This window comes from Erithacus rubecula, assembly GCF_903797595.1.
Source record: "Erithacus rubecula genome assembly, chromosome: 6".
In the NCBI taxonomy this organism is placed as follows: Eukaryota; Metazoa; Chordata; class Aves; order Passeriformes; family Muscicapidae; genus Erithacus; species Erithacus rubecula.
In genome coordinates this window covers 856,329-1,144,686 of record NC_136688.1, presented here as the reverse complement: position 1 = coordinate 1,144,686, position 288,358 = coordinate 856,329, and the positions used below count along the sequence as shown (strand labels likewise).

Genomic DNA, 288,358 nt, shown 5'->3' with positions numbered 1-288,358 from the left:
TCTCCAGCTCAGTCACCAGCCTCCAAGGAGGATATGAGGTTCAAACTGGTGGTATGGCCAATAGTTTTTACAAAATTTCCATGTGTCATGCTGATATGATTGACTTCCGCAAAAAACCAATTTCCCAGTCCTCCAGGAAAAAACCCCACAAGTCTCAGTTCTTTCTCTGCTTTAGATAATCCATATTTTAGCCTCTGGGGAGCTGGTAGGCCCAAATTCTGGAGCAAATGCTAATTAAACAGCTGTATTTCAGCCTGTATACAGGACTGGTAACAAAAGGCAACAGCTGTAGGAAAATTTTTTCCTCTTCAGTGCTGAAGTTGGTAAGCTGAGCAAACCTTATTGCATCCCCATTCCCTCCCTTGTGCAGGTTTGCACAGTGCAGAGCTTGTGGGGCTTGGGTTCTGACCATGTTAAAGCACAACAAGCAAGGGGGACTGAAGCTGCCCTTCTGACAAGCAAGAAAAGTTGCATCATCCTCAAACAACTCCATCCCCCTCCTGAGATGTCAGCTCCCCATAGAAAATGGTGATGTGCTCTTTTAGGTGATGGGGAAGGCTTAAATCAGTAGAAAAAAAGGAGAAATGAAATCTTGTATCTTTTTGGGGTGAGGGGTGGAGGAATGAGGAATGAAGTATTTTTTCCTCAGCTTGGTTATTTTTCATTACAAATAAAGCCAAGTACCACCTGGTTTTTCCTCTGAAGTGATGCAGAAATGGGTGAGTTAACACTGTTGTAACATAACAGATGCCAAGAGAATTCATTTGAAGGGGACTGATGAGAAAAAAAGACACAACCATATTTTTTTTTTGTCAACACTTAATCAGTTAAATTTTCAACAAAGACCTTGAAGAATACACTCTGAGAAGAGGTCACAAGCCACCCAGAACACTGGGGGATCTCCCACCACTCTTGCAGTGCCTGTGGCTCCATGTGCCTTGGTTACTTGGTCATTTTATTTGGGTGCTGCAGCTGGAACATCTCACAGAGGTCTGAGGCTGTTAGCCTCAAGGCTGCCCTAATGAAGCTGCAGCAATCAGTTCCAATAACCCTTTGGCATTTCCAGCAGCTTACTTGAGTGCAGCAGATACTTTTAGCAAGATTAGAGGCTCTGAGGTCAGTCTAAAACATGAAGGGATCTTCTAACAAAACAGCATCTGTAGATGCAGCTGACACCTCAACTCAAAACAAAACAGCAGTTTTTAACTCCTGGTAAACACCATCCCTATAGGAGAAAGGTAATTTCATCCTCCTGCCTGGCTGAATGACCTAAGTAAAGCAATCCAGCTCTTGTGAAGTCTCTTTCCAATACAGAAGCAGTGTGGGCCCCCAGTGTCCAATCCTTCTCCCAGAGTGTCTCTTTGTGACTGACAGACAAATTTTGCTGCAGTTTCAGCTGCAGGGCTCCCCTCTCCCTCAGGGGCCTGCTGCCCTCATAAACTACCCAGCCTTTGCTCTTGTGTCCTGTGCTTTATGGGTGAATTTGACACTCACTGGTTGTTTTATAGCTTTTTACCTACTCCTACAGTGTGTATCAGGACAGGACTGAAGGGCCAAGGATGAATGCAAATGGGGCTCCTGGGTCCATGGGCAGAGGTTGTGAGTGGGAGTTGGTTGGGTCAATTAATGTCTACAGTCACCCTACAGCTGCCTGAAAGGAGGCTGTAGGGAGCTGGGGGTCAGTCTCTTCTCCCTGGTAACCAGTGACAGGATGAGAGGAAATGGTCTCAAGTTTTGCAGAGGAGGTTTAAATTAGATATGGGGAAAAATTTTGTCACTGAAAGGATTGTCAGGTGTTAAAAGAGACTGCCCAGGGAAGACTTGAAATCATGATCCTTGGGAGTGTTCAGAAGGGAAGTGGAGGTGGCAACATGGGATATGGTTTAGTGGAGAGCATGACAGATGCTGGGTGACTTTGCAGTCTTAGATGTCTTCTTGATAATTCTGTGCCCTCCAGGCCCTGTCATGGCTGCAAAGGAGCAGTTGTAAAAGTTGTGAGTGAGTCTTGGGTAGAGTGAGAGCCTCCAAATCACTTGTGCTGGCAGTGGGCAATTGCTGACACATGAAGAAAAGCCCAAGAACAGAGCCCAGAGTGTGAGGGTTTTCACAGTCTCCACCAATGAATGGTTTCTGTATTTTATGGCGCTTTTTTCTGCCCTGAATCTGTCCATCCTTTTCTGTCCAAAATCCAACACATCCTGCTGTGGGCAGTTCTGTAGTGTCACTGCACATCATGGGAAAAGCTCCATTCCCCCCAGAACATAATGAATCTGTTGTTTCTTGTCTTTGTTTGAGTTTTCTGAGCTTTTTTATCAGAAGAGGCAGAAGTTAGTTATCTTTGCTAATTTCTTCCATGCCATCTGAACTACTGATTTCTTGATTTCAATGGGCACAGAATGGCTGAAGGCTGCAAACTCTGTGTGGTCTAACATGTCAGCAAACATGCAGTGGATTGGTAGCAGACTCTGTGTCTTCTCTTTTCTTCTGAATGAGTTGCTTTTAGTAACTTGATGAAATAGAGGAAAAGGGATGGAGGTAGATGCTTCTCTCTAGTATTGCAACTACTAGACTCTTTCAGACAAAAGAGCTTACAGCACTGTGAAACCATGGATTCTCTTGCCTTATCCCAGCCTGGCTGGTTGCCAGGCCAGCTAGGCAGATGAAATCCCACTGCATCTCATTGCTTGCTACGACCTGATGCAGAAAAATGCACTTTTTCAGTTAATATTCTTGTGTACCCCCCATCTCCTGAGCTATGGATATTCAATTTGAGACAGGGAGTGACATTTAACTGTCTTCATATCTCCTCCACAAAAATGAGTACCTCTATATGTTTACTTTTTTAAAAAATTCAGGGCCTTGGGGAAACAATCCATTCTGTCCCCAAAATACTGGGATATACAAACACTGAGGCCTTGGCATCAGTGTTAAAGGTCACTGGAATAAGCTGCACCTCTCTGCTCTCCCTCCAATTGCTTATTCTTTCAATTCTACCCTTCAACTCTGAATGTGTCCCTGGATATTATTCCTTCAGACAGGCAGTCCCCAGCAGCTTAGAGGATACTCCTGCTTGCACAAGAGCATCTGGATCTCCTCTGCATGCCTGCAAGGCTAAAACCCGCTGATTATTTCATGGGAAAAGATGGGAGGGAGAAACCCGGATAGCCAGAGCAGAACAGCTTAACTCCTGCAATGCTGGATCTCCTACCCCACTGTGGTGCTGCTGGTCTGGCAGTGTGTGCAGGTTGGGACACACCCAGGTGATGCCTGGATGCCTGGCTTTTGAAGGAATAGTTGGTGGAAGGGAAAGGGAGGAGGTGATATCAAGCAGCAGGGAAAGAAATGCAGCTTGGAAATAACACAGAACTTTCAGGTTTTGAGGAGAGACAGCAGAGAGGAGCTGGGAGATGCTGCTGCATTTCTTGACACAGGGAAAAACACCAGGGCTGGGTATCCCTTCTGAAATGGTCATGTTGTGATCACACTCAGTTTTTTCTCACCTGGAATAATTTTCTACTTTCAGAGGAAGCAACATCGTTGCTCTTAAAGAGTCAGGCTGGCATTGAGAGTGAGCCAAAGAAGCCCTTCTTTGAGGAGAGCCCCTGGGTGCCCTGCAGATGGTGAGGACAACCAGTAGCCTGCAGTGGGTGAGGAGAAGGGGACAGGTGGTGGCACAGTTCCTTAGAAGAAAAGCCCCTCTGTTCTCTCCCTCAAAGCCTCCTGCAGTAGCTGGAACCTTCAGCCCTCTACAGAGCTCTGCCTGATCCAGAGGCCTTTGCCAGACCTTCTGCCTTGCTTTGGTGAGCAGGAAAATCCCTCGGGGAGAATTTGCTCATGCACTCCTTTAGCTTGGCTGTGTGCTGGGCTTCGTTCCATCCCCAGCCCAGGCACTCTGCAGCTCCAAGCTGGACCCCATTCCTCCCTTCCCCACGCCCCCACCCCCTGCAGCACTACCCTTGAGCTGTGCCTTTGCCAAAGGGCCCCGAGCTTTGCAAGGACACTCGGGGATTATTGGCGGTGCCCTCCCTGTCCAGATCACTCCAGTTCTTGCTCCTTATTACTCCTGCTCGCTGCTGTTCACCCCCTCTAAAGCGCAGCTAGCGTGTGCTGAGGCACGGCAGCTCTTTGGCGTACCCCAGGTAGGGACAAGCCGTCCTGTCCCTCTCAGTGACAGCCCCAGTGCTCCTCCCATGGGAGGGAAGGCTGCCCGGCCGGGCACAGACATCCCTCCGGACAGGGGAGGGCGAGCCGCAGGTCCCTCGGCAGCGTTCCTGCTCCTCCCCTGCCAGCAGCACCAGCCTGGCGGCATCCGAGCCTTTGAGCCGCGATGAGAGCGGGAAGTGCAGGCAGCACAAAGGGACCCGCACCCGCAGGGATCGGCCCTCCGTGCTGCCTCCCTTCGTGCCCAGCTGCGGCTTGCTCCCTGCAGCCTCTGGCAGGAGCAAGGTGGAGGCAGAGGGGCAGAGGGTGCCCACAGTGTGTGCTGTGTGACCCCACAGTGTGTGCTGTGTGACCCCACAGTGTGTGCTGTGTGACCCCACACCCGGAGCCGCAGGGCCGCAGCCGCTCCGTGCTGCATCCACCACGGGCATGTTTTGTGCGGCGGCTCTGGGCCGGGGCCAGCTCGGTATAGGGGTGTGCGTGGGGAGAAATGTGTCCTTGGGATAATACCCCACAATGGGGTTACACTGGGGCCGCTCGCCCTCCTGGAAGAGAAGTTTCAGCGTGTGTCGCTCAGCTCTCCCTGCCGGGCGCTTCACGCCGGGCTCGCTGCGCCTGGTGGGAGCAGCTCAGCCAGCCTCGGGTTGCGTCTGTGTCAGCAGGGAACAGCAAAGGCTGCCAGCTGAGCTGGAGATGCCAGCAAACCGGCGGCGCCCTCTCCTGCCTCATCCCTCATTTTCGCTTTGCAGCCGAGCCCTCGCTGTCCTGACAGCGTTTTGCGGGATAAAATACCCGCTGTCTCTCCCCCATCTCGGGAAAGCAAAACTTAGCGCATCCTCCTGGAGAGCTCTTCTTTCACAGCAGCTTGCAAGCCACCACTCTTACGTAAGGGCGGGCATCTTTCCCTCTTTTGCCTCTCATTTCATCCAAAAGTCTTTTTAAAATCGTGAGGCTCATTTATTTCCTTTGTCGCTTGTTCCTGATGAGGGATTTCCTGGCTTGTAGCTTGGATTGAGGTCTGAGCAGATCCTGCACTCACGCATCCTGCCCTAGCAGTCCTGATGGTGGCAGCTGGGCTCTTTGTACCTGCAGCACACCCTGGGCTTTGTTTGCACTGCCTGGTACGTGGAGCTGTACAAATCCACACTGGTGAGCAGTGGGAAGGGACAGGTCTGATTCCTTTGGTACAGGGCTTGCAATTCCAGCAGTGGGGTCCTGCAGCAAGGAATCAGTCTCAGACTGACACAAATGGACCCCTGCCCTCCAAACTCGGGTGTAAGAATTGAATTTACAAGGGGATTTAAAATCTATATAAACACCATTTGAGATAATATTAATTATTTCACAGCAAGTGATCAGGCTTTAAGGGGAAAGAAGACATTTTGTCATTGACTGTAGTAGTTATAAAATGAGAATATGATACAGGCTGGGAGCCGAGGTTGTTTTATTTCCACCCAGATTTCATGTGTGAATACAGAACACTCTGCAGTGAAAAAAAACATGCACGTTACTCTGATTCCCCCAGAGATGCCTCTCTGTTTAGGTAGAGCTTTCCAGCAGTCAGTTGTCCTTCATAACCTGAGCAGCTAATGCTGCAACCCAAGATGCCCAGAAAGTTGTCTATTATTGTGGCTATTGCCATTAATGAAAACTTCCAGCTTAAGAGGCTGGAATGGCAATAGCTATAACATGGTACTAAAGGCAGTGGTTCCAGTAGCACCTAAGAAAACTCTGCAGGCATTAGATCATGGGAAATACAGGAATCTCTGACCTTGTATAGTCTGCACGCTATTTTTTCCGCCAGCTGATGCTAAATCTGCATTTGCTTTGTACAGCAGAGAGGGAAGAGGTTGGCTGGCAAAGGGTGAAGTCAGGATGTCCACTGATCTGTGTCCTTGCTCTGAAGTTTGACAGTGCTCTTGGAGACTTTCAAGCCATTCTGTTTTCCTTTGGCAGCCACTGCAGTCCAGCCCTGAGGGAGGACCTTGCAAGCTGATTTGGAATATGGTTTTATTGCATTGATGCTGACTCAGACAGTTTACAAGGGTAAATTCTGAACCTCATCTACCTGCTACTGTTTCCTTAGATGTCTGGGTAGTCAGAGCATGGGAGCAGACCATCTATCATCCCCAAATCAAAAGAAATATTTGATAAGTTCACTTGGAAGCAGAAACGTTCATCAGCTAGGGGTCAAATCTGGGACTCTCTTACACTTGAATAACCCCATATGGAATGGTATTGGCAGGAGCCAGCACCCTCTAGGGCACACAGACATGCTGCATTACACATCTGAAATGCATGGCCGTGCGTGAAGACTGCCAGAGTCAGGAAGAAACAGCTGCAAAAGAAGATCCAGATTTTGATGTAATATGTACTGCCTTCCATTGGATCAGAAACTAAACCCGTGGGGAGGAGGGAGAGCTGTCCATTCAGGCAACCTAGCTTTCTATGCTGAAATGGTCACTCCTCCTGCCAGCCTTCAGCAAGGGATTAGGTCCCCTCAGAAAAATGACACTCCACAGGAGCACCCACCCAGGACACAACCTGCTAAGATGGAGTAAAATTTGTGAAACCCTGTTGGATTTGGGGCCTTCAGCTCTGCTATGTCACTGTGAGCCCAGGAATTGGCAAGGAGTGCCAATATTTTCTAAGTTATGGATGACCAAGAGGGGGTTAATTACATATCAATTCACTCTGCTCTGCTCGACCATGGAAAGTTGTTGGGTACAGACAGAGTGATAAAAGGCTGAGCTCAGCTGTCACTTGGTAGTGAAGCAGGGCTAGTGCCCTTTGGCAGTGGTAGTGGAACAAATAGGTTGGGAGGAGGTGTTCTATCTGCCCAGTGTGAATCTGGCTGGAGATTCTGGAAAAGTGGCTTTAAGGTCAGATTCCTCAAGGGAGAGTAAAGCTGGGGGATGGAGAGAGCGACCATAAATACTGTGGTTTTGTTTTTTCCTAAAAACACAGCACTGTTGGTTACTGTAGGCTACAAGGTACACTTGTTTGTAAGCTTTTTTCTCTGATCTTAAGAATTATAAATCTGTCTTATTGCTAGTGGGTAAAAGCTCAGGTATCTAAATCACTATTATGAAACTGGAAATACACCATCTGAAAGCCCTATTTCATGACTGCAAAAATAGCCAGAGTTGAAAATGTTGCAGATAACTCAGGTCCAAAGCATCTGAGTTAATTTCCAAGGTTTTCCTCCTGCATTTCCCCCTCCTAAAGGCTCCTGACTGCTCTGATGTGGGTGATCTTGATTAATAATGCAGAGATGTGTGAGAAGGCAAAAGCTGCATCAATCCCTAGAGGCAGTTCAATAAAGCAACAAATGGTTTTCTCCTGAGGTGTGTATTTATCCTGACAGTGTGATGAGACAGATAAAAAAGCTAGCCAGGAAAGCTGGTTCTGTTGACTCCTGGAGCAACAGGCATCTTATATGGCTCCCTTCTGCCTCATGACAGATTATAGGCTTTGCATCTCCTCTTCCTCAGCAGAAGTACTGATGAGATCCTGGCTCCTTAGTCTCAGCTCCTCAGAACTCAGCAAGAGAGAACACAAGCATTCTGTCCCACGGGCCCCAGCTACTCTGGAGAGTACAACTGTAAACTTCACTTCAAGAGGGAGCCAGAGCAGCAAATATGTAGTTGAGGATTAAAGAGAAGTTATTGGAATAGGAGCCTCTTCTGTGTCAGTTCTGTGGCTGCTTTGCCAGAGTGGTACAATGTGCATGGAGAGGTGTGGGATTAGCAGACATAGTCTAAATGCTCTTGCTGTGGAAATTTATTTAAGTTGCATGATGCCCTATTACCTGAAATGGAATAGCTGATCAGGTGAGCCCTGCTTAGCTCACTCCCCTGTTTTCTATTCACGTTGCTCAGATGTTTTTCAGTGCTGGTAGAGGTAGTGGTGCAGTAATACAAGTTGGATAAAATGGTATTGCTCTGTTCCCTTTGAAAAATCAGCCCATCTTCTCACACACAGGTCTAGACTAGGCTTCTCCTATTCTCTCCTGTCCTGAAAAAACCCTTCAGCCACCATCAATATAACTGCTCTGTCTTCCTGCATCTTACTGGCAGGAGCTGGTCCAACCAGCCACCACCCAACACCCTCCTGACACATTTTACAGACAGTGCTGCTGCTCTTGGCTCCTCAGTACCATGCTGAGGGTTCATTATTCCAAGGCCTTTTTGGCTCTGGGCTGTACCACCAGCTTTAAGATTGCAGTCCACCTCCTGGGCTGGGAATAGATGGGCTGTGTATATGTTTGTAAGTACCGGGTATGTGGCCTGCAGCAATGCATGCAGGCAAAATGGAAATATATGAGAAGCAACATTAGCAGAATATCCAGAGGGACAGACTCTGATGGCATATATGCACCTCCACACCCAGACAAATACCCTCAGTGCATGCACTGACAACCAGCTCAAATAAAACTTAACATGAACCAAAAGGAGAAAAGAAGCTTGACAACTCAAACCCTTGAAAAAATGAAACCAATGTGAAAGCACATCTGCAAAAAATATGGGAAATTAACAACCTTATTCATTAACAAATTCTCTTGTAATGAGTAATGTCTCATGGCACCTAGCAAGCAGTCAACCTCAAGCTAGCAGAAGTCAGGAAGGATGTTGAATAATCCTGTTCTTTGCATCAGGTGATCATTCTGGAGGCATGTGCCTTCCCTGGCTCTTTTAGAGGCTCTAGCCCTTTCAAAGGCAAAGCTACAAGCTGTGGTTGCAATCCACTAATATGATCCTGAAATGTAGTTATTTCTTTGAAGGGTGCTGGCCCTCTTTTGCTGGAACTCCAATTTTCACTGTCCCTTCTGCTCTCTAACCTATTAAACCAGAGATAATATGTTACTGTAGGTAAGTTAGAAACTTACCTTAAAAGTGGTTTGTGATCTGCTAGAAACTTGGGAAGTTTTTTCTGGCCTTTTGGGTAACTGTGTGAACTGCCCAAAGTATTGCCAAACTTGCTTGGACTGGTGAATGTTTGACTTTAAGCTTTAGGATATAAGGAAAAACAGTGGCTGTGTGCAGCCATGAGCAAATGGAGGGCCACAGACCTCACTCACTGAGCTCAGCAATGGCAGATTTTTGCACTGTGTTACGTTGTTGCTCAATGAGTTGTGCAACCACTCAGGGTTTAGAAGGACTGCACCCATTACCTTATTAATTCAGATAGCATGCTGCCAGCCTCAGATAAAGGGGAACTAATCACCTCCTGCAGTGTCAGGGGTTTGTTTGCATTGTTTTCTATGCCAACAACTGTAAACACTTTCCCTGGAGTGAAGAAACTTTCTCAAGCTGGGTTCTTTCTGACAACCAAATAAGCAGAGGAGTGGCATGTGGCCATATTGCTTCATACTTGTAGACAAAAAAAGGCCTGCAAGTATATTTGTCTGCTCAAGGGTTTTCCTTCTCTGATGTGATTTCACTTTTTTTTTTTTTAATGCTTTTGCAATGTCAGGGATGTTGAGTCCTCTCTTTCTCACTTTTGATGGAATACTTGTAAACTCCCAAGGAGGTGCCTAACACAGAGATATGGCTCATGACTTACATCTGATTGCCAGTTACCAGCCATGAATAATTCCCAGGTTTCTTTTTCTGCTTTCCTCCTATAAACAGCTCTCCAGGGTACACAGATCTTTGAGACAACCTCCCAAGCCACCTGCTCTCTTCTCACCTGCTGTTCTTTTTCCCTTGGCATGAAATGTCTGGCTAAAGTTCCTGTCCCAAAGGACCTAACAGCTGCTGAACTGGGTTATTACCCACAGAGAAAGGAGCTAGGGAGAGAGACCAGTAACTTTGCTCCAATTTTTTCCTCTCCAAGAGGGGAACATTCATGAGACTAAAAGGCAAGAAAAGAAGCTTTGTTTGAATTGTCAGCTTTGTGTTTTGTCTCCCATTCCCTCAAGAGTGATCAATTTACGTGGCTTCTGCCAGCCCAAAACTAATTCTTAGTAGCCAACAAAGCAGAGGTTTTCCCCCTGCACCAACAGAGAGCTCTTGTTAACTCACCCTAAAGTTGTATTATCTGGTTTTGCTAAGTCTTTTGCAAGGCACCATGTATGTGTATTCAGCTTGTGTTTCATCACACTCACCATGTCCCTATCCAAGATGCAGCCTGTACTTTTCTGTCCTCTATACCACCTCTTGTCAGGCTAGGATAAAACCCTTACTTGGAGTTTGTCCTTCCACACTTATACTAAAAAGTACACAGGCTGAATGGGCCTATGGCCAAGTAATCCAGCCCATGCCATATGACTGATGGTGGAAGATACTTCTCTGGAGCCTGCAAGGAGCTGTGCAGATTAAACCACCTGGAAGTATTGTGCTGCCCATAGGCACAGCTATCAGATGGTACAGTGTGATTATTTATATTAATTGTATCCTTTTCTTCCCTCTCTATCCTCTTTCTTCTTACAAGAACATCAGACTCAGTCTGAGTACCACTATGCACCCATTGCAATGAGACCTGGTAGAATTTGGTGTAAGGCTGTTTTTCAGGAAGCCATTTAAGAGCTCCTGATTAAACTTTCTTTTTCCCTCCCCTTCCATAACAGAGCACCCTTACTCCTCCTTGTAGTGGATTCCATCTCTCATCTAGCAAATACTCTGAGCCAATTTGCATTGCTGGAGAGCAAGCCTGAACCAAAGGAGTTTCCACGCTTCTTATTTGGGAAATAGAGATTACAAAGGGGTTAGCCCAGAGAAACAAGCAGAAAAGTTTAGGTGTTGACTAGACCAGTGGTCTCCAAAGTGGGTGTGTACACACCATGGGGTGCACAAGGCTATTCAAAACTTTTTTACTGCTAGTGGCATGCAAGACCAATAAAGTTTGGAGATCATGGATCTACATTTATCACAACACACCTCCCTTTCCATGCTGTTCTGTCTGGAGAGTCTTAGCTCTTCATTTATGTCCAGGGAGCCAACAAGATTAGCTATTGCAAGGGCACATTAAACTTGATTATGAACAAGAAGACCTCAGAGACAGGATGGCCACATGAAAAAGAGATGGCTAGGGAGAGATCCCTGATGACTGGGTTTCTGCATATACACAAGAGTGAGGCAATCATTTGCCCTGTGGACAAGCAGATCTCCAAGGGCTGGCCTGAGTTAATGTTTGCCAAGTGGTTGTTTTCTATTTTCAAGGTGATTTTCTGAAGACCTGAACATGAATGCTGACAGATGGTGATCTCTGGTATAGAGAATGTGAGTGTTTTTAGTACAAGAGCACACATTTTAGTACCATTTAGAAAGCAATACTTATGCTTATAAAGGGCAACAGATATCTTGCCCCATTAATACGGATGTTTTTGCATACTTGTAGTTGGCTGTTGTGTGAGGTAGTACCACATTCTGCCTTCACATCAAGTCAGTCATCTTAATGAAAATAAAAGATGTGAAGCCAAAGAAGACATATATCTGTCCACTGATGATTTAGGGACATAGATGTACTTTAGTGTGTATGCTTTTTGGAAACATTTCTACTTTTTCTACCATTATCTAGGTGTGTGGTTTCAGGGTAAGAAAATGGATGCCAGCTCTAAACAACTGACATTTTGAAGTGATTACCACTAGGTTTCAGAGTTAAATGACCTAGTTGTAAGGATGGAGGCAGTGCACACTTTCTGTCAGTTTAAGAGAGGCAGAAGAGACACTGCTATGACCAGAGGTTGTAGTGCAGCTGCAAGACCAAGCACTTGGAAGTCCATTGAAAAGCACTTGGCTAGTTCTGAAGGTATCACTATGGAGCAAAGGGGAAGAAGGACACCAAACTGAAGGTAACAGAAGCAGTAGCTGCTGACAGTCTCTTCTTCTGCATTGTTCGTGTGAAGTGGTCTTTGGGAGGCCCATTTCCTCTGTCTCCAGCAGCCTGGGGAACCTCTCATGCAGCACAGATTATAATCTGAAACTCAGATTGTTTCAGAGCTGTGTTGCAGAGAGGTGGTGGAACAGGCACAAAACATCCCATCTTGCCTCAGAAATGTGCAACACTTGGTGGGGCACTGAGCAAGGTTCCCTGCCAGCCTGCTCCCACATTACACTGGCCCCTTGGACAGCCTCCAAGTATTTATTAGCAGCTGCTGTGTTGAGATGTGCAGGAGATCTGGTGCAACAGGAGGAGATGGTCTGTCACCAAAGTGGCATGAGGGTGGGCTTATATCAAAGACATTCATTTTGGCTGACAGGATGGCAATAGGTTAATCAAGCAGAAAAAGCAGTGAGCAGAAGATGCTTTAACCCTTTTCTGCTTCCTCACAGGCTCTGGAAAGGGGAATCAGTCCTTAAGCCACCCTCAGAGGTGTGCATGCACCTCCTTGTCTAGCCTGCTTTCCAGGTTTCAGTCCAATTCCCCACTAGTGTTCAGGCTATCTCTGCTATCTCCTCCCACCATCCCACTCCTTCTTCGAGGCTTTTTGTCAGTCCTGGGTCATGGCTGGGAAAGTGTCCTGGGCAGGCTGGGGAGAAAACTTTCATAAGGCACTAATAGTGGTCAGCTCTCAGCTCACCTAGGAAACTAAGCACCAGAGAGTCTGCTAATTGTTAACTGCCCTCTCCTGCCCTGTGTGTACCTGATCTCAGGAGGAGACTGGCATCATGCTTTGCTGTCCTCCAGCCCCTATGGACACTGTATGGAGCCCTGATTAAAAACCATGGGTGTTCATGCATGTGCTGTATCATTAGAGCAACTACCTGTTCTTCCATCAGTATTTCTACTATTAGACTGTTCTGTGGTTCGATTGGACTGGTTTTTCTTTTTTCTTAGCAAAATCTACAGCTACAGACTGTGATGGCTTGGTAATAATACAATGCCTCTTTCTATGCAGGGATGCCTCAGAATTTGTCTGAATCCAGTCAAAAGGCTTTATCTTAAAATAACCAGCTTTTTTCTTTTGCAGTAAAACAAACCAAAACCACATCTGCTCCACATTGAGTTAATTTGTGCAGGCTCCTGATCACCTCATGTTTCAATATTGCAGCTATAAACCCCAGAGTGGAAAGGTGGTGTTCAGAATGGTGACTTGCAGAAATGCCACCAGACACAAGGCTGACAGCAACACTGTGAGGCATTGCTCTAATGATCTTTGTTTCTTTGAGTTATGCAAATAGCTACAGCTTTTCCTTCTGTGCCTGTCTAAGGCCAGAATGCTGGCTCAATGGAGGCTGCTGTTAAGGTGACAAAGAGAGAAAATGATGGAAAATTCATTGGCAAATCCACGGCTCGCATGCACACAGGCTGAAAACCAAGCAAAAAACCAGCAACAGCAAAATTTGCAGAGCATTCACCCAGTTCTGGCTTCACCTGTACATAATCTTCAGATCTTCTTGGCATCAGATCAAGATCCTGGTTTGTGGTGTGAGGAGGGAGGGTAGAGAAGGACTGAAGCAGGAAGTCCTGTGTTTGACTTGAACACATTGCACTTGAAATCAGGTGTGGTGCAGTCTGCCCTCTATTCGATTGGGAAATTGAGCTTGACTCCTTATTATTGATGATCTTTTCATGCAAGAAAACCCCTGCTTTCAGCATAAAGGATATAAGCTCAAGTTCCAGGTTATTATTTTTATGCACTCCTAATGCCTCCAGTTAAAAATCCCCCTGGCATAGCTCTAGGCAACGATGGGATTTGGTAACTACTGTCATTATTACTTTTTTTTTGTCTTTTCATAATGGCAGTTCCCTGTTCTCTGCTACTCCACCCAAACCCCCACTTTTCCTACTGTATGGATTCTTGCTTATGTTGCTTTTCCAGCATTACTTTCTGGAGGGTTTACTTCTTAATCCCAAATACATTCTTTCCACCAGCTTGGGCTGTTCTGCAAAAAAAAAGCAAGCAGCCAGTGCAAAGCATTCTAGCATGAGTCAGAAATCCTTATGGATGAGCTAAACAGAGCAGAGCAGAAACCAGGTCAACAGCAGCTCCCATGAGAACGTAGCTATATCCCTGGAGCAGCCATTCTGGGTCCTCCCAGCCCTTCTACTTCCCTGAATTGTCACACCTATGCCAGGAAGGGCGTGCATAAAATCTTTGTGTGGACAAGGCAGGTTGTTCTGAATAGCGACAGCACATTTCACTTTTCCTCAGGAAAAATTCATCAGTGAACTTACTGGAAGTGTTTTCCACTCCTGTTAGTGAAGCAAAGCCTGTCTGCTCCCTTTCAGAATGGTGTCTTGCATGTGAGGACCAGCTCTTGTCTGTGTCTGAACAATAAGCATCGGACGAGTGCCACATCTTTCTCAATACACACATCACAAACCAGAAGCAGAAAACGCAGCATTCTCCCCCTTGTGGTGATGTTGGAGTCTCTGCATCACCAGAAATCCAAATGCTAGGGCAGCCAACAATGTGGATTTGGACACTTGGGAACTGGAATGAATTAATCTGGCAAGCTCCAGTTCTGGTTTATTATATAACCCCATAGGATGTACAGGTTTATGTAGGATATATAGGTATATATAGGATATATAGGTATATACAGGATATGTAGGTATATGCAGGGTGTATAGGAGCAGGATAACAGCACTGCCTGCTGAAGTGTGCACCAGGCTACATAAATGGAGCACAGCTGCCAACTGCAGCCCAGAGGTGAGCTACAACAGCACTCCCATCCAGACTTTACAACATCTTCCAAGGATGAAGCGTGCATTTGTGCTTGGCTAAGGTATTTTCCTGGCTGCAGTGTGTTGGCAGGGTAAAACAGTGGGGCTGTGGTTAAAAACTTCTCAAGAGCTGCTTCCTGCCTTGTGCCATGACACCAAAGCAATTTTAACAGTTTTCTAATGCTCCTTTCTGCCCTACCTCTTGTGCAGTTTGTGGTTCTCTTTGGTCCCAAGTTCTCTCCATTTTCAGACAGACTGAGTTAAAAGATGGAAGAGATAGAAACACAGCTAAGGAAAGATAAATGAGTGCAGGATGTTGCAACACATTGCTCCACGATGTCAGGTACAACATACATCTGACAACACACTGCTAGAAATATCTCTCAGGCTGCTTCTGTGAGGAGGCAATGTAAATTTAACTCGTGCTTCAGAGATGGGAATCCATGGGAATCTCTGAGATGGAAGGATTCTGGCAGAGTGTGATATGCATTTTCCATGGCAAAGCTGCAGTAACATGATGCCAGTGGCACAGCTCTAGGAGTTTGAACATAAACAGGAGCATCCTTAAGGGTCCCAAATAATGTTATATCTGTGGTTGCAGTGTTCTGTGGATGCACAGAGAAAAGAATTCATAGCTGTTTGCAAGCTGTTTACTGCTTTACAGTAATTAAATATCCAATCAATTTGATGGTTTTGCCTTGTGACCAACTCTTTAGTTTGATGTATATTGTTAAAATTACATCAGAGTCTTAGCTTTAAAATAAATTTAAAAATAGCATTTGGTATTTAATAATGAATTTTTTTAAGTGACTACTATCAGTGGATAAGAACCCCTCTGCTCAAATATGAGGAGTTAATCTCAGTGAAATTTAGATAAGTTAATCCACATTATCACTTTTAAGGGCACTTGTTTCACATTTCCATATGCTTTCTCACATACACCAAAACCAATTTAGAATGATAGTCGAGATTTGTATGCAGTATCTTGCTTGAGGAATGCTCTGAAAAGGCTCAAAAGTAAAAAAAAGAGTTGGCCAGACTCATGATTTGGTGGGACTGAATTCAAGACTGGGCAAGATGTAGGATCAGAAAGAAATCCAATTCTCTTCAAGACTGTCATACCAAAGCAAACCATTGTGCACTTGGCTGCTGGAGAGCAAGATCTCTCTTTCCCCAGCTAAAATGTCTCTTCTCTCAGCATAGGAAAACTAGTGCTCCTGCAGTCTCTGCTGCCTCAGTTGCACAGAGCAATAGTGCCTATTCCAGCACCAGTATTTTGCAGAGAATGCAATTCCCAAGGAATGCATTTCCTTATCACACCACTGTCTTTAAAAAGAAAAGCTCCAAAGAATCATAATGGATTTTTTTTTTCAATGTGATTTTCATTAGTAATTTATTCACTCTAGCAGATGCCAGCATGCAAACTATGCAAAGAGCAAATCTCTTCCTCCAAGTGTAAATATTTATAGATCATATTAAATGGTATTTAGTACAGTGCAAACACATTGTCAACAGTTCTAGCCAGATTCTTCCCTAATCGCAGCCTGGGAGTTGGCACTGGCATGTCCTCCATGAGAAGATCATTATCAGAAAAAATAATAGCAGGCTAAATAGGTTCTTGGCTTAATTAAAACTGGAGTTTACACCAGAGGTGAATCTGGCCTACACCAAGTTAAAACTCTGTTACAGCAGCTTGTATGTACCACACACAGAGCTGGAAAGATGATGCTTCCCTGGGGGGACAGCTTCCCCAAGCAGGCTGGGAATCTCTCTTGGCACTGGACAAAATGGGCCAATAATGCAGGGCAGGGAGCTTCAACCTTTTATATGTTTTAATGTAGTTCCACATTTTCTAGACAAAATAGGAGATGTATAACTATTCTATATTTTGCATTAACTGGCTATGTTTATTTGAATAGTCCAGAAGAGCAAATATTCCCCATTCAAATCACTATCTGTTCTTGAAACAGAAATGTGTTTAAGAAATAAGGCAGATCTGCGTTTTGGTCTCCAGCTCAGCAGTGCAAAGTCCCTGAATGGGTTAAGGTCTGGGACATAGCTTGACTATACTGAAGCCATTTGTGATTAAACTAATATCCTAAAATCTCCTTTCCTGCACCTCCAGCTCAAAACCCTTTGATAGCATTTTGTTGTATCCCATAATCTCTGCTCCCCTGACAATCTGGAATAAATGCAAACCAACTGAAAGCTCATTTATATTCTATGAAAACCTGCTATTGCAAGCACATCTTAGCACCCTGGCTTTTCACATGAGATATGTAAAGTTGCAAAGATCTCTAAACACTTCAAGATTGTCCTCTGGGTGTCTCAAATAAAACAGCTCAACATTCTCCATGCATTGTAGGGAGACAGGCGAGTGAGGGCACGTTCATGACATCCCATTCTCTTTGGCTGCATGATCACCGCTTTTTTTTCAGTGCCTGCACTTTCCCATTGTGCATCTGGCCTAGGATTTACATGCTGGAAGCATTATATGGAAAGACAGACAACCACACCTATTACCTGTAACCGAGACTTTTGCCAATACCTTAATGAAGAAAATTAAAAATAATCACAGCTACAAAACATACAACAGATGACTTAGTCCAAGGTACACAAATATTTGTTGTTAAAAATGAAGCCTGCCTAGAAAGGCAGCAGATGTGTTTTTAGCATTACCTGCAGAGGATAGATCATGTCACCACTCAAGTTTAGCATTAATGGATGCATATACAGAGAACTGGCAAAAAAGTCAAACGTGGATTCTTACTGACATGCTTTTGCTGTGGAGCTTTGCATTGCCTTCTTAACTCCTAAGATGGTTGTCATAACCTCCCAGAACTGCTCTTAAATAACCATGTTTAGAAAAAGTATCTGTTAAGCAATAATGAAATATCATCTTTAGAAATAAGTGGTCTTTATTTGTAAGCTAAACATTTCACATATCAACTCTTGCCTAAAATTCTAAAAGCCACAGCAGGTACTCTGAGTGGGATCCAAACTAAATCTTGCTGTAAAGTTTCAGCATGCAAGCCATTGCCTAAATTTTATACAACTTGTTTGAAATGACACTGGAGCAGCTAGAACGGAATCCTTTACATGTTTTGATATAATTTAAAGTGCTTTTCCACTATGTGACTATGAAGTGCCTCCAACTTCATTACTACCAACATTACACAACTGGTATTATTTGTTACAGGAGCTTTTAAAGGAAAGATTTCTTTCCTCATTCCCAAGACAAAGGCCTGGGCACTGGCTTATGTAGAATAAGCAAGTCAACATAATGTTATGGGTGGCAAAACCCCAATTAAATGAGGCAAACACTTTCACCTAAATTACTTGATGAGAACAAAGATTGATAACTCTCTTACATACCTACACTTGATACACATAATGAGAAGCATTTATACATCATGTCTTATGTTGTTTCCTCTGTAGAGTTTCTACCAAACTTCTTAAAAAGAAAATACAATGTATTAATGCTCATTTTATAGGAGATTCTCAACACTAAATTTAACATTCAAGAGAATTTAGGTTTCTGTTTAGTGCAGCAGACAGTAAATTTTCATATAATTCCACATTAAAGAAAAAGAAAAAAGCAGTAAGACATACAAGTAGGAATTCAAGCCCTCTACTGGCTTACTTTCCTGTGTATAAAAACTTTGGTCTAATAATTTTGGGACTTTGCAAACCACTGTACAAAGAAGAAGATGAAATTATCAAGGAGAGTGCTTCTTCACATGCTGATTATTCAGTGCACACTCAAATATCACTAGATCAAGGAGAGTGGGCAATATCTAAAAGTGAATTAGAAAGTGCTGTTTAAAAATCAGATCTAGTTCACAATATTCAGCAAGCTGATATTCTGTTAACACACTTGCCCTAAACATCTGCAACATCTGGCCCACTGAGAACATTGCAGAGAAATACCCGAGGAAAATAGCTACATAAAGCCTTCAGTGTACTCCACAATACAGTGTGAGATTTTATATAAACTGTCATAACAAGAGGCACCTTCTCATAAAAAGACAGGCAAGCCCAGTTCTTTCAGCCAACTGCTTGCACTATTAGCTCAATCAAGGCAGTAGATACAATTACAGTGGCCTCAGCATTGTGCCAACATCCACTCTGCTGGGCCAAATTCCAAATTCTCAGCTCTGAACACCTCAGAAAAAACTGTCAGGTGATTTGGTGTCATTTCCACACATATAACCCAAGCTACACCACCACTAAATTAGCATTTCCCTTTTTACCTGAGTTTCCTTCTCCCACTTCCCTAGCATATTTATATTCACGTTGACACAGAGTTGTTGAGCAAAGTAGGCAACATTTCCCTCAGCTTCTCAACAAAACTGGGACTGTTGTTAACATCTGGTTTTAAACCTGGACGTGACTAAATATAACAAAAATCTATGCTTTATGTGTAAAAATGGTAACATGGCATAGTAATTAGATTTTGAATACACTCATACCCCACATACCTGAAGAGCTGCACCATGAGCTCATTGAAACTAAAAAGGCCTGACCTCAGTGGAGATGAAACAATGAGAAAGGAAAATAAACTCAAAGTATTTTGTTAATGTGTAGCATATAAGTGAATATTAGGCGAATTAAGAGCTTTACTGATTCTCACTGCTCATATACACCTAAATGCTCAGAAAAAAGCAACCCAAAATCAGGTGATAAGAACCTCTCTATCACATATCAAACATGCTGCACATTTTGGAATTAAGCCATCTTACTACAAACTGTAAACCAGAAGAATATAAACCCTCCCAAGAATATTAATTTTCTCTCAAGGAAATAAGAGCCTGGCCTTAGGAAATAAATGGAAGAAAAAAATGCCAAAACAAAACCCAAAAATCTTTGCACAATAACTACCCCGGAGATTAACCCCAAATTGTTTGCTGTACACATGATCCACTCAGGACAGGAGGCATTTTCCTCAAATTTTGTTATTGGTCTGCATAGGCACGTTTGAAGCCAAACCAAACCCTATTGCTTCATGGTGTGCTACCAGCTACCAAAGGTATCTGACCTTCTCACTGCACGCTCAGGAAGCAGTTATTATCTTTAAGAGCACTAAAACAATAACAAAAGTTTTTCATAGGCTCGAACAAAGCCCATGTTATCCCAGCCACACAATGGCCCGTGGGGTCTGAGCGCCACCCCCATCTCACTTCCCCGGAGCGCTTTCTCATTCCCTCTTCCCTTCACTCCTCCTCTTCCTTTCTTTCTCATTCCCTTGTCCCTACACACCTTCACTTCCTTTCTTTTACATTCCCTTGTCCCTTCACTCCTCCTCTTCCCTACTTTCTCATTCCCTCTTCCCTTCACTCCTCCTCTTCCTTTCTTTCTCATTCCCTTGTCCCTACACACCTTCACTTCCTTTCTTTCTCCTTCCATCTTCCCTTCTCCCCTTCTCTTCCTCATTCCCCTTCCCTCATCCTTACACTGTTCTCTTGCTCTTTCTTGTTCCCTCGTTCCTTCTCCCCCTTCTTCCTTTCTTTCTCATTCTCTTGTCCATTCTCTACTCTTCTTCCTTTCTTTCTCATTCCCTCGTGCCTTCACTCTTCCTCTTCATTTCTTTCATGTTCCGTCATCCCTTCTCTCTTCCTCTTCCTTTCCTTCTCATTCCCTCATCCATTCTCTACTCCTCTTCCTTTCTTTCTCATTCCCTCATCCTTCCACTCCTCCTCTTCCTTTCCTTCTCATTCCCTCATCCATTCTCTACTCCTCTTCCTTTCTTTCTCATTCTCTCATTCTTTCTCTCTTCCTCTTCCTTTCTTTCTCATTTCATCTTCCCTTCTCTCAACCTCTTCTTTCTCATTCCCTCGTCCCTTCACTTCTCCTTGTCCTTTCCTTCTCGTTCCCTCATCCCTTCACTCATCCTCATAATTTCTTTCTCATTCCATCTTCCCTTCTCTCCTGCCCTCAATTTCTACCTCGTTCTCTCATACCTTCTCTCCTCCTCTTTCTTTTTTTTTCCTTCCCTTGTCCCTTCACTCCTCTTCCTCCTTTGTATCTGGTTCTCTCGTCCCTTCTCTCCTCCTCTTCCTTTCTTTCTTGTTCCCTCGTCTCTTCATTTATCCTCTTGCTTTCTTTCTCTTTCCTTCGTCCCTTCACTCCTCCTCTTCTTTTAGTTCTCATTCCCTCATCCTACCTAAGCAGGCAGATCTGAGACACCTAAGCCAAAAAAATTCCCTGTTATACTCCCCACTCGATGATGTCTAAATCTGAAAGCTGTTAAGATCAGTTATTTCTCCCTGATTGATCTTAACATTCTCTAAGCTCCTAAAATTTTGTTTCAGTGGATCCCCAGGGCATCCTCAGCCCCAGGAAATTCTTATCTCCTGCCTAAACCTGATGTAGATGTAAAAAAAAAGGCATTTCTCTGCCAGGCTCCAGTAGGGTCTGACACAAGCTGACACACTCTGGACTTTGCTTTTTTCCTCCTGGAACTGTTTCTCCCAGAAATGTGCTCGTTTTCCATGACACCAACCCTAAGGGCCACATGCCCTTGTGTTTTGCTCAACAACTTCACAATATTTCCTTCACCATTGTGCTTGGTCCTGCCAGATAATCTGTTCTACAGCAGACAGTCCCCCTCCCCCCTTCATCTGTCTCTTCTAATTCTCTTACTTTGCAGAGCTTCCTCCTCCCTTCCTCCTCTTCTGGAAAGTATGGGAAGGAATATTTCAGTAAATGCTGGTATCCTATGTGAATGATGGAATTATATATCTATACAATGTATATAGACAGACATACTTTAAACAGACTACTTAATGTAGAGTGCTGGCCAGCTTTACATTTTATCTATTTTTAATTAACTGATGGAGCAGAGTTTCAGCTCCTACTGAAAGGAGCCTCCTCCTCCTCACTGCTCATTTTGAAAAGCAAATTTTTGTGTTCTAAAATTACATTGGGAAGTGTGAATTTTTGGCACCACTTTAATCTACGGCCAAATTAGCAGTAGCAGACAAATCCATACAAGACTTGAAGGAACAAGGATTCCTTCCTCACTGTTAATGGTAAAGTTACTATGTGAAGCATCTCACAGTCTGTGTCTGTGTCTGTGTCTGTGTCTGTGTCTGTGTGTGCACAAGGCTGGTTTCTGCATGTTTTTTTTTTTATGACTATTTTTTCACAGCATCACCAAATGGTTTCAGTTGGAAGAGAACTTAAAGATCACCCAGTTCCAACACCCCTGCCATGGACACAGACATCTTACACTGGACCAGATTGCTCAGGGCTCCATCCAGCCTGGCCTTGACGGAGATAGGGCATCCACAGCTTCTCTGGGAGAGCTGATCCACTGACTCACCACCCCCACAGTCAAGAATTTCTCTGGTGTCTAATGCCTGTCTTCTTTGGGCAATCTGGCAACAACCCAAAAAGGAGCTGAATTCAGGAGACAGCGTGCTTGCTCAGAAATGGGCACCCATGGTTTTTTGAAGTCGTGCACCCGATGCCCTTTCACAGAGCCAGCTCCACACTTAGGAGTGCAGCTCGGACATTTATATCATGTATGTGTCTGCATAGATATGCACAGTACATGGTATATAAAATATTCAAAGATCCACTGCTGGTAGGGTTATTCCCAAGCAGCTGGGGGCTACCAATCTGCAAACTTTTGCCATAGACAGCAACACTAAAAACAACAAACCAATCGCCTAAAGAGCTGATTTCTGGTGTTTGATTTAGCATTTATTTCTGCAGCATTCTCTGTTTAAGCAATGCTGTGGGCACTGGACTGGCATGTACAACACAGCAAAGACTTGCAAAGTGTAGGGGTTATATGAAAATAGATATGTCTGGAATATGGTGAAGTGTGTGTTTTTCATACTCCGGGATACCAAGACGCTGTTAGCCAGTACACTTATCTTTTCTTTTTTTTTAATTTTTTTTTTCTCTTGCTGGATGGTGATAACGAGCCATGGAACGGTTTGGGTTGGAAGAGGCTTTAAAGGCTTTAAAGCTGATCCAGTTCCAGCCCCGCTACCACGGGCGGGGAGGGACACGTCCCCCTAGACCAGTCTGCTCCGAGCCGCGTCCAGCCCGGCATCGGAGCCACGCGCAGAACGGGCCCCAAGGGCAGCTTCGCCAAGGCCGCTCCTGCTGCCGGCGGGGCCGGGGTTCACGGTGTGGGAAGCCCAGGAGGAGAAGGAAAGCAGCCCGCTGCGAGTACAGGCTCTCCGGGACAAGCACACAGCCGCGGCCCCGTCACTTCCGCGGGCAGCGCCCTCTGCCCCGCCGCCTTCCCGGGGCCTTTCCGGGGCTCGGCCGGGGCGGGCCCCGCGCGGGAGGGGCGGGCCGGGGCTCGGCGGGCCAATGGCGCGGGGCGGGCGGGGCTCGGCCGTGGCATGTGGCGGGGCCGCGGGGCTCCGCCGAACCTTCGCTTCCCTGCCCGGGGCTCTTCGCTGCCTTCCCGTGCCCGCGGGCTCGGCCGCGCAGTGAGTTCGGGCGGGCGGTGCCTCGCGCCGGGCCTGAGGGAGGGCGAGCGGCCGGGCTCCGGCCCGCGAGCGGGGAGCGGCGGCTGGGAGCCGTTCCGTCTGCTGCCGCTGGAGTTGCGAGCGCGTTTGTGGCACGAGTTGCCAATAAATGTTGCAGTAAGTTGCGGCGGCTCCGCTCCCCTGCGGTCCGGGAACGCTCGTGGATGGTTTGGTTGGTGGGGAGGCGGCGGCGGGGACAAGCGGGTTTCCTTGCGGGGAGGAGGTGATTGACTCAGCAAGGAACTCGCCGCCGGGGTGGAACATCTTTAGGCCCTGTGGAGCACCTCAAAGATCCGGGGTCCGTAGGAGCCGCCACCCGCAGGCACGGCATCGCTGATATGCAAATATACCGTGTGCTCGAATAAATCATGTTGAGTGTGTGCAAGTGAGGTTACGCTGGTAAGTGGCATCCTGTGATATCGTACTGAAATGTTTTTCAATTTATCCTACCATAAGTAAAGGCTCTCGGAAGGTTTAACTGTTCCCTGGGCACTGTTAGCAAGGTGCCAGCTGGAGTCCAGGAAATAGCAGAAGAATAAACATCATTCTTTGACCAAGCTCTGAAAGACGGCGTTCTGTGGGGATCTATTGCAGTGCATCTTCGTCTGGTGCATTCAGCAAATCCTCTAACTTTCCCCTCTGTCTCCCAAACTTTGTTTTCTAGGATTGGCAAAGAAAACTGCTGTTGCAGGATCGTGTCAAGTAATGTGCCTTGATGTCCTACGTGTTAGCTGACTGAATCCCTGCCAGACTTGGTCATGCAACACCATTGCTGTTTCCTGATAAAGTGAGTTATCTGACTGCTTGCTGGAGGGACAAACCCAAGAAATCCTCCCCACTTTAAGACAGATTACAATGCAGTTTTGATGAGCAATAGATACTTGCTGGTAGTGAACATTTGATGCCCTTTAGTCCTCAGAGGGTTTGTGACTGAACATTATTTTTGAAAACTAGGTTATAGGATGCAGGTTGAAGCAATGTTTCTATCTCAAAAGTGCATGTACTTTTGTATTCATCTAATCTACCTGCCATAATCAATCACTACTATGTATGTTAATGCAGTCCATTATGTGGCAATGGATACTTTAGAAGGAATCCATCAATTTTTATTAGCTTTCTTGTCTATAGTAGATTTGTGCATGCTGTGTGTGTTTGCTGCTTGGTTCTGACTTCTGAGTGTATATAATGCATGTATACACACATATATTATTTTAATACTTTCTGGAAGAAATTCCAGGCTACAGGCCTCTTAACATGTTAGTGAGGACATCTTTATTTTTTGGCTTTAATTGCAAATTCCCTGCTGGATTTATAAACCCATCTGCCAGGAAACAGACTTTGCATCTGGTTATCTATTATTGAAATTCTTATTGGCACATCCATACAACCTGAAGCCTCTGCCTTTTGAGAAAAGTCTCCTGGCACAGGCTTTTTGAAGGCTTTGGGTGTAATTTGCAAGCAAAATTTCAAGCTTTGTTGATGAACAACTTCAATGCTAAAGACCTGGTGATGTATTTAAAATGTCTGGATGTATACCCTGGATTACAGGAAATGTACTAGCAGACTTTTCACTTGTATGTTACTGGCTAAATTTTCAAGGGAAAACATTGCAGGGACATTTAGGAGTGGAGATGTTTGTGCATGGGAAAGCTGGAGGAAAAAACCAGTCAATTCACCAGGACTTGCAGGTAGCTCCTCAGCTGCTGTGCCTTGCAGAGCAATGACACCCCACAGCAGCTGGGCATTTGTCCTGGTTTCAATTGGGATGGGATGCTTTTGTGAGGGAGGTGCCTGTACCTGTGTACACAGCTGGCTCAAAGTTCATTTGTGAGGTCCAACACAGTAATTGTTGGGTGAAACTCCATGGGTTGTGCTGAACCAGCAGCTAGCCAAGATGATCTTTATGGCTTTGTTTTTCCCTCCTGCCCTTAAAAGGGCTGGGAGGGCAGTATCCCTGCTGTGTGTGCTGTTGCTGGATGCCATCTGACACTGTGTGCTCTGGCTCAGCAAGGTTGGTGGCTCCTTTCCCAGCTTCCAGCCTGTTCTGCAGGTGTAATTCTTTGCCATACCCCATATATCAAGGACACCCAGCCTGTCTGGCTCTGGAAAGGGCTCCCAGAGGGCTGTTGACTTGGTTGATGGCAAAGCCAAGAAGTTCTGTGAAATAAACTGCTATTGAACCCTCTATTGCTTGATGGTAGCAAGCATTTGATGTGCTCCTTCCTCCAGTCATTTCTGGAGGAAATCTTCCTACAGCTTAGATTGGGGGGAGTTAGTGAAGGAGTTGTGAATTGGCAGCTGGAGTCTAAGGATGCTCCTGGCACTACAGGGACAGTGACAGGTAAGGTGCTCAGGGTGTTTGTGGTGCAGCATTTCATGCAGGAAAGGACAGCTTATCTCCACAATGGTGTGGTGACCCCCTTCTTGAGGAAATATCTGCATAGACATTTCTGCATATTCCTGTGAACAACTTAGCCAATGGAAGTAAGTAGCAAGAACTGCAGAAGTGGGCTCTAATGCTCTGTGGAACCACATGGTTGTCTTGCTGGTGTGTAAAGTAGCACTTGGTTGCTGTTTTTGCTTGCTCATTGTTTTGGTTCTGTAGGTGAAAACCTTGCATTTAGCTGAGGGCTCTGATTTGCTGTCCTTGTGATCTCACTGGAATGAGATTTCCTCAGGGCAGTTTTGAATGTCCCTCACCATAGTTGGTAAAATGTCTGAGAGTCTTCCATTTCCTTTGGTGTTCTGGGCACAGCCTCCCCAAGGCTCAGATTTTGGGTTTCAGTGGTGAGATAGGTGTGCTACTGCACTGGCACCAAGGTGGTGCTGTGTAGTGCTGTCAGGCTGGATGGGACTGAAACCCTGTCTCCAGTGGTGGCATGACTGTGGTAGGAAAGCTGGTCCTTAAGCACTGTTTCCAGAATGTGAGGTCTCTGGAATTGCAGTGTGTGAGTCAGGATTCTTCATCACTTCCTTTCCTCCTGTTTCATATAGCTTGTTAACTGTTTGGAAAGTGCACTGGGTGCTTGTTCAGTTGGTTGTTTTCTTGCAGGACAATGTGCTATGAAGAAAGGATCAGGAGGCAGAGAGCCAGGAATATGGGTACTTGTTTATTTTCAGCCAGCTGGACTGTCCCCCAGGGTGGCAGGACCCAGAGTCCATTTGTGCATCTTGCACCTGCTTGAGGTACCAGCTGGTGGCCCATTGGAGCAGGAAGCTCAGCCTGTGCTGACAGTGTGGGTTGCAGGGGTGTGCCTGAATTCTCTGTGCATCACCACAGTTCCTGGCACCTTTGCTTGGGGAGACTCTGCTGGGCTGTGTCCCCTAAAGGACAACTAAATTGTTGTGTTCTGCAGATGTGGCCATGGGGTGTCCAAGCCCCATAGCTAACTCTACAGAGAGGGAAGGAGGGGTGGTCTGTGTACAAGAGCCCTTTTATAAACTTATTGAGACATTCAGCAAGTCCCCTTCTCTGCTTCTGCTAACAAGGACTGTCCAGGAGGGCATTGGGATTGCCTTCCCTGTCTCCACCTGACTCTGAGTCAGTGCCAAGCCTGGAGAACTACTTATGCAATAGTCCAGCAAAACATGTCAGTATGTATCTCTCATGTGTCCTGGTTTCAGATTTTTTTTAAAAAAAGGGGTAAAAGAGAGTGGCTGATAAAATTTGTATTGAATTTTACATGTATGTTTGTGTTGGATTTATATTTATTTGGCTTGAGGAGACTTTGCAGCACTTTAACTAAATCTGGTTTTAAATCCACTTAAGCTAAACTCCTGCTACAACTAGCGTGTGGAGACCGGGATGAAATCTCATTAATTTTAATAGGATTAAGCATGTTCTTTTGCTGAGTCTTCTTCTCTATCTTTTTTTTTTTTTTTTTTTTTTTTTTTGGGTTCTCTGTATAGAAAGCAGGATAAACCTCTCCATTCTTCCACCTCTTTGTGAAAATGCTTTAACAGTCTCACAGAAATGTCTCTCTGATTGCATACAATAACATTCTACACATTTTTTTCCTATGCTTTCAGCTGTAGTCCTACTGTATCCAGGCTTTTATTGGCTTTTGCTTTCCCTAAAGGCGCAATAATTCCTGACAGCAAGATAACAGTTACAAGTGTTTGCATGGTAAGTTTCTACTCAAAATCATTATTTTTGCTTTTGGTCTCTCTGGATAGATTTGAAACTGCTGTAAGACAAGCCAGTTAGTAGAGTGAAACTCTGTAGACGTCAGCAGGACCTGAGCATGTTCACCAACCAGGAATAAACTGAAGAACAGGAAATAAAGTAGAAGTGGTCTAAATGCAAACTGGTTGAAAGGAAATATTAGGGGTCTGTCTAAGATTAAACAACCATTAACTGGAGAGGAGGCTGCTTCATGCAATTGTGTTGCCTCTTTACTTCCACATTTCTCAGTGTACATCATGCCCTGAATATCAATATTGATATAGGAATTTGATTTGTTTGTAGTTTGTTATAGGAGCACTCCTCTTCCCTCTCTCCATCTGAAAAGACAAATCCCACAGCAGGTATTTCTGGATGTTCCTGAGATGCTTCTAATGACACACTTACTACGCATGTGCTTTCATAGGAAAAGCTGACTGTCCTGTAGCTGTGTACTAAGCTGCATTTCAAGAGACTTGATTTTCATTCTCACTTCCAGCTCTGACCAGTTCCTCCTATAGCTATACACAAATGACTCAGTCTTTTCACATCCCTTTTCCACCCTGTGAGATAAGGGAGGGTTCATCTACCTTGCCTCTGCTCTGCTCTTTTGAACTGATGCTCTTTATGGACTAACCCATATTACAAAGGTTGGGCTGGTGTTTTTGTGTCAGCAGAACTCCTCTATACCATCAGTCCTTTTGATAAAACTTTATATAATCAGTGTGTTGTCTTGTTGGCAATAGCATCTAGATTGAAACTCCTGTATTTAAGTAAAAAAGAAGAATGTGCTGGGGAAAAAAAGACTTTCTGGGTATTTTTTTCCATAATATAAACAGAGGTTGTGTTACTAAGGGAGTTAAGGATGAGGAATTCTGACAGGTGAGAAATGCCTAGCGATGTCTTGAAATTCTCTATATGCAAGCAAATAGCATTTATTCCCATCATAAAAGGGTTAGGCTTAAATATCATCTAGTTCCAAACCCCCATGCCATGGGCAGAGATGACTGGGTTGCTCAGGGCTCCTTCCTACCTGGCCTTGAACACTTTCAGGGAAGGGATATCTGCAACTTTTCTGAGCAACCTGTGCCAGTGCTTCACCACCCTCCCAGTGAAGAACTTACACCTAGCATCTAATCTAAATCTCTTCTTGTCCTGTCACTGTCTTCCCCTGTAAAATGTCCATCTCCCTCTTCTTTATATGCCCCCTTTTAGTACTGAAAGACTATAATGAGGTCTCCCCAGAATCTTTTCTTCTATACCTGAACAGCCCCGAATCCCTCAGCCTGTGTTTATAGGAGAGGTGCTGGACACAGCACTCCAGGTGGGGTCTCACCAGAGCAGAGAGGCAGAATTTCTTCCCCTGACCTACTGGCCATGCTGCTTTTGATGCAGCCCAGGCTTTCTGGGCTGCAAGCGTGCATTGCTAAGACATAAATTATGTCTTCATCTGTGATGTTTTTTAAGGGATTGCCAGTGGTTTATATTTGCATTGTGGGAGTGGCAGGACCCATGTGTTCTGGCTGTAATGACCATCTCTGAGGTGGCTGAAGTAGGCACGTGCTGTGGCTGGAATGCATCACTGACAATGCCTAGGATACCCCTGACTCCAGTGGGCACTTTTTGGGTGGTGAAGCCAGCAAGGGAATGCAATGCCATGACCCTGCTGGTGGTTACATAACTCAGTTTTATGCAGGTCCCGAGTTCCACAGGTTCTGCTAGACTTATTCTCACACATAAAGTTAAACATGGGCTTTGTGTGTTTGAAGAATTACTGCCTAAAACAGATATGTTGATGTGGAAGCAGCTGATAGTGTTCTTCAGGGACACTTGCTTGAGTCTGAGAAGCATGTGGCCTGGTCTGAGCTCTAATGCAGGTGGCTTTTGTTACCAGCTGACTTGGTAAACAAAAGTAGGGAGTTATGTGTGTTTGCTCTTTAGCAAATAGCTTTTGACTGAGTCCTATGCATTTGTAGATTCAGATTTGTTCCTTTTCTGTCCATTGCAAAGGGAGCAAGGATTTCTAGGCCTTGAAAATCTTGTAATATATAGAAGCTGGATATATGTTGATGCAATGAAATATGAAGTATGTGAATTAACAGCTGTAGCAGATGTGGGTTTCCAGTGCTGATGATCCATCCTCTTAAGGAATATCTAAATGAAAGTGTTTAAAAATAAAATATAGACAGAAAATGCTAGTGAGTTGGGTGATTTTGGTTGCTTTTTTTTTTCTTTTCTGCAGGTTTTGGCAATATTAGTAAGCAGTTCTTTCTGGGTGGTATGTTCTGCACTTGGTCTTTGACCCCTCTGAAAGTGGAAACAGATGTAATGCAAACTATGGAGTAGGCAACCTGTCCCCTGGGAGCTGACTGGAAACAAACCCCTCTACTGAATGAGCTCTTAAGTTATTGCATGTCTTGGGACAAATTTGTTTGCAGTAAATCAGTAAGATAACACCTGCAGAGGTCCCTTCTGTAGTAAAAATACATGCTCCAAAAGTTTGATAAACAGCTGACTCAGGCATTCACATTTAGTTGCTTCTTAGCAAGATACAGTGAATGCCATCCAGAGAACACAGAGCTGTAACATGAGATTTCATACAGAGATTCATCTGCATTAAAAGATGTCGGGTGCAGGAGACAATTTGTAAATAAAGTACATGGACAAATTTATTTCAGTATTTTTCTCTCATCTCCAGGAATGTTACTGCTGGAGGGAAGTGCTTTAAAAAGCATAGATTGAAATGATGGGCATGCAGTTTAAATGGTAGAGGTTGTTTGATTTTTGTGGATGTTAATATGAATCTACATAACTAGAGAGTTCTTTGTCTTGGCCTGTAGGTGCTAGAGGGTTTGCTAAGCAAGATCTTCAGATGGCTGTCAGAAAAAGGCATATAAATCCAAAACTAACCCCCAAATCCTCAGCATGTGATCCTCACTGCAGTTTTTCTGCTCCGTTGTCAGCTTGGGCAGATTTACCTCACAATGTAATTCCAGGCAATTGAAGTGAAAGTGCCCTTCTGCATCACATCCTGAGAAGATGCTGCTTCTAAACTGCCCAAAATAGAGAAGGAACCTGAAGAGAAGACTTCTGATCCTCTGACCTATTGCTGTCTGGAGTTTTCTTTGATCTCTTTTGGGAAGTTTCAGATTTCTGGATGATTTAAGAAGCAAACATTCTTTCCAGTAGTTGACACTTGTGATGCTGAACATGCATTGTGTCACTCTGAGATTGCTGACATTCTGTAGGGATGACTCTGCTCTTTATAGGGCAGTTCCTGGTTTGCTGCAAACTGCAGCTTTTGAGGAAAGCAGCATTGGTGCTGCTTCTCCTTGTGCTCTGAGGCAGTTTACTGGTGGGATTTAACCCCTCTGCTTCATTACAGTTGAACAGGAGCAAGAGCAGCCAAGAGGGCAGAGGTGGGTTTATGGGTTTGAGGTCCCTACAACCAGCTGCTGTACAGCTGTTTGTTGCTGTACTGCTAAGCAAAAATTTAAGACTGATATAAGCACAGAGGCATCTGAGTTTGCTTCTGAAAATATCTGTATTTGTGGCCCCATCTGTCCAATCAAATACAGAACACTTTTCACATTCGTGTCTTTGGTACAAGTTAAACTGATGTTTGTGGTAGTTGCAGTCTCTCCTGGTGAGCTGCTCTACTGACTTTCTGTAGATGCCCATGACATTCAGGGGACCCCCTGGAATGTTTTGGTTTTCTTGTTAGCCATATTAGCAGCAGACAGACAGATAGACAGACCTTCTGTACTGAGCTCAGGTTCAGAAGAACCTGCTGCAGCCTGCATAGTCCCTCCTCCATGAATGAGGGGCTCTGTGGTACTAGAAGAGCTTTGAGGAGCTCAAACAAAGTTTATTTTACTTTGGATTATTAGTCAGCTTGTGAGTATCAAGACTCAAAACTGTAATAAAGAGTTACTCTGAAATGGAAGAGGGAACCTATAGCAAGGTAGGAGAGCATAGCTGCTACCCTGTTGGTGTGTAGGAGATGAGACTCAAGAGCTGGGCTGAAGCACTTCTGCAGATGCTGCCTTGGCAGCCCATGAGAGTAAGGAGAGGGAAGGATGTTTTTGCTCTAGGTTCTGATAGCAGATAGGTGTAAATTCAGGTTGGTGCATGACCCGAGGACTTGCTGGCTAAGAAGAGCCTGCCACAGGAAAGACCAGCAAGGATGAGGAGAGTTGTTACTGTATTTGATTCTTTCTTTGTCTGGAAAAAAATAGATTTAGTTAAGCTTTCCCACCCACCCTGCCCTGTGATTTCCACACCTTTCAAGCTGTCAAAATCACAAAGCAGGGATGCATGTGCCAACTAACTTTCTTTGGTATTGCTAGAAATATATTCCTGGCTTGGAAACTTTAGGAAGAATTTCTTCTTTGTCCTAATATATGTAGGGTGGAAACCTCCAGTGTCATGTTGCATTGAGATAAGCTGGAGTGTCTTTTTGCTGCATTTCACCTGGGATATCTTCCATATGAAACTACCTTTGTCTTTTAACCTGAGTTGTTAAAGAGGAGACCTCCTATAATGTAGCAGCCTTCAGGTTGTTTTGCTTGTGAGGATAACTGGAGGTAGAGCCACATAGGTTTAATTTTTTTTTTTTCAATTTGTGTTTATTGTTCATATTTCAGGATGCCCACAAAGATCTTACTTCCTTGAAGAAAGGAGAAACAGCCAAAGTGTTTCTCTTTCTTCCAGTTGTTTTAGGGCGGAGCAGACATTGCCTTTCAGTCACTGCACTGAGGTCATGTTTTGGCTGTTTCCAGGCTCTCTGGACTGTTTCTGAGCTCCCACAGTTTTGCTTGATGCTTTTGTAATGTAAGGTGACATTTTTGCTGTGTGTAACCCTTCTGAAAACCATGCACAGGCTTAAATTCCTGAGCAAAGTTGCAGAACCTTGTGTTCTGGATGGAGGTATGTCCTGTGTTTTTATGGGCTTAAAATTGGTATTTCAACTACATGAACCTATAGAGGAGCATAATAATTTCTCAGAAATATCTGGAGTAGAAGATAGCATTTCAGTGATACTTGAATTGGTCTGGATTGCCAGGAATTTGCTGACTGTGGTAAAATTCTACAGGGCAGGAGGTGGGTGGGTGACCAGACTTCAACACACTGGTGCTTGCTCCAGAAGTAACACTTGGGTATTTGTACCTTCAGGCTGAAGTTGCTGCTTGCTAAGTCTGTTAGGTCCACACTTGTCAGTTTTGGACTCAATAACACCTCAGGCACAGTTTATTTCTGTGCATGTAGAATGTGCTGGTTCTAGCTTCTAATGCCATCCCTCAGCAGCACAAAGCACCTGCATTGCAAAGTGCCTGCTTCTGCAGGCACTTAGAGAAACCAGCACAGGGAGCTGGCCTCTTACCCTTCTTGATGAACTTTGCTCTGTGTTAGTTCAAGGGCTACAAAATTCATGTGGGAGCCCACTGGGATGGTTCCTTTGAGGGTCTTGTTGAAAGCTGGTTAATTTGAAACACATGGTGTGAAATGCCCTGCATATGATCTCCAGTTCCCATGAGACAACAACACGTCTGAAAACTTCTATCTATCTGCTTCGGGTGCAGACCAGACATGGGAAGGCTGCAGCTGAGCCATAGTACACATTTTTATTGCTTAAAGGTATTTTTTGTTGACAGATTTATTGTTCAGTCACAGCTTTATGCAGTTAGCCTTTGGCAGCTTGCTTTTCTGTATATTAAAACTAGATTGTTTCAGATATTTCAAAACAAGGCACATTTTCATAAATCAAATAGCTGTCTGATCATTTTTCACAGGAAAAATGTTTTGCTGAGTAGTACTTCTCAGCATCAGAACTGCAGCACATGGCACTAATATGGGGGAGAAAGGATGATGGATGGGAGGTGCTGGTTTGGGAGTTTTAGGCTTTAACGTTTATTTCTTCAGAGGCAAAGTGTGGTAGCCATGATGCCTCAATAGTGGCAATGTGGCTTGTCCTTAACTGTGTAAACTGTCTGCCTTGTGCCCTGAGAGAGGAACCAAGTGGGCAACCAAGGAACAGAGAGGTGGAGATGGGTAAAGCTGGTGAAACAGCTTGGCAGCTTGTTAATAACTTTCTTGTGGAGCCAAAGGAGCTTAATGGATCTAAAGTTGCTGTTCAGAGAATCCTATAACTTCATCTGGTCATACTCAGCTGACCTAGGCCAGCCTCATGTGCCTTGGTGTGGCTCCTTCTGTCTCCAAACCTGTCTGCATGTGCATCTTCAGTCTTGGACAGAAGCTTAGGAAGTAAAATGCATCTGAGGATTGCAGTGCAGATTCTGTCTCCTGTGTTCTTGCCTCAATTTACAAAATGATATGTGCTTGTCTTGCCTTAGCAAAATCTGGTTAAATTCTGTTTTTCTAAATAGAGAAAGGTTGCACTTCTTTAGAGAGCTGACAACATGTTGAGTGTTTAGCTGCAAATGCAAGTGGGAAACAGGCCTTATGCCTTCTCAATTTGATGGGAGAGTAGCATTGTCTGCAAAAGGCATTCTACCCGTTTTCCCTGCTTTGTTGTTATACTGAAGATGGAATGTTTCTTTGCAACTCTGGCCTTATTTTATACCTAGGCCATGCACAGTTGTGAGTATGAATTTTGAGGCAGTGTCTACTGGCTCTTCACTGACAGCTCAAAGGAGCATGTGTTGCCCTAAATGATTTGCTTTGCACACTTTGTACCTGTGATCTCTGACACCCACATTCCTTCTTTTTGTATTTCTTGATCTAGTTCTGTATCTGTCTTCACCCTGGTGCAGTCACTGTATGCACCTTGCAGCTGCTTAACCAGGAACAGCTTATGCTGCTGGGGGGGCATGGAGGCAAGGGATTTAAATTCCAAGGGCTTCTCTCTGCTCTTGCAACATCATCCCAATTCATTGTTCTTTGAAATAATGATTTTTATTTTTTTTTTAATTTTAATTTGTATAAATTCCTTGGCTTAGGCACTGTGAGATCAGCAAGAAGAGAGGAACTCTTCTTAAACCCAGCAGGCAGTGCCCTCTGGATATGTGTGTACACTGCAAAGTCATCAGTCATTCAATTGTTGACTCAAAGTTATTCTGGTTTGCCAGCATGCTTGTTCCCTGCTGAGTTACAGCCACAGATAACAAAAGTGAACTTTGTATTTTTCAGAGAGTAGTCTTTTCCCAGATTTTATTTGTTGCCGTCTTTTGTGGTTTGGTTTTGCTTTGGTTGGGTTTGAATTTCCACGGGGATATTCTATAGCTGGAGAGGGTAGTGCTTAAAGGAGTGAGTTTACCCCAATTTCTCAAAGTTCCTACTGAGGGGAGCAGTAACAATCTCTTGGACTGTGTTGTTCAGACAGGGATCAACACAGTTTGGACAAGGAGGTTTAGTTAGTGTTGTTCTGGGATGTAGGTGTGGGGGTGGGTGCTCAGGGGGGTCTCTGAGTAGAGATGGAGCCATGTGGGACTGACTGGAAGTCAAAAATACAGCTTATTGCTTGTGATAATAGAGGGCAGTTGTTAAGTTGGGGAAAGTGATCTGCAAATAATTGTAGCTCCTGTTCTGGATGAATGGAATTGGCTAAGGTGGAAGAGGCCATAAAAACACACCTCTAGCTGGAGTTTGATATTTGACACAGCATCCCAAGCCTCATCTGTACTGCATTAAGGTATGGCTGCAACTGGTTATCCTCTCTTTGCTTGGCTGATACACTTACAGTCTGTGCATTGTTTGTCTGCTTCACACACTCTGCAAAGGGATTTTTATAATTGGCTAAAAGACATTGAAAAGTGTTTTAAGCTTGTTATCTTGTATTGAGTGCACTGAGTGCCCATGGGGAGGTATTGCCAGTTGGCCCCTGAGGAGACCATGTTTAGTGAGAGGGAAGAGGGGGACAAATCTGTGTGTGAGCTTGGCATGTCCCCTTAAACCAGTGCTGGCCTAATCCAGAAAGGCTGCCAGGTACTCAAGAAGAGATGAGTCATTTTCTGGGATTTTGTTTTGCTCTGCAGTTGTTGCAGTCAAGTGGAACCAAAGTCAGCCATGATGAGAACGACTTCTGGTGAATTGATGTGGTTGAGGATGCTAAATATCTCTTTGCATAGTGGAATGCATGTTAATACAACAGCTTCTAGCTACTGGGGTGATCATTTGACCTTGCAAATCTATCTAGTTCTTGGGTTGGTTGAGATGAATATTACTATTTTATTTGTCCTAAAACTGAGATTTTAATGATAATAATGATAGTATTTATTTATAGCTATGATGCTTTTAAAGCTGCAATTTCATAATGCAATGCAAGATGTTTATTCTTTGAGGGTGGTTATTATAATTGCAAAATTATTACTAAAGGTGTAAGAAAACCCTTCTATAATGTTTTTTTGTATTCATTGCTGTTATTCTTTACTAGTTTATTTAAAACAGTATATGCATACATTATGACACAGGTAATTCATTTTCAGGGTCACTTCTTCGGTTGTAAAATAATGCTTCTTATAAGACCTGAACCTTTAGAAGGGACATAAGCTGCACTCTTTAAAATGTGAAATACATTAATGATGGTTTTTTTTGTTGTTTTTTTTTTTTTGTGTTCGTGGGTTAAGTACTGCTTTCTGAATCTCTACCTATGACCTGTAAACTTTTCAAAAGTGCATTTACTTTGGCACCATGTGGTGGGAGTGCAGGTTGCCAAACAGTGCTCTGAGGTGAGGTAGTGTCTTTGAGGGAATCCAACTCACTTCCTTTAAGCTGAAGGATTTGGGGTTTAAAGGAAGTCCTTGCTGTCTGCTCTAGGAAAATCTCTTGTGGGCAGAATGTTTAATGTTTTCCCTTGCTTTCTCCCTTGCTCCCAGTCTTATCAACTGCAGCTTTCAATGGTTAACCTACAACATGTGCAAAGAGTGACAGTGAGAGTGTGATACAGGCTGAGACAAACTTGTCAAAGTGCCTTGCAGTTTGGGACAGTGGGAAAAGTATTAGAAATTGGCTTGGCTGAACAACACCAATTAGTATTGCCAATTCCCTGGTGAGAATTGGGGCTGCTTTCCTGAGCAGCTGATGCTGGTGTATGGTATGCAAAGGCTGTGCTGGTGTTGCACAGGCCATCTCCTCTCCTGTCCTGATTCTTTCAGCTTTGCTAAGGTGCACTTGGAAGAAGAAGTGATACATAAAGAGCAAAGTCAGTCTGTGCTGTGTGTGCATAGTGTGTCATGTCAGAGAGCAGAGCACCAGAGCTGGTGCTGGCTGGACACCAGGCGTAGTCACTGGCACATAGGACTAGATGGGGCTGCTGAGCTGCCTTTCCCTGCCAAGGCTTCTGTTGTCAGGTCAGATTTAGAAATATTTCCAGCTTCCAGGTGAAAGGATTCAGGCTTGAACCTCTGGCTACACTGAGAAACCTGCTCACACAAAATGAGTGTGATGCTGTGCACACTTACTCCAGGGAGAGTGCTGCAGAGGGGTGCATGAGCTGAGGTCAGCAGTGCAAGGGCCATGCAGTCATTTTGGGCATCCCATCTCTCTGGAAGAGCAGATCTAAAAATACACCATCTGTTTTCAACAGGTAAAACAACTCCTTTTACTAGAATAAATAGGCAGGAAAGTATCAGTGATGGAGAGAGGGGGACATCAGAGTTTGGATCAGAAGCCAATTTTATTGAGTATACAAGGTGTTTATATAGGGTTTTATTTGTATGGCACTTAGGGTTCTATTTTTGGTTACAATTTCCCATTAACTATGCATTCTTCATGACATCACCTGGTAACATTATCTTATCACAAAGTTTCACAACATGTTTCTTGGTCACTTCTTGTCCAGAGAGCAATTAATCTGTGTCTGTCTCTTCCCATAGTTTCTGCCTGATTAGGTCTAGGATATCTGGCCCCTTTACTAGTTCCATTGTACTCTGTTTTATTTCCTGTAAGAAGGAGACTCTGAGTTCCTCAGGGAACTTGAAAGTTGATTAGGAAAACCGAATTTGAGGCACTGCATTTTAGTATTAGATTTAGTCCCCAGCTTTGGCTATTTGACAGTCCAGTGTGGACCTGTATATTGTGTGTCCTCTGAGAAGCTTGGGGTAGCTGTTTATATTTCACCCCTTTTCAGATAGGGTGGTTTTGAAAACTGTTCTGTTCAGGACTTTAGGATATAGCAGAATGAAAAATTGGAAACAAAAAGTTAATGGTACAAAGCATCAAAATATTGCAACAAACACTATTTGGGGCTTTTTTTGAGAAGAAATAGTTCCTAGATTCTTAAATTCACAAATGTGGTTTGAAAATGGAGTTCTCATGGTTGAAACTGAGGCTTCTAGCCTGGATGGCTAAATTAGGGTCTTACGCACATTACTGAGGACTGTTAGATGTTCTTCACTGTGGTATTTATACCATTCACACATGCTGCTCATTCTGTGTTGTGAACTGCCTTTGCAGTCATCACATCCATCTCAGAGATGGCACACAAAGCTGGATCTCAGCACTCTTTGAAGGCTGTCACATTTTATAACTTCAGAATGGTGACTAAAGCTTACTTCTGTGATGAGGAAGAGGATTGCATGTAAAAATTACTTAGGGAAGAGGCTTACAATAGGTCTGGTCCAGGCTGAACTGTTTGGAAGCTCATACAAAGCTCCAAAAACCTCAGAACCAAGAGGATAAAACCAGATAGAAGCTACTAAAGAGAGTAAATCCAGATAGAAGCTGCTAATCTGCTCTGATGTCAGTGGGAGCTGTTTCAGTATCTTCAGTGATGAAAGCCCCTCCATTGGGTCAAAGTCACATGTGTGCATTAATAATGAAGGAAAGACATTATCTATGTTTTATGTAGCTGTCTGTGTAATGTCTTGGAAGACCAGAAATAGTGAGGTTGCTTATTTTCAATCAAAATTTCTTTGAGCTCTTTGTAATGAGCAGGAAAACCAAAGCAGAAATCCTTGGTTAATCCAAAGCCTTGGTTACCTGGTTTTGACTGATCTGATGTAAAGGCAGGGTCAGGATGATAGTTTCCCTTATCAGTGTGCTGGAACTGGTGAAAACCTTTCTGCTGGGCCTGGGCACAATATTAAGGGTCTTAGAATGAGTCAAAAGACATCATATCTGTGCTGCCACATGGTTCGGGGCTTTGAGATTGACTTTATACACATGGTGTGCAATAGCTTTTGACTTAAGCTATTCTTCACTGGGACATGGGGAAGGAGAGCAAAATGCCTTTTCCAAAGAAAGAGCCTCTTTAGGAAGTTGGGAAAGATCTTTACTCCTACCTCTGAGCCCTTGCTTGTTTGTGATGTGTAAAGATACTTGCCTGCCTTTTGTACATTTTTATTTTCTATTCCTGCTCACAGGGATATAAATAGTTTTTTTCTTTTTCTTTATTATTTTTTAATAGGTGTATTGTGGTGGACCTGAAGTTGATATAAGAGAGAATTTCTTCTGGGAAGAGAAGCTTCCCTATAAGGCCAATCCCGAAGATGTGGACTGCCATTGTGTTTTTCCTGCTGATTTCCATCTGTATATGTGAACACCAGTTTTCTGTCCTGAAAGGGAGAGGAGTACATGTAGTGCAAATAAACAGGCTTACAAGTGAAGAGCAATGCAAACAGGCTTGTCAGAGCCCAGGTGCTTCAGGTGAGGTTCTTGTCCCTTGGATGGAATTCCAGCTGTGTTTTCTGATCCTTGAAGGTCTCTGCTACTCCTTCTTTGACTACTTTCTTTTTTAATTCCAGTTGTTTGTAGGCATTTACAGTTACAGTTTCTCTGTGCAGTGCTGTGGTGCTGAATAACTTCTGACAGCTTTGGTTAAATTGAATCCAGAGTAGCTGTTTCCCAGGGCCCTTGAGCTTCCATGAGCAGCAGCATGTGCTGCTGGTGTGCACTGATAGCGTGCAAACAGTGTTAGGTCACTTGAATTGAAGAATGATTGTTCCCTGCTGCCAGATGTTTGCAAGTGAGCAGCACTGTTGTAGACAGCTGCACTAAAGTGAGTAATCTTTGCTCCCTGGTATTTGTGTGTGTTTCCTGCCTTAGAAGAAACCATTTTGTCCTGCAGCCAAGCACAGGGTTAAATCTGAGGTAAAAGCCTTCTCACTACCTCTGACATGTCTTTACAAAGAATTAAGCTGTTAAAGAAGTCTTAGAGTTGTCCTTATGAATGTCCCAATCCTGTCTAGCCAGATGAGAAAGCTTGTAGCTCCTATAAAAAGCTGGTGATGCTGTGGTGAAGATGCTTGGCTCAGGTGGATGAATATCTGACATTCAGATGGTCAGGAACCTAATAAAGATGCTGGTTTTAATAGCCATTAATGGTAATTTTCCTCATTAAGAAATCTAGATGAATTTACATGGGTCCTAACTGTGGTGCACTTTGTTCCTGTCTGGGTGAATGAATTGCTGTTGTCAGGAGATGCTGGTCCCAGAGAAGACAGACAAGTGGGTAGGCTGCATTGGCAATACTGGTTTCATCGGTTTTCTTTGGTTATTTTCACTAAGGCTGAGTCAGGATCCTTTAAGGCCAGACCTTCTAGATATTGTGTGGTTTGGGGATATTTTTGGTTGTGTTTTTTTCCGTTTAATTCTTTAATTAGAGCTACAAAGCAGCATGTTTGGTATCCTATGTGCAGCAATCCATTTTCTCTGCTGTTTTCAGGGAGCCATCACTGTAATTGGTCTGTGCCCTACCAGAATCACTGCCTCCTCCTGCAGTGTCACCAGCTGAGTGTGTGCCAGAATGCTGGAGAGCAAGACATCAGAGACCTACTTGCAGGTAAAGCCATGTTTCAGGCTTCTGAGAAATCCAGGATCCTCATTCTTTTGCTTTAAATGCTTGTGTTTAACCCTTGATAGGCTTTTAGCTGAGGTAGATGGGTTGTGAAATGCCTGCAGGGTGGTTCTATAGGTGCAGTTCACTGGAATAACTGTTTCACTTTGTTCTAGGGACTTTGGCACTTGTGCATGATGTGTCTTTGAATAGCTTTTGTAACACTCACTGAGTAACAGTTTGTCTCCATGTTGAAGACATCATTCATTCAAGCCATTTGCACGCCACACGCTGTCCTAGCGAAAATAAAGGCATAACAGATGTATTTATATCTCTTTTCAGAGAAAGGAAAATGTCCTGGCATTGTTTTTCTCTCAGATTGCCAGGATTTTGTTCCAGAGTCAACAGACTGCTTCTTTAATCAGAGTAGCAATTGCTCATGGTGACTTTCCAGTGCCAGGGTATTCAATTTTAATAAAGTGACACAATTACAAAATGGAGCTTATTTATAATTGAGAAATCAATCTTCTAAAGTTTGTTTCAAGACTTCACTGTAACCAACTTTAAAAAAAGAGAATTTGCCCGTGGTTCTATTGGGTTGGCAAAGGTTTCTCTGCAGTGTAACAACTGGACTTGTGATAAGCAAATGGGTTTTATGTCACTGTAAATCTGGCTCAGTTGTGAAGGAAATTGTCCTGATGTATCAAAGTGTAAGTAGAAATTTCTGCTCAGTTTTGACAAGTGACAATTATGAATCTAGGCACAGAGACTTTGTTGATTATGTGTAACTTTGAAAGCCTGAATCTTCTTCTCAGGAACTGACATTTGTAATTATCCTTATTGATACAGTGCTTCTGCATTGCAGCTCTCTACTTCATTACTCCTTTTGTGAAATTAATTCTGTGGTTGGGCAAATACTAGAGCTCTGTGGCAGAAAAAAACGAACCAAAAAACCTCAAAGGGATTGTGTACAATAAAGCCAGGGGGGTCTTGAGCTTTCGCGTTCTTGTTGAATTCTGGACTGATTTATTCCCCTTGTACTGTGTGTACTGCAGAATTTGTGTTCTGGTTTGTATGTTGGGGGGTTGAGGTTAGATATGAGCTTGGGAGTTTTTTATTCTTACAAAAGTAATTTGTTTTGTCTTTTGGAAGAAATTGACAGTGGCAAATGGGAAACAGCCCTGTTTCAGCACCAGAGCCATCTGCAGAAAACAGAGGGGATGCTGAATGCACGGATTGACCAACACAGTGTGGAAAACAAGTTTTCTTTAACTGCTCAGACTCACAGTATTCGTTTGAGGCATTTACTTGGGGTTGAGAAGAGCAATGTCACGAATAGTACAAGTAAAGAAATTGCAAGCAATGCTACCACTGCCCCTGCCATAACAGCAAACATTACCCATGCAACTTTCTCTACCACTTATGAAACAACTGCCAAAGCCTCAAATACCCCTGGAGGTTCTGATACCTTTACTAATGCCACGTCATCATCTGTCTCTTCTCCCCTTCATAGTAACATTTCTACTCCCACTTCTACCCATGTCACCCAGATGGTGACCACCAGCCAAAAATCAGGAAATAATAGGTTTGTCTCAGTATTATTGTCCCCCACTTCTGCTCCCCCCACTGTTGCTTCTGAAGCAGGTACCCAAGCACAGCAGCCTAGGCTGGCTACCACCAACACCAGTGCTCCTCACCCTGAGAACTCCACCACTGCTGGAGCTGACCTGAAGTCACTGACCACAACACTGACCACCCCCATCCCGCAGGATGCAGGAGCATCTTCCACTGCTTCCACACATGCCACAGCACCCATCCTGACAGAGACTTCTCACTCCATGAATCCAGTGCATACCAGCACCTTGCCAGATCTAAAGCCAGAAGCAAATACAACCACAGCATCTTTGAATGAATCAGCTTCTATTCTGGGCTCTACAAGAGGTGCCATGGTTTTAACTACAGCCTCTACAGTAGCAACTACAACTGAACATGGGATGAAGTCAACATCTGATATCTTTTCAACAACCATGGCTCCAACAGATGCAGCCAGAACAACAGCTTTGGGTCTCACAGAAACTCAGGACACAGACAATGAGTATCTTCTCATTGCTGCTGAGCCCTTGACTCAGTACTTAGTGGATAAAAGTTCATTACTTGCAGTGCTTTTAATTGGTACGTTCTTTTTCATAACTGTTATAGTACTTTTCCTTATGCAGGCCTATGAGAGCTACAAGAAGAAAGATTACACGCAAGTGGATTACCTGATCAATGGAATGTATGTGGACTCAGAGATGTAAAGAGGTGGGGATAAATAGTTGACAGGAGATGGAAAGGAGATTCAAAGTCTTCCTGATTTGTTTTCCCCTCTCTATCTGCCTATAACACAAACTGAAAGTGCTTCCAAATTTACTTCTAGTGCAATTGAGGAGAAATGCCATGTACTGTATTAAGGAAAAATAATACTTTTTTATTCGACTGTGCAACAGGTTGCTGTAAAATCATAAAAAGAGGAATAATTTTTAACATTTTCATAATGCACTGTAGCTTTGGCCATTATAATTCATTGCAAAACAAATCTAACAAGGTGTAAGTTGCCATCCTCTGGAAATGCTGTAGCGCTTTTCAGCTGTTTACAGTGCAGGTTGTGTTTAATTTGTTTCATGTGTGCTCCTCTGAAAACAGAGCAAAGGATGCTGTCACCTTTTGTGAAGTGCTCCCAAATAGCCAGATGAGAAGTGTGGAGTACTGTTGCAACAGGAGACTTTTAATCCAGTGAGTGTCATATTTCAGTGTGTTTCTTGCTTATGAAGAGGTCTGTTTACAAGGTATTGTAAACTCTGTTTACTGCTAACCCAAGGTATCTTTTCACCACGGAGTGGATTACTGTGCCTCTGCACTTAAATGATCTTATTTTTATATTCAGTTAATAAATGGGGCCCTGGAAGGGCAGATCTTCTTGTGTTTCTCATTTCATTGCTGTCCCTGCCAGTTCAGAAGCAAGCAAATGGGCTTTTGGGGCTTAAGTAAATTAGCTCCACTTCAGTATTCCAAGTGTGGGGGCTTTGAAGACTCGCTGAAAGCATGGACATGTCACAGAAGATACTGATCATCTTCCAGACTACTGCTTCTATAATTTAAAACCATTATGCTGCTAGTCTCCCAGGTATGCAGACTCACTGCTTATTACCTTAGAGCATCAGCCTCTGTTTTTGGTTTTTTTCTGCGTTTAAGACCAGCACAGAGTTGTTGGTATTTTGGGAACTTAATTGCACGTGCAGTTGCAACTTGCCTCCCAAGATCTGCAGCTGAGAGAATGAGTAGAAAGCACTTGGGTTTTTTTGTTTTGGTTTGGTTTTTTTGTTTTGTTTTGTTTTTTTTAGGCAAGTATTCTTCAATGATTAATGCATCTTATTTGGATGACATGTACATACCAATAGCCAAGTGCTGGATCGAGGTGTGTTGGGGTTACTTTAACCATATTGATAGCTTGTCTCTCACTTTGAATTAGTTGGATCTTCTTTAATCCAGTTTGCATGTAATCTTGAGTGAGAGTGATAATAAGCAAACCTCAGAATTTGAGCTGCTAAGTTTCAGTTTGATTATTTATTCAAATTCTTGGGCTGTTTAGAATTTGGAGGGAGCCTTTACCTTTGAAGAGGCTACTTTGTAGATGACTTCATTGTCTGCAGAGAGCACAAGCAGCAGCACAGACAAGAGGTTGTTTGAACAAAACAGGCTGGAGAGATTTTCCTGAATCTTGCCCAGCACAAATTTTGAGGGCAAAACTTCAGCAAGTAGAGTGTTGAGGAAAGAAATTGCTTTGGAAGTGAGAGAACTGGGTTTTCAGCAACAGGGTGCATTTAGCACTAATTTTGCATGGAACTCATCTGCATGCCAGAAGGCAATAGGTTAGGGCATCTCTCAGGGTAAAGGAGTCTTGGAGAGCCTTACTCCTTGGAAAGGTTGAAGTATAAGCCACAAAACTTACTCCATGTTTCCTGAGGGATAGGGGCAGAATTTCTGAGTCTCAGTTTTATTGTATTTTAAGATTACTATTGATTAGTTTGCCCTGAGCAGAAGGGAACTGAATTCTGATTTCTCCATTTTCCAGGAGCCACTCTTGTTGAGCATCTGTGCAAACAAGGTGCTGGGAACATCCCTCAGCACAGTTGGGGAGTTGCACCCTGTTGAGATACTTGGGATTGTGTTGAGCTGTTAGCAGATGTCTGGCAGATGCTGCTCTACATCCACCAAGTCCAGAGATTTATCTTTACATAGAAATTTCAGGTTTCACCTTAATTGCAGGTGAGTCATAACCACAGAGCCAAGCATGTGGTCTTGAGCTCTGCTGCAGATACTGAGATAAGAGCTGTCTGCTGGCTCCCTGCCATCTCCCAAGTAGGGAGATGAGCTTTACCTCAGACTCAGCTCACTTCTTTTCCCCCTGGTTTAGGCAGCTTGGATAAATGCATTTTGAGAGGACAAATCCAAGCCATAGTGCTGTTCCTTCCCTGTCTATGTAGTGAATTCCTGCCTTTAGGAAGTGCATCCCATCATAAAGGGTCAGTGTTGCAGCTATTCTGCTGGTTCTCTGCAGTTTTTTTGGGTTTTTTTTCTAAGTTGACTGAGCCATTTCCACAAATACAAACTATGATCATCAGACTTGTAATTGCTTATCTGGGAAATGGGGAAATTTCTGATGAACTTTGTGCTCACTGTGGCCTTTTATCTTTTGGTCTCTGTGGATCTATTCACAGCTGAAGTTGGAGACCAGGTTCTGTGGAGTAGAAATTTGTGAAGTTGCACTGGTATTTATTTTTCTCTTTGGAGAGGTATTAGACCCTTGTACTGATTTCTTCAAGAGACTAGAAGGGGAAGGGAGAAGAAAGTGGCATTAAAGTGATTTAAATGAAACTCTTGAGTTTTTTCTAAATCTTGAAGATTGGTATATTAAAAACAAATAAAGCCCTTGAGGGATAATTTACATGAGTATGATACAACTACAAGAGTTGGAATTGAGTTACAACTATTTGCAAGAGTCCTGGGGAGTTTCTCATGGACATAGTGAGAGTATTGCAAGTATATTATGGCTAAATGAAACCACCACTATAAAAAAATCTTTGTGGCTTTTTAGCAGGTCCTTACAGGAAGGTGAGTACTCATCAGAATCTTGATGCAGTTCCCACAGCCCTGGTGTGTTTACAACCAGGTCTCCTCATCAGATACTGGCACAGCCTGTCTTTTTTGTTCTTATTTGAGTTACTGCACTTCCAGGTCTGAATTACTTTCTCAACAGAAGGCTGAGCACCAGAGTGAGTCTTACCTCAGTGCTTTTCTGCATACAAGGTGGAGATCTATGTTTGCCATGGAATCATAGAATTGTTTGGGTTAGAAGAAACCTTTAAAGGTTATCTAGTTTGTAACCCCCCTGCTGTGGCTGGGACATCTTCAACTAGACCAGGTTGCTCAGAGCCCTGTCTTAACCTGACCATTAAGGTTTCCAAGGATGGGGCAACCACCACCCTTGAGCAACCTGTTCAAGTGTTTATCACCCTCAGAATGAAAAGTTTCTTCTTTATGTCTAGTCTGGATCTACCATTTTTAGTTTAAGCCATTACTGCTTGTCCTATCTCAATGGTGCTCAAATTGCTGTGCCAGCTGAAATAGGTTTTGCTGTGCAGCCCAACGGTCTCATAATAGCTCAGTTTAGGCATTTAAAAACAAATGAACAAAAAACCTCAAGTCATAAAAACCTGGGCTGGAGCCTTGGCTCTGAAAGGCGAGGTGTGTTTTCTGGCTTGTACACTGAGACCCAGTTGTAAGGATTGTGTTGTGTCTAGCTTATTGTAAGCCTTGAAGGAGAGCAGCGGGACCCTTAAAGCTGGGTTGCACATGCAGTTTTCTAAAGGGCTCTTCTGTAGAGGTGACTTGATCTGCAAATCTAAAGCAATCAGGATTTCTCCCCTTCTGGCTCTTCGAGCTGAGGGTCACCAGCAGCAAGCATCCACTCGGTTGTTTCTACCTCCACCTCCTTGGTGGCTGAAATCACCCTCCTGGAATGGCTTCCCATGTTCTGCTTTTGAGGCCACAAATGCTGTCCCATCTACTGCATTTCATGGTGTAGTGTTGAAATAGTTAATAGTATGTTAAGGGAGAAAATGCAACATGTTTGCAAGTTTGCTTGCAGAATTCAGATATAAAAATAGAGTTCTACCAGGTTATCTAGAAGATATCTGCCAAGGAAGGGCCAAGAACAACATTCTGCTGCTGTGAAGTGTATCTGAGGCATATTAGGATTCAGCCTTCAGTTATATGGTCTAAAACAGGATCATCCTGCAATTAAATTTAGATTAGATTAATTCTAAATGCCACCTCCCTTTTGTTTAATTCCCTGTACTAAAAGGACATTCTTCCAGACAGAAGAGAAGAAAGGAAATAATGGAATTTTAAAACATTTAAAGGTATATTATGAAAGAAGAACTTTACATGGCATATTACAAACTCATATTTGCAATTTCAGTGTCCAGAGAATTAAAGAGCAGATGCAGAACTCTTTAGCAGGACCTTTAAAGCAGCTATTGCATGTCATTGGAAAATGCTCAGGAAGGTCTGGAAATGGAGCTATCATGGAGTTGGTTTCTCTGAATTTGTCTGGTGGCTGCTTATTTTTGGCATCAAAAAAGGAAACCTGAGCCCTTCTCTGCCGAAGCTTTTCTGAGGGCTTTTTCCACTGTGGGTTCTCTGGTATGCAGCAAAGGCAAGTGTCCTTAGTTCAGCTGGGTGAGAGTTAATTTTCCTTTAAGTAACTGGTACAGTGCTGTGTTTTGGATTTAGTATGACAAAAACATTGACAATACTCTGATATTTTAGTTGCTGCAAGCCAGTGGCTGCTTGGTACTCTGCTGCCAGCTGGGGTTAAGCTGCGACAGCAAGTTCAGATTGCAACACCTCCCCAGCCAGGGCAGCTCCAGCTGCCTATTTCCATGGCCTCTGAGCCTCATGAAACTTAATTTCCTTTGTTGTGCTTGGCTGAAGTTGGCCCATGGGTTCAAAAGCAAATGCTTTCATCTTGCACAAAGTATGGGCTCATAAGATTGTGCTTTTCTAGAAGAAACCAGGCTGAAGAACAGCAGCACTTAGAGCTGTATTGGTTCCTGCCTGGTGGAAGGACTAGGTAGTCCAGTGTTTGGGATTGCTTTGGCTTTTGGGGCTTGCTGGATAGCTGGTTATTGTGGGGAAAGCGGGTCTTTGCTCTCCAGTGTTTGGGCTAGATGTCCTTGTAGTTTCATGTCCTTGGTTCTTGTCTTTCTGTGCTGCTGCTGGGCTGGGTGATGTGTTTAGAGCAGCCCTGCCTTGGCTGAGAAATGCCAGCAGGTTGTGCTGCGGGGCTCCACAAGAGCTGCTCTGTTCAGCCTCCCTCTGGCAGGGAAACCCCAAAGGATCTGGGAAAAGTCTCTGCCTGATCCGGGGCTTCCTGATTAGCCCTGGGTGATGTTAAACTTGTGCTTTGGCTGGAGTTATGTTTGTTTTACCATTTTGAAGGAGAGGTTCTTCGCAAGCACGCAGAACTTGCCCAGCATCCTGCTGATCCAAATTAAAGGGGCTAAAGCTGTTTGGACTGGATTGTACAATCTCTTTGAAAAAGCAAGCAAATAACTTGTCTTCACAAACAGTGGCTGAATTATTTTAACTCTTTCAAGCTAGGTCTGGTGAAACCAATTACACTGCTTTTGAGGGTCATGGACTTAAGCAACTTGTTGCTGTTCTTTACTGCAGATGATGTAGCCAAAGCTGGTGAGTGTGAATATTGTTACATCTCTCACATAACTCTTATAATTGAGGAACAGAAAAGAAAGGAGGAAGAATTTATTCAGCTGGAAAAAGCTCACATTTAAAAGTGACTACCATGGCTAGTTAAAAACAACCAATCAAGATTTAACCACATTCTAAAGTTTAAATGAATCTCTGCTCTTAGATCTTGAGATTACAGTCACTGCTGCAGATTAGAAAGTGGGAATTTTCAAAAGTACCTATGCTGTGATTTCTGACAAGTGCTGCACCCACTATAGGTATTTTCCTGAGCAACTTTGCTCATCCTTGGTCACTCCAGTTAAGCTGAGGTCAGCAGCTGACTAATGACCAATGTGGGCTGTACCATGGAGCAGAAGTTCCCCTGCTCTTGCAAAACTGGAACATTTTACTGCAGTAGAGGAGTGGGGATGAATGCCAGCTGGTCCTGCACCCTTGTGGCATCAGGCAGTGACAAGAATATCCTTAATCTGGTGTGGTACCTTGTGTGATGCAGGTGATACCAGGGAGCAGATGAGCCTGTGAAGTACCAGGAAAGAGAGTTTGCTCAAGGAGAAAGCTTGGCTGATCTTGGTGCACTGGGCAGTACTGTTAGGCAGAAGCTGAAATCCTTGCTGAAGACTTCTATTGGAACTGGAGTAAGCTTGTTATTTAGGCAGGTGCTAATATGGTTGTTCAAGGGACAGGGGATAAATGGAAGTGGCTTTGGATGAACTGTGCACTTCTGACCAGCTCATCTATGGGCACTTGCTGCTGGTAGAAGACAGCTCTAAACTGATTCCTCCTGCATGCATCCTGGTGAGTATTCCTCACAGTGAGACAGCAGCAGTGCTGTGTGTGTGCTACAGCCAGTGCCTACAAGTTCCAGGCAAAAAGCTGTCTGATCTGCAGGAAAAAAGTCAGATGTCCTATCTCATTCTCCTGATTGCTGGGTCAAAGTATACTGCAGAGATGTTGTAAGAGCTCAAGACAAGTTGTTTACAGCCTTTTCCCCCCCAGTTTATTGATTTACCTAACTGTCTTCAGTATTTAGACTGAAGTAGTATTGGGCTAAAGATCTTCAGAGCACCATGAGCTTCCCTGCTAATGGCACCCCGGAGTGGGTCAATTTTCAATGGAGCTTTCCTTAGCTAGGGTTTAAGTCCCCAGCATCTCACAGAGGGTCAGGTGGGTTCCTGTCATCCAGAACTGCCTTGGGAATTTTTGTGCAAAGTTTTGCACTTTTCATCCTACTTTAGTCTGCAAGGAAAAGTAGAGAGAACTCTTCTGCAGGCAAGAGCAATCTCATACACCAGCATTTTGTGGCATGCAGTGAGCATCCCATTGGGAAGGGAATGGTGAGCCTCATGAGCACAGCCTCCACACCTCTCCTGAATCACACACAGTCCTGGGGCCTGCTTATAGCCCAACATAAGACTTTTAGAAAAGATGATGTCACCTGTTGAAAATCACATCCATGTGAATCCAAGCAGGAAGGGGAGCAGTGGCTGGAAGGGATGGAGAGCTCCACGTGGGCATCAGATGCACGTGGCTTGCAGTAGGACAGCCCATGTGGTTTTTTCCAGCTGTGAGCCTGAGTTCTGCCATCAGTGTGTGCAAGGCTTGGTGCAGTGCACTTTTTGTTGAATGTTTGCTGTTTTGTCTGACAGCGGGAAATGCTGGAAAATGTTAGTGACAGCTGTCAAACCCTGTAATGATCTCCCAAGGGAAGGAGTAGCATCCCTACAGGAGTTCAAATCCTTACAGACTTAATGTTGCACAGGAAAAATCCTGGGAATGAAAGGATGACCTGAGGACTCTTCTGTGAAGTAGTGAACGATGTGAGTGGGAGAGATCTGTGTGCATGCTAAAGGTAAAGGAAGATCAGGCACTTCCATGAAGAAAAGTCTTTCTATAACTGGACTGAGCTATTATTCTTCATGCTTCTGGGTTTATGTGGTTGCTGGCCAGAAAAAAGCAAAATATACCTTTGAGTGCATTAGTACAGAACTGTCTGCAGAGGGAATTAAAAGCCAGAACAGAAACATTCTTTGAGCTATGTGATATTTGTGCTCAAGTCAGTTGTGTCCCCATTGAGTTGCTGGCTGAAAACACCGAGCAGATCCATGTGGCAGAGTCACAGATGCAATTTCTGGCCACAGGACTGGGTAAAGGTTTGCTACATTACCATGTCCTTTTCTTAGCTTTGAAGATGTTCTGATGCCTGTCACTAAGGAGAGAGAGCTGCAGCAGTGAGGTGAGGTTGCCTCATGCCCCCACTGTGGTGTGAGGACACTCACTGTGGCTGCTCCTTCCCACCCTCAATGTTTGTTCAGGTGGGGATCTGTCCCACAACAGCTTGGAAGTGTGTATTCTTCACCTGTTGCTAACACAACTGTCATAGCTCTTTTCAAAGCAAAATGCAAGATCTCTGCTGTTAAAAAAAAAATAAATTCTGAGATGTCTCTTCCACATCTCTGAATCTGGCCCAGCCCTGAACTCTGAGGTTTAATATTCCTTCATGTCTTGCCATTTCCTGTCAAAAATGACCAGCAAGGTGCCGGAGGGAGGCTAATTCTTATTCTGAGATTTATTGCACTACAAATCTCCCTTTAGCACTGCAAATTAAGTCTAAGCTCCACTTACCAAATGACCATATACCTTTTTTCAGAACTGCCATGTGGTACCTGTTTGTTCTCTCTCCATGGATTTCCTGGTCATTCCAGTGGTTTGAGGAGGCCATGATGTAGATGAGACTAATAATAAACCTATACTAAAAGCAGCTGCATTGTGGAGGAACTTCAAACCCTGAAGCAAAGCAGGCAGGGACAGTTTTAACCACAATGTGCCCTTTAATTGAAACCTGGGCTGGAGCTGACCTGCCTGCCTTGTGATACTGTGTGGGCTGGGTGGGGATGCAGCCTGTGTTGTTAACCTACTGCTATAATATTTACACAGATAATTTTAGCCTCTGACATTGAGAAAATGATTTTCTGTACAACCTTGTGGCTTGGGCCACCTATGTACTCAGGTAGAGAGGAGATTGCATGAGTGCTGGCATGGGTCCTTTTGCAAGTTTCCCATGCTCCTGACAGGTAAAGAGTCACTGACTAGGAGGCAGTGGTACCTCTGGGGATGGTACATTTTAAATCACTTTACCTTGTCTTTTGCTCATCCTCTAGCTAGAACAGCCTTGTTGAAGGCTTTTTTACCAGTGCAGATCTCTCTTGTTGAGTACTTATGTAGGCTTCACAACAAGGGACCCTTACCTTTAGCAGCTGGCTTTGAATTGCACTGCTGGAGCTGAACAAGGGTGTGGGACAGACAGAGCAACCTGTGCTGCAAGTTGAGGTGGGTCTGAGGTGCCAAGGCAGGTCAGTGGAAAGTTGAGACTTTTTTTTTCTTTCCAGGGTTTCCAATGTGCCTGACCAATACATTTAGCTACAGTTGTCACTTACTGGTGCTGCTGCATCACCTTTTTGAGCCAGCAAAACTCGGAGAGAAAGGGGTGTCTTCAGAGAAAGCCCTGCTGGTCAAGTCTGTGGGCTGATTTGCTGAAACAGCTCAGGCAAATGACTTTGGGTGCTGATTTCATTGGGACCTCCTGAGGTGCTTCCTTATTCATTGGCTCTGGACCACAAGCTAAAGCAGAAGGTTTCTGGAGCACAGCTGCTGCTCAGCCCCCAGCAGGGGTGAGCAGTGGCTGCCCTACCCGAGCACAGCTGTTTTGTGTTACTGGGGTCTGATAACAACTTCCTCTTCTCTGTGTGTGTGCTGTGGCCTGGCATTTGTGGGGCCAGAGCTACTGGCTGGTCTTGGCACTGCTTTTTGGGTGATCTGTGTGTGCAGGCAGCTGAAGGGGGTCTCTGGTATTTTAGCTTTGGTGTCAGGGCAGGTTTCTTCCTGTTGGCTCAGAAGAGAAGGGACTAGGAGAAGTAAAAACAAGCTGGGAGTGGCTCTTCTTGCTCTGTGGTTCTCATAGCTTTGTTCACCTGAGTCAGGGAGGGCAGAAAAAAAGGAGTGTTCAGCAAGCTGTGTAGAAGTAGGGAGCAGAAGGAAGAGGAGACATGTCCTTGAAGTTTTGTGTCAAGCACCCCTGTTGAATTTTGGCTGCCTGCTCAGGAGCAGTGGTCCTTGCATGGACAGGGTGGTGAGGAGCACCAGGTTCCCTTGCTTGTGAGACTGGCTGGGGATGTGGGCCTGGACAGATGGCAAAGCAGCAGCTGTGGCATGGGTGAGAGCATGGAGGGGCAAGTGGCTGTACCTTGTTCCTCCCAGATGCAGGCATTTGAAAATGAGTAACCTGTGAATTCTAGTGACAAGAACCAGCCTTGCTGTTCATGCTCTGAAACCCCTTACTGGTGAGGTCTGTCCTTCATTCTTCTGTGGCTGTCACACAAAGGCCAGAGCTATTTTACATCTGGGACAAAATAGTAAGAGATGCTTCCTTAATGTTACACTTTCCAGATTAGCTGGCACAGAATTGTGCTACAAAGCATTTACCCTTCAACTGCATAAAAAGAAGAAAAGCTGACCAGCCCCTCCTATACAATATGGGGTTTATTAATTGATGTTTAATTATTTGAAATATTTTAGCTATGCTCCCCATTGCATTAGGCTGGAAGCATGGATATATTGAGATGCTGCCATGGCTTAAAGAGCTTGTGACCTGTACAGCCTGGACAGCTTTGGGGTACAACAGAGACTGGGTCTGGAGAAGGGATTATAACTTAAGGAGGGAGAGGAGGAGAGTGGTGAAGTCAAGAGAAGTGGCTGGGCCTCTCATTTCTAGTTTCCTGCTTCTCATACCATCCCTGACAATACAGCTTCCCCTGCTTTAACACAAAAAGGATCTGTGGTAAGGGGGGAAGGAAACAGAAGTTGTCCTGCTCTAGAGTAGTGTCAGTCCTGCATTGCAGCTTTCCATGAGGCACTGGCTCCCTGTCAGAAATGTCAACCCCAAACAAAGCTGTTCAGGATGTTTTCTCAGTGTGCTGTGCCACAGCAGCCCATGTTGGCTGTAAAGCTGAGCAGTCCACTCGGGGTGGCTTGAAACAAACTGCCTGCCAGGAAGCACACCTTTATTTATTGCCAGGCCAGGCAAAAATGTGTGCAGGGCTACAGTGGTTTTGTATGTAAGAAACTGGATATTTCACATTGCAGGAGAGAAAACATGATACCAAGGCTCAGTATGCCTTGAAAGGAAAGGACCTAAAATCCATGGATTTTCATGATGATCTGTTTCTAACCTTTCCTGGAGTGGGGGTAGCCATAGCAGAAACAGGGGACTTTTCATTGTCTGATATCCCCTCTTCTTCTGCTAGCTGGATGAGAGACTTGTGTTGAACCTGTGGCTTCCTGCTGCTGTTCTGTCAGCTCCAGGCCCTTTTTGAGGTGTCACCTCATCAGGTGTTTGTTCCCAGGCATTGCTGCCTCATCTGCAGTGCACTGATGCAGTATTTCTGCTGCTCTACTCTGTGCTAAATTAATAGCAGGGTTTTTTGGGGGCAGATGTTGATTGCTTTTCTACTTTTTCAAACCAAAATCAGGAAACAGGTGTATTTTTCCAGTGTCATATTCACCTCTTCATGAGTTGGATGCAATATTTCCTTCAAATTACCTTCCTTTGACCTTTGACAGGCTCTGAAAAATGTCTTTTATAACATTCAAGGGCCATGACCTCTATCACCATTCCTGCTGTTGAGTGGTTATTGCCTAAGACACTCATCTCTGGATTTGTTCCTGTATTTTAAGTAGCAGATTCTGGGTAGGTTGACTCAGGAGGCATTGATGTGATTCAGCTCATTTGAGATGTGTTTTCACTGGAAAACTAACAAGTGCATGTGTGAGCCAACTTTAAGGTTCCTTTTTCTTGGTCAAGTGAGAGGTTGCTCAAGACAAGGTGACAGAATATTTATTTTAACTTTTAAATGATGGCAGCAGTTGTATTTTCCTCCGCCTACTCACTGTCTCAAAACTAAAAAACAGCTGAACCAAACTTTCCAAAAAGTTTTCTGGCAGAAACCAGAAGGGCAAAATTCCACCTGAAAAGGTTGAAGTTGCTTACAACTGAAAAGAGCCACTTGGGAATAGAAGTGAGAGCTGTCCATATGTGCTTCTCTTCTAATATTAAGAGTAATGAGAGTCCTTGATGGTCAAGGAGTGTTTTATAGGTACTTCAGGTACCCAAGAAGATGCCAAAAATCTGTCATGTTGACAGGCCTTAGCAGTATAAGACAGCATTGCACAACAGCTCTTCAGAAGTGGAGAAAACTGGTTTCTGATGAAAAGTGAATTAAGGGAACTGTGATTACTGCAGCTGGAATATGGCCTGGCCAGTAAGATTTTTAAAACTTGCTGTGAGCTCTGTCAAAAGGGGTCTATTCTCTACTTTGCATTTCACACAGAAAAGAAACCCCTGAGAGCAAAGATTAGCTGGCACTGTGCAAAGGTACAGAGTTCAACCTGGGAAGGGAATCATCAGGTAAAATTCAAATGCCACCTTTGGCAGCACAAGGTATTTTATTGGCAGCTGTTTATTCAAGTGTTGACTCAGCCTAGCTTTTGAGATCTAACAAGATTGAGAGCCCTAAGGGCTTATGGCCATGGGCATTAATAAAGCAATCTAATTAAGAGATAATTAAGTCACATTTATTAAATTCCTAATTAAGCAGCCAACCGTGCATTTGTTAAGTAAGGAATGCTCAGTTGGGATTATTCACTTTCCACACCCTAGCAAAAGGTTAGAATGGGGGGGGAAAGAACTCCAAAAAAATCCTCCTCCTTCTGAAGTAGGATTTATAGTTTAGGTGTGGTGCTTGTGGAGGAAGCAAAGACTAAACATCTCTGCCCTGCTGAAGTACAGGGAGAGCACTTCCACAAGGTTTCCCTCTTCCTAGCAGTGATAGCACAGTGGGAATGGATGTATCTGCATAGGTGCTGCTCCTTGGGAAAAAGAGAAATGCAAATCTGAAGATGGGAAGGGATCTCTGCCTCCCTTGGTGCTGGGTTAAGCTCAGCTCTACTGCAAACCCATGGCCTTAAGTCTTAACTAAGATCACAGCCAGTCCTGAAGTTCTCTAGGATATATTCTCTGACCGGAAAAAATAAGAGATTTTTCTACTCTTGTTTCACAGATGAGACAAAAATAGGATGTAAGAAGAATTGATGGCATACCTAAGATGACTTATGGAGACCATAACTGAGCACTCAACTGAAGGCCTCTGGGCAGCCTCTTAAAGAGCATGTGCTACCTGTGTACTGAGAGCCTGGCTTATCCTCTAGATGGGACAGTTCTCTGCTCTAGCTTTCCATGAGCTTCAGCTCTTCTGTGCAGGAATCCCAAACAGGCCAGCTTTTCTCTGCTTAAATGCAACAACAACAAAAGCCAGCTAAATTGGCATTTATGGACTTGGGAATGCAGGAGGAAAACGTGCCAGTGCTATCTGAAGGCTTTTGTTTGCTGCTGCAGAGCAGAGGATGGCGGGAGAGGACTCCAGCAGCCCATGAACCTTGCACAGAGCTGGCGATGGCGCTGGGCTCGGCCACACCTTGGGGAGTGGATGGGAGGCAGCAGCGTTTGGCCTGGGGCTCTGGGGCAGACTTCTAGGTGGAGCCTCATAACCTTCCTTTCCTGCTCCTCCTAGCTACTGACAGCAGTCTTGGGAGCTGTGCTGGGTTACTAATTTGCCTCCCAAACTGTGCTTCTTTCCTGAAGACTCTTTTGGACCACAGCACTAAGATAAATGTCTTGTCACAGGTTTAGCTTCTCTCTCCCTGGTTTATCCTGGAAGGAGTGGACACACTCGTGGCTGTAGACAGCTGGTGTGTTTGGACTGATCATAGGCATTTCTGAGATTTCATTTCTCTCGTTTTTCTGTCTGGTTCAAGCTCCTCAGCGTTCCAGAAGAGGATTACAAAAATGCTGATGGAGTTACAGGAATGGTTCATAGTCTAGGGCGCTGGCAGGTGTCCAAGTTTGCCAACTGCTAAACTGTGGCTCAGGGCAGTAAATTCCAGTTCCAAACTATTTAAACACCTGGCCTGTCTGGGAGTTGTTTCTTTCAGCAGTTAGAGTCAGGAATATGAGATTTCCAGATCAAATGAGGATTATTTTCCTTTCTTACACACACCATGGCTGGAGATCATATCCCAGGTTAGCACAGATCAAAATAGTGACTGAAGGATAAAAGTGTTAGGCATCTATGCACAGAGCAATAACCAGTTAATGAATTGCTTTGTCCCTTTTGCCTTTCCTGGTGCCTCTGCCTCCTTCTGTGCTGTGGATTCCTCAGTTTATAACAGGACCTATAGCTTTAATGATATTTTCAGGCAGAGCTGAGTCTGCTTCTTGCTGTCCCGAGTCCAATAAAGTACAGTCATCAAGTTTCAGGCTTTCTTTGGCTTGCCTGATTTTGAGAGGCCCCTTGCTTCTCACAGGCTGGGGCTTAGGGGCAGCAGCAACCTCAAGGTGCTCCAAGGCTCTCTAACTCTTCACAGCCCACAGCAGAGAGCCAGTGCTGTGGATGGGCTTGTCTACAGCAGGCTGAGCTCACAAACGTGGGGGTTTAGGTAAAGTTTCCAGTTAGTTCTATGCTTTTTCAGTGTTTTTTGCCCTTCACCATAACAGAGCACACAGGTCAAAGGGAACTGGCCATGCTGCTTTTTTTTCACCTTCCCCAGCTTGAGCAGTCTCAAGATGGTCTAGGTTACAAGGTGAGTTGTGAAGATGACAGCTGGACTCAATGATTTTAAAAGTCTTTTCCAAGCTCAACAGTGCTGTCATTTAAAGATGAAACCCAGTGATGGAACAGAAAACACTATGGTGTGAACACAATTTATGCTGCTTCAACATTTGCATCTAGTCCAGCTCTGGATTCACCTTCAGACCTTCTCTAAGGAAAGCAGGTCTGGGTGGGGGACAGAGCATGGAATTAGGGACTGAGGCTACAAAGTGGATGAATGCAGACAAAGAGGATGTTATCTTTTGTCCTGTCCTTTTCCCCTTTCAGGTTTCAGGACAATCACTCAGAGCAGTATTTTCTTGAGCAAAATGTTCTGTCAGTCTTGCTTCCTCTGAGCTGTGTCCATGTTTTTGTGGGAAGGGATGGTCTTGGGCAGCAGGCAGGGCTGTTTTTGGAGCACCAGGAATGCTATCCAACAATGAAGCCTTCTTTCATGTGAAGCTGAATTTGCTGATATGAATTTGCACTTGCAGAAGCTGAGGGAGTCTTGTCACTTTTGTAGATTTATATTCACAAACACATACTAAGAACACGTTCTGCCCCACCCTTCCTTCTTTCTTTTCTTTCCTTTAGCTTTGCTTTCTCCATATGAATTCTGGTTTCTAATGATACTCTTGCTGGTTATTAAGACTTCTTTTCTCTACACCCTTCCTCATGCCTCTTTCATAGCCTAAGCCAAAAATATTTGTCTACCACAAGTGATCAATGCCAGATTTGTTGTGTGGGCAGGATTAACAGTGAGGGATAACAAAATAGAGGCAAATTGATGCTTCACTAAAAATAGACCTGCTGCATAAGGTAGAAACTGTTTCCTCATGTTCAAGCTAAAGGGTAATTAATAGAGCAATTGGGATGAATTTGGGAAATGATTCTTGGTGAACCACATCCTTCCTGCACAGAGTAAAGGAGGCAGAGGATGATAGAGATTTGGAGCAAGCACAGCAGTGGTGAGAGGGTTGGTGTTTGCAGCCATTAATAACTAAAGCTGCCTGTTGTTTGGCTTTGTTGTAAGTGACTAGAGCACTACTGCCCACAGCAATGCTGGCAGGTTTTGACATCTTCCTTTGTGGATGAGCAGGAATCTATGTGGATCTCAGCCTCAAGTGGAGATGGCAGATTGTGCAGAGAGAGGGACCATGACAAGGTTTCTTGCTTGCTTGTCTGTTTTACCTTCAGTGTTTTACATTCTGGGTCAAGCCCTGAGACTTAATCCAGCTATTTAATTGCACATAATTTAATCTGTTGTCCTGTAAATCATATTCTTTCCTGTAAACTGTCTGACCAAAATGATGTTTTCATCCTTTTAATACAACAGATTATAGCAGCCAATTCCCAAAGCAGCACCTGTTGTTTAATTACAGCTAATAGATTATTACCTACAAGCACCACTGTTGCCAACATGGGGAAAATCCAGTGCCAGAAATGAGACATTTCTGATGTTGGGAAACTGGAGATGGCTGGAGGGCAGGGAGAATGTCCATCTGAGCCTGGTGCATATTTATTTGAAGGCAATTTGCCATGAGAGCAAGGGAGAGATGATGATATAAAAAGTCCTGGGATAAGGTTAAAAAATGTGCACTCCTTTGCTAGTCAGGTTACTGCATCAGGATATGGCATCTGGGGCCCCCAACATAGGACAGACCTGCTGGACTGAGTCCAGAGGAGGGCCACAAAAATGGCCAAAGGGCTGGAGCACCCCTCCTGTGAGGGAAGCTGAGAGGGTTGGGGTTGTTCAGCCTGGAGGAGAGAAGGCTCCAGGGAGACCTCATTGTGACTTTTCAATCTAAAAGGGCTTATAAGAGAGACTGTTAGTAGGGCCTGTTGCAATAGGACAAGGAGTAGTGGCTTTAAACTTAGAGTGTAGGTTTAAATTAGATATTAGGAAAAAGTTTTTTTGCTCTAAAGGTGGTGAGACATTGAGGAGGTTGCTCAGAGAAGCCAGGCAGTGTTAAGGTGAGGTTGGATATGGCTTTGAGCAACCTGGTATAGTAGAAGGTGTCCCTGCACTTGACAGAAGTGTTCAATCTAGATGATTTTTAAGGTTCACCAAACCATTCTAAGGTTTTAGTATGTGACAATTTGTATTTATTATATCCTTGCCTGTGGTAATGGCAGGCCCTCTCTACTATTGTCATATCACCCCTTAATCTTCCATTTAGCAGCTTAGAGGAAAGCTGGATCCCACTGGAACCAGTAGGTGAACCAATCACTACTTGAATAATTAATTTTCTGTGATGATTCCAGTGATGCCCACAGGTGATGAATTAGGCAGAGGACTTGTAATGAGGGTAGTAGAACAATGTCTGTAAATTCAGTGAATCCCCTGGGTGGGCAGAAGTGAGGAGCACAGGTTTGTGTCCTGAGCAGGGAGGAGACCAGCGGGACTCAGCTGTGACACTGCCCCAGGATCTGTTTTGCCAAACAAATATGATGTGGGCTGGCCAGCCTAGCACATGTGCTAGACAGATGATCAGCCTACACACCACTCACAGCTAGCAGCAAAGAACATTTTTTGCCTGGTGAGCATAAAACAGGGGAGGTGAAGGATTTTTAACTGTGAAAGTATCACAGTGAACACTGGACATATATTACTAGAAAAAGAGTTGCATCAATTCTGCTCTTATCAGAACAGCTTGTCATTATCAGTGCAGATTTCCCTTCTCCCTTACTGCTGAGTCTTTAACAAATGGGATACAGCAATTCTTCTGAACATTCTCACAAAGCTTTAGAAATGCCAATGTGATAAAATGCATCATTTTCTGAGGGCAACTCTGACTCCCCTTGTGTATTGCCTTGTCTATACCTTGCATTCTTTAGTCTTTGGCATCTTGAATCCATGGGAGTCCTAGATGTGTAGGCTGGAAAAGACTTGATTAAATCATGCAATTCTTCCTATAAACACATGTGGGATCAACATACCTGGACCACCTTGTAGACCTTATCAAGACATCTTGACAATGATTTGTCTACACCTGTTCCTAAAGATACTACATGAAGAGGATTCAGAATCTGTTTCTACTATAATGCTTAACTAACTTTATAATTAAGAAATTTTATTGAAATTATTAGCTGAAGTCTTGCTTTTTATATATGTAGCCTTTTATATTCTTCCCCAGGTGGATAACACCTTGAAGAATGTCATGTAGTTTGTAGTTAAGATGTTTTACCATATAGTCCTGATTTTCTTCCTGTGAGGCAAAACAAGTTTTTTCTTGGTTGTAATTCCTAAACTATTGTTAGTTTTCCTTTAACTAGATCACATTTTCAGTGAGAGAGGTTAAAACTCTGCTAAGGTAGAGATCTTTAATACCAACTCAGACAAAATGGTGGTGGGTGTCTCATATGTCCAGTAATGAATAGGGAAAATTAAAAAACTGGGATAAGCTTCCTTCATAAAGTACATTCAGCTTTCAGCAATCAGTGGTTTAAAAACTTCCTGAACTGGAGGTTGCATTTCTATCATCACATTTAATAGACCCTGATGGGCTAATTCAATTGACTGGAAAAGAGATTAGACAAATTTTATGGTTAATCTTCAAAGCATCTGGTGACATTGAGTTCGTCGATTTACGTGCTATCCACACGAAAAACATATTTCCCACAGCTTGTCTCAGATGTGTTTGCCTGGCAGCTTAACCACTGCTCCCACCCCTTTTATCCCACATCAGCTCTTGCATTTTGAGAAACAGCAAGTGTCCTCCATATCATGCAAATTTACACAGACCTGTGGCAGCAGTGGCTTTTTTCTAGAAACAGAAGTATAACCCCTTCTGAAGTCCTAGAATAAAATGGACCTTCTCTAGAGAAGCTAAGATAATTTATCAGCACTCCTGGCTCTCCTCTCACAAGATATGCAACCAAAAATTTCCTTTGGTGTTGTCCACTTCTGCTTGGAGTTGTCCTGTATCTTTGTTTGTCAGAACAGAAGTGGCAGCCTGTCTTCACTAAGTATCTAAATGGACTCAATTCATCTGTGGCAAGGAATGAGAGCACACTTGTGGACAGTTCCTGCATATTCCTGCCACATGCACCATGAATTTTGAGAAGTTATTACTGACTCTACTAGGCTAGACCAAGAAAGTCTTCCATCCTCTTTGTTTCATGGTTTTACAAGAGCAATATTAAATGCTGGTCCCTGGCCAAATTAGTCTGCCAATTCTTCACCTTAACAGTTCCATCCAGCTAAACAAAGATGATCATTGCTTAAGGATCCAAGCTTTCATCTGAAAATTTAAGGATGAGTAGATGTGCTGGGAAATATGATCCATAACAATTAAAACAATTGTTGGAAATTTTTGATTCCCTAAAAGCTTAGGGAGGAGGTAATGCAAAAATTTGGGTTTTAGTAGTGCACTGAGAATCATTTGAATCCTTCTTTGCAGGATCTCTCTACCAGGTGCCAGTGACTGCTTGGCATATGGGCTGTTGGGTTGCAGCATCTGGCTTGGTTGATGATCTCTCTCCTGGTAGCACCCTCAGCCTTGTGTCCCTGTGCTATGCTGTGCCACCAGAGGAAGATGGGGGCAAAATTTCTTGATGGATCTCATTTGGACTCTCCTGCTTGTCTGCAAGCTTTCCAGGCCACTGCTGTAGGCTGAGACCTGCCCCTGCATGGTGCTCCAAGGATGGAGTGGTTCTGCTGCAGATATTGCATGTGTATTTGTATGTCTCAAGTTCTGAAATTAGATGCCCTGTAATTATTACAGCTCCACAAGGTCCTCAGCAAAGGTTACCATAATCTCTTGCCTCTCTTCCAAGTATGAGCTGAATTAATAGCTTTGGGTGTGACCATATAACCTCTAGAATAGGGAGTTCTTGCATCTTAACAAAGCAGGATGGCAGTCAGTGAGAGAAGTACAATAACCTCTTTTCTTTTCCCCTTTCCTTCCTGAAAATAGTGGGTCTTTCCTGTTCTTTGTGTGTTTCATCTTTCACTCTTGCTTGCATGTATTTAATACATATATTTTTCCAAAATAGCAGAATGGCAAGACTTGGTTCAAATGTTAGCAAGGGTGGCTCTGCAGGACTATGGCTGGACTGAAGTGACCTGCAGGTTTAACACTGCACTGGAGGACTGAAGAGCTACAGTGTTCTGTACCAGGACAAGTCCTGCTTCATGGTCTGGTTTTGGAAGAGCACAGTAAATATATGTTATGGGGTTTTATGAGGTTTAAGAAAAGAGTTTGCACATTTTTTAATTCATGGGGGTAATGAAAGATCAAGAATCATATTATGATTATAGTTTGAAATCACCAAAGCTGAATTTTTTTTTCCTTGATTATTCCTTGACCCAACCTCAAACTTCTTTCCTGCACAGAAGTGTCCCATGCACTTTCTTCCCAAAAGACATCCACCCTGGTTGTTCTGCTCCAGTCATGTTGTAAGTCTGATTCTGTACAAAAGGAATTGCTGTACAGGTGTCTCTATAGATATTGTGAAAATGTTTTTCTCCATAGCTTACTCAGGAGACTTATGAGGAATCTCCTGGGAGCACAGCTGGTTGCTGGAGCTGGTAAGTGTAGGGTTGTGTAGAAATCATACAGTGTGCCTGCATCTATACTAGAGGGTAATAAAATTGTGTGTAAGACAGGAAATCATTGTCCAAATATTGGCAACCACATCCTATGTAGATTTTGCCGAGATTGGCTTTGATTGCCAAGTGGTGGCCAGAAGCTGTCTCTGATTCAGCTCTTCCCCAAGGCCACCCACCTGGTGGCTCAGAGACACTGGAGCAGCCAGACTGGTTGTGGCCACAGCAATGCTCTAGCCAAAGGTCAAGTGAGCATCTCCTGCCAGCACAGAATGGGCTGATTTCCTCGTACTGGTAGATTTGTATTAGGTAAGGAATTAGGAATGCTGTGTGTGCTGTGGTACTAAGGAGTTTGGTATTGATTTACCTCTTTCTGTTGGAAGAGTGCAGATATCAGGGTTTGCCACTCGTTTGTTAAAATCTTTTGTGGGAGTGGGTAGGAGCAAGTGTTTCCAAACCATCCCTCTGGGGGCTTCCAACAACTCACTGCAGTAAATTGGCCAAAGACCTTGTTGGGAGATGGAATTTGAGGTTGTGGATGTGGCTGGGATTGCCCTACTTAACAAAAATATAGCTGCAGGTACAAGCTCTAGAGAGCCCCATGAAGGCTGGTGTTTCCTACAAATGGCCTCTAGGTACTCTGTGATATGGAGCTTCCTGAGATATCTGAGTGATTTTCTGATCATCTGCAGCAAGGAGGAGGCAGGGAAATGATCCGTAGGATGTGATCTATCATTCCCCTCATAGCGAAGTAGCTGGACTGAGAAGGAGAACCAAGTAGGAATTAAAAGGCAGGAAAACTTGTTTTTTGGCAATCAGGCTGACAGAAGACTTTCTCTTTTAAGCCTCAAGAATTCCAGTGTTATTGAAATTGTCACCTGAAAATAACTTGGAGGAGGGCAAGCCTTGTGGTGGTAGTCTTAGTACATCCTGGTTACTAAAGAAATAATGTTCTTAAAGGTCTGATGGGAAGAGAGGCTGCTTTTTGACCTTCCTCTGCTTGGCTTTGATTTCAGACTTCCCCTTGCTTATTTGTATAACACTGGAGCAAACTTTGATAACTTAAATTGCTCACCTAGAGCTCAAACAACTGACAGAAAAGGTCAGGAAAGAAAGTACAGTGCTCCTGCTTTCCCTTGGCTGGTGGCCACTCCTTCTCCTTATCACTGAGCATTGGTAGCTCAGATTGCCCTTGTTCTTGTAACAAAGATTGCTGGGTAGGAGGAGAATTGAGCAGCAAAAGGCAGACAAGACCTCAGGAACAATTTGCAGGAGCATGCATGTGTTAAAGCTCAGTCCAGACTTAGGGGTGAGCACAGACTGCATCAGAAACTTTCTCTGCAAAAGGCTGCACAGGTTGTGCCAAAATACATCCCTGTGCTCCCCTCACCTTTCCAGACTGCAGTCTGTGACTGGTGGAGTTTGATCCTGCTCTTGGGAGGCTTCTGCTAAGCTCCATCACCAGCCTCATCCTGGGCAGTGTCCTAGGACCTGTGTGGCCATTTCATTACAACAGCACACATTGGCAGGTACTGCTGGTGCCTGAACTCATCCTGTATGTTTGGCTATATCAGAGGCTTGCATATAGTGTGTTTTTGTCCTCTTGTGAGTAGCAAGATTTACAGATGATCACTCAGTGGGGTTCATAGAGTTGTTCAGATCATTGCATGTTTGACCTCATGTTTTTCAGAGTGCAATCTACAAAAATCAATGTAATTGCTTTTGTGTGGGCAAAGGCCAAGTTCAAGATGCAGCTTTTTGCAGTCAAACCAAAGGGCCAAAATGTTAATTGGTTCACAATATGCCCCTATCTATCCCTTTTCTTTGCATTGAAACCTAAGCTGAATTACCCAGACTGCTTCAACTTGCAGAACTGGGCCTGAAATATCCCAAGTCCAGGTTTTCCCTCTGGATTTTGCCATACTGGCTTCTGGGAAAAGCTATCAGAAAACAGAATGCAAAGTAAAATGCAGGGGAGGAGAGGTGTTCACTTCCTGCCTGTTTTTAAACAGGGGCCCTCCTGCTAAGAAGGTCTAGTACAGTTCAGAAGGATTCTTGTGTCATGGTGATTTTCCTATCTCTACTTCAAACCATTCTCTGCAGTCTTTTCCAGAGAAGGGAGCATGTCCTACTCTGCTCCACAGAAGCTACTTATAGCAATGTTCATGGTGCTGGAGAGCTGTCAACTTTGCTAAGTGGTGAGGCAGGGGGGAAACAGAGACTTGAGATAAGAATAGTAAGTGAAATCTTAAATTTGACAGGCCTGTCAAGGAGGAAATTACAGCTTGGAGGAGGAAAAGTGGTTGTGTTTTGAATTTTCTGTAGTAAATATAAAGTCTGGGGGTTTTGGCGGTGAGGAGGCAGTTCCACCAGGAATGTGTAAAGCTTTGTTTTGGACATGCCTGCCACAGCTGTTTTTCATTACAAGAGAGCAAGAGGAGGACTTGGTGACAAGGAAACCTTGTTTACTATGGTAAAGCTGGTGTAGAAGATGCAGGAAGACAGGAGGAGATGAGTGTGGAGGGAGCCTGGTGAAATCTCTTAATCCAAGTGGCACCTGAATGAATCTGGCATAAGGTTATCCTTTCTTGCCCATCTCCACTGAAATAACAAGTTCACCTGGAAGTAACTGCAGTGCAGTTCCCAACTGTGCCAGGGGCTGGGCACTTGTTTTTCATGGGCTGTGTTTAAGAATGTGCTGCTTGCTTTTTAAATTTTATTCTGAGTTCTGCTCTCAGGCCAGCTTGAACTTGTACTGTGGAAGAAGTGCTAGTATCTGTGGCTGCTCTGCTGGGTTTCCATCAAGATTTCTGCCAGAGGGAGTGGAGGGTAAAAGGGAGGCTGAGGGATGTGCAGGAGAGCTCTGTCAGTCCAATTTAGGAATGTGCCAGCACACAGGCATGCACATGACCTGCTGCTCACAGGAGGAGAGATGTCAAAGAACATATCCAGGGCCAGGCAACAGGCTGCAGTCAAAGCAGGAGCATGCAGCCATGTCTCAGCCCTTCCTGCTGGACTCTGCACTGCTCTGGGTAAGCTGTCCTACTCACTCCCTGCTCCTCCACGTGGAGCATCAGCTTCTTTCTCTGCAGGGTGCACTCATGTAAACTGAATGCAATTTGCCATGGAAACAGGAGAGATACACCTTCATCCTTTTCTTATCCCAGAGTACTGAGAAGGTTTGGTCCTGTACCAGTAATACCAGTGATGGGTTTGGCAAAGGGTCTGGGGCACCAGCAGTGACAGCTACAGTCACAGGATGTTCTGGTGTCACTTTTGAGGAAAACTCTCAGTGCATTGTCCTAGTGTAGTAGTGACCCAGATGTGAGCCATCCTCATCTCAGGCCTGGCTGCTTAGGCTGTTGGAAGGACCTTCCCCAGGGAAAAAGGAGACACTTCCCTGTGCCAAAGTTAGTGGGGTGGGATCAGCTATCCCGGTGCTATGAATGCAAAGCAGCTGGGCTCACATTTCTCAAGTGTGACCCCTCAGGACCAATCTGCCCATACTTAGTGCACTCAGATGTTTAAGATATTCAGCCCTTTATTTTGATGCTTCTCTGACTGCCAGTCTAATTTAAATACCTGTTCTTAAGAAGTGAATGCTGAAGCACTTCTGAATGTTGCTTGTTCAACTCCTAGCTAGTGGTTTGTAAGAGATTTAGCTTGTAGCTACTGGGAAGGTGTCAGAATCAATAAGAGAGAAGATCTGATTTGAAAAGTTACCTAGACATGGGAGTCCAGTTAAGGGTCTTGACCACTACAGATTCTCTGGTGTCTAAGAAGAGTTTAGGTCCTGTCTCTCTCTTCCTATTTATGGGAATACTAGGCACCTATTTCTATGAACTCGTGCAAATTTGGTAACTTGGAGCCCTTCTGTCATGACTGAGAGAGTTTTAAAGGATTTCAGGAGGAAAAAGAAAATTATGGATAGCAGACAGGCACTGGTAGAGCCCTGTCATGTAAACTGAATATACAACTCTGCTTCTGAGCACTTATTGCCATTTAAGAGGGCCATGATGTTCCTAGGATTGTTTGTATAAGATATCAGGACAGTTCACTTTTCCTAATTATCTTCTTATTTAGACAGAAGGGGTGAAGTGACTTTTGCTACTTCTTGAGGTGACATTCTTAGCAATATCAATATCCCAACATAAAGGGATATCATGTTAATAATGAGCTCAGGCTTTGTATACAAAGCTGTTTGCTCCCACCTCTTCCGGAGTGGATTGTGCCCATGATTTCTAAGCTCTACTAAAATCCATTTGGATAATTTTCTATTGCTACAGAGCAATTAAAGGGGAGTTTTTAGTGCAGACAGCAGGGAAATAAGGTCAGAGTCAAAAGCTGTTCTGCTCCCTGTGGACATGGTGGTGTGATATGGGGAGCAGGACAGCCAATGGCTAAGCCAGGGCAGTGCCATAAATCAGCCTGATCACCACTTCTCCTAGCAGGGGTCTGGTGTTGGATCCTTACAGTGCTATCAAGGTGCCAAGAGACTGCATCAGGGGAGCCATGGAGCCAAAGCAAACATTTGAGCAAAGGCTGATGAGCACAGACTGCCCCTGTAACATCATGGGTTTCTCAGAAATCTGAGTGCTAAGAGCTTTAGCTTTTTTCATTTCTGCTATAACAAAAAAGTCTGCTCAGGTTATCTCTTTCCTCTCTCTTTTCCCCCATCCCTCTTCTTTCAACCTTTCATTTTTTTTTTCCTCCTAGGTCCCAAATCACCATTATTAGTAAGTTACAAGCGCTAAAATAAAGGTGAGAAATGGGAACAAGTATTCTACTTTTCACATTCAGATTCACTTTGGGCTGCAGCACAAGGTGAACAATGGGCTTTGTGTCCCTGCTCTTGCAAGCAGTGCAGAGGATGTGCCAGCCAGAGGCAGAGGAGAAGGTGGTGATAAAGCACTGCTCAACTGAGCCTGGATGTTGCTTCTCTAAATCTCTCTTCCTTTTGGCTGCCCAGTCTGCAGTACTTGCAAAGAACAGTAGCTCTGGCATCTGCTTCCCAGTCAGCTGAAATGCCACAGGATGTGGCTGCTCGTTTTTGCCTCTCTAGTCCTCTGGGAGCAAAACCTTCATGTTCCAAATACTTCAGAGAAGAGGCACAGGCAGATTTCCCCATGCCTGCCTCTGTTTTCCCCCTTTGACCAAGCAGCACTACACTGGGTTCTCTTCACAGCTTCTTGCATAAGTTAACTGCACAGATTTACCCATCACTTACCTTCTTTTCATTTCAAGTTATTCATGGACTAAGACATACCTTTTAGTTCAAACCCCAGAAGTCCTCACATTTTATAGTAAGTAGACACATGGTCATATTTCAACCTGCATTTTTTAGAGGTCTGGACATAAACATTTGGCTTTTCTCAATGCCAAGCTGCTTAATAACCTGTTGCAGCCTACACCTACTAATGCTCTCAGACACAAAGCTGTTGTGCCCTTATAGATGCTTTTTTTCCTGGCATGCCTTCTTGAGGTTAATTTGGTTTTGTTTTTTTTTCTTTTAAGTTTTGGCAGATAGAGCAAGGTCCTTTTTTTTTTTTACAAGTAGCCACTTTAAACTTTCCACTTTGGCTTGTTATTGCTCAATTGCTAAGAATCTTATTTCCTGTTGTGTTTTCTCTTTATTGTCATTCGGTTTTTGGGTACTTCCTGAGTTATGGTGTCTTCTCACAATAGCAGCAGATGTCAGCATGGCTTGTCTCGTGGCATAGACTGTACAGAGCTAAAGAGTATTGCCCACTGTGCCCATCCCTATGAGCTGGCAGTGCATCATGAAATTCCCTGAGTGCATAAGAGGTAAAGACAGGCTGATTTTCATGTGAGGAAGTGATGGAACCTCTGTGTAGCTGTTATGTGGTGGGCTTTACTGGTAGAACTGAGTGCATTTCAGAGGTTGCAACAAGGTAATTCCCACCCTTTCATAGGTGGGAAAGCACGTGTAAAAGTTTTTCAGCAGATCAGCTGCTGAGCTGAGAATACAACCAGAATATAAATCTCCAGCCTCTCAGACCTGTGACTTCTCCTTTCCCTGAGTGGAGAAGGTTTATGCATAAGCATTATTAAAAATGCCAAAAAACTATGCTTTGACTAGGCTATTTCATGGCAACTAATGTTAAAATATGTTGATTTTTTTTTTTTTTCTCCCCAAGGGTCACACAGCGAATGGAGAGAAAATAGAAAGGATTGGAATGTGTAACATGGTAGTATTGTTCCTGATGTAAACCCCAGGCCCCATCTTGCTGTGATTTGATGCATGTATCTGAGCTGTTCACCAAGGGCACAGGGGGTAAGTTATTCTTTTCCTCTATGCAGCAGCTAATACTGTTCTCACCTCTCCTCTCAGTTCTCCTTCCTTTAGGCTGGTGAACATTGCAGCTACTGATGCAGTTTTTACAATACTCCAGTTACTCTGCAGTGTTTTCATCCAGACCATATTTTTCCTACTTTGTTTTTGCCAAGGCCACATGAAACACTGTTCAATCCCTCAGCAGAGTCGTGTGTGTGGTTTTTTTTGTGCTTGCCTGGTCTCTCTACAAGGTCTCTGTCATAGAAAGAAACACACTTCATTGATCTGGTTGTGACAGATTGTGGGTGGGATTTTAACTACCTCCCAAATACTGGGTAGATGCTCCCACATGGTTTGTTAGTTTTGTTTTCTCTCAGAGTTGAAGTTTAACGAAGCAACCCATAATTCTGACTCCTCCCTTTTTCCTTTTCTAAGATGATCATTGTCTTCACAAATCTTCTGGAAGCATCCTGGTCCTGCACAAGCTGTCAGATATCACTTCTGATGGCTCTGAGGTTTCTTCCAAATTTCTCTGGATTAATTTCATCCAACTGAAAACTGCATAGCTTATCTGTTTTGTTGTTTATGAATTCTAATCTGAGCTTAACTATTACTGATATTAATTTTGTTGACTGCCTAATCTGTAGTGTTTTTTTTAAAAGACAATGAAGCAAAAAAATTTCTTTAAACACCTCCTTGCTTAAAGATGTTTAATAAGAGCTTCCAATCCCTCTTAATACATCTGTTCATTGCTTGTTTTCCTTTTACTAATATTATAAAACTGCAATTTTTTCTCTGTTAGTTGTATGTTATTTTCTATCAGGGCCTCTCTGATTTTCATCTCTGTACATCTGTACTTCCATTGCTTGTAGTTTTTATCTCTTTTTCCAGATTTTACATGCTTCCTCTCTGTGGAGGAGGTTGCTGATGAACAATAAGATTCAGTCTCTTTGTCCATGCCATTTCTGCATTAAGACACTTTGTCAGTTAGATGTGCTTTGTTTAAGGACTGGAGGCTCCTATGAACTTTTTCCTCACAGAAGCTGCATTCTTTTAATTTAACTCCATGTTCAAGAACTTATTTTGTTCTTCCCACTTTTTCTTTTCCTAAGATTCTAAGACTTTACAGTTTGTTCCTTCTCTACCAATTTCCTTCCTTGCTTTTCTGTTTCACTGCATTTCACTACTGTCAGCATCAAATACTCCTCTGAGGGGTTTCACAGATTTTGCATCTACAGTATTTCTTCTTGCACATGGCTGAACAACCTGTGGAACAGCCTGTGCTCGTCTCAGCTCATTCCTTGCTTCCCCTGATTACTACAGGTAACCACTGTCATGTTTCAGTTTGGCTAAAGTTTCATAATTTGGTTTCTAAATTGTTTTCTTATGGCCTGAATTTACCCCAACCCTCTCTGCCCTCTCTGTCAGATCTTATTCCAATTTACCAGCCACACTGAGGAGTTAAAGTGCTTGTTTTACAAAATCCCTCAGGGAAGAGAGCAGCAAAGAGAACTCAGAAATGGTGGATGTGAGTGTGGTGGAGGGTTGTGAAAATCAGTATAGGAAATTTAACTTCAAGGCTAGCCTGTTTCTGAAGTGAAGTCAGTAACCTGAAGATGGAGCTGATACAAGTTTCTAGTAAAGACCTTTTTTGTTCCTGAGTGAGGAGGATGCAGACATTAACTCAGTCACATTCTGCTTGTTAGCAGAGTGCTCTGCTGCATTGGCTGAAACAGTTGTTTTCATCTCATAGAAGTCCAACAAGTAATGAAACTTTAATCCTTCTGTTTCCTAAGCAGAACATCATGTGTTCTTTATTTTAATTGGATTGAGGCCATGCTGATACTTCATTAGTACAGATATGAGCCTTACATAAATTCTTGTGCATAAGTTCTGATCTCCTGTTTCACCTTCATGTTCCTGTGCCCTTGTGTATTATTCTGTAAAAAATCACAATATGTATTTGTGTTATGCAAATATTGTGTTTTTGACATATACTTTTATTATCAGATGAAGATGGGTGGAGGAAAACTGTAAGGTCCAGAATATGCCCTGTATCTGATTATAGAATTATTTGGGTTAAAAGGTACCTTTTAAAGATCATGAAGTCCAATGCCCCTGTGTTGAGCAGGGCTCTGAGCCCTGGAGGGATCTGTTTCATGATCTTCCCAGGCACAGAGGTGAGGCTGACAGTCAGTAGCCCACAGGATCTCCCTTTCTTAGTATTCTTTGTGTCCCTTGCCAAGTTCAGCTCCAGCTGCACCTTGGCCTTCCTGACCCCATCTCTAACTTACAAGCAATATCCCTGTATTCTTCCCAGGATACCTCTCCCTGTTTCCACTGACTGTGCATTTTTTCTTGCCCTTTTTGCTTTGGCCATCAGGTCCTGACTCATCCATGGTGGATGCCACCTCTTGCCATTCTTTCCTGATTTCTCATGCATGGGGATCGAGAATCCCAATTAGTTCACTTGTGCAGGTGAATAACAGGTGTGCTATCACATCTCCTTTGGCAGGGATGTCTACTGCCTGGCTTGCCTGGCTTAAGAATTTACCCTCAATGCATTCCAAGAGTTTCCTGGATCACTCACAGCTTGCTCTGCTACTTTCCCAGCAGATGCCATTTGTTGAAGTCCCCTTAGAAGGATGGTAGCCCTGACCGTGACTTTAAGCTTCTCTTCTGGATGCTGTAGGTTTGTGAGGTGCAAACTGAACAGATGCAGCAAGTCCAGCCCCAAAACCAGTTTGTAAGAATTTATTTTTAGAGGGTAGAGAAGGTCACAGAAATAGTGTTGTGTGTTTGCTTATCATTGTGCATACTGTTCAACCTGTTCAGTTCCCCCATGTTTACAACAGAAATTCAACAGCCACCTGCTGGCACATGAGAGTTTGAAACTCAAATTAACTCTGAAGTGAGAACAGGTTTTGTAATTCTGTATGAATAAAAGTTTGTAAGTTTTATAATTAATCCTGGACTGTCTGCAAAGAAAATGAACATTCTTTAATTAGTGTTGACAGACCAATAGGAGCTCAGGTTTTTCATCACTAGGTTCCTAACTTTGCTTCCTAACTTTCCTTGAACTATGACTCTTCCAGAAATAGGTGCAATCCTTATTATAGTGGAATCCTGCCCATTCCAGTGATTTCCTTATCACTCTCTGGAGTTCCCTCGAGTTGCTGGCACAGCTCTGATTTGTTTCAATGTGCTTTGTGCAACAGGGATGAGAGAGGAAAAACTAATTATTTAAAAATTAAACAAAAAACCCAACAACAAAGAAACAACACCGTGAAAAGCAAATTCATGATAACAACCCCACCGGTGCTGCACAAAGGGAAGAGTCACAAGAGTCGCTGTGCAAGCGCGGGTGCCGGCGCGGCTCCGTGGGGCTGCGCTCTCAGCAGCGCCGCATCCCAAAGCTGCGGGGCTGCGGTTCCCGGAGCGCCGCATCCCAAAGCTGCGGGGCTGCGGTTCCAGCAGCGCCGCATCCCAAAGCTGCGGGGCTGCGGTTCCCGGAGCGCCGCATCCCAAAGCTGCGGGGCTGCGCTCTCAGCAGCGCCGCATCCCAAAGCTGCGGGGCTGCGCTCTCAGCAGCGCCGCATCCCAAAGCTGCGGGGCTGCGGGGCTGCGGCTCCCGGAGCGCCGCATCCCAAAGCTGCGGGGCTGCGCTCCCCGGAGCGCCGCATCCCAAAGCTGCGGGGCTGCGGTTCCCGGAGCGGCACATCCTAAAGCTGCGGGGCTGCGCTCCCCGGAGCGCCGCATCCCAAAGCTGCGGGGCTGCGCTCCCCGGAGCGCCGCATCCCAAAGCTGCGGGGCTGCGCTCTCAGCAGCGCCGCATCCCAAAGCTGCGGGGCTGCGCTCCCCGGAGCGCCGCATCCCAAAGCTGCGGGGCTGCGCTCTCAGCAGAGCCGCATCCCAAAGCTGCGGGGCTGCGGTTCCCGGAGCGGCACATCCTAAAGCTGCGGGGCTGCGCTCCCCGGAGCGCCGCATCCCAAAGCTGCGGGGCTGCGGTTCCAGCAGCGCCGCATCCCAAAGCTGCGGGGCTGCGCTCTCAGCAGCGCTGCATCCCAAAGCTGCGGGGCTGCGGTTCCCGGAGCGGCACATCCCAAAGCTGCGGGGCTGCGCTCTCAGCAGCGCCGCATCCCAAAGCTGCGGGGCTGCGGCTCCCGGAGCGCCGCATCCCAAAGCTGCGGGGCTGCGGCTCCCGGAGCGCCGCATCCCAAAGCTGCGGGGCTGCGGCTCCCGGAGCGCCGCATCCCAAAGCTGCGGGGCTGCGGTTCCAGCAGCGCCGCATCCCAAAGCTGCGGGGCTGCGGCTCCCGGATCGCCGCTCCCCGAGGCTGCCATCTGCAGGTTCCCCAGCCCCGTGCCGCCCTTCAGCAGCCTGTCAAGCAGCCACGCCTGCGGACTGAACTTCATTCGGGCTACCGGCAGAGTTGGAGCATTCTGATTTGCCACACGGCAAGCTCGGGATAGGCGATGCAGCTCGCAGCCCAGAAAGCCGAAGGTGCCCTGGGCTGCATCCAAAGCAGCGTGGGCGAGGGAGGGGACTCTGCCCCTCTGCTCTGCTCTGGTGAGACCCCACTGCAGTGCCGTGTCCAGCTCTGGTGTCCCCAGGGCAGACAGGACATCAGCCTGCTGGAGCCATCCAGAGGAGGGTGACCTAGTTGATCAGAGTGATGGAGCACCTCTCCTATGAGGAAAGGCTGGGAGAACTGGGGCTTTTCAGCCTGGAGAAGGCTCTGGGGTGACCTCATTGTGGCCATCCAACACCTGAGGGGAGCCTACAGCAAAGACAGAGAAGGACATGACAGCATGTAGTGATGGGACAAGGGGGAATGGCTCCAAACGAAAAGACTAGGTTTAGTTTAGATACTATTTCACTCTCTGGGTGGTGAGGCACTGGAGCAGGTTGCCCAGAGAAGCTGTGGATGCCCCATCCCTGTCAGTGTTCAAGGCCAGGCTGGACAGGGCTCTGAGCAACCTGGTCTGATGGAAAGTGTCCTTGCCCATGGCAGGGGGATTGATACTAAGTCTTCTTTAAGGTCCCTTCCAACCCATATAATTCTATGATTCTATATACTTTTATTTGCTACAAAGTGCAGACCAGGTACTGTTCAAGAGAATGTTAAGTGCAATTAATTTTCATGTGTATTGACATGTAGAAACACATAAATCTTGAAGGAAATTTCATCAGGGATTTTTTTTCCCCCCTAGGTTACACTAATCTGAAACTTTCCCACACAGGTCACTTTTCACTTTTTTTTCCTCCCTTAACTTCTACTTTGTTTTTCAGCCACCAGGAGCCACCAGAAAGAGCTGCTCCCAGCATTGTCAGTGAGCAGATGGCAGGTACAATTGATGTAACTGCATTCAGGGCTGATTTTGACATCTACCATTTTAGTACCTAAACAGTCATGGCACTGAGCCATATCGTAAGGGCCTTTCCCACTGCATACAGTGGAAAGATTTCCATCTTGCTGGGACAGAACAAATCTTGCCTGGCATCTTAACCACCCACAAAAATTTAGTCAGATGGAAACTAGTTGAGCGTGGCTTTGCCCCTACTCTACAACACTTTTTGTGTTTCAAAAAGTAAAAAGAGCAGCTTTCAAAAGTAAAGGAAAAATCTTCTAATGCTGTAAATGTCAAAAAATCTACCTCAATCTGTGACCTTGTCAGTAATCTATTTCAGGGAGCATATCACCACCAGGTTGTTCTGATACTCCTTCTAGATCTTCCAGTCCTACTTGGGTGATGCTTTTAATGTGGAAGTGAGTTTTGGCACTGAAGGTAAGGTGCATATGACAGTCAGGTACTGGTGTCATGCACTGCTATTTGACGTGAGTGTACCAACCACAGTTGGTTGGAGTGTAAAGTGAGGCAGAACCTGTCAGTTTTATGAATACAAATCACATTTATTCTTCTTTCAAAAAAACCTCTTTTTGCTCTCCTCAGTACCCAGACACTTGTGAAATGCAGATATGTTTGGAGCAGTGCAGGGGTATGTAAATATGTTACCCTAAATCACATCAATTTTCCATTACTCCCAACAGGAGTTGTTCAACCTGGAGAAGAAAAGATTGGGAGACTTTGTTGCAGCTGTTAAAGGGTTCTTCTAAGAGAGATGGGGCCTGTTGCAATAGGACAAGTGGTAATGGTTTTAAACTAACAGAGGAAAGATTCTGACTAGATATAAGTGTTGTTCTTTCAGTTGGCATAGAGTTAATTTGCCTCCTAGTAGCTGGTACAGTGCTGTTTTGGATGTATTATGAGAACATGTGATACCACTGAGATTTTAGTTATTGCTAAATAATGTGACTCTAACTCAAGGACTTGCTGGTTTCCCGTGTTCTGCCAGTGAGGAGGTGCACAAGTAGGGAAGGAGCATGGCCAGGAGAGCTGATCCAAAGTGGCCAAAAGGGATGTTTCATATCTTAAAATGTCAGGCTTAGTATAGAAACTGGGAGGAGCTGGCCTGGAGCCACCCATCACTGCTGGAGGATGGGCTGGGCATTGGTCAGCAGGTGGTGAGCAGTAGTATTGAGCATCACCTGTGTTCCTTGGGGTTTACTCCTCTCTCTCCTTTTCATTGCTAATATTAGTGCTGTTATTGTTATTATAATTATAATATATATAATTATATATATTATATATTTTTATATATACTTATATATATAATCTATATAATACATATTATATATATTATATAATATATAATAATTATATAGTTATTATTACTGTTATGTTTAGTTCTAATTCAATAATTAAACTGTTCTTATCTTAATCCATGAGTTTTGGTTCTGATTCTCCTCCCCACAGCGTGGTGGGAGGGAATGAGTGAGCAGCTGTATGATACTGGTTGCAGGCTGGGGTTAAACCATTACAATATAAGGAAGAAATGTTTTATATTGAAAGTAATAAAACATTGGAACAGGTTGCCCAGAGAGGTGGTAGATGCCAAATCCCTGGAAATATTCAATGTCAGGGTAGACAAGGCTCTGAGCAGCCTGGTTTAGTTGAAGGCATCCCAGCTTATTGCAGGGGTATTGGACTAGATAATTTTTAAAACATCCCTTCCAGCCCAAACAATTCTATGCTTCATATAGGTTTTTTTTTAGTGTTTCTTCAATATTTATCTCTGTGATTACTACTTTAATTTTTGCTATTGCTTTTGCTACAAAAATACCAGTGTTGTTTGTAGTGAAAGATGGTCCTTCATAACTTTGCCTTTACAGGGCAAGGAAGAGGACTCCTACTTTGAGGTACTGAAGATGGTAACCTCTCCCCTGCAAATCAGTTTCCATGCCCCTTCACAAGATTTCCTCTTTTTGATACAGATCTTCGATGACACATAGTTAATTTTGCAGGCAGCTTTGCAAATGTTGCTGTCATGGAGGTTTTAAAGAAAAACTTTAGCTCGTACAGTGCAGGGAAAGGCAGTGACTGCTGCTCTGGTAGCTGTAGCAGGGAGTGTAGTTGTAACCAGAAAAGCATTCAGAGTCCAAGAAGCACCACTGAAAAAACCCACTGAACTATTTTTATGTTTTCAGAACTTTTTATGGTGACATGTTTCTCAGGCAGTGTCAGCCCCTCTGTTCCTGACATTGCTAGCCAGCATGAGGTTTTGGGAACAGGCTCTTTACACTCTCTCTCACTTAAATGTTTTTAAATCTGATAGCAGAGGGTCATTTGCCAGACCTTTTTTTCAATATTAGTTTTCCTCTTGCAAATCTATGTGAGCCATCTCTCTTTCTAAACACATTTCTGCAAGCAAGTCTCTGTCCTGTAGCACTCTGATCCCTTGGCTTGCAGTGTCTCCTGATTTCCCTGTATTTGAGTTATTGGCATGTGTGTCCAATTTATGCCTCTTGGAGCAGAAACTGCTGGCAGATGGGCCCTGGGTATTGCAGAAAATCTCAAGCACTGGGAAATGCTGGGAGATTGCCATTCAGTCTTGTTCTTTCTGTAGCCCCACTTAGGTTACTTGCAGCACTATCTTCCCTTAAAACATGCCATCACCATTTAAAAAAACATTTTTTTTTGGTTGATCTCCCAGTCCTGTTTTTGACTCCATAACTGACCTTGCTGGGGTCACCACACTGGAAATGCTGTGGCTGCAATTCAGTTGTGGCACTGGAACCCTCTCTGTGCAGAAAAGTTCTCCAGCTTCCATGCACAATAATGTAAGATAATCATGTGCCTAATGATCTCCAGTTATACCTAAAATGCACCTGTGCTCTTTCACAGGCTGCCTGAAAAGTGTTGTTTTCTTTGATATTTAACTTTAACATTTCACTGCACATCCTAAGATTTTCAAGCTTTTTTTTTAATCTGAAAGATTTCCCAATGAGCATAAAAAGTTCTGTAAGGAGATTTTAAATGCACTGAAGTTTGACTTCCTTTCCATAGTTTCTTTTAGGACTGCCTTAAAAGGGCCTTACAACACACAGGCTGAAAGAGCATTGATTTTAATCTGTGTCTGCATGGCACACTGTGGTGGTTTAACTGTTTGTTCATGCCAGGGTTGAGCTGGGGAAGGAGCAGAAGAAAGGGGAAGAAAACTGTCACACAAAGTTGGGTTGCTGAAATATTTCAGGGAATAATTAGTTTGAAAGAATTAGACTAGTGTTCTTATGCAATGCCAGGGAAACTGCATTAGACAAACAAAGGTATTATTTTTCTTACTGTCATTTTCTTTATGGATAAGAAGGTGGTGATGGTGACACTTTCCCACCCTTTAAAGAGTGGCTGTGCAGTTGTTTAGGTTTACATGGTAAGTATTATTTGGCACCTAAAACCCCACCTTTTCCAAAGCAACACCTAAATGCCCCATGCAGCCTCAGAACCAAACCCACCCCTTACCAAGACTAATTCAGATTTCTGCTCAGGAGGGGTCATCTTAACTACAGCTGTATGCATAGATGTGTTTTTCTCAATGTGTCTGTTTTTGTGAGGAGATGAGGGAACTTGTATCCAGATAATACCTTCTGCTGTAATTTCTGACTTGTTCTAGATTATCTGTAAACATTTTCTCTTCTGATACAGGGTGATAGAGAATAGAGGTCCCTATGCATAATTAGATGGAGACTGCCTTTTAGCTGGAAGCTGGGAGTGAAAGGGTGAAGTGTATTTGAGATGTGGTGGAGGAAAATTATTTTGTCATATGGCCTCAGAAGTAAAGAACGAAAATGTTTTGTCATTGTCTTTGTTTTTTACTGATCACTTTACCTTTCTTTTGCAAAGCACCAAAGAGCAGCCTCAGTCTGTCTGGGTCTAGTGATTTCATCTTGACTAAATTACACTGCTCCAGAGGAATGAAGATGTGTGTCTTTGTACTGATATTCACCATGAAATAGACTTGGGTGTCAGTTGTAAAACAGTAGATTCACTTTAGGGCCTTCTGCAGTTGTCATTAAATGTTAGCTCCACAGGAGCTCAGACAGCTCTGGCAGCTGGGAGTGAAGGATACTGTAAACTGGGGTAGGAAGGAGAAATCCAGGAGGAGTAAACATACAGAAACATCTGGAGCATTTCAGTCAAACCAAGTTTCCCAGCTGGGCAGGATGGCTGCATTATCCCAGTGCTCAGACACAGCTCTGTTTTCCCTCCTTTAGCTCTGTGTGTCCCCCCTTTCCCCATCAGGGATGGCAAGGGAAGAATGCAGGAACTGACCTGCTTTTACACCTTGGCAGGGGGGGCTGGGCTCCCAGTCTGTGTTTCCTCCCTTTCCTGCTTTCTACTATCAGGCTCCAAACTTGCTGAAGTTTCTGTCAAACTATAAACAGAAATTATGAAAGAAAAATTATTTCCTCTGCTCCTTTTATTGTAGGAAGAGAAACCGAGGAAATGTTAGACTGTGACTTGCCCAGAATCACACAAGAAGTATTAAATGAAATGGGCCATTGGCTTTTTTGTTTTTGCATTCTTGGACTGTAAGAAGCAGCAGAATGAAATGAGATCCCTCTTTCTTCAGTTAAAATGAAGGATAGAACTATGCTTGTGCTATCCTGGTACTATTTTTAATTTGTTTTTAGATTGTTTTTTACTTTCTTGCAAAAATATGTACATTGTACATTTTAGGAATGTCACAGCTTTGCCTCTCCTGGTTTTGCTGGAGGAGTTCTTGCAGGGTTGGAAAACAGACAGAAGGCAGCTTGCTCAGCTCATGACTTCAGATTTGCACAACTTTAATTTCCTCCAAACTCCCCTTACAACATACTATCTAAATTTAAGATGGCATCTTCTGGGTTGGAGAAAGACTCTGTTCCTGGTTGCTACTGCATTTGCCATTGCTTTAGATGAATGTTTTAAGTGTTTTTTTTAGCAGAGGTGTTATGGTCAAAGTCCCAGATATGTGTTCTGGTAAGATTCTCTTCCCTAGTTTCCTGCCTCCATGGCCTGATCTCTCTCCTCATTTTGTTTTAGACTGTGAGTCAGTCTATTACCCAATCTGCTAATTGCTCACACGCTGCTATCTCTCCCTTTTGGTATAAACTGCTGCCATTCCTAACCTGACCATGCAGTTTGACAGGGTCAGATGGGGGATAATCAACTCTTGGATGGAGCAGGGGTAGCAGCAGGCCTATTACATCCTAGTATGGGACTTTAGGACCCAAGTTACCAAGTGCTGGGAACAGCTGCAAGCTGAAAGAGAAGTTGCTGCTGCCTTCCAGCAGCCTTTGGGCAGGATCACCCACTCCTCATGTCTGGTGCTGGCATTGGAGAGATGGATAGGTCATCTCAGCAGCTGATCCCTGATCCTGTTAGGGGCAGGAGACCCAACTGCCCTGGTGCCACTGAGGCCATCACAGGACAGCCTGGCTCTCCCTGCAGGCACACAAACCAGTTTTGTATATGGCCCCCAAGCTGATCAGGGTTTGGGATGGGATACATACCCCACTGTTCCCCACTGCCTGCTGCAAGTACAACTGCTTCATGTGCCCTTTCTCTGCCTCTAACTTCAATTAACCCCACTTACTGTCATTCCATGACTGCTGGGTAATTTCCACGATGCAGGAGGTCAGACCCATCAAAAGTAAAGTCCAATCACTGTCTTCAACAAAGAAATCTTTCTTCCAGTTATTTGTCTGGTGTTGGGCAATTTCTTTAAGCAGATGAAAAACAAAACCCTCATTCAGTTGGGGTTCACACGAAGTTTTTCCATTAATGATTTACAGCAGCCTAGATTTGGTTTCCAGTTTATTACAGACCTATCACCAAAGACTAACTTCTGCTTTACCTGCATTCAAGGAAGTTGAGATTTTTCTAGGTTTTTGATGCCACCCAAAACGAGCTCTCTTTAAAATACATGTATTCTCTATATGTTAAACCAGAAGCAGGAGAGAAGAAAATATTTCCTTTCCACTTTACAAGTGATCTTTAATGTCAGCACTATAAGCCTTTTGTAATCCATTGAATTTTTAAACTGCTTTCTGAGTTAAGTTGAATATCGCTGACTTTATAAATAAACCAAATCAAAGCACTCGGCCCTTTCCCTTGCAGGGGCTGTCTGCAATGAAGTAACCAAGAGGACCTAAAACAATTCTTGAATATTTGATCCTGGTATTTGAGTTGGGCAGGGGTCCATGGCACACCAAGGAGAAATCTCAGCTGCTGCTTTAGCACCTACAGCAAGGCAGATAAATTAGCACGTGGCAACGGGGCAACCTGGAAGTCCCTCATCTCTGAAATGTAATGAAACTATTAAAATGTAACATCCATTTGCTAAGTGCTTGTTTGTGATTTATGGCTCCTGCTCTGAGACTTCCAAGAAGCATTTTAAGGGGAGGCCGGGCAGACCTCTGTGATTTCCACCTCTATACAAGGCCATCTAGCAATCCTTTCTCTTGTTGTCAAATCAGTGTCAGCACAAGGACTCTGATGCCCAAAAATGGGCACTCAAGTGAAAATTCTTGACTTACGCCGTTTGGTTTAATTGCTGTGAGAGGGGCAGGGGCAGTATCTGTGAAAGGTGCGGGATATTTCAGGGTGAGCCGGGCGCTGCTCAGTTTCTCTACCTAACCCCGGCAGCACGCAAGCCGCGTGTCCCAGTGCATTTTCTGCCTCTTTCCTGGTGCCAATGTCTTTATCGGAGCAGGTGGCATGCTTAGCAGGGACGGGGGGAAAAGTCAACAACAGACTGCTGTTGAATGCATTTTTCTTTGAAAAATGTTTTGTAGAAGAGTGACTTAATAAAATGTTTGTTTTGGTGGGAGGAGAAAGGCAAGAATGCACCTCCATTCGGGAAGAAAACAACCACTCTTTTTCCCGAAGAGAAGAAGGGACGGGCGTCCCCGCTGTTAACTTCCAAATTCGCCAGCGAGCCATCTTCTCCAGCCTTCCCGGCTGGTTGTGGAGCAGTGGCTGCAGAAGGAAGGAGTTAACAAGATAAAGAAGCCCCGCAGCCCCACCTCCTGCCCGCACGGCCAGGTGTTCCCACGCGTGGGACGGCGCGCCCCCGCCCGCTCCCGGGATGCGGTGCGAGCCGGGATCCTCCACCCCAGCCCCCTCCCTGGCGGCGGCGTGAGGCCGAGGAGGAGGAGGAGGGTCGGCTGCAGCGCCTCCCCCCTTCCCCGCCTCCCTCCGTCCGTGCTGGGCGAGCGCAGCGCCCCGAGCATGGAGCCTGCCTGAGCCGCTCCGTGCGCTCGGCAGCTGCTGCGGCGGCACAACATGGAGGCGGCGGCCGCCCCGCCGCTCCCGCTGCTGCTGCTGCTGCGGCTCCTCGCCGCCTCCGTGCTGCGCTGCGAGCCGGGCCCGGCCGGGGGTAAGCTCGTGGGGCGGCGCGGGGCCCGGGCCGGCGGGGAGGCGAGCGCCGCTGTCCCTTTTGTTGTCGGACTTGGGCAAACTTTCCCCCGCGCTCCGGCGGGAGGGGCGGGAGCGGGGCCAGGCTGCGCGCAGGGAGCGGAGCGCACATGGGCGAGACGGGCCGGGGGAGCGCGGGAGGCTGCCCGCTCCCTACAGACTCCCGCTCCTCGCCCCTCGTTCTGCGAAAAGGGTGCGCAGGAAAAGGAGGCCTCTCCCCGCTGCTCCCTCGGGACGGATCCCGCTGGGGGGACGAGGCGGTTTCCCCTCGGGGTGGCTCAGGTGAACGCGCACAGCTGCAAAAAGAGAGACAAAAGTCGCCCACCCCCCTCGTCCCCCCCGCTGCCGTCCTTCCGCGGTCCGGGCAGGGATTTCTGTGGAGTTTGGAGGGGTCGGTGTCGGGTGTCGCTCAGACTCTCGGCCGGGCCGGGGAGGGGGTGGGGGGAGGATAGTTTGGTGTGCGTGCCCTGTGCTTCCCCCCTGCCCCAGCTGCGATGCGGGGCTGCGGGCGGCACCGGGGGGTTCGGCCCGGCCCGGCCCGGCCCGGCCCGCGGGCGATGCCGCAGCTGCGGTCCGGGTGCCCCGGGCCGGGCACGGAGCCTGCCCTCCGCTTTCCCTCGGCCGTCCCGTTTCTAAGTGAGCGTGCTGATCCTTTAAAATCGCAAATAAACTGCAGGCAGTGCTGTGCCTGCAGCATCCGAGGGGAGCGGGCCGGTGTCCGATCCTCCTCCGTTTCTCTCTTCGCTCCCCACTTTGTCTGGCCCCAGACGGGGAGCTCGGGCTGCATGTGCGAGACTTCTGGCTTTTTGCTGCTGCATGTGGTCTGCCCGAGTACATCACTTGCTTGAGCAAGCCGAAGCCTGGTTGTTGCGATTTCCTGGGTAGTTTAGAAAACTCGGCAGCGTGGCCAAGGCTGTCAGAACATCACCTCAGGGCCTCTTTTTATTAGGCCACCCACCTTTTCAAACCTCCTGTAATTATTAGAACTGTCATTTGGAGCAAGAGAACCGACCATTTTCTGCTGGCATCATCATTCTATATTTTTAGTTGGAGCTCTGTGTGGGTGTGTATTATGTATTGCTTATTCAATCTGGATTATATCAAAAAGATACCCTTCATATCACAGGGCTCACCTTCTCCGCACACACTGCTACAATCTTTTAAAAATGTTTCTGAGAATCTGAAATGTGGTTTGTTCCTTTCTAAACACTTACATTTGTGTAAAGATGTTCACATTCCTGCTTGACTGAATGAAACTAATGTAGCTTTTGGGAGGGTGTAGCGTGGAAATTGACTTATGTAATTCTTATGAAGGCTCTTTAAAGGATTTCCTTATATTTACTTAACAGGCTCTAATAGAACGGGATATTTTAAAAAAGGGATAACATTCGGAATTCTTGGGAAAATAAGAGTTCACGATAAAACTAAGGAGTAAGGACTCGGAGTTTGGTTTTCTTTCACCTAGTTTGAGAGAGTAATTCATTTGATATAGTGTGTGTTTGGTATGAACAGTCACCTTCCTTAGCGTGCATGGAAGAACTTGGCCACAAATGTACCATTTTAAATAATTAGTGAAGGAATCTTATAGATCTTAATGACATTACCTTTGTTCTGCCTACTTAGTAGGAAGGTTTTGTTGTGTTGTTCTGGACAGTTCATCTGTCCTTTTAGAAAGAGCATGAATATACTGTGAGAGGCTGTCCATGGATTTAATTCCCTTTCTGAGAATCCCTGCTCTGTAAGGAGATGCCTGACTTTTAGCTATTAAAAGTATTTTGATGTGCTTATCTTACAAATATGTAAATGCATCTCTGCATGATTGGGGATCTTCTGGAGCTTCTGCAGCACTAAAGCTTCACTGAAGTTTGACATGTTACAATAGATCCTGAATACTTTGGCTGTGAAATAATTTTGCTGTAGAGCTAAGTTCTTGTTGTGTATGTGGCAGTGTCAGGAGTGGTTTTATTTATGTGGCTTGAAATAATGATAAACCTGTTTTAGATATGGCTTGTACTTGACTCATTTCACTGTGAAAAGACAAAACAATCATTGCATTTGGTTCTTCGTTAGGAAGAAGGGGGGAATTGTTCATGCATGTGTTTAGTGCTTTTTCATTTTTGTGAAAATACTGTGAGTTCTGGGTTCTTACTATTGCACAGTGGGTATTTCATGTAGGGGTCTTAAAATGTTAAAGTAAGTTGAGATAATTCTTGTTTAAGCAATAATTATTTTTACTTAAACTTGCAAATGCTTGCTTAACTGTGTTTTGTCATGCACATGAATGTTTCCCAAAATTGTGTGATTATATCTTAGTTTTCTTTAATGTAACAACTATTTGCCTCATACCAACAAACACAGGATACAGAAAGGTGAAGAGAGAAGTGTGACACAGGGAAAATGGGATGGTTACAAATCTTTGAAACTAGAGATGCAGAACAAAATAAAAAATGCTTCTGAGCACAATCCTGGAATATCTTTTAGTCCATACTGTTTTCCTGAGGTAACCTATAGCTAGTGAAACCTGTTGCTGTGGTTAAATGTAGAGTGTAGCAGGAAAAATCACTTACTAATTTTATGACAGGGAAATGTGCTGTGTAGGAGTCCTCAAGTGCATTTCAGTGCCATTTCAGTCAGCCTGTCATTGATTTAGGGGGCTATTTTCCTGGTAACTACTACTAGCATGATGTGAGGGTCTGTCACAAATTATGGTCATAAATCCTCTTGAAACAGTGAGGAAATAATGAAAGTTCAGGTTGACTGTGAGGTCTGATACTTTCCAAGCACTGAGTCTTCTGTCTCCAGGGAAAGTTAAATGGGTTTAACTGTCTTTAGGTATGGTATGTGAACTAATTTGTTACTGTTTCATTTTAGATTAAATTATTTAAATTTATTTTAAAGCACACAGAGATGCTTTAAAATCACGTGAATGTATTTCATCGATACCCCAGGGTAAGTTCCACCCTTGCCTCTTGCTGCTTTAGCTTAAGAATTTTTTTTTAAAGTTGTTTATAATGTAGTTGTTAGTAAAATAGGCTATGGGTTTTGTCCCAGCTGTAAATTTTCTCAGTCCTGCACGTTTCTTGAATAAGCCAAGCCAAGGTAACTTCTTAGCAAACTGAGATTCTTTCTGGGAACTTGTTATCCTTGAGTGTTAAGGCAAGATTTGGCAGCGTAACAAGAAATAAATGTTACAAAACCTCTCCTGGAATATAGACACACCTGACTTACTATGTAAGAGTGTCTAGTGTAACTCTGCTTCTAGTTAAAAATTAACCAGTGTACATTTCAAAGCAATTGTATCTCTTTTTGTCAAAACAGAAATGAATTTCACTTGGTGAATTTCAATTGGTGTTGCTCAGAAGCAGCTGTAACAAGGTTTAGTTTTATGCCAGATCGGTGTTTCTTGTGATCTTAGGTATGAAAGCAGCCTGACATCTTGATACTGAGGAAAATAATTAGGTTTAAATTCCTTCCTAGAATGAAGAGAAGTAAAGTTACCTATGATACCTTCTTTCTAAGAAATCCTCTTTTTTTTTTTTTTTTCTTATGTGTTTTACCCAAGGGCTATTAAACATTCAAAATGTTTGGCTTTTATAAGTTCAGAATTTCTCTTGGGAGTTGATGTGACTGAAAAGAAACCCACAGCATTGTGAACACTTGAAAGAAATGGATGTTATTTTCTGCTCAAGACCTCTGTGAGAATTCATATTGGTACCAACCTGAGTTTCAGGGGAGGAATGACAGCAGCACAACAGCACAATTATCCCCCCAAGTTGGTGGCACAGGCCAGCAACAATGCAGCTCTACTGTGCACATGGAAAACAGCATTTTCCTTAGATTTTGAGGCATGTGATTGTTCTTTTTTCCCTATTCTTTCTGACAGGACATGTTTAAAACTCTGCAAGTTCACCTAGGACAGGAGCAAATAATTAAGATGCTGGCTAGCCAAAGCTGTGTACTGTTTGGACACTGAGATCTTTCTGAAGAAGGCAAAAATGTGCCATCTCCTGACAGCTCACATCTGGGACTTCTAGACTGGAAAGAGTAGTTCTGGAGAGTCCTACTGCTGTTAAGTTAGGGTATGGAAAAGCCTGTGATAGAGTCCAGGGATATTTTTAGCAATTCTTGAGATTTTGTGTGATGAAACAGTTGTGGTGAGAGCAGGAAAGAAAATGGGAACGATGTCCCACAAAGTATTGTTCAGTACAGTTGTTTGTTAGGAGCTTATGGGCCAGCAATTCTTCTGGTTTCTTCTCTCTTGGAAAAATTGGAATGTGGAACTTAGCAGTGTCTCATCTTTGTGGTTTCTGTTTACTAAAGATTGAAAATATCTGTTAAGCCACACAATTCTGCTGAGAAGCTCCAAAGAGTATAAGGAATGGGTGATGGGCTGGTAAGGGTGCTGAGGTCTATGTAATAAACAAGATTTTTAATTTATCTGTTTTTTCCTTTATTCTTGCTTGAGTCACACTTTGCCTGCCAGCACAGACAGATGTAAGGTGTCATTTTGTACTGATGTTAAATCCCTGGGTGACTTTTGCAAGGGTGCCAATAAATTGACACATGCTTGATTTAAATTGGTGTGTTTGCTCTGGATGATAAAAGTGTTAAAGCAATTGAAACTGCTTTCAAACCAATAAATAATTTGTGGTGTGTTAGATTAACTTAATGGAAACAGCCTACTGGGAAAAGAGATTTCTTGACTGTAAATCAGCTACAGAATTGTCTTCATTTCACAGTGTGAAGGCTTTTTGCTATTGCAGTAAGCAGCACTGACAGCAGATGCAGTAGTAAGTTCTTGGTGAGGCTGTCAGTGGTCTGAGAAGCTCAAATGCTGTGTGTTTAAAAATGTGCCTGCTTAATAACATAAAAATTGTTGGATTCTGTTTGGCGCTTTTACTTTCTGAAATGCTGTATTATTTTTAGCTAGTTCTGAATGTTCTGCAAGGGTGGCATCTATTATTTATCTATAATACATAAGGAAATTGAGCTTCCCCGGTTAAAGTTCCCGTACTTTAAACAGTAACAAAAGTTGTCTTTGTGGCAGGCAGAAGTTTTGAACTCTGGTCTTCCTGTTGAGACTATAGATGTAAACCAGGTAACTGTTCAATAAATGAAGTGTGAGCTATGGTGAAAGGTGATGCAACTGGAAAAATGAAATTGCAAGTGTGTTAGGGTGTAACCCTTATGGAAAGTAGAAAGATAGAAATTGTATTTCTGGTTTTTATTTGGTTACACAAAGGTCTTGATTTTAATTTTTTGTCATGAATTCTTATTAAGGGGCACATGGTGTTCTGTGAAAGTGTAGTGCTTTTAGTTTGGTAGTTCTGTCCTTACAGGCCACTTGTTTGCTTGAGTTTTGTCTGAGAGGGAGATAAATGACTGAGTTTACTTATCTTGACATCTCTTCACATGGCTCAGAAATTCATTTTGTGGTGGTGATTCTAAAGGTTTTCTCTTGCCATTTCTTTAAATGCCATGACTGTATATTGAATTTATTTCACCATGTTTTTCCATTAAATGTGATGGATTGCACATTTTTTAATGCAGATTTTTGGAAGTGACTTGTAACCCATGATTGCTAAGATGATAAAATAGCCCTGGGGGGATTCTTGATCCTCAGCCTTTAAGAATTAGACTGGAGGTAGGAGAGGGTAGTCAGTGGAGGCAGAAGCTTGACCCCTTTTTTCTGTGGTGTTTTTAAGAGTAAAGCAAGGCCAGGGAGTGTGAGAGATGTCTGCTTTGTGTTTCTGCACCTCTGGGCAGATGTAGCAGGAGTAGAAGTGGGTTGAATGAACCTGCTTAATGAACTTCTTGGCTTTGGGATTTGGGAATCAAACACTGTTACTATAATGTGATTTTTTTCTTTTCTGCCATTCAGTGCTGGTTTTAACTAAATCAAAAGGAAAGGGAGTAGAGAATTGGAGAAGACTCAGATGATGAAAGTGTACAGTGCTGCTATAATCTGTCAGTTGTTGATACATCATTTGAGAACTTCTGTGGAATTCTGTATGTATTTGTGGCTTAGGCCATGTACTCCAGGAGTTGAATTAGGCACAGGTTACCCCTAACAGCAGTAATACACTTAAATCCTTGTCAATAACTTCAGCATGCCTTCTGTGGAAATTGTGATTCCAGTTTCATGGATGCTTTTCCCAGTCCTTGTACTATTTTTCATTGATTTTGGACACACACGTTATTTTCTGTTCTTCATAACAGAAAATAAAGATTGAACTTGTATTAACTGGACTTAAGAAGGGGAAAAATCTTTAAAACATAAGAAATGTAATTAAATTGTTGGTTTGGTTTTAGTTGGGTGGTTTTTTTGTTACCACACAACATCACATTGTAGAATATGGCTATCAAGACGGTCAAGTTGCTTCCTTTTGGCCTTGCTGTAAGAGATGAAATGCTTTTTTAGTGGACTTTCTGTGATGGTTGTGTTCAGAAATACCCTGTTTGTACTTAGTAAGTGTTCCTGAAGCAAACAGCTGGGCTGTGCATGGGGTAGGTAGAGATTTTGCAGGGACCATGACACAGCTCTAGGGACTTCCAGAATCTCGTTTTCTTTGTGGTTGGGATTTTTTTTTCTGGTTTCTCAGACTTCCTAAATAACACGTCCTTTAAATCTGTTCCTTCAGGTAAGACTGAAGGGTGGTTTTTGTGACATTGAGTGAGTGGTCTGCAGCTGCCTTATTGTTATGAGGTTTTTCTCTTCCTTGCACACAGTGGGGTGCTTGGGCACTTTGTCATGTTGTTTTCCTTCAGCCCATCATTTCCAGGGTGTTGTGAAAGCTGTGGCATGTTTCTGTGTAACCAGACTTTGTTTTGAGAGGCTGTTGAGTGTTGAAATCTCAGTGTGTCAAATTTTAAAAACTCTTCTAAGCTGATTTCTCTACTTTTTGTTCTAGAAGTAGAACATACATGATACTCAAGGCAATGTGAAAGGCCTTTTGCCTTTACTGTAATTATTATTGTTCAAGGGTTATTTTCAAATAAGTAATGAGGGACAGTTTCTACAAGTTTTTGTGCAGATATAGAAATAAGATTTTTGCAGCAAAAATGATTGCTTTAGAAGAACAATCACAAATCCATGGCATTTGGAAATGTTTCTGCTGTGTATTTGTCTTCACAATTCTGTTTTTAGTTCTGTGGTGGTTTGGCTGGATGCCAGGTGCTCACCAAAGCTGCTCTATCACTTCCCTTTTTGACTGGACAGGGGAGAGAAAGTTTAGTGAAAGGCTCATGGGTTGAAGTAAAGACAGGCAGAGATCACTCACCAATTACTGTTATGGGCAAAACAAACTCAGCTTGGGGAAATTAGATGAATTTATTACCAAGCAGATCAGAGCAGGATAATGAGAAGTTAAACAAAATCTTAGAAATACCTATCCCTCACTCCTCCTTTCTTCCCTGACTGAATTTTATTCTGGATTTTTTTCCTGGTCCCTGCCAGCAGTGCAGGGGGACAAGGAAAGTGGGCTGCAGTCAGTTCACCAGATGTTTTTACCTACACAATAACTTTTTTTTTCCATGTTAATTTCCCCTGGGACATTCCCACCATCAGCCTTGGCCAGCAGTGGGTCCAGGCTGGAGCTGCCTGGCATTGGCTCTATGGGACATGGGGGGAACTTCCAGCAGCTTCTCAGAGAAACCAGCCCTGAAGCCCCTTCAATTACCAAAACGTTGCCACACCAACCCAGTACAGGCTCAGCCACTTAGACCAGTGTCTTGCTGATGCCAGGAATTCCCATACATATTGGCATATATATTCTGAAAGAGAGCTATCTTTTTATCTCTTTTACATTTCATTGTAGAGGAAGAGAAAAAGTGAGAATTTGCCTCTTGGATAACAAGCTGTCTCTGCTGATGACAGTGAATGATTGAGAGAAGAAAAGGGATGGGAAGTTATGAGATTTATTCTCTGCAGTCCAACTAGGGAATGTCTATATAACATACTTGGTATTCTTTCTTAGCACTTGAAGCTAATACAAAAGTCACTATGCTGTTTCTTGAACTTCTCAAAGCAGCAGAACTTAAAAACCAAAACCCTAATCCTTTGTTTTATAGAAGGTGTCACCTTTGGCCACTGAATCATAAATTACCCAGTGCTAGATGTATATTGGTCCCTACTTACATTGTGCAAATTGTTCCAGAGGCTTTGGAGGCTTTGTGTAAATAGTTACTTCAAGTAAAGTGTCACTTATGTATTCTGTCCCCTTAAAGGAAGTTTACTCATGACCTCCAAATTTCCTATTCTCTATGTCACCTTTTGCTTTGTTTTCAGTTGTTGAAAACTTTCTGGTTTTAGAAAAAGCTCAGAATAGAATTGCCTGCCCTATAGGAATTAATTTTTACACAAAATATTATCTAAATTATAGAAATAGTATTACTTTTACTTGAGATTTTTCCTCTGATTGCTTCCCCCGCTTGAAATTTAGCAGCTTGAAGTATGAGGTGTTTAAGCACCTATGTTTGGTTTTTTTCCAAAGGGAAACTGTTTTAACCTCAGAAATCTGTATTGCTGACTTACCTGGGTGTGTCTGTCCTAAAAGATATAAAACCAAATTAAACTGCTGAGTTACCTGTGTTCCCAAGTGAGAGCTAAGAGGATGAAAATGCAAAATGCACCTGGGTGGCATTTCCCACTTAGTCTGCCCAGCTGTGGATGATTTTAAAAATCCATACATTATCTGTATGTTCAAAAGAAATATGTAGTTAGGGGGAATTTTGGCCTGACTGAGTTTTAACAGTGTGTTTTTTACTGTCTGAATGTGGCAGACTATTACTTATGTTCTAAATCTCCAGTTTGCAGGTGTGCAGTGATAGAAGGGGCATGCTCAGAAACAATTGTGTATCTGGACTTACTTAGGCAGGCTACATAGAGTAGGTAGGGTGTGGCTAATGCAGGCAAAATTATGGTGGAGCCTCAATAAATTGGAATGGAATCATTTGCAACCTTTCCCTGCCCCTAAAACCGGTATGAACTTGGATTTTCATCTCATCTGGACTATCTGCATCAGCCATCCCATCCTGAGCCACAAAATCCCCTGACTGGATGTCAGCTGTGGCTTTGGAATCTGTGCACAGAAGCAGGAGGAGGAGGAGGTGTTCTGTGCTGCTGTTAGAAATGTGCACTTTTCAATTGTAAAAGCCAGGTGTGATGACTAACAGAAGGAACCACACATCCTCTGAAGAGTGGGGGAATATTCCTCCAGACTCTTTGAGTAGAGTAACTGGATTCTTAAGGGTTCTCATAACTTAGTTTCTGTGAACATTGCAGCTAATGGTGAAGTTTGGAGAAAGGCACAGACACCAGCAAAAATGTGAGTGTTGGTTACACTTGCAGTGGATAAACCATGGTCTGCAGGTGGTCTGTAAGAGTTGCAGGCAGCTTAAGTGAGCTCTGCAGCTTGTGTGTAGCTATCAGACCATTCAGTTTTCCTGGAGCAGAGACAGAGTTGCTCCTAGTTTATAAACTGCTGACCTAGGCAGAAGTAATCTCTTGCAAGGTCCTGGCTAGTTTAGGGTGAAGAATTTACCCAAGGAAGGGTGTGAGACTTTTGGGGGAATGGGGTGGTGGTGGGGAGGTTTTCCTCATATGTCTGTGTGTGAGCATGTATACAACAAGCAACTATGTTCTCACATGCTTACACACTCGGTTAACCAGTTTCTCCTGCTCTGTTTTTTCCACTTTCATTCTAATGGCTGTGTTATTGAATAACCTCCTGTTTCTGAAAGAAAACCTCCATAAGCCAGAAAACCACAGCCATACTTTTTATGCAGATTTGAATGCCTGGTGTTAGGTGTCGATACAGAATTTTAAGGAGGAGAGTTTCGCAGTCGCCAGGTATTGGACTGGAATTCAGTACACCTGGGTTTGTTTTGGTGAGTTACTAAAACATGCCCTGAAGCCTGTTAACTCTCAGCATTTTGTCTAGAACAGGTGACAGTGATACAGAAATGGTCTCTGAATGCAGCTTGGAGTGTTTTACACAAGAAGCACCTCAGAGCCGTCATAGTTTTTATTTTTAAATAACCATCTAGGAGTAAACCTGCCTTATTTGGCTCCATTGCATTGTTCTCTTAATGACTGTTGTTCCATTAGAGAGAAATGAAACCTCAAACTCACAGGATGATAGGTGAGGTATTCCTTAAAAGGCAGAGCAATGAGTGCTTTATTCACCAAAATTGTATGCCTGATCAATGTTATGCACCTAAATATTTGCATAACCACTTTCCATACCTTTTGCAGTCTTTACAATTTCTGCATGCTGTATCACTTTCCTATATTGGTAGTTTTTCTTCTTCACTTGAAAGGTCTTGTAGGCAGGATTTTGTATATTGTATTTAAAACTTTTACCTGCTTCCTTTGTATTGTTCCTCCCTGACTGTGTGAAGTACCAAGGTTGCTAAAGGCTGAAATGTCTGTAGGTGGGTAATTTTTGTTACCCAGTGGTCAAGAGAGCTCTTGGGAACTTGTTAGATTACTTCCTTAAGTAGGATGAAGAGGCAGCATCATTGAATAAAAGGCAGAGAACCAAGCCCTAAACAAAACAAAAAACCAGCCCCAAACCACCCTTGTATTTCTGGCAGTTTGGAAAAGCTGCCTGCTGTCCCTTTATCATGTGGCCCCACTAACATTGCCTGCCCATGACAGGATTGGTAAAACTGGAGAAGCTGCAGTTGAGTGTGTGTTTGAGGACTGCTGCTTTTCATTCAGTCTGGGGCACGATGGAGAGAAGATGAGCACATGGAAACACTTTGCGTGTGACCTCTGTTGATGTTATCTCTCAACTTGCACAGTCCAGATTAAGGTTTCCATTGTTACCTGCAAAAGATGTAAGTGATTTAGGATTCACTTACCTTGGGTATCAATCACCTTGACACATCTGGTCCTTCACTATCTGGACAGTAATTAGCTCATGGAAAATAATGTTGGTTGCTGATTCCCAGGCTGTGGAACTCCTGGCATCTGGAGATAGAGCACATCTGGTGCTGGTCCTCAGAGGCAGAATACAGCCAGCCCAGAGCTTATTGCATGTGGGGAATGATGCAAGTGACTTGTTTTCCCTGAACAATGGCTATGGGATCTTTGTGAGTATTGGCCTCTTGCCTTGTTGGGTTTTTTAGTTTTTTTTTTTTTTTTTGTTTTGTTTTTTTTTGTTGGGTTTCGGTTTTTTTTTTCCTGAGGAAGTCTGTGTGCAATGAGGGAGGATGTGGAGTACTGTAAGTTTTTGATACAGCTGACTTGGTCCTCCAAGCAGTCTTTGCTTCTTGGCAGTGGTGCTCTTGTATGTGCAAAATGCCTGTTCTACCACTGTAGAAGACACTTGGTAGATACAGGTAAAGATTCTGGGCTCCTTTCTTTTGTGCTTTTCAGACTCCTGGGATTATGTGCAGTCAGTGTTGCAGGGCCATAGAGAAAGTTTTCTTTCTAAAGAAGATGTACTGAAGTGCTCAACTTCGAGGAACTTATTTGGGGCCTGTTAGAATCTCCTTCCTTGTACAGGTTGTGAGGCTTTAGTAGGGTAACAAAACTTTCATTGTTTGGGGTTGAACATTAATTCAAAATCTAACAGCTATTCCACAGTTACTTCCCCTGGGGTGCTTGTATTTTGGAATGGTTTCCCCACAAAGATTAGTTCTGGAATACTTTATTATGGTCTTATATTTGTCTTGGTCTTGGAACTCATTTCACACTGTGGGGATTGAGAGTGAGTTACAGGCTCGTGTTACCGAATCTGAGCATCTGCTGGTCACATCTTGATGCAAACTGTTTCATTATCATGGTTGTTTATAACATGTCACATTTCCATCCACTTGTTGATGGCCTCCTAGGACCCTTTTGTCCACAAATGGTCATTTCTGAGGGCAGAAGTCTTCCAAGAGAACGTGGGAACACTTTGGCTCACATGGCAAGAGAGTCTTTTGGACACATTTGGCAATGAGGCAGAGGTGGGTGGGAGGGCTTGAATGGATAACAGGAAAAATATTGATTTGCTTGGGAAGCCACAGGGTAGGGCAGGTGTACACACTCAATTTGTGTGTACTAGTGTGGGATAGGAATTAGTTCTGTTACTTGTAAATTCTGTTGTTCTGTTTTTTGGTTACTGTTAAATTCTCCAGGTGTTTAAATCCCTGACCATTAGTTGTGATGAAGCTGCTTTACACATTCTTTTCTGCTTATTTTGAAACTCTAGCAGCAGGTTTGTTTGTTTTCTCTCTTTTTTTTTTTTTTTTTTTTTTTTTTTTTTTTTTTTTTTGTTGTTGTTGTTGTGTGGATTGTTTTTTGGTTTTTTGTGGGTTTGTTGGTTTGTTTTTTTTTTTGTTTGTTGGTGTTTTGTTTCGTTTTTTTACTTATTTAAACTTTATGAATAAAAGCTTGGTCTGTGTTGGAATCCAGGTGTCACTTTGCTGATGCACAAGTTCCATTGCTGCTTCAAACCACTGTGTTGGCAGGAACTGATCAGTGGGGTCAGTAAAGCTTCACAGGGACAATTTCCATTACTAATGAAAAGCTTTTGCATGGTTTCTCAAGCCTTGGGCTTCAACTGAAGATTGTGGGAAGGTTGCAGGGGTAAAAATATAACTTGTCAGCTGCTGTGCTCTGAATTACAGCTGCATGCAGTGCTTTCTCCTGTGAAACTTGTCTTCCACTTTATTGTGAGGCAGAAGCAGTACACCAAATTCTACAAAAACCTCAGATTTTCTCCAGGAACTAATTTTGATAATTTTTTTTCGTTTTAAATTGAAATGTTTTGTATGCAAGTATAGAGCAGTCAAGCGCAGTGGGGGATGTTTAAAAATTATGTGCACACACTTAAAACTGCAAAAAGAATTTTAGCACCATTTGTTATTATAAAGTCTGAACTAATGTTGGCTGTTTATAAAAGGGAATGGACTTCACAGGGTTATTTTCGTATTTAAACTTCAGCAGGACACTGGGAACAGATTACTGTGAGTATTTGAGTAACTTGTGTTTGCTTAGTGTGCTTGGCAACATTTCTTGTAATGAAAGTTTGGCTTTTAAGCTATTCAAATTCAATTCCAAAACTTTGGCTTTCTCCAGGAAGGTAAGATGACTGGGAAGAAAAATCAGTGTGGGGTTTGGTTTTTTTGGCTTTTTTTTTTTTTTTTTTGTTGGTTGTGTTCTTTTGTTTGGGATTTTTTTTTGCAGTTATTGATGTTTATGATGCCAGTTGTGAGATCTCTGTTGTGTATGTGGCCAGAAGTGATTGTCTTTTATTATCTTTATTCAGAAAGACTTTGAAACATGGAATGCTAATTTATTCAAAGCCTTGTCATGAATATTACTTAATCCTAAGAGGAAAATGTTTGCTGGGATGATCCCAAAACACTGACAGACAGATCAGTGCACAGAATGCTTTCTCCCACGTTTGGCTGAGCATGTGCCAAGTGCATGGTCAGACTCTGCTGGATGCTACAGATCTCCCAACTCCTGCTCCACCTGTTGCACTGGCAAAGCTGTAATGGTTTCAGAATTCTTCCCAGTGTCTGAAATGGCACAAAACTTCCTAGTTCTGACAGCTGCAAGTTCATGTTAGAAAAACAAGGTTTCCTGAAAATTATCTATTAGCTGTCTCAAAACACATCTTTCTGTACGGTTGTAAGATTGGCACTACCGGAAAACACTGAAATTGGATTTATTTGCAGTTTGTTCTTTAGAATTTAGTTATTTTTTTACTCTTCCCCAGAGGCTTATTTCACACAGAACTCAACAACTCATTCCCTTACTGCTTCCTAAATCCTGGAGAATGGTTGTGTGTGGAATTTTTTTTCCCCTGATACAATACATAGGCACAGATCACACAAATGAAGTTGCAACAATGTGATGCCATTCAGTGAATTTTCCAATTTGATATATTTTAGAGCCTATTGGGAACTTTTTGTAACTTATGGTGTTACACTAAGCCAGAAGGAGCTTTTGGCAGCACCTGGTGTAGATTAGGACGAGGCTGTGTTTCAAATGCAGTGTTTTGTCCAGTGGTTTTAGTTGAAGCAGCATTCTGCTTCAATTCCATGCTCCTTCTAGTGACAGCACAAAAATGTGTGGCCATGTAGTAAACTAGGCCTGAAAGTAACCTGCTCAGTTATATTTTTGTTTTGTGGGATGTCTTATCCTTACTCATTGTTTTAATTATTATTTTATTGTTTTAATTTCCTTCTCTTCTTCCATCACCACGCTCCCTCCTCTGTCAAACATATTATTAATAAATACGTGCATCAGAGAGGAGAAAGAGGAAAAGTGATCACTGACATAGGCTAAAATGTGACTTAAATAAAATTTTCTCTAGTCTAATAAAACTGTGATACTGAAAGATCAAGGATTTGATGGGTCTAACATGCTCAGCTTTGAAGGAAGGACAATGCCACATGTTTCTGTGCAATTCACATCTTGCACAGCCTGTGACGTGGTGGTTCTCTGTGTTGGGGGCTCTTTTTTAAATAAAAAAAAAAAATCAAAGTTCTGTGTGTTATTTTTGCAAGTCTTTAATTGTTTGTGCTGCACCTCATTAGTGACAAGAATAGCATCTTGGAGAATCTTCTGAGCAATGCAGAAATGGAGCATGTGTTCGCATTTATAGTGTGATGTGATGTGAAGGAGGGTTAATTGTATGGATTAACTGTTCTCTGGAGTAGATAGATGTTTTCTCCTTTGATGTTGTGGTGTCCTTGGACAATTAATGCATGAGCTGAAGTTTTTGGTTTGAAAATTTTGGCTTAAGTAGCCTTTAGAAATGTTTGGTGTCATTTGATGTCAAGTCTTATTATCTCATAAAGCACATATATATGTGTGTGTGTGTGTGTGTGTGTATCTATATCAAAATGTCCTCTGCATTCTGAGGTTTTATAAAGGAAAGAACTTAATGCTATGAACACATTCTTGAGAGGTTTTAGATGCCCTAACTTCCTCCAAGTAAAACTTAAAGCTGATGTTTCTCATTTGCTGATAGTAACATTGGGGAAAGAAAGCATCTTCTCATTTCAGAGCTTTTTGATGCACAACAGCAAATGGGTGATAATGACTTGTAGTTACTGGCCCCTGGGTGACTTTTATGAAGTAATTTGGTGATTTTGAATCTCCTTGCTGGAGAGGTATTTAGGTTCCCTCTTTAAAGGAGAAAAAACTTTAATTTTCAGTTGCATCTTAGTTGATTTCTTTACCAGATGAGCTTGATAAAGGACTTCCCTGTTTCCACTTGATACTACTATTGTTGCAATATTACATTCTTTTCTGTAAGGACAAGGTGATGGTTGCCTTAACTCTGACAAATGATTTAGTTACAGGAGCAACCTAAGTTTAGTATAAAAGTGGAGGGCTTTTGTCAACTGTGCTTCAAGTTAGTGCTTGTTTGGTGTGGCTTGGGGTCTTTGTTGTTGTTGGTTTTGTGGGTAGGTGCTTTTTTGGTGTTTTTGAGGAGAAGGCAGTTTTTCATAAAAAGTGAATGCTTTTGTGGTCTAGTTTACATCTAGTTTTTAGAGAAGGTAGATTTTTCCCTCTAGTTTAACAATACTCTGGCTGTTCAGCTTTCTCTTTCAGACAGTGCATCAAGGGTTAGGTGAATGCAGACAACAAGTTCAGTTTTCTTGCATTTTGCAAGTAAATTTAAGGTGTCTTCTGTTTGCTTTTGAAACTATTCACATAAGCCTTACATTTGGGGCATAATATGTTTTTAAGCAAATTTTCCATCTTCAGTGTGTAGGAAAAAAAGCCTTTCCCTTTACATGTAAATCTGTGGGTTAAATTGGGTTTATAAGCCCCTATTGTATTATGAGAGGGCAGATGTTTGTTTTGTATTTAGTCATTGTCATTCATACCTGGAGGGAGTTACTTAAATGCAAATGCTTGTTTCTCGCATGCATTTCATGTTTGTTAACAGTCTTGGTTATAAAAAGTTAAAATGCAGTTGGTACTTGACAGTGTGGTAGTGTCTGACATTTCTGGACTGGAAACATGATTTTAGTCTGTGGGTCATACATAGCCTTTTGTATTAACAGCTGCATTTTGTGGTGTTTTTAATAAGTAAAAGGATATGCACATATTTAATTGAGAGGGTGGGATCCAGCCATTTAAATTCTGAAACAGTCTGCAACAGCTGGAAATAGAAGAGGTGTAAAACTGGTTGTAATCAGCTTGCTGTGCTGAAAGGTTTTCACCAGGCAGAGGACAAATGGCACTGAACCTTAGTCCAGCTGTGTGCCCAGTGCTGGGCAGAGCATTGCAGTGCTGAGTGTGTTTTGTGTGTCCTGCCTCACTCCCAGTCTGGTGTCTGAAGGACTGCAGTATTTGTTAGTTTTTCTCCACTGTTATGTGTGGTTGAAATAGTTGTTTGGAATACCATTCATCTGAAATGCCCTGGATGTTTTCCAGACACCAAGAGAGAAATGCTCCTGCTGTGAAAGTCCTGGGTCATGTCTTCATTGCTGAAGCAGGTGTAATTACTACACTGATACTGCAATCTTGATGTAAAATTCCCCACAGTCAGTGCAATTCCATGCAGCTTATGAAATCTTGGGTGAGGAGTGAAATAATGACACTTTTTATTTGATGTAAAATTTCCAGTTCTTCTCAGGCACCTTTACATTCAAACAGCTATCTCAATGGAAAATTTACATCTTTCTTCTTAGCAATGAAGGCACAGCCACCTAGAGCAAATGAAGGGTGGAGAAAGAAAATATGGTGCATAAAAACAGGATGATCACATCAGTCATGGCCACACATTGCTTGAGTTAGTTTTGTTACAGTATAAACAAATGCATTTTGTTCTGCCCTCCATGATAGTACTTCCTTGTGTAATGCTAACAGGCCTGTGCCCTTCCTTCTGCAGAAATCCTGTTTCTTATTTGCAGTACACCTTGTCTAGGCTGCCAAAGGAATGGGAGATCTTGGGTGGCTGAGATAATTCCTAAGCCATTCATCATAGTAAAATCTAGCCCTTTTTAAGAAAAGAATTGCAAGGTAGATTGAGGTATGAAAAGATGTAAGTTACTCTGTCTGGAAAGAAACAGTGGCTATGGCTCTACTGTGATCCTGATTAGCATACTGGGCTCTTGCCTTGGTTGTACTGTGGGTGCATGACCCTTAATCCTGGTCTTCTCTGGGTTTCCTTTCATTCTTTGCCTTCTGTGTTTCTGGACAGCAGGTTTGTCAGCTGTGACAGTCCTTCCCAGTGTGTCCACACTGAGTCTTTCTGGGTGCAAATCACAATTCTGGCTTGTAGGTGTCTCCATGGTATGGATGACCACAGTTCATGTTATGTACAGTTTGTTGTTTCCTTTTGTTTCCCTCACCTCATTTTCCTGCAGGGAGAAAATTTGTTTTCTTCTGCTCCCCCTCTTCCTCCCCCTTTATAATGAATTTCAGATTTTTATAGACATTCATTTCCTTTCTTGTTTGGGAAAGGCAGATATGTGTTGGGCTAAAACAATAATTAGGCTTGGCTGTTTATACAGGTGGGGAAATCACATGTGAAAGGAAAAGGAAGAATTAAGTCTCGAAATGACCTGGGAAGAAAAGAATAATTTTTTTTTTCTTTTTATTTCTTAGCTCCTTCTAGAGTAAACCTGCTGTTGAAGTTGAGGTGCACCATGCTTTTCTAGTACCTTTCCTACTTCGTGTTCCTGTAATAGAAGAGTATTCAACAATGTTGTGGCAGCTTCTCTTGCCTATGCAGTGCAGACAGTTCATTTCTTATGCCACTGAGATGTTAATGAGACTCACATGAAAATTTCAAGAGGCAAATAAGACTAACTTGAAAAATAGCTAATAATTTGTTGTAACTGTACATGGAAATATTTAAAAATCATTAGTTTGGGAGTTTTTGCTGGCTGGATTTATGCCTAAGGCATAAGAATACAGCAGATCAATGTGCTATACCAAAAAATATACCATGGTATTATTTTTTGTAGGCACAAAATCTCTTCTAAAGTTCCTTCCCTTGAGCACTGTGTGGACAAGACACAGCAGCACAAGAGAAGGTGCTCTGCAAGTCTGTCTGCAAGATTCTGTCTGCAGCTGAGCTGGGCAAAGAAGTTGCCTTATTGCTTTGTCTAAAATCTAGATGCCTTTTAAAACCAAGATCCTTTTGACAGGATCAGCTCAAGGAAAGCAACTGTGTGCAGTGAAATGGGCAGATTTCAGGACACCAAACATCTGTGTTGTGGTGGGAGACTGGGGGATGGGAGTAATGTGGGGAGGGGCAGGAATGGGTGGCCAATTGGATCAGACAGCAGAACAAAACCCATCTGACCCAGCCCAATGCAAAGGGCATATTTAAATCAAGATCCCTCCTAGCACAGTGTAGCTGCAGTTTGATTTGCACAGTTTCTGGTTTTCAGCAGTTTTACAGCCTTCCCTTGGTGCACTGTGCCAGCACTTCTTTAATACTGTTTTTAGTCTCCTTTTGGGTTCTTTATCCTTGATTATATACCAAACTATTGATAGATGCATGTCACACAATTCTGCAAACACCAGAATTCAACAGACAACAAGGAGAGTGACTAGTTAATAATCTTGAGATGATACAGAGCAGTAGTTTACTGTAAAAACAACAAAACATAAATGTTAAACAGCTCCTATGTAACTAACCTTTGAAAGCCCCAAATTTCCATTGCCTCTCAGATTTTATTGATTTTTAAATAATTATCTAGACTCAAAACCTTTTCCAAAAAACAAGTGAGGCATTCTGGGGCTGAATTCTAAAACATGTTTCCCTTCTAACACACACAAACTACCAGTCTATAAATTTAGGTACAGAACTAAGGCAATCTGCTTTCTTTTGAATACTATCAACACTTCTCCAATTGAGGAGACTCTTATTCTGAAGGATTTGAACTGTGTTTTCTGGAAATGTCCTTAAATTCTACATTGTGGAGAGACAACATAGGTGACTATTTTATGTTTCTTCAGCTAAGCTAGCAGAAGATATTCCTTTTTGTAGTTCCATCAGTACAAACGCTCCAGATAACTTGCATGACAAATACTGACCTTAAAAAGATAAAAGGAGCCATAAGGAATTGATTTGGTTGCATCAGTGTTCTTGGCTAAAGCAGAGTCCTCTTCTGCAAGGAGCGATTTGCAAAGCTTGGAACAGGTTGTTCTGTTTATTTGCTGCCTTCAAGGTGGTAAATTTAGTATTACCAGTGATATAAGTACAAGCTCAAGGTTACAGATTTTGTTATCTGAAGTAACCTTTTTCACCTCATCCTCTTTTTTTCCTCCTCCCTAACAAGCTCTCACAAAACCTAAATCTTGAGTATTTGACTGGAACATAGTCAAACATAAGTTGTGTCTACAACTTGGCATTAAAAACTTCTCTTAACTTTACACCCTCTAAATCTCAGTATCGTGTAGCAGGTTCCATTTAATAAGGTGGTTTTATTTGGAAATATTCTTAACTGTTAGGAGAAAACCACGACAAATTGTGGAACCTACATTTGAGACTTGACTGCAGTTTTGTTCCAATGAGTAACATTTGTCAGCAGCTGAATCCAGCACATGCTATTTCTGAGTCTCTTTTTCTTCAATTTGCAAATACAGTACATATTGTACCTTAGGTGGAAATAGAAGTAAAATATCTTTTTTCAGCTTTCTAAAGATTTGTGTGTTTTGGAGTTAACATAACATCTGGAACTGGAACTAAAAATTGGAAACAATTCAGATCAGAAACAAGCATACCTTTGTCAAGCCTGTATTTGTTCAAGTCCTGGATAAAATTTGCAAGCCAAATTTTCCAAATTATATAGAACCACTATTTTATCCATTAAAAGTTTGGAACCCTCATCACTGTGTAATCTACTATTATTGGCCAGACAGCTGTCTGCCAAACCAAGGAGGAATACTGAAAAAGAAAAAACAACAGAAAAGAACCTTGCTCCCATTGACATCCAGAATCTAAAAAGGGGACACTGCAGGGTTTTTTTCCATTCATGGATTGACCTGAACTGTTATTCCCAGAAAAAGTCATACTTAGATGTCCAAGGAAGTCATCCTTTTGTCTGCATTCTTCTAAACCAGTTTATGCAGAAGTAGGACAAATCTTCAGTTTCCTCTGCAGTTTTAAAATTGTTAAGCATATCATGGGGGTGGGGGGAAATCCAGGCCTATTGCATTTAGAATAACAACAGAAAAATTGTTGCCATGTACTCTGCATCACAGAATGTGAAACATCCAAGTATATTTTTTTCCTGTCACATCCCCCAACCCTATTTTTAAGCACTGGCTTCTGCAGTTACCCGTTTTGGCAAAGCCCAACAGCAGTATCGTGTAAGGGACTACTTCAGTGCCACTTCTGCTTATTCTAAAATCAGAAAATACCAGGAATCTCAATGGGCAGGCTGATTCCAACTTTTTTGGGTATAAGTAGAGTGCCATATTAACTTTCACAAAGAAAACTGTTGTGAGTCCTGTGTGGAATGTAGTGAACACTAGTTATGGAATATGGAATTGGAGCTGTTGTTGTTGAAGCCAATGGTATTAGGCAAAATCAGGTCTGTACTTTAAAGAATCCTTAATCAAAATGTGAAACCTCACTGACAGAGCAGTGAACCTGCTGTTGAAGTGAACGTGCCTGTGATAAGAATCTCTATTTCTGTGATGATATCCTCTCGGTGACTTGCTGAGTGATTTGCCTCAGAACATGGTTGTCAGAGATTCTGAGCTGAGCTTCTGGCAGAGGCAGGGGCACTATGGGCTTTTGCATGAGAAACACTATAATGAAATACTCCTCTTCCTTCAGTGCAAGTAATTTTTAATTTAAGATTACAGCCTTGTACAGCTGGAGGAGCTGAGCATGCAGTGCACTAGTCTGTGATGAGTCTGCAGAAGTTGCTTGGTCTATCTGGAAATAGCAGATGGTGTGTGGGAACTGTGATGCCTTCCTTGTGCCACACTGTTCTTAATTTAAGCCAGAGGAGGGTTGGAGGCTGGCTGTGGTGCCAGTGGATCACCTGTGTGTATGCCATGGGTCTCTGCTTTCCAATTCCTCTGTTTCAGCCATGAGCTGGACTCAAATCTCTTAAGGCAGACCTGTCCAGTACTTCTGCCTACTTGTTCTCAGAGAAGGGCAGTTTTCACCTTTTTTGTGTGGTTTACTGTCTTCTTTTAGAGTGAGATTTTCAGTGTACCTTGGAAATTTGGACCATCATCCTTGAAGTTTGATGGAAATTGTCAGTTTAAGCTCCCTTGGAGTTCAGTGCAGGTTCTAATCTCCAACCAGCACCAAACTCAAAAGCTGACTTGTAGAACTGGAGAATGCTCAGTTCAGCAGCCATGTTCAAAGTACTAGTTTCCAGAGCTCGTTGGTGGTGTCTGTCTGAAGCCAATTCCCTAATCCCCAATAGATGGTATATTTGTGTTTAAGCTGTCATGTGCGTTGTGGTTCCTGAACAGCAAATTGCAGCAGAAGCCTCAGAAGAACAAACAAGTGGTTAGGAACAGTATGCTGCTTTTGGGAAAATCACATGTATATTTTAACCTCTGTAAAAAGCACGGGTGACAACTTTCCTGAGGTTGAGAAGATGTGGGGACTCAGACTGCAGAGATTTTATCTGCTTAACATTAGCTAGTCAGGATTGCAAGAGGCTGGAATCCTCAAAACTGTTTGGCTGAACGCCAGTTGTGCATTGCACAGAGAGAGATTGCCAAGAACCAGTTTTGCAATAATGTTTAGAAATTTCCTCTGACAATACAGACCAAATAAAAATTGCTTTCTGCTCTTGTGAATCATGTTCTGTAAACGTTTGAAGTGTCTGCAAGTCTTATCTGATGAGTGTCTCATCGTAAGTTGATGTGTCCCCAAATCACAGCTGATATTTTGGGGTTTGTTTAGTTTTTCAGCAGATCTTTAAATATGTTCTGTATGCTGCTTGGTGGTCCTTGTAGTGTTGTCAGCTCACATGGGCTTGGCTGTCGTCCTTTCCAGCTGCTGTAGCTGTGTTAGAAGATGAAATATGCTGTCCTACGTAACCAGTTTCAGTATTTGCTACAGCACTACTGAGAGAGCCACTGCCTGGTGCACCAGGAGAGGCATTTGTGTGCTGTGCTTAATGGGTGGTCTTGGGAAAAGAGAGAAGGTTTGAGAAACCCTCCTTTAAAATAACATGTCCACATAAAAGTGGTCTTGAACACGTGTAGCCTGTTCCAGGATCTGCAGAGATGCAAGTGCTCTGAAGTACACACGCTGAATCCAGTAACTTGGCTTTTTTGACATGTGATATTTTTTTTTTTTTTACTTTTAATAGGTAATATAACTAGAAGCAGGATAGAAGAATAATGAATAAGTTCAAAGAGTGTTGTTGGAGATTTTAAAAATATTTAATCACCAGCCAGCTAAATGGAACAAATCCTAAATTTCCTAATTTGCCTAAAGCACCTTTGCTGGACTTCTTCAGTGCATGCTCTTCAGAGAAACACTTTGGCATCTCTTGGCCAAGGGAAATGAACTAATTTCAGCCAGTGGAGATGAAATGGTATATAATCAGTGCTATATTTTGTTGTTACTGCTAACATTATTATTTAAAAGCTAGGCTGCCAAACAAAACCAGTGGTCTGAAGTAACTCTCATCCTCCTAAAACCCTGTCATTATTGTGTGTGTGGGAACCCTATGCAATGCGAAAAATATAGCAAGATCTTCAAAAGACTTGCTGCCTGTTTATTTAAAAAAGAAAACAAAAGTAGCTTGAAGTTTATTTAATAATATTTTAACATGACTATTTGATAAAACTATGAAATCCATCTGTTTCAGGGAGGCCAACAGAAACAGTGATGTGAGTTACTGGGAAGTTCAAAACTGTTTTGTGCAAAACCTGGCATAAACACAACCAATCCCAGACCCCCTTAATCAAGATTTTCAGTGAAGCACTATGGGGAGTTCAGTCCACTGAGCTTTTTTTTATTATTTTTTTAATTAGTTTTGATTTCAAGACACATAAACTCCTTTTTTGAGGCAGGAATTAACTGTACAGAAACCATACCTGGGGAATGGCTATCCATCTGCTATTAAAGCAGTTTTTGTACCTTTTGCAAGCACTTTTGTAGCTTCTGTATTGTGCTTCTGTATCTTCAGAGCATATTCCTCTCTGCATTATGCCTGCATTCTCTTCCCCATCAATGAAAACCACAAAGCCTAACTTGATCTAGTTTGTTCAGTGTGTCCTTTCTCCACTGGCTAAGAAATATTAAGCTTCAGCCTCTTATAAAAGTGTTTGCTGATTGGTCTGCTGTTTCACTGTATTTTCATCTCACAGCCTTCCCAGCTCCTCTTCTTGATGAGAACATGCTTCATATGCTTTCTAAACCCACTTAAACCTTTTTTATATACTTTCTGTGGACCCTTTCCAGCTTGCTGCTGCTAAACCAGATGTCCTTTAAACTTGCATCATTTATTTACATAACCCATTTCCAAATATATTTGTGGCTAAAGCCATGTCACTTCTTGTAGGTGCATTAGTGGATGAGCAGCCTTGCTTCTGCTGTAGCCTGACAGCAAATAGACCTGAGCCCTGAGATCCTGTCTGTCTTCTGGTATTCTGTGCTGATACTCAAGATAATAGTTAGCATATATAAACAAAAATTTTACCAAATGTGTTTTATAATATGTGATACTAGTGTGGATTGGATTACTGCGCACTGGTGTATGCCTGGTGTGACCATGTGAGTAATTTAAAACAGGCTGGTAAAGAGGAAAGTTTACAAAAATTGCCTGCTGTACATAATGTGTGTAAATGTATTCTTAGTGGTCTCATCTTAAATTTCAGACCTTGATACTAAGTAAAATCAGATAAAATGGAAATGAATCCTCATTATTTGATAACCAGAACACCTCATGGTTTGGATAGCAAAATTCCTATCAAATGGATTGAACAGGAGGGTTAGAGGAGTGGGATAAAGAATGTATTTTCCTTTTCAAGTAGTTTTATGAACCAGCCATCACTGGGAGGACCAGCTCACAGAGTCTTAGCCATTCAGGAATTAAAAGCTGAGTGCATCACTGAGGCTTTTGTTGGAGTATCTTCATGTGCTTTACTTGAGCATGGGTGGCTTTACTGCTACCCTTTGACATAATTAATAGCAGGAGGAAGGACATGTTTGTAGCAGGAGGAATGATTTTTACAAATTGTTGGGCTGAGGTTCCTGCTCAAGTTCTTTGCTAAGGGGGAAGAAATATGTGGGAGTGAAACCAAGGAGTCCTGATTTTTTTTTTCAGTCTTGTGCCTTAAAACTGGTACCACTGTGTTGGAGCAGAATATTCTGTAATTGAGTTATTACACTGGGAATTCACTTTATTTTCAATAATGTGTTTTGAGGATGACAGCCATAGCCCTCTGTTCTTCAGAGGACTCTACCTGGCAAGCTGAAACTTAGGTTCAGTATGCACATTTAGTACAGGAAGATCAACATTCAGTCTTTCCTTTTGACATTGATGGTTTCCCAGCACAAGAATGACATTGCCCTGCTGGAGAATCCAGAGGAGGGCACCAAGATGGTTAGAGGGATGGAGGACCCCTCCTACAAGGAAAGGCAGTAAGAATTGGAGTTGTTCAACATGGAGAAAAGAAGGCTTTGAGTTGACCTAGTTGTACCTGAAGGGACCTACAGGCAAGATGGAAAGAGACTTTTTATGAGAACATGTAACAGGACAAAGAGGAGTGGCTTCAGACTGAAAGAGAGTGGGTTCAGATTGGATATTAAACAGAAATGTCTGTACTGTGAGAGTGGTGAGATCTGCAGCAGTTTGCCCAGAGAAGCTGTGGGTGCCCTGTCAGTGTTCAAGGCCAGGCTGGATAGGACTCTGAGTGACCTAGTCAAAGGTCTCCCTGCCCATGGCAGGGGGAATGGCAAATAGATGGACTTTAAGGTCTCTTCCAAACCAAACCACTCTGTGATTCTATGACATCCGAAGTCTAAGCCTCCATATGCTCCAGAGAGTTAGAGCTGGACAAGAGGGATCACTTTGTGTGATAGAAGTGGTTTCTCCAATTAATTTATGGCTGTTAGGACCCTACTTACACAGTCTTGTTTCTGCCTAGCAGCTGTTTTTAAGTGTACAGAGCTGATGCATGCTAATTCCATATCCTGCCTAAGAGTTTCCATAACATGGTGCAGCCTTGGGTGCAAAAGTTTTGACATGTTTGTTTTTTACCATCTTGCATGCCTGTGGTAGGGGTGTGTGGGGGGGGTTTTTGCTCTTTGGTAATAAATGTTTTTGTGGTTTGGGACATTGACTGCTGCAAGAATTATGCTATTCTCTCTGTCCAGCTGTACAGATGGTTTAACCACAGAGGTCTCCATTGCAATTGTCCTGTTAAGGATTGAAATAATATTTAAAATATAAGTTGGTGCACATGCTGTAATTTTGGATGGCTATTTTCACTTGTATGCTTATTAAAATGAGACCCTCATTTTATGCTGTGTGCCAGGTTCCCAAGATCCTCAGTTGCTTTTCTTAAAATCACAGTTAAACCCTTCCATGAACTTCAGCCTAGTTAACTGGTTTAAGAACTGGTAAGTTAGGCATTTCTCCAGTGCTATACATAGGATTTGTGTTTGTTCTGTGCTTCTGGTGCTTTCAAGGGTAGAAATCATGCATGTGCCTCAGTATTCTCATGTCTTTCTATTTTGGCTTTAAGTGGAAGGAGGCAAAATGTAGGCATATCGATAAGTATGAAGCAGTAATATAAATGTACATTTATATAAAAGTAAAGAGTTTTTAAGGCTCTTGCTCTGCTTGCCTTAGAACTGTTGCAGCTTTGCAAAGAAACACATGGTGACAAATGCACTGCTGATTATCATTCATGATCATCTTAGTCTTAATATGTATGTTGAGCTGTGTCAAACTGGTTTTTAGAAAGCTATCACTGAAACTAATAGTGAAGACCATATGTAGTGCATTTTTTAGTTGTTTGTTCCATGTCAGTTTACTGGGGGTAATGAGGACCCCTGAAGCACTTAAAAAAATTCAATGGGCACAATTTAAACAATGGAAGTTAATGACTTAATTCTGAAATGGGTACTGTTTATGGTGGTCAATCAAATAAATTATGCAGAAGTGTACAATTCCTTAAGTCTTAAGTTATGTCTGCACAAAACAACTCTCCTGATGGAGGTGAAACAATTAAAATTTAGTAATTGGCCACAGTCAAGGAATGAGCATTTAAAGGATCAAAGCTGGAAAGTGAACCCTTCCTTGATTCCTACCCTGCCTGATCAGGAGTGTTTCTATTTCTGCAGTTAATAGAGTGATGAGCAGCTCTGTTTTCATAGGGTTGTACAATAGGCTTCTGTGTAGATAGCTCACTACAGCATCAAGTCAAGGGTGTGTTTTCCAGTTAGCAGAAAACCACAGGAAAATTGGTGGGTTTTTTGCACAGAAATAATATGTCTTTCTAGAATGAAGTGGTTTTGATCAAGTACTGCACAATCCAAGTAGGATTGTGGAATTGCTGCAGGAAGAAATAGTGTAACTTTTTGTACAGTTCAAGCTGTTATCTGTTTAGAGTTTATTTGAAATTTTGTTGGATTTCAGGTTCTTTTTTTGTTTTGTCCAAAAACTGTGGACTGCAGCCATGCACAGATGTTTTAAATATTGCCTATTATGGGAAAAATATGGACTGTTCTAATTTTACTGAGAAAGAATACTTTTTTTTTGTGACTACATTAAAATGTCATTTCAATTGGGTGGTAATAGACTGGATATAAACAGTTTATCCTCCACATTCAGCATTCATCCTTTCACTATTTATTCTTCTATTTTTTTTTCAACATAGAAACTGGTGTTTCCCTTTTCAAGCAATTTGCAGTTGTCATGAGTATTGCTGATCAAAATAGAGCATAACACTCAGTGTTCCTTTGAGTCTCTTAACCTTCTAACCATGGAATAACTTCTTAAGGAAGGGATATTTTCTCCTGTGAAACAAATAAGCTGATTTGAAAGTTAATGGTAGTCAGTTATTGCTTCTTTTTTGGGTCTCCCCATCCCTCCCCTCAGAAACTTCTGTTAACTTGCCTTCCAGTTTGCCTGGTCAAGAGTTGTGCAGTAAAGAATTAAATGCATCAATATAAATAACAATGTTCTGTGGGCCATCAAGCCCAGTTCAGGACTGAAGAAGACAGCATGATTTTGAAGGAGATTGGTCTTCATATTCTTGGAAATAAAGTTTTGATTCTACTTTCACGCAGGATTCAAAATAAACTTGTACCATGTCTGGGTGGGATGACCTTGAATCTCTAGTATGGTTTATTGGTGGCACAGCAAATCAAGTGTTTTGTCAATGCCATTTGTTTTGATGCTTTTGAGCTTAGTTTCTCATTCTCATGCCTTAAAAGCCCTATTGGTTGTTATTTTGTAGAGTATGAGTGTCATTTAGTAGAGTATTGAATTGCTAAACTGTTGAGTTTAGTAATTTTTGAAACTAAATATTATGCATCTGTCTTTCTAGGAACACATTTGTTGTCTTGGTTGCCTCTTTCAGATTTACTGCTTACTAAATGAGAAAGTTGAAAATTTGAAAAGTTCCGTGAACTTTTCTTGGAACATCTTGGAAATTGTATTTGGTGAAAGATGCAGAGTTACCAGAACTAACTCTGCCTGGTCATGACCTGAAGTGATAAATAAAAGACATGAAACAGAGCATTTAAGTACTCTTCTGACTTTCACTTTATTTCTTTTATTTATATGTGAGATGTGAGGTTTCTTCAGCAGCATTTCAGGCAAAATTACTGTAGAGAAGCAGATCTCTGCTTTTTGTTAGAGTTTTTGTCTTTTTCTTGTTTGTTTGTTTTTCTAACCAGCATTGCTCAGGGCTCTGTAACCATTTTAAAATAAAATTTGGAATCAAAAAGTAATCTGGTGGGGAGGAGCACAGAAGTGAATATGGTTTTCAGAATCAGAGTTCTGCCTTCTCTTTTTGTCTTTTCCCAAAGGAAGTGGAATACTTACTTGTTCTGAAAGGGGATAAAGCTGGCCATTTCCAATGACCAATCAGTTTACATGCATGTGTAGTGCAGTGGAGTTGTAACACAGCTGCAAGCAGGGCAGTGTGATTTCCCTGCTGGGTGCTCATGGCCAGCACAAAGCAGCTGCACTTCAATCAGGACATTGTGAAGAGCAGAAGTGACAGAGAACACGGTGGTTAATGTGTTATCTGCCTGCTGCTGCCCCACTGCGTACAGCAGCGGGGAAGAAATGCCTTGAAAGGGATGGGGAGCTGGGATAATGTTGATACTGATTGGATTAGGCATTTTTCATGTCTGATCTTTAGTTAAGAAGCTGTTGAGTTCTTCTGCTGTTGATTGGACTTGATATTTCAGGTTTGGTTTTTCTTTGTAGTAGCATTAATAATGCCTTCAGCATGGAAATGTCTAGATGAAAATCCATCTATTCATTCCTCTAAACATGTTTTTGGGACAATATATATATATTTTCTTTTTCATAAGCTTTTTACAGCTTTGATCTTGGACTGGATGTGGGGCTGGTTTTGTGAGGCAGTGTCCATAATTTGAGAATGTCTCTGCCCCAAAGGATTTGTGACTTAGAGCCTTCTAACGTGAAACTTCCCAAATGTTCCAATGGTTTGATACAATGCCACTTAAAACAGACATGGCTATGGGGAACCAATGAGCTGCAGAGAAGAAAACAAGCACTTGGTGTTTTAGGCTTTTTTTGTCTGTTTGCAGTAACTAACCTGTTGGACTTTCCTGATACTATTCCTAGTGTTTTTAAAGATGACTGAGAGAAGGACTTGGCAAGCCAGCAAAATCAAATAGGAGAGATACTGAGACTTCATTTCTTAACAAGTAACTCTCCTCAAGCTGTATAAACTTTCTTGAGTCAAATATTGTAGAGAACAAAGATACTACATCTTCAGTCAAACATTAATGATAGCAATTGGTTCTCTTTGCTGTTCAAGATCCTCACTAAAACCACCAGGTGATATAAATTGCATCAGTATACTGTTCCTTCAGAAAGCAAAATAAAAAAATCTCTTTCCTGACTTGGGGAAAAAAACCCCATAGAGAATAATAATAAAAACTCTAAATTTTTATGCTTGTTTTTGAGTTCATCTGAAGTTGAGTTGTATATTCTGAATGAGGTCCTTGGCCTGCCCATGAACATGTTAGCTGTTGTCAAGGCTGTGCAGAGACACACACTCTCCAGTGAGAATGTTGCCAGAGCTAGAATTTATGAGCAGGGCATCTGACAGGGATGCCAGCATTACAGACCTGCAATTCAGACACTGTATGAACTGTCTTCTTTTTTAAAAAGTGCAGGAGGAATTGAATCTGAAAGACAATATCAAGAAGTAACTAATACTTTACATACAGTAACATGAATTTAAAACTAGAGGTATTTATGTGGCAGGCTTGAGCCATAGGAGATGTAATATGTGTGTAATATGTGCTGCTCTATTCCGTGTGTTGTTCCTTGAGTAGGAAGTGGTGGGACCTGTGCTGACTGTGCACTGGAGGCAGCACATGGGATGAAATGGTTGCACATGGATGAAGCTAGGAGCCAGCAGGTGACTGGTGTAGAGCCCCAGCAGCTACTGCTGGAGTAGAAACATTGGGCCAGGCTGGGGAGGCTGGGAAGCCTTTGTCCTTTTGCTCTTGTTACCTCTTCCAGCTAACAGCAGTCTTCACAAACACCCACAGCCCATGTCATTGTCTGCCTCCAAACTCTGTCTTGAATTTCTCTTGCAGGAGAGGAGACAGGAGTTCTGAAACTCTGTCACAGCTTTTGCTGTTTGGGAGGGCGTTTGGTAGGAGCATTCAGGGTGTTGTGTTTAGTGCTGTTAGCTGTCAGCCTGGTACTAAAAGACATCAGAGCTTGCTTTCTGCATTTTGTTTTTAATTCATCTGGTTGAACCAAGCTTTTAAACCATGAAGATTTAATTTGTCCTAATTTGTCTGTTGTTAGAGCAACAGACAGAAGGTGTTGTTGAAAGGTCTTGATTTGAACTCCTAACTGTGTGGAAGTTGCTGTTCACATCCCACAGATAAAGAATTGGGCCTTCTCTTCTATTTCTCTCTTACACCTCTGTCTGACATAGGGAAGGAAGAGGTTTTCAGATACTGTGACCCTTATTCTGTACTCCCTGCCCTGCTGGTGTGGGAGGAGAAATCCCTCTGTGCCGCACACACAGTCAGCTCATGAACACCTGTGGATGCCCATAGTGCTAGTGGGATCTGTGGTGCTAATGTGCTTTCCTGTTTTCCCTCTGCAGCATCTCCCTTCCTGCTGTTTGCCAACCGGCGGGACGTGCGGCTGGTGGACGCCGGCGGCCCCAAGCTGGAGTCCACCGTGGTGGTCAGCGGCTTGGAGGACGCCGCTGCCGTCGACTTCCAGTACTCACAAGGCATCGTTTTCTGGACTGATGTGAGTGAAGAGGCCATCAAGCAAACTTACATTAACCAAACTGGCAATGTGGTGCAGAATGTCATCATTTCTGGTCTGGTTTCCCCGGACGGCCTGGCCTGCGATTGGATCGGGAAAAAACTTTACTGGACGGATTCAGAAACCAATAGGATAGAAGTGGCTAATCTCAATGGAACATCTAGAAAAGTCCTCTTCTGGCAAGACCTTGATCAGCCCAGGGCGATAGCTTTGGATCCGGCTCATGGGTAAATATTAATTTAGCTTAAATGCTTAAATGGATACGGTGGTGATTTATGTTGAGTTTTTTGTTTTGGAAAGAAAAGGAACACATAGTCTTTTGTTTCACTTTGCAGTTTCCCAAGGTATTTTTCTCAAGATCTGTTACTGAACATATGTTTAAGCTTAAATATTTTGTGGCGAGAAATGGCAGCCCAGACCTTGAGCCAAAAAGAAAAGTACAGCTGGTTCTTAGGTGCCAAGCCAAATATTCCACCAGTATAATTACCTGGCTTATCCCGTTGCACTTTGGAAAAGATTTTCCAAGCATTTTGTTATTAGTATTATTATTTTCTCAGTCGTCTTGTCTGGTAAGTTAACTTTGATTTTATACGTGATGTCCATTTAATGTAGATAGCAACATGTGCAAGTCTGCATGCCTTGAAACAAGAGTTCTCACTTGCTATGCTCTGGTAAACAAAATCAGGATATTTCTAAGTGATGATGTTGAATAATAATGTTTGTGCCAGCAAGGAAAGAATCCAGGTGAAACTGGATTCTCAGTGCTGTAAAGTGTCCATATTAAGAAGTAGCAAGAGTGCAGGCTGCATGTGTCACTTCTAGTGCACTTAAAAACACTTGTGTATGTGTGTGGTTCCTCTTCAGTCCTCCCCAGGGTTTCACATGTGCTGTTTGCTCTCCCTGTGCACAAGCAGTGCTGGTGTTGTGTCCTTTGGGCCTGGCATTTATTGCAGTGGTGCCTGAAGATGTGCTGTGGTAGATGGACCCTCATGACAACGAGGAAAGAGAAGTGAAGTGCATTTCTCTTGTGTGGTCAGATCCACACAAATGAGCTGGTTTGCCATTGATCTGCTGCCATTTTCACAATACCTTCTCAGAGATCACTTTATCTGCCTCCAAGGTATAATGCATAGGTAGGTTTCTCATCTGTAGGAAAATCTGACATTAACTGATATTTTCACTGAGTCTGGCCTCTTTGAAAAATGATGCTGAGTTAATGCAAGAGCTTAGTATAAACCACAAAAATAAAGTATTTGGTGGTTATCCTGCTCTGTGAGATGGAATATTTCTTGAGAAACTACCTGCTTTAAGTGTGCAAGAAATGAAAATGGAAACTGGGCAACAGAGTGCAACTTAAGATCAACATGTCAGCACCTTCCACAGGCTGAAACTTTGGTTGTTTTTACACTGTTTCCTGTGTAAGATTTTTCCAGATGAATCTGAGGAGTTACAGGTACATTTATGATTAATACATAAAGGGCATACAAAGGCTAAATGAAACTGGGTCTACCCAAAGAAATAAAATCCTTGGTTTTGTTGATACATCAAATGCTGGAGCTGCCTGTATCCTTTAGATAATGGCTGGAAAGGTGCAGCCATTACCAAAAAAGGGGAAGTGGAGTGACTTTGTTGGGCCAAAGGACTTTTCCAGAGAGGTCCTTATCCTCTTAATTCTGCCTTCCTCTCAGATGCCTTTTGGTGAAAGGAATCCTCCCCACAGCAAAATGTTGTATAGAGGTGTTTTAAATAAATTGACAGGAATCTTTTTGTATCCTGACAGCAAGTAATCTATGCAGAATTAATTAATGTTGATTAATTAGATACATAGTTCAGTAGTAAATTCCAAGAGAGAATATGATGTTATATTGAATATTTCATGGTGAGATGGATTACAGAGAGTGGTATAGCACTTTGCATTAAATGCCAGTGTCAGTTCTTGTAAGTGGATGCAGTTCCTTGCCTTTTGACTGATTCTTTAAGTATTGAATATAAGACTGGTTTGCCAGAAAAACTAATATATTTAACTTAAAATTTGATAAATCAGACATCCACTTCTTTTCACCTGGTAGTTCTGAAATATTTCCTAGATGCATTGTGAAATAGTGATCATGACATTTGATTTTGGCACAGTAGACTCTGGGGTTGAGCTCCCATATAACAGTATGTTCCTTGTTCCAGGTACTCTCAAGGGAGGAAAAGTGGAAAAAACAATCATTTAATGCCTTTTTATTTGTCTTTCTGTTAGTAAGTTTTTGGAATCAGGTGGCTAATAGGGTTCCTACAACTGTCAGATCAGTATTAGATCAGAGCCCCTGAGTAAGTTTGTGGGGTTTTTTTTCTGGATCATGAAATCGGATAAAGTTCAGAGTAGGAGGATTCTTAAAACTAGTTGAAGCAATCTGTCAGTGGCTAGTCATTGGCTTTCAGTCTGGAAGGATTTCCATTCCAGAGATGTGATTTTGTTCTTTTAGCAGCTTCTACTAGAGAAGTGTGGGTGGGAAGCCTAGAAAATGGGGAAGAAAACTTCATTAGTCAACTTCAGTTTCCAGAAGCAAAATGGGACAAATAAGCAGTTTGCAAATGCTTAGCTGATACTATTAGTACCCAAACATGGGTTTGTCTAGAATGCTCAAAGTAATACAAATCTTAATTTTTCTCTCTTGAGAAAATAAGATGTTGTTGTGCAGAATGGTGACACCTTCTCTTGTCTTTAACTTTAGTAAGGCAGAGGTGGATGGGGGACTGTGTGTTGTGGTGTTTGCAGTAGGGTGTTTATGCCCAGAGTGATGTTTGAGTGATAAGTACATTTTATTCCTTTTTGAGTGCAATTCTTCAAGACATAGACTAGTTTAAGAGAATAGAGAAGAACATACTGAATTAGAGTCATCATCTCTCAGGAGCACCAGAAGTGCAGTAACCAGGCTTCAGGACATGGGAGAGGGGCTGAGTTGACCTGGAATTTCCTTTTGAAGCCTGATTTTCTGTGATTTCCAACTGACATTCAGGAGTATGATTTTTCAGATGTTCTAATGGGCTTTCTAAGTAGTAAGTCAGACGATTGTGGTGTAGTGACATTTTTAAAGAGACCTGTATCTTTTGCACACTCAGCCTATCTTCTTTAAAGGCAGTGATTATCTCAAGGTTATGACTGAGAAAGAGATTCCTCTCCCATAACGATCACTCAGTGCATTCCTAAAATTTCATTTTTTAAGGCAAGCTGTGAGACACTCAAAGCTTATGTGGGGGTCCTTCTTCTTCTCAGAGCTAAGGAAAATCATTAATTGTACAGGGTCTTCTGATACTCTGAAAGTGTATTATAATTAATAGGAGTCAGCTTAATATGTAACATCATTCTTTCCAATACACATTAAAACTTTCTTGATGGACCCACTGTATATTCTAGGTATAAAAGGAAGCAGAATATGTGACAATACAGTTATTCTTCCCTGAAATGAAGGATAAGCTAAGAAGACAGAGGAGAGTACACAACATTTTTCTGCAAATTTGCTGATGCTTTGTTTTGAACATTTAGATCCCAGTCCTGCTCTAGGTTATATTGACTTTGTATAATGGAGGATATTAAGCTAAAATTCTTGGTATTGTTTTGTAGAACATTACTATTTGTATACATTCTTGGTAGGTAGACTGTTGATGGGGGATTCAATAGTGTTGGTGTTGTTAACTCTGAGTTTGCTGCAGTTGCTTAATTATTTACATGTTTTCAGGATAGCAACTTCTAACAAAGCTGAGTTTATTGTATGTAAAAATTTTACTCAAGCCCAGCTAAAAGAGGTAGCTCAAATTCCCTGCAATGCAGTGCAAAGAACTTAAGTGCCATGAACATTGTCCGAAGAAGGAGGAATGTATTTGAAAAACAGGTTTTTATCACGTGTCATGGCAAGCAAACTTCAGTTTCCTGAAAAGAAATCTTCAAAAGAATGCATGAATGAGTAGCCAAAACAAATTATTTAATTCTCAGTCCTGTAGTGAAGGTCTTAGATCTGAACAGCCTAGAATATGTGTTGACAAGGGTCATTAAATCTATGACATAAAAATCTCAAGGCTTACCACCTTCTCCATGTAGCACAGGGCTCTGATTCTGAGGATTTGTAGCATATCCATAATCCTCATACCTGATTTTCACTAAGTGCTTAATGAAGTAGTTAGTTCACCTTTTTAAAGCCTACACTGTATTAGAGATATTTACTTTGGTTAATATAAATCTTGAATTTGTTCCTACCTGTGTGATGGCTGCTGTGTTGCCTTCTGGAGTGAGCTTCCTGTCCAAGTTCAGACTGTATTTTCTGCAGCTTTCACTCAGCAAACAGTAATGCTTGAGAAATTTCTGCCCCCCTCGGTCTGCTGAAGCACAAAGAGCTAAAGGAGACATCTGTGAAATGACTATTGTAAGGAAAGATAAAAATTGCTTGCCTCAAGAAAAGGTGTGCTGTCTTGTGGGTTTTAATGGTGCAGGTATAAGCACAGCCATCACTTGGTGTAGTCACTGGGCTTGTTGAGTTTGCCATACCTGAGCTGGCTGCTACCTTTGGTGGGATCTGTAGAAATGGTGCTTGTGAAAGAAGAGAGTAAGGACCCTTGAACTGGTTTGACTGACTGAAGGAAAGCTGCAAACTGCTGTCTACATTTCCTTCCTCATTTTAATTCTTTAAGTTTTCCATGGCTTGGTGTGAGGCTGTTGGGCAGAGGCAGTGCTGGTGCCAGTGGACCACCACAGAAGCTGGATTCATTTATGAAGCAATCTTCCTCTTTTGGAATAGCAAAGCTTCGGGGCAAGGAAGTAAGATGCAAATTAGAATGCAGCAATAAGAAAAAAAACTACTAAGTACTAAAAATAAATCATCTGTTTTGGCATTCTGCAGAATGGCTATTAGTTTAGAGATTAAAACAAGTCTGATCATGTCTGAACAGCGTTAAGGGAGCGTTGGCCATAGTCTAGCTTAGCCATTGCCTCAGGTTGCTTATGGCAAATAAGCTAAAATCTGCAAGCAGTGGCTGTCATTGACCTAAAGTATATTTGGCACCAAAGAAAGGATTAGATGATGAATGCACCAAATGGGATATTAAGAAATGGATATAGAAGGGACAGCTATCACAATTAGAAAGCTTTCTGTTCAGAGCCTAAAATGTAAAGCCTCAGACATGCCTAGTTGTTAATTCAGTGTTTCCTCAGTGTCACAGCAAAGCCAGGAGCCAGACCTGGAGCTGTTCTAACTCACCACTGTGTTTATATCAGCACTTCAAACTGCAGAGGTGTTTAGTGAGGATTCACCAGGACCTTGGTCCCACAAAGCAGCATGGCAGGTGCTAAAGGTTAAGCATGTTGGCCTGCTGTGTGGAATTATTGGGATCTGGATGAGCAGCAGTGGACTGAGGCTTTTGATACAAAATGTGTGAATGGTGACATCTTTTAAGCAGTGTATCTTCAGGTCTTAATCTCCTTTGGAATAGTTGAGTGGAGAGAGAATACTGAAGAAAAACTTGTGACTGTTGCAAGTGGTGGAGAAGAAAAGCAAGAAACATCCTCTGAGTAAAGACTGTGCTTTTTAGAAACCCTAACTCGTGGCTGCTTGGCTAAAATACAGAAGATGCCTGGGTTTTGAGTGAAACATGCTTATTGCTGCCTGAAAGCTAGAGATTAGTTTATATCCTGTGTGCTTCTAGTTAGTAATTAATTGCAAGTATACAATTATATTGAAGCTTTTGGTTAGTTATTTGAAACTCTGTAATATATGAGTAGCACAATTATTATTTTAAAATGAAAGAAAAATACTCAACTGTAAAATTGGTTCACAGTCATATCCAGTATCTTGGTATGGCTGTAATTTCTGGGCTTGGAAAGCTTTTGATATGTGTCTCCAAATAGCTGCAAATAGTCTCATGCATAAGAAACTTGAGGTTTTTGTGGGAATTGTTACTTAGTCTAATTTTCAGATGATTGTCCTTGATGGTGACAGCCTTTTTTTAAATGGTTCATTAATTTCCTCTGCTTATTTCTCCCTTTTTCCTCCTCATAGATATGACTAAAGGGCATATATTGTTCAAAGACCTTTTGCTTCATTTGAGAGCATCTCTGTTCAGAGATGATGGAAAAGTGATTTACTTGTCTCCTGCTCCCCAGAATTGCATGGGAAGGAGGTGGAAACCTATAGACTTGCTGAAAAACCCCACTGAACTCCCTCCCCTGCTTGCACTTTTCTTTTGCTACACATTCTGTGATTCCTCCTATCCTGAATTCTGGAGACTGATACTTCTTTGCCCTGTACATATTTAGTCTTATTAAGTTTGGGAATTTTATTCTTATCTTCTAAATTTCTACACCATTTCTGGAGGGAACAGAGGCAGCAGCAGGATGGCTTTAGTTGTCACAGTGCCAGTGTGTGCTGCAGTGGTTTCTGGTGAAGTCAGGAATGCTTTGGGACCAAGGAGGTGATGGAAGCCCTTTCATTAGGTTATTTAATTTGGTGCATTTTTTATGTGAAGATCACAGCATGTACATACAATATGTTGGTCTGGCTGGACTGGCACTGTTCTGTTTGTCATGAATGAGTTGCTTTGGTTTAACTCAAAACATGTTTCTGGTTTTGGTTTTTTTTTCATGTAAAGTTAAGCTTTAGTATAAACTGAAGTAAGAATTTTTCCACCTAACCTGCTGAGGGTGTTCTCAGGGTTTTGTTTGTTATTGTGTTTGAAATTACAAGGGTGCAAATGAGCATGCTGAAGTTGCATGCCTTGACAAATTCCTGTCTGTGTTGGAGTTCCTTTCCCTAAACATTGGGTTAAAGCACATCAGTACAGTGAAACATAAAATGTGTTGGTTTGAGCTAAATGTTTAAGAGCAGTTGTGAGAGCTGTGGATAAGAAAGCCACCAGCAGCTGAGTTACACTGTTGGATTGCCATTGTGCAATGCATTTGCTGCATCCCATCTTCCACTAAGTCAGTACAGTGCATACATACAATTCTTTAGACTGTCCCAATGTTTCCATTCAGTGTTTCCTTATGGAGAGAGGAAGAAATCTAGGTTTCTTAGATTTCATTCCTTCTGATGAATGCTGCCTCTCTGCTCAGTGCTGGTGAAACACCCCTTGAAGTGCTGTGACCAGTTCTGGGCTCCTCAGCAGGAGAGAGACATGGACATGCTGGTGTGAGCCCATCAAAGGGCCACAGAGATCATTAAGGGCATCTCATCTCTGTGTTTTTAAAAAAATAAATCAGAATAAAAGATGTTGTAGGAAAACTGTAGTGGAGAAGACTGATTCTCAAGGCTTTTGTTTGCTTCATACACATTTTTGAATACAATGGGACTAATTGTAATAATTACCAGCTGTGGCATGGTTTTGGTTTTGTTGTAATGATTTTGTCAAGAACATCCAGGTCTCAAAATTCAGTGCCTGAAAAAAGAAAAATAAAAGGTAATTTGAGTAAGCAGTTTTCAGCTTAATGCTATGTGAGATAGACTTTCTTTTCTTCTGTAAACAGTTGGGGTATTTAATTTCACAGTGGAGTTTTGTAGCTTTAAAGGTGGGATGGGGGAAGTAAGTTTTAAATGTGCAGGAATCTAAACTTCATAGCAATTTCCTGTAAACTCCCGTTTTGTGCCGTGGGCTTGTATAAGTTTGAGAGCATTGTTGAAATTGGAGAAGTTTGTACTGATTTATATCATCTGTACTACTGGCCCCTTTTGTGTAAGCAGGTTATGTAAGGTTTGGCAACCGTACTGCATTTTGGGAGATGGAAAAAGTGTTTGGGCAATGTTGGCTGCTTTTTATTATGTCTGTGATACCTTCCAGCTCAGATGGCTGATCAGCTGCTCTTGGAGGGCACAGCCCTGATTTCTAATCTTTGTGAAAATGATGACAAGAGACATGAAGCACCAGGAAATAAGAAATGACCTGCAGCTTTAAAACTGAGGGGAAATATGGTCTTCATCCTGGTTTTGCTGCTGCACCTGGAATTTTAAAATGAGTTTAATAGGGGAAAGAAAACAAACCAACCAAACAAAAAAACCCCACTGGGGTGCAGTTTGCCAACTTCAAAATCTGTTTGTTTTTGCAAGGTGGTTTTCAGTCCCATTCTCCTGATAGGAGGGAAGCAAGTGCTGTGAAATTATTATTTGTTGGTAGTCTCTTTTTCACCCTGCCCCTCCTTCTTTTCTGCCTTGAAAGTCTGGAGTTAAGGTTTAAAACCAGTGATGGGGGAAAGACACTTAATCACCTCTGAAGAGCTAGATAAAGTAACTCACATGTTTGTCCAAGGTCTGCTTTTTATTTAGAGCATCTGTAGTGCTGCTTGCTAACTTTTTTTTAAGAGTATTGATTTGTGATAGCTGCTTAGCAGTGAATTTTGCTTGCAAGGGCTTTTTTCCCTCTCATTAACTCTTTAGGTATTCATGTTTTCGTTCTCTTTTACAGCCTCAGTGCTGTTAGACTTTTATTGACCTGTTGCAGTGCAAGCAGGATGTAAAACTCCTCGGATGCCAGATCTCAGTCTCAAAATGTGATCGATCTAATGTGTACAGAGATACTGGGTTTGATATTTTTAGTTTCTTACAATTGTTGTTATGGTGTGCTCTGGCCCTGGGGTATTTAAAACGCTGTAATTTACATTTAAAAACACCACCACCACCAAGAAAATCAACCAAACAAAAAACTACCCAAATGCTTGCCTTAGGCTCTTCATTGTTATTCAGTGTGCATCTTTTCAGCTGGCTGCAAAAACTGGGAGGCATAATAGCACAGGTAGTAGCAGACTGAGATTCTTTGCTTAGACTACTTATTTTTCTGAAATATTATCTGGCCTAAATACTGGGGTTTTTTAAAATGGTGACATGAAAATGATAGGGATTGTTAATATACTGGACACGTGGAAAATAGGTTATATTTTAAAAACAAAAAAGTGAGTTCTGAACCATCATTTGTCCCATAAACATTGATGGTGTCTTGACTGTTTGAAAGTGCTTGTTTGTTTTTTTTATTGAGGTCCATAAGAGATGTGGACTCTTGAGCATTCTTTAAAAAATAAATTTAGAAAGCCCTTTTTTTTCCCCTATAGAAATAATATGTCAGTTCAAGCTCCTGAATTAAGGTTAATTTAAATCAGGATGAATCCTACATATAAACTGTTAAAGCATGCAGACTGATTTCTTTCTCTGAGAAGCCACTTGCAGCTTTTTCCCCTCCAAAATCTCCAATCAAAAGTGTCTGCTCTTTGTGTAACACTTGATCCTGTAAACTGGAGGCATTTGGAAGATAAAAGCTGTAAGGCCTAATGATTAGTTCAGGACATTACTAAAGTCTTTACTTTCTCCATTGTTTTTCCTGTATTGCTCTTTCTCTGATGAACCAGCTATGCAAGCAGATTTCATGACTTTTGATAGGAGACTCATCTTTTAAATCAGATCCATAGGTTATTTCAAGCATAGTTAACCTTTGTCTTTCTCTTCATCACAAATCATACCAAGGAAGCTTTCCTGCTGCCCCAAAATGTTCTCTTATTACTGTTCCAATTAAGTTTGCAGTGCTGGTTTAGCTGAGCTTCTGTCATTCTTTCCATAAGAACCATGGATGTTTCTTCTCTCTAGGATTTAGAACTTGTGCAATAAAATGTCTGTCTTCAGGTAACTCTGTGTTCCAGACAGGAAACTGTATTTTTAACTTGGTTTGAACTAGCTTTGTCATTCAAAATTGAGGAGGGGCAAAAAAGGGGAAAACTTGACACTTTGTGCATTCTTGATAATCCCTCACAGGCATGAAGTTAAAATATGACATTTTATAGCCTGTTAGAGTCTCATGTCTAGTGCTGTGCTGTGCCTTGTGCTGCCAAAAGTGTCAAAAGAGCCTAAATGTTAGAGTGGAAGAGAAGGGATGGAAAGGACTGCCCCAGCTAATTGTAGAGTCAAAGGTGAGTGGGGGGAGTTGGTGAGAAATGCCTCATTCTCTGGTTTCACAGGTGCCTTCAGGTGGCTGGTTGCTGCCTTTATTTGCTCCTTCTTTAAGCACCACTGCTGCAGGAGCTTTGGTAAGGCTGGTATTTTGCTAAGGGAACTAAAAGGTTTTGGGTTTTCTCTTTTGCTCCCTTGTAGAATGTTAATGTCAATACCAGGGAAGAAGTGCACCATTTGCAGTAGTATGGTTTTAAATAGGCTCACTTAGACCAGAGATCAGTCCTGCTATAGGAGCAGCTTCTTACATTGGTTTCCAAACTCCCAATTCAGGGTCTTGATGTGCTGAGAGATCCCCAAACCCCAAAAAAGAGCAAATTTCCCAGAATTCTTGGCAATTCATCACCTGCTGCCTGATGAAAGGACAGAAACCCCTTTAAAAAAAGGAGGCAAAAATTGTATTTGCCATTGCATGGCTTGGGGTGTGCTCCTGTGATGGACAGTGGGGATTCTGTGGAGCACACAGAGGAAAGGAAACCTTTTCCTCTTTAAATTTTTGATTACTGTAGAGACTGTGTGTACTCTGAAAAGTTCACTGAGAAGATCAGCTTTGTGATGCTTGAGGGGTTGCAGAGACACCCTGTAGCCAGCACAAGGTGGTGAACAGGGTATGTTGCTTTAGAAAAGTACAAGTGAGAGACAATTGCTTTGAAAGAAGGCTCTGCCTGCTTTTAGGTTGTTCTGTTGTCCAAGTGCATCTTCATCCTGCTAACCCTTCCCTAGTGGTGCAGTTACTTTGCTAATACCATGTAGTATTAAACCTTTGAATAACACTGAGCTAGGTGCCTGCTAATGAGATGAAATGTAGAGATACAATTTTCCTGTAACAAGTTTGTGTGTGAATTTGAAAGTACTGCTTTTGTATAGCAGTCTTTGTGAGGCCAAGGGTAAACACACAACCTATGAAATTAAATAACACTATTTTTGGGAAGAGGCCCCTGAGTTGGAGCTCCTATAATATCATAAAAAAGCCATGACGGCTCTTTGATTTACAGATTTTTCTTTTCCTTCATCTGAATGCATTGAGAGTGCAGGCTGAAATTTTAATGGAAAGCTTGAGGAGGGGAACTTTGTTCCATGATAATTTATGGGATTTTTTTCATCCCTTTAACCTACTTTAAAGGTTTAATAGGATTTAGCTAGTTTTGTCTCCTTTGTTTTTTCTTTTAGGTAACTTTCATGGAATTTTTCATTTTGGTCTAAGTTCCTTTTTATTCTGCACTTACACATTTCAATAGGCACATAATATGGCCCAAAGTCTTTTCTAATAGCCACGTTTTCCTTCATTCAGCAGTCTGTCTTTTGTCTGTCTTTATTCTTGCAGAGTTGGATGCAGGTGGTGCAAGCTAGTGTAGATGAGCTGGATCAGACAACTGATTTGACCTGAAAAATGACTATTTGGCCATATCAATTTCACAGTGTGATTCAGCAGCTGGCTGTGCAGACAGGTTTTTTGTGTCAGCTTTTCTCTGTCTTTAGTTGTTTGTCAATAGCTGCTTCCCCACACAGTCCAAGTTGCCACAAATTACAGCTTGACTTGTTAAGGAAAACCAAAATGAGTGGCAATTTACATTCATAGGTTGTCCTGTGAACTGGGGCAGCTCTCAGCTCCTGCTGCTGCTTTTTCAGGAGCAGTCAGCCTGTCCTGTTTGCTGGAGCTGAGGAAGGCATCTGGGGACATGATTGTGCCTCAGCCACTCTAATGTGAGCTATTGGAAACCTGAGGACTCACCTGCGTGGAAGTTTTTTATTTCAACTAGAAATCTTGTTTGACCCTTACACTCAGGTGTATGTGTACTGTGATACAAGTGAGCAATTTCTGTCTGTCTTTCTATCTGTATGGTTATCTATATTCCCCTCTTTAGTGGGGTAAACTGCTCATGATTATATGTGCTGCCATGTAGGTGATGTGACTGCCCTGGAACTGGAGATCTGCCTATTTTGGGGTGGAGGATGCACATGGAGCTCTTTAAGGTTAAGTGTGTTGTGAGGGGCATTTGCTGGTGATGACTGTAGAGCTGCCTGTTCCTCCTTGGCTGAAATGATGGTCCCAGCTCCAGAGCCTCTGCAGTTTGCAGAAGGATCTTGCACTGCAGAGGGGAGACCACCCTGAAGGGGAACATGACAGCAATCACAAATGTGGTCCCTACATCATCCCTGAAGTGGATTTTCTCAAAAATAAAGCAGGAAGCTTTTTTTTTTGTAAGTGTGTTTTCACAATCCATATTCATTTACTTCCTTTGTGGTTCCAACTGTGATCACACAGCAAGTGCTGTCTTCTTCAGGGGAGCTAAGGATCTGGGATAATCCAGTGATGGAACATCTGGCTGGTCATTGTGCAGGACTGAATAGATGTCTCTTTACCATGCTTTTCTGGAGCTCCAGTTTTAGGAGGACTTAGCTCAGTGTGCTTGCCCAGATGGTGCCCTTCTGGAGCCCCTGTGGCTCTGTTTGGGGAGCCTGGGGAGGTGATGGGTCCAGTCACAGGTACCTGGGTATGTTTAAGAGCTTCCTCAGGGCAGAGGCTTTCTCACACAGACCTGTGCCCCAGATGGCTGTAATGGCATTGGGAAAGCAGCACTGTTTCCCTGACCAGCCTGAGGCAGCTGTGCTGCTTGTTTGTGCTGGGTTTGCATGTCAGACTTGCAAACTGGATATGTGATGCTGGGTAATGTTTACCAGCTGTGAACTGGCTGTTCTCTCCTCACCAGACCACTGCTCTTGTCACTGTACAATCTCAACTTCTCATGCAGGTTTTGTGGGATTTGCCACACTTTGATCTGGTCCTTTCCAATTGGTACATGCTGTTAATGTCTGCTGAGGCTACTTCAATTTCCCACAGGTAGATTGACAGGGAAACTGGGACGTGGATGGGAATTGGGAAAAAAAATCCAGAAATTTAATGTCTTTCTAAGTCTTCATGCATTCATGATTTATTTTTTTGACAGAAACAAATTTCAGAACAATTGATTTTATTCTTTCCTTATGGATTTGTAAAAGGAGGTTAAGCTGTGGTCATTGCCTGCTTAGATAGACCATTAGTTGCTTCAGAAAGCAGTTTGGGATATCAGCTTGTAGTAACTGACCACCCGAGGATGGCACTGGGCTGTAAATGCTGATGACAATCCTGTGCTGTGGCTTCACCTGTGCCATGTCCCTTTCAGGTACATGTACTGGACAGACTGGGGCGAGACGCCCCGGATAGAGCGGGCGGGGATGGACAGCAGCGTGCGCAAGATCATCGTCGACTCCGACATCTACTGGCCAAACGGGCTCACCATAGACCTCGACGAGCAGAAACTGTACTGGGCTGATGCAAAACTGAGCTTCATTCATAGGGCAAATCTGGATGGTTCCTTTAGGTGAGCTTCCTTTGGTCTATAATGAGGTGTAAGTTATTTCTCGCTTTCTGCGCTAATTTTAAAATTAGACTTCTTTTTTTTACAGTAGTCTAGAATAATGCTAATACCTTACTGTTTTTTTTAAATGCAGTTCTTAATAGCCTTGCAAAAAATAACCTCACATACTGTAAAACTGGTTTTATGAGTAAAACTATTTGTATCAGTATTTCACTATAGACTGTTTACAGCCTTCTTGTACAGCAGGATTCTTCTGTTTTAGACTCTTACTTGTCTTGAAAATAGTTGGAGATGCTTATTTTTGACCCTAGACAAGATAACATTTAACTCATGACTGCGATTTTTACAGTATTGTTAATGTGGGGGTTTTTTTTAACCAACAAGAAATACACACTTGAGACACACTTGTCCATGGTCCCATCCAGAGATGTCCTTTATGCTATGCCTGTTGATTAACCAATCTTGGGTTGTTTCAGACAGCAAGCAGTTAGGAAGCAGATTTTCCTAAAGCTTCATGGAAAGCACAGGGTGGAAGTTTTTTGGGTGCTGCTATTAAGTTTTGGCTTTTGTAGACATGGACAAGTGACACTTTAAGCAGGGCAGATTTAGGCATTTGAAATTGCATCTTCATTTCTGTGCAGTGTTCAGTGGGCAGGGTGTGTTGGTCCCAAAGGGTGAGTGTCATGTGCAGTAAAATGTCCTGCCAAAGTAATCTCTGCATTGTTGTCTGGCTTTGGTCTTCAGGTGGTTTTAAATGACATTTTCATGATTTCATAACATTTTAAATGCCTGTGTCAATAAAATTGCTTTGCCTTGCTGAAAAGTTGGAGGAGCTCTATTTTATGCATTTTTGTGTAATAGAATAATATGCCTTCCCCAAAAACAACATTTTCCATGGTGTTTTTCATTTTTTTATACTGGGATGCATTCTATGCCTGTTTTTCACAGTCATAAAAGAGCAATAGCAATATTGACATCCTTTATAAAACGCTGTGAAGTTCCTTTGAGAGCTCTGTGTAAAGAGCTGGATAATGGTGGCATTGTAGTAAGTGACAAGTATTGACTGACAGAGACAAGGGAAAAGGCCTTTGTGGAAGGCAGTGGTAGCTCCAAGTCTGGCTGCAGGTTTGTAGACAGAGAGAAAGATTTTCATATAATTCAACATGAATATGTTTGTCTGATTTGGGGGTGAGTGGCAGAGTTTGAGGTTTCCAGGCTGTTTCTGCAGCTTTCATGCACACAGAAGTTGTGCAGACTTTACTTGCACGTGTGTGTAAATCTTGAAGTTGTAATTGGCAAGTAAAATCTATTCTGCTCATTTTATGGTAGAGAAAGGCCACCTGATAGGGAGCAAGACTTTGAGTAAACTAATTCCAACAATCTGTCCAGATTACTTTGTGGTAGATCAATTCCCTACTCTCAAACAGATTTCTGTTGAACCACAAATCAAATAGTATTTTAGGAAAAAATAATGTATTTTACATTAAGAAAAAATTGGCTCACTCTTGCATATTTTTCTCAGCTGCTAGAGCAGGTAAATGCAAGCTTGAGGTCAGAATATCCCTGTACAGGGTGTATTCTGGAAGTTGTTAATGTCTGACTGCACGTGACTTTTAGGTATTGTCCAACACAATAATTCCTAAAGTGTTATGGATATTGATAAAATGCCATGAAGATTATGTTAATCATAACTCTTTTAAAATGAAATTTTTATTTATTCCCTTTTCCATTCCATTCATCCATGTTAAAACAGACATCTATGAAGTTGAGACTCTTGGATTCTGGTGTTTAGATGCACTTCAGTGAGGGCCCAGACTCAATGCTAACTTTAGAAGTGATTTCTTAAACATGGAGCAAACAAGTTTCACTCATACACGACAATAAAGAAATCTGTGATGTTTCAAATACTTGCACCCCTCCCATCCCAGAATCCATTCAGAATTACCTCAAGATTCAAATAAAAAGGAAATTTGCATTCTGTGTGGTGAATTAATGTTACTGGAGCAATCTGCCTCTTAGCAAGCTTCAATTTGCAACCACATTTTCTGGAACTATTTCAAGGGATGTAATTACAGCAGAAAGGGAGACTTGATATCTAAGAATGATGGAAATAGGGGCAATACATAGTGGAAAACAGCTGTTAGGATATTAGGATACAGCCACTACTGTTATTAGTTAAGAGGAAAGAGCAATGGTGAGAGTGGAAAGAGAAAGTGAAATTAATATTTATATTTATTCTGTTATGTTTTATGGTAAAAAGTAGTGGTAATTAGACAGAATTTTTAGAACAGTTTCAATTTTATCTCTAGAAGAGAAAGATAATTAATAATTTCATTTTCTCATGTCGGTACTTGTGTGCATATTAATTTGTTTTAAACTTGTCCATGTCTGAATATATTTCAAGAATTTTGGGACTATTTTTGATTCTCTTCTACTCTGGAAAAGGCAGATTTTACCTATGCTGCTTAAAATGAAACAGAGTCCTTTCCCTGCCAAATGTTAGCTGGGTTTTTTTTTTTTCCTTAAATGTCTTCAGTGGAAAAAAACAATTCAATGTAGATTTAATATAGGTATAAGAGAATTCAGTTGCTCATTTTCCTTCAGGATGACATTGAGACTTCAGTTTTCTTGAAGTCATATGATGAAAAATTTTGAATAATACCTTGCTGTGTCACAACACTGGTTTGAAAAGTGTGTGCATGCCTTTGTGTACACATAAAATGCATGGATTTTGTGAAAACTGAGTACCTAGTATTTTGACTGAGAAACTGTTGTCAAGCATCTTTTCTCTGACTTAATGAATATCTTCAAAACTACAGAATCTAAATTATATACATTTATTGCAACAGGTATAAATTTTGGGATCCTGTGAAAACATGTTAGAAATGTCCTGTGTGTTTTGGCTTTCAGTTCAGCTAATTCTTGGACATGTGGATGTATGTCATTGAAAAAACATCTCAAATGTTTCTGGTTTGTATTAATTATAAATATTTAGTTTTAGGAAAAGTATAACTGACCTTTGCTCTACATTAAAAATTAATCTGAAAAATACTTATTTCCGCTGCAGACAAAGTTAAGAGGGGTCATTTAATGCAACTCATAGGTAATTTCTGCCTTTTTCTTCTAGAAGAAAAGGCTGAGTGCAACTGAAATTCTGGGCAAAGATGTCATATTGCTTTAATCAGAGGAGCACTCTTTGGACCTAAGTTTCCTTGAAAAGTTACTTGTGTTTGGGTATTTACACAGGCTGTGAAGTTATGGAACTTAAGAGGTCAATGTAGAGTCTGAATCTGGTACTTTTTTTCAGATGCTCTGAAACCCAATATATTTGTGTCCTTATTATTATGAAGGGATAAAATCTTATTTTACATTTTTCAGTCTGCTTGTCACAGGTGAACCTCTCGGTCCCGTGAATTTATTGAAAGACGACCGTTCCTCCATGAGTTTCTACAGAGATTTTAATGTGTGGTAACAGGTGGAAGCAATCCATTTTTAAATCCTTTCTCTCTCTCCCCAAAAGGCAAAAAGTTGTGGAAGGTAGCCTTACTCATCCCTTTGCTCTGACGCTGTCTGGGGACACTCTGTACTGGACGGACTGGCAGACGCGCTCCATCCACGCCTGCAACAAGAGGACGGGGGAGAAGAGGAGAGAGATCCTGTCTGCCCTCTACTCCCCCATGGACATCCAGGTCCTGAGCCCGGAGCGGCAGCCCTACTGTAGGTCCTGCTTCCCCCCAGTGCCCCTGCAGGGCTGCTCAGCTGCCAGGCAGCCCCTCACTCACAGCAGGGCTCAGTGGGGAGTTCCAGACTTGGCACGCTTCTCGAGGGATTGGGTGCGAAAGGTGGAAGTGCTCGAATCCTGTACCTTGCTTTGAGTATTCCAGCCCAAATTGCTGTGAGTGAGCTCACTGTCCCAGGTGGTGGCAGAATCCAAAATCCAGGGCAGTGCTTCAGTGGCTTTTTTGGTTTGGAATATTTGAACACAACGGTACCAACTTTCTGGCATCTTTTTAATGCTGTTGCTTTTAAGACGACACTAAGAAATGCTTATAAATACTTATTTGTTAACTGCCACAAAATACATAATAATGTTGTGCTTATAAGTGCCATTTTTGCAGTCCAGGCTTGATCTCCAATACATATCAAATAGTTTGTGAATGTCTCAGTGTGGGAGAGTTTTAGTTATGAGCTTTAATATGAACACACATGTACTTCTATTTTTCTATATATTCTATTGAGCTGCCTGTATTTTATATGTGCATGTGATTACATGTGGCAGCTGGTCTAGGCTTTGGAGGTTTTTTAGGATTGTGAGAATGGGACTGAAAAGCAGTGTTGTAAAATGTATATAGTTGATTAGCTCTGGGGAAAATCAACTCTTGTCCGGAGGAAATTCTCTTGCCATTTGGCTTCTTTCTTTATGCCAGCTGTAAAATCTGCTTCCCTAAAGATAACATTTGTTATTTCAATGAAGTTTATAGGATGTGAGTAAGCAGGCCTGAAAGTAAGCAAAAGGAGTTTGGAGATCATCTTGGGGATGGAACATATGCAAGTTTTCCTTGAGGTTGCTGGGTATGCACAGCACCCTGGTCTGTCTCACAGCTCCAGATAAGAATTAGTCTGTGCTGAATTCTTGTCATTGCTTTTAGCTCCAGGAATGTCCCAGCCTTGGGTCATAGTATTTGAGTCAGTCACAAAGAAAATACAGCACATAGAGCATATGCTGAAAATAGCTCAGATGCCATTGACTTCATTAAGATCAGGCTTGGATTCCTTCCTCAAATTTCTTTTTTTTTTTTTTTTTTTGCTTTGTGAGTGTCACTGGAAGTAATGGAAGTCAAATTAGCAAGACATTTTGAGCTTTTATATTAAAGTAGTTCAGATGATGATTCAAACTACAGTTTTGTAGTAATCTTGCAAAAGTTGCAAATATTTTTTATAAGTGGCAATATTTATCCATATTTACTTATTAATATGGTTTCATGTCTTGCTGCCATTTTTTCCCCATCTAAAGGAGAGTGTTCAGTTGTCACATGTCCATTCTTGTCCTTTACATGCAACAGTGTGTTCCTACTATTATGTAGGAATTGTACAAATTGTTATGTTTTCTTTCATAGAACTGGTCTATGAATATTGCATACAACTCAATTTAGGTGCCCCTAGAGTTAAGATGCTGGGGAGGGGGGATATCAAGCATTTTATATTGTGATTCCTCTGTTTTTTAGCACTAAAACTTATGCCAGTCGTTTGGGATTTATAATTTCTTCTTCATGCAGGAAACAGGGCTTATGGGCTTCTAGAAAAATTAGAATAAATGTATTTTGTTTCTTGAAGTTCACACTCCATGTGAAGAAAACAACGGTGGTTGCTCCCATCTGTGCCTGCTGTCTCCACGGGACCCCTTCTACAGCTGTGCCTGTCCCACTGGTGTGCAGCTGGAAGATGATGGCAGGACCTGCAAAGCAGGTAAGAACTTGGCTTTTGTCTGCAGTCTCACTGTTGGTGTGGTTTGGGTTCACTCCTTCAGAGATGATCCTTGAAGTGACTTGAGAGGAGCTGCCTGATACACTGAAATGTCATTTTACATCCAAACCTCCTGACAAGCTCTCACCAAAGATGGTGATTTTTAGGAACCAAAGTTATCCCTTGTGGTAGAAGCCAGAGAATTTTGTTTGTATTTAGGGTTGCCAGTTCTCTGTAGGAATGAAGTATTATGTGGAATCCATTGCTGAAGGATTTTATTAGAAGTAAGTTAATGTGGGACATCTTTCCATTTGAACAGTGGAGAAACTTCTGCTTCCTCCCATTCATTGTCCAGAAGAGATCTATGATAAAGTAATGGTAGCTGAGTTGTTGAGATAAGTGAGAAATTACTATTCTAGGTGAGTTGTCAGTGTCCCTGAGAAGTAGGAGAGGATTGTGTCACGAGTAAAAAACTGTTTAGAGAATAGCTATAGAGTGTAGCCTTTAGGTAGAAAGTGTAACTAGGTGCATATTTTGTATCCACAGGTTGAATGAGCCTTGTGGTATACTTGGAAAACTTGTATTTTTCATTGATGAGAAAGCAATCAGTGTCTCAAAGTTGCCTTACAAAAGCAGGCAACTAACCCTGATGTGATGGTAGAGCACTAGGAGGCAAGGTTTTGGGGAGTGTTCTGCTGGCTGCTGCTGCCTCCAGTGTGCTTTTGAGTCTAATCAAATAATATCATCATTTTCTGGTGTGGTTTGATTCCTCTGCATACTAGAGCAAGCATAAGAGATGCCTTTCATTTGTGAACTAGAAGCACAATTTAAACACTGAATCTCCAGGGTTTAAGGGCCAACTTTATTAGCTCATCCTGCTGTAATTGAAAGGCTTATAAGGTAGTTTTGCAGCTGCTAAGAGACTTTTCCCTTTACTCCTTCCAGCTTTGGAAAGTTTCCCTTTCACAGCTTTTAAAAAACCTCATTGAATGCTCAGGACAACCTTTTGAGACGTTCATATTGACCTCTTGTTTCTGGCAGAGGGAAGGGAGGTCAGCCTTCTTTTGGCATTTTGGCAGATAGCACAGGCAGGAGCGACTGCTTATACTGTGCTTTCACCTTTCCATTGTCAGGCCAGACAGTCTGCCAAGGGTTTCCTGTCAAAGGAGGGAAAAAAAAGTGGGATGAGAACAGGAAATCTGGTTTTGCATAAGAATGTGGCTTTTTGGTTCAGTTTTCTGGATTATTTCTTTCCCAAGCTCCACATCTTTTGTTGCCTTGTCTGCCTTATGCCAACATCCATGTGCTTCTCTTTCCTATCTCGCTAATTAACTCCTTGATTGCAAGGAACTGACTTTTTGTTTGACTTTTGGTTTGTCTTTTTTGTTTGAGCCCTTTGTAGTGATGTTGTAGCAGGAGCTGCAGATCCACGGGTGTTCACCACCTCTTCATTTTGTTCCCTGTTGGCTTGGCCAGAGGTGCAAAAGTACAGAGTCCCTTGGGCATATGGGCTTCTTTGACTTCAGGCTGTTAAGTGAATCACACAAAAGCTGCTGGGGGTTTATGTGCAGAAGGAAAGAGTGTTCTGTTCTCAAAGTCCCTGTCCACATGAGGAGTTTACTGATGCAGATATAACTATATAATGTTATTGTATATATCTGTCAGGAAGAATTCTTGAGCAGAAAAGCCCCTGGGATGCCTTTGGTGATTTTAGTTCTCTTGAATATTCAAGCATACATACATTGGTAATGTTCAAGTGGGGACACTCTGTTGCTCTTTACAATGGTACAGGGCCCAGGCAATTTACAAAAAGAAAAAAAAAAAGAATTAAAGGACAGGCTTGAATTCAAGGACAGTGCCAGTATTTGCCTTGCTGAATTCTGTCTTTAATGAAACTCTGGATTTTTATACTTTGACTAAACTAATCATCGATATGCTGGAACCTTAAGTACTGTGCCTGTGTTAAAATAATAGTTCATTTCCCTGTAGTTTTAGATTTTAATGTTGATTCATTCTTGCATTCTCTCTGGTTCTAAAGAGTTGTTCTGAATAGATTTTTTTAAAAATACTTTTACAGTAAATATCCATCACTAATGATAGATAGGCAGATAGATAGACAGACAGATAGCAACTGGCATCAAGTATATGTTCTCCTCTGGGAATGTGTACATGTTTTGTGCAGGTAAATTTATTGTTTTGTAGACCCATGGTGCTAAGTCTGTTTTCCTCTGTTGGCTTGAAAATGTTCTGCCCTTCCTTGAAGTTCCCATATCAACAAGCAAGGGAGTTATAAATTTGGAAAGTAAATCAGCTGCTCCTGACCATGTGCTCTTAGCAGAGTGACCATTCAAGCTCTGGTCTTTGAAATGACTTAGGGGGTTGTGTTGGACCACTCCTGTCTTATTGGATGTGTCAAATACATGGTTTTAGGTAGGTGTCTGAACCTCATCTTGCTGGCATAGAAGGTAATGAAGTCACAGTCTGCAGAGCCTGTCAGAGTCTGGTGATTCTAGTTGTGCCTGTGGAGAGTGGCATACTCAGGAGCAACTGATAACACCTTATAGCTTTCAAGAATAACTGACTAGTGAAACTAATTGTCTCCAAATGGAGCTTTGGTTCTTAAATTGGCTAGTTTTCTTGATTTGTATTTCGTTTGGGGTTTTGTTTATTTTCATTTGTTTGAAAGCCTTTCCTAAGCTGACTTGAGCAATTGCAGAAAGGAACCAAAATTTGGTTGCAGTAATTTAGAAGGGTTGTGCAATTATACTAGCAAATAGGCCAGTTAAAAGCAGAGCAAAAGGGTGGAAACTTCACAAGCTTGGGGACTTTCTTTTAGTAATTTTGCTGACTTAGGACTATCCTGGAATTTTTCTTTCTTTTCATTGTTTAAGGATCACATTTATTTTCTTTATGAACAGGATTATTTTGATTCATGAGTCTTGTGTTCATGTGCAGTGTCTCCTTTCAAGAAGCTGTTCTTTCTCCTCTCCTTGTCTTGTCTCCAGCAGTAAATTATTTGTTCCATTTTTACCTTGCAGGGCAGTGACTTCAGGTGATACCTGTCACCTTTTTTGAGCAGATTGACCTTCCTTATGCTTCTCACTTTCCACAGTGCAGAGTGAATGGCATGAATTTACCTATAGTGTCTCACTCCATCTCTGCTGCACCTTTGGTATAATTTGTACCACTCAAAGTGAATGTTTCCAGATAAAATGGAGCTGGATCTTTGCACCCTGTTCTGCTTTTGTGGAGCAGGTTTATTTTGCTTTGCTGGGTGAAGCTGCAGTCTCCAAGTATTGGATGACTCCCCCTACTTTTTCCTTCCTTCTGTGGCTTGACCATGTGGTTCAGTTTAATCACATTCAGGGAAGACTAGATGTTTTTTGTGCATCTTGCCAGCTAATTGTGATTAAACCCTGGTCCCAGTCTCTTGTACAGCAGCTATGTGTCTGCATCCTTCGAAGGCTGGGCTGGTTTTTGTAAACAATATTCAGCAGCATGTTTCTCTTGTGTTTCTGGAAAAGATATAATTTCTTTCTGCTGTGTTCAGTGTCACTGGCATACAGCTATCACTGCAGGCCTTCTAAAGGAATGTCAGAAGCCTCATCTTTTTTCTAAGTGGATAAATTTCCTGTAAGTGGTCACTCTGACTTCCTAAATTCCCTCTGCCTGTCAGAGTTGCATTTCCAAAGGTTCTTACTCTCATTGCACATCATTTTCTGATATCATAGTTAGTCAAAGTATATGAACTAGCATTAGTTGGATAGCATTTTAAAACTTATTATCCAGAGCTGATACCTGCAAAATATTTTCAATATTCTGCACTTCATTCTCCCAAGTCTTTACTAGCTTGGCTCTATAGCTATGAAGCTCTAATAAGTAGGATAAACTGTGACTTCTGCTAATGTTCTTTTTTATTCTGTATTTTTAACTTCAGCAAGGACACTCAGAGCTGCACAATGTCAGAATTAGTCCAGATTTATGCAGATTCTGAAAACTGTGTACCCCTAGTTTTAGAAAAAAAATATTTTTAATGATTTTTGTTTTGCTTCTTACTAAATATGTAATCCTTGCTGCAGTATATAAATAAAATATATCAGTAAATGCTGTAGACTTTTACTTTGCTCATTATGCAAATTCATTGCAGCAATTTCACGTGGCCTGGGTATCATTACTTCTTGATCCATTTTCCATATCTAAATTCCTCTCTAACCCAATTTTAAGTCTCTATTAAGATGAAGTTTTTTTTACTTGCTTCCACATAAAAACACATACCAAAACAAGCCAAGCCTTTCTGTGACACTGGAGACTCTTGGAGATTTAATTTTTCTCTGATTTATTGTCTTTCCATTTGTGTTGGGAAAGGTCAGGATTGTGTTGCCTTTCTTGTGTTTGAAAGCAATGTGAGAGGCCTCTTGGTAAGAAGGAGTAAGGGTGGTTGAGGTGTAGATGTATTTGCATGCCATGCAAAGAGTAGATGGTGAATGTGACACCCAAATTTGCCATAGTTTTGGATAAATGCTTTTGATATTTTGAACTTTGCATAAAGTAGTGATGCCTGGGAGTAAGGGCAGTGCCAACTGAGGTGTGTTCCTGGAATACACTAGGCATTGCTCAGTATAGATCTAAGTCAGGAAGTGTCTGGACAATGCTTTTGGTCACAGGGTTTAGTTTTAGGTGGTTCTGCAAAGACCAGGGATTTGGACTCAATAGTCTTTTACAACTTGAGATATTCTATGATTTTAAGTAGACTGAGCAGGACTGTCTCCAGGAAGTGCTATAAAATATAAGTGATCCTCTGCCATAGCTGAAGACAAAGAATTTGGCTGCAAAAGGAGCCATATTGAAATGCTACTTTAGCTTTGCTTACACTGATGCTATTACTGAACTCAGAAGAAGTAAATGCCCATGTGCTGGGGGACAGATTTGAGAGCTGATGCTGCCCATGCAGTGCTTGCTAATAGATTGTTCCTATAAGTCTTTTCCTAAAGGCTGTGCAAAAAATATGTTAGGGATAAATATCCAAGATTGCATCGACTCCTGCTAGTGACTTAATGCTGAGGTGGTTGGCAGGTTGGATAGTGAGGCAGGTTCCTGAATTCACAATTATCTTAGTGGCTTCTTTACCACAGCAAATCTACCCTTATAGAAAAGGGAGTTTGCACTGCTTGAGATGTGGAAATTGAACTCTTGCTGTGCATCAGCATGAGCATTCCTTAAAGCCAGCATGAGAGCTGCTGCTGTATATTGAGCTTTAGGCATAACATGAGTCAAATGAAAAAAGTTACTCATTTCTAGAACCTTTTATATATTCAGTGGCAGGAGTTTGGTGCTTTTAAAGTGGCAACAAGGAGAATTTTTTTCTTCTTCTGCTCCCACTCCTCAAAAGTACCTCAGTTGTTAGGTACTTAGTAGAAATCCTTTTAGATATCTCAGTCTGGCTGTTGTAACTAGCGAGCTGCTCTTGGCAATAATATTGTCCCTGAAATGTCAGAATGTAAGTGGCCATTTGAAACATGGTACATTGACCCCAACTCACCAGAAGCATTTCTCCAGTGGAAGGCAACTGTTCTTTGCTTGAAAATGGAAGAATTTGGTGTGAGTTAGTCTTGTGAGGTGTTAGAAGTTGTAGGGTTTCTGCCAGGAAGGTGTGGCAGCTGCAGTTTCTCAAATAAATGAGGGAATTCTGTTCTCCCAAATGAAAACCAGAAAAAAGCCCCCATGTTTTCATAACTGGAAAAGAAAGTACTTGCTTCAGGTGTTTGGAGAGTCAGTTACCCTTTTCTAGCCTTGATCCTGTTTCTGAGGCAGTTGGTCAGGGTTGGCTACTTTTCCACGTGTCTTATTTCTCTGCCATTCTGCACATTGCAAAATAGAAAACAGAGTTTTTGGAACCTGCTGGCTAATACTGCAGGGCACATAGTGTTTTTTTTGTATGCAGGAGATAGAAGAGTATTGAAGGAAGAATTGCTAAGGCAGTTTCTTCCCATCTTCTGTATATTTCTTGGTGCACATAATACATTTTAAAAGTTTTGTCTGCGGTTCCTTGGTGAGCAATCATGAATTTATTACAGCAGCTAAGCCTGCAAGCAAGGCAAGCTGGCAGACAGATACCTTCATGGTGAAGTATTTACCTCAGGCCATTTAACCACTAGAGAACATTTCTTTGCCAACATGTCTTCCTGATAAATAAAGAGGAACAGTATGGATTAATCCAGACTTTCTGGTTAGGTAGATCAATCACTAATTGGAGAACACAGTCTTTGTGAGAAAGAAAAGGGTCAGGGAGATATTTTTTATTTGGGATAACTGCTGTAGAATCAGTTCTTTCAAGTACCTGGTAAGGCTTCTGCTGGCATTGTGTGAATAACTGTCTGGAGTGTTCCAGCACTTGGAAGATGCTGGAAGAGAAACCTGGTGTGTCAGTAGATAATCTCTGAGTACATTCTAGCATTGATTTGGAGCTGTATTGGGAAGCAGCACTCATGTCCTAATCTGTTTGTCACAAGATAAAAAAGGGAAAATTGTATTTTACCTTGTTTCCTAGAACCTTGACAGTGACTGGGTGTCTGTCTCTCCCTGTTGACAGCTTTGTGATTGAAATACAACTGTGGAAAAATATGGATTTTTTGTTGCAAGACTCTTTAATTTCTTAGGTGTTTTCTGTCCTCTGCCTGGTGTCTGACTACTGTAGGGGGATGTTATCCAGAAGCTGGAGGACTTTTTCTTCACTCCCTCTCCCTGTTGCACTCCCAAAGGTGTACTGTACTTCTTTGTTTATTGAGGATTTGTTGAAACTGCAAGTTTGTAAGTGAAAACTGTCCAGTAACGGGTACCTGAGAGTATGGGAAATCTAGAGGTTACCTCTTCTTGTTCTACTCCATTTCACAAAAATTTAATGAGTGGTTTTTTCCCCTTTATTTCTGTATGTAGATCTTTGTTTTGAGTCTGTTTTGCCCTTGCATTATTTAGTGTGTTATGTTGATTTGTTTATTTGCTTTATATGAAAAGGTTACATTATTTTCTATTCATAGCAACTTTTATGCTTCTCAATGGGGACTACTTTGTGTAGAGACAGAATGAAATAGCCTCATATGGAAATGGCCTTATTTTAATTTCACTGGATAAAAGCCATTAGAAACATTTCATGAGGAACAAACCTGGAGGGAGTGAGGAGCATTCTTGAAGGTCTGCCACATCATCTTCTAGTTCTGTTGTTGGTGGTTTTCCTGGGCTATGATGAATTAAAGTTTCTTTTCAAGCTTTGTTGGTGCATGTTTCAAATTGATGACTACTTTCCAGGACTCTGAAAGACTGTCTAGTTAGAGCTTATTTTTGTGGTTAGGGTTTTTTTGTTTTGGGTTATTTTTTTTTGGTGTGTGAGTGTAAAGGAAATAGCAACGCTCTCCCTTTTCAGCTCTGTTGAGTCTCTGGGTTTAATCTGGTTTTATGCTGCACAAGAACCACACCCTGGGTCTGCACTGAAAAGGTTTGCATGTAAACTTTGTTATCTTGCATTCACCATGTGCTGGGAACATACACACAGGCAAAGTCACCAGGACCCAGTGATAACTGCCTAAGCTGCTGTGGCTTGTCTGCTTCTTCCAGCATTGGGTGGCTGAGTCTGTTTTACTGCATCAATGTGAGACTGAGACTCTCCCTAGATTTGCAAACCCTAATTTGCAGCTGTTTGTATCTTTTTTGTTTGTTTTGTTTTGCTGTCTTACTTTTTTCTTGATTGTGTCAGCTCAGAATTGAATTTTCTGGAGCTTCATCAGACTTGGCACTTAATAAATAATGCTTAAATTTCAAAGCATTGTACAGTTTTCAGCCTCGGAGAGAGCTGGTGGGGTGTAAAGTATTTATTTCTGTTTGTGTAAAAGATGACAGCAGTGCAGAGAAACTTAATATGTTCAAGGTCTCTTGCTGAATGAGAAACATCTGCAATTAGAAGTCAGTAGAAGTGGTATTGTAGAAAACCTACTGCATTTCTGTTAATTTTTAAAATATGTTAATTATGTATCTTGTTGAATTAATGAATTTTTGATTCTTGTCTCTGTGCATTTGAGGTGTTACTGCTAAAACTGTTTAACAGAAACCAGGTGGTAAAATGGATGTCAATTCTAAAGTCAGTTATTCCTTACTCTGAGCCAGTGGGACTTTGTATCTCCAGCAGAAAGCAGGTACATGTAGACTTGAAAACCTTGCTTTGTGAGGAAACACCACAATCCAAAGCCTACTGCTTTTTCTAGCAGTAGGGATTTCTGACAGACTTTTTCTTGGCTCATCCTTTCTCCTATGGCTTGCAATGAGCTGTTCTTAAGAATTCTGTGCAAAGGGATGTTAATTTTTTTGTTGTTGTTAATAAAGAGTAGAAGCTGGGAGATGAGATCTGTAAGGTAACAGTCAGGCTTATCACTTACCATTTTCAATTTTCTCTTCTCTGTCTTTAAAGCACAGAGAGAATAGTCAGACCCAGGGCAGGGTAAGATTTAGTTGTTCAAGTGCTTTGAGGTATTTGAAATCTATGTGTAAGGGCAGCTTCTTTGCTTGGTACAGGAACAGCCAGATGGCTGTGCTGACCTTTGGTTCTGATTAATACCAATGCAGTTATGGACTTATATTAATGCTGTTTTGAGTAAATCTTAAGAGTTATCTACTCCTCTGGCAGTAATAACTTCTCAAAACTTCGTGCTCACAAGTGCAGTACTGGGCATATAAACATGAACTTGTCTCACAGGAGCTCTGTCCTAAACTAGGAAAGGGTAACTGGGATTTCTGTCTTGGAACAGCTTTTTCTGGAAGAAGCATTACTTTTGTCCTAGTCAGCTGCTTTGTGCTAATGATCTTATAAGCTGTGCAGTTTAATTAATATTCCATTTGTGGGATTTCATTTTGGTGGCTGTGTGAATGTGTCAAAACTCTGATTTGTAGGTGTTTTTTCTGGTTCAGGCAAAGTTAGTAGTCTGCTGCTATGATAGTGGAAGAAGCAGGGAGACAATGGCTTTTCACTGTAACATGCAGACAGATATGATGTAATTTATGAGTTACGTAAGTGCTCTGGTATTTCCTTTCTTTGTCACAATTGTTAGTTTTCCTTATGCTTACTTACCTTTCAATTAAATCAAGTCCTGTCTGAATGTGGCCACTCAAAACATTCTTTCAAAGAAACCTTTCCTGTTTCTATTTTGCTGGTTGCACACTCCCACTGGTTTTAAATTGCCTGTGTAATGTCCAGTTGGAGAGTACATGGCCAGCCTTTCACAGCCACACAGTCAGAAGAAGCAGTCCTGCCTTCCTCTCAGACTGAAAGATAAAGAAAGGCCTGAACTGGAATGCATAGTGCTGTTCATATTGCAACTGGCTCTAGTAAGGTAACCGAGGAGAATTTTAAAAGTTAAGTTAAAAGTTAAGAATGTTAAAATAAAAAGATTTTCCATTTATTTCTAGGTATTGCTAAAGTTTGTTTCAACTCCTTAAATATTACTGTTTTCTGGGGAGGTTGAGGAACAAGAAATAGGTTTTACAGAGTTTTGTTGATTTAAATCCAGTCAGTTTCATTACATCATTTTTCTTTAACTGTGAAGAGTGACTAATATTAAACACTTGTGCAAGGTGTTGGAGTTGTTTTGAATATTGGAAAGCTTATTCAACAGCATGGCAGTGTTACCAGTGTTTATCCACTCCATGTTTTCTCCCAGAACCATACTCTGGCCCCCTCTTGCCATATACTGAAACTTTGCCAGGTAATTCACTGTATTGCAACAACCAGCAAAATCTCTTGCTTTTTAGATTTTTTTCATTTATCATGCTGTGCTCAAACATCTTGTAAAGGAGTTGCCTGCAGTCAAAATACTTCTAACACACTCTTTTCAAAAAACACCATTTTGTTCTTTGGAGCAGAGCTAAAATCTTTCCTGTTTTTACAGTATCTGATTTTCTCCCCACAAGTTTAGAGGTTTCCAGAGCTGTTTGTAATGAGACTGAGTCTGTACATGCAGGTGCATGCTCATGCATATACATAAAACTGGGGGATGAGTCCTACAATGGGTCATTGTTCTAGCCTAATTAGCAGGCAGACAAATGGGAAAGGAATAGCATGGCCTTTCCTGGCAAAGATTAACAGAGGCAGCCACTGCAGTCCACATGTTTAGGTTGGGTGAATAAATTGGAGCATTTGTTACTGTGTTATAGATGTCTTGTTACTTGTCAAATGTGAAGTGGGCCAAGGGAAGAATAAAAAAGGGTCTTGTCAGGCTGGCGAGATGGCCTGTTTTGCTGCTGTCAGCTCTGATTGCAGTTAATTTTGCAAATAGAATACAGTTGCCATTTCCAGCAGTGAAGCATGAATTTTTAATAACAAAAGCATAAACCAGCCAAATGAAAGCAAGCATGATATCCTAGCATAGATATTAAAAATACTGATTTCTGGGTATGGCAGGAAAAACATCTTGTGCAAGTGCCAAAAAAAAAAAAAAAAAAAAGGAGTGGGTCTCCTAACCTCTTTCTCTAGGATTTATTAATTGCAAATACAGTGTAGTCTTCTTATTTAGTTTTTGGTTGGTTTTTTTTGGTTGTGTTTTGTTTTTGTTTTTGTTTTTTGTTGGTTTTTTTTTTTTTTTGTGTGTAAACTTGGTTATTGTTCTGATGCCCCATCCCTGGAAGAGTTCAAAGCCAGGTCAGGTGGGACCCTGAGCAGCCTGATCTGGTGGGTGGCATCCCTACCTATGACAGAGGGGTTGGAATCAGATGATCAAGGTCCCTTCCAACCCAAACCTTTCTGTGATTTTATGTCAACCAGAACAGCTCTTTAGCTCTTAATGGTTTTAGATCTACTGAAAATTTCTCTTGAAGGTCTGCAGAAAGCTTGGGCTGAATAGAGAAAAATAAGCTGTTCAAAATTTAAATCTGTTGAATAAATAAAACAATTTGAATTTGGTTATTTTAAAATACTTTCCAAATAGAAATTTTAGATTGATCTAGTTCCTCCTGGTTTTCTATTTATGGTTTGCATAGAAAACTTTTCATAAGCTTTTACTGAAGTGCTTGGTTGCTGCAATTGTGATGTCAGAATAGCTTGCATTTCCCACTCTTCTCCAAAAAGACTTTTGTTCATTGTGTGGTGTTATAAATAACCATGTTGTAACAGTTAGCAGTTCTGTTGGGAATTTTTTGATCCTGTGGTTAGAGAAGTGACTGCAGTAAGAGAGATTTTTGAAGATGAAGTTAATTAAATATATGTTATAGCACTTTAGCACTAGGTAAATAGCTGGCTGTAATGTGCTAGGCAGATTCTAGGGTATCTAGGATAACACTGGGCAAGTCACAGCACAGCACTTCTGCAGCCTTGAAAACATTCCTACCAACATTAATAATCAAAATACCTCCATGATCCAGATAAAACTAATGAGCCAGACAAGCGTGTTCGTCCAGGTTTCTAGAGAGAGCCAGTGTCGAGTTCTCCTCTCGTGATGTGCTCAGAGCCTGCTGCCAACTCCTTCTCTCTAGCAGAAATGTGTTAATGGAGTCAAATACAGTTATAACCAACTGTAATTTTAAACTGTGTTGTAATAAAAGATGGGATTTTTTGCACCTATCAAAATGACTCATGATAACAATCTCAAGTGGGGCGTGTAGCGTAGTGATAAATGCTGTGGTAACATTTTCTCTCTTCACGTGTTTTTCTAAGGTTCAAGGATGTAGGTGCATGTCTGACAAGTCTTTTTGTGTAATATTTCACTTAATTTTAAGCATCCCTAGGGATTGGCCAGGTAGCTCATTCTGGGGCATCCCATTCAACTACCAATTGTCAGCTGAAGATTTTCTTTGTGTTCACTAGATCAGCAGGAAGAAGTTTTCTTCTTCATGTTTATTTTTAGTCATATAAGTCCACAAGACAGAACTGAGGTTAGGAATATATCTGCAGTAGTGTTTACTTAGAGAAAAAGAGCAGCTGAATGTGTCAGAAAGAAATTGTTTCTTTTGGTTTGCAAGAAGATTTCTGATGTAGCTGGTTTGGAGTGTCTGGGCTGCCCTGTTCCTGGGAAAAATAATACTTTGCATGCAAATGAATATGTAGTCTTATGCAGAGGTGAACCTATCACAGAGCTGGATGAGAAAAATCTGAGTCTAATTGTTGCTGCTGTGAGGAAGTGAAGGTTGTTTTGGTGCTACTTGTGAATTTTATGGGGTGTTAACAGTGTATTTCAGCCTATTGTCTAGTCAGCATTTCTAGGCATAATCTGAACTTTAGACTGATGGTTCCTTGCTCTGAAATTGTTCACAGTGAACCTGCAATCCCTTGTGTGAAGAAGCAAAACATATGCATTTGATTCTTATCTGTTTGTTCCCATGCAATGAGGCTTGTAATGTTGGTTATCCTAGAAATACATGTAATATTGGTAATTGCTGTGTTATCACTTGCTAGGCGTGTATTCTTCTTCACTATTCTTGTACTTCAGTATTAAGGTTATGATTGCAGATACATTGATATAGTAGAGATTCAGAAGTTAAGGAGGATATAAACTTGAGTGCTCTTGGTGTATGAACAGCTGCCATGTTATTCCTTGAGTATTATCCACCTCTCTTGGACCTTTCTTCCCTCTAGGGCGTGTTCCCATGAGATTGTTTCAAGAAGATGCCTGAAGAGATCAGTTCTCTCTTCAGGATCTTACTCAGGACCCCGTTTCTTCATTCTGCACACGTCGTGGTCACTGCAGCCAAGGCTGCCCCCAGCATTCACATCCCAGAGAGTTCTTTGTTGTTGGCTAGTACAGGGTCCAGCAGCACAGCTTCCTCACTGGCCTCTCCACCTGTGTTAGAAGGTTGTAATCAGTGCTGTGCAGGAGTCTCGTGCTCAGCTGTGTTGTTTCTCCAGCAGAGATGGGGGTGGCTGGAGTTGCTCATAAGAACCAGAGTCTGTGACTGTGAGGCTCCTTCCAGCTGTCTGTAAAAGAGCTCATCCACTTGCTCCTCCTGGTCTGGTGTCCTGTAACAAACACCCACAGCAGTGTCACCCTGACTGGTCTGTTCTTTAATCCTAACCCATAAACTCTTGACTTGCTCATTATCCTCCCTGAGACAGAGCACCACGTGTTCCGTGTGTTCTATTAAATAAAAAGCAACACCAACATCTTGCCTGTCTTTTTAAATGTGTAATTTAAAACCCTTCTGTGTTTGTACAACACTTAGATGACTAGATACATCCCCTTTTCCATGTTGAGTTTTGAGGCCTGAATTTTTACTTGACTTGCACTAAACAAGTTAAATTCCCATAATGAAATATTTCAGAAGCATGTAGGCTAGACATAAAACTTTGTTACAGGAGGTGTTTATTCTGCTGTAGTTGCTGTGTCTCTCTTGCTTTGCTGTCCATGAATGCATTGGCTTTCATTCCTCCCTTTTCTCCAGAGGGTTTTTGAGTTCTGAGTTGTTGTTTCTCTCCTTCTACCTAAGCCTCTCTCAAAGTGATGCTGTCCTTGTCAGACCTTGTCAGCTGATGCTGACTGGGAGAGGCACTCCTGCTGGAGCCCCTCACTGTGCCAGCACAAGTGTTTGTGGAGCTCTGCAGGTCTGGTTGTTAACTTAGGCTGATGGCTTTATTTCTGCAGAGTTAGTTTTTGTTGGATTAGCTCTTTGGTGTGGTTTGCAGCACACAGCCATGGTACAAGGCCATGCTGAGCTTATGTGTGAGAGCAGGTGATACAGAAGGGAGAACAAGCAGCCCATGGCCAGGAGAAGAGCAGCACTGCTTCATCCAAGAGTTGTGATGGCTGGAGGTAGTTCAAAATGCTTAAATGATATTAAAATACTGCTCTTTTAGATAATTTCTCTCACTATACCATTGTGCCCTGAGCACTATTTCTTTTCAGAGCTTGAGATGGTATGTGGGGGCTAAACCCTGATTTACAAACTCAAAACCAAATCCAGCATCCATAGTGGATGTGAGTTTGGTTGTGTTGTATGATGGATTTAACTTCTGTGTTTCCAGAACTACATAAGTGTGTCTAGGTGTGAAATATTTCTGGAAGAATGTTCTCATGAGGATTTGAATTTCTGTTACTCTTAGAGGGCTCAAAATATATGTCCCCATGTTGACCATTTTCATTCAGTCTCAGCTATTGGGGAAACTGGAAATTGCCACCTCCTAGTCATGCTTGTTGGTCTGGATGAAACACAACAAATTACTTTTGTTCAGGTTTCCAGTTTCGGAGAATTGCTAAACAATGAAATTTCCTTGCCAGTTTTCAAAATACACAGCATCAACTTGATAACAGAAGTAGGAAAAAACCCACATACTTCCTTTTGTACTGAAGTATGGATGGATGGATGTGGGGAAACTTTATTAAGCAACTGCACATTTTGCTGTCTGTCCTCATTTTTGCACTAATAAAAGAAGCTGCCACTCCAGTGTCAGACAACACTGAAGATGCCATTTGTCCTTGAAATGTACTCCAAGTTGTTGTTTGACACCCTTTCCACAAGCATGAAAAGTTTTCATTGGGGAGAAAGAATAGAGGAAAGAAAAGAACAACAATCCTATTGCCTATTTGCGTCAACTTTGGCCAAATGATAAATACTTGCTGTGGTTGTGACTTGTTTTCTTGTTGGACTGTCTGGAGTAAATCATTAATGGAATTTGTTTACAAAACACTCCAGTCTTCTGTTAGCCCCTGTCGTTTACTGCATAGGGCATGTGTGAAAACTTGTCTAGTGCACTGATAGAGCTAGTGAGACATTTGGCTGAGCAAGTCTCTATAAAGTGATGAAATATTTGGACCTGCACCCACCAAATTGTTTGGTTTTAGATTCTAGAGACAGATTGTTATGGTCTGTATTTAGTTTAGAAGGCAGGGAGAAATTGTCATCTCAAATATAAGCCATTCTATATTTTCATGGAAGCTTAATGTCCCTATTTAAGGAAATCTCTTCTTGTTACAGCAACAGTAGCAGTTCACAAGCTGCTGTGCTCTACTGGAATCTTCACATCAGTGGCAATGGAAATGATGCCATGAATGCTTTTCTCCCCAGGTGCTGAGGAAGTCTTGCTGCTGGCTAGAAGAACTGACTTGAGGAGGATTTCCCTGGACATGCCGGATTTCACGGACATCATCCTGCAGATAGACAACATCAGGCATGCAATTGCCATTGACTATGACCCCGTGGAAGGCTACATCTACTGGACTGACGATGATGTCCGGGCGATTCGCCGGGCCTACCTGGATGGCACCGGGGCCCAGACCCTGGTGACCACGGAAATCAACCATCCAGATGGCATTGCTGTGGATTGGGTGGCCAGGAACCTCTACTGGACTGACACGGGCACGGACCGCATCGAAGTGACCCGGCTGAACGGCACCTCGAGGAAGATCCTCATCTCAGAAAACCTCGATGAACCTCGAGCCATAGTGCTCAATCCTGTCATGGGGTGAGTTTTGGGTTTGGTGAGAGCCCTGTGGTAGGTCTTGGGATGCAGCTTGTGGTCTCCTGACACTGAAAGCATGCAAATTGCAGGATGATGTGTGTACCATTCGTCAGATATTCAGGAAATGACTGGTTTGCCTTTGATTCATCCCTTTAATAACTGTACATGAAAGGTGACTTTAAATATAGTGCTCTTCAATGAACTTACACATTGGGTGTTCTGTTGAATTTTCTTTGCATCTTCAGTGTGATCCTAACTATGAAAGAATTGGGCCACCGCATATTTTCAGTCATTTAATTTATTTACTGCTCAAATTTTATATTGTCTTCACTGGTTACAGTTTGAGTTTGCTTGTTTGCTGCTCGGGGGAAGCAGAAAGCAAATTCTTTCAAAAGCAATAGAGACCTTAACTCTTGTCTTGCTTGTTGCATGTGTTAACTGTTCTCCCTTTTTTCTCTTTTTTTACAGCTACATGTATTGGACAGACTGGGGTGAAAGTCCAAAGATAGAATGTGCTTATTTGGATGGCTCAGAAAGGCGAGTTCTGGTGAATACATCCCTTGGGTGGCCTAATGGCTTGGCACTGGATCTTGAAAAAAACAAGCTTTACTGGGGAGATGCAAAAACTGATAAAATTGAGGTGAGTAACAGAGCCATATTTGGGTGCATTTGTAGAAAAAAAGTGCATTTCTCATATGCAGCTTTGTCTTGGGTACATTTACCCATTTTTGGATGAGTCTGTTGTTTCATTAATATTAAAATGATACTTAGCATAACAAGACGTATTTGAGAAGAAAGGAAGTACATTCATGTGGTTCAGAAAATTTCTGCCAGAAAAGGTATGTTTGTTATGTCTACATTGCTCCAAGTGTAATTTAATTGCTTGAAATCACAGGTTTTACCCGAGGCTTTTGCAACAAATTGGGACACTCAGGTAAAATTTGTTTAAAAGATGTTTTGGCTTGTTGCTTAGAGCTGCTATCTAAAATTGCTGGATGCAAAAGACAGTACAAGGTTCATGTACAGGAGCCAGTGAATATGAAGGCCCTGGAAAGTCGTATTTCAGGATATTAATGATTATGTGGTGTCCAGATTTGTGGACAAGAAGTAATTTTTAATGTAGCTACTGCTTTGAAAACAATATAGGCAGTCTGTGCTTGAAGCTGAGGAGGGAAATTTCTACCTTGGTCATGGCCTGTGAAATCCATTGAGTTTTTTGTTTAGGCTACTAGTAGCATATGCAACATTTTTTGGTAAATAATTTAGATGAATGGATTTTGAGGAATGACCGCTTTCTAAAGATTTTGCCATCAGGAAGAGAGGAAACCAGACTGTCTGCTAGCTCCAGAAATTTAACTTCAGGGTTTGGCAGTAGCTAATGCTGAGTCTGATGACTACCAGAGAGATCCTGTCTCCCCTTGCCTTTCAGCTTGCAGGACAGGGAGCATTCCAGATGCCACCTTTTATAGCTGTGGTGAAAGTTATGCCTGGTGTTTCATGGGGTTAAGCAATCTGTTCAGTCTGTCTCACTTCACTGTCAGGCAGCAAATCCAGCAATCCTGTTTGGTTTGACATCAAAGTCCAGGAAAATGAGAGAAACCAATGTAAGGGGTTTTTATTCACTTAGTTTTTCTTTTTTTTTTGTGCTACTCTACTGGTCCTAATATGCACAAAACCTCACTGTGTGTCATTTGAAGTGGGGCATTTCCAGTTTCACTTGCTGCTGGAGTAATTAATCATAAACTCATTTTCCTGTGCTTGTGTTTTGTTGCCAAGAACGTGCCATTTTAGTAGCAGCCACTCTGTCCCAGTGATTTGTTCTGAATGTATGCATGTTGCATCCACAGCTTGTCAGAAACAAAAATCAACTGACTTCAGGTTCAAAAAATATATCTGTATTTTATATTATAGTTGACCCAGCTGGGATTTTTCTTTTTTCCCAATAGACGCCTAAAACTACCTTGAAACATGTTACAGGATAAATTTAGTTTCAGTTATCACCTAAAACCAGCATAAATGGGATGGTAGATAGTAAGCTCTAACTATTTTGTAGCTCATTAGGTAGCAAAAGGAAAAAAAAAAAGCAACTGATGATGGTTTGGGTGATTTACTCCCTTGCTACACTGTAAGGAGGGAGTTCTAGCTTCTTCTTAAATAATGTTCAGGTTTGTGCTGAGTGCTTCTGAAAAAGAAAGTCTTCAAGTATTTTGCCCCTACACAGTTCAGAAAGTTGAGCTCTGCAGCTGCATTCTACTGCAGGAGGCAAGGGAATTGTGCTGCCTTGTCTGTGCTGAAGATGGGATCCCAAACTGTTGTTAGATGGTAATTGAGAATTGCTTTCATCACATGGCTGCCTTCAACTGCTTTCCACACAGAACAACACACAGGAGTGAATATAGCTTGTGCATATTTGTGTGTATCTCTGCTTGGTATTCTGCTCTGGTTTCTGGTATTTTAGATCTGCAGGGAGTCATCTTACTCTCACTGGGAAGGCCTGTTTGAATTTAAAGTTCTTAAACAGTGAATGAACTTTGTACAGCTTGGAAATTTGATAGGCTGAAGGCATCTGTCCTGTTTTTCCTGGACCTCGGGTTTGAAATGTCCTGTGAATGCCCCTGGGTTGGTTGGTTGGTTTCAGGGCTGGTTTTGTTCAGTTCTGGTAACACACTGTGATGTTAATTTTGGGTGCACTCTTCCTCAGTTAGAAAATAAACTCTGCAGAGCTGTTGAGGGTACCGGGCATCACCCTGTACCAGGAGACTGTGTTTTATTTGTGCTTGGAGAACTCCACAGGGTGAAAGCAGCAGTTACCCTTTCCTGCCAAAACCCCTGTGCTAACCTTCCCATCTGCAGCATTCAGCTGGGACACAAAGGGCTCAGTCACTTTGCAAGCAGTTTGCATCCTGGAGAAACCACTTGGCAAGGCTTGTCAAAATTTTGTGTGACAGGAGCCTACGGGGCTTTCCCTGCAAATTTGGCACCCTGTGGTAACATTGTTCCCAGGTTTTAAGTTTATTTTTTAAAATTACTTTGACAAAGAGTATGGCAAGTAGAAAATAGATAGCAAATTTTGAGTCATGTCTGTCAAAATCGTGTGTTTGTCCACGCAGCTTGAGCTACAAATAAAGGGCATGGATTAATCCAACTGAACTTTGGATTTTACTGACAGAGAAAAGTAACTTTCCAGGAACAAACAGCAGATTAATAAGGATTACAGGGTTCCAGCAGAGAGAGAAGCAAAGGCCCACGTGTATAGTTTCCTAATTCTCCTTTAAAAAAAATTGTGGCAAGCCAGGTTTTCCCATGTATTATTTCTTCAGTATTTGCTTGAAGTGCCTAAGGTATAGTTGCATAATGAGCAATTATGAAATTTTCAGCTGCCTGTCATTATATATGCTTTTTAGTTGAGCTTGTGCAATATTCTAGGAGTAAGTATTCAACAGAGTAAGTATTCCCCTCATTCCCCTCTTCCCTTTCCCCTCTGTTGACAAATGTCCCTTGTTTGTTTTTTTTTTCTGGGAGCTTCATAATCACATACACAATAATATAAAACATACAGTAAGTCTTTGCAAGTTTCTAGGGTGTTTTAAGTTTAAAGTGTAAGTCAGCACCAGATGACAATGATGAAGTTCACTGAAATTTCTTTCCAAGGTGCAGTTGTGTGGGCTGTAAACTTTATAATTAGTGTGTTGTTGACCACATTCTGCATAATATTGTAAAAGGATATTTGGAACAATTTGCAACTTAAATATAGGAGTAGGACTTGTGGAAGTTATTTGTACTGGGGAGAAAAACCAATAATTAAACTAACTTAATGCTGCTTTTTCTAAACAACTCCAAGTATACATCACATATTACAGTTTATTTTCCAGTTATTTGACCTAAAAGATGCAGTATTTAGTTTATACATTAGACATTTTCTCATTATTGATACATTTTTGTGTGTGTGTGTTTCATTTTTCAGCAAAGGATTAAAAAAACTATGTAATATAATAAACTACTACTGAAACAAGCAAATCTTACAGGAAGAACAACTAATATAAATTTATTGCCACATACTAATTAGCTGTAAAAACTCAAAGCATTGCTTTTCTATAAATATAAATACATTTCAGAAGACCTAGTTTATACTTAGATTAATCTAAGTAATTCCCCCACTGCATATTTATACTAATATATGAGAACAGAAAAGTTAAATGGATATAGAAATAAGGAATGCATTGATTGAAATTGCAGATCTACAATCTTAGATCAGTCTAAATAGGCAGGTGCATTAATAAAATAACTTGGTTCATAATAGTGAGGGAGCCTTAATGTCAGTGGGGGTTTTTTGAAAGATTTCAGTGACATTCAATTCAATTTAAAAATGTGGCAAAAAATGTTATTATTTGAAGTTTATGCTGTGGTCCTTAGATGAATGAGATATGTATCTCCTATACTTTTTCTATATCTTGTGTTTTTACTTCTGATAAATTAGTAAATCACATCCTTTCCAGCTGCAAGTGCTGCATGTCTGAAGGGATATGGATCATTTAATGTTGGCATGCCATATGTTAATGTTGAATAGCACATGCCAGAATTGGGCTGGCAAACCTCATGTTCATCCCTGCAGTTCTTGTAGCTCTGTTCAGCACTGTATTCCTGCCCCTCCTTGGGATGCTGCCACTTCTGGTTTTCTCTTTGCAATGCTCTGCTCTCCTGACTGGCATTAAGGTGCTGTTGAGGAGTGACATGTTTGTGGCTGTTGGGTATGCTTTTTGTTGGGGATTGTCTGTGTGGTTTGTGAGCATTATAAGCAGTGTGTTTTTATTAATCTGAAGTAGCTGTTAGGCCTAATCAGTGCTCTGTGTTTAGCTTGAGGAACCAGAAAGCATGAATGCTGTTGTAGATGGATGGGGATTTTTGTGTTTTGCTTGAAGGGAGCAAAACAGTAAACTTCTATCACATGAGATCTCTGTTTGTAGCAGTGTCCACAGACCTGTATAACCAACTATCTTTTAAGCTTCTGGAGGGGTATAATCTGTACTGATGAGCTTGGGGCCAGGTTTACACAAAGAGCCACATAACTGCTGTAGAATAGAAGGAGTCATTTGGAGGAAGGACTACCTTAAAATGTTGTTACAGGGTTCTTTCTTTTATCACTCAGAAAGGGTGATAAAATACTGGAATTGTCTGCCTGGGAAGGTGGTGGAAGAGTCACCATCCCTGGATGTGTTTAAAAAAATGTGGCACTCAGTGCCATGGCTTATCTGGGGTCTTAGGGTATGTGTTGGACTTGATTTTGAAGGTTTCTTCCAACCTTGTGATTTTGTGAATTCTGTGACAGTTCTTAGACTTAAGACTGATGGCAAATCATTTATGTTTGCTTTTCCCAGAGGATAGAGCACAGGCTTTTTGGGAGGGAAAAGAGCTGTATCTTTGACTAAAATAAATTCAAGTTCTGCTAAATTATGTCAGGCCTCACAGGGGTGTGCACCTGTAGGAAGAAGAAAGAAACCTGGCAGCCAGGAGAAGAGGATCTTTATTCTCTCTTGTTCAAGAATCTCCACTCCCTCATCTGCCTGTGTTCTGCTTGCAACACCAGACTCATCACCAGATTTGGGATCAGGAGTAAGGCTGAACCTCAGTTCAGACTCCCAGGGATGTTAGTGGACTCTCAAATTCCTCTACAATGATGAACTTCTGCTTGTGCATATTTGGAATGATCTTTCTTGACTAATTTCCTGTGGCAGAAATGATGTTGCAGTTTGTCCAGCCTTGTACACACCAGTCTGTAGTGTGGAACAGACTGCAGAGATGACTTAAAATGATCTGTAATGTTCAGCAGGTCAGATTGGTGAGTGATTTCAGATCTTAATGACTTTTAGTGAATTTAAACTTTCCTGAGTCTGTTACATGTTTCTAAATCTTGATCTGTGATTCAGGATTTCCTGATGTGATACTCCCTCCTTCTGGAACACAGAAATATAGTCAGCCTCTACCTGCCAACAAGCAATGCACATACACAGTTCAGGAGCATGGAGCCTTCTAGCTCTACTCCTCTAATTACAAGATCAGTTTGTGTTTTGCTTACTGCTTAATTAGGCATTTCAATATGTTATTTTATACCTTGCACCACATCAGCTTTGTTTACTTCTCAGAGGATTTTTGCCAAGTGTGGGAACTGTTGAAGTCAGATCCAGTTTCACAGAATGAGATGCTTTAGATGAGAAGAGAAGGGTCACACCTTTCTGCTCTAAGGTAAGTAGAAAGGAAGTGTTCACAGAGCAGAGAGACTCATTGACAGAAGGGAAGAAGTAAAACTATGAAGGTGAATTTCCTTCTGTCCTTTTCAGTGTTAGCTGCCGGGTGAACTTGTATCTGAGCCCTGAGCAAGTGACAGGTATGACAGTGTTGAAGAAGGAAGTGTTTATTATAAGGAACACGTCCAAACTGTGGCTAGTTCCATCTTGTATTCAGTAGTGCTCTGGGATATACATAAAACTTCCCATTCTTCAGCAAAATTTTCTTGAGAATTTTTTTTTTTCTGCTGTTCTGGATGGGATGATGGGATGGGGAGGGATGGTGGAGTGCTTCTGCAGGTGAATGATAACCTATCCTCAGTTAGTCTGGTCTTTATCATCTTTTCTCTGAAATGCAGCAGCCCAGTTGACAGGGGTGTGGAGGCTTCAGTCCTCAAGGTGTGTACCTTGTCTCCTTGGCAGCATAAGGTGCCATGAGCACCTTCTTAATTCTTGAAGCTGAGATTTCCCAGATAACTAAGTGCTAATCAAATTCAAGATGCCAGTTCTTCTCTTCACAGCCTAGGCCATACATATGGAAAAGGCAGCTATGTGTCTGAAGTGAAGACTGTTGTCTGGGCTACTGTTGAGCATAAATGGATTTTCCACAATAAAGGCGAATCTTTTCTTCAGTAAAGAAAATTTTTTCTTGGAGGTTGTGCTGAGATACTGGATTAGCCTTCTCTCTTTCCCCCTTCCCCAGTTTTCAGGAACTGAAAAACATCAAGGAGTTCTGCTTCTCTGTTCCAAGTGCAAAGTTCAAATTAGTTGACCTTGCCTTCAGCATCATAAATAACCAGAAATTCTCATCTGTAAAGAAGTGGAGCAAAACCAGCCTTGCAGCAAAACCCCATTGTGTAGAAGCAGTTGCAGCAGGGACTTCTTGCCCCACATAGAAGATACAGGAGATGATGTGGCCTGTGTTACTCATGTCACTTCATGCACTGGTAGAAAACTCTCAAATAGTGTTTTGATTGAATGAGATCCCTCTATAGGATTCTCTTAAACTTTTGTATGCCCTGCTTGGTACTATATCAAAATAGCTTCAAAGTGAAAAAAATGCACAGATTAAATACTGGCAGTTTAAATACTCCTTTGGGTATTTGAGTCAAATTTCTACCAGTATGAGTTTACATTAATCTATAACAATTTGGGATTTATTAGAGCTGCTGTATTGCCATAAAAACCTCTAAACCTTGTGTAATTATCCAGAAACTCTTTTGTTTTGTACTATTTTTTTAAAGGGACAACTTAAAAAAGAAGCAACTGACAGGCAGTTTCTAAATTTGGTCTTTGTGGAGTGCTCAGAAATTACTTCTGTATGTGCAGCTTTTGCCATATTTATTGAGAGGAAATCCTGAGGATGTATTAAACTACAAAGTTGAAGAATTATTTGAATTTGACATGTTTGGGGCTCTCCTTTCTCCCTGAAGAATTATTTTAGGCTATCTGATACCAAATCAGCCTTTTCCTCTTGCTAGGGAGAGAATTCTGCTTTACTTCCATTGCTGGGATCAGCTTTCTGGATTTAAAAGAGGGATTTTGTGTGTAGTGGTACAAAGGCTTCTGTGCCTATGAAATGTGGAAATGAGCCCCCCTTTTAGAGAACCTGGTGTATATCCTAGCACAGAACAAGTATGTGTTTTTCCAGTTGCTGGGAAAATGTTGGCTTCTATGGAAGTTGGAGCAACTTTGAGTTTGCCAGAGGAGCAGGTAGGACAGTTGAGAGGCTTTAACTTGGTAACCTTCTTGAAGTTACTTGCTATATTGTTTGCCAATAGCTTTGAGTGATTTCCTTTAAATTACCTATTATGATTTAATTTTCCTACTTTCTTCTGTATTTTCCCAAGAAAAATGCTGAATTTGCCATAGAGCTTACCTCTAACCTAGAGGGAGGGTGATTTTTGCTGCCCAGGAGTTGTGATCCCATGAATACTGTCTTACAGCAGTGTTGCAAGAGGCTCGTTTCTCTGATGTTTTGAAGGTAGTTGTGCCAATACTCAGTTTGTCACCATAGTTTGAGAACTAAATTTTTGCTGGGAAAAAGGTCCTCCCCCTGCTCTTGTTTGAACCCTTTCTTTGTGTTTAGTGACTTAGGTGTGAACTTCTTAAATGAAGAATACAGAAATGTTTTTGCCACAAATACAAGTTCCAGCCTTCTATTTCAGCTTTGTTGGGTCATTTTTTTAAGGCCATCTGCATTAGTGGTGATATTTCACAACACCACAGAACATCATATTGGAATGTTCCAGCTGGATTGTCTTGAGCAATGCTGGGAGGGCAGGAGATGGTACCACAGGTGCCTGTCAGCACAGATTTCTGCAATTTTTGCTTGTGAAACACGTGAAAAGTGGATGCTGTAAGAAGCAGGAAGGTTGGTGTGCTGGGCTGGCCTGGCGAGGTTCCCATGCTTCTGGAGGGCTCACACCACAATTAAAGGTGTGGAACTTGGTTTTCATGCCACATCTTATTAGTGGAATTTTGAAAGCTGTCAGTACCATTTTTAGACTCATATCATCCTAAGGAGAGGGAAATCTAACAGACATACATGACAGGCACCCGAGTTCTCCCAGGATTGCCTGCAGCGGTGGGAAATTTTCCTGATAAATGTCGGTGGTGTGGATGAGACCAAAGGTTTTTGTGTCTATTTATCCTTTCTAAAAATTCTTCAGTGCACTGATGGGATAGCAGTCACTCAAAGGAAGACTTCCTTTGCTTGGCTTGATTGACCAGAGTCATTCTGTGGGAAAGGATGCTAACTTATTCTAAACTGAAGGTGACCCTGGCCTTTTTGTGAGCAATAAAGACATAATAGAGGCCCGGTTAGGGTTCAGCGGAACCCCCACAGCCATCTGCACACTTCATTGGCACAAGTGGCTTTCACTTGAACTTGCATTTGACAAGTGTTTTCTGTCTCTTTCTCATTCAGAAGGGTCTTCAAAGCCAAGTAATTGAAATGCTTTCACCCCTCACTCCTTTTTCTCCTTCCCCCAGACTTGCTTAAATTGCAGGGCAACTGGCATTCAGTGCTGAATGAGTAAAAATGCATCCACTTCCAAAACTCACACTTTCTTTCCCTTCCCATAGGGAAGGTTTCTAAATAAAATCCCACCCTCTTTTCCACACTCTCCAGCACCAGCTTCATAAAGGAAAAGTTGGGGGAAAAGTGTTTCTGTTGCAAGACCCGTTGCCGTTTTTCTCCCTCCCATCTTTTTTTTTTTTTCCCCCCCTTTTTTTTTCTTCCCCCTCATCAGGCTGGACTTTTTGAAATGAAACACAAATCAGGTCTCTGGAATAAAAGGTTGTGAGTATGCCTTGTGGCATTTGGAATGAGGCTATTCATTGCCTGAATGACTATAAATAGAAAGCAAGGAGCTGCGTATTTCTCAGTTCAGGCTCCCTGCAAAGAAGCGCCCTTCCCAGTTAAAGGGTGACTTTTTGAAAGGAGCCTTGTTCCTTGAGCTGAATTGAATTGCTCCAGGAATTCTTCTCCTTGCAGCTTGCATAAAAGGCGTTAATCTCTAATTTATTTCTCCTTTTAAAAGGCAGTGTACTCCATCATAAATGTATATTCTTAGCCATGTTGCCAGATATGCCTGTCTTGTCTGTACAGAGTTGCACGTAAAAAAATTCTGAGTGCAGAACATTGTTCTGGGCAATTTTTGTGCCTGAAAGGTTTCTTTCTGGCTCTGGGCCAGCTGTCGGCTCCCTTTTTATCTGGCATTCATTCTTTAGTGAGAAGGCTAAATTAGCAGCACTCAGGTTTTTGTGGCTTTTTTTTTTTTTTTTTTTTTAAGGGATCAAGGAACAGAATGGGAATTGTGATTGATTTTTATAATAAAAGATTTGATTCTCCCAACACACTTGTGATGTTGCCGATGGTGGGAGCTCCAATGGGTTACTGTTGCAGTTCTGCAGACAATTTGTTTGGCTGATTTGGCTGTTAAAAAATGCTGATAAATCTCCCGTGTTGTGCAGTTATGTAAATGCAGTGCAATCATTTTTCTTCTGCCTCCCCCTTTCAGAAGGACTGTAGTATTGAAGAGAGACACATAGTAGATGGGAGGAAAATGTTTGACAGGTTTGTGAGTTGGCAGTGTTAAAGATCCTAGCACTCAAGCTGTTGGGTTGGCTTTTTTTTTTTTTCGTTTTTCACCCCTTTTTTCTTCCCCCTCCTTTTTTTTTTCTTTTTCTCCTTTCCTTTTTTGTTCTACCCTTTCCCCTTTTTTCTCCTAACACAGTGGAGTTTTGTGTGGCGTTATTTTGAAAGCTGCTTCTTATTTTCTCCTCAGACTTTTTGTTTCACTTTTTTTTTTTTTCATACCTTCAAAAAACTAGCAAGGGCAGCCTTTTTCATAGTCTTCTTTTCCCTGTTCATAGTTTTTAAAGAATGGCTCTATAGATTCTTTGCATTGCTCTTTCTATTACTTATGGAAACCTAGTTGCGTGAGTGTCTTTTTTTCACAGAGGAATTAAAAGGTTGACAAATACCTTGTTTTTTTAAAGCCCAGCCTGTGCATGGTTTGCAGTGGTTTTTGCATTAGTGCTAATGTAAAAACAAGAGCAGCAGTGAACAGGCAGGAAATAAAGGGAGCAGTATGCTGGTACTGTTCACATTTCCAGTGGAAGGGAGGAAAAGCAGAAAAAGGAATGTGCTCTTCAGCAAGACCAGGAAAGCAGTTTTTAAGTGGTTACCAAGCAGACTAAGGAGTTGAGAGATTCTATAATATTTAATTTCTTTGTCATTTTCTAAATTGTAAATTTCTTAGCTTAGAACCCATGGTCATTGTCAGTAAATTTTCTCCTGCTTCTTAATTTGAAGTGACTTTGCTTCTTGGGATGTTTTACCTGTATAAATCCCCTTGAGCAGGGCTGTTAGTTTAGAGAGACAAGTGATTGCTCAGGTTATATTTTGCCAGTTACTCATCTGAGATGTCTTTGAGTTCTTCACTTGACTTCAAGTTACTTTCCAGCTTAAAAAAAATGCATTTTTTCCTAGATCAAATATTGCACTGTTTATTTTTAATTATGCTGTCCACTAATTCATTATTATAGGAAATTTTGCATTATGTGCTTTTTCAATTTATTGGTAAGATCATTAAAAGTTAAACATCGTGATTTGTAAAATATGTGGCAAGGACAGAGTGCATTTTTCTCCTAGTTATGGATCTGATTTTATTCCTTGTTAAAATATCAAACTTTTTTGGCAAATTTAAGGCAAAAAGAAACTTTCTGGGAAGGACATCAGTAGAACCTATGTAGTTGCTTCTAATGTAAAACTGGCCTCCTTTTTGTCAAATATGTTAATATTTTAGTCTTATTTCTGTGCTGCCTGTGAACAATGAAAGGGATGTAATTACCCTTTCCAGTGAGGTAAGATACAAAAAAAAAAAAAAAAAAAAATCTTTTATTTTAACCCTGTTTTTACTGAATCCTTCTGTGTTCCTGTGGTTTTGTCTTTGCTCTGCTTTTCTTCAGTCTGATGGTGTGAGCTAGAAGTATTGTCACCTCCCATGGCTCCAGCTGCATTCCTGTAGGAGCCAGAAGGTTTCTGTGTGTAACCAAGAAGATCTATTCACCTTGGCCACATCTGGAGCTATGACACTGTTGTCTGAGTTGATACAGAAAATCCTTTTTTAAGAGGTATTTGGTGTGCCTTGTATGTGTATGCAGGCTCAGCAGGATCTGGGATTAGGAAGGAATATTCCCTGTAATTTGCTGTCCAGCCTGGTATATGGTCCTGTTCCTGTTAGCACAGTATGGAAGTGGGAGTTGTGCATCTTTGTGGCAGTGTAGGTGTCATTCAGTTTGCCTGTGGCATTTGGATGGGTGACATTCAGTGCCACTAGAGGGACCTCAGTGTGGAGCAGTGTATGACTTTACCTGGAGCCCATGCTCATACATGGTTTTGAGATGGACATCTGTGAACCATTTAATGAACTGATGATTTGGCAGGTCTCAGGTTTTTTTGTTGTAGGGCAAAGCAGTTGTGTTTCTTTTTTAAAAAACAGTTTTGTGCTTTCCAGTGATAAATTATGTTGTCATACAGCAGCACAGGATAATCTACATATACCTTGTTCTAACTGTATAACCCTTTCTGAACATTTCTGGTGCAGGTTCATCCTCACTGGGAATAGTAGAACTCCCCAAGTCTGTTGTCTGATCAGAGTATTAATGGGTGGCATATTGTTAAATCAAATCAGTAAAAATGGTTTAAAGAGAAGCTGAAACCAGCAGCTGAATGTAGAGCCAGTGCTCCCTGCATGTAGCAACATGAAGCAGGACCCGGACTGAAAGCACAGAAGTGTGTCTTTGATGAAATGCAAGTGAAATATTTGTTAGGAGCATTGTTTGGATTTGTTTGCACAGCTCCCACAAAAATAATGTCAACTTAAGCAAATATACAACACCCAGCTTGTCACTGCCTGGACAGCTTGTGTAGAACCCACTGCAGCTGGGAAAATCTTGTGGCTGTGAATTTGTGCTTAGATTGGAAGTTACTCTTGAAGGCTGTGCTGTGCTTCAGAAATTTCTGCAAGTCTAAACTGGGAAAAAGTACAAGAAATGTACATTGCCCTGCTGAATTCCTACTTAGAAATGGAAAAACCTGCTGTCCTGGGTTGATGTTGCCTTAGTGATTCAGAAATGTTGGGCACAGGAGAATGAGCAATTTATGCCAGATTCCCTAGGGAATCTTGGAGGTGACAGAGGTCAGAACCAGAACTTTCTGAAGATCCTCCCAGAGGAGTTCTTGCAAGACTCCTGGGTTTGGGGTTTTGTTTTTTTTCTTACAGGTTGGTTGTCTTTAGCAGAGGTTTAATAAGGTCCAGCCTTGGATTTATTCCCCTAGGGACATACTGCATTTTGCAGCAACTTTCTAGAGTGGGCTGTGAGGCAGTGGAGCATAAGTACTTCCCATTTAGTGAAGGATTAAAGTTTGCACCACCCAGTTCTACAAACCTGAAGAGCTCTTGTGAAGGGCAGTGATGTTCCCTGCTTAACTTTACAGATTATTAAATTGAGACATTAATTGAACTGCTGGGAGATGGTCAGATTTGGGACTTGGGCCAGGCCTAGGAGTTGGGAAGGTTAGGAGTGTGGAAAAAGTCCTGTCATTCAGCCTGTGTGAGGGCCAGGAAGGTCATTTGCTCAGAGCACTTGTGTTATCCTGGGAGCATCATCCCTCCTCCTTCCTTCAGTACGAGATGTTCCTCTGCTAGTGGGTGTTTCTGGCAGAGCTGCACTGGGGAAATCTTCCAGCATAAAGCAGATCCCCAGGGGACAAAAGTAGGTGGTACTTGTGCTGACTTGCTGCAAGACCTTTGCCTGAGTGTTTCAGGATCTTGTGCCCCTGCAGTGGAAGAAGGTTAGAGTTTTCCAGCTTGTTAAAGCTTTACTGATTTAAGGTTTATGAAATGCTCCCTAAATGCAAACTTACTGTTTCCAGCAAATGAGATTAAAAGCATCTTGCAGAGTGCCACAGCCCCTCCCTTTGGCCTCTGCTCTTTCTTTTGTATGGTTTGACTTAGACTTTTAATGTTCTGATCTTGTGAATCCACTATTTAGGATTCAGCAGCAGACCAAATGGTAAAATTGTTCTTGGTAGAAGCATTTGCCTTTTGCTTCTGGCATGGCCATACAGGCAAGAAAAGCAACATCATCTTCTCCTTGTCTTCGAGGTTTTGTAGTCATGCCATTATGGAATGTGGGTCTGTGGACTTTGTATGGTGCTTATGCATGAACAGGATTTCCTTTTGGTGTGAATGTAACACCTTTGGGACAGTTGTACCTTGTTTGTCACCTGTTTGCTCCCACTGTGGAGACAGTTCCCAGGGAGGAGGAATCCCATGGGTTTTTGCATTTACTTCTGTATCCATGTTGCAGCTTCTTTTGACAGCTCCTTAGAGAAGCTATTCATGGTCAGGGGGTAAAAAGAGTCTCATGTGTTGAACATAGAGTTGGAACTCTGACACAGATATAAAGATACAGGCAGTGGAAGGTCATGGGAAGTCTCCTATCTATGATCAAACCAGCTTCAGCTTCCTTTTTGAGAGGAATTTCCTCTAAGTATCTAATAGTTTACTGCGTAACAGCTGCATGTTCAAGCATTCCCAAAATTTGAAGTATTTTTTTGTGTGGAAATGGCCAATTCTTTTATAAAAAGAATTGGGGTTGGATGTACTGAGCAAATTCACCACAGGCAGTCTCTGAGTAAATTAGTTGATTTTTTTACTCACAATTGACATGAAATTGGCAAATATAAACACTGTGATCCAAGTCAGGAAACTGTGTTATCCTTAATATAAACAAACAAACCAACCTTCCCTATATCCAGAGGAACTTCTCAGACGATAAGCCATCAAGTCTAAATACAGCCCCAGATTTAAACAGGAAACTGGTATTTTTGTAGTCACAGTGGCTGCCTCCTCCCATGTCCTCGTGCTCAAAGCCCCCATACATTTCCAATAGATGGTTGCTAAAAATGCTGGTTTTTTAAATCAACTTGGTATCTAGGGGTGTAAATTTCATTGTTTTGGCCTGTTTGGATGCTCTCTCTTGCTTTCAGCCTTGTTTTGTAAAGCCAGGAAGAGGTTCTCCATGAGTCTGTACCTCTGCTGGCACACAGATTTCTCTGCAGCATCCCTGTGACCTGGCTTCTCATCCCTGCTGCCAGTGAGCTGGGAGCTGAGGCTCAGACATGGCCTTAAGCTTTTTCTGCAGCAGGTAAATGGCTCATGGGAGGATGATGCTCTTGAGTCCTGTCTGCCAACAGCTCTGTGAGGTTTTATTCAGAGGGTGTTTGCATTCCCTAAATAAATGAGCAACTGCAGGAGCTTTCTTAGGGAGCAATGAGAGTATGTGCTGCTCCCTGGCTCAGAGGAAAATGCTTTCTCACAGAGCCCTGAGAGCAGAGCACAGTTCTGGCACCCCAGCCCTCTCCTTCCATAGCTCTGCAGTGTATCTCACTGTGCCTCTTCTACCAGATCTGCAGTATTGCTCTCTCTCAACTCTGCTTTCACCCTCATAATTTCTTTCCATCAGAATATTATAAGTAACTAAACTGGTCAAAACTTAGTATCGAATAGAAGAGACAAAGCTCCACCCCAAGCAGATATGTTCTGAGAAGGAAGCTCTAGAGAGTCCACAAAGTATTCTGGAAAGGTCTCTCTACCCTTTTAAGTGGCAGGTACTGTAATTTTAAAAGATCCTCATGTTAAAAGTAAATATTTAAATGACACTAAGAGGAATTTGTGAAGCTGAAATGATAAAAGCCCCTGCAGCAGGGAAGCAAAACTCAGTTTAGCAAGACAGATTTATTTTCCAGGCTTTTGTACAGTAAGATCTGGTACATAGTTAGGCTTAAATTTACATGGGAATGAGCTGTGTCAGAAACTTCATTTAATGGGGAATTTATATTCCAGAACAGTTATCTCTGTGTTGGGTACTAAGTACTTGACCCTGGAGATTAGCAGTGTGATAGAATTTTTCTATATTGTGGAGATACAGTTTCATTTTTGCCTCTGGCATAAATGCCTAATTTTACTATTAAATAATTGCAACAATTTGTACATTGACTTTGAGCTTCTGAAGGGAGAAAATAGCAGTGCTGAAGTTTTGTGGTCTCAGCATTTGGTATAAGAAAGAGTAAAAGGAGCCTTACATAGTCCCTTGGTTAAATTTTTTGTATTCCTTTAAAAAACATGTTCAGCCGACCCTTTCCTTCAACTTCATCCTTTCTGCCCTCTTATCCACCATCTGTCAAGGATGTAAAACTTACATCTTTATTTTTGGTAGTTCCTGTGTGTTTTTTTTTAAATGTGTGTGTGGCAGCAGTGACTCCTGTCACCTCCCTAATGCTGTATTACCATCCCTGTGAACTACAGCAGTGTGTGGTGGTGTCCTGAGTGTTTTCCTGCACGCAGCGTGGGGATAACTGGAAGTTTTCTGTGCCAAGTGTTTGGGTCCGTGGATGGAAAGAACTGAGAGAGAGGCTAAGCACTGTGGTTTGTGAGTGGAAAATTGACCTCTAGTTAGCCTCCCCCTTCTTCTAAGTATACACTGTGTTTTGTTTGATAGTGGAAATCTAATCCTTTGGGAAGCACAAATTCCTATAACAGCTCTGATATGTATAAATAAACCCATATTCCTCATTACAAACAACATCAAAGCAATCACAGTATGGATTAAAATACACAACCCACCCTCCTCCATACTAATATGCAGCAATGCAGAGTTCAAATGAAGCCATTAGCAGTATCTCCAAGTATTTGGCAAAAGCAACCACACTTGTGTAGCTACAGGCAATGAAAGTCCCTACTACAAAAAGGGAGGGACAGGGGGAGTAGCCTGCATTGATCTAATTAGTCAATGAAGCACAAAGAATGTAAAATCTCATTATGTATCACCAGGAAAATTTGGCTTGAGAAGTAAAGAATATGAAACTGATTTGTCCATGGGTGGGTTATTTGTGTCTTTGAATCTTCCAACAGGAAATGGGATTTCTGAAAACATATTAGAAACACGCACATGCACATACATGCACACACAGAAATATATATATATATATATATATATATATTAAAAAATGTGTGTGTGTGTGTGTATCTGTGTGGATACATAGGCACACACTTACATATAGCCAGATCTTGAAACTTACTCATCCCTTACTCAAGGTATGTTTTTATGAGAAAGTTCCTGATAGGGAGAACTTTAAAATTTCCATTTTTTTTTTTTTTTTTTAATTTGGATTGCTGATGCCAGTCACAGCCTGAAAACACAGTGTGTGGGTGTTCCAGTGTTACTAACCCCAGACCCGTGGTTTGTCCCATTGCCCCAGGCACTGCAGCTCATGCATGTAGCAGCTCTTCTTCCTAAAGATCTGCTTAAAAGTGGTGCTTAAAATTACTTTTTGTAGCTTGATTTTTGCCCTCATCTTTGAAGGCTTTCAGGGATTCATGTTACATTTTTGGAATTTCTCTGAAACCCAGAGTACTTAAAACATTTTTATTTCAGTTTAGGCCAAATTTCTGTCTCAGTCAGTGTCTCCCAAGAGCTGAAGATGTAAGTAGAGTGCCAAATAAAAATTACAACACATTCCCCCCACATGCACACATCAAAAATCTGAAAAACAGCAAAAACAACCTCAAAAAACCACAAACCTAGCACAATACCCAAGCAGCCACCCACAAAGCCCCAAAGCTAAATAGCTAAATAGACAAAACAAAGAGGGAGAGGAAGAGACACAAGCACTGAAATGAAGAAACTAGTTCAGTCTTGCAGGTGGCCAGTAGCAGGAACAAAGGAAGAAGTCATCCTTCTTCTTCCACACAGAGTAAAACAGGAGGTTTGTGAGTCTCCAGACATTTGTAGAATCAGGAGGGATGACATTTGGAGAAAATGGTGTTAACAGTGCAGGTGCAATTAGTGATTTAGCTCTCAGTTCCTTTTTTTAAAATAAATATTTAATGTTGGCGGTGTTCCAGCTCTCCCCCTAACCAGACTAGTAGACTCATTTTTGTTGGCCACTTTTGCATCTGTCACCCTGGTTCTGCTTTACTCCTTTCCCTTGAGCTCTGCTGTGACACAAGTTCCCTACCAAACTCATCTTTTACTCTGGCTGAGGGTGCAATGTGGATTGTGGTCATACCAGCAGTGACTTGATGAAGAGGAGAAAGATATTGTGACCCTCAGCAGTCAAGGTGAGCACAGTCAGATCCCACAGTTGTGACTGTTGTGGGCAGTGAACTGGGGAAAAGATCTTCCTTCCTCCCCAGAACAAGAAGCACCTATCTGCTGGTCCCTCTCAGGTACTGCAAACCATCCAGGTCCCATCTTGAGCCATTTCTGAGCAGTGACCACATTTGCATTCTCAAATAGAGTCTAAAATACAGCAAAACTTCAGTACTTAAGTTCAGATCTACACAAAGAAAAAATGTGCATCTGCACTGCTGACAGTGGCTCTGAACTACCCAGGGGTTGTTGCTGCTTCACAGCTACTTTGGGAATTCTCTGCTCTCTGGGGAGGGACACCTGGACCACAGAGCAGCTGCAGTGCAAGGTATTTTCTCTCTTCTGGAACTAAATCCCTGGTCACCATTGCCCTGTGCCTATCCACACATCATTTGTTTGTGAACATACAAGTTTGCTTCCTCTTTGCAAGAGTCAGGTGATGGGAATTAGCTCTCACAGTTGAAAGTGTGCTGGGTTTTCAGTCTGTGTCAGAGTAGAAATCTGTTAGGTGGTTGTTGGATTGCAGCTCCCCATTGCCTTTGTTCTGTCAGCAATGGTGAAGGCATTGGGAGTGCCTCAGTGGGAGATACTGCACAAGGGAAACTGATGAACTGGTGTGTAGAAATTAACAACTATCACCCAATTATAAAGAAATAAAAATAATACATGAGCAGACTAAAAAGCAGATGTGCAGGTGGACATTTAAAGACCAGGTTTTTGATGAAGCAAGTCTCATCCCTGAAACACACCCTTTCATTCTGTGCTTTCCAGTCAATGGGACATCAGCCATAAAGCCAGGAGTACTGTGCAAGGTATGAGATTAAAAGGATAGCTGTAGCTAAAGCAGGAATGCTGAGCCCTTTTTGGAACAGGACTAGAATGCTTCACAAGTGTGGGGGCCCTGCTGTTTGAGCCAAAGTCTAAATCTAACTTCAGAAAAGAAGTTGAATATTTGTGTCCATTGGCAGGCCTGCAAACTTGGTGGAGATTATAATGAAAATAAAAAAACATTGGCAATTACTAAGGTTGCTAAATGAGAAATTACTTAAATGCCATGCAGGTTGGCACAGGTCTGTGGTAAGGGGTAGAGGGGGTATCTCCACAGCCCAATGTTTCAGCTGGTACTCTGAGCTTAACACAGAGCCCTGCAGGTGCCATGTTTTCAAGACATGGTCCTCAGCTGTGGTTCTCTGGAGCTGGACTTGGCCTTGGAGTGAGAATGGAGGGAATGGTTTATACTCATGAGCTATGAATGCAGCCCAGTGTCTCATTCTGAGTATCTGCTGTGCTTTTGCAGCAGACTTCTTAAATGAAAAGGCAGAAGGTAGCTAAAACAGACTGTCTAGCCTTTTTATGAGCTGCTTTGTTTTAAAGTTGGCTGTAAGAGTCAGGAATATTAGCTGTGGTATGTTGAGGTAGACTGCATCTTAACCACACAGCCAAAAAAGGGTGCTTGAATACTTAGTACAGTTCTCATAGAGAAGGCAGTGACTGCAACACTAAAATCAGGTATTATACTTCTTTTTTTTGTGTTGTTTATTCCATTGTAAAAAGTGACCTCTTAGAGGAGAAGCACTTTTGCATTGCCCACGAGTGTATGCAGAGAGGAGGTGCATGAGCCTGCAGACCCTTATCTCCATAAGTGGTGCCATGAACAGGGCACTGAGAGCCACTCAAACCATGGCTTTGGTTAGGAAGGTCTCCCCTGTCCCCCAGCCATGTGCTTTTTCAGTAATTCAGATGATAAGGCAGCTTTCATTTCATTTGCTTTCATTAACCACAAGCTCTAGGAAGCACAAATTTAAAGTATGCAAGTGCTTTCCTAAAATTAATGCAGAATAAGAGGAGGATAATAATGTATCTGAGAAATATTTGTTAACTAGTAGTCTATTGTCAAAAGCTGGTTCTGATAGCCATTATCACAAGAGTTTACTGAACCTGTGTAGTACTGAGTAAGAGAAATGTATTTGCTTTTCTCTTTGGTAATAGTCTGTTGTTGTCAAGAGGTTTTTTCATTACTATGTCAAAATGACTTTTAGATCCAGGACATGCTTGATGCTAGTCTGACACGTGGCATGCAGGTTTGCCCAACTATAACAATTCCTCAGATTTTTCTAGTATGTTATAGTGAAGTTTTTTAATTGAATGAAACCACATAAATATGACAAAAAGTCTTCTGTAATCTGTGATGATACTGCAGATGCTCTTCCTCTTCCACTACTAAATATTTTGTCAAGTGTATGAAAAGCTGTGGGGCTATGAAGAGAAACAAGATTTCAAGAGTGGGTTGTCACCTATTTTTACCTCAGAATATGCTTAGAAAGACTATCTAGAAGGATGCAACTTTGGGCTACATGTGGGAGACTTTACTCCTGTGGGGTGGTAATTACCTCTAGATAGCAAAACCAGACAGAAATTTTACATTGTTAACTGTACATAAGTTTTAAACAACACTTGGAAATATATCTGAAATCTAAGTTTACCCTGTAAGACTAAGCTCTGAAGTACTTTTTTTTTTTAATCTAGAAAAGAAATTAGAAGTTCTGTAACTTGTCATGCTGCAACATTTTTACCCCCTTAATCTAATTATATCAATCTTAAAAAAAAATAAAAACGCTTTTTTGGTTTTTTTTTTTTTCCCTCTTATGGTTATGTTTGAGACTTACTAACGTAATTGTGCCAAAAGCAGGGTTGAAGTTTCTTGTTTTGTAACAGCATTGCTGTTTTCAGAGCTGGCAGGTTGTCTGTTCACAATGGATTCCATATGTGCTGGAGACCACAGCGTGGAGGGGTTTACAGAGGACAAGGTGGAGTGCAAATAATGGAGGTGGGAAGCACTCATCTCCTTGGTTTCTGTTTTAAAAGGCTTTATTAAACAGCAGGCACAGAGTCCCAGGGTGGCTGATGCAGGAAGGGACCTCTGGAGGTCATGTCCAGCCCCCATGCTCAAGCAGGGACACCTAGAACTGGTTGCCCAAACCACATAACTTCTGAGTATCTCGAAGAATGGAGACTCTACAGCCTCCCTGGGCACCCTGTCCTATGGTTTGGTCAGTCCCACAGTGAAATAATATTTCCTGATGTTCACAGTGTGTCACCTGGATTTGTCTGAGTTCATTGCTGCTGATGCTGTCACTGAAAAGTGGTATGGCTCTGCATTTTTTACTCCTTTCCTGCAGCTATTTACACACATTCATGAGATTTCCCCTGAGCCTTCTCCAGGCTAAACAGACACATCTCCTTCAGCTTTTCTTTCCTAAGAAAGATGTTAATCACCTTTGTAGCCTTTTGCTGTGCTCACAGCAGCACATCCACATCTTTTTGTTCTGAGGAGTGTGGAACTGGACACAGTACTCCAGGGGAAGCCTCATCAGTGCTGAGTAGAGGAGGATTGCCTCCCCTGACCTGCTGGCAGCACTCCTGCTGATGCAGCCCAGATTACCATCACCTTCCCTGCAGCAGGGGCACATATTCAGCTGGGTCTCCACCAGGACCCCCAGATCCTTCTCTGCCAAGCTGCTTTCCAGCTGGGTGGCACCCAGCATGTGCAGGTGCCTTGGCAGTGTTCTCCATGCAGGATATTTTGGTACAGTCTGTGTAGATTGTCATTGACCTTGCCACAGAAAAGGCTAAATGAAGAAGTGGTGTTATGTGTGCCTCAAGTTGTGTGTGAATGGTTTGTCCTGGGCTAATCAAGCTACCTATATCCATAAGATGTATGTGCGTTACATCCACAAAAATAAATGAATGACCAATAGATGTAGTTCTTTACCATATTTCTGCCATTTTAAGCAGTTTACACCTTTTGATTGTTGTGGAAGTCTGAAACTGGAATGCAAGAGAGGAATGTGCTGTTCTTGTGTTCAGAGTGGCTCAGTCTTAGAATGCCTTGCTTCACCTGGGCTTTATTCACACAGCACTATAGCTGAGAGAGGACAGGACAAGTTTCAGGTTTTATACTGAATCAAATTCTTAGTCTGTCTGGCTGTACAGCCACAGAAAGGCATGTGCTGGCAGAGGAGAAAATGAGAACAAGCTGCAAAGTTTGAAGTGTAGGAAAGGTTCTTGAACTGTCCCTTCCAGTGGCTGAAAATGATCATGAAGTTGCTGGGCTATTGTGTAATAAAGTTATAACCTCAGCTGTGTTAAGAGAGGCAAACAAGCATCTTAAACCTTTACTGCTGGCTTCAGTTTCCTCAAGTGGAGCCAAGCATTCACCTGGGGAAAAGACTTAATGCTTCTTTTAGACACCTGTGGGACAACACTGGCTTTTGGAGCTTTTGAACCGAAGCAAGAGGAGAATCAAATTTAAGAACTTTTTGTGGGCATATCAAATAGTGTTGCACTGGTAGCAACAAGATCCAGGAGAACCAGTTTCTTGTATTCATATCCCCTTCAAGAAGCAAGCAAAGAGAGCTGGAAATCTTCAGATGCATTTCTAGAGGTACTAACTTGAGAAGAAGCAATGCTGTTTGAATTACCATGCTTCAGTTTTTCTTGGATGAAAAATGCTAAGATTCCTTTTTCTTTTTGCACAAAAGTATTTTCAGGAAACATTCTTCGATTATGTAACTGTTTTCACAGAAACAGCTTTTATACTAATTTTCCAGGGGAGTATGATTTCTAGTATTGGGTATCTGACTCCTGAGGAGACTTTTGTGAATACCCTTGTAGCATCTTTCATTTCTGCCAGTGGCCTCTTTTAAGCTGACTATAGACTTGGCTCTAATTCCTTAAGAAATGAGAAAAGAGTTTGCATTGCCTTCATTGTTACTGAGATGCACTGCTGCTTTTCGCCCTGTTTGTTTGTTTGTTTTTTGCTTAATCTTAGTTCAGGATTTCAGGAATTTCATGCAGAATTTTGGAATTGTTGTGTGTGTCCTTACAGGCATCTTACCAGTAATTCCTTAAAGCTTTTTTATTGTTATCAGAAGGTCCATCAGTTTTAAATAAAGCTTAGGCATGTGTTTTTGAGTAATTGAAAACTTTCTGTACAAATATTGGAAAGTAGACTGATAATATGACTGCAAATAGTTTTGTTTAATTTAGAATACGTGATATATTGCTTAAGAAAATAAAAAGCAGCAGTGTTGGGCCATATATTCATGAAGATAATGACATTAACAAGTACAGTAGTAGGATTATGTCTCTGTGTTCCAACCCTTAACATGATTTTGAGTTACTTTAACAGATGAAAGTTGCATCCAGGCTGGATGCTGCTGTGCTCACTGCTGCATATGGATATCATATTTGGTGGAGTTCCTTCAAAGTCTGGAGTATTGGACAGCATTGGCTTGGCCTTTTCACCTCTTATTTCTCTATCTAAAAGTCAGTTCAGGCTCTCTGTCCCCTTGCATTTGAGACTTGTACTGTTTGAAGAGACATTTGTAAGACCTTGGCAAAGGCAGTGGGTGTAGCTGTTGATCTCCTATGATCTCCCTCTTTCCTTTAAGAGCCTGAGTACTGCTAAAAACATATTTGACCTCAGGGGCCTTGAGGATTCCAATTTGGAGATTCTTCCCTTCCTAATTAGTATCAGAAGGAAGGAAATACTTTCCTCAGATGATCATTTCTAGCCTTTCTTTCAAAGTCAATTTTTCTTCTTGTTCCTTTCAGGACTTTCTATTAAATTACTGAGTTAGAACATTAAAAGGGTATGTGGGCTGAGACCAAAATCCATCTGATCCTAGTCTAACTCCCACAGTGAACCAAAGCAGGAATCTGTAGAAGAGGAGAGGCTGGGTGTGCATATGCTATTTACCTGAATAGCTTTCTCATATTTCTAGTATTTTTAAGCTCAGGGTCTTTTCCTTGACATGGCAGGGCAACAATTGATGCATAGTTTGGATGCCTGGAAGATGTGAGTTGAATCATGGGCATTTCTGCCTTTGCCCTTTACCTGTATTAAATACACAGAGGAGTGTGTTTGTGGCTCACACAAAATTTTTTTTTTTTTTTCATCCACTGCTTCATCACTCTTGCTTTAGCCTGAGCTGCCATGGGAGCAGCTGCTTGTCTGCTACAGAAAGAACTCCTTTAGAAATAAACATCCTTGAAAAAGCAAACCTTCCAGTCCAAAACAGGGAAAATGTAGTTACTGGTGTTTCATTGTCCTTCTCTTGTAAACCCAGTCTCCTGTAGTAGCACGTTTTCAGTTGTGCTGCCCTTCAGGGAGGGAAATACTGCCATTAATTATTTTCTAAATGAAGATTTCCCATCCCCACCTCTTTAAAAGTGATTTCTGGTTTTCTGCTGAAGCCTTCTAGACATGGAAGCATCCTGTTGCAATCTCAGGTAAGATGAGGTTTTACCCCAATCCAGTGTTTGCACAGTCAGGGGAATACAGGGCAGAAAGACAAATCTTGGAAGGCAAACAGGTGGAATTGTTGCCTCCTCTGCAAGTTCAGGGTGAAAAACCTGTGCTCTTCCCCCCATCTTTAGGGTCCTCACCTTTCATACATAACAAATAATTTGAAACCAAGTGTGACGTTTGGGATTTTAGTTTTTAGGGGGAAAGTCATTATTTGGCAGGTGACATGTGGGATTGGTGTTGGGTCAGTTTTCATTGCTTGGCTCTCCAGATGTACCCTCTGGATGAGTCAGTCATGAGCACAGGTTGTGTTTTGCCTGTCTTACCTGGGATTAAGTGTCTTCAGATAATGCTGGTTTCACATTAAATGTGAGCTTTTGGGGCATTTGCATAGAATTAAGAGAGCACAAGTTTTATGATTTGTTTCTAAATTAATGTCAGCCCTCCAAGGTAAGATTGTCAACTATATAAGTCATCAATTATTTACTGTCTAATTGTTACACAAGTTCTTCTCATCAGTACCTGAAGGCAGTCCCAGTCCTTCCTCTCTCATAGTGTGTTCTTGATTTGTCCTGGCTGGCATAGCAGTCTGTGCAGGCATGTGGAAAAACAGAGCAGGGAACTGATCCAGCTGAAAAATAACCACCCAAAAAGGTTGATGTTTTTCAGTCAGATACATTTTCTGCCACACAAGTAGTTGTGCTGGCATGGCAAGAAGGTGTCAAAGTGAACAGGGGAGTGAGGAGCCGGAGGTGGAGTGATGTCTTCTTGAAATGACTGAGCAGCCCTGCCTGCCAAATTCTAACTGTGCTCTGAAAGATGTGTTCTCTTGTCTCCTTTCTTTGGTATTGAGAATCAGGTTGAACAGTCAAGGCAAAGTTCAGAAGAGAGGGAAGAATTTTATCCATTTCATGCCTGCATAGAAATGATGTTTGGAGAGATGGGGTGACTTACTTGAGGGTAAACACTGGGATCTCTTTATCAAATATTTGAGCTGTAGAACAAAATCATAATATTGATACCTGAGTTTACTGCTCAGCTTCAGCTATAAGGGAGTCTTAAGTACATTTCTTTTGGGGTACAGCTCTTTAGTGTGGCCTTAGACCAGCCTGATAAAGGCAGAGAAGCAGCTTGCAGGTTGCAGTTGACTGTAGCTGGCTGCCTGAAGATGTTGTGTATGTCTGCTCTTCTCATACCAGCACAGGCTAAACACACTTTTTCTTATTTACTTCTGTAGGGGTGCAGGGAATCATGCCCTAAAAATTGGTCTTGTAAGCCAAAAGGACATCCTAAATTTCAACCAAACTTTGGACTCCATTATTTCATATTGGTTTGTTCTGGGAAGCTCTTCATGAACAACCTTACTTGGATTTACTGTCAGGAGCCTCAGGGTGTTTAAGAACTGGACTGGGACAGTTAGACCATACAACTGTGAGAGCTACATGAAAAATGTAACATTCTGGGTAATTCATGTGGTGGTCTGACCTCCAGAGAGGGCTGATGAAGAGAGAGCAAAGTACTGGCGCATCTTCCTGTGTTAATTTGCCCCAGCAGAGACTTGCACATGTTGGCTGCAGGAGTAGTGGCACCCTCCCTGTGTGACACAGAACCCATTCTGCACCACAACCATCAGAGTCAGAGCTTTCAGCTGGGCAGGACTGGCTTTCCTGTGGGGAGCCCTGTGGGTTGAGCTTTAGAACATCCTCTAAGGGTCTGTCTTGCCAGACTTGGCAATAAGGAAGGTAGCTTGCATTTGAAAACAGGTCAAGATTGTGCTGGCTAAAAGTTAAATGTTTTGCCTTTTTAACCATTTGCAGGGACTGGAGACTATCTGGTAACTACATTTTTTCCATAAACTCTCTGAATGCTGCTTTGCAGAACTTAGTAACACTGATAGTGTCTCAAATAGATGTGATTGATAGTGTTGCTTATCCCGAGTGACAGTGGAGGGCTGACTCTTATCAAGTCATTATCTGTTCTTTTGGGAGACACATTTCAGCTGTCAGAGGCACCTGGGCTCATTCTGCAGGAGGTGGCAGTGAAGTTGTGTTAGCAGTGTCACAGCCTGGCCTCTGCTGCTGTAGATACTCCAGCTGACTGTGGACAACCTGCTTTAGGTTTCTGTGCATGGCTTTTACTTCTGCCTTGTTGATATACACCCTACATGGTGGTATGTAAGACTGGATTAGTCTATTGCAATGTTTCTATAAATGGTTCAGATAGAAGGGAACCATTAGCATTTGTTGTTTACTTGTGCCAGGAAGCTTCATGAGATGAGGAATGGAATGAATATTTGTAAATGCATACAGGAGTCCTTAGACTTTCACTGCCTCCCTCCAAGGTGGCACTGCATGCCTGCTGCCTTTGGTTGTGTTTGTATTGGATTAATAGTTCATGTCTCCCTCAACAGAAATATTTAATGAGAGAACTTTGATTCAATTTCTGAGTAACAAAGGAAGGTGCATGAGGTTTGGCTGATAGATTTTTAGATGAGGATAACAGCATCCATTCTTCCAGGTGTAGTGTCACAAATGGACATGTTGGCTAATCTAGGCTCTATTCTTTAACCTTTGCCTTCCAGTGGAGTTTCTGTGGTGAGTTGGAGCATAAGGGATCCATTACTGTGCTCTTTGAAGCACTGAACGTGCCTAGCACGGTATGAAGGGCTACAAGTGGCTTCAGATAATTGCCCTGTGGTGAAGCTGAGAAAAGGAATGTGTTAGGATTCTCCAGGGCAATGCTAAGAAGTTGAGTTCTGAGCAAGAGGTCCCACTGTGCTGGACAAAACCCCAGTAGCTGAATCTCAGTTTGCTGTGGACAGAGGCTGACTGCAGGAGACATTGCATTGTAAGGCCTCAGGAGGGGGCATGACTTGACCAGTGTTTCTCAATCAATTGTTCAGGAACCTCTCATTGTCTGTGACATAAAAGATTTTTGGAAATACCATTAAAATCCACATATTCGGGGGTAAGGAAACAAAAAGGATTAAAATAGCAGTAGTACATACTACATTTATCTTACTTTATATATCATGATGAGTTAATGTTAAGCATGGTAACATTGGACAGGAGACAAGTTTTTTCTTTGGAAAGACTGGCCAGTATTGGTGCCACTTTCTGTGTCAAGATCTATGGTAGCTGCTGTTTTTGGCATCCTTTTTTGACTTTTTAAGAAATTCCAGTTGGCTGCTGAAATTGCTGATTTGATATTTGGACTCAAAAGTTTACCACAAATTTTTTCTCATATCGAGCTCATTGCATTTCTTTTCATGTCTTTTTTCCATGTTGTACATGTATGCCAGCAGAAGAACAACGTGGTAAATATTTACATGATGTGCTATTTCTGCAGACTTCTAGTGGTCTGTTGAGTTGAGAAAATGTTTGAATTTGGAAGAAGATCTTACTGGATTATTCCAGTTCCTTGGAAGAAATGGGAAACCAGGAAAAAAGTGGGGGAAAATTCACATACATGAGTTTTAAAAATATCCCTGTAAAAAGTTTAAATTCTTCTTCACCTTTCCCAGACTAGTTATCTAGAAGTTGGAAAGGCATATTGTTTTCATAATGGGTGTTAGCTAAATTTCAGAGTTGTTGCATGCCCTTTTAAAGTCACAGTGGTCAGAATTTGAGAATGAAAAAGTATTTACAGAAGGTAAAATTTCCCTCAGGTGCATTAAATAAGCAACTTCTACCTAAAAATAAAACTGGAATACTAGCTCTGTAGTTTCTGCGTGCTTTAGGGTCTACCCACCAGTTGCCATAAATTATTTTTGTGTTTAACTTTTTCCCCTTTTAAATAGTTTAGAAGTATTTGATTGTATTCCTGCTTATGAGAGATAAGTTACAGAATTGACCAGCTGCACCCTTAATCCCCTGATATCCTGTAAGTAGAAAAAAGTTCTGGACATGTCAAGCTAATGTAACTCATGGAGAACATTAGCTACTCCTAGAAGAGGCTTGTAAAACATAAGCAGGTTCAAAATCACAATCATGTTCACACAGCCTTTCCAGCAAGAAGAAGTTCATCTATCAGTGTCTGCTAGAGCCTATTTCATGTGTTCTTATTTTGGAAAGTCTGTCTAAAAATGCAATACTCTCTGTGGAACTAAAAAAATGTTGTGAAGTCGTAAGAGAACACTAGGTGTGATGGTGATAATATGAACACAAGGATAAGAATATGTTCTATTATTCCCAGAGGAAGTGGAAGATCACTATGAATTGCCACTTTTTATCCTGTAGATTTATGTTCTGTTGCATTTGTCATCTTTGTAAGTGGCTGGGTTAGTTTGTGGGTTATTAACAATTCACTACTTAACTGGCTTACATTCATTTATAAGAGTAGATTTTATTTTGTATGAGACAGAACAAAGTGATAAAGAAAATATGTTGGAGTCATTGCCTTTGGAACAAAGTTTTAGAGTATTCTGTAATATTCTCTTGGTTCATAGCTTGCTCTGAGTGTAGGTGGGTGATGATAGTGTGGAACTGCAGCCAACCAAGCAATGTAAGAATTCAGAAAATATTGGTATAAATGTATGCCATCATCAAAACTTGTCTGAAAGAAGAGCCACAATAGTACATGTAGGACTAATCCATGAAATGTAGTAGCAATAGAAACCTGGAATGTTATGAGGCAGCTTTTACTATTTTAATATTTAATATTTTTAATATTTAGCCAAAATATTATCAAGGGGGACAGAACTGCTTGGACAGTGATGGAGAACTGCTTTACAAATTCTTGAGTGTACTCAAGTGTTTGAGGCAATAGTTTGCTAAGAGACTCAAACAGCCCCTCTCTGACCAGATATGTCTGTTGTCCATCCACCTCTTCTTTTTTGATATATGGGTTCTGGTACTATTTGGTTGAATGTTATTCTCTTCTCTGCTTGCCAATATCTGCCAATACATGCCTGACATTAAGCTCCTTCAGGCATTAAAAAAAAAGGAGTTTGCTTTTATCCCAAAGCATTGATGAAAGGTGGCTGCGTTTCAGCTGTTGGAAATATTAATGAATGGCTTACACTCAGCTGAATATAGACTGTGGTATAGACTGCTCACAGCTGCTTCACTCTTCTCTTTTTGGGGCAGGCTTCTTTACCCATAGGAGTTTTCTATGTCATTCCATTTTTCTATTTTTTTTCCCTGAGGACTTCCCTGTTTTCTTTTCCATGCTACCTACCTGATGTCTCACAAGTTTTTTCTTGAGCCAGAGAAGGCTGGGTCTGTTCACTTGAGGTGCCATTGCAGAGTCTGCTGGTGAGAATGCTCAGAGGCCATTCAGAGGAGGGTTGAGGTTGGAAGGGATGGAAGGGACCTCTGGAGCTCAGCTGCTCCAGCCCCTGCTCAAGCAGGGTCACCTGGAGATGGGTGCTCAGGGCCAGGTGTGAACAGCTCCATCTCTGGAGGCTCCACAGCCTCCTTGAGCAGCCTGTTCCAGCTCTCAGTGACCCTCACAGAAGTGTAGCTTTCCTCAAGATCTGCAAGACTCACAGAGCTGTAAGCCCACCACGTGAGTCTCCTGGATGTGCCAGCCATGCCATTTTACTGTTGCCAAGTGCTGTGTCTGCTCACACAGTGATGTGGCTCAGCCCAAGAATTGGTCTCCATTTGACTACTTTGTCTTTAGCAATCAAATAAATTTTGTTTTATCTCAGTGACTGAAATATAGGGCTAGGGTCTTAGAGGTCTCTTTGTTGTTCTGTCAAAAGATGTCCTGTATCTATGCTGAATAGCTGTTTTTTCATAGATGCACCTGAAACACAGCTTGACTGCATGAATCATGCTGATGTGTAGAATTTAATTGCATTGTTTTACTTTAATCTTCTTCAAAGAGCCAAGAGCTTTTGAGTGTTATATTTAGAAATACTTGTAAAATCACTTTGCATACATTGCAGCAACATCTAAAAAAAAAATAACACCTTACCACCTTCTCGTGTTTTTTGTGTAATTCAGTTCATTAAGATGTTTGATGTTGATTTCACTTTGCCCACAACAGATTTTAGCTGAGCTTGGCAAGGCCTCATTAGGAGATTTGTCATTGAAGTCTTGAGACTAATCAGGGGCTTTCGGTGTGTGACGCTGTTCAAGGGGAGCTTTCAGTGTTTTGTGTGTAAAAGACAACACATTTAGTGTTTCATTTATCCTTTTGAGATCCATTTATCACTTACAGAGAGAGAAAGAAAAGCCTGAGTAGAATAAAGCCTATTCTAGTAAATTCTAAATTATAAGGATTGCACCTTAAAGTCTTCCCTTTTGTCTGCAGTCAGCAGATCTTAGCTGTCAGGTATTAAAAGATGAGTTAATATGGTATTTTATTATCTTTTCTTGTCTTGCCTCCATGTTGTACATGTACATTATAAAGGTTCTTGCAGTTCCAGTATCACCAGCAGAAGAACAACATGGTAAATATTTATGTGATGTGCTATTTCCACAGACTTTTAGAGGTCTGTTGAGTTGAGAAGATGTTTGAATTTAGAAAGGAGAGGGTAAAGATCTTATGGGATTATTCCAGTCCTTTGGAAGAAGTGGGAAGTGCTGATTTAGCAACAGGAGTTGTGCTTTTGGCCATGTTGTGAGGCCTGTTTGTAGATTTTTAGTTTGAGTCCTCATGGTTTCATTTGATGTGCTGGAGTGGGGCTGTATCTCTGGGAAGGTGGATGGCATGAAAATTTGAAGTAAATACTGTGTGCATGTACCTGCATTGACCTGCATGGGACACCTCCCTGTTCAAGCTTTGCCTTGTCTCCTATAAGATCATCTCATGGAGAGAGTTAGCATTTCCTGCTCTCAGCACAGAAAAGTCCTCCAACTCAGGGCTGCCCTTTCTGCATCCAAGGGAAGCCTGCTTGGATTTGTAGGTGTTCTGCCCAAAGAGTTGGGAGAGGGAGACTGTAAACATTTATTCCATCGTTTTCTTAGCCAAAATATCAGCTATTAAACATTTTATTGTTGTCTGATTCCACATTTTGGACCTCCATTCCCACTATGTTGAACAGCCTCATAATTCAGGAGTGCTGCAGCATCTGTAAGGGTCACCAGTAAGGTCTCTTCTCTTTCCTAGTCTGAGCAACACCAACTCCCTCAGCCTTTCTGCACAGCAGAAGCCTTCCAGCCCCCTGATGATTTCTGTGGCCCTCCTCTGAACTGGCTCTCAGTCTCTCTTGTACTGGGACCCCAGAACTGGATGCATCATTCCAGGTGGGGCCTCCCCAGAGCAGAGTAGGAGGGAAGAATCACTTCTCCCCACTGCTGCCATGCTGCTGTGGGTGCAGCCCAGGATCTGGGTGACTTTCCAGGCCATGAGCTCACATGGCTGGCCTATGGAGATTCTTTTCACCTGCCAGCACACCCACATCCTCATCAGGGCTGCTTTCAATCCCATCATACCCAGCCTCTATCAATACCAATGCCCTGACCCAGGTGCAGCATCTTGCACTTGGCCTTGTTGAACCTCATGAGGTTCCTGAAGTTCAACATCTTGATGTTTTCTGCAGCATCCACAGATGTGCATGGGTTTCAATAAATATGTCTGCATCCTTGGATTCAACCTTCACTTGGACATTTTAGTCAGCAGCTCTAGTATTTGAATTATTTTTCTACTGTCCATTTCTGTAAAAGTGGATGGAAATGTGGAAGTTTCACCCTCATGCTGCTGATACACTCTTGTAGTGTCCTGTTTACTCAGTGTGGCACCAGTTTGGCTCCAGCACCTGAGTATGCATAATGAACTTTTGAACCTGCAGTATTGCCTGTGGGACTGATAGTGTTCTAAATAAGTGAGCATTTGGGGTTTGCCTGGACATGATGTAATGACATAATTGCAGAACCATTTGGCTTTTAACCACCGATACAGCGCTTTTTTTTTCCTTTTTTTTCTTTTTTTTTTTTTCTTATGTATTCTATTTAGCTTAGCAAAATAAAAAGATATTCATCTTCAGTCTCTGCTACTCCATCAAATAGTAGAAGAATCATTAGTTGATGGGCTGATACAAAGCTCCCTTGAAACTTGGTTTGCAGGAATGCCAGTGTTATTTTTAACTGTCTCCAGCAGGAGGCTTTTTGTCTGGAAGGAGTCCAGAGGTGTACATGGTAGCCTCTGTTCAAATTCACATCTGTTACAGTGCTGATTTTTGTGCACAGCATGGGTGGGTACAGTTGTAGCAGTGGCTGAGTGCTCACCTCTGCTGTTTGGTAGATGGGAAATCCTGTCCCTTGACCTCAGCTGGATGCCAGGTGCCCACCAAAGCAGCTCTGTCACTCCACTCCCCAGCAGGACAGGGGAGAGAAAACACAATGAATCCAGATAAGGACAGGGAGAGATCACTCAGTTACTGCCATAGGCAAAACAGGCTCAACTTGGGGAAATGACATATATTTATGGCAAATCAAATCAAAATGCATATTGTTTTCACAAATCTGTTACATATGTAAGGTTTTAAAGCAGATATTTCATTTTAAAATTTATTTGGGTATCTTCTATGTGTGCATGAATGTACTGAAATTCACATGCTGGTTTAGAAAGGTGTGGTAATTTTCATTGGTCATGTTTAAAAAATTAATTTTAGGTGCTTCTGCTATGAACAGAGCCATACAACTCTATTAAATTGTGGTAAAAGTGATGGTTGATTTTGACTGCCTGCATTTAGGCATTTAATGGTTTCATAATACACTACATCAGAGTTACACATATTTGTAATAAAAAATACAAACACTTAGAAATTTAAAATTTAGATCCTTAAATTACTAGAAAACAGAAACACTCCATGGTGAAGGGAGCATAATCACCTGCAAGGTACAGGTTTAATATGAGTCTGAATAATCAATTTCCAAATAATAGCAAGTAGGAAGCTATTTAAAATCTCAATCACAGATCATGGAAAGGACATGCTGGGAATTTCAAGAGGTTCTTGCATAGCAGTAGCTGTTGATATTGCTATATTGGAGAAGATAGGAGAATATTATTTTTTCCTTTTATTTTTTGGGCATCCACAGGTCATAAACATTGACGGAACAATGAGGAAAACCCTCCTAGAAGACAAACTTCCACATATATTTGGGTTCACCCTGCTGGGGGACTACATCTACTGGACTGACTGGCAGAGACGAAGCATTGAAAGAGTTCACAAGGTTAAGGCCAGCAGAGACATCATTATTGATCAGCTGCCAGATTTAATGGGCCTTAAGGCAACGAGCGTCACCAAAGTGTTTGGTAAGCATGGGCACCATAGCATGGCTCTGTAGGAGTCCTTATATGGCCTTGCTTTCATCAAGCAGATGTTGATCACTTGTAATGAAAATAACTGTGGTCTGGGTGGGTTTGAAAGGAAAATGGCACCTATTGTTTCTAAAGTTGGGAAAACACAGTGTTGCAAAAGAAGTTGCTTCCAGTTTTTAGTGATGTAAATCTTCCACAGCATTCGCTACACTCTTTGAATTTTTATGAAGATTTTATTCCTCTATGCTACAGGAATCATTATTCTCACATAAATGCTCTATTTCCTGCTGCTCTTCCCTTCCAGAGCAAAGTGCCTGATGTTCAGTTAGCAGAATGCTTTCTCAACTATTGGATGGTATAGAAATGGTCACTCAGCATTACAGCGTTGCCCCAAAGCATGTGGCACTTATAAATTAACTCTTAACACCTCAGTTGTACCTACATTTTAACAACTCAAACTTGCCCTTAGCAAAGTATCTGCAGCTGGGTGTCCATGTCCTTCCATTTTATCTCTGGAAGGTGCAGCCAGTGTTTTAGGTCCTCTGCTGGCACTGTGCAGCAAGAGTGTCACAGGATCTCCTGGCTTCAGGGCTCCTCAGATTTTCCAACTACCTGGAACACTGGAATTTGGGCATAGCAATAAACATTCATTAGTCAGCTGTTAAAACTACTGAGCAGAGTCACAATGGAGTAATGGCATCAGTCTGAAATGTGTATGCCCTAAAAAAGGGAAAATGAAAAGAACTGTGGTTGAGACTGATCTTTGAGAATTTTTTTGTGTGTGTGGTAGCATTCTTAAAATAGCTAAATCCTTGGTCCCAGCTGATGGAGAGGGGCACTCATTTATGCATTGGTGCTTACTTTCCCCTACATATTTCATCCCCATCACATGAAAAAATATGTGTGAGATTGTGGTGATCTTGTTGGAACTTCTTCTGCTAATGAATTTTCTCAGTTTTAAATTAAACAGGTGGGAAAGAACTGTGATTTTCCAGCTCTTTTCTCACCCTTTTGTATCGCTGAACATTTGTAAAAGCTGGTGGTTTCAAAGAGATACAAAGACCGAGTATTTGGTGAAAAGTAGCTAATTAATTATCTGTCTTCAGTGAAAGAATTTAATCTTTGGGGAGACAAGAAAGATTGGTTCGTAGATGTATTGTACAATAGGAGGGATGGGTCTAGCTTTGTAGTCCTGGGTAGACAGAAAGAATCCACTTGGAGTCTTTTGGGGTTTTTTTTGTGGGTATTTTTTTTTTGTTTGTTTTGTTTTTGTTTTTAGGTTGTTTTTTTTTTTTTTAGAATTCCCTACTGACAACCCATAGTGTTAATTTATTCTGGAAAATTATACTGTGTTTTTGCTCAACCTCCTGTTCTCCTTTTACCTTCACAATGCACTAATATGTGTTTTGTTTTAGTTGTTTTTTTCTTGTTTTTTGTTTTTTAAGGGACTAATTCAATGGACTAATATCTGTTCTGGTTTGTTGTTTTGTTTATTTATTTTTTAAAGGAACTAATTCATGCGCAGAGAACAATGGAGGCTGCAGCCATCTGTGTTTCTTTACACCCCAGGAGGCCAGGTGTGCCTGTCCCATTGGCCTTGAGCTCTTGAGTGACATGAAGACTTGCATCATTCCTGAAGCCTTCTTAGTTTTCACAAGCAGAGCAGCAATTCATAGGATTTCCCTTGAAACCAATAATAATGATGTTGCTATTCCTCTTACTGGAGTCAAGGAAGCATCTGCTCTGGATTTTGATGTCTCTGATAACAGAATCTATTGGACTGATGTTAGTTTGAAGGTATTACTGACATGTGAATTCCTTGAATATAAAACCACAGAGCAATTACTTTGATCTAACAAAGGTCTCAGTTACATGATCTGTCCTGCAGTTGCCAGTGTTGTCATTGAATTGCATCCAAGGAGACCCTTGGAGATGAAGATAGTTGCATTGCTGAATGCACAGTAGGGTGACAGACATCTTCTGCTTCAAATAGAAATCCTGAGTGGTTTCTGCTTGTACCCAGTGCCTAAATCTTGGATGCTGGATGTGTTACACTCATATATGAAAAGCTGATTTTATGTCAGAGAGTAGAGTAATTTAAATTGAGCTCAGCAGCCCCCTGAGTTTTCTATCCTCTTCCAGCTTTGACTTGAAAGACAATTGTACTCAGTATTAACATTTGACCAGTGAACTTTGGATTGTTTGCTGTTAGTCTGTGGCTCCAGCTTGGCACAGAAAAAAACCAGGGAACTTGTCTGCTCTCCTCCACACTGTGTTAAGGGCCCACCTGCCCCCAGTTGTATCTCAGTGTGTTCCCCAGAACACATTTCCTGTGATGTTTGGTACACATCCAGGTACGTGCTAAAGTGAGGGTTGTGCTCCTCATCAGTGTTGCTTGGCCTTTTGAAGTGAACTAAGTATATGGTAGAAAGTGACAGATTCACTTCACACACAGGAACTAAATTATTCTATGTAGACTCTTAATAGGTTTTCCAAGAGCAATCAAAGTTTCCTTGCCTGTGTGCCCAAGCCATTACATGGCACAGCTCACTTTTGGAGCCTGCAGGGCTCAGGCAGTTTCCATAGCCTGTCTGTGAAGGCTAATGAGGGCTGTGCCTCAGTGTTAACAGTGCTGCTTGTGGTGTGGATACCAGTCCTTCAGGGAGAGTGCCAGTGTAATAAATTAGTGTAGTGTAGACACAGTTACTAAATAAATCTCACACAGGCACGTGGAGAGCAGGAGTTATGGACATCTTAACCATTTGTACTGGAAAGCACATTACTTGAGCTGCATCAGTGAGTAGGTCTCAGTCTCTGTGCAGAACTGGAGAAACATTTTACTTATTTGTTGCCTCCTGAATTTTCCAGCATACTGTATTTTCATATACATACCAGGTATCTTCCAGCACCTCTGGGTTCTCATTCCCCTTGTCCCCCACATCTAGCTACTTAGGAACAGGTATGGTAACTTCAGAGGTCACAGTCATATCCCTTCCCTTTGGTGACCACCTGCCACCCTGATCTCCACCTGCCTCTGGTTATAGGAGGATTCATTTCCAAAATCTACACTACATGATTTCAGGGTTTGACATTTACCTTTAAAAGTATGAAATGTCTCTGACCCTAACACATTCATGCATCAAATTATTAAGAAATCAGCTGAAATATTGGCAGACATGTAGTGTGATTGTTCAGTGTTGATAAGCAAGGGTGGGTATTTGATCCTGGAAGTTACTGTTTACCTGGGGTTGCATCAGTGCTGTTAGGAGTGACTTATTTATATGTGTGCAGTCCTTGCCCTATGAATTATTTTGATGAGTTTGCATTTGGGGTCAGTAAGCATGCTCCAGGTGGCTGATTATGAGAAAAAAATTAGTTTAGATGCTACTGAGATGTGTTTCTGAGACTTAAACCATTACAATGAGTTAAATAATTTTTAAAACCAGCTTCTTTTGTGCAAAGAAGAGAGGGGAAGGAAGACTCTGTAGCTACATACTGCTTTCTGAAAATCATATCCTCTTCAGATATCTTGGTCTGGCCATCAGAAACCATTAGCTTTCTGAAAATTCAGGTGTTTTTCTCCTGAGAATTTCTATGCCTTTTTTGACAACAGACATTAGTTATTTAAAAAGAACAATCACTGGGGGTTTTTTTGTACTAATTTCTTTTTGTGCATCAAACTTCATGATAATTATTCCTTTTTATTTCACTGGGGTATCCACAAGCACTGTAATATTTTTACACCATTGTTTTCCAGACCATAAGCCGAGCTTTCATGAATGGGAGCTCTGTTGAACATGTGATTGAGTTTGGACTGGATTATCCTGAGGGAATGGCTGTAGACTGGATGGGGAAGAACCTCTACTGGGCAGATACTGGCACCAATCGCATTGAAGTCGCCCGCCTGGATGGACAGTACAGGCAGGTCCTCGTGTGGAAGGACCTGGACAACCCAAGGTCTCTGGCTCTTGATCCCACCAAAGGGTAAGGATCTCTTGCTGTTCAAACCTTTCTGTGGGTGTTCTTGTATAACAAGTTATTTGGCACAGCTCTGTTTCTTCAGAGTCTTTGTTAAAGGCAATAAAACTTCCACAATCCTATAGGTTGCAATGAAAAATTAATAATTGTCAAAAATACTATTCTGTATTTGTGTAAATAGGCGTATTGTGATGCTGCATTTTTTTTTTTTTTTTCAAGTGCTGCAAGAAGCCTAAAGGCAAAGCATGCAGCTATACCTGGCTGATGTCCTGTTTTTGTTGCATTCTCATTGCAGGTATATGTACTGGACTGAGTGGGGAGGTAAACCCAGGATTGTTCGAGCCTACATGGATGGCACAAACAGCATCACTTTGGTGGACAAAGTGGGGCGTGCCAATGACCTCACTATTGATTATGTGGACCAAAGGCTCTACTGGACTGACTTAGACACAAGCATGATTGAGTCATCAAATATGCTGGGTAATCTAATATTACATTACACCAGCCAGTACAGAAATATGCACTGGCCATAGTAAAGTAATTGAATAATATAAAATTGGAACAATATAACTGATAGTAAATCTGTGTGTATATTTTCTTACAAAAGGAAATGGAGAGTTAAGTGTTTGAGAAAATGTAAAAAGCCTGTGTAAATTAATAACTGTGTGAAGTTTTATGGTGGTGGTGAGATAAGATGTCATTTCTCTCTATTGGTGTGAAACTGTCTGTGTTATAGCAAAGCAGAGATGGCCTCCGAGTTCTCAAAGTGAGGACAACTTATAGGTTCATTGTAAATCATCCCTGACATTTTAGCCTGGACACTAATATTCAGTTGAAGTACTATCTCTTATTTCTGACTTCAGATCAGTTATATTAGTTCTAAACCAAAATACTTCTTGCATTTCGTGGAGGCTGAAAGGTTGTGCAGCTGCTTCTGCAGTGTATGTTTCAGATACAACTTCTAGAATTTCATTTATACATATGAGGGGTGTGCTCTGATTGACAATATACATAATTTTATGCAATTAGTGGGTTTTTTGGTTGTTTTTAATTTTGTGAAAATATATTTTAGAGAGGTTTTTTTTAAGGTGTTATTCTGTGTTCATATCTTGAGAATTCTGAGATTCTGAAGTCACTCCATTGTAGAAGGCCACCAGGGTGGTCAGGCTCTATTTGCCCTTAGTGAAGCCATGCTGGCTGTGTCAGATCATCCCTTTGTCTTGCACATGCTTGGCATTGCCTCCATGAGGATCTGTTCCATGATCTTCCCAGCCTCAGAGGTGTGGCTCACAGGTCTGTAGTTCCTTGGGTCCCCCTTTAAAAATAGGAGTGATGTTACTATTTTTCCTGTCACTGTCAGTTTTATGGCTTTTCAAATCCAATGGACAGTGGCTTGCCAGCCTCCTCAGCCAGTTGTCCCAGGAGCCTGGGATGCCTCCCATCAGGCCCCATGGACTTGTGTCCATTCACTTTTATGTTATACAATGTTTTTGGAGACAGCAGATTATAAAGACTCAGGTAGACTTGTAACAAATGGGCACATCAGTTAAGGGATGAGCAAAGCACTCTGCAGTGGATGAGTGAATCCTGCTCCAGCTGAATGTTGGACATTATAAACAGCAGGGGAAAAAATCACACTTTTGGGAGCTATTCTTGCATCTACTATGGAAATTCAATTATACAGCTTATCTGCCTCCTTCAAAAGAGTCTTTCTCCTGAATTCATCACTATGGATCAGAATTGCTCTAGGAAGTACCTGAGATACTGTATGGGATATCTGTACCCCTAACTTGGGGAATTTAGATGCCTAAAAGTTACATGGGAAGGTTGCATCTATATTTAGGTCAGGTGGCTTATAAGGAAGTGATATCATTTTCTGGTTTTTGGTTATGTTATTCTTTCTCAAGTCTTGGTGAAATGGGAGGTAGGACAGAGTAAGAAAAGTGAGATGTTCTGTAGACTCTAGCATTGGATGTTTGAGACAGGAGGAGATGGTGCTGCATCTTCATTTGGTGGCAGAAATTCAATGAGGTTTATGCTTGAAAATGTTCAGGAGGGTGGTTTGCAGTAAGACTTTATTTCCTTCAGTAATGCATCTCTGTCAGAGACCATGCTCTAGAAAGTGTTAAATCTGTTGTAAATGTTGCTAACTGAGTGTGGGAGTATGGAGATTTCTGCCAAACAAATAGTTTCCTAATCTCCTGGGACAGCTGTATGTTAAATTGCACTGCAAAAGATTTGTTTCTTGAGAAAAGCACCGTAATTTCTCATAGCAGTTTCTCTGTGAATCTCAAATTTGTTGTTGCTTTCATGCATATTAATGGCCTTTTATTGGCCTAAATAATTACTGGAACTGATAGCAGTCTTGGATATGTTTTTCAATGTCTATTTGGGTTGATGAGACATATGAAGTAGTATTTATTTAGGTTACAACACACAGGCATCATTTCAAATTGCTCTGTAGGCAAAAGGGTAACAAGGTAGAGCTTTTGAATGCGACTGTTACCTCTTGAGCAGGTACGACTTAATGAAGAATCCCATGATGTTGATTTGGAAAATGAGGTTTTATTTTAAAAAAAGAAGAAAAATATTTTTCTGCATGCCAGTCACACTCTTCATTTTATGCCATTTTATGACTTGTCCTTTAGTTGGTATCCTTGTTTTTGCAGGACAAGAGCGAGAAATCATAGCAGATGATCTACCTCATCCATTTGGATTAACCCAGTACAGTGACTACATCTACTGGACAGACTGGAATCTTCACAGCATAGAAAGAGCAGACAAGACCAGTGGGAAGAACAGGACACTTATTCAGGGCCATCTGGATTTTGTGATGGATATATTGGTCTTCCACTCTTCTCGTCAGGACGGCTTGAATGACTGTGTGCAGAATAATGGCCATTGTGGTCACTTGTGCCTTGCCATCCCAAATGGATTTAGGTGTGGCTGTGCTGCTCATTACACCTTGGATCCCAACAGCAGGAACTGTAGTTGTAAGCCTCTTTATTTGCTTCTGTTTTCTTCAGTGCTTGTGGCTCCCAGGCGCAAAAGGAAATGGGTCCCAAGTGTGTTTCAAAGGTTCTGGCTTTAAAAGTGATCTTTGAATATGAGGACAGAGCATGGAATTTTATATCCATTTCTGTGACATGTACTAGGTGTGAAGATTTGTATTTCAAGTCTTAGAAATGACAACACTGTCAAGTCTGGTCTTTCTTGTTTTACCACAAGTGCTTTCTAGGTGATTCAGCTGTGTGAGTGAAGCTTTCCCACTCCTTACCTAAGTGGTAGGTGGGTGGAAAAGAAATTACCAACAAAAAATGTTGCTTTCTCTTACATTCTTGATAAAGTCAGCTAAAATAATGCTTATTAAATACTCTTAACTCCTAAGTAGTCTGCCCAACTTTTAGATGCACTTAAAATAGATATATATTTTTTTCTCCCTAAATGTGATGAGCCTGCCAGTCAACTGGTTGTACAATAGGAACATAATTTTCTGGTGAAAATGGGACATGTATAGAAAATGTTTACGTAGTAGCATATGAGGCAATTTTAACTGAATGAAAGGCAGGTCCTGCAGATTTAACCTGATCTTCTTCTACAACTATAGAAAGAAATGTTTCAACTTTATAGCAAAAATCTCCAGTTATGAGTTATTTCATTTTCATTGTGAATATTAGTGTCTCTTTGTGACTTTGTTCTAAACATTCTCTTTCTTCTTTGGGGATATATTTTTGGTAATTGTAGTTTCTCATGCATTCTCTTTTGGCTTGTTTCAGCCCCTGCCAGTTTCCTGCTATTTAGCCAGAAATCTGCCATCAGCAGGATGATACCTGATGATCAGCAAAGCCCAGATATCATCCTGCCTATGCATGGTCTGAGGAACGTCAAAGCTATTGACTATGATCCCTTAGATAAACTGATCTACTGGGTGGATGGGCGCCAGAATATTATAAAAAGAGCCAAAGATGATGGCACCCAGGTAAGTGTACATCCTGTATATAGTTTTGTCAGTCTTTTTGTGTACTTTTCCTTTATGTTTGACCTTCCTCTTTATCTGCCACACCCGGGTAAACCATGCTTTCTGCTCTTCATTCAGTCATCAGTATAAAGGTTAGAAATCATTGCCCACGTGTTTTCTTGCAGCCTTTCACTGTAATGAGTACCCCCAACCAAAGCCAGAACCCGGAGAAGCAGCCTCACGACCTCAGCATTGACATATACAGCCACACCTTGTACTGGACGTGCGAGGCCAGCAATTCTGTCAACGTGCAGCGGCTGAGCGGCGAGTCCATCGGGATGGTGCTGCGAGGGGAGCACGACAGGCCCAGGGCCATCGTGGTGAACGCCGAGCGCGGGTGAGCCCTGCCGGCGCTGAGCCCGCTCTGCGCGCGGCAATCTTGTGCTGCATCTCTGCTTGTACCAAGACAAGTTTGTTCAGGGCCAGGGTGACTGCTTATCCATTCTGGGTTCTGAGGGTATCCAGCTTTCTCTTCCTTTGCCTTGCTTCCTTCTTAGATGTCAAAGAGGGTCCTTCACTGTCCTCTTAAATAAGTTAGATGACCTAATTCCAGTTTACTGTTAAATGGCTTGCTATGTGCTTGATAAATGTTGAATGACAATATTTCACAAGTGTGTGGATACAGCAGTACCCAGAGACTCTGTCTGGAGTGTTTGTAGGGCTGGTGTTTTATACCAGTGTGCTCTGCACTGTTCAAAAGCTGTTGTGGGGAGAAGAGGATTAGAGGAAAGATTCTAATCTTATTGGGACTAAGTCACTTGGATATAGTTTGTATTTGTAAAAGCTTATCTGCTTTCTCCATTAAAATGGGAGTTTGGGCTTGTTGATCTCTAAAACTCTCAACTTTTCTAGTCAGGTTTTCAAGTGATTTAACCCTAAATCCGTTTATAAATTAAAGGAGGAAAAATGAGGAAGACACTATGTTAAACACTGTGACCGTCTGGGAGAGCTGAATGAGTGATATTCAACAACTTCTTTCATGGTTACAGCAATTCCTTCCTCCATCTCTTCCTTGGCTGCATGTTGTGACTGCTGCCTTCCCTCCCTGTGCCATAAGGAAAGGCTGTGCAGCAATGCAGCCCATGCTGTTGGAGAGTTTGCCCATGCTACTCACCAGTGAAAAAAATAATGGACTTTTCCTTTAAAGAGGTCTCAGGTCATTGGGGGATGCACAAACCGTTTTTTCTGGATGCATGAGGAGGGCAGAAACTGCTTTTGTTTGCAACTGAACTGGCTTAGACAGATATAAAGAGTTCATGGAACTAAGATGTCAGGAAGATGCCATCCTCAGTTGTTCTTCCATAATCTTTTTTCAAGTTTGGTAGGAAATTTTACTTGCTGAGAAGGAAAGGTAACCTAGAAGGAGAGGAGGTGGTGGTTGATGTACTTTTTATCAGAAATAACTTTTGGACTTTGATTTGTGAGTGGGGACAGCTTTACCCCACTCACCCCAGGGTGAGTTGCAGAAGGTCTGTGCCAGTCTCTTACCCCAACTCTGTGCAGGAGCAGTGCTGTCCCTGTCTCTGTCCCTGCTGGCTCAGCGGTGCTGTCTCTGTTCTCAGGTACATGTACTTCACCAACATGCAGGAGAGAGCTCCCAAGATTGAGCGTGCAGCCCTGGATGGCACTGAGAGAGAAGTGCTTTTCACAACGGGCTTGATCCGACCCGTAGCGCTGGTGGTTGACAACAAACTTGGGAAGCTTTTCTGGGTGGATGCAGATCTGAAGCGCATCGAAAGCTGTGACCTGTCAGGTATGTGGTATGAAGTGAGGCATTTGCAGCACAGTGTTAGCATGTACAGGGCATCATTCCTTCTTTGATGCTGACCCTGGGGACTTTGATCTCCACCGTTGCCAGTTCTGTGTAGGCAGTCACAGACAGCAGTTGCTGGTGAGCTCCCATCTTTGATGTAATTAGAATAGACATGACTGTAGTGATTAACACCCTCCAAGACAGCCATTTGACTTTGGATATGTTCTGAAAGCGTTGTTAGTCATGGAACCTCAAATCACCTCCTGTGTGCCCCTTTTTTGTCTTAGTGGTTTGAAAACTTTGCATACTTTTCAATTTTTCTTTCTCTGGAACTTACAGCTTGGTACATCAAGGTAGCTTGAAAAAAAACAAACAGAAGAAAGGGCAATTTTTCTTTTTCCTAATCTAGGTGTTAAGACAGCTCATCTGAAATAGAATTGTTACAACACAGTGGAAGGATGCTGACTCATCACAGTGTTCCCACATTAGTAATATAAAGCATTGCTCTATGTACAAAGCAATAGCACTTTGTGGATCTTAGAGAGCCCAGTTCATCATTGACTTTTAAAAGCACTTGATAGTGCTGAAGAAGTGGAGGAATTATCCCTGGTGAGGGGTATAGAGCAGAGGGTGCAATGGCCCTACTTCTCATCTCATGATTTGTTCTCTCATCATCATCCATGTATCAAGAAGTGAAACTCATAAAGGAAGTTCAGAGAGAAGGGAATGAGTGTGAAGGAATAGAAGCTGGGCTGTTGCAGTGATTGGTACATGCCATAGAGGGTTGAATCTCCAATTTTGGTGAATCTTCTTGTCATGTAGTCACATCCTTCCCTTGTGTTCCAATGAAGCAATGAACTAAAACAGCAGGAAGTTGTTCACCTTTTTACAAGGATAGTTTGCTTTTGAGCACATAAATCTGACTCAAGGTCAGACTATTCCAAAGAGAGGATAAAAATACTGAAGCTGCAGATGGGAAGGTAAAACATCCCATATCTTTCATGAGTTACCAAGCTGAATAGGGAAGTATTGTCAAACTGCCTGAGCAACCATAAAATGTTCAGTCCAGGATAGGCATTAGAGAACCTACAAAAATTTGTAGGAGAAAAGGAGACAAGAGGAAGACAAGACTTTGACCTATGAAACAAACCACATTTGAGAAGAAAAGGTGACACACTGGGTATATTTTCTGTATAACACAAAATGCATCAGAGATACTGAGAAGGGCTTCTCCAGTGATAAAAGAAGTGCTCTAGGAAGACATTTAAAAGTAAAATGACAAGATGGCAAGGCTTTACGTTATGCAGGTATGCTGGAGTGGTATCCAAGAGAGATGGAAAAGGCACCAGGTAAAATTATATAGAAATCATACCCAGTCACAGCCAAAGAATCAAAGCTTTTAAGTAATATAAAAGCAGGGGGGAGCTACAGGATTAAAAGAAAACAATATTGATGAACTAGAGAGAGATGTATCTGTAGCCAGAAAACTGTGGTTATATTTGATCCAGTTAAGCTCATTGTAATTTGATTCACTGAGATGGCGATTTTTAATGAGCTAGCAGCTTATCTTTATTTTAAAATACTTTTCAGTCTTGCATCACAACCTCAGAAGAAATTTGAGAGCCAAAGTGATGTTGATTTTAATTACTTTCTCTAAATAGTATTTCCTGAGCAAAATACTTTAAAATGGGCATATGTTAGGAAAAGGTTTTTAGCATAAAATAAGGCTGCTGAATAAATGGGACCAAAATTGTGTATAGCATCCTTCATGGCAATTAAACTGGTTTAGACACCCCTATTTCATTGTAGACTTGTAGAGGTGACATGGTTTTGAAGGTTCCTGAAGTTTCTACTACACCCTGATTAAAACAGCATCCTGCTAAATCAGGGAATAGCCTCAGATGTCCAGTGCTTAACTTTCAGAGAGGGATGAAAGATCTTTAACCCCATATAATAGTTTTCTTTACAAGGTACTGGAATTTTTCAGTTGGAGTTAGACCAAAACTTGGTTTTAAACTCCTTCAGTTTAAAGCCATTCCCCCTTGTCCAATCACTATCTGTCCATATAAAAAGATGCTCTCTCTTTTTTATAAGCCACCTTTATGTATCATGAAAGGCTCCTTTAATGTGCCCCCTGAGCCTTCTCTTCTCCAGGCTGAGCAACCCCAGCTTTCTCAGGTTGTTCTCATAGGAGAGGTGCTCCAGCCCTCTGGTCATCTTCCTGGCCCTCCTCTGGAGCTGTTCCAACAAGTCCATGTGCAAAACTAATAGAACCTGTTAATGTTACATTCTCATGCTTGGCTGGGCTCTGGATAATTTATGTAGCAAATTAGTTGAATCTAGTTCTCATAGCATTTTTATTATGTGGACTCTGTAATCTCATTTTGTGTAGAGACTAAAAGCTTACATTTTTTATATCAAGCAGACATAAGGTCATAGTTCCAAAATTAATTATGAGAGCACAGGTAGCACCAAGTTAGGATTTTGTTTTAGATTTTCATTTTTTTAATCAAATATATCCAATTACATGGACATACACAGGGTCAGAATGGTTTCAGTGAATTAACAGAATAATTTGGAATATCTTCACCCTAGAAAAGAATAATAAAAGTAATAATTGAATATATAATATATAATGAATATATAATATAATAACAATAAGTGTAGGGCAGTACACAGTAGAAGAATGCAAGTAATTAAAGTGACAACTGATAATTAATGCATTTTTACTTGACCTCTTTTTTATTCATTGTCTTAAAGCAGATTTTTATACATTTTCATAAAGCAGAGAGAGCCTGAACATTTGACAATGTTCCTATTTGAGAGCATATGGAGTCACTCAAAGTTTGGGTTTTCTGGTGGGTTATGAAATAAGAAAAGTTGGGCTCTTTAAAGAGCTTTTCTTTTCTGATCATGTGTCTGTAGTTGTTGAATAGGCTGTGACCAGGTTTGATACTTACCTCTTGCTTTGCATGATGAGTGTGTTTTACTTGAGTAAAGGCAGTGAAACTAAATTGGTTGTATTTTGCTCTTGTTCATAGATTCCAGAAAAAATGTACTGCTCTGTGTGTAAAACTTTTGTCTCCTTTTGGAAGCACTCAGAGTTGCACATAGCAGATGTCAGGGTGAGGCTGAGCAGCCAGGCTGTGCAGGGATGAGCTGGGTTTCACGTGTTGTCTGCCTGCCCTCGGGACATGGCACCTGCTGCCATTTACCTGAGATGAGATGGACAAGCAGAGCTCTGATCTGCAGAGACAGATGAAGTCAATGCCCTTGTAGCTCACCTTCTCCAGGGTTTGGTTTGGTTTGGTTTTAGCCTGGATGTCACTTTGTGGTGTAAAACTACTTTTTGTTCTTGTTGGTCTCAGGTGCCAACCGCGTGACCCTGGAGGACTCCAACATTCTCCAGCCCATGGGGCTCACTGTGCTGGGGAATCACTTGTACTGGATTGATCGTCAGCAGCAGATGATTGAGAGAGTGGAGAAAGTGAATGGCTACAAAAGGACTAGAATTCAAGGCCGGATTGCTCACCTAACAGGCATTCATGCTGTGGAGGAGCTTGATATGGAGGAATTCTGTGAGTTTCAGTGTCTGATGTCTTGGCCATTGTATCTCAAAGTGGGCATAGGGCTGGATATTGTAATGATGTTGCCCATGGGCTTCAAACAAGCCGTGGAATGCTTTCAACTTTTCCAGCTGAGATTGCAGGAGAGAAGGAGAAACAAATTTCTCCTCCTTGTGGAGAGGAGTATTGCTGTGCAGCTAGAATGTGTGATATGATGGCACTGTGTTACCTGCTTTGTACAAGCTCACATGACACTGAATTCAGTCTAAAAGCTACTTAAAATTTTGGTTGTTAATTTTCTAAGTGCAGTAATAGATCTTGGAAAAACCTCTAACAAGAATCAAAAGCATTACACTTGCCTTCTCTATGGGTGCTTCAGATTCCAGTGCTAAGGAATGTCTGGTTTGACTTGGCACAGTGGATGATGTAAAAGCCTGCAGTGAGGGAGGCAAAATGAGGAGGAAGCTCCTACAATGAATTGTACTGTGGATGGGGAATTTTTCTCCCAACAGAGGTGTGGAGCATTTTAGGTGCTCACATCTGAAAGGGATCATGCATGCAGGATGTTCTTTTTCTGGACTAGTGGTCCGAATTACTGTGGTTTGGTGGAGAGGTGGAAACCTCTTCAAGTAGTCACTCCTCAAAGTGACAACCTGCAGCTCCTCCTGCTTAACAGGATTGTAAAAGAAAAAATCATCAAAAACAACAAAATCACAAACAACATGTGGGAAACAGGGATCTCTGTTGCCTGTGATGAGTTGTCTTATATAGGGAGGGTGCATTGGTGTATAAGGCTTTAATTTTCAGAATTCTTTCCACTTCACAACAAACACTGTGTCACATGCATTAGTGTCTATGATGGCTGGAAGTGTTTTTGAACTTGTGTATGTGGGTAAGTTGTTACAAATCAGATAACATAAGCATTTAGACTGTGGTAGATTCCATGGGGTAATCATGACCCAGAGGTTTGGTTTTTTTTTTTCTTTCAAAGTGCCTAGCTTTTTGTCTTCTGTGCCACTTCACACATTTCACGTGTATTGGTATATTTCAAAGGTGATACTGACTGAAGCAATTTTTTTTTTTTTTTTTTAATTCTCAACAGTGTTAAAAAAGAGGTTTGCTTTTACCCCATGTGCTTATTTAAGATGGGGGAAAGCAATTCTCTTTTGCAGCTGAAAAATTCTACGTAGGTGATTTCTGTAACAACAGGGGAGTAAATATAGATATGCACATGCAGGTGTATATGCATGCACTTCTGTGAACAACTCATGCCTCAAACACTGTATTAAACTAATAAATTTGTTAAAGGTAGAAGACAGTTTGCTGAGAAGCCTGGACAGTTGGAAAACAACTTTGTCAGTGAAATGATGTTTCCTATACGATTTTTTCCCTGTGGAAATTCCTGGTCCTGAGGAAAAAATGCACTATTCAGCAGCATCACAAATAACACAGGCTGTAGCCCCACAGATTGCTGCAGCAGATGCTCAGCTATCAGCCTGAGTAAGCAGGCAAGAGACTGAGTCCCTTCTGACTCTGTTGGGCTGGGGTCATCAGACAGTGACTTCCCATCTCTATGCCTGTTTCTTATCCATCTAATGTTCATTAAAAATCATCCTTTAAGGACCTCTCAGTGCTTCTGGATAGCTGATTGGGAACACAAATGTGTAGCTTCCTATCTTTAAAGAAAGATCAAAAAGTATTTGTGCCTATATTGCAGTTTTGTGAGCAACAGGGAAGTTGAGGCACTAGATAGTAAGAACTCCTTAAAGGAGAAATCCTGAGGGTTTTGGAGGTTGGCATTCTGCAGTAACATATATTATTTCTTGATGCCTGCCCTAGAAATACATGTGGGATATGTAGGTAAGATGTAAATGCAGCTTTCTCAAATCTGCCTTTTCAGTTCTCTTCACCTCAGCTCCCAATTTCTTTTTAGAAGTTCTTGAAAGGTGTCCATATGATAGAATCATAGAATGGTTTGAGTTGGAAGAGACCTTCTGAAGGTATTACAGTTCCAACCCTCTGGAATGGGCTGGGACATCTTTAACTTGATCAGGTTACTCTGTTACTATGACTGGGAGAAATTTAGTCCTTGTGAAGTAATAAATCAGCTTTCAAGCATTGAACTGAAAAATCCTGCATGTATCTTCCTAATAATTTGTAGTGAAATCTTGGTTATTCAGACAGAAGTGGTTTGTGAGTAGTTTTTGTTTTGCCCTATTGAGGAATAGTTATAATTTCTTTTGTGTTACATAATATTCTTTTTGTGTGTTTCACCAGCTGTGCATCCATGCTCCCGTGACAATGGTGGGTGCTCACACATCTGCATTGCCAAGGGGGATGGGACTCCCAGATGTTCATGCCCTGAGCACCTTGTGCTTCTACAGAACCTCTTAACATGTGGAGGTGAGTTATGTTTAACAGCACTGCTAATCAATTTGTATCAAAAATGTGGCAGCTGAGGTTGCATTCCAACCCAAAATGTAGATTTACACAGTTTTTCTGTATATGTTGTGCTGCATCCTGTGTTAAATTAGTCTTTGGTAGTTCTACCAGCTGTTTTCTGCTTGAGGTTTTGGGCACATCTTCTCATACTGAGCAGAATATTCTTCTTTGACCTTAAAATACTTGCATCTTCTACTGAGATTTTTATAAATTTATGATGTGACAGGTTTGTGCTTTAAACAAGTATTTATGAGATAATGTTGCATCAACCTGTGATGACCTAGCAACAGAAATTGTGCCTATGATTCCCACAGTATGAGACTCCAGTCCATGTAATTAATTTGGCCTTGTAATGTGAAACACTGTACTGGCTACTTATCAAATGTAGGCTCCACTGTGTTTCTTTTTAATTAAGGTAGCTCTCCTCTTTTCACATGGTAGATTTTCCTTTAGCCTTCCCTTTTACCATCTTAGTATTTTAAAAAACTCTTAGCGTTACACTGGCAGAGGGATTCAAAACAAAACATTGTTTCTTTTTTGGGAGGCATTATATCTTAAGTTGTTTAGCTCTGTTGGTCCTTTTGACTTCTTTTCATGTATTTATTCTGCTGTGGATTTCATTTTCTGGCTGAACTCTGAACTCCCATGGGACAGTCATTTCCATGATAAACTGTTTTCTTTCCCATGACCACAACACGTTATGTGGCTTTAGAGTAGTGGTGGTTACATGGGGAGGGCAGGGTGGATCAATCTAATTATACTTCTTGCTGTAGTATTGCACAACGTGGACAGTGAGAAAGTCTCACATTCCACTCCTTTGGATCCTCAGCTATAAATCTAAAAATTCAGAGGCCTCCATTGCAATGTCTTTTTTTTTTTTTTTTTTTTATTCTAATCTTTCACTAAGCCTGCAACAACTTTTTAACTTTTCTTGTCTGTCCTAGTGACAGCCACTACCCAGTGTTTCAAAATGGCTTAGTTGGCTGGAGAACATTTGTCCATGTTCTGGACATCTTGATGAATGTTTTTGTCAAGATTTTTAATGCAAGCTTGTGCTTGCCAAGTGCAACCATAGTGCAACATTCAATGTGCCTTTAAATGCAGAAGTAGTGTTGTGTCTGTTGAATTATCCAAGCAGCACACTTGTATAAAAATTTAACTCAAGAATTACCTTAATAGCTGTGTCTCACATCTTTATTTTACCTACACCTGTCAGGTCACTGGCTATGTAAGTCTCATATTGCTCCTCCAAATAATCATAAATGAGGAACTTTAAAAAACCATAATTTTTTTAAAACCCAAACACATTTTGTTTTTTATCCACATTTTATTTTTCAAGCTCTTGATTATACTTTTGTTTCATTCTTGAACTTTTTCTCCCTAATAAAGGAGGGACAGCAGCACTTTAAAAACTCTTTGCATGTAATTCTAGAATTTTTAGCACCACCATCAGGAGAAAAAATACTCATACAGCTAAGAAACTTTCCTTATGCTAGGTTCTTTGTGAAATCCATTCCTGAGCCTGAATCTTAGGAAAAGCCCACTGAGCTTCCAGAGGAGTGTTACTATCCAGGGCCAGAGCAAACCTGTAGGTTGATCATACTGTTGTTAAAGGCAGGGTATGATGTGGTTCTCCCTTAATCCAGGTGTTGAAGCATCTACTCAGAGCATTACTGGGCAACAGCAGCTGTGGGGAGGAGTGGCTGCCTCTGCTAAATGATTTAATTATGTCACAGGGTTTTGACCCAGAAACTTTTCAAATCAGTGGAGATGTATGTGATTGCTGCAGGGGTGTTTTGAGATGACAATCATGTTTTGACTGTAACTAATTGCTACTGATAACAACTGAGTGGACTCAGCCCATTGTCTTTTTCTTTCACTGATAATAATGGTAGAAATTTGTGTGATAACTTGTTGTATGTAAGAATTTGGAGTATTTTTTTGCAATAGATTCTTGATCTGGATTGTGTTTGTCTCTGACATTCTGAAGAAAGCAACTATGGATGCCTTGTAAGAGCATAATTGTTGCATCTGTATATAGGGTTTTAGCTGCTGCCTAATGCTATCAGTGCCTCACTGCAACCTGAACAACAGTATCGATGTGAAAAGGAGAGATACCAGAATCTTGGGGTCCATGAAGAGTCAAAGTTGAAGGAAATCACAGCTTTTTTAGGTCAAGCAAACATAAAAACAGCTGTGCATAAGTTAAAGTGATCTGTCTCTGTAGTGAGAGAATATAAGATTAAGACAGGTCTGCAGTGTCCCTGAGACTGCTCTCTGAACCTCTGAACATTCATTGACCTGCAGCCTGGAGACTTTCCAGCAAGAGAACTTAGCTTAGTGTTTACCAGTCCTATATAGATATTTTCTTCTCCATTCATATTTTTCAATTCATAACTAACTCAGATTTTTTTTTATGGAAAAATAATGAAACAGATACTGTAGAAGTTATATATTTTAGATATATTCATTACTAATTAACCAGATGTGTCAGGCTTTTTAATGAAGAATTGGTCCAGGCTAATATAATTGCAAGGATTAGAATTGCTTAGAATCTGGTTTGCAATCAGAAATTGAGTATTCTTTTGAATTTATGACATATGTGTCTTCCAAAAGGTGGCTGTTAAAGACAAAGCAGGTATTTGTAGAGTGAGTATTTGTAGCTCCTGTCCTTAGTTCAGTGCTTGACTGCTGAAGCAAACTTCTTCTATTAGCATGCATCCAATTTTTGTTATGAGGTTTGTAAAATTTAATTCCTTATGCAAAATCGTGTTTTCCTCTAAGCTGGAATCTTAGTGTAGTCACAGAAGAACTCCAGGAAAGGGATGTGTGCTTCTCTTGACCAACTGTCATACTTTTACTCTGTTGAAAGGGATAAGATGGAGTATACAAATCTGACCTGTTTTCTCTTTCCCCAGAGCCCCCAACGTGTTCCCCAGACCAGTTTACGTGTGCAACTGGAGAGATTGACTGCATCCCAATGGCGTGGCGGTGTGATGGGTTCCCTGAGTGTGATGACCAGAGTGATGAAGATAACTGCCCCATCTGCTCTGCTTCCCAGTTCCAGTGTGAGAAGGGACAGTGCATCGATGCACACTTGCGGTGCAATGGAGAAATTGACTGTCAAGATAAATCTGATGAAGCAGATTGTGATAGTAAGATCAGTTTTCCTGAACTCATGGCTTTAACACAAACAACCCTTGAGGGTTCTAACTGTTCTTGGAATATATAGATACAAGTCCTTTTTGTTGAGACTGAAGTTCCTGAATATAGATAAGAAATTTAGCAGTTACTTAGCAAGGATATATTGTACATAATATATCTATTATGTATACATAATATAGGTATGGAGTATGTAAGATTTTATAATATGCCGTATTACTATATTTTGTTAACATGTCAGGTGATTAACTACCCTTTGTTAGGTACTGTAAGAGATTCATGCTTATTTGATCTTAGTTTTCTCCAGCAGGACTGATTTGACAAAGGATTGGTAGTTACTGGGACCATAATTTTTTTTAGCTCCATTGCAAAAGATGTATAACAAGGAGGAAAAACCAGAGATAGGCAGGCTTGCAATTCACCCACAGCAGTGTTCTGGTGCCTACCTGATCACATATGGCACTCACTTCTTTCAGTTTTCTCAGGAGGCTCAGATGCTGCCAGTGCTTGATTTTCCTTTCTTTCTGCGCAGCGATTTGTCTGCCCAACCAGTTCCGGTGTGCGAGCGGGCAGTGCATCCTCCTGAAGCAGCAGTGTGACTCCTTCCCGGACTGCATCGACGGTTCTGACGAGCTCATGTGTGGTGAGATGGCTTTTCTTGACATTCAGGTGCTGTGTTCAGGCGTGTTCTACACCCCTGTGCAGAGCCCTGGTCTTTGCAGAGCAATGTGCTTTCAGGGAAGAATACTTCAGAAGGGCCTCTGGAACTATCCCTAGGGAAACCTGATTTGGCTCTGCTCAGAACCTTGGAACTTGCAGAGCTGCTGCTAAGTCTGAAGTGGCTTTTAAAAATGTGCAGCCCTGTCCACTGCAATAACAAGGCCAGTCTGGAGGCTAATTATGTGAAGGAGCTAACATGCAATGAGCAAGTGTCCACAAGAGACCAGTCTTTTACAGTGCAGGTGTGAAAAGAATATATGGAGAGATGTTGATTTTTCTGGGAAAAGTGTAACTTGGAATTCTCCTGGCAGTAGGTATATGCAAGTCACAGACATGCTGATGGCAGCTGTTGTTTTAGTCCTTAGAGAGTCTGTTACTTTGCAGTCCAAAGTGCACAGTAAAATTCACTTACTTTTGCTCTTCTTGCAATTTCTGTTGTTTTGCACTGTTGGGATGACTAGAGCAGGAAGCATCCAGGCAATGGGGCAGATGGAGGGAGCATTTAGAATTACACAAGTGATTTTAGCAAAGTAGTTTAACAAAGCATTTTAAAATAAAAGCAAATAGGTGTGCTGGTCTGTCTGTTCACTCTGAACAAATAGCTTGCACTGGGTTTGTGTAGAGAAATGCTGCACTTAATTGCCTATAGGACCAACCTTAGTGGATTGTGAAGTTTTTAGTATCTTAGATCTTGCCACTTTTTGAAGCACTAGTTGTCAGAAGCTGTGCCAGTGCTGGGTTGAGAGGAGGATTCACCAGAGTTGGTCCAAGGTAGTCTTGTTTCTTCCTTCCATCTTCATGGTGGATACTTCAAGGAAAAGTGAGTAAGGTGAAAGGAGCCCTGGTTGTGAAGAGAAAAAAAGGCCAAAAGAAAGGAGACAGAAACTTGGAAATTTCAGACTGAACATGCTTCTCCCACATCTTCTGTTTATCTCTTTAGCTTTCGTCCAATTCCTCCAATTTCCTGGATAATATAAGGCCACTTCTTCCTGTTTTGGTTTTTTTTTCCTTCAATTTTTTTGTGCACTTGGCAAACTTTCATGCTGCCAAGTTAATGCAGCTGTTTCCTGCACTTTGGGTCCAGTCCTGCAATTAGGTCTTAACTGATTTAAATGTGTCTTTATGTAGACACAGGATTGTCTCCTCTGGACCTCTTTGTGGAACAGAGCATTCTGTGGTTTCCCACTTGACTGAGGGAAAGAACTTGAGTAGGGAATAAAAATGATTGCTACCTTCTAGATAAGGATCTTGCATTCAAAAGAAGCTAGGTTTAACCAAAATGAGAATTGTGTGTTTAAAAATAGCTGATTTGAGAACATGTTTTGATTTTGGCTTTGCTTTTTTTCTGATATCATGGCTGAACTAATCTAGCTATTTGAAAATTAGGACTTTAGCTGACATAAAAGTTGTCATGCACTATTAAGTGTGAAAAATCCATAAAAACTTTAGGACAGAAATAAGTTATTGATGCTGAGCTGTTAAGAGCTTATTGCTAGATCTTTGTATTTCCTTTAACTTCCTTCTCAGATTTCAGTTGTTTTTCATTCCCTTCCACTGAAGTGGAAACCAGAACCACTGGAGAAAAAATTTATGAAGTGAAGGGCTGAATCTTATATGAACCCTTTTACCTCTTACAACTTCATCGGGGGTAGGGGTCTATAGTTAGAACTAAGCATGTAAAATTTGGTCAAGTTTATTTTAATTTTTTTACTTTCTGAATTTATCTGTTAGTGTATGTTAAAAAATAAAATTATAAACATGTGAATCGCATGGAAAAATTTGCTTTTCCTGGAAAACATCACGTATGTGAAAAACAGAGAGGTGTTAGCTTTATCTGGCAAGAATTTTGAATGTGTTACCCATAATCAGAGGGAGATATGAGGCACTTTCTGTTATTTTACATTAGGCTACATAGGGGGAAAAATAATGAGAAGAAAGTATTTGAGATATTTTAGATTGTGTTTTCCTTCCAATTTGTAAGTGTAGTTTCTTTGAAAGCAGGTCATATTTTAGGAAGGAAAAGTATTTTATTTTAAGATCTGTATTAGCTAGGAAGACATCCACTGCTTAGTATATATGGTAGCTTCCCTAGTGGTAAATTTTCTTAATTTTTATTGCTAGCCCAAATGGCTTTTGAGAGAGGAATCCTCTCTGATTAAGGACTTAATATTTGTAAGTATCCTCTGTCTTTTACCCATTGACTTTGGAGGGCAGGGGAAAAAAAGGAAACTTTCTGGACTATGTTGTTGTTCTATCAAGATTATTTACAAGATAAATTGCTAGACAAAAAGGAGACTACTTTGCTCATGCTGCTTTATGGAGGGGAAGAGGAGACATGAAGTCTTGCATATTGAATCAGAATGTTGGATATGCCTGAGTGTGAAGCAGATGCTTTTAAAGATACTGTGTGAATGGCTGTGTGCTGAATGAGCTCCAGGACAGCAGCATGGACACTCCTCCATGTTTACTGACCACGTTTAATTCTCTTCTCCTGTTTTTCCAGAGAAATCAAAGCCAGCCTCGGATGAGTCCCAGCCCCACAGCAGTGCCATTGGCCCTGTCATTGGGATAATCCTGTCCCTTTTTGTCATGGGAGGAATGTACTTTGTTTGCCAGCGGGTGGTGTGCCAGCGCTACGCCGGGCCCAACAGCCCTTTCCCACATGAGTATGTCAGTGGGACCCCTCACGTGCCTCTGAATTTTATTGCTCCAGGAAGTTCTCAGCATGGCACTTTTACTGGTAAGGGTGCTAAGGACCTTGCATCTGATCAGTGTAATCCATCACACTGTCTGCATTTGGAGTTTTGCACATTATTAAGGCTGCTGGATGTGGAGCTTTCCAAGAGCAGAAATTAGATGTTGGTCTTCTCAGTGGTTTTCAGATTAATCTGTTATTTGAATCAATCTGTAAAATCTATTAGCTTTTCTTGCACTTTAATGGCTATGGTCAGCTATTCCTGCTTAAATTATGTTACTATGGTTATCAAGAGGTTTTTGTGGTAGGAAATAAAATTTGCAGGCGAAATCTTCACAGGGGTGTTTTAAATTGGTCTTCACAATAAAGCTTTTTTAATTAAAGCAAGTATCAGTGGTTTTCATCTGTACTTCTGTAGGTGCTAAACTAAGCTGTTATTCTGATTCTTATCCATATTTGTTAGCTTTTTCTAATCCATATTGTTGTGACAAGTTACAATAGCTGAAAGTCTTACTGTTTATGTTAATTCTAAAGAAAAGACAGGTTTCTAATACCATGGCATTTCGGAGAAGGATATATCATAATGAATGATAATTGCAGATACTTACTCTGCTTGTAATAAATATTTCCTGCATTTGAAAAGGAAAAAAAAAATGTCCTGAAAACTTCCCAGACTTAACTCTTACATTAGCACTGAATAGTCTGTCAGGAAGGAGCTGAAAATGAATTAGATATGAGTTAAGAGTATATTGTAGTAAAACAGATGGGAGAATGTCATCTTCCATTTTCCTCTAATTCAGGTTTCCTTCCTTTTGTCTCTGCTGATTTTCAGCTGTGATAATTTTCAATAAAAATAATTGGGTTTTGCAGTTATTTGTCTATTTGCAATTGAATTTCTTGTGGTGGAAATTGAAACTTTGGAGGTCTCAAGCTTGGGTTTTTTTGGGGGGACGCATTGTATAATGGCTTTTTTTGCAAATACCAGAGTTTGTTTAATTGGAAAATTTCTTAATTAATTTGGGTGAACAGTTTGGATCAGCTGTTCTGAAGATTCCTTTCTCAGCAGTGTGATAGCAGGTTGTGAGGAGTTCAGTGCTGCAGTGAGACAATAGGTGGTCTGAGGGTGAAATATTTTCTTTACAAAAAGTGTCTTTGTAATCCTGACGTTTCACATAAAGCACTCTTCCCAAAGTGTGACAACCATTATCATTGCATTGGTTTGCAAAGCTAGGGATTTGGTTTCTCTTTGGCATTGGCAGATAACACTGTGGTTTATCTAACCTTGTTTTCCCCTTGGTTTCCATGCAGGCATCTCTTGTGGGAAGTCCATGATTAGCTCCATGAGTCTCATGGGAGGAAGCAGTGGTGCCCCGTTGTATGACAGAAATCATGTTACTGGAGCATCTTCAAGTAGCTCATCCAGCACTAAAGCCACTTTCTACCCACAGGTATGTCTTGGAAATGCACCTGTGAGTTAGGTACCTCTGCTTCTAAAGAAAGGAAAGGTGGAACTTTGTGCTACCTAAGTAGATGTTAACAACTGTTAACAACTCTTGGGTGTTACTGTTTATGATACACAGGCCCATTTTGACACTGACTGAACTTCACAAAAGGGCTTTGTTGTAGTCCATCAGGATTATACAGTGCTCTGTGATGTCCAAAATGTTTTGTTGTCAGAGTAATACTCAGCTGGTTTGTTCCTGGATACTTCTGTTCTTCCCTTGGAGATGCCACCTCCTTTGTTCTTTGTTAACTCTGATGGCCATGGCCCAATGACATTTTGCACTGCCTAATGCTGCAGGCACACATGGAATAATAAGGGAAGCAAAATGAAACAAGGTTGGAATGCAAACGTGTATGAAATAAGTGTGACTAGCTGTTTAGATAAAGTATTGTTTGTTGATTCAGAAAACCAAGTGCATGCATGGAGGAAAACACTGGTACAGGAGGGTGAGGCAGGATTTACTTTGCTTACATTTTTTCAGCTATAATTTGGCTCCATTTCTGATTTTTGAGTGTTGGAAGTGACAGAATTCTCATCCCCATATCACAGTTTCACAAATTCTGAGATGTATATTCTGAATGGAAAGAGTCCTCTCTGAATATGTAGGAGAGACATAAAAGTTTCCTATTTCCCAGCATATTTTGTCATGACAGTTTTTTTTCCATTGTGCTGAGCAATATATCCATTGGCTTTTAGGTGCACACAACATGCTGCCAGAGTTGATCTGCCAGCTGTGGAGGGGATTTTGTGTAGTATTGGATCAGGAGCCCACAGGCTGTGTGGGTATACATGCATTTGTGTTTACACATAAGCTGTTATGCTCTGTGTGGCATTTTGATTGATAGCATTTTGGCCAGTTACAAAGGTATTTTCCCTTTAGGAAGGGCAAAAATGGAAAAGAGAGGCTTGTGAGCTCCTCTGTTGGTAAAGTAAAATTGGGTACTTAATTCTTGCATTGCCTTCTCTGTGAAGCCATCTAGTAGCTGATGTCTGGAACTCAGCAGCCCTCCTAATTTAGCTTGTCTCATGTCACCAGTGTCTCTGTAGTGTGCTGAACAATTTCATGCTAGACCTGATTGATGTGTCAATACCACACTGAAAAGGATGAACAGAAAAAACACTTACTTAAATAAAGCTTGAGAGAGAAAAGAAGCCCAAGAGCTGATCTGCCTGTGTGATTCTATGGGATCTGTGTCAGTCAAAAGATCAACTCTTCCGTTTGACTTCTGGCCTAAGTTAATCTGACTGTTGCTGGGAATTCTTTTTCCACACTTTGCTATGTCATCCAGGGCCTGCAGGGGTGATCCCAGCCTTTCCTTCATGAAAGGCATGCTAGGTTCTTAGAAGGAAGCTATTGCAAGGGCCTTGTTACATGAAGGTACTGCTTAATCCAAATGTTTTGGTGAGTTCTGCCTGGTAGCTAATTAACCAGCTTTGCATTAATAATCAAGAGGACAGATCTGAGCATCTTTGTTTTCTTGGCTTTTTTGGTTTGTTTAAAACATCTTAGTGGTACTGGGAGGTGCTCCAGTGAATAGAGACTGGGAAGGAATCAGTATCAATGAAGTTGTGCCAATTTATATACCTGAGAACCTGGCTACAGACATCCTGGCTGACACTGTTTGCTATATTTAGTCTCAACATGAAGTGGTTCTGCTGCAGCTCAGATTGTCAGTAGGAGCATCCACAAGTAGCATGCAGTGCTCCTCCAAGGAAGAAGATTTATGAGAGATGCACTCGGGGCAGTTACTCATCACTCCCCACAGCTGGCAAAGTGGGGTGTTCAAGCTCACCCTTCAATGAATCTGGGTGCAGGGCTTCTCAGTATTAGTAACAGTGAGCTCAACTCAAAGGCCAGGAATGACTTTGCTGGATGCTGTACAGTGAAGACTCAAACAGAGATCTCCACTCCAGTGATTTTAGAGTGTTTTTGTGGGAGAAGAGCAGAGGCAGAGGAAGGATGGTCAATGGGGCAGGCCATGAGTGCCCAGGGCAGGCAGTGTACAAGATGTGCACATCAGTAGCAAGGCTCAGTCAACAGCAATGGTGTAATTTTCCACACTGGAAGAGATAAAATGCTTTTTGTGGGTTTAGGCAAATGTCCTGCTGATTGTGTCAGAGGCTCAACTTGCTGCTGCTTGAAGAATCCTGAATAATTTTGAAACCTGCTAAACTTTTTCCTTGTGTGAAGGGTACCAGTAACTGTGTGCATGCACTCATAGCTGAGCCATAAGAGTGTATGCTGTCTATATGCAGACATAGGCTATAAATATTTTTTAGCTCCTAGGCTTTTTGCATTGTGAACTCTGCCAAAGTATTTACAGAACAAGAGTAAAAATGAAACAGTCAGGGAAGGATGGGGTTTTATTAGTTGTAGTAAAGGACCTTGGCTCCCTGACCCTGCTATTGACTGGGGACATGCTTAGGGTCTGGGAGTGGAACATACTTTATTTCCCATTAGAATTTGATGAGGATGCTATCAGTCCTTATGTCCAAGGAAGTGCACTCAGATTCAGCCATACTGGGTCTCATTTCCAGCTTTATTCCAGCCTTCCAGCATAATAACAGATGTGACAAGGAAGAAAATTCCCTGAGAACTTTGAAAGCCTGCATAGTACCTAAGTCCAAAGTGAAGTCTTGGAAGGAACATCTGTGATCTTTAAAAATGCATTCACACATCCAAGCAACTAGGAGAGGAAACTAGAATAAGGATGAATGACAGGGTGAAGGCATAAATACTATTTTCAATTTAAATAAAATTGTATGGTTAACCTAAAATTTCACACTTCTTTTTCCTGTTGTTTCTAGATTTTGAACCCACCTCCTTCCCCAGCTACTGATCGCTCCTTGTACAATGCAGAGATGTTTTATTCCTCAAACATTCCTTCAAACACAAGATCTTACAGGTACAGTTCAGATAAAAAAGTTTGCTAAATCTTCTGTTCTGTCTTTAGCTTTGGATCTGGTTCGGACTTTGTTTAAAAATCTTTTCCTCTCTTAATAAACGACCATTCTAGTTATGTACATTATATTGGTATGTAACAGTCCCTCTTTCATACGTCAGCCTATTTGTTAGTGACTGGGCTGAATGGTCATAGTGGTCTCCTCTGGTAGCTTAGGGGCTGGAAGAATGTGCTGCTGGCTGAGGGTAGTTGTGCCATTCAAAATTGACACAGTTCAGCTACTTCTTGCTGGATTTCTCTGAGAGTCTGAAGGCTCAATGTAGTATTAATGAACAGTCATCTTGACTGAACACACAGAGCTGTTCAATCTCTTTCCTTCTCCCACGTTGAGCCTAATGCACGTGCTTTTTTTGTTTTTGTTTGTGTGCAGGCCGTACCTCATTCGAGGGATAGCTCCCCCCACCACGCCCTGCAGCACAGATGTGTGTGACAGTGACTACACCACGAGCCGATGGAAGGCCAACAAATACTACATAGATTTAAATTCAGACTCAGACCCTTATCCCCCTCCACCTACACCTCGCAGTCAGTACATGTCTGCAGAAGAAAGCTGCCCTCCATCTCCTGCCACAGAACGAAGCTATTTTCACCTCTACCCCCCTCCACCCTCTCCTTGTACAGACTCTTCATGACCTCAACAGAAGGAACTTTTTCCTGTAAATATTTTAAAATATGAACAGATTTAAAATATATATTTTATGATTTAAAAATAAATCTGGGTGGGAATTAAACAAAACTAAATGTGAATAAAAATGGGTGGGAGGGGTGGGACTGTGAAAAATTGTACAGAGGAAGAATATTTATAAAATTGATTTTTTTAACTTAATTTCCATTCTTTTGTGCCATATTTGCCTTTTTGAAGTCATGTAACTGACTCGGTCTCCAAAGGATTTGGGGAGGGAATGTTGAAACTTTCTGCATTTTTAAGTCACCTTTTTACATGCAAAATATGTATGTAGTTCTTTCTGTTAATGTGAGACAAGAAAACAAAGTGGCTTGTGGGAAGGGAGATCGTCTAAAGAAAGGTACAGGATTAATCCTAGAGAAGAAAAATCCATTTAAATACAATTATCAATGGCATTCTTTCACCACCACCAGAAGAAAGCATGCAGGATCACAACCCTTAGATGCTCCTGTTTGCAAGTGAGCTCAATGCTTCCCAGCAGAACTCAAGTGCCAAGACCTGAATTTCAAACCTCCCTCTCCATCTGCTTAGCATTGAAGTGAAAGAACACTTCTCTTGGCCAAACCTTCCAGCCTAACTAGATACACAGGCATCATGTCTTACCTCGTGTCAGTGGCACTCTGCACATGGCCAATTCTGTAACTGATTCAGGCTAAATAAGATCAGTCCTAAAAAATTTGCTTTAGTCCCAACCAGTTCAATACCAGACTGGGTGAATGATAGCAGAAGCAGTTCTACTGACATGTGGGTGAGAGCAAGGATCAGGTTTAAAGTGGTATTTAAGCTAAGAGAGATGCCCAACAAAATGCAGATTTGGCCAGACTCACCATTTTAATAGTGATGCAACCAATTTCCTTCATCCTTTCTTGTGAAGCTTTGGTGGCTGTCTGGGAAGAAGCTATAATAATCAGCTGCTTCTTAAAACAGAGTGCTAGTTTTCTTTTTCTCAGAAGTTTGTACTCACTGTGCCAGGTTTCTGAGGTGTTCACCCATGTTGGCTTGATCAGAGTATTGCTTGTCTCTTAGTATTCATTTTCCAAAGTGGAATGAGTCACTTGTATTCAAACGGGGAAAGTTGTTTGGGTTTTAACTGGTGTTTGTAGAAATGTGCTATCTGCATAGCTCAAATCAAAAATCAGTTTAATCATATCTCATAAAAATTTGCCACGTTTCAGATTTAGAAATAGGTAGAAAAAAGAACAGAGGAGGGAGAAAAGAGAAATACTTTTTTTCTACTCATGTTGATACAAAAATGATTAACTCGTATAAACTGCTGTAACCTCAGGACATCAAGATCAGCAAAGTGCTTGTTCCTATTCCTACAATAAAACCATTAGGGAATGGGGGAGGTAGAATTAATCCCTTTCAAATTCAGAAGATAAATTTTTGCTTTAATTGCTCTTTCTCTGTAGTAGAAAGGATTGGGTTTTGTATGGCACTGTATAAATTCAGCACTGGAGGTGATAATGTGAGTGCCTGATTGGGACATCTGAGGGAAGGTCTGAATATGCAAACTTGCACCTGTTTCTGCAGCTGCTCAATAGCAGATGTGTTGGGCCTTCAACAGCTTTAATATTGATGGCAACAATGAAAGTTTTTTCTTGTTTGAACTAAAATTGTACTTGGCTTTGGGTCTTTTTAGCAAGTTATTAGAGAGCACATCAGAGGAACCCTACAACTCCAGGAGAGAGGTCTTTGTTGTGGTGGTGGGAGGGCTGGGACCACAGTGTTCTGATCCACTTTGTGTTTTCAGATTTCTTAGTCCAGATCTGTTCTTCCTGTCTGCATAGTTCAAGGATAGGACTTGTGCAGTCACTGGTGTGTTACTAAAACTCCTAAAGTAGCTTTTACTACCTTCATGTCTAAATTTTTGTTTGAGAGATTAAGCACAAAGAATATGATTATTCATAGAGAAAAGTACAGAAACAGAGCTTGAGAATGAGTTCTTTCTTCATCCCCTATCAACATTAGCAATTTTGTGCTCTGCTGTGATGGGCAAGGCTTGTTGTGGTGTGTTCCTCTTGGAGTGACTTAGCCAATCTCTGACCCCATGGTTTGGTGAAAGAAAGCAATTCTCATGTGGTCATGTTTCAGTTAACTGAATTAGGAATATACATCCACATATTTTATGTGGATATTTTATGTACCACACCAGTTGTATAAAAGAGTATTTGTTCTGCATTACAGCAGTTGGTAGTCCAATTTCATATCATATGTAATTTTCTGCTTGATAAGTATTCACTGTTTCTAATGAATTCATTAGTTGTTTCATGTCACAGTTCTAGTTTAGAGATATACCACATGAATTTTCCTGTATTCCTGTGATGACAGAATTATTTAATTTTTTGTTAAACCACTGATCTTTTTTAAGAGCCGTAACTATAAGAATCCTGACCACTTCATCTGAAGATTTGTATCCTATTACAAACACTGGAATTGAGTAAAAAAAATTAGCATTTTTACTGAGAGCTGAACTATCTTAAGAGTCACATTCTTGTGGTTCTTAGGTTTTAAGAAGGAAGGAAGCACTTGCTGCATTGGGTGAACTAAGAGTACATTTTTATTTCGGTTGAACATTCATGGCCTCTTGCTGTTGATGTTTGCTGAGGAGTTGTCTTCTCTGAGTCACTTGAAGGTTGGTGATGAAAATCAGGACCCCACACTACTCCATATTACTGACATTAAAAGCCTTTTCCAAAAAAAAGGATTGTGTACAAATTTAGCATCTTAACATTTAAATACTAAATACTATTTTTGATTGCTGTAGATGATATACTTTAAAAGGCTTACTGCACTCCTGGTGTTAGAAAAGACTAGGAAGAAAATGTAAGCAACAGGAACTACTTCTTTCCAGAATATCTCCACTGTGTTCTTAGTGGTTTCCCTCCTGTGAACTTTCAGGCTAAAACATAGAAAATAGGTGCTATTTTATTCTAGATAAGGAGGAGAGAAGGACTTGTAGGGAATTAGTGAGTGCATATGAGAAATTCTGGCAGTTCAGGGATGAATAGGAAATGTATGGGGGAAAGTTGCATTTTGGTGAGGCTTAAGCATAGTTTCACTAACTCAGAGGTTTTGTGTGAGAAAGCTGACTGAAATATTTTAAGAGTTCTACCCTTATAACCTGCAGAGGGGTTCATGTGAGCTTGTGAGTACTTGAGTCAGTGTTTTCAACCACTATTTTCCAAGCCCATTGTGACTGCATATTCACACTTGAAACAACTCAGGGTGTAACAAGGAATGGTGTCAGGAGAGCAGCCAGTAATGGGCAAATGATATGGTTGATTCTGTGTTAGATTTAAAGGACATATGGCCCAGCAGAGAGCAGCTTACCTGTCCTGCAGTGCTGTCATGAAAGCAGCCACTTGGGTCTTCCTCCTGTAGAATTTACCCCATCTGCAGGGCAGGTATAGCAGCAGTGTGAGACTGTAAGGCAAATGGACAAGTAATCGTCTTTGACAGTCAAGGATTCTTTCATTTCAAGGAACAGTTTGTGCAAATTATAGCTTGACTTCAGCTAGACTGGTCTATAGCCACTGCCCCCTTAAATTTGCAGTAGTAGTAGTAGTGAATTTGTTCTAGATGAGTCTTGGAGGGACTTCATGAGCACTGTCCCAGCTGCCTTACTTACTTACTTACTGGACAGATCACTATAGAGCACTTAGGCTAAGATTAAGCTAAATCTGTATGTATGACAAATAATAATTTATTCAGAATGGTGTTCTAGTACAAAATGCTCTGTGTTTAAAAATAAGATTATGCCATTTTCAGCGTATTCTAAAGAGGAAGGCAGAAATGAGTGGGAAACAAAATTATTTTTGGAATAATGGAATTGATTTTCAGTAATAAGCCTTCATTTCTGTGGCACAGGTACAGGTACAGGCACTTCCCTGAAAGTTCTGACTCTTCAAAGTAACCACAAAATGGTCTGTTCCCTCAATACCTGTTTTACAGACCTAGGATGAGCTTTCTGGAAGTCTCCAGATCTACCATAGATCTGTTTTCCACCTGGTGTCTAAAACAACATGTGCAAGGTCCAGGACTCATGATGTTCTCACCATTTTTATGCCAAAATGATGAGAACATTTTGGTGCTTCTTGGCTTCTGGGGCTTTTGACATTCTGATGCTCTGTGCACAGCAGTGAGAAAGGATTTGGAAGCAGGAACACTCAAGTAAGAGCTGGTCACACTTGGCTGATGCCACTCCTTGGCCTGCAGGGTCAGACCCCTTTGCTGGGGAGGGCTCTTGTGCTGCCCTTCCTCAGAGCCTCACACGTGCTACTTCACAAGTGTGCTCAGTTAAGCATCACAAAAGTTTTGTGCCCTGTTGGCCTCGAGCATTTTTGGAAGCAGGTCTCCTCTGTCATTTTGTTGGGGTTTATATTGAGTCAGTCCAAATGTGTAGCTGTGCTTACAATTATACTACAAATTATATCCATTAATGTTGGAAATGAAAACAGAAGGCAAGCGTGTTCCCAATAATTAATAACAGGCACGACTGCCTGGCACAGAGCCCTGAATTAGAAGTTATATATTTGCTGCTACAGTGCTGAAGGATATTTTATCAAAGTCCATGGGTGGACAGAGCCTTAGACAAGCCACAGTCAAAGGTAACTGTTTACAGCTCAGTCATTTGGTTGTTGTTGTGTGTTGTGACTCAATTATGAATTATAAGTAGAGTCCTCCTTGTAAAATTGCCTTTAAGAGATTCATGGAAGGCTGAATCCTAAACTCTGAGAGGTGTCTGCTGCTGTTCCCTTAGGTACTGCAACACTTTCTCTTCATCATTATATATAAACTCCCTTTCTACAGCAGTTGTAAGTTTAGCTAAACAGCTTAAGGTATTTACTACACATAAAAAGAAATATTTAATAGGCATAGGTATTTTCAATCCTTCCTGAGAGCACCTGCTCTGAGTTTTCTAAAGGGTGATTTTCTTTCATTTTTTTATTTTGAGGTTGGCCAGCTATGCTGTGGGCTTTTTCACATAGAATCACACTCCCTGTAAGAAAAAAAAAAAAAAAATCAATCTTAAGCCTGCTGATAGAAATGATGGAAACCAGTCTGCAATGTCTTCTGCATTCCACACACAAAATCCTTCAAAATGCCATGTCCTGACCTGTGCCAAGCTGCCACATCCTGGCTGTCCCCAGCATGAACCACAGCCCTTGTTGCAGCCCAGCTCTGGAGTCAGGGCTAGCACAGAACCCTGGTGGATAGAAGATCACAATGACAATTCCTAAACAGGTTGGTTTATATTGACAAAATACATGCAGAGAATGTGCTTAGAAGGGCTTGTCAGAGGAGAAAAGCAGGTTTGCCAGCTCCTGTGAGAGACTAACTCAGCGCCATTGACACCTGAAAAGTGAGTGCTCCCACCTTTCTGCACAAAAGAACGAGGCTGCTCTGGGACAGCATTCCTGGGGTGGCTGCTGTGACAGAGGGAGAGATGTTCCCCTTCAGTTTGAGATCCTGCAGCCTGTAAATAGCTGTACATGGAGTCCATCAGCCTGTGGAGGTAAAACAAGAAGCCTTGGAAGAAGGAGGAAGGCTGTGTGAGGTTTGGGGGTATCATAAACACAACTCTAACCCAGACCGCTTTCCTACTCACCTACTTGTATTGCAGTTGCTGCTATTGTAAATGTACAGGAATATACAAAGAGTACCAAGAATTTTTATATAACCCACACGTAATCTTTTTATATTTATATTAAATTGTGTATTCTGCAAACAGCCTAATAATTGCAGCTTTATATTTGTATCATTTTGTAGCATTTGTTACCTCAGAAGACAACCAAACCCAATACTTCAGTGCCTTGTGTATTTTAAACAGATTAACATAAACTGAGGGGAAAGAAAAGTAGATTGTACTCTGCTGGTTTTAACAAAGCTTTGTGTTATTGTTAGGGATCTCTTCAGTTAAAATACATACAACCACAAGTTGTGGAACTAACTGAAAACTTACCATTTTGGAGGGGTTTTTTAGAGCATGCATGTCTTGAATTTGTAATGTATTGGAGTTTCAAATGCATTCTTTCAAGTTAATTTTGATTTATATATTTGTATCCATTTCAATAGACATCCAAATACCTGTCAAAACCACGTAGCATTTAAAAAAAAATGCCAGTAACTGATATTTACATGTTTGGGGATTAAAACAATGCTGTGTTCAGCATGTCACAATTTTCATTAGAGCCATAAAATCTTTATTGTGTTACAGAAAGTCTTTATCAATTATTTTTCCAAGCATGACATTCTAGCACACAAATGACTTGGTTATACTGTTGTAAAGAAATCCTTGAGGCTGTCATCACTTCAGACCATTGTACGTTAACAATTTTCTGGTCATGAAACTGCAGTGTGTCTTTATGTTAACAAAACCAAAGGCTTGTTTGAAGTAACTGGTATTTTGTATAAATATTTGTACAGATAACAGATTCTGCTTTTGTACTATAGATTATGTGGATTTTGTTTTATAATAAATGCTTTAAAAAGAAATGCTTAGCAGCCTTTTTATGAGCAAAGCTGTTCCATCACCTACAGTAGAGACAACCAGCCAGTGTCTCAACTGCTTTAGATACTATTTAAGATAAGGATAGTGCTGTCTCCTTGATTTTAAAAATGTACCACAGCAGTTAGAGCTGGAAAGCAAATCACCTTTAGAATTAGAGTTGTTAGCTATAGAACTTAGCACAAGTTTGTCAGCATCATGACCTTACAAAAATTGTTACACTCCGTAGGTACAATCTCAATTGTTCTGGCTAGGCCAGATCTGATTTTGATTGTGTGATATCTTTCAAATGGATGCTATAGGATGTCAAAGTAAGCTATTTAAATAATGGTTTTTTTTTTTTTTTTTTTTTTTTTTTTATGGTGAACATACTTTAAAATTACTTCCATTGAGTCTACTTTGCCTTGATTTGTGTAGTCAATATTGGTGGTCTCAGATTGGTGAGATTTAAGCTAGAAATCAAAAGGATTTTTAGTGGAGATATCCTTTCTCCTGCCTGCTGGTTAGATGGGGCTCAGACTGAAGTGTTCCTGAGCAGTCATCAGCAGTTGTGCTGAATTCCAGTTTTGTTTTTTTCTGATTTTTCCAGGCTAGAGAAAAAACCAGAGCATACACATTCTGAGACCTGCTTTTTTCCTACAAAGTTCTTTCATGTTTTGCATTATACCAAACCAGAAAATGTCAAAAGATTTTTCCTCTTATCCACATTATCGTTCCTAATAGTGCTTAATATAAATGGACCCTAGAGCAGCCATATATGCCTAGACCTAGTGATTAATACCATCATTGATTAGGATGGATTTGTGGCTTGAAGGAAAATGATGAATCTGAACTTCTGGTGCTCTGCTCAGCCTGAAACAGGCCTTCCATCATCCTATCATGTTAGAAAAGTTGGACCAAATTACCCAGAAGTACAGAAAGATTATTGGGATTTCATATGGCATGAAGCAGAACAGCTCCACTCTTCTTTCTGGAACTGCTGGCTGTAGCTAGGCTTTCTGTCCTGACAGGATGCACAAGGTCCTCTAGGAGTGGACTCTGTCTGACACTGGCTGGTTGCAGGGAGGTGTCTGATACATCTATCCCACACAATAATGCAGATTTCTGCATAGCATACCTGTCATTCCAACTCCTCCAGTGCCTTAATCCCAGAGGTTTCATGAAACCAGAGGACACAGTTATTTCTTTTTGCTCCAGAAAAGCTTTCTCAGCTGTCTGGGTGGATCTTTGTAGCCTGACACTCCCACAGTTTATGGATTTCTTGACATTGTAATTGAGAATAAAGCTCTGATATATAATTTGTCTGAATGGAATCTGAATACATACCCAGGGCTGAACCTGTGGTCACAGGGAGGGGTGCCTAATTCCAAATCCTCTGGTCCTGATCTTTTATGAAATTGTCCCAGCTGTTATTGTCTGTGGCAGGGCAAAGCAAGATGTTTGGCTGATTTTGTGCAGCATCACTGAGGGTTGAACTGAATCCCTGTGTCTGGATGTGCTAGGAAGTGGCTGAAGGGGTTGAAATGCATTCTGCCACAGCATGGGTGGCCCACAGCTGCACTCAAGATCAGCCTGGATGGATCAGCTCCATGGATCTCCTTTGATGCTTTATGCCAGCCTCAAAGCTTCTGCACACATGGTGGTTGCTCCAAAAGACAAACATCACAAATAACTAATGCCCTTCCTTTCTTCTAGCTTTTATTGCTGAGAAGACACCATATAACATGGAATATATCCCTCTGGTCAGCGCGGGGGATGTAGCCTCCCAAGATCCTGCCCTCCTCCCAACCTGCTGGTGAGGGGATAATATTGGAGAGGCAGCACTGATGCTGTGGGAGTGCTGTTCAGGAGCAGCCAAAACACTGGGGTGTTACCAACAGTGCAATGCACAGCACCAGGAGAGCTGAAAATGAGCTCCATGTCAGGCAGACCCAATATAGTGAGCTAACTGTGCCCACACGCTGCCAAAAAAATCCATGTAGAGTTATGGGGAAGATTCTTATCTGCTCAGCACAGAGAGAAAGAGGGTTGGTGTGCACAAGAAGCAGTGCTGTTGTGGGTTTAGGCATCACAAAAAGGCACCTGCTAAAATTAAAACTGGAGACAAAGGTAGCATCTGAGAAATGGAAGCTTGATGAGCCAGGCTAATTGCTGGACTCTGAGTATGTCGAAGAAATCAGGCAAGGATTGTAACTGCAAGGGGTATTGCCAGATGAGCTGGCTGAGAACATGGCTACAGCAAAAATCAGTACAAGCAATTTTCTTGGGTCTGCCCAGTTTAGGTTTTGATGGATTCCTCACAGAATACAACAGCTGGAAGAGGCATGGCAAGGGCAGGATAAGACCTTGCAATTAGAGACTGATCTTTTGTCTGTAACTAACATGAATAGTAAATAGCTATAGTGGCTTTTGGAATAGAACAATATCAACAGTTTACATATATTCTGGACAGCCTGCAAAGACGGGATCTGGGCTTGCCCTAATTGAGGTTAGTGCCATCTGTTACAGTTTCCCAAAGGCAGTGCTGCTTTGCCAATAAATCTGATTTAAGGGAGAGCAACAGCTTTGACAATCTATTGCTTGGGTAGCAATGTTTATTACTGAACTTTGCACGGCCTAAAAGGGTGTAAGAAAGACTCATGAGAACAGGGACAATTGTTCTCCATTGTATTTTAATTTGGCTTAGCAGGCTATTGTTACAGATTTAATTAGGACTTAATTCTTGGGCAATTTCTCTCAGCGATCTGAATTCCTTACAGGTTGTAAGGAAACAGATTTAGTGCTTATGCTCATTTTACTGTAGGCATTGTACATAGGCAGTCACTAAGAATCAATAAAATTTGGGCAATAGGCTTCAAAAGTTTGTCAGTTCCCATGCTATACATAGCCTGCACTATTTGGAAGGGTTGATATCCTTGGCTTCTCTTTCCTGTTGTAGATGTTCATATCAAAAGCCCAGGTACTGGGAATAACAGAGTGGCAAGTGTTCATATAGTTAGATTCCCTGGATCCAGACTCGACAGAAATGCTCAGGTAGATGTGAGCTCATGAGCTGAGGTGCTGTCATGGTTTAGGAGTGGTGCTCTCCAATCCAGTATCCCCACTGAGTCAGCGACAATACTGTAACAAAAGTGTAGAAAAGTGGAGAAAGGGACAGTGATTTATGTGCTCACCAAGCCCGAGATAATGAAAACCAATGGTGGAAGGCTTCCCTCTGCCTGTCACACTTTTCCCTGACTGGAAAAGAAATCCTTTTCCTTAAAAGTAAGGCGGAAAGGTAAAAAGGTTCCCTTCCTATACAGTTCTCATTCCTTCTTGTTAACACCTGATATGCTACAGGAGCCAGCAATAAACTGAAGCCCAGGTGTTTTACATTTCTCCATCTGATTATTAAGCTTAGCCTTTACAGGAAGGTTAATAAGGAATCCTGGCAGATATGTGAGTATATAATGCATTTTAGTCCTCATTCTTATCCCTTTCCTCTGCAGTTTTGGCTGCTGTATCCATGAAATACTGAAGTCTAAAATTAGAGACAAGGTAAGGAAATGGTCAGAGGATCTGTTTGCTTCACCCAGTTCCTGGGGAGCAGTGTTACCTGGGGGATGAATGCTGTGTGTGAACAAACTCAGAAAGAGTTAAACAGGGCTCAGGGGAGTTCCAGGTTTGAGAATCTAAAATGTTGAAAGCTGATTGCTGTATCCATAGAGGATGAAGCAGCACACTTCAATTGAAAGCTGAATGGGAACCCACTTGTCTCTACCTGGAGGACCAGACCTAAAAAGTCAGAATTGGTGATGAATGACATTGAAGAATATGTGCATCCTGTCCTAAATTAGGCCTTGTGAGAGATACTGTATTTTGCCTCATTTTATAAGTTGGTATTTTATTTGCATCTAGAAATAAGGGTAAATTTTGTGAACTGAACACTTGAAGAGTCTAGTTCATTTCCAGATCCTGCTGGATTTCTAGAGATGCAGCCAACAAGAAACATTTAGAGTCCCATCTTCAGCCTTGTTCCAGAAGTGCTTCTCAGAGGTTAGACCTTGTAGAGACAGTAGCAGTTGTAGGGACAACATCTTCTCAGTCTTACAACAGAAGATTGGATTTCATTGCCATGACTGCATGTAAGGCTGGGGAAGAAAGACCTGAAGAGGCACAGGATGGCTTTTCAGCTTGCTCACCAAAAAAAGGGAGGGGGCAGGTGTCAAAGGAACAGTATAGCTTCTTCCAATTTTGCTAAAAGGTTCATTTTTCTCTGGCTAGAGAAAAATAAATGACAGTCATTTTCAAAGGTATTTTCACTTCCTTCATATGTTCTGTGTCATTTGAGGTTGTTTAAAATACTTTAAATTACAATATGTTTTGAAGGTGGGTTAGTGGGGTTCTTTTGTTTTTGATTGTTTGTTTTGGGGTTTGTTTTTGTTTTTCATTGGAGTGGCATGTCCTACCCTCTCATTTTAATGTCAATCACTTCTGGTTTTTGGAACCTTTTGAATTATATGTAGCCTCCCTAGTGCCCAATACAGGGAGACAATCACTGTCCTATTCCTCCTGGCCACATCTGCCATTTATGGGGAGACATCCATGTTAAAATGTACATAAACACTTCAGTTTAGTACTAAGCAAAGCCACAAGGTGGCACAGTCATCTGCTCTGAAGAGCTGCTCACCAAACATCATTTCCCAAAGTAAAGACAGCTCCAGAGCTTCTCTTTTCAAGGGGGAATCACCCAGCCTCTCTCCATCCCTGCATTTGATTTCAGAGTAAACACTGATGGTGGGTGTACCTTTCCTGAGAGTGAGATTTTTGTTATATAATAAAATCTTACTATGGAAATATTTATATGGCAATATTTTGCTGCTACTGGTAATTTTTCTTAGCCCTAGAAAATCTGTAACAGTAAAAACTTTTTTTTTTTTTTTTGCTGGTGGTAGCAGCATCTCTGCTAGGCAACTATCTGTTTGTTGCCTCATTTCAGCATTAATATCATGGGACTCATGCAACATTTCAGAAAAAGTTAGTAACACTATTTATCTATCCCCTCATTTTCTTCTTTGGAGGGAAACCTTCTTTATGAAAGGTATGCAAATCCTGAGATGAGAATCTGGAAAAGTCTAATGCCCAGAGGGAAAAAGGGATCTTTTGGGAGGGAAAAAAGAGAATATCCTTTTAACACTTGTTTGCAGAGACACCTGCATTTGTGGATAGGGAGGATTTAGTATCACCAGGAAAAAGCAGAGCAGTAAAGGGAATAATCAGTATATCTGTAGTTTCCTCTTTTCTTCTTGCCTACCATGGAATAAGTGCTGACACTTGGAGCCTCTTCTGAGTTTGCTGTCTGAGTGTTGTCTGACAAAAATAATTTCTCTCATGTAGACTGTTTTGTTTGTCTCTAAAAAGAAATATGCCAGTGCCTAACCTGCCCACAGACATCCTGGTCCTTTGGGCTGGAAGAGCCAGTGTTTTGCTGTTTACTTCTGAAAAGAAAGACACCCAGCAATGATGCATCTCTTCTTGGTGTTAAAAGGTTCTGACAACTGATCCTTTTGGGTGCTGTTGAAAATAGTTATCTGTCTATACACACATGCATACGCATTTCTTCCCTGTTCCCCACTTCTCTACTGTCCCTTTTTTGGAGGTTATGGATATAAAATTGCTATGTGTATTCTCTCTAGATATGTATTTATAATTTGTACATATACTTAGATCTGAGTGCTTGGGAATCCTGAGGAATTAACTAACTATCCTTTGCACTGTTGAATTGAAATCAACCCCTATATAAGTCAAGACAGATTCCCATGTAGAAAATGTGCATTTACTCCCCGTTCATCACTTCTGTACTGTCTCTTCTTTGAGCTTTGCTCCATGTTAAGGGCTTAAATGGCTGTGCTGAGCCTCCTGGCCTTTGTGAAGGTTTCATTCATGGGGCAGACCAAACCTCAGGAACACAAGTATGATTCTCTAGTGTCCCAAGCCTGCTGCAGGAGCTGGCAGAGCTGGAAAGGGCCAGACACAGGTGCTTGCAAATAATGTGATCAAGCAAAGCCTGCTCCAAACTGTGCTGTTTATCAGTTGCAGAAGTCCAGAGTTTAATTCAACAAGAATGAGATCAAACTTCTGGAGCTGCTTTCCTTTTCTTGTCCAGAGGGCAGAGATTTGGGTGGCCTTTCTCTTTGCAGCTGATGAAATACCTGAAGACCTCCTCCTCCTTGCATGGGAAATCAGAAGTTTGAAATGTCTGTGAGCTCACATCCTGTACATGAGGAATATGGGAGTGCAGCAAAATTACCTAAATGAGAATCTAAGTAGTTAGAACTCAGTGTCTCCTCTTGACCCCTGCTCTTAATTCCTTCTGTACAATGAGTGGGCTTTAACCACTGAACTTCACTAAATGTCTAAAATGCAGCAGCAGTGTGCCAGCATGGGCATATTATATTCTCAGTCCCTCCCACAGGCTGAGGTGCCTGAGCACTTTCATCTAGGCTGCTGCAAGGGGAGACATTACACTTCCCCTCTTGTTGGACCATCACTAGCAAGAAGAGGTAGGACTGTCCCAGAAAAATGGATCTTTTTTGTGGAAGCTTGAAGTTAAGATGAAAAATTAGTGAAAGGGTATCTCTACTACATTATTTTTTCCCAATGGCTGTGCATCTTCCCCTGCTCCCCCAGAGTCTGACACAGCAATTATATTCTTGATCAAAACATGCCACCTGCTGTTTGTCAGAAGGGAGACATGTATAGTCAATAAAGCCAGTGCCTAAACCAACCAAACTGGAAATGTATTTGCATTGCAAAACCAGTCAAAAGTCCTGGGTGCCACAGGTTAGAGTCTGCTCTTGGCCACTGTACAAAAATCACCAGGCAACACTGAACTCTTAGAACCATAGAACCATTAATGTTGGTAATGACCTACAAGTAACAGACTCTAACATTAGCATACAGCCAGTGTGTTCACCACTAAACCTTATCCCAAATTGCTGTATCTACATGCCTTCTGACCACTTCAGGAGTGGTGATTCCAGCACTTGCCTGGGCAACTTGTTCCAATTTTTCTCAACATTCTGTCTAAATCTTAACTGTTGCAACTTGAAACAGTTTCCTCTTGTCCTGTCACTTGTTACTTGGGAGAAGACATCAACTCACACCTTGTGACAACCACTCTAAACTGGTAAGATCCCCCTGAGCCTCTTTTCCTCCAGGCTGAACACCCCCATCCCCCTCAGCCACTGCCCATAATACTTGTGTTCCAGACCCTTCTGCAGCTTTATTGCCCTTATCTGGACTCACTTCAGCACCTCAATGTCTTTCTTGCAGCAGGGGACCCAAAACTGAGCTCAGGATTCAAGGTGTGACCTCACCAGTGCTGAGTACAGATCCTTTCCCTAGTCCTGCTGGCCACACTATTTCTGATGGCCAGGTGTCATTGGCCTTCTCGGCCACTTGGGCACTGCTGGCTCATGTTCAGCTCCTGACAGCCAGCATCCCCATATGCTTTTCTACCTGACAGCTTTTCAGCCATTTTTCCCCCATCCTGTAGCATCACATGGTTTTATTGTCACCCAAAGGCAGAACCTGGCATTTCTCCTGGAATGTTATGCAATTGGCTTGTCCCATTGATCCAGCCTGTCCAGATTCCTCTGCAGAGCCTTCATACCCTCCAGGAGATCAATGCTCCACCCAACTTGGTGTCATCTGTGTATTGACTGAGGGTACTCCATTCCCTCATCCAGATCATTGACAAAGATATTAAACAGGACTAGCCCCAACACTGAGCCTTGGGGAAACACCACCTCTGAATGGCCACCACCATCTCTGGGCCTAGCCATACAGCAAATTTTCTACTGAGCAAAGAGCACATGTCCAAGCCATGAGCAGCCAGTTTACCCAGGACAATCCTTTGGAAAAAGCTGTCAAATGCTTTATGAAAGGCCAGGCAGACAACATCTAAAGTCTTTCCCCCATCTATTAAATGGATCACCTTGTCATAGAAGGAGATCAGGCTGGTCAAGCAGCCTCCCAGCTGCCTTTCTCAAACCCATCCTGGCCAGGCCTGATCCCCTGGCTGTCTAGTATGTGCCACAGGCTGGCACTCCAGACAATCTGTTCCCTGACCTTCCCTTGCACCAAGGTCAGGCTGGCAGGTCTGTAGTTCCCCAAATCTTCCTCCTGGCCCTTCTGTAGATGGGCAGTACAGTTGCTGACTTCAGCCAGCTGGGAGCCCCCTGGTTCAGCAGGACAGCTGACAAATGATTGGAAGTAGTTTGGCAAACTCCTCTACCAGCTCCTCAGTGCCCTTGGGTGGATCCTGTCAGGGCCTGTATGTATGTATTGTGTATGTTTAGATGCATACCAGGTCACTGATCATTTTCTCCTGGATTATGTGGCTTCATTCTGCTCCCCATCTCTGCCTTCCAGCTCAGAGGGCTGGGTACCTGAATAACAGGTGGTCTTGCTAGTAAAAACTGAGGCAAAGAAAGCATTAACTAGCACTCTCTTTTCCACATCCTTTGTCACTATTGACCTGCAAATCTGCAAATGCTATGGGCTAGCAAGGCCAGAGCCTGGACAACCTTGCAGATTCCTGCCTACCATCCAGAGCCAAAGCACAAAATTGGCACAGCCTGAAAAAGCCCCAGTGCAAGCTAACACCCCTGCTGCCTCCAGCTGAAAGTTCCTTACACAGGGCAAGGAAGGGCTGAGCCAGGACACTACAGACTGCTGTTAAAGCAGATTACAAGGCAACGCCCAATATCTGCTTCATAAGAGCAGTGATAACAGAGGAGGCCTCTGGGAGGAAGCACTGCCTCTGTGAAAGGGAAAACTGAATGGAGACTGCAAAACATGCTTTAACTTTTGGTCAGCCCTGAAGTGGCTGGGTGGCTATGAGGAGGAGGTGAGGTGTCCTGGGACTTTTTAGCTGGAGCTGGGACTTTTCAGCCGCTGCTGGGCCTGGATGGCTTTTGGGATGCTATTGAGATGACATTTTGTAGCACAGAAGCAGAACTGCAAGCCTCTGATATTGTGTGTGCAGTCCTGCCCCAGCACTGCCTCCTAGATTATCTGCCTGTTGCTGCAGAGCAGTCCCCACGGTCCTAAAGGAGTCTGCAGGACAGCCACAGGTCCCTGCAAGGGCTGGGAGACACCACATGCTCTGCAGAGAGGGAAGAAGGGGTTAAAGGACAGAGGGAGGGAGGGCTACATTAGCAGATGTCCAGGGCTGAAAAGTAGGTCACCTATTTCTGCCTCGGGGGGGGGGGTGATTGAAAATCGACACTGCATCAATGGACAAACAAAGCCAAGTAATACAGCAAGGAATGAGCCTTAGAAGCCTGACAGAAATCCTCCAAGTACACACACAGCTCTTCTAACACACCATACAGATCTATTAATTGAGACTAATTTTAGAAATATATTTTTACCCACATAAATGTATATACAATCACATAAGAGGAGGGGCTAATGAAAAAGAAAAAAACTGAATTAAAAAGACACAATAAAAGCAGAATTTTGCTCATTATCCATGTGCAAGGCTTGGACAGATGTTCCAGGTTTTTCTCAGCAGCTTTATGTACATTATTTAAGCCTAGACTCTCAAGGGTAAGTACTAATTCCTGATGATGCTTTTGTGAGTCCTTGCAAAACAGACACTTGCAAATATTTCTGAGGTTGTGGTTCTCAGTGTGCCTGCATCTCTTTTAACATTAAAAGTTTCCATAGCGTGACTGAAGCAGGTCAGGTGGTCTCTGCAAGGCATTCCCTTCCTCAGGTGATGAATTACATGAAGAGTTAATTGCAATCACCTACACTTTTCAGGAACCTAATCCCATGCTATGAGGGCAAGAAGGTCAGGACAGATGGGATGAGAAGGAGATGAGATACAGGAAATTAGGTGGATTTCTCCAGTCAGGTCAGGGTAGAGTCATTCAGTATTTAGAGTCCCTAAGTTATTGAAAAAAGAAAAAAATTGAGGACAAATTCCGATAGACATAAAAGCAGTCCCCAGCACATACTGATCACTCCTGACACCACATTATCCCCAAAGGATAAAAACTTTTGAACTCACTGTAACACAAAATATCTTTCAGGTAGGAAAAAACAAAGGACTCTTATTATTTTGTATAATTTCTTCAGAAAACAGAACATTTTTAAACTTTTATAAATTTTTTAAATGCCTTAACGAGAAATTTCTGAAATACTTCAGATGCTGCATAAAAAATATGGGTTGGGGATTTATATGTTTGAGGGTATCAGAACAGTTATCAGGCACTCTTCAGAGCTCTCTGGTGTGGGATGTTTCAAGCACAGTTTAAAAACCCTTATTAATTGATGCCTTATTTCTTTCACAACAACAGTGAAATTACTTCTTTGGAAAGAAACTGTCAGATGAAATCCTCAAACATGAGGAATTAAATCAGCTATTTAAAATCCAGACTTGGAGGGGGACTCAGGGAGTGTTACACATTTGCTACAGTCAAGTCCTTAGTGATATCAATTGAGTTTGGAAATATTTGTTCTCAGGCAGAGGCTGGAGATCTACCCTGGCATTTTGGCATGTCTTGACCCATCCTAAGGTTGGTTCAAGCTCTGTTCAGACTGGGTATGGTATCCTTAGTGAGCCTGTGCCACTTTCATAATTTAAAAACGCTTAAATAAACATTTTTAACTGGGTCATGAGGTCTCTGCAAGGCATTTTCTAACCTAGAGATGGGAATTACCTGCAGAGTTAATTGCACTCAGACGTTTTAGGAGCCTAATCCCTTTGACAGGCATTCCTCATCTTTGCATACTGCTCCCCACCATGAGGGCAGCAGGTCAGGACAGATAGGAAGAGAATGGGGTTGAGATAAAGAAAGCATCTTAATTTTCCTTGAAGTATTGTGAAGGTAATTTTTCCACCTTGTTTTTTCTTTGCTCATTTAGTCATTGTAGTTCTCAAAAGATGGGTCAGCTGATCCTAGTGGTCCTTCCTGGCATTGAGACAGGGGAACGTCTTCCTATGTTCCTCCCTGCCCAGTAGAACAATGGCTTAAAACCAGAGTTTGGCTCTGTATTTCAAGGTTGCTGTACTTAAACTATGTACAAGTTTACATCTTGACCAGTTTGGGAGAATGACACACCCTTTTCCGTGGTGGAGTTGAAGGGGAAGAAAGAAAAGAAAGGGAAAGCTTAAAGCAAAAATAGCCTGCAACTGCTGCTTATGATATGCACCTCATTAGATGGCTGAGTTCACAAGTTTGCCTGAGTAATCCAGTTTCTATCATCTCTTTCAGTCCCCTGCAACCATTTCACAGAAACTCAGTTGTTACTAGGCAGCTGTATCACGGCTGGTTGGGAAATGACAAAATATATGCACTTTGCACGCTTGAAAAGCACCTTAATTTTCCTAGGAGAAGTACCATGAAGGTAATTTCTCTAACTTGTTTTTCCTCTGTACTAGTTTAATCAGCTTAGCTATTAAAAGATAACATGGGCTTAGGACTATCATTAGACCAGAGTGGTCATGTGGTTAATGCTGGTAATTAGCACTGTTGCTGAACAGTGTGACATTTTTTTAATGGGTAACTACATAACAAAACCAGTACCCAGTGCACATCTAATGAAGCAAAAGAAAAATGAACACTCTCTCTCCTGGGATCTGTATTCAAGTGCTTGTCTAGCAGCTTTCTTCTCTCTTTTCTCCTCAGTTATATTAGTATCTGTATCAAAAGCATTTTATCGCTTGAAATGGGATTAAGACACTGCAGTCTAAAATTGCAATCCTGCAATCCTCCTGCTCAGCTGCTCTGTAAGCTTTAAGGTATCAAAAATTCCCTAGGAGGGCCCTGAGAGGGTCAAACAGGTGATATCTGAATCATGATGCAGAGGCTCTGTATCATTTGGCCTGAGTTCCCAAGAGCTCAGTTTGGTCAGCATCCCAAATCCTAGGCCTACTTCCAGGATACTGGACTTTTTACAGCTCAAGAGTTGCTGGGTATGGTTTCTTTTGAAGCACAGCCAGAGGGAAACAAATGGAGATGGGTGCTCCTTTTATGCAAGTCTTAATGAGGCTGTGGTTTAGCTCCCATTCCCTTATTTTGCCATGGAAATTTCAACCTGCATCTCTCAAATGTACCTATAATCACCAGATTACAAGCTCTCCTGGGGTGGGAATGTGCTGCCAGGCTCCTGTCAGGTCAGTTAGGACCAGGGAAGGATGACAGTGCTGTACACCAGTCATGAAAGACAACTTCTCTCTAGCTGCCCTGGATGCTGCACGTGTATGTTGTTTAATGGATATTAAATTGAATTCTGCTCACCTTTATCCCTAGACTTGATCTTCAGCCTCAGATGTTTGTTGGTAACTATACATTATTTCTTTAGCTAACAGTACACACCCTGTTTTATTGCTAGAACATAATTTGCTTCTGATGTTAATAACTGAGGTAACCAGGTTTTCCCCTGTACCCCATGATTCCTAAGTGTTATGTTTGTATATAAATGTTTGGGACATAAACTGTAACCCTCCAGCCCTTTTATCTGGATAAAATAACCCAAAGGCTCAAGGGAAACCACCCTGCATATATATGGGAACAGGGCCTAATGTTTAGGATCATTAGGCATCCATTTCTTCACCCATTTGCCAATGTAATAAGATATATGGAGCTTCCAAAAAATTGTCAAATTGCCTTTTGACCACGCCTTCACCAATCACTGTTTCTCTGCTCTTTTAGAAAATGGATGGGAAGAAATTGATGCTTTCCCCCTACTGCTGGCAGCCTTCAGCATCCTCTCAAAAAAAGAGAGGATCCATTCCAAAAGGGATAGGGTTGATTAGTCAGGACAGCTTTCCTGTGCAGCCACCCAGCAGGCTCCCACACCTCCATGCTAGGCCCACACTGTGCACTTTGCCGGCAGGTCAGCAAAGCTAACAGATTCTGTCTGCTCTTTGCTCCCAGGTGATATGCCATTGATTGCTAGTGCTGGGCAGCTGGGAGAAAAGGATGACCAATACTGATATATGCCCTCCCATGGAGATGGAAGGGGGATGGCCAAAGCACTCAAGTGAAAACAAAATGGGTTGGTGCCAAAACTTCCTTCCATGCCTATGTTTTTTCCAGCAGGGCTGCAAACGTGGTTTGGAGGTTCTACCCTACTCCCCAGCAGCTTTGCCTTAGAAATGCTAATAGGATCAATGCTTGAAATGAGATTAGAAAACTGAACTTGAACATTTTGTTTCAACTAAATGGATTAACTTGTGGCTCTGGTGCAGGCAAACATCCATGTTCACTCTCAGGAGCATAACCATGAAGTTATTGTTCAGAAATGCTCCTTCTCTCTTCTTAAAGCTACTTAGTTTTCGCAATTTTAATAAGATGTTGGGCTAAACATTAAGTCATTAAAATTCTTTAATAGGCTTTATTCTCTCCTGAACTATAAAACAATGGATTTTGTAAGGGCTATGTTTAAACCAGAAGTGTTTCTGTCTTGGCTGACCTTATTCTACAAATATTCATTCAGTGTTAACAGAGATGGGGACTGTCGTGCAAGGCACCCAATTGTCCTGCTTTTTCTGTGTCTGTTCCCTTCATGTAACTTGTCAGTGCTCAGAAGAGTGAACCTCAACCAGATTAAAAGAGGTTAAACTATGGCTTCATTTTATGCCTGAGTTGATTGAACAGCCAGATATCAGCAGTGGGGAGGTTCAGCTCCAGATCTGTATGCAGGTGTTCCCATTGCCTTGCAGGAACTGCTGCTTCCCTGTGCCTATGGGAAAGCCAAGCCTGCAAGCTGGGTAAACTGGAAAAAAATAACCTCTCATATGGTCCCTCAGCTGCCCAAGGGGGACAAAGAGAAGACAATATCATGTTGGTAGGGACAGAACTATGGTTGTCTTGGCAGAGCTGAAGCAGAAACACACCTCACCTGTTCAGGTTTGACATTATGGCTCCGTAAGAGCAGCAGCAGCAAATGGTGAAATGCTGCTGAAAGGCTACAGCCCTGCCTGCCCACCTCTGCTGCCACATCCAGCGATTGCAGAGCCAGGGGACAAGCTGGCTTGGCAGGCTGTGCCACTCTTGGGAAGACAGGTTTCTTCTCCAAGGTGTGGCAGAGATGCTGAGTCACAGCAAACCCGAAGGAATGCTTCACCTGGCACCTGCAGGGAGCCCACCAGCTCCTGGAGGAAGCACAGCTATGGCTGAGGGGTTGAAGGTGCACACTGAGGAAACACGCTCAGCATCCTTTGATGGGGTGACAGTCACTGAGCAGGCTGATTATTTGTAATTTTTAAAGTTGCCTATCATTTTATGCTGAGGAAGTGGCTTTCTCGAGGGAGTAGAAGAATTCATCAGAAGTGCTGTCTCTCAAAGTGCCACAGGCAAGCAGCCATCACCAAGTTAACATACTGACACTTGAAACCCTAGCTTAGTGATTCAGTAAACACCATCAAGCTTCAGGTCCACTGACTAAAAGTTGGAGTTCCCCTGCCAGCAATAAAATACTGCAGTCATCTGAAGCAGTTTAGGCTTCTGTTTCTGATTTGCCTGTAACCACAGGCACAGGAATGGTGTGGAGATCTGCACTTTACTTCCAGAGATAAAGGACTGGGATTTCACTCTTTTGCTTCTGGTTCAGCTTACTGTGTGATGTTGGGCAAGCCACATAAGCTCCCCATTCCCCCAGCTTTTCAGTAGTGTTTTGAAATGCTCTTTGTAGACACAAAGTGTTTCTACCTTGAGGGAGTAGTGCCCTGGCATTAGCAACTTTCATGGTAATGCCAGTTTCACCTGGACAGTTGTAGTCTTAAAAAATATTTACACAAAATCAAGATTTAGAAATACATTGATAGGAAATTTCTAAGATAAAAACAGGGCCTATGGAGTCCCAAACTTTTCTGGAATTGTGATGGTGATGATAGGACCCTTGAAAATCAGATACATGCCAGTGAAAATATTATCTTGCCTCATCTGAGATGAGATGCATCCCCTGCTGCCAGGGCACATTTGCTCATGATATAGGATGTATCCACAGCAGCAGTTTAACCCTCAGTTATCTGTGAAGATATGCTTAATATTTACAGGAACTACTCTAGGTACCTAGCTATTTTATTGCTGTGGCTGTTCTACACTTAAGCTACTTATACCCTCTCCAGATACCACTCCTGGTGGTTGCTATATTATATATATATATATATATATATATATAATAATCACACTATCCTTTTGGCAACCTACCTCCTTGTCCTGGGGATGCCATTTAACATGGTACACTTATCCATCCATTGTTTACTCCCATTCTTTGCTGTTAAGTCTCTACTCACAATTTCCAGTGTCTTTCCTATACATTGTCATTGACAACACAATCAGAACTGCCTCTACACACTTTATATTGTGAAATCTCCATTTGTTGTAGCTCATGTAGGTACTCTTAACTGGAACATGCAAGTGGCATGACATAAACAAAACCACTCTACAAAAAAACCAGACACAGTGAAAGGAAAGAAAACAAAAAGAACACAGCTAAAATAAATGTGGAACAAATACAGCCTAGAAAGCTTTCTGGACTGACCACTAGTTGAAATAATGAATAAAGAAACAATGTCCCATTTCATGTTGATTGTTTTGAGGATAATGTTTTGGGGGTTTTTTTTTGGACATTTTACTAAATATATCTGCTTTCATGAAAAAAAACCAAAAGCCAGGCTGTATACTCAGAGACCTACGTAACTCTCCACAGCAAATATCAGCAAATACATTTCATGCTGCTGAGTTTTTACCATGTGTTTGTGACACATTAAGATCACATGTATCTATAATTGCTGCAGCTCCAGTAACTTATTCAGGCAGAATGAGATGATCATGTGTCTGTGCTGGCAGCCAACAGCATCCTATTAACAGAAGCAACCCACCAGGCTCACAGCTTGGGGAGGGCTTCTGCTCACAGGAGTTTTGTAAACCAGGGATGTGCCACCATATACTGAAGGGAAGCAAGCACAAACACAGCTCTTAGCAGGATAATGCATGCTGCAACTCAATCTTTGGGAGAACCAGTAATGCCTGCAGAGAGGACAGGAGCCAAAGCTTGGTCAATTGGTAGGAAAGACGCAGGAACACAAAGAAAGCTGACACTGTGGCCAGTTTTTTATGCAATAAGCATTATGAAACCAAGCACCTGAGCATCTGGCAGGAGTTTCTGGACAAAGCACAAAGGCCAGGCCACGTTAGCCTGCTTGCAGCTGTTGTAAATCTGGCAGCTACCTTTTTCTTAGAAGCAAGTGTCTTAACCTATGTTTCTGTATTTAGAGAAACCCCGAGCAACCTATATCCTATTTTGTAATTCTTGAACAGAATACCATTGTGAAGATGTGAAGTCCCTCTGATCTGAAAAGGACAATCACCTAAAGGTAAGCAAATGCTCTAAAGTGTTTACACTGTTTAAACCCCAGATGTTTTATGTAGAGACAGGCTCCCCTTAGCACCTTATTCTTGTAGACCAAGGTTTGAGCCAATTTCTAGCTTGGATTACTGTTTCTCTCCAGAAAAAGGTGCTGCTTTCTGTAACAGCACCCTCAATATTTGTCTCTTTATAGTATCACCAGCTTTGTCTAAATGGAAGCAAACCTGCTGGTTGTTTTTCAGTAAAATATCAGTACAGCTGTACTGAGCTTAACTTTATCAGCTGAGCAAGTAAAGATGTAAAGATACATTATTCCCAGTGTAGTTGCTTTATTCTAGACTGTTGATTCATAATGAAGTTAAAGAAATATATTATTTTCTCCTCCCTTTGGTACATGAAATAAACAGAGTTCTACCGTTCATTTTTCATGTCCTCTACACTTGGGGCCTGCAAGCACTACCGATGCTAAACTATCATTTCAGCTCTGTTGTTTCTTTCTCCAGTGTAAATAAATAAATTAATGAATCCTTAACTATCCCATGCCCTCTTAACAAGAAACCACACTGAAACCTGACAAATTCCCATTGAAGGCAGGCAAAAGGCCATGAAGACCAGACAAATCTGTGGACAGCAGGCAAGGCAGGTACCTGATGGTAACCTGCTGCCCACAGGCGATGTGCTGCTGACCACGGCTGGGGGGTCTCCAACAGGGACATGGATGTCATCCTGACTGTGACACTCTGAACCTGGGAGGCTGCCCTGAGGGGCCAAGGGGCTGGAGCCAGAGGGGTCACCACCTTTTGGGAAGAGGTGATTCAGGAAGCTTTGTGAGGGAAGGCCAAAAGCATCCTGGCCGGCCAGAATTTGTTCATGCCTTTAGGAGACAGGGAGCTCAACACGCACTGTGGGTGTCCTGTGGCAGCTGTGGGGCACAAGAGGCTGCCTGTGATGGTGTGTGTCACCTGTGACGGTGTGTGTCACCTGTGACGGTGTGTGTCACCTGTGCAGGTGTGTGTCACCTGAGCTCTCCAGCAGAGGCCCTTGCCCGCCGTGCTCAGCCGAGCAGGGCTGCAGTGCAGGTGGCAGCCAGGGGGGTTTGCCAAGGCTGAGGCACCGCATCCACCCTGGACCTCACTCACCATCATTCCAGAGCACTTTGGGCTGTGTTGGGAATTGTGTGGCCACAGAATTAGGGCAGTGATTGTCGCCCTGTGCTGGGCACTGCTGAGGCCACATCTCGAGCACTATGTCTAGTTCTGGGCCCCTCACTACAGGAAAGACACTGAGGGGCTGGATTGTGTCCAGAGAAGGAAAGGGTCTGGAGCAAAAGTCTTGTGGGAGAGCTGGGGGTGTTCAGCCTGGGGAAAGGGAGGATCATATCACTTATCTTTACAATTGCCTGAAAGGAGGGTGTAGCCAGGTGGGGGTCGGCCTCTTCTCCCAGCTAACATGTGACATGGATGAGAGGAAATGGCCTCAAGTTTTGTCAGGGGAGGTTTAGATTGGATATTAGGAAAATGTATTCAGTGAAAAGAATGGTCATGAATTAGAACAGGCTTTCCGGGGAAGTGGTGCAATCAAAATCCCTAAAAGTGTTCAAAAGGCAGGCGGACCCTGGGGACATGGTTTAGTGGTAAGCAAGGCGGTGTTGCTGGCTGAAGCCTGGGCCTGATCACCGTAAATGTAGGTCATTTCCAACGATCGTATGGTTTTACAAAACACACACTGGCGGATCTCAGGCGGCGTTGGAGGCCTCGCGGGCACCTGCAGGGAGGCAGGCTCAGAAAGGGCAAGTCCCGCCGGTGGAGAGGGCGGGCACCCATCGCGCCCCCTCACGCACCCCACGCGGGCACCGGCACCGGCACCGGCACCGGCCCCCCCCGCGCCCTCCGCGCGCCGCCGCCCTGTTGTCAGGCAGTTTGGCGCCCGCGCGCGCCCCGGGGGCGTGGCCCTGCGCGCTGGCCAATGGCGAGGCGCGGCGCGTGAAGCTGCGGGACGGACTCCACCGCTGGCACCCGCCCCCCCCGCCGCGGCCTCCGAGCGCCTCGGCTCCGGATTGGACGGAACGGGTTTATTTTTAAAAGGAATCTGCTTTCTCTATTGGCCGAGGGAGACGCCTGTCAGCGTGACGCTGCCTTGTTGCTAGGCCGGGAAGGTGGGAATCGAGGTGCACCCGCCCCATGCACTGAATGGCCAACGGGGAGACGAGAACCCGCCGCCATCCGCGTCCCGCCCTGTGGCAGCCGCGCAGGCGGGTGAGTGACGTTGGCCAGGCGGCCAGTGAGAGGCCTAGCTCCGCACAGCGCCCAATAGGAGGCCGCGAACAGGGGAGCGGGGCGGTGCCGGGGCGAGGTGATTGGCAGGTGGGCGGAGGCAGAGGAGGGCTCGCCGGAGCTGCCATGTCCGCCATCTTGGAGCGTCGGTGATGGTGGCGAGCGGAGGTTTTCCCGCCTGAGCGGAGGCACCCGGGGCCTGTGGCGGGGGACGCGCTGCCGAGGTACGGCCGGGACGGCACCGTGATCTCGGCCCCGCCGCTTCCAGGGGAGCAGCGCTCCGGCGGCGGCTCCTCCGCGGCGGCGCGGGCCTGGCGCCCGCTCTCGGCCGTGTGGGGGCTCCGGGCGCTGCTCGGGCGGCTCCGGGCCGGGCCTGCCGGGGCTGCCGGGGCGGTGGTGCGCGGCCTCCCGCCGGCGCAGCGCGGGGCCCGGGGCGGCCGGGGCGCGGTGCGGGGCCGGGGCGCGGCTGGAGGCCGGGCCGCAGCGGGGAGCGCTCCCTGCCCGCCGCCGCCTCTGCCCCCGCGGCCGCGCGGGGCTCTCTGCCGGCACCGCTGGCCTGTTCTGGGGCTTTAACAGGGCAGCTTCTCCCAACTATTATGTTTTAAGAGCGTAGCAGTGTTTGGGTAAGCTTTAACTGCTGTTAAATATGTTTGGCAAAATCTCACCTAGAACCTGCCAGTTTTTCTGGTTTTGTTTTGTGTTGGTTGCTAAGGACTTTCCAAAGTGTAAGAGGGAATTAGTGTTTTAGTCTATTTAGTGTCATGTGAGACTATCTTGTATGACATAAGTGCAATTGAGGCTAAAGATCATTTCTGTCAGCATAAATGTTGTTTAAGTCGGAACAGTACAGTAGGATACTTTGAATGGGTGTGTTGCTATTTAAAAAAAATGTTCTGAGTGGAAGAGTGGAGAAAACTTAGGAGTAGGTGGGTAGCTTTTGGAAGGGATCCTTTGAGATGTTGACAACTTAAAAATGAAACATTGTTTTACTGCTGGTGATGTTACTTTGGTTTTAAATGTCCTTCAGTGAAATGAGTCTAAATGTACTCTACCAGTGCAGTGTGTTTCTGCATTACACAAATATCTGCCTGCTTTTTTTCTGGGGTGCTGAAAGATGGGAAGTCTCTCTGTTTCTGTGTTCCAGAAAGATTGCTTCAGTTATTTGAACTGAATGGTCTATTTCCAGCCCAACAGACATTCAAATAAGACTCTGATTACTTAACTCTGTGTTATTTATGTTTTCAGTAGCAAGACATGGACTAACTGAAGCTTGTAAGAGTTTCTCTATTATACAAGTAGGAAAAAAACACTGCAGAAATGCCTTTCAGTATGTACATTGTTAATGAGACACCATGCAGAAATGCTATCCACTTTACGTGTTTTTCTTGACAGTTTTTATTTTTAAGTACATGTTTAGGTTCACTGAAGTTAGTTGTTTTGTCCATCTGTGATGTTATTTGAACATAAGAATTCTTTTTATTTGTTCTTTGTTTCAAAACCAAAATGTATAGGCATTGAATCTGGCGCTATCTTGAGTTAATAAGGGAAGTTATTTTCTTAAAACTACTTGAAAATACTATTTTGGCAGATGAGGTCTGTTTACAGTGACCAAGGAAAACACTGAGTTAAGTGAAAGCTGTAGTTCAGAAATTCCGGAAAAGCAACCTGTTTAACAGGAATGCCTTCAAGCAGTGTAGTGCATTACAGCTTCTTTACAAGCCAGTTAGATTTGTATGTAAACTGCTGTAAGCATCCCAGCTTTGCATTGTTTTAAAAAATACAGTTCAACTAGCTGTTGTTCCCTTATGGAATTAAAGATACTGAGCAGTTTATGTGCCTCTTCACAATATTGCCTGTAAGCTGCTCCCTTCTGCTGAGTTTCTGAAGTGAGCAAAAGTGACTTTTTCCTTCTAGTGCTTCTGTCTTGCACTTAAGGGAGGTGATGCTACAGCCTGTGTACCACTCAGAGAATCAGATTGTGTTCCAAGAGTGAAATTCAAGTGAATTAGTAGGTGGAGCCTGAAATTAGCAGTATTAGAGCAGAAATTTGTGTATGTAGCTTTTATATTGGCAGATGTTTAGAGAGTGAACTCTGTTATGGCTCAACATCTTTGCTTATTTACTCAGCTTAAGCTTGACGTGCATGTACTGTGAAATGCTAAAGAGCTGGCTCAAAACCAACCAGTCAGGAGGTTGGGACAGTCAGAAGGGAGAAATGTGTTGAAGAAGTGTTGGGTGCACTCTCCTTTCTGTCCATTAATATGCTATTTTGTCCAAGTGCTTAACAAGCCTTGTAAGTATGTACTTAACACCACAGTTAAAGATTACTCTGTAACTATGTTGCAATAAGCCATTTTTTTAGCTTCAGTGTTTCAGCATAGTGCACGACATCGTTGCAGGTGGGAGATTTTGTATTCACTTTTCTTGGGTGAGTTAATTTATGACCTTTTGAACTGTGGTGGAAACCACGGCTGTTGTGCTTGGCCAGAAGAGGTGCTGGTATGAGCATGAGTAGTCTCTTTCTGTGGTAAGGTACGATGGCTTCAGCACATTGTGTGCCCTTTAGATTAGTCTTTTGTAGTAGCACCTTTGCCTGTGATCCTTAAGCTTTCTGTGTGCTCTGCTATCTCATATGGCAGGTTTAGGAATTCTCTGTTATCTCAATATCTAACAGCCAAATTCTAGAAGACCAGATGTCTGGTTGGGTTGTACTTGGAGCAAGATGTAGAGTCATTGTTTTTGGCAAAACTTTTCACAATAATAAAACAAATATGGGTAAATGAGAAATAATATCTTGCTTATGTCTTCTTATTTTGGTAAGTTGGAAGAAAGAGCAAAAAACTTGAGAAACTAGAGGTCCTGATATTTTTGGGGTGGGAAGCAAGCCTGAACGATCAAGGAGAAGATACACAGAGAACATAAAAATCATGCTGAAAACTCTGCATAGCATGTTTAATTGTTTCTGTAGTGTGTCAGGGTGCCAGCATCTGTTTTAGAAACTATATGCTACTAGGCAACTGAAGTAAAATATTTTTCTAGTCTTGGATATTATATGTAGCTTTATAGCTAGTTTGGGACACTTCTCAGGAAGTGGAATAGACTGACTTGAGAAGATTGGGAGGACGTGTGGTTTAAGCTTGCCTGTTTATGGAGTAGCTCTTCACATAATATTGGCAAAAAAATTGTTGGTATGAAATACAAGACTTTTTGTGACTCTTGATTATTTAATAGCTTATATAACATATCAAGAAGCATGTTTGAAAAGCTGTATGTGATTTAGAATAGGTGAAAAAGTTCCTAACTCCTTGACTTTTTTTTCCTTCTTGCTGTTAGTTCATACAGTTATCCCTTAATTCTATTAAATGGATGTATCTTTTCCTCTTAATCTTGAAATGCTCAGTGACAAATCTGTGGGATATATTGCATGCCAGCTGTGGAAAAGAATAGTGAAAGCACCTCAGCATACAGTGTTATGGACTAGTGAAGCTGTAACACTCCACTGGAGGGGAGATTTATGTTGTTAGGCATGTTGGCAAAATGGCAGAGTAGAGTGCCTGGGAAATGCATAGTGGGGATTTGATTAATGAAAGAGAGGAAAGTAGAAAAGCAGAATAAAAAAAAATGTGTGTACAAGCAGAAACTGCCCAATGGTAAGATTTGAGGATTGATTCGTTTCCTTGGAATATTCTTAATATTTTGTCTGATTTCGTTTTGAATGGGATGGTTCCAAACATTTATGCAGTTTAGGTTGTGTGTCTGTCAGAAGGTGGAGTACATGGCCTAGTGGTCTCTGGCCTGTGTCCACTGGGTCCTCTTGAAAATGAGCACAGGAGCACTATAGGCTGTCTCTTGTCACCTGTGCCAAAAGATGCTTTTAAACAAGAGGAAATCTCTAAAGCCTGTTTAGGATACCCAGGCCCATCCTGGGTAAGGCTTGGGAGATGGCCATGTGATTTCCAGTTTGGTGACAAAGCACAGTTGGGATGGAGGATAAAAACTTCAAATCTTTAAGTAAAAAGTAGTTTCTGAGTTAATTAAATAGGCTATAGAATATCTATTTCAATACTAAAAGCATTCTGATTGTTAATTACAGACGTGAATCCCAGGCCTCCCATCCCTGTTACACAGTGGGTGAGTTCTCTTCTTGAGTGACCATTGGCAGGATTTCTAACTGGATACCAATATATAAAATAAGATTTCTGTTGTGCAAGTTAAACTCCTGCTGTGGGTTTTTGAAGTGAATCCCATTATTTCCTAACTATTCTGTAAATGTACATGATGCTGCTTTAGAAGAGCAAAGCCTAAGACTCTAATCCACAGTTATGTGTTGCACATTTCTCTCTTGTGGGAGTAACCTAATTGATAGATTAAAAGCTTCAAGTAGTGCTTTATGCGGTGGCTGTAGGCAATGCTAGTGCAGGTGTGATTGCATTTTCCATTGTATTGTAACTGGTTTAAGCCTTTGTTAGAGCAGAAAACAAGGGAGTAGCAGATCCTCTCAAGTTGCTTGCTTCAAGTTGGTATTATTTCAGTACTGTTTGCATGGTGAAAGGAGTGTAAGGCACTGCCTCCATAGGGTGGATTTCTGCATCTTTGTGCTTATACAATTAGTGATTCTCATAGAAACGGTGAAAATACAATGCTATTTGCTTTTTTTTGTATAGTGGAAACCAAATCTTGTGTTTCCAATATTAGTGGAGGCGAGGGGAGGACGGGAACAAGGGAAGGGTTTTGTGTGGGGAGGTTTTTTTTTCAATTACTCTAAATTTCATTGAGGCAAAAATCATAGGTTAGTATTGGTGAAAAGACTTGTTCTTTCTGTGATTTGCAGAAGTAGGGCTCTGTTCTTGCTTACCATATACCTACTACTTTGACCAGTTCCCAGTCTTAAGAGTTCAGCTGTAAATTTTAGGTCTGGTTTGAAATGCAGAATTTGAATTAATGTTATTTCTTCTGCTACTGTCTTGAGGGACTTGCTGAATGTCCACATAACTGAAAGCTAAGCATTCTAGAAAATAAGAACTAGTAGATTACATTTGACAATTTTAGCTGTTGTCATCAAACTTCCTGGAAAAGGATGGGAAGTTTAAAGACAGCTGAAACAAAGCTGTGGGGGGTGGCTGGAACACACTCACTTTTACCTAAGGGGGCTTCCTACTGATGGGTTCCATCTCCTTTCTGTAGGAGCTCAAGGTCCATTTCATGTCCCTGTTGGTCAGTCTAGATGGAAGTGCACCTACAAGTTGCACCAGCACAGGGATTTTGTTCCCTTCGGCCATGTTTGTGTTCCTGTGTCCTTTCTGGCTGTTACAAGGAGGAGTCTGTGACTGCTCATGGCAGCTCTCAGGGGTAATGACATGTAGGTGTCTTTTCCTGTCTGTGAGGGACAGCTGTAGAGGGTACAGTGAGCTGGCCATCAAGTGTCAGTTCTTCCTTTTTCCTGTGACAAGCAAACATTCATCAAAAGATCCTTCTCTGTGTGTACTTGATGCTGATGATGGGCTCTTTGTTACAACTTTAATCCACATCTAAATAGCAAAAATGTGTCCATTAAACAGAGCATTTAGTAAAATTTGCTTGATAAAGGAGATGGTAAAGGTAACATTGATGAGAGATCTGCATTTCTTAATGATCAGTGTAAAAAACTAAATGTGTCTTTTCAGGCTGCTTGCCTGTACTGTAAGGGCTAAGGCAATCTTCTAGAGTCACAATATAAAAGTTTATAAATTTCTCTGATACGAGTAGTATGTAATTGAAGACTGAACTTACTACTTCTCAACCCACTAATGCTTGATTGCTTTAATTACTCAGTAGTTGGACCAGGTGCAGTTGTCTTAATATGACTTCAGTCATAGATTGGCACTTTTTTTCCTGTGTCTGTCTCATCCAGTATGCCCTCCTGCTGTACTTAAATATGACTTACTTTGAGATCAAAATCCAAAGAACTTTAACATAAGTGAACTGAGTTCCAGCTACACTTAGGTTTCATGCTCTGCTTCAAAAGTGAAAATTTATTATTTGAAAAAATGTAAGTTATAAATATAAATTACTCCCTAATGCCTGAGATATTGACTAGGAAATTTAGTTGCCCAGATTGGAACTGGAGAGAGAGGATATTGAAGATATACAAGAATAATTCAGAATCTTTTATATATGAGGGTGTTAGTGGAAAAATTATTCTAAGTCTGAAAAACCCATGGGTTTATGTATTTACTTATTTATATATTTATTTATTTATTATAGGGAACACTGGCAGATGTTTTTCATGGTGGATGCCTTTTAGGGCATAACAGAAAGCAGTGATGTTAATACTTGTACAAAAATTTTTTCTTTGAAATGCACTGGTCCAATCTTCCCCTCTTCTGGACTTGGGAATTCTGAAGTTTAACTTGCTCCAAGCCATAAGGCTGGAGATGACAATGTGGTGGGGTTGGGTTTTTTCCCCTCCCATGTTGAAGTTGTAGCCCCATGCAACCAGAAATGAAATTATTTATAGGGACAGTAAAATTTTGTAATATGGTACTGATCTCATCCTCATAAGACGAAGGGATTATAGGTTATCCAGATGTGTAATTTTTTGCAAAATTATCTAGGTTGTGAGCATTGAGTGAAAACACCTAAGAAAGAAGTCTTGTTTATAGACTTCAAGGCATTTCAAACCAAGTTAATTTCTGTGCCACTTTGCATAGCAGTAACTTGATTTTTTGGAATGTAATAGGACTGTCTTGATAAGTCTGTGTGGAACCCTAAGTGGTAGTGAAAAGGATCGAAGATTAAGTTTAGGTCCTAAGTAAATTGATTTCTTAGTCTTTGGCTCAGCAGGGGATTTCTCTCTAGGGCTCTATCATGTAATGCTGTAATAAATACCATTTTAAATTCTGAGCTTGCATTTTAAATAGCTTGGTTTCTTTGAAACTTTATGCTTTAAATCCCTTGAGTAGGCATAGGGCACAGAAGTATCACTGTAGTTTTGTGTAGCTATAACCTATCAGTGCTGTTTTCAGTCTTGCATTTGGATTAGTTTTAACAATATGTGTTCAGTAATTCCTAGTTAGTAAAGTAACACTTGGTGAGAATTGAGGTTCTTCTTGAGCAGGAGAAAACTGTTAAGAGAAAACTTGTAGGAAGGAATGGATGCTGAAAGTACTGTGGTGAGTTACTGTGTGGTAGCCCTCTCTTGAAAGGGCACAAAGAAAATGAAAGAGAAAACAGCCGGTTGAAGAAAGGGTCATTTCAAAAGAACACTGTGTCCCTTAACTGTGGCATATTGCTTGAATGGGTTTTTTAAACTCTGTTTGCAAGTACATACTAGTGTCCTTATGGTATTGCACAACTGATGATGACTTCAGTGTAAAAATTTAGACTAATCACTCTTTGGAAACAGTAGTATTAAGAACTACTGCTAAATCTTTGAGACAGACTTGCCCCATAGTTCCCACTTGTGACTGCAGTAGAATTCTGAAAGGCACTCAAACAAATCTGCTTCTCTGATACTGCAGAGAGAAGCATTGACGTAGAGTTTTAAAAAGATTATTTTAAAGATCACAGAGAAAATAGCTTTGGCTTTTTTTTAATGGAACTTCAGGTTGGGTTGGTTTTTTTTTCATTAAACTAGGGTGAGTGTTGTACTTGGAAGAAGTGTCTTATTCTGTTAGGCGGCCTTGATGTTTGTACTGTTGTCCAACAAGATAGAAGAGTTCTGTGGTGGAGGCATTAATTCTGTTCAGTTGAGACACCAGAGACACTCGTGCCTAAAAAAAATGTTGTGTGATTGCTCTCTGTGTGTGGTTTGTAAAAGCACAGCATTGCAAAACTCATGTTACTGGAGTCTCCAAAATATAAATTGTCTGTGGGACTGGGGAACGGGAAAGAAAGATAGCATTAGCTAATAGCCACTTCAGACTTCACTGGGAAGGCTTTTTGCACTGAAGTTTCATTATTTTGCTGGGTTTCTAATTTCTTTTCTGGAACATATTTTTGCATGTATCTAAATAAAAATGATGGTAATTCATTAAACTTAGATGATAATTGGAGAAATCTTCTCATTCAAGGCATTATTTTCTTAGTTTTCTAAGATGACTCAGGAAAGTCAAACTGGTCATGCTTTTTTAATGCTCATTGTTTGAGTAACATTGAACAGTTGTCTTCGTAGCACTCTATATTAAGGAGGATGTTGAGTCACTATTCAGCTGTCTTAGTCTTTGAGTGAAAAGTTAATCTGACTTTGGCATCAAGTACTTAATTGACATTTCATATGTATTAGAATATTTTTCTTTTCTAAGTACTTAGCTTCATCCTCAGGATATCTGCAGAGGTGGGGAAACTGTTGTGGACAGTTTTCCCAGAGTGTATAGGGTATGTTTTGTGAAGGAAAGTAGTGTTCTTGTTGGTAAAAGACTCAAATAAAGCTGTACCATTGGCACTGGGCTGGGGAAGATTCCAGGTATTTCAGGTGTATATATTTCGGGCATGAAAGCATTTTGCTAAATGCAGGTACCAAAATCTAGAGAAATTAATATGCTAAAGTAGCATCACTCCTCTTGTAACTAGGTGCTGCTTCTGTGTTTTATTTCTCTTGCTTGGCATTGGAAAAACTTTTCTACTTTTGTCCTTGGGATTGTATTGGTAAACTTGAAAATGCTGGTATTGTATAAAAACATGTAGATGGGGCTTAAGCTCTTTGGTAAATCAAGTCAATTTTGTAGTTCTTGCCCATGAGCAAATCAAAATAAAAGATCTTTTAACTTGCTTAAAGATCAAAAGAAGAAATATCTTCAACTTTTCATTATTTTGTATTTGAACACTCTTTGAAGAGTGTTAGGGATTCTTTCATTTTTGAAAGCAAAAAGATGTGTATGATAATGTCATTAAGGGAATATTTAGCTTCTGTATGCATGTAGGGTGGGTTGAATAGTTCTGTCAATTTTTTCAGGGTATGGTAGCATTTCTTGATATAAGAACTTGAGAGCTTGCAGCTGTCAAAACTTATTTGAGTGGCTTTGTAAAGCTCAGTATGAGGAAAACCAGGAACATATTCTTGCCCACAGCCTTTAACTAGTGCAGTTCATGTAAATTGCAATGAAAATTCAGATTACCTGAACAACAGGTCCCAGAAAGCTTTAATGAAAGTGAAGAGTTAAGCAAGAAGCTTTGGATTTAATTTTGAAATTGTTATCTTCATGCAAGAGTCCACTTCTGTTCTGGCTGCAGCTATATTTGTCTGGAGATTCAGGAGGCAAAACATTGATGTGCTCCAAGAAGCTGCTGACTTTATTTCTGAGCTGCAAATGATCTTTGAGTATTCTTTTTAACAAGACTGGGATTTTGCATGAAAAAAATAAAACAAATAATAGACATGAATGCACTGTCTATACAGAAGGAACACTGGTGTCCTGGTTAGAAGTTGCTGAAGTAGCTTTCTTTTACCTCCATGTATTTTTCATGTGCCTCAAAATTTATGTCCAACTTTCAAGGCCTAATCCACAAGGGTAATAGGAGGATAAACTTGAGAAAAAAAATCCAAATGTATGATGTCTTTGAACTGATACAGTGAACAGAATAAAACACATGCTTATAAAAGAAACCTCTGATGAAATTCATGTCTTTCAACTTCAGGCTGTGTCTTTAATTTACAGTAGTTGTTCCTAAAATGTTCAAACCAAAAAGGTAAGTTTACTGCTAAAGCAGTGAGTCAGTGTTACTGAGGTTTTCTGCAATTCCAGAGTAGTACTACAGGAATTCAGGACTCATGTAGTTGCAAATTATTAGCTGGTTGAGACAATAGTAGAACTGATGCTGAATTATCTAAATTCAGCATCATCTGTCTTATTTATCAGATCAGGGGAGTTTTTACTCTGTAATCCTGAGCAGGCTTGATGTGCTATAATTTAGGGCAAAGGTGGAAGAGTCAGATCCTGATTGCACTGTCCCTAATGGTGTGTTCCCTCTTCCTTGGCTGCACTGGCCCCAGTGATTGATGGACCCTTTGAAGTATTTCATCCCATGGACATGGCAGAAAAACTCTTTTCCCTTCTTCCTTCTGCATTTGCCATTTTTGATGTAGGTTTTTTCATTTGGAAGTGTCTTAGTAGAAGTTTCATCAGTGTTGGGGAGCCAACAGAGGGTGACTGCACAGCAAGAGGTAAAACAAAGCTGCTTTGCATAAGCTAATTTAGCATCCTAAACTCCTGTGAGAGACTATCTCAGTCCTTATCCTCATTCTGAGTGTGGATGGTGGCATTTCAGCAAACAAATGTATCCTCTAAGAAAGGTGTTGGGAACTGATAGCCAAAGCATTCAAAGTTCAAGTTCTGATCTAAGTGAGATGCTTCTTAGTGTTTCAAAATTGCCTTGGTTGTCCTGAAGATTTTTCTATAAACTTAATCAGTGCATAAATGAGAATTCTAGACTAGTTCAGATGCAGCCATGTCTTGGCCCTTCAGCTCTCACCATTACCAAACTGATGGTTGTGGACAACACTCAGGTCTAGTTTCTTCGAGAACTGTCTGTCTGAGGGGTTTTTGGGAAGAGATGTTCCTGATTGTGTGGTAACACAAGTGTTCTAAGGAGTGTACATTACTTTGATTTTTCTTACCTGACATTTGGAGAGGTGTGATAGGGACCAATGCTGAGTCTTAAATTATGATTTCATAGCACTATGCTTAAATGTTACATTATGCAGTTTTGTATTGCTGTGATTTCTCTGGAGGATCTTTCTGGGCCAGTAAGCAAGTAGAAGAAGGGAAAAGATTCTACTATTTTGTGCTTCAGCTGTTTTTCATGTTTGTTGCATAAAAGTTCTTGCACTTGTGGCCCAGAGAGGTGATAGAATTAAACCATCCCATGCCCTGTGCTTCCCTTTTTAAATTGTAGTCCAGACCCTTATGTTCTTTCTGGAAGAGATGCTGGTGTTCTGCTAGTGGGTTTGTCAAGCTTATGTAACAACTTTATTTCAGATATATGAAGTTATGTAAGGTAATGCCTGCAGTGAATTACTGTAAGAGCAGCACTATTCAGGAGCTTGCAGTTCTTGCACTTTTTAGCCAGGATGCACAAATGTTGGATTGGTTTCTGTTAGTAGACATTTGATTGGTTTCAGTATTTGGGCCAATAGAGATGCATGGAAATGGTTTTAGAAACAGACATGGCCAGTTCATGCAGCATTAATAAAATTAGTTTAGTCCTCTTTATGGCAATTGGTCACATAGTGGTTGACTTCTCTTACCTAAAAATGTGTGAAGGAAGTTTGTTAGGTAACATTAAAACAGTCTTTGCCCTGCTATTGCATTTCATGTGAAGATGGATCCTACCCTGGGTAGTTGTGCCTTGCTTTATTTTCTGGGTATATCAGATAAACATGAACATGGGTGTGGTCCTGGTTGTGATGAGTTTTCATAGTTTTGTGTTTGAATGTAATCCATCAGTTCACAAATACTTCCATCAAATACAAATATACTTCCATAAAAAATACTTCCATACAAATACAAATTCACAAATACTTCCATCCTGCCTTTGCATGTTGCCTTCAGGTTTAAGGCTTTGACCTTCCATCATTTGATACTTCTTCATGACAGGACTGTATTAACTTGGCAGAACTATTGCTGAATGTAAACCATCCCTGGATCTAGGAAAGTCAGATTTAAATTGACTTGAACTTCATCCAGTCAGGTGATTCTTTCTTTACAGTATTTTATGGAAAGGACTCCTGTCCTTTTGGGGGTGGGGGTTTGTCCCTTTTTTCATGATGCAATACCTCTGTGGAGAGGAGCAATCTAAGTTAATAAGCCATATGTACCACTAAGTGTAAGTCTTCAGACCAACCTCTCTGCTCTAGCAGATTCTGAGGTGGACTGAAAAAGTCCTGATTGACCAGAGCAGGGTTCTGATGTCACACCTTTCACAGGGTGTGCTTTAATACATGCATTCCAGGTATCTTGCTAATTTTGATTACACTGGTGTCTCTAATTTACTATGTAATCCTACTGTATTGAATTCAGAAGCCAATTGTTCTGGTGCTACACAATGGTGTTTAGATACTGAAGTCTTTAAACAGAAAGCAGTAGAGAAATAGCAAAGACATCCTCGTAAGGGGAGTAATGATAGTGGTTTTCATTTGGGTAATTCTACTAGCAATTGAAATCTGTGGATCTTAGTGTGTAAGCTCTTCAGAAAGTACATTAAGCTAAGCAGGCCTCTTACTTTGTTTCCACATGACATAACTGAAGAAGTGATGTTCTCTCCCTTTTTGGAGTTCTGCTTTGGAACACAGCACTTCTAAAATGCAGGAACAATAACCTAGAAGACTTCAGTAAAGTGAACTGAGTCCAGAAAATGTGTTTACTTTTTCTGCTCTAGTTCATCACTTGACTCACAGGGGATTGGCAGATCTGTCAGGCATGGAAACCTGAAGGTCTGCAGGTACAAAAACATGTTTAAAAGACCTTTAAGAGAATTGTGGTCAGTGTGTTGCTGAGCTTCAGTTCATATGTATGATGGTTACTGAAATAACGTGAGAAATAACGTGAGAGATTATCTTTAAGGTCATTTCCAACCCAAGATATTCTTTGAATCTGTGATCCTTAAGTTGACAGAGACCATCTGTTAAATCACCTGCAAAGATCAAAAACCAGCTTTGACGACACAGCTCCTTATCTTTAACATGGAAGGTGTAAAATGGAAATCATTCTCTTTGGCAGAATACTTGAAATGCTTTTGAGGTGAATAGTTTGGGTTTTTTAATTCAAGATATATTTGTGACAAACTGATAGCAGAGCTGCTCAGCCAATACCAGGTAGTCACTGACCTCGGTTAATAAATATGGCATTAATTTTGCTACCCTTCTTAGTTGCTTATACTTTATTTTCCATAAACTATATTACCAGTGTTCCCAAAAGAAATGAAAGTATTGTGTTGCTTGAAACCTGTGTTATAAACAAAATCAAATAGCCCCTCAAAGTGCTAGGAAGTGGAGGTGAATTTTTGTGTTAGAAATTCTTCCTGCAAGTAGTACAAATGGCTAATTGGAAAGAAAAATCAGGATGCAGGATCAAAATCAGTGTGTAGGATGCTTTTTCTTGCGTGTTTGTTGACTAGAGCACAGACAGTAAGGACAGGTAAGTGTCAGTCTGAAGCCAGTTAAGGATACCTAATAGAGCTCTTTAATTCTTCCAGTGTAAAGCAAAGTAACATTAAACTATCAAAAGCAGAGATTTTCATAATGGTGAGTGAATGCTGTCTTAATTCAGCTTGTTGTTTTGGAAGCCTGGATGTGATCTGTGTTGGTTTTTGCAAAGTTGACCTGTTTTCAGATTGAAACTGTCTTGAATTCTTTATAAGCTCGTGCCAACATAACAGGCATTCTTAATGCTTCTTAGTTTATTTCTGTGTAGGGTTGTGGATAAATTACATTAATATAAGGGAATAGTTATGAAGATAGTAAAAAAACTACTGCAGAAAGCTCTAGTAATGGAATTTTCAGGTCTTCCAGGTCTGAAGGTGTTACTTTATGGGAAATTGCTAATAGTTCTTTTTAGAAAGTCTGGATTTGTGTTAGATTTCGGTGAAGAGCAGATTATAAATGCAGTTTCTTTTTAGTGACACAAAATAATTTCTTCCTCTGACTCCAAAAAATAGAGGGATATGTTAAAACTGGTTTAAAATAAATAAGTATTTCAGATGACATGCTGCCTTTTCATTTTATTTTCAGTGTATGCTCTGCTGAACTGACACTTTTCTTCCTAGCAAGTTGTTTCCTTCCTCTGTTCACGTGTTGTATTTGTTGCAAAACAGTCCTTAGTGTTCATGCAGTTGTCAAGCTATTGAATAGAACCTATTAACGTTATTAAATTATACAATTTTTTTTGTCGTTGTAGGAAGAAATCTGCTTCATCTAATTCAATGCTAATTCAGTCCTGCTAATCTGCTAGTACTGTAGATTGAAAGATTTTTTTGCTGTTGCCAGGATACCCTGTAATGGGCAAGAAGCCTGAGAGAATACAAAACGTTCTGATTTTTTAACTTTTAAAAACTTTTGTGTTTAACAGGTAAGAAACTATTAAACTTCACCTACAGCAGTAGATTTTACTTCTTCATCTATAAAGCCTTATCCTAAAACATTCAGAAACCACTTAAATTTTAAGCTTTTCATGTCTCTGATGTCTGCTAAAATCACCTGATTTCATAGGTTCACATTTGCCGCTTTCTAAGCTGCAGTTTCTTCTTCAGTTCAGGCTTTGTGGCCGTGTCTTCCCTTCTCTTGCAGTGTTTTTCTGACTACTTTCTAGCTGGCTGATTATAACTTTGTATTTTAACTTCCCTACTCTTACTCTTATCTTCTTTCTCCACCCTGCTTGGTTTACTGTGACAATCAGGGGTGTTCCAGACGCACTGTTGTGGATATTCTGTTTCTTTTACACTGTTTTGCTTTTGTGCCAGGAAGTGTATCTGCTGCCTAACCTTTTTGAAAGAGTTTCAAAGCAAATGTGTTCATGAGCTGATGTATTGTAGGTATGAGTGATTTATAGATTATTATATTGAAGTAATACTGTCGTCTGTAATTAAATTTTTTAGTACTTCATGTTTTAGTGCAAAATTGTCTTCTGGGTAGCTATGCATTGGTTGAGCTTGCATTTTATATTGTTATGGAATCATATGCATTTCTTAGTGCAAAGATATCTTTATTTTCTTTGTTTTGAAGCTAATTGGAAGAATTCAGAATAGGAAAAATCTAACTGAATTCTGTGACCAGTGAATATTTTAAATTTTTAATTGGCAGTTGATGTGGAATTACTAGAAAATTATTCATCTTCTCTACTTAGGCAGGAGAGATTAGTGTCTTAATTTGTAGTTATTGCAGGTAATTAAGGTCTTTATTTGTTAAATAACTTGTGGTTTGAGATAGTGTAGGAATTGATGAGGATATAGTTGTTGCTCGGTATAAAATTGCTCTTGTAAATTCACTGTAGACTGTAGATTTCACCTGATTTTTGTACTTCTGTTGAACAATTATGACCTTTTGAATTTTGGGGGATTGGTGTCTTGGAGTAAACTTTTAACTAGTTTGGATTTACTTATATACTTCAGCATGTCAAAGCTCTTGATTATTGGGGCATTCAGTTATAAAGGGGATGTATATGCACGTGTGTGTGTGTATATAAATATAAAATATTATGTAAAAGATCATAGGATGGCAGAATATTTAGGATTGGAAGGAACCTCTGGAGATCATCTAGTTCCCCCCCCTCATGTGCCTAAGCTCCAGGCTGCTCTTTATCCTGTGCCTGGGGTCCACTGCAGGAGACAGTAGAGCAGTTTTGCAGAAGGGTCAGAGATCCTTGGTAACCTCCCTCTCTGCAGCCCCCTGTACCCAGCAGTGGCTGGGAAGAGAGTGAAGCATCTAGAAATCCTGCTGTGAGGAAGGAAGTGCAGCCTGCACAAGATCTCCCAGCCTTCCATGAAAGAATTGTTGATTGCTTTGTTTCCTTTTTAGTATCTCTTCTAGTTTGTTATGCCTGTGGACTAGGAAGGGACGTGCGTGGTATCAGAAGTATGCATTAAATTGTGGAGGTAGAGGCATTTCTATTTTCTGTTTCTATTTAATTCCTATTAGATTCAAGCCATTTATTTGCTCTTTTTTCCACAGAGTTTCTTTGAGACTTTACAAGCTTATTATAAGTAATGACGTATTTCTTTTCCACTAAATTTCAGGTTTGTGATGTTAATAGGCTGTTCTGACACTGAAGAAACAACTACATGTTATTTTGTACTCACTTGAGACTTGTATTCTATATCAAATTGATCTTACATTTTGTTTTGAAATGTAGCAACTGTACTGTGAAAGTTCTTTATTACTGCTTTTATTTTTTTGTGATTGCTCTGTGTAATTGTAAAGTACTGTAATTAAGTCTAGGAATTTTGAACACCTACTTACATCTTTCTAGCTGATAGTACTCAGTGAACCTCTCTGCTCTGATTGAAAAGAAATTTATTCTGAATAGATTAGGACAGGCAGTTGTAGACAGCAAGTTTACAATGGGTGATGCTCTGCTGAGTACAACAGGCACTTTAAAAAGTAGCAGCTAGAGGGTCTTCTGTCATATTTGTGCACTGGTAATTCTGTTTAGCTCTAAATTCTCATTCAGATGTGCATTCATGCTTAGTTTTGTTTTAAACAGAGGGTCCATTTTCAGTGTCAAAATAAGCACTTTCTAAGTGCTATGACATTGTATTATTACTGTCCATTGATTGGAGAAAAGGGATCCCCTGCCTCAAACTGGAATAAACATACCTAGATAGTAACTAGGTGAGGTTATGTGAAGCATATTTTCATCATTTCTTTGTCCTTCCTTAAACTTATCTACCTATTTGGTTTTTAGGAGGCAAGGGGTTCTTTGCATTGGAAATGCTTTTATCATTAGGAGGTGCAAGACCATCTTAAAATCAAGGACTCCTTTGGTGGTTGCTCTCCTTGCATCCAATAACTAGGTTGACTTTTGCTAGTTGCTGCACAGAAATTATAAATCCTATTTTGCTGAAGTAGGGTTCATCACCTAAGGTGCGTTTCAGTTGTGGAAACATTTGTTGGTCCAAAAGTAACTGATTTTCTTTTCCTCCTGTGTACTTGAACCCTATAGTAAGAAGATACAGTAGTGCACAAAGAAGAGTGACAGATAAGGGTGTTTTTTTATAATGCAGTAATTGTTACAACACCTTATGTAGCATTTCTCAGAATTTCACATGCTACAGAATCTTCAGCTTGACACTGGTACACTTAAAGCTTCTCTTGATTGAAAAATGGAACTGGGCATTGTAGTTAAATTTCTTACCTGAAGCTCTGTGTATCTGCCTTTGACATCTGTGTAGTTGTCAGGTGAAGATCCTCCAGCTGAAATCCTTCTGGTTTTCATTCTGCACTGGTCTGGATGCCCATGTCTGCTTGCAGCTGCATATAATCAGCTTTTGTGTGGAAATCTGAGGTTCTGAGGGTCAGAAGGAACTCGGTGTAAAACACTCTTCCCAACTCAAAGGAACAGCTTACTTTAGTTTTCTTATTTACTGGAAAGACTTCTGGATGCCTTAAAGACTTGTTAGTCTGTTTTGTGAAAGATTCAGTATAGAAGACATTGTCCAAAATTAAACCATATGCTGTTCTGACTGGAATTCACATTTTAGTCTGGTAATTTGAAAACAGGAATGTGTCTGTTCAGGAGAGGTGTGGGACAGCTACCATCACTTGAAGCTAAAGAGAGACTTTGTGATACAACTGTTACCAACTTTTTTTGATGGAAATGCCACTTAAGCACCTGATCTCTAGAAAGAACCACTGATAATTGTTAAAAATACTCCTGTGGTTTTCTTTCCCTGTAACAGGCAGAATATTTTTCCTTCTTGGTCTGGAAGGATTGTTTCTAAGCTTTATTTCTTCCACTTAGCACATAATAAAAGTGAGAATTTCAGTTACCTGTATGCCAGCAGTTGAAAGCAGGCTTTCTTTGCTTTGTTCAACTGCTTTTTATTTTCAGATTTAAGTCAAATGTTTATTTCATGGAATACTATTCAGTATTCATTCAGAGAAGAATTTGTTGACAGTATTAATTAAGAAAACAAAGCCATAATATTTTAGATGTTACTCAGGAACTTGAATTGTCATAAGTTATGCATCAGCATAAGTACTTATGTCAGTCTTACTTACTGGGAACTTTTAGAGATTATAGAAAACTAACATGTTACAAAAGACAGGCAAATGCATGCAGCATATTTGCCATCTTTCCACATGTGAAAGTTTTTAACATCATCCTGGGTTATTTTGCTTCTTTTAGTTTCTAATCTTGAACATGTCTCATATTTGGAAGTCTTTTGTATCTTGCATTGAGTCCAAAGGTCTTTTTCTACTATGACTGAAAGTGAAGTAACATTGGGAGTAAGACAACCCATGTGACCCATTGAGTTTTTTGTAAATTTGCACATAGTGAAATTTTGGGAAGAGCAGACTTGTGAGTTTTGGAAAGAAGGCCTAATACTGACTTAGTTATTGGTTCTGAAATTTGGAAAAGCATAATGATGTTTCAGAATTAGTAGGTGGGAGGGAGGGTAGAACAGTAGGCTCTGAGAAAAGTAGCAATAACATGTTTTGATTTTAAAACTTCCAATCAAAACTATGCTAGGCTGATTCTAGATTACTGTCAGTAATAATGCCTAAGAAAATTCTCTTCAGGGTTCCTGGACTTTCCCTTTGGCACAGTTTATGTTGTTTATTTTTCCTTATTTCAAAGGACCTGGGCTCCTGTTGAGAAGTGATGGAATAATCTGTGGCCGGCACCTGACATGTTGAGGGAGCAGCCCCTAAAAGAGCTTGCCTGGGAGACTCTTTGTGAAATAACACAGTAACATGTTTGCAGTAGTATGCCTCTTTTTTTGTTATTGCTCTTTTCCATTGTTGAATTTCTCTTGAAATAACTGACTGAGAAATACATTCAAGCTACTGAAATGAGCATTAATCAGAGGTATTTACATCTGGAATTAGCATTGATAGTGGTTACTTACAAGGATGGTGCTTTGACTAATTGGGGCAATGGGAGGGATTTGATCTACTTTCTAGAGGTTTAAAAATCCCAATCAAAAAATATCCTTTGACTTTTAATAAGGCACTGGTTTCACTTCCTTACTATAAGTTTGTGTGTAGCTTGCATTACCCACAAGCTAGTGTTTTTCATAAATGTGTAAGTTGATTTAAGCCAATTTGTAAGAGCAGGTGTGTTAAACCCTGCTTGCAAGTTTATGAATGCTTCTAGTACAAAATAATTTCTTTTTGCTTCTTAATCATTTAATACCTGCATAGGATGTTAGATTAGTACCAATACTGCAGTCGAATGTACATTGCCTGATTGATTTTGTTTGAACTCCATGTTTTATGAACAGAAAGCTGCATAATCTAGGGCCAGTTATGAAGGTCTTAATTTCTGAAAAAAGTTTAAGCAAGTAAAGTTTAAGTAAGGTGATCAGTATGTAGTGGTTAAAGTAATAATTAAAACTCTCAAAGCAATTAAAATGTCTCCATACTGAATATACCAAGCTTTAAAATATTTAGGCTGAATACTGAGTGTCTTGCTTGTGGAAAAATTGTGCACACAAAGGTTTTGCTAGATCCTTGAAGTTTTTTCTGTTTCCAAACCACTCAAGTACTAAATTTGACACAATGCTGTTCTGAGTAGCTGTTATGTGCATGCTGAATCAATTTTAACTCAGAAATAAGTGCTTAAATGCTGCTTCTTATTTGCAGAAGAATTGGATATTTCTATTCTAATTTTATGGGGTGTTTTGAGTGTATGACAACAGCATAGTTGGATTATTGCCTTTAAGCTTGCTGCTGTATACAGCCTACAGTTTAAAGAAGTGTCATTCCTAAAATAATAGTATTCACTGAAATTCCCTGCCTTACCACATGTCCTCCCAGCTGATATTGCTAATGCACAGCAGTAACTAATATATTAAATTAATCTTTCACATTTGGAAAATATTTACTAAAGGAGCAAAAGGAGTGTTTCTTCCTTTAAGAGTGCTGCTCAAAACTGCTGCTTTCAATTGTAAGGAAAGTTTTTCTTAGTGTATTCTAGTATATGTAGTATCTCTCTTCAATCCACTTAAAACCTGCATTCATATAATCCCAGTTAATACTGTGTCAGAGGTCAAGTGTCATATAAAAGCCCTGTTTTCAGGTAGGGAAGTTAAGTGTTTATATGGAGCTTAATAAGAGGTGAAAGCAAGAATTTATTTGATATATTGTAGACTGAAATACTCTCTTCTAATAGCACGGTTGTCTCAGTAGCAACTGTTCAAAAGGTGTCTTAGAGAAATGGAATTAATCTAGAGGTGCCAAAACATTTTATAGGAAAAGATGAAGTTGTTCATTCTTACAAATCTGTTATAGTCTCTTAGAGTGTTTCAGTGGTTGGAGCCACACCCCTTGACATATTTGTATAACACATCTTGGCCTTTGATATTCCTCTTCTGTCAGGTTTGTTGAGGCAGGGACAATTAGCATAGTGTTGAAATTAGCTCCTGCACTCTGAAGTGTTTTCCCTGCAAGCAAAAATTCTTTCCACTCCTCTACCTTTATAGATGGTTTCTTCAGTGTAGGGGTAGTATTTCAGTGCAGTTATTCTTTGTCCATTTCATCTTTGCCCAGTCGATTAGTTGCTGAGCAAATTGTTCTGAATCTCTGACTCAATGCATAGATTAAAAACAAGGAATGGGAAAAGCAAATTTCATACCTTTTTCTTTATTGTAAATTAGCACGTTCCTTTCATATAACTAAAACCCTGCCTAACTCTCACCTTTAGATGTTAGAATAATGGCTCCTGCTAACCTACTGCTGTTCTTCTTACACAGACCAGCATGTTTTGGAAATTTGATCTCCATTCGTCATCGCACATAGATACACTTCTAGAGAGAGAAGATGTAACACTGAAGGAATTGATGGATGAAGAGGATGTTCTACAGGAGTGCAAGGCTCAGAATCGCAAACTTATAGAGTTTCTGCTGAAGTCAGAATGTTTGGAAGACTTAGTTTCATTTATTATTGAAGAGCCACCTCAAGACATGGATGAAAAAATTCGATATAAGTAGGAAAACTTTTGGGATTGGGGGAGATTTGGAAGGTGGAAAGAGGGCTAAATAAATCTAGTTAATTAGATAGTGTGAATCCCTGTGTGCTGGTGTATAGCACACTATTGACGTGATTTAAATGAAGTTTGTTTTCAAGAGGCTTCATGGAACTTACAAGTAAATTTTTCTAATGTATGCATAGTTTTCAAGTGGAAGCTTCTTATCCACAAATGCTTCCAAAATGAGTTAATGTCCAAAGGAATTGACAAAAAAATGTGCAATCAGAACTCACATTAAGAATCCTGTGGTTGTGATAAAAAAATAGTTGAAAGAGAACCCCTTTTCGGGTAGTATAACTGAATGGTTAGCTTTGTTTTGTTGACTTGTAAGATGTTTTGGAGATGCCTTTTAGAAGATTTGTGGTGCTCCTGGGGAGAATGTCCTTAGGTTCAAAATGCTAATGTTTTCCTTTCCAGAGTGTGGGCATGACTTCTGGCTTGCTGAGAAGGTTCAGACTCAAAATCCATCTAGCAATTTGTAGAAAAGCACTTCTGCTTTTGGCCTATTTTAGTGTTGTCCATACAGAAAGCTGCATTTTTCTTAAAATTGTGTTAAAATAATGTGAAATAAGCTACACTCTTAGTTGCAGAACTTCACCATTTCTGGTAAACCAAGCATCCTCTAAGTGTTTCTAGTAGTGTTGGAAATTGAAGCAAATAAGAAGTCAGTACTTGTAGACGTGGATTTAACAATATATCTTGAAATGAAGGCTTGCTCTTTCCTTTTTCAACTTTCCTACTGATGTTCTATTGCTACTGAAAATCTAAGTAGTGCCCTTTTTAAATGAAAACAAAGCTTATAGGCTGAATGTGCAGTTTTATTACTTTGTGTTAGTTTGCTACTTTAGTATAAATCAACCCTGCATGAAAATTTAGTCAGATGCATTACCAGGTTCTGAATTCAAAGCTGGAAGTATGAGAACTCTGAAGTATGAGTAATGGACAATTTTTTTCTTTTCCCCAGATACCCAAACATATCATGTGAGCTGCTTACATCAGATGTCTCACAGATCAATGATAGGTTGGGAGAAGAAGAATCCTTACTCCTGAAACTGTACAGCTTCCTCTTAAATGAATCTCCTCTAAACCCTCTACTGGCCAGTTTCTTCAGCAAGGTGTTAAGTATTCTTATCAGCAGAAAACCAGAACAGGTAACTTCTTGGCAACTCACTAATTTTACAAGTGCTGTGATAACACTGTAGTACTCAGTTATTCTGCTTTAAGACTGCTTGATTGAGGGATAGCAGCAGAGTCAAAAGAGATTAAGGTTCCATCCTTGCTGAAGACATCTTTTCATTATGTACACGATCGAAAAATGCACTTGGATGAGTAGGATGTATTTCATCCAGCTTTGCCTGAACTATTTATGCAATCAGTGTGAGAGTGCCTACCTTTTGGCTTAGCTTAGTTCAGTGTTTTATGTGATCATATTTGCATTTATAGCTGTTAAAAACAAATGTAAATGACTTGAATCAGTGACTGTGATTCTGACTTGGTGTGAATAATTATTCAGAACAAGGAGAAAAATGTGGAGTCTTTGCTCAGAAATGCATTTGTACTCAGTGCACATGGTCCAATACTGCAAACAGCTGCAGTGACTTGACTCTCAGACCTGAAATACCTGTCTGTATTAAGAATTTTGCTGTGTTGAGCTTTGTGCACTAAGCAGAGATGAGACTGATTCATATCAAAAAGGAAACCTGACTCTGCATTGGTTTATAAGTATGTTATGGTCAGCAGGTTGGGTTTGAGAGTAGACCCAGGACACACTGCATGTAGTATGGATCTGCCCTGTGCCACTTCTGCTGTTGCAGAAGCCTGGGTTTTATTTTATCTTCTCTTGTACTGCAGGCTTTAAGTGGCAGAAGTGTTTAAGAAGTTCTCATCTATTTTGTGAGTTTGATAGCAAAGTGAAATTAAAAGTCGTTGGTGTAATTTATCATGTAAAATACATGACGCAAATATAAGCTTACTTTTTCATTTCCAGATTGTGGATTTTTTAAAGAGGAAGCATGATTTTGTAGACCTCATTATTAAGCACATAGGGACCTCTGCTATCATGGACTTGTTGCTCAGGCTACTGACTTGCATAGAACCTCCACAGCCCCGGCAAGAAGTGCTAAATGTAAGTAAAATGTCACAAAACTTCTGTCTGACTTGTGTGAACTCTAACCTGGCTTAATTTCTGCTGGGTTTACTAAGTTTATTTCTTGAATATGCTGAAGTTAGATGTGTGGGTTTTATTTGTTTGTGGGATTTTTTTTTTTAGTTTGCTAGTTGTTGGTTTTGGTTTTTTTCTGAGCTGCCAATACTTTTCCAGTGAAACCCCAGTGCTGCTGGGGACAACATAGAACCTGAGTGGCTGGTCTCTTCCCTGATCTTTAGTATCTAACTTCTACCTGGCAGATGTCTTTTTAAAATTGTTTTGGACCTTACCAAACACACTTTTGGCAGCAAAGTTTGTTGAAATTAACCGAAGATTTTTTTTTTTTTTTACTGTGGCTCAGAAATGCTGCTTTATTTTTTTATTTTTCTTTATTTTCTGAATTACTCTTAATGCTTATTTAGGAGTATTGGCCTTATGACTTGTGGTAGTTGTCAAAAGGTTACTTTCAATTTCATTAGTTCATTTAACTCATTCACTGTGGAAAAATTCTTATTAACATCCACAAACATTTTTACAGTGGCTGAATGAGGAGAGAATTATCCAGCGGCTTGTGGAAATCGTACACCCATCTCAAGATGAAGATGTAAGTATTGGTCTGATGATGCCTTGGACTGGCTACCTAGAACAGAGGCTAGACAGAATTAGAGAATAAAGTGGGTGTTTATTAAAGGCCTTTAACAGATAACACCTTGGGCAGTGCAGGATCCTCACAGAGGCTACACCCAAGATGGATGGTAGTCATGAGTTTTCTCAGACAGATCTAAGTTTAGTCTGTGTGCATATCAGAAGTAAATTGTCCAGTTATAGCTTCAGGTAATCAGGTCATGTGGCTCCAGTTTGCTTCTGCCCTGGATTCACTTTTGTTTATACTTTCCAGGTCTGAGGCTGTGATGGTGACCTTGGTTGTCAGACCTGGAAGGATTTTGTCTGACCAAACTGTGAAAAGAGCTTACTAACACTCTAGATGAAGTTCAGTTATGCACTAATGCATACTTATTACTGTATTCTAAAACCCCAAATTCCAAATCTTTCACAGTATGATATTACAAAGTGTGATATTCAAACTACACACTAGTGATTCTAGTTCTATAATTTAATTTTGGGAGCCTTCTCCAAGGCCTCAGGTCAAAAACAGTGCTCTTTTGGGGGTCAGTGCCTGACAGCACAGAAAGTTCAAAACTCCCAGTTTCCAGAGTTCCAACAGTGCAGGATCTGAAAAATATGAAAGCTGAAACTTAAGGCATTACTGGCACTCTCCTTGGGTGTATGTTCAGCTGTACAGCATGGTGTTAGAACTTTGTTTTACTGTTTTCTGCTTGCTTTTTTCAGTAAGCTGATTTCAGTATTAAGTGTGGTTATTTGAGGAAGGTTATGTCGTTTTGTTCACCTCCCTGCCTCCTTTTTGAGATGCATATCAAAGCCTTAGGTGTACTTGGAGTTGTTGGAAGATTCAGCTCTCATATTTTGCCACCTTATTGTTGAAAATAGATTATTGTCTCATGCTTCAAGGTTTTTTGTTTTTTTTTTTGTTAAGGGTTAGTTATGGCATAAAGCTACTGCCTGAATGTTTTTGGGTAGAGAGCTCTTGTCCATGTTGAAGCTTTCATCTTTTTTAACTGAGGAATTAAAGGCCAGCATGTTATTGTTCTTGTGGTGAAAAGTGCTGTTTTTCTGTTTCAGAGGCATTCAAATGCATCACAGTCACTCTGTGAAATTATTCGTCTAAGCAGAGACCAGATGCTACAAGTACAGAACAGTTCAGAACCAGATCCACTGCTTGCAAGTTTAGAGAAGTAAGTTGGTTTGAATTTTTGATTTTATTCTGACTTCATAAGAAGCTAGTTTTTAAATTTTGACCTTGAAAACCTTCAATGGCAAGCTCTTTTCAGGTGAATTTTCTTGACTACCCATCTGTTGTTTGTGTAATGAAAAATAACTTGGCAAGTAAGCAGAGCACACCTGAAGAATTTTCTATTAGGGAGTGTGAGAGAGGAGTTGTCACTAAATTATTTCCTGTGCTGCTCAATTGAATGGTATCTTATATGTGGAGGTCAGCTTGATACTGTGCAGACTAAATAACAGGAGACTTCAGCTTTGTTCTGTTAATTGTTTTAAGTTAATCTAAGTGCATATTTCTGCCAGAAAAGATTCTCCTGTATTCCCTTTTCCCTTTTTTTATGTGGACAAATCATAGTTACTTCTGCTAACAGCTGTATCCTGAAGTGGTTTCATCTCTTGCCAATGCTTTTCTTTTCAGACAAGAAATCATAGAGCAGCTTCTGTCTAATATTTTTCATAAAGAAAAAAATGAATCTGCAATAGTCAGTGCAATTCAAATCCTATTGACCTTACTTGAGACAAGACGACAGACGTAAGTGTTATTTCACTTGGTTTATGCCTGCAGTAGCAAATGCCTTCCTTGTGCTTGTGACCAAACCATTTCTGTGACCTGTTGTAGCTGAAGGAGTAAAAATGCAAATCAAGTGATTGTGGTTGACATTGCTACACTTTCACCAAATTACTGGTCTTTCTACAGCTTTTTCTAGTGTGAGTACCAGTAGACAGATCAGACTAAATACATTTCATCAGTTTGTTTCTGGATACAGGGAATAGAGTAAATATGTATAGTGCAGTGACTGAATAAAAGTTACTTGTAATGTTATTGCAACTTCATTTGGAGAAACTACTAAACAGATCTCTCTGGTACATTCAATTGATGTTGCTTCCAATAGACAAATGAAGCTCTTTTATCTTCTTCAATAAAGCAAATTAAAATGTAATTTTTAATATCAAAAGTATTCTGGGGATTTCAAGCACAATAGAAATACTTGGGCTAGTTTGGGCAAATCTCTTGTTCAACCATTATGTCACCCTTAATTTTTGTGTGTGTGTGTAACCCTATGTTTTTGCATTTTTTTCTGTTATTTTCACATCCTTTCAGAGCTGTTACATACCTCAGACATGTTTTGCAACTAGTTTAAGTACTACTTATCAAGTTTTGCTTATGTACATTTTAGATTTGAAGGCCATATAGAGATCTGTCCTCCAGGCATGAGCAATTCCACGTATTCTGTCAACAAAAGTGTTTTAGAAGCCATAAAAGCACGACTTTCATCCTTCCATGAGCTCCTACTTGAGCCTCCCAAGGTAAGTGAAATTAATTGAAGCAAAACTCACCATGTGTCTCTTTTAGGCAGATTATAACAAACAAAACCCAGTCTGACAACTTTTAGGCAAGAACCCAGTCTACTTCCTTGCCTGTTGTGAGCCTTGGCTCGGGCAAATAGTAATAATGAACAGCAATGTTTTGTGCTTTTCCAGCACAAACTTTGTTTAATTAGCAAAGTAACCTTGGACCAATTGCTTCTTTCTAAAACCAACAGAAAGAGATTTGCTATATATTCTCAAGGGAGGTCCTGTTTTCTGCTTGGAAATCCAGTCTGGATAGGAAACACAGACTATAGATGCTGCAGTTGATGGGAGCTTTGGAATGGCCCACATTAGGCTCATGCAATTCTCTTGACTTTCCCAGGACCAAGTAGATTAGCTTCATGATACAGCCCTTCACTCTAACCATGTTACATTCATTGGGTTTTTTAACAGATTTAAACAACTTACCTATGTCATGCACTTGCTGAAGATTTAAAAAAATGTATAAATGGGGGTTTTCCTATGATCCATTTGTATTTTTTACTCACATTTTCACTGGCAGAATTTCAGCTGAAGCACTGGACCCTGAACCGAGTGCTGCAGATTTTAACAGGGAAATGAACATGAAATTGTTTTTAAATATATGAAGTTAGGATTGCTAAGGCATTACAATTTATTTAGACTGTCCACCTAGCTGTATTGTGTATGTTGTGGTAACATAGAATATAGCTGGATTATGAGTGAGAGTTATTTCTGAGGAGCTATCTCCCAATTCCTGTCAAAGTTGAGTATACTTCATCTACTTTGAGATCCTGCTTGTAATTAGCAATAATTTTTTTACCAAGTTGTTGCTTTCGTGTGACTGGTTTTAGGACTTCCTGTCTGTGGAGTTAAAATAAGCTACAGTATTTGGAATTAAAAAATAGAGTTTTTTTGCAGGATGGAGGTAAGACAGTTGCTGAAGGACTATATGTATCCATTTTTAAGCACTACTCAGTCATTGTATGCAGTAATGATAAGCTGATATTTTTTTAAAGACATTTTAATGGGTTTATGTATTAAACTTCTTTCTTATTCAGAAAAGCGTCATGAAGACAACCTGGGGTGTACTGGATCCACCTGTAGGAAACACTCGTTTAAATGTGATTAGATTAATATCCAGCCTTTTACAGACAAATACAAGCAGTGTGAATCAGGAGCTTATAGAACTTAACAGCATAGGAGTTATACTGGTAAGAACTTTATACTGTCTTCTTTATTTTTATGGATTACTGATAAGATCTTGTCTGCTTTTTCTAACTTGGCAAATAATTTTCCTGTCTAACTTATTTTCCAGCCTAATTTTTCAGCACCTTTGTATTGTGATGTCTCTTGCTTGGTTTAAGAACTTTCAATACTAGATTTTACTGCTAATCAGTCTGTCTGAGGTCAGTGTTTTCCTCTGACCACTTGACTGGTTGTTACTTCTTGTGCCTTCATAAATACATGAAGTGGTTTTCTTAATAATCTTATTTTCAACTGGATGTTCTTGAGTTTTCCGCCATGTTCAAGGCTTCATTGCTATTTTCATTTCTTCCCTAAGTTTCTCCCTCAAAGCCCTTTTTTCTAATGTATGGCCTACAAAATGGTATTTCAGCAGTGTCCTGTAAAGGAACAGTTATTCTTGGTTCCTTCAAACCTCAAAGCAAGATGGTGTACAACAAACTCAGTTACCTAACTCATTGCTCTTTGCTAATGTGAACATGTACTTTGAGTACTTCCTACCTCACTCTTCCACTCTAGCAGATGTGTTCCTTTGTGTTTAGGTTTACCCAAGAAATCCAGATGTTGGTTGATTAAAAAATAACTAGCAAATCATGTAGAACTTAAGCTAGTTACTGAATAACAGTATGTAAACTTCTAAGTTGGCAGTTGTAAGCTTAAAGTGTAAATACCTTCTCTTCCCTGATTCTAGCCCAAAACTTCTTTTTCCTCTGACTGATTAATACAGTGTGATTCAAGTATTTTCATGTCAAATTTTCTTCATAATTGGGTTTGTAGACGGGTACTAACTTTCATACAAATACCTGACTTTGCTGTTTTCTTCAAAAACTTCACAGCTTAAGTTTTTTCTAGGTCCATTGTGTAAGTGAACATACTACAAATGCTTGCATGTTCTTGTAAATATGTAATTTTGTTAACTAAGTACAATGAGGTTTGAACACACTTTTCTGTTGCAGTTTTTAGGTAAGGAAAAAAGTTGTAGCCATAGAAACATCAGTGCTTCATGCTGTTTGCTGAAAAAGCACATTTTTTACTGGGCAGACTTGACTTAGGAACAGTTAGAGAAGAATGTCATTAGTTTAGGAGGACTGAAGATAGATTGAAGACCTTTAGCTGTAGTTTGAATGAGACTGAAATTGTTCAATACTGTTCCAGTCACTACACAGATTTCCAGAACTCACTACATGTTACCAGTGACAGCAATCATTTGAATTTTGCAGTGAATAGCCTAAAATAGCTAGGCTTGAGAAAAGTCTTTCCTGTGTTTAAGAGAAAAAATTATAAGCAGGCACTTGACTAAATGGATGTATCTCATTCTATCTCAGCCTCAGTATTTGTCTTGTGGTTAATAATCTTAAACTGCTTCCAGATTATCTGAGGCTAGTGGATAGTGTTGGGTTTGAAATAGGTAGATGCAATTTCATAAGGAATGTTGCTGAGGTGAGGAGCACATTTATAAAAGAGTGTTATAGATACTAGGAAGGTTAAGTGAACTCAAAAATGTCAAGGACTTTTAAGGTCATAAGTAATATTTCTGACTCTGGGACTTTCTGGACTGCAGCTGGCAGAAGGAATGTAAGTGGGGAGCATTATTTTTCCATGTCTTGGTAGTCTGAAGTGAAGTACTTGTGACCCTGCAATAAATCCAGTTAGTTTTGATCTAGTATAGTATTTCTTGCATTCAGATCATGACAGGCACAATAGTTACTGATTTTGTGGGTCACAAATGTTTTGTGTGTAATAATACTTAGTGTAGAATTTAAGATTTCTTCTGGTGTAGTCATTCAAATGATTAGGTGGGTGAGACTATTGGTCATGTTTAATGAAAAGATCTTGGTTTTTGTAAATCTCGGTGAATTTGTTTTTCAGGACATGTTTTTTAAGTATACGTGGAATAACTTTTTACATACCCAAGTAGAAATCTGTATTGCATTGATTCTTGCAAGTCCTCTTGAAAACACGGAAAATGGCACAATTACAGATCAGGATTCCAATGGGGACAATCTCTTACTGAAACATGTAAGTTGTGTTCTGTGAGTCTCTTGAATTTTCCTGCATGCAGTTCATTTTACATAAAATACACTCCAATTCTACTTAATTTATAGAATGGAAAAGAATGTCTGGTTTTACTTGAAATGTTAGTTCAGGGTGTTAAATCTGAAACTGCCATAGAATAGGGGTTTTTTGTTGCTCCAAAACAAGCATGATGAAGAGCTGTAAATATTTATTTTCCCTGAAGTTCCTCCTATTTTAAAGGCTTAAAATTGCTATTTCAATAGCTTTATACTGCTACAGCAACTCAACACTTAAAAAGGGGAGTAGAATTAATACAAGTTTCAAGGTGTGATCTGATTGCTGGACTTTCAATCATTAATGACAGTATGTATCCTGAATGTGAAATTATTAGTCTTGCAGACTTTAATATCAGCTCTAAAATGCATAAATAGTGTTCTATTTTACTGCTACTAAGCATATTTTGCTTTTTTGACAGCTCTTCCTTAAGTGCCAATTAATAGAAAGAATACTTGAAGCGTGGGAGATGAATGAGAAGAAACAGTGAGTAATTAGTTGCCTCATTTGCTGCAATTGTGAATAAGACTGAGTTGTGAAATTAATGTATAACCAAACCAGAAAGTGATCTAGCCAGTTTTCTAAAATCACTTTTATGTTAATATTTGGATTAAAGCTTTCTCTTGTATTTTTTGATAGCATTCTGATTCTTTTTCCTGTGACCATTTGAGAGCACAAGAGTTGTCATTCTTGCCATGTTAAAGTTATTACTATGATCTTTAAAGTTTACCCATGTTTGAGTACAGAAACATAAATGACAGTTTTGAGGGGACAGGAGATATTTTTCCCCAGTAATAGTTGAGAATTGCTTGTGAACACATTAGAGTATATCACATGCTGGGGAGCACCAGACTTCTAAATAGTAGAAACCAATTTCTCAGCAATAGAATACCTTCTAAAATTATGTGTTTGAAAGGATGTAAGCTTCAAGTAGCTAATGTTTTCTGAAACTGTTTTTGTAGCAGGAGAAAAAATCCTCAGTCATGACCTGAGGTGGTAAAACATTTCCATGAAGGCAAAATAATTTTAGCTCTGGAGATATTGAACAGTAAATGTTAGTTCTGACCTGTCAAAATATTGAATTAACTAGCTGGGGTAGTGCTACTGGTTTGATGGAATGTTGAGACAGTTCCACTCCCCAAAACATTCCTGTTCCTATTTTAAGTCGATCAGATAGTAAGTATATGGCTAATGTAACTGACCTGGAAATAAGGATGGTGAAGAAGGGGGTTAATAAGGAAAGGAATGAGCTAAATGTAACTGTAGGAAAAAATGCTCTCCTGAATGTCATCCATTTTATATCAATTATCCTGAGGTTACAGATAATTGCCAACTTTACTGGCAATTAGATTCTTGTAGGAGAGAAATATGAAAAGTTTTCTCTCTAATTCCAACCTAAAACATCAGTTTTACTTGGATAGGACTGTTCTTGATCCAGTGCTTACTGTATGAATGATTTAATTAAACATTTAATCTCACGTTTGGAAATACTGATGAAGAAAATAGTGTTTCAAGCCTTAGGTAGTGCTTTTATCTGGAAACAGACTTGTAATGAATTCACTCCTTTATCCAGTTTTGTACAGGTGTGGCTCCAACTGTAAAAGATAAGTCTTTAAGGGTATTTTTAGCTTAGCTGTTTTGGGAAATGGTATTTTTTTAGTCCTTTTGTATTCTATCACTTAACGTTTATTTCAGGCAGCTCCAGAAGTTTGAGTGACTGCTTTCTGCTGGTAAAAATCTGACATAGTACAAGTTGTTTTGTTTGCTGGGATTAATAAGCATTTGCTAACAAGAGATAACAATTGTATTCCAGACTTTCTGGCTAGGCAATGACAAGTCAGTCTAGTTTGTCTAATAGAAGCACTCTGTGTCATATCCTGTATTAGAAACTATAACCTTTGCTATTATCATGTGCTGCTTGTTTTGAATGTGCTTGTTACCTAAGCAAGCTGTAAGTAGTGTGGTAGTTTATTCATGATATCTTGCATAGGCATAACATAATTTCAGTTACCTCCTATGTTAGATGATGATCGTGGAAAATAAAATCATGTGACCTGTGTTTGCATAACAAGGTACTTCACAAGCTGCTGTCACTTTACAAAGATTTCAGTCATGAGAGGTTTGTCTTGCTGGGTGAGGGGGTCTTTCTTAGTTTTTGTTTAAAACACAAAACCTTAAACTAATGCAGCAAAAGTTTGGTTGGCTTGCAACCAAATGCTAGAGAATCAGTTCAAGCTGGACCTCTCACGGTTGCTATTTGATCAGATGTAGAATGGTTCCAGCTGGCACTACTTCTAGTGTTCATTGCACTACTCTAATGTCTGGTAATTCCTGTTTCTGCAGAGCAGTTCTGTGTGAGGTATTTAAATGGCTTTGTGATTTTAGTTTTGGTAAGCATGGAAATGTTGTTCCTAAATTTCAGGAAAGCAATGACCCTAACTTAAATGGATATGCTACATATAATGATAAGAAAATACTGAAGTACATGAAATACTAAGGCATACTTAAGAATATTCTTCCCTTTTGATCATGGGCTGAATGCTCTGAGGGAATATTTGGTGTTTTGAGGTTTTGTAGAATACTCTCAGCAATAGAAATTTCCTGAAAACTCTGAACTGATTGCTAGTTCTGTCATTATTTTGCTAATGCTGTGCATTTTGCATTCTACACACAAGCAGTACAAACACTTTTACATCCTTGGTACTTTATGTTCTTGTTAAGTCTCCCTAACCAGCTCGGTGAAGTCAAACTAGTTGATACCTTAAATTCCTAAGTGTTTTTGTGAACCTGTGATTTTAGGATGCAACTCTAACTTAAGAAGCCCAGTTGATTGTGTAGTGTCTTGACTCTGGCAGTGTTTCACAGCAACATGCAGTATCAGAGTTGGTCTGAGTACAGCTCTTGAACTCCTGGTCTCTTGCAGGGCTGAAGGAGGAAGGAGGCACGGCTACATGGGTCACCTGACAAGGATAGCAAACTGCATTGTGCACAGTACAGATAAGGGGCCAAACAGCACACTAGTCCAGCAGCTCATCAAAGGTATTCATTCATGGTCTTGACTTTATCTTCAAGGCTTTCATTATCAAATGCTGAGGAAATTAAGCAAATCTGAATTAGAAGGCAGCTGTTGGATTAAAGAAGAAAATAACTGGATTACTTCAGAAGCATTAAATTTAAAGCAGTCATCCTTAAACAAATGCTTAAGTATTTTCATTTCAAGCAGTGTTAAAGCTTCTTGAAATAGATGCAAAGAGGTGCTGACCTGCTTAATTTGGACTTGCTTGCTAGATGGAGTTACATTTATGGATTTAGGGGGATGTATAAGTTCTTACCAGTATTTTTGGTAGAGCAGAAAATAATATTTGAAAATTAAGTGATGCGTCATTGTTAATTGTTTCTAATTGTTTTGGTTTCTTTGTTTCCTGTGCTAGAGCTTCCAGAGGAGGTCAGAGAGCGATGGGAAACATTCTGCACAAGCTCTTTAGGAGAAACCAACAAGAGGAATACAGTGGATCTGGTAAGCAGTGATGGGTGAGGTATAAAAATTGCTGCTGCTTTACTTGGACAGTTTGTCAGCAGCACTGTCAGTCTTCCAAAATCCAGTGTACTTGTAAGAAGTCCCTCTAGTTGCTGAGCTATGGAACTGATAATTTTTAATTTACTTTACAGCTAAAGTCATATTATTAATATTTGTGCAGGCATAATGCAGACAATCAGTTTGTAATAACTAACTGGCTCATTACCTAGTGTAGCTAATCCCAGGCAATCTGCAAGGAGGAGGATTTCTTTACCTCTTCAAGGTACTGTCCTTGAAAACTCCTGTCTGCTAGAGAGTACCATCTAAAAGTGCAGGAACTGGTGTTGATTACTTTATCTACAGGATGTAAATGACCCAGTACAAGTTTAGCAGAAGACTGGTACCTGCATTCCACTGCCTGTGTTACTGACCTTGCTTAAGTAACTTTGCTGACTGTTGTGCACCTGCCATATTTCTTCTGTGTGCAGCTGTAGCGATTGCACTTTCAGAGAAACACTTAACTAGAGGAGGTTTATGTAATCATGTTAAAAATACACTCTTAGGGTAATCACTTGGAGACTTTAATAAGCAGAGGTAGTTTCCAATTTCAACAGATCAATTAATGAATTTTGTTTTACCTGACTTCTCCAGGAATTCAGTGCTTTGCATGTGGCTTCATTAACTTGTGCTAGTCCTATGTTATTTGGACTACATTTAATTCTTGAATTTGCTATTTCAAAATAAGTATTGACTGGAGCATAATGTTAACAGGTGTCGATAGAAGCAACAGGAAATTTATCTGAAACTGCAACTTTGAACAGAATCCAAAGATGTACATAAGGCATTTTTTTTCTTGAGCCAGTGAATGCAAAGAAGTGTGTAGGACTTGTGGATGCATGTTTCTTTTCCTCTGGGTAGAAACTACATCTTGATCAAGACCAAGAGAAAGATCATGTAAAGAGGAAGAATTTTAGGCTTAAAAAACGGCACTAATTGGCTCTTTAGATGCATAATCATGTACTTGGAGGTACTTGATGTAATAGCAGTAAAACTGAATTGAAAACTTATCTCCAAACTCCACAGTTTTCAGTAGAATAGAAAGACAAAGAATTAAAACAATTTCTTTTATCCTTTAAACAAATACATTATATACTATGCTAATGACCCAATTTCTTTGTACAGGTTACTACCTGCCACATTCATTCTTCCAGTGATGATGAAATAGACTTTAAAGAAACTGGCTTTTCACAGGATTCTTCTTTGCAGCAGGTGAGTTGAATTCTTTTAATAGCTTAATTTGCCTTTCTGTAAAAGTAAATTAGGGCATTTTTTAAAATGCAGTGGAACTTATAATTTCTCTCAAAAGCAAATATAAGTCTAGAAAGTTTAAATTTATACCTAGACATGTGTGCATGCACACAACTGTCTTGCAAGACTCATAAGCATCTCTGAATTCTTTTTGTGGTAGCGAATGAGTGGGAGCCTTGTGGCACAAGATTGCCAATAGATCTCTTAGATGGAATCAGATGCTTTAGATGGCATTATATGTCTGGGTTACTAACTGAAATCATTCAGATCACACTAACAGCTGTGTAGTAACTACCTAGTCTAATACTGGCTTTGGTATTTTATGCATTTTCTGTAGTTTTTATAATAAGTAATTGCTTGTCTAAGTCTAAACTGTGGGTGGTGGCTCAGTCTTAAAGAATCTGATGCATTTTTATCTGATTAAGTGCTTTTGTACCTGTAAGGTGCACCTGTAAAAAAACTTGATAAGATGGGTGCTATCTGTAGCAGCTTTAGTGAGAAAGTAAGATCTTCTAATATCTCTGTGCTTTTCATGCATCCCCTTAGTGACCTGCTGTGCCTAGGCAATCCCAGCAGTTCCAGGTAGTTAATCTGGAGAAATGCAGATGGTCCAGTGCTGCTTCTTTCAAGTTTGTCTTGCTGTATACCTCCTCCTTTTATATATATTTTCTTTTTCCTTCAGTTTTCATAATGCCTTAATCTGAACTTGGGGTTTTTTGATTGTTCTTTTGTTTTCTTTCCATATTCACTTTGTTTAACTTTACCACCATACTGTGTCCCCTCAGCTACCTGGGCAAGGAACCAAGAGTTGACGTGACAGCTTTGTATCTTAGCATTGGCTGACTTTACACATGGAAATAAAGCTACTAAAAGTCCCTAGAGGATGTGTAGTAATTTATAATTTAGTGATAGTCCTGGGAAATAAGAGACAAAAGCTGATGATGCCCACATGTACCTTAGTGTATATACTGATCTGCTGGCAGCTGACACTGTCATCTTTATTTAAAAAACCAGCTCACTTGTGTCAGTGACACTGCACTGAGATGTAAAATATTCCATGGTTTTCATTATTCTAATATTTAATAGATGCTGCTGGTGTGAGTGCTCATGACTGATTTTGCTAGTGATACCTGCATAATAAACATGCAACAGTACTTTAGTATCTATATATAGTTTACTTTTCTGGTTCTTACTATTTATAACTTCATGTTATTTTGACCAAGGCAGCTTTTTTTTTTTATATAGTGTTGTTTGTCTGTTTCTTTGGGGTCCTTTTGGAAAGGTGCTGGTTAATGTGATTAAACCACAGATTTAACTTTTTTTATTGAAAACTGTTAGATTGGCTTTCAGGTCAGTAAATGTAAGTAGGGTTGTAGTTGATGCTGCCTTTCAAAATTCAGAGGTTAAGACAAATTCTTCTCCTGTTCTTTTACATTGAGTTTAGATAGACTTTTATTTCTTTGAAGCAAAATGGGCAAATAGATTTTAGAGTACTAGTAGAATCATTATATCACTGTCGTTGGTCCTGGGGTTGCCAGGCCTTTTCTGATTATCAGATGCAACAAATGACGTCCAATTTTATTGACCAGTTTGGCTTCAACGATGAGAAGTTTGCTGATCAAGATGACATTGGCAAGTGAGTATAATATTACACTGAATTTGGCTATAGTCTTGTGAGTTTTCTTTCTTACTGTGTTTTTGGCTGTGGTTTTGCTTATGATAAGTACAAGCATTTACTGATGTGAAACAGTTGCCAATCAGTCCTGTTTTTTGTGCTATCTGTGTGCATTGATAGAAACCTCCCTGAACAGAAAAAAGCAACAGCTTTTCCTCTTTTTCTAATCTCCTATTGTTCTCCAATGTTGAGAACGCTGTACTTGTGAACAAAAAACTGAATTATAACTCTGCTTTTTAACAGAGAGCTATGGCTCTCTGTTGACCTAACATTATTTGGGTCACTTTCTCTCTGTCTCAAAGTGGCTTTTTTTCCCCTGCTGACAACTATATTAATAGCTCTATTTCTATGTTTTCCTGGAAAAGATGACAGGAACAGCATGTCTGAGTATACTTTTCTATAGGGGAGAGTAAGTAGGGACATTGTAAGTCTACCTTTGTTTATAAGGTCGAGGCAGTTTTGACTGATTTCTACAAATAGTCTTAGATGAAAGATGAGGGAATGAGAACAGTCTTGGTCAAGTTAAAAAACCCCAAATGAAACAAAAACCAGCACACAAGAGAAAACACCTCTCACAAAATATTTCTTTTTAAGTAAACGGATGCAATAAAGGGAGAAGGAGAGAATAGGGGCTCTTGCTGATGGTAGAGTTGATCATAGTTTTTATAAGATTTCATGGCTTGGGGTGCCAGAACATGCAAGTAGGGATAACAAGCATTACTTCAAGATGATTTTTTAGAAGGGTATTTTTATAATAATCTCAGTGCTTCTCTATAAGAAATGTGCTTAGTATCACTAATTATGCTTAATAAGTGATGTCTGGCTGAAGCTTGTACCTTCCATCCAAAAAGCATTGCTGCCTTTTTACGCCACAGAACCTGCTGAGATTAGAGATTAAGATATGATGTAGAGGAAGGAACACAGGGTACTCCTTAATTTTGTTAGAAGCAAGTGGATTTTGGCAAGATAGGAGTTGGAATTCCTTAAAGTTCATGCCTTTGGAAGTCTGTACTCTTGAAATAGAAAGATGATGACTACTTATGTAAAGAGGTCTCAAGACTTGACAGGTACACTGATGATGTACTCATGAGTTGAATTAATCTGTAGGTGAAGTTACTTGGAAGATTTGGGTATATAATTTCAGTTATGCTTATTTAAGCTTGTTGCATACACCTAACTGTAGATGGCAATGTTCTGTTTAAAATATTTAACAGATGAAAAAAATCACAGAAATGCCAGGCCTCCTTGGCGTGTAATTTTAACTGTTCTGTGTTGAGACTATTTGTCTTTTGTCTTCTATTTTTAGATTATTGGAAAATAAGAAACCAAAGAGAAGTTAAATGTCTTCCTGTCACAATGGAAAATCCTGTGTTATTGAGTACATTTCTTTTTTTCTTGTAGTGTTTCTTTTGATCGGGTTTCGGACATCAACTTTACCCTCAATACTAATGAAAGTGTAAGTATGTGTTCCATCAGAAAAATTACTACCTTTTAAACTTTGGCATGACCTCACAGTGTTGACAGTGGTTATATTTACTGCTTTTATGTGGAAATCAATGGAAAATATTTACTCTCTTTTATTCCTATGTAATGAGATTCATTAATTGGAAGACACTATTATTGTTCTTATTAATAAGTATTAGGCAGAATTGTTTCTGATTTTTATAGCTGGGTTTGAGATTGGTCTTAGATCTGGTTTGTGCACACTTGTGTTTTATGATTAGAAGCTCTTTAAGTCGAGTGAGATTGCAGTGACAGGAAAGTAATGACAGAGTCTCTGAACCTCAATATTATTTGTTGGCTGAGCTAAAATGACCCTTCACTGGAAAATAAAGCTAGAGTACTTTGTGTTCTGGTTGTCTGGAAGGCTCTTTGGGGTCACTCCTACATCCCATTTTTAAACATAATGGAAGCTCCTAAGTGTTCTTTGGTCCACGCAGTTTGTTAGTCGCCAAGTAAAACGAGCAGCCCTTCATATTTTCTTGACAAGCTTTAAATCAAGACATTTTGGTTTTCTGCTGTTTTTAGAGAAATGCTTAAGATTCTCTTCAGAACAGTCATTTGTTTTCAAGATGCTTACTAATGTAATGTGAATTTTATACTTCTGCTGTATTTAGGGCAACATAGCCTTGTTTGAGGCTTGCTGTAAGGAGAGGATACAGCAGTTTGATGATGGTGGCTCTGATGAAGAAGACATTTGGGAAGAAAAACACATTACCTTTGCACCAGAGTCCCAGAGGCGTTCCAGGTGAGAAGGGTGTTTCTCATCCAAATAGCAGTGTAGTGAGCTTGCAGTAATGCACCTCTCCTCTGGTTCAGTCTGTCTGTTAGTGCAGACTGTCCAGCATAACTTCTTTGCAGAAATGGGTAGAGATGGGGCTCTAGTGCTTCGTTTTCCAGCTGTAATTTGCAGAAGATGCACTTTGGCTTTTGTAGCTTGTTGGTTTTTTTTCCTGTGTCTTCTTTCCTTCTGCCTTTAAACTGGCCCAGCTGTCCTTGCTTTGGACAAGGCAGCCCAGCACCACACCTCTATTAGATTTTGCTGTCCTCACTACAGTACCAGTATGGCTGTGGACAAAGGAAAATGCATTGAGGGGAAGGAGCATCTAGTCCCCAAAACTCAGGACTGTTCAGCCTCCCTCAATACCTACTGATAACCTCTTCATGTGATCAAGTGAAAAATCTTAAACCTTCTTTCTTTGAGAGAGAAATGAGGGGAATACTAAGAGCTAGAACTTATACCTCAAGTAATGTGTCAGAAATTACTGTAATTCTCTCTAGTCTGAAACTCTGCAATATTTCATTGTGCTGAGGTTGTTATACTAAAAACAGAATGTAAACTCTCTCTTTGTGTTTGAAGTTCGGGCAGTACAGACAGTGAAGAAAGTACAGATTCTGAAGAAGAGGATGGAACTAAACAAGACTTGTTTGAGTCCCACACCAATACAGAGGACAAAATGGAAGTAGACTTAAGTGAACGTACGTAGCTTTTTTTCCCTGCTGCTTTGGGTTGTAGGAAATTGTTACATCTAGCAGCCTGGTTTTTAGGAGTTTCCTTGTTACCTGCTTTTATTCCAACTGTCTTAAAGTAGTCTTTTCCACTTGCTACAGAGCATGTATGTGTTGGAAGTTTGAATTCCTTACATGTCTTAAATTACTTACTCTCTAAAATTCATGTTTCTACTCTTCAAGTGTTAAAAAAGGAGTAGTCAGAAAGGGGAGGATTAAATATTCATTTATAAATATTGAGTGCCTACAAAAACCTAATATGTTACTATCCAAACCCAAAAGATGGTATTTTTACTGGAAGTCTTTCAGACCTGCTTTTTGTCTAAAAATGCTCTTGTAGAAGACTTCCTACAGAAGCTAAGTGAATTTGCATTGTTCTATTTTCAAATGTGAATGAAAGATACACATCAGGAGACTCTTACATGGAATCTTGACTCAAATGTGAAAACTTTTCAACTTATTACATCAGTTAAGACTAAACTGGCTTTTGTTAAACTGGCAGTGTCTGTAGGCAAAAGCCCTGTGTTTATCTAGACTGTAAGGAATTACATTAGAAGGAAAAGTTAAGGGTTTTCTTTTCTTTTGTCAGATTGGTGTCGTTGGCATCTGTGTGTCAAACAAGTTTTGATCCATGTGGGTCTCCTCCCATATCTGCCTGGGTTGGATTTTCTAATTACTAGTCAGAGCTTCCTTTTCAGCCTGTTTTTTTGTATGTAAGTGTTACAGAAAAACATGTTTCCCTTGGGTAGGTGAAGTATTTTGAATTGACCTATCCTAAATTAGATGCTATTCACAATTGCTCCCAAATTTAGAATATCAATAAATATTTTAAGTTGTAAAAAGCCTTAAACTTTTCTGAAACTTAGCAGTGGTGTTAGTGCATGAGAAATTATTTGAAAAAAATGAAAAAGGGATGAAAACTCTTACAATTGTCATCATTATAGAAATTAGTTTGAAAAATGACAGCAAATATTGAGGTTAATTTAAAGGATAAAGTGGGATTGTACTTGTGACTTAATATGTTTCATTAGTTTTGTTCTTCAGATAAACTTTTTTTTTTTTTTTTTTAGCAGAGTACTCTGAATTACTGATCTTAAAATTCTGCCTTACTAGCAGAATTTTTCTTTTGGGGAATACATTCATTTTTTAACAGGAAGTACAGGATTTTTCTGCATGTGCTTTCAAGTCTAGTTATGAATCTTGCTTCTCTTTATGGAATGTTCATAGAGAAAATCAGTGTGTTAGGCTTATGTGCACTCCTGTTTTTTATAGAAATTTGTTCTTAATGGACTTAATGATGGTTTTTCAGCACCTAATTGGTCAGCAAACTTCGATGTACCCATGGAGACAGCACATGGTGCCAGTCTGGATTCTGTTGGCTCTGCTGTGTGGAGTACTGAAGCACCTGTGCCAGCTAAAGAAACTGGCTGGGCTTCCTTTTCTGACTTCACATCCTCTTTGAGGTAAGAATATGAGTTACTCAGGGTGAGTTTGGTTTTGTTGGGGTGTCCATCCCTGCCCAAGCCTGTGTTGCTGGAGCATGTAAAGGGTCTGAAGAGTGCCATGTGCTCCAACAGCTTGTGTCTGTATGATGTCCCTTGCCAGGATGGATGAGTATTAGTGTTTTGAGTTTTTTAAATTTTGTGTTGTTACGCACTTGTGATAACTAGGTTAAGAAGTTCTGCACGATTTTGAGAACACCCAAGATAATGGTGTTCTTCTTTTGGATTGAACTTTACACTCTAGTGAAGTCTTGTGTATGTACCTAATCAAATAGGTGTAAATTTTGAGTTGCCAAATATTGGCAGTCAGGAACTAATTCCTTCTCATATTGGAAGACTTTGCTTTTGTACATTTGGCTTTTCACTTTCTGTCTGGGCATTAAAACAGCTCAGATATAAAAGTATGATTTTTTTTTTTCCAACATAAAACTGTTGTTTCATGATTGAGGCAGGTAAATTGGTAACCAAATTAAGGGCCTAGAAAATGAAAACATGGCGTTGCTGCATTACTGGATAGAAAAAACATTCTGTAAATAGTGAGATGTTTTTCAAGTGGCCAAATCTTATCACCTGAGTTCCTTTAGAATGAAAAACTTGTAGCTGTACAATATGTAAAATCAAGTAGAGAAATTGCTTTTGTAGTTGTTCACGACTGCACTGCCAGTCTCAATAGTGAACTATCAAGTTAGAAAAACGCATTTAACAAAACAGTTAAAAATATTTGGAAACACTACAAGGAGCTGGTGATACCTGTATGCCTTAGTTACTAGGGACATGTCCACTAGTACTTGTAATGTAATAAAATGAAGTAAAAATAAAATGACCATGAAACACTGTCCACTTAGTTCTGGTGCATTTTCTATTACTGAGCTTCTTTAGCATGGCTTTCCAGCACTCCTAGAAACAAACTTGCTGTAATTCAGTTTCAGTGCAGTTCTAGGCCTTATACCTTTCATTGAGAACTAATACTGTTTAAGAATACTTCATTTTGCTATTCAGGAATGTTTCTAAAAGTTTTTTTTATTCTACTTGAAGCTCAAAAGACTCCTTAAGAAGTAATTCTCCTGTGGAAATGGAAACAAACACAGATCCAGGTGATCCCCTGAGTGCAAACGCAGCTACTCTTACAACACCGCTAGAGAGTAAGTAAACTTCATTCCCAAATGCAAATGGCTTGATCATAGTGTGTAAGAATAGTCTCCCTGAAATTCAAAATTTTAGGTTTCCAGAGACTCTTCTCTAGCTCTGCTGCTGTTCTGACAGGTATTAAAAGTATTTTCAAAGAATTTATAGACTACTTAAAATACCTTCTCATTTGAAATAAGAGCTAGTGTTACTAATACCTTAAAAAAGTTTGCACATCATGAACTGAAAAGCATTACAAAGAAGCAGAGTTTGTTCTGTTAGAGAATCTTCTCACTTCTGTCAGCATTTAGCTGAGCTGTGCCCAGAAAGAATGGTAGCCTTCACTTTTGTCCTGTGTGGTAATAGGCCAGTAGCCTCAATGTGTTCAATTTTCTCCTCCCTGCTCATGCTTTTCTAAGCCACCTTCACTATGCATGCTCTAATTGTTTGTTCTATGTGTATGAACTGGTTAAAAGGACAAAAATATTTTAATGATCATCTTGTTGTATCTATTACTACTAGTGGGAGAAAGAAGTACATGTGAGAAGTCCAGGCAGACTGGACTTCTCAAAGATTTGTCAGTACTTTAAAGCTTAGAGTCAAATTTGTGCTGTGCAGACTTGTCATGAATTTGGCTGTACAGAAAAATAATTTGTCACCGTAATCCTACTAAGGTCTCGTTTAGGCAAAACTGTTGCAGTAACCATTGTCAGTCAAAATGAAAGTATCTACAGACTGTGGCTTTTTCTTAAGTCATCTGTAAGTAATACTCATATTCTTCATGTGACACTTGGAGAAAGGTGACATTCTCTGTAAGGAAGAATTCAAGAATTGTGTGAAACTGCAGAAATACTCTTCTTGATATATTGGCTTATGTGCTTGCACATGAAATAGAAACATGACCAGCCATGTACTGAATTGCTTCTATATCTACTTGCAGCCCCAGCAAGTGTTGCTATGGAGGCCAGCTCAGATGGAGAGGATGATGTGGAAAACACAGACAAGGTAACTGAGACAGTCATGAATGGCAGCATGAAGGAGACACTGAGCCTAACTGTAGATGCTAAAACTGAAACTGCCGTTTTCAAAAGGTAAGAGTGCCTGTTTGCTGTCTTTCCACCATGTGAATAGAATACTGTTGATGGAGCACTGTATCATCAGAAAGAGTTCTTATTAAGTGGTAATTTGAGGCTTTAACTAGAAATCTTTCAAAGTAACGGTTTTGAAATTTGACTCGTAGTTTGTTACTATAACATGCGACTTTACCTATCAAGCCTTAGTTTCAGTGGAAGGTTATTAGCAGAAGACTGACTCAGCTTTTGCCCCTGATGCACATTACTATACATTTTTCATGTACAGTTCTTTTAACATTGCATATCAAAACTAAGCTTTTAAAATTTTGGACAGAGTTCTTAGATATGGATTGGAAAGTTGTAAGCCGGTCAGGCACTGCTTTTGAGTGTAGCTCAACAGACAGTTGGGGTGATCACTGTTGGTGATATACATGATGGTATTAAATCTGTTGTGGACTACAGGTGGCACATGGAATTCTAGAACAACTGGAAGAACAACTTCTTAGTTTTGCCATCTTCTGATACAAAGATTCAGGAATAAGTGTCCTATAATATACAATTTGACTATGTTGTATGTATAACAACACTGTGATCCTTTTATGAGCATAAAGCTCATTTCAGTGTTATCTACTCCAACCCATCTATTAAGATATTGTGATCTCAGATTTAATGATCAACTGTTTTTTATTTAGTATCAAATATTAATTTAGGGAAAGAGAGGCTACAAACAGTACAACATGCAAAAATTTTGTCTCTATTGAAGCTGATGTGTCCTGCCTCCACCTTAATGTTGATAAATTGGAGCACACTGCTAGAGCATTTTGACATGCAGCCCTCTTCTTGTTCTTTTAGAATAACTTCCTAGTATGTGTTCCTATTCTAGCTTTAAATACTAAAACAAAATTGTCAGTATGTCTTAAAAGCTGCTTAAAAAAAACCAACCCTGAATCGACTCCAGTATAAGAAACTTTTCCAGTGTTACTCCTCCTTACATTGCCTGTTGTATAAATTAATTTACTTTGTTAATGTTAGGAGATAATTCCTGAACCATCCAAAATGAATAGACCTTGAAAACCAAATGGCTTTCCATCATTCTTGTTTCCATCCATTTGATTATCTGGATGACTTTAACTTCTGATAGTTTTTCAGCACAGAGGGGGAAAATCTGTGGCTGCACAGTGCTTCTCAATCAAATGGCATTGATAGAGGAATGAACCACAGCACTTTAGAGAAGTGTTGAGACTCCTGCAGATTGATGTCACGTGAAGCCATCCATAGTGCATTGCTGACTTAGTAAATGATGTGTCTGCTCTCCAGTTTGTTCTGTCTTTTCACATTGCTTTTTCATGGTCCTTACTCATAGATGCTTACAAATTTGGTTTAGTTATCCATGGTGTCTTTAAACTTCTCTTTAAACTAGTTTAGCTCATATGCACTTTCAAGTTGTGTGTCTTGTGATACTGGTACAAAAACTAAGGAGGAGGCAGCATCTGGTGACAATTCCTGCCTACCTTCATGGAACTACCTGCTGGAACTGTAGCTAAAAGGACATAGAGGTGCAAAGGGAGACAATATCATAGAATTGCCCCAGTCAGAAGGAACCTTGAAAGTTTATCTGTTCCAATATTTTATAGGAAAGGGAGTCCAGATGAGATTACCAGGCACTCTGTTCGATTGCACATTGAGAACTTCTAGTTATGGGAACTTGATTTGTAAGGGAGATGTCAAAGAAACATACAAGGGGGCACAAACATGAAGATCTTAAATGTGGAGACTGTTCTACTCTGATAGAGATATGCTGCTTCATTGTGGTTCAATGCTCAAGTGGCATTTTTTAAACCAACTTGCTGGGAAAAAGTTTAAATTAAGGGACAGAGTACTGAGGGGAAGTCCAACTCTGGCCTGTTTGCCTTTCAAAGTGGATACTTCCAAACTTCAGCTTTATCTAGGTTTCTGTCAATAGAAAATTGATGGTGTTGAAGTCAGCATTGAGGGGATTTCTAAATGCAGTAGTTAATTTGTGAAAAGCTGGAAAGGACAAAAATCTGATTTCTGAATTTAGTTCACAGTGGAGAACAAGTAGGAGGAATGCTAGCAGAGAGTGTCTCTTTAAAAAAATTAAAAAATCCTAGGGCATCACTTTTGATAGTGATGGTCACAAGTATTTTATTTGGAAGCAATGCAAAGAGTATCAAAGCAAATGAGATGGGGAGATTAGATGGGGAAAACTTGATGCAAGATTGCAATGCAAAAGACAGTATTTTTGCAGGCTCTGCAGGATAGAAGGAGAAAAGAGAAGGATTCATTGAAATTTAAAGGATCCATGGAAAGGAGAACTGTGAGAATAGGAAGAAAACCAACAGAGGAGATTGGCACTTCTTGAATAAATAGATTTGTTGCCACAGAGGTATAAGATTGATGTTTGTCTACTTCAGAGCTACTTTATAACTATCTCTTGCAGGTATATACGCTCAAATTTGTGTTTTAGTTCACTCATAATGGTGTGGTTGAGGTGGAAGAGGGTGGAATAGAGAGGCAGAAAAGTTTGGGTTTAGAGGCAAACCAGAAGGTTTATTCAATAATGACTTTTGAGGCTGCCTGGTTACATGGTACTGTCTTACATAGTGTGAGTGTACAACTTTTTCACTGGACTTTGTTTTTGTCTATAAGAGGAAGTTTGCAAAGTAGATTGGGCTGCAGTCTTTGTACTCCATAAACTGTACATAGTATTCACTGTGGAGTTACTAGGAAGTTTATTATGAAATTTAGTGATGAGTTAATGATTTTGCTGGTATGTTTCGTGGACAGACTTTATTAATGCCAGTTTCTGAGGGAATCTTGAATTTCTTTTATACTTTCTTCCATTTTTGCATACTTCTGGCTTCAGAGTGTTGAAATCCTATCGGTATGTATAGTAAAGGATCGTGATTGTTATCACTTCAGGCATCACATACATTCCTTTTTTCCTTTCTGATCGTATTTGCAATCACTGTGTTTCCTGCCCTTTTATCCGGTCAAGTTTTAATGGAATGTAAACACCAGTGCATCATTAGGTGTTTGTAAAGTCTAGAGCCATGTGCTTGATCTTCATGTTGCAATCATAACTTAAAATCCATTTGCATGTGAAATATGGACCCGTCTCAGTTTTCTCCTGTTGCCTGAAATTCCCTATAAATAAACTTCAACGTTAAATACATTAAATAACCTCTTGCTTTTGTTTTGTTTTGATTTTTAAGTGAGGAAGGAAAATTGACTACCTCGCAGGATCCTTCTTGTAAATATGTAGTAGAAGAGAATACAGAGGTTGCAGAAGAGGTCCCTTCAGGTCTTCAGCCTGCTAACAGCAGTCCAGAACAGAGGTAACTGCATTCAAGGATGCTTTCAGTTCACTAAATAGCAGTTGGTGTGTTATTCTAGTAGGCTTGGTCTAAAGAGATTGAGTTTAGCAGTCTAAAAATGTGCTTGCTTTTATTTTATTCAATTCTTGCAAGTTGAATTTTTAGTTGATTCTGAGACTCTTGAGTCATCAAAGGCTTTTTCTTTCAAATACTTTTCAAAGTATTTTTCTTGCAGGAAGTTGTAAAAATCCCCATTCTGTTTTGTGACAATGTTACTAAGTTAGAATAGTGAATTGATGCACAGAACTACTGCATGTTCTGATTTATACTGTATATAGACTAAAAAATGGAAGCATGCTTGGCAAATTTAAATTCTGGTTTTTAAGACTTGTTTTTGAGCCAATATTTAATTCATTTCCTCGAACTTCTTACTCTGCATAAATCTCAAACTTGATCAAGAAGGGGATTCTAATCAGAAGAAAACCAACCCTGTCCACTTAGTGGGAAACTCAAAAACTTTTTCACAATGTCTCCTAGAAATGCAGTCTGTATCAAGGCAGTATTTTTTTAATGCTGCTAAGCATTACATTGTAGGGAAAAGGTCCTTGGGTACTAGGTGATTACCTTTTGAGTGAAGATGCTTGTCTGAACCAACAGAGTTGGCAGATTGCTAGATTGCCTTTAGGTTGTGGGAAATCTCAGGATCTCCTTTCACTGACTTGTGCTGGTTTCAGCAAAGCTGAGAACTTTCTCTGAAGGTGGCTGTTGCAGTAGATCCTCATAAGCACAGGATAAATACCAAGATAAACCTAATGGTGCTTTGGGGCTCCATGTATGTATGACTAGTGGAAGGAGTCCCCTAGGTAGGTCTCTGGCTGCTGGCTAGCAGGAGTAATCTCTGCTAGGAGCCCTGTTCTGTCATAGACTTTGCAGGCTGTCACACTTCCTGTCCATACAACATTTGTTTCTTGCCTTCCAGGTTTCTCTAAAAAGTGTTTGCTTTTGTCTAGTGCTGTCTTTTCTCTAATGTTTACATATGTTTTTTAAAAAGTGTTTTTAGAGCTTAGCAGCCAAAGACTTAGCTAGGGGGCTCCTGCTGGTCATGTGCATGTAGAGCACAGACCCCAGAGTGGCTTCTCTGTGATGTCCACCATCAGAGAACAGGAGTTACAGGTAACTTTCCTCATCTGTAGTTTCAAGCAGTATTTGCATTCTTTGAGAGAATCTTCAGATGTATTCCATAGTCTTGCACTGAATGGAAATTGAGATTTTTTTGCCTCTATTGCTTGCATATTTTTAATGTCTTCATGCACTGGTTTGATCTTTGTGTCAGTTGAGAGCAATTGAGCCCATGTTTACACTAAACTTTTATCTAGAAATGTATATACTGTTACTGTTTTCATTCTTGTAGGTTTGTTCTCCATTTTCCACCATACTTCATAAATGTTTCATCCTAGTGGACTGACATTCAAAGTATTTTTGAAAGGCTCTTTGTAGATTAGATGAATAACTAAAGCAATTTTTTAAGACGCTGTTGTTTTTCCTGTTGTGTCTTAGCTGCTGGCTTTCCAGTACAACCTTAAATACTCCTAGTATCACATTTTGCTTCACGGAATAAGATTTGGATAAGTATCAGAAATATGCTTTTTATTAGTAATTCTGAGATACCACATCTCTAGAGATCACTTATTATCTCAGTTAATGAAGACCACACATTCCTCAATGGTGTGTCCAGTTAATTAAGTGCTATGCTTAATGAGGAAATGAGGACTCCAGAAATGCTGGACTGCAGAAGATAATTGGGATGAGCATGTTATTAGCATATTTCCTTCTTTCAGTTCACAGGTTGTGCTACACAGGATCTGATGTTGTTGGGTTTTGGTTTGGTTTTTATTGCACCTGCCTGAATTTTTTTGGATCTTTGTTGTGTACTTACATCTTTTTTTTTGTTTGGTTTTTTTTTGCCTCTTAGGACTGATCAGCACACCCATTTAGGAGAGGCATCTGTTAATGGCCCTGTATGATATGTGATGTCTACTACCTTGGCTGAAGAGAAAGAACTGATGTCCAGGTGTTTGAGTGTTTCTTGAGGATATCATCTAGACCCTGTTGAAGCCAGTCACTGCTGCACTAATTTCGCAAGGAATCAGGACCAGCAACATTTATATTCTAGATTTTAAGACATTGTACAGAAATTCATAAGTGTAAAAATATTGCACATTGAGAAATACCAATAATTTTTGCGTATGTTTATATTGTATTGTTCTAAATAATGGGGGGCCTGTGAAATAAGATCCTGCTACCCATGTAATGATGACAGTAGTGTTACTATAGTTAAAATGGCTGTAAGAATAGTTTTATAAAAAAGTGAATACAAAAATCTAATGTATTTGAGACATAACTATTTGACGATTAGTGTGACCAAAGTATTTAGGAGTTTTCTTACATTTTTCACCTTGTAAAAAAGAAAAAGAAAATCCATGTTTTTTCTGAAACTGAAATGCCCTATAAATGTTATTTTGGTTGGTTTAGCTTACAAAAGTGATTTAAATAAGAATTTTTTGGTGTTCAACATTTTACAACAGGTTTTTTAATTGGTAATTGTTTTCTGTATTGTTCAAAACAGATCAAAAAATGTAAGTCTATTGGTAGAGATTTTAAGTATTTATTGCAACAGCTTAGTTGACAAATTGATGTTACTGTAAAGCCATATGTTCTGTTAAGTCTAGTTTGCTTGAAACAATACCTTCCAGGTGAAACACTAGAATATTTGGAGTGCACATGGCTTGTTGTGTTTAAGTGGTTCACCTGCCTTTAAACAGTTCACCAAGATTTAGTTTAATACCAAGCATTATACAATGGAACATTTCAGAACAATCTGCGTATTTAAAACGCTATAATCCTTTTAGACAAGTCAAGTAAAAAGTGCTCATGCTGCTAATGTAATTACAGTACCTGCATTTTAAAAGTTAAATAGTGTTTTTAATACAAATTTTGGCAGCAGAGCGTGTTAATTGGTAATTTCACTGTACTGATCTGTGTGAGGCTTTCATTTGTATGTTCTAAACCAGTTTTTTCACAGCTGGTTTGTGTATATATATAGTGATTATGGAAACTAATTCTGTGTAATTTATAATTTTCTATGTCAGTGTAAAATTCCAACAGCCTTCTCAAACAAACAGAAGCAATATACTGTATATTGCCACATTGTCTGGTGAAAGGGTTAAAATACTCCTGCACTTTTAGATGCAAAACCATTTTTGTTTCTGTAATAGTCATATTCATTTATTTTTACATCATTTGTTTTCCTGACCAGTATTTAAAGCCAAAAGGATATTCTAAACAATGGCCAATGATTTCTTTTAGAAGGCGTCCCAAACAACGTGCCTAAACATTACATTGCATACAGAAATAAAAAACCCACATGTATGTCACTGCCCTTATTGCTTTCTCTTTTGCATTTTCTGCAAGGTTCAGTGCACTTGTCCTTGGAAGTTTTTGCAAACTGATCGGCTGTGTGAAAACAAAGGGGTGAAAGCACAATATCATAAGTGGAATTGGTAGCTATGGTTGCCCTTTTATTTGTACTTTATAAATGATGGAATCCAGTCAGTTTCTAAGTTTTCCTTATCAATTAAGAATTACTTTCAGATCAGCTTGACTAAAACCATTTTGTGTGTTAGCTTTAGCATGGGCAGCTGTCCTTCTTGTCACTTTGATCTGTCACTGAAAATGCAGCTTTGGAAACAAAACTGCTCATTTCAACACATGAATTGGAGTCAAGTAGAAATTCCAAATACAGGCAAAAGCAGCAAGTTCATTTGTGTAAGTTTGATGCTTGTAAGGAGAAAAACTTGAATCCTTTTCAGTGGAACTATTTGTCCCTTGCTAAAACGTTGATTTATCTAGTTCTGTAGCTGTGAAAACCAGCGTACACGAGATGAAATTGAATCTGGGCCCTGTTGCCTTCAGTTCAGCAGTCTTGTGCTTGTCTTTCAGTTCACAAATTGTCATATCAGTCCACTGTTTTGAGGAAGTGTAGGGTGTATTTTATCCACTCACTCTATTACTCGCACAAGGAATCCAGAACTTGAAAGCATTGGAGGTGTGTTTGGGGAGGGGTTTATGGGTGTGTGGAAATACCTCTTTTGCCATCTTTATCAACACTGCTGCTCACAAAGCCTTACAGAGGTTTGAATGCACTGCCAGAATCCTGAATGGCTGTTGCCCAGCCTGTTTAATGAGATTTGACTTGGATGCAGTGGAATTTGAGTCTTCTTTATGAAAAGCTATTTTAATGCATTTGCAGCATTGACTAAAGTCTAACACCTTTGTACAGGTTTGAGTTCCTACAGTGTTTTTAGCAGCAGTTAGGAGGAAATGAGCTTGTTTTGAAAGGCTTGTCCACAGCCACATTCCATAATGCTCTTTGAAATGGCCAAAGGTTCAGTCACTTGAAACTGAGGAATAATCAGTTGATGTCAATGGGCAGTGGATTTAACCCTCAGGATTTCTGTGGTGAAGGATTTTTACTCAAGTAAGAGTCTGTTTCAAAAGTGGCTAGATGAGTAATATTTCTAGTAGCTCATTGCCTCTTCCCACCTGGCAGAGTGGATGAATCATGCCACTTGACCAGTGAAACCATTATTTTTAAGTGTAAGCCCTGAATTAGTTTTACAGCAAGATTGTTCCATTTAAGTAAAAGTGTAAGTCATCATCTTGACTTGCATTGCCATTAATTCACTGAAAAGATAACAGGATAGTGGAAACAATCTCATTATGTCGTTGTACATGGAATCCTGTGTGACCATGCTCTTGAGTGAAGTCTACATTTTTGCACCTATTAAACCTTGTATCTACCTCTTGAAAGCAGTGAGTTCTGTGTTGTCATCTGCATACTTCTTGTGGAAACTTGCTGTGGTATTCATTCTTTATGTGAAATCCATTGAGGCGATTTGTGAGGAAGATGAATCAGATTCTTACCATCATTTGTTATAAACTTACCTTTCTGTTCAAATTTTAAAGCATTAATTTCCTTGGAGATTTTGTTTTCTGTCATATGTCCCATACAGTTATATCAGGAAGTACTTACTGTATATAATTGGCTCTATTAATAGACTTAATCACTTCTGACTGTCTCAGAATAAATAGTGCTTTCTCCAGTGTAGTATAAGTGCTTTGAGTTTTATTATGGAAGTGTCTGTATTGTTTTCCAAACTAGGATGGAAAATGACTGTTACTGTGGCAGCGAAATGCCCTTTTTTGGTAAAGGTTTTAACATCTGTTTTTTAGCTTCTGTGTCTTTCTTGCTAGCAAGTAAGGATTTGGTATCTTCCTGTTCCATTATTGTTTGAGTATGTAAGGTTACAGCATGGAAGGAGATGAAGGCAATAAAATTAAAATAAAAAATATTCTTATTGAAAATATAGAGGCCTTTTTCTGTCTCCTTTAGATAGGACAGTTCGTGAAATTTTTTGGACTTGCTCAGACCAGGTTCTATTACTTGTTTTAAATTGTGGTTTGCCCTTTATTTAGTCTTGGTTAATGACTTGGATGCAGTCGTACTACTAGTTATATCCAAAGGAAATCTCTACTTCTTACTCTGCTGCCACAAGCTAAAGCACTGAGACCCAAACTTTACCTTGTGTTTTGGTGATAGCATCTTTCAGAATTTGTTTTTATATGAGTCTGGGCTTAGTGTTTGCATAATTTTTATTGGAGAGAACTTTATCTGTATTTCTGTCTTCTCTAAGTCACTAAGTACCTTGCAAAATGAGGTGGGATTCCCTTTATCTTTCTGGCCATAGCTTAAATACTGTAATTCTGATTCTAGGGTCTCATTCTGGATTTGAGTTGTGTATGGTGCGGGTGCTTTCCTGTGATCTGTGTTTTCTGTGTCTCAAATCATGATTCATGTAATTTAGATCATGATTGTCTGTTGGCATACAGCCACCCAGAGTAAGAAAGCTACACCTTGCCTATCTGTGATTGTGTAGATTTTGTTGCTCATGTCCCATGAGATATAATTCTTGCAGAGGGGAAGTTTATCTGGTGGTCTCACTAATGTGGTCTGTGGATGATATTTAGGTAGATGGGTGTTTGTTTCTCAAGGGTCTAATAGACATAATTTTTTCAGATGGAACCTGGACCTGTTGCAAGTCATTAAGATCTGCTTTTAAACTCTACTATATGCCACACTTCTATCTTTCTTAGCTAGGAAGAGTTCTCCCATTCTACTCATCTACACCAATTATCTTTCTGAGGCTGTCACAATTTCACCTTGGGTAATGCACTAGCCTGACTTCTGCAAGGGCACCAAAGCCTGACTGCAGATGTTGCAAATAAAACCTGCTTTTCCTTGCACCAAACAGAAAAAAGTGTTTGGGAAATCTCTCTGCTATTTTTCAAATGAAAGATGAAAAGTGTTAACTGTCTTCTACTGATTCTTATATCAGAGATTGCTAAAATAAGCTAAAACTGCTGAAACTCAAGTGACCTTGTTTCTGTTGTTGGGAGTTCACCAAAGCATCTTTCCTCCTTTATAGAAACATTTGTTAATTCTGTATCCATTTAAAAGGCTTGTTTTTCTTTAGTCACTGTTAAACTTAAAATTCTGAGATGTGCTTTCAGATGAGAAGGGCTCTGCATTGGAGTGAGCCATGGAGGACTGTGCATATTGACAGAGAGAGTAGTAACAAGAAATGGAGATATTCATGGGACTTGGGGACCTATTGTTTCTCTTAGTCCCTTCACAATCAATTAGCTTGGAAAGATGCAAGGGCTGACGAAATGTGCCACTTTTCTTTTCAATGCTAGTACATTGCTTACCTAGTTTGAATTACTCCAGAGACAAATCTCTGAACTTGGGAAGTAGTGGGTGACTTCCTGGTAAGTAAATTGTTTCAAGCCTTAGTTACATGATTTGTGTGGAATTCATACTTATTTTTATGTACAAGCACTGAAGACAATTTTTAACTGAACTGATTAAATAAATACCTATAGATTCACACCTGTGTGCATGCACATCAGTGTGTAGGATACATTCTCTTAACATGAATGGTGCAGTGCCCATGGTGCATTTCCAAAGTATTCTACTGAACTGCAGACTACCAGGAAGACTGAAGAGATACTTGTGCAAAAGGTACAGCCCATTCTAAAGCATTTCAGGTTTGTCTGCATGCGTAGACATAGTCAGTGGTGTCTGACTTGCCTGAAGGTATCTTAATGGGAGGAGGAACTGGTGCTTCTGGTGTCAGAGCAAACTTCAGCTTTTGTCAGATGATTTCTCTGATGCTCTCTTAGTCCAGCTACTTGATTCATTAGAGCCTGTGTTAAGGCATATCCAGCTGGGAGTCCCTTTTACAATCTCAGTTACAATCTAGAGTGGAGTAACTCAGGAAAGGTCTTGGATTGTAAAACTAAGTGCAGGGCAAGGGTTATGTTAATACATGTAAATACTTGATGCTCTTCCATGTGAGCTGTTCTCCAATATCCTTTTTTGTCATATGAGAAGGTATGGACTATGTGTTAAATGACTCACCAGTTTCTTCAGTGAGAGTAGGTATTACTTCTAGATACGTTTTTGTGCCAAGTATCTGAAAAGGAATCGAGAAAGTGATGGTGGTGTAGTGTGACATTTGTACAGAAACTAGATCATCTAGTCACATTAAAACATTTGTTGGTGTGAGAAGTCTCTAGTGTTAATGTTCACACAAAGTGTGCAAAAAGGTTATATAGGTAGGCAACACTCAAATGGAAACATGATTGCTTGCAAGTATCAAGATACTGGCTTGAAAAAAATAAAGCAGGGACATGGCAAAGCTTTGAGTGCAGGGGAAGGCAGTTTGAATTTCTTAATCCCAGGCGAGGCATCGTTTCACTTTTTGGGCATTGCAGTGCTTCAGAGAGCTAGAAAAAGATGAAGTCTTTCTGGCTGTTAATAATGGATTGCTCTAAACAAGAATCCTCCAATGGCCTTGGGCTCCTGGAAGAATTCTTTTTCATAGTTCATGGCAGTGATGCATGTGGCATGTTACTCATGAAGGGAAAAGACAGAAGTTGCAAGTTGCAACAGGAGAAGAAAATACACATTAATGAAATCCATTGAATAAGTTGAGTATTGAAGTCAGATTTTATACCCACGATGTGGCTGTGTGTTATGTAGTGACATCTGGCCCTCTGGAATGTGAAGATTCAGAAACTTGAATGATTGCTGCTGCTAGACGAAATTAGAAGGTTATTGCTTTTGTGTTAATATCAGTTGTCTTACAAAACCTCCTGCTGAACTTGCTGTGAGGACTGGGAATTTAGTCTTCATTTACTCACAAAAGATATGACTGATCATATGACATATTTGAAAGAATAACTAGTTAATTTTTAAGATTATTTTTGCGACTGTTGTGATGTCCAGCCATATGTGTCATCAGGGTATTCCACAGGCACTTACCTGACTGTAGGGACTTAGTATAGCCTCTGGATTTTGGATTTGCTCCTGCTTTGACATGAACCAGTATTTCAGTGCTTGAGTACTTCTATCTCTGACAATCTTCGTTGTATGTTTTTATGACAAAAAAAAGCTTTTTTAACCTCAGAGCAGAAAGGGTAATGGAGCAAGAATGACTTGTATATAAACAATCTATGGCCTTGATGTGTGCTGCAAACCTCTAAGAATGTCTTAGAAACTCAAAAATAAGCACAAGCATTTTTGTTAGCTACAGCTTTTCTGTTGAGGAGAAATAAATGTAATGAGGCTAACTGCTAAGCTGACAGGTGTTTATTAGACATTATCAGTTTACTGAATATGTCTGAGTAAACTCTGCTGCTGCTATGGCAGCTTCTGTGGTGGCTGAGGATGCAACTGATGAAGTCCTACAGTCACAATACTTGAAATTTGAAACAAACCACTCTTAGTCTAAAAAGCAAAGAGGAGAAAAGAATCCATGTCAGTATTTCCCAGTACTTTTCATTAGAAGAGGCTTGTATCCTTTTTCTCCAAGTGCTTCATAAGGATAATCCCTTACAGAAATAAGGGAAAAGGAACCTGTCCTAGAAATGTTTTGGTTCGTTCTTGTTTCTGGGTTTTTTGTTTTTATTTTAGTTTTTTGTGGGGTTTTTTTTTTTGTTTGTTTGTTTGTTTTTGTTTAAGTTAAAGGATGAAGATAAGAAATAGGGTGAAATAAATGTTTGCAGTTTGTGAATTTATATTACAGGAAGCTCTTCCTTACTCTCCATTAAGAATCCTGGCAGTATATTTGTCATTCTTTTTTGCCTGATGTCTCATGGAAGATTTCACAGAACTATTTGTGATTGTAGAAAGATAGAATGAACTGTTATCAGGGCTGCAAAATGACATACTCAAGGCAAGTGTATTTATGAAGTAAAAGGTTTTTTTTGTTGATGTTACAAGTTAAACAAGTAAACAAGTAATGGCTGCTAAGTGAAAGCTGAAAGAGGTAATTAAAAATCTCTCTTATACAAATCCTTGTAACAAAGACTAGAATTTCACTTCATTGTGGATCAGCTTGAACTCTGGTCTGTCACATGCTCTGTGAAAAGCTCAGTTTAACTTGATTTCACGTAGCATAATTAAGATTATTGATGCTTAAATTCTATCTCCTCCTCTAATTTCTCCTTCCTGTCCTCACTCACTTCTGGAGAAATGACAAAATATTAGAAATCCAAATAGGATGTGTTTTTCCTCTATGGGAGACTGAAAATAAGTAAAACTTACCAAAATTATACTTCCTGAGATGCTGGAATCAGGGAAGAATATGAAACAAAGAGACAGGAGAAGAAATTCAAGAAATGAAATGCCAAAAAAAACCCCGCAAAAAACAACAACAAAATTCAAGAAAAATATTCTGAAGTGAAATCAATAAAATGGAGTGGGATTACATGAAGTTCAGAGAGGATTTGTACAGTTCAGTTTGCTTAGCCAGTAGTGGCCAATACTTCAAAACCTTCTGAGCTGCACAGCCAGGTTGTAATATGAGATGGGAAAATGTGACTGTTCATCCCACACATGGCATTTTTTTTTCCCCCACAATGCATTTCTACACATTTATAAGTACTTTAAAGTTCCTAAATCAGTTCCCATAATATATTTTACTACTGTCAGTATTTTTAAAGGAAGTCAATTGTTTAGTTAAAAGATCTAAACTTACTTGTAATAGGTTAGAACTGTTAAATAAAAATATGAATGCTTAAATGGGTATGAGATCAAAGCTTTTGTTATTTTCATCAAGTTTTACAGCTGTATACAACTTCAAGTAATCAGGAGAGGTGGCATGCTCTTCAGCAGCTGTTAATGTGATATTATAAATTGCACATTTCATCCATCACACTGCAATCACTAATATAAATCCGACTGTTGTAGCTGACAA

The 288,358-nt window shown here is 41.0% G+C and overlaps 3 protein-coding genes across 16 annotated transcripts; all 3 read left to right on the top strand.

Moving 5' to 3' along the window:
* Positions 1 to 23,286: 23,286 nt before the first annotated feature.
* Positions 23,287 to 43,118, top strand: LOC306803199 (uncharacterized protein). 2 transcript variants are annotated; one of them, XM_079308292.1, is made up of 6 exons: positions 23,287 to 23,384; positions 23,932 to 24,054; positions 27,297 to 27,393; positions 38,795 to 39,033; positions 40,052 to 40,168; positions 41,315 to 43,118. In XM_079308292.1, the coding sequence occupies exons 4-6, from the start codon at positions 38,877 to 38,879 to the stop codon at positions 42,457 to 42,459; spliced, it is 1,419 nt and encodes a 472-aa protein (XP_079164418.1). In that variant the 5' UTR covers positions 23,287 to 23,384; positions 23,932 to 24,054; positions 27,297 to 27,393; positions 38,795 to 38,876; the 3' UTR covers positions 42,460 to 43,118. The 2 variants fall into 2 exon arrangements, with proteins under 2 accessions (XP_079164418.1, XP_079164419.1); XM_079308293.1 differs by lacking the exon at positions 27,297 to 27,393.
* A 37,956-nt stretch (positions 43,119 to 81,074) lies between these two features.
* On the top strand, positions 81,075 to 207,100 carry LRP5 (LDL receptor related protein 5). The gene is made up of 23 exons (XM_079308291.1): positions 81,075 to 81,281; positions 111,567 to 111,963; positions 124,860 to 125,057; positions 128,575 to 128,771; positions 130,389 to 130,520; positions 145,548 to 145,944; positions 146,410 to 146,581; positions 179,253 to 179,469; positions 180,983 to 181,272; positions 183,233 to 183,459; positions 183,749 to 183,933; positions 186,123 to 186,446; positions 187,230 to 187,432; positions 187,597 to 187,808; positions 189,034 to 189,224; positions 192,593 to 192,802; positions 195,068 to 195,193; positions 198,151 to 198,387; positions 198,927 to 199,037; positions 201,618 to 201,854; positions 203,118 to 203,257; positions 206,122 to 206,219; positions 206,647 to 207,100. The coding sequence occupies exons 1-23, from the start codon at positions 81,188 to 81,190 to the stop codon at positions 206,906 to 206,908; spliced, it is 4,857 nt and encodes a 1,618-aa protein (XP_079164417.1). The 5' UTR covers positions 81,075 to 81,187; the 3' UTR covers positions 206,909 to 207,100.
* A 25,096-nt stretch (positions 207,101 to 232,196) lies between these two features.
* Positions 232,197 to 283,935, top strand: PPP6R3 (protein phosphatase 6 regulatory subunit 3). 13 transcript variants are annotated; one of them, XM_079308939.1, is made up of 26 exons: positions 232,230 to 232,343; positions 243,693 to 243,786; positions 245,991 to 246,161; positions 250,389 to 250,516; positions 252,505 to 252,737; positions 253,744 to 253,930; positions 254,767 to 254,904; positions 255,464 to 255,529; positions 256,627 to 256,739; positions 257,204 to 257,317; positions 257,964 to 258,093; positions 259,176 to 259,328; positions 261,229 to 261,378; positions 261,851 to 261,915; positions 264,353 to 264,468; positions 264,861 to 264,946; positions 266,129 to 266,215; positions 267,793 to 267,890; positions 269,331 to 269,385; positions 270,047 to 270,177; positions 270,790 to 270,908; positions 272,248 to 272,401; positions 273,476 to 273,582; positions 274,506 to 274,656; positions 277,875 to 277,997; positions 279,949 to 283,935. In XM_079308939.1, the coding sequence occupies exons 4-26, from the start codon at positions 250,505 to 250,507 to the stop codon at positions 279,998 to 280,000; spliced, it is 2,640 nt and encodes an 879-aa protein (XP_079165065.1). In that variant the 5' UTR covers positions 232,230 to 232,343; positions 243,693 to 243,786; positions 245,991 to 246,161; positions 250,389 to 250,504; the 3' UTR covers positions 280,001 to 283,935. The 13 variants fall into 13 exon arrangements, 12 of the variants coding, with proteins under 12 accessions (XP_079165072.1, XP_079165067.1, XP_079165071.1 ...); XM_079308945.1 differs by lacking the exon at positions 243,693 to 243,786 and having other exon boundaries at positions 232,209 to 232,343; positions 267,844 to 267,890; XM_079308935.1 differs by lacking the exon at positions 243,693 to 243,786 and having other exon boundaries at positions 232,209 to 232,343.
* Positions 283,936 to 288,358: the final 4,423 nt, after the last annotated feature.

Excerpts from the sequence above, each read along its gene's own strand:
- LOC306803199 (XM_079308293.1), top strand. The coding sequence starts at position 38,877 with ATGTGGACTGCCATTGTGTTTTTCCTGCTGATTTCCATCTGTATATGT. Across the intron at positions 39,034-40,051 it reads TCAGAGCCCAGGTGCTTCAG|GGAGCCATCACTGTAATTGG; the intron begins GTGAGGTTCTTG and ends TGCTGTTTTCAG. Across the intron at positions 40,169-41,314 it reads CATCAGAGACCTACTTGCAG|AAATTGACAGTGGCAAATGG; the intron begins GTAAAGCCATGT and ends GTCTTTTGGAAG.
- LRP5 (XM_079308291.1), top strand. The coding sequence starts at position 81,188 with ATGGAGGCGGCGGCCGCCCCGCCGCTCCCGCTGCTGCTGCTGCTGCGG. Across the intron at positions 181,273-183,232 it reads GGACTGATGTTAGTTTGAAG|ACCATAAGCCGAGCTTTCAT; the intron begins GTATTACTGACA and ends ATTGTTTTCCAG. Across the intron at positions 187,809-189,033 it reads GTGGTGAACGCCGAGCGCGG|GTACATGTACTTCACCAACA; the intron begins GTGAGCCCTGCC and ends CTCTGTTCTCAG.
- PPP6R3 (XM_079308935.1), top strand. Across the intron at positions 261,379-261,850 it reads ACAATCTCTTACTGAAACAT|CTCTTCCTTAAGTGCCAATT; the intron begins GTAAGTTGTGTT and ends CTTTTTTGACAG. Across the intron at positions 272,402-273,475 it reads GACTTCACATCCTCTTTGAG|CTCAAAAGACTCCTTAAGAA; the intron begins GTAAGAATATGA and ends TTCTACTTGAAG.